General features: G+C 35.2%; 10 protein-coding genes, 2 long non-coding RNA genes and 1 pseudogene across 19 annotated transcripts; 8 read left to right on the plus strand and 5 right to left on the minus strand.

The window, feature by feature from the left end:
• Nucleotides 1-540: 540 nt before the first annotated feature.
• LOC143461950 (C-1-tetrahydrofolate synthase, cytoplasmic-like) lies at nt 541-21,920 on the minus strand. Its single transcript, XM_076959905.1, has 17 exons — nt 21,721-21,920; nt 17,061-17,211; nt 12,216-12,427; nt 10,006-10,179; nt 7,565-7,690; nt 5,776-5,903; nt 4,043-4,251; nt 3,716-3,831; nt 3,288-3,375; nt 3,048-3,199; nt 2,740-2,964; nt 2,518-2,638; nt 2,283-2,435; nt 1,954-2,150; nt 1,656-1,843; nt 1,314-1,515; nt 541-1,164 (listed from the first exon to the last, which is right to left on the minus strand). The coding sequence occupies exons 1-17, from the start codon at nt 21,838-21,840 to the stop codon at nt 922-924; spliced, it is 2,805 nt and encodes a 934-aa protein (XP_076816020.1). The 5' UTR covers nt 21,841-21,920; the 3' UTR covers nt 541-921.
• Nucleotides 1,452-25,029, plus strand: LOC143461951 (uncharacterized). Its single transcript, XR_013118109.1, has 2 exons — nt 1,452-1,532; nt 24,678-25,029. It is a non-coding gene; the product is annotated as an uncharacterized LOC143461951 (long non-coding RNA).
• LOC143463175 (uncharacterized) lies at nt 13,629-14,429 on the plus strand. Its single transcript, XR_013118270.1, has 2 exons — nt 13,629-13,768; nt 14,063-14,429. It is a non-coding gene; the product is annotated as an uncharacterized LOC143463175 (long non-coding RNA).
• A 9,131-nt stretch (nt 25,030-34,160) lies between the features above and the next one.
• On the plus strand, nt 34,161-45,894 carry LOC143462408 (charged multivesicular body protein 1a-like). Its single transcript, XM_076960563.1, has 7 exons — nt 34,161-34,345; nt 35,843-35,940; nt 39,915-39,976; nt 43,366-43,456; nt 44,009-44,137; nt 44,217-44,407; nt 45,436-45,894. Exons 1-7 carry the CDS (start codon nt 34,312-34,314, stop codon nt 45,467-45,469), a joined length of 639 nt encoding a protein of 212 aa, XP_076816678.1. The 5' UTR covers nt 34,161-34,311; the 3' UTR covers nt 45,470-45,894.
• A 12,961-nt stretch (nt 45,895-58,855) lies between these two features.
• LOC143463348 (uncharacterized) lies at nt 58,856-62,697 on the plus strand. The gene is made up of 4 exons (XM_076961815.1): nt 58,856-59,105; nt 61,017-61,247; nt 62,164-62,370; nt 62,461-62,697. The coding sequence occupies exons 1-4, from the start codon at nt 58,932-58,934 to the stop codon at nt 62,551-62,553; spliced, it is 705 nt and encodes a 234-aa protein (XP_076817930.1). The 5' UTR covers nt 58,856-58,931; the 3' UTR covers nt 62,554-62,697.
• LOC143463364 (uncharacterized) lies at nt 62,692-64,126 on the plus strand. The gene is made up of 3 exons (XM_076961830.1): nt 62,692-62,811; nt 63,416-63,725; nt 63,810-64,126. Exons 1-3 carry the CDS (start codon nt 62,692-62,694, stop codon nt 64,103-64,105), a joined length of 726 nt encoding a protein of 241 aa, XP_076817945.1. The 3' UTR covers nt 64,106-64,126.
• Nucleotides 64,127-73,537: 9,411 nt separating this feature from the next.
• On the minus strand, nt 73,538-127,042 carry LOC143461541 (meiosis regulator and mRNA stability factor 1-like). 3 transcript variants are annotated; one of them, XM_076959276.1, is made up of 31 exons: nt 126,851-127,042; nt 126,557-126,731; nt 118,244-118,364; nt 114,927-115,426; nt 112,396-112,555; nt 105,439-105,521; nt 101,930-102,047; nt 99,619-99,785; nt 93,192-93,361; nt 92,994-93,114; nt 91,669-91,703; nt 91,321-91,379; nt 89,906-90,003; nt 89,545-89,717; nt 88,374-88,430; nt 88,195-88,299; nt 88,007-88,055; nt 84,339-84,450; nt 84,090-84,184; nt 83,885-84,016; nt 78,231-78,376; nt 78,026-78,159; nt 77,594-77,796; nt 76,636-76,881; nt 76,383-76,531; nt 75,376-75,460; nt 75,189-75,295; nt 74,931-75,091; nt 74,723-74,835; nt 74,070-74,574; nt 73,538-73,866 (listed from the first exon to the last, which is right to left on the minus strand). In XM_076959276.1, the coding sequence occupies exons 1-31, from the start codon at nt 126,898-126,900 to the stop codon at nt 73,769-73,771; spliced, it is 4,527 nt and encodes a 1,508-aa protein (XP_076815391.1). In that variant the 5' UTR covers nt 126,901-127,042; the 3' UTR covers nt 73,538-73,768. The 3 variants fall into 3 exon arrangements, with proteins under 3 accessions (XP_076815391.1, XP_076815392.1, XP_076815393.1); XM_076959277.1 differs by having other exon boundaries at nt 84,090-84,181; nt 126,851-127,036; XM_076959278.1 differs by lacking the exons at nt 114,927-115,426; nt 126,851-127,042 and having other exon boundaries at nt 126,557-126,699.
• A 16,733-nt stretch (nt 127,043-143,775) lies between these two features.
• On the plus strand, nt 143,776-180,401 carry LOC143461857 (uncharacterized). 3 transcript variants are annotated; one of them, XM_076959763.1, is made up of 18 exons: nt 143,777-143,981; nt 148,969-149,105; nt 149,293-149,543; nt 156,720-156,797; nt 157,719-157,897; nt 158,488-158,561; nt 159,301-159,377; nt 165,445-165,615; nt 169,895-169,996; nt 171,225-171,348; nt 171,674-171,747; nt 172,502-172,592; nt 173,914-173,987; nt 177,498-177,594; nt 179,577-179,616; nt 179,768-179,860; nt 180,002-180,114; nt 180,203-180,401. In XM_076959763.1, exons 1-18 carry the CDS (start codon nt 143,857-143,859, stop codon nt 180,280-180,282), a joined length of 1,980 nt encoding a protein of 659 aa, XP_076815878.1. In that variant the 5' UTR covers nt 143,777-143,856; the 3' UTR covers nt 180,283-180,401. The 3 variants fall into 3 exon arrangements, 2 of the variants coding, with proteins under 2 accessions (XP_076815878.1, XP_076815879.1); XM_076959764.1 differs by having other exon boundaries at nt 171,677-171,747; XR_013118098.1 differs by lacking the exons at nt 180,002-180,114; nt 180,203-180,401 and having other exon boundaries at nt 143,776-143,981; nt 179,541-179,616; nt 179,768-179,808.
• LOC143463147 (uncharacterized) lies at nt 174,658-177,321 on the minus strand. Its single transcript, XM_076961533.1, has 2 exons — nt 176,681-177,321; nt 174,658-176,600 (listed from the first exon to the last, which is right to left on the minus strand). Exons 1-2 carry the CDS (start codon nt 176,979-176,981, stop codon nt 175,228-175,230), a joined length of 1,674 nt encoding a protein of 557 aa, XP_076817648.1. The 5' UTR covers nt 176,982-177,321; the 3' UTR covers nt 174,658-175,227.
• On the minus strand, nt 180,398-202,865 carry LOC143461856 (signal transducer and activator of transcription 5A-like). Its single transcript, XM_076959762.1, has 21 exons — nt 202,704-202,865; nt 198,308-198,422; nt 195,276-195,432; nt 194,958-195,126; nt 193,679-193,768; nt 191,323-191,391; nt 190,875-190,974; nt 188,489-188,592; nt 187,099-187,256; nt 185,963-186,121; nt 185,716-185,818; nt 184,157-184,236; nt 184,003-184,090; nt 183,803-183,934; nt 183,634-183,726; nt 183,399-183,558; nt 183,145-183,295; nt 182,920-183,059; nt 182,698-182,847; nt 181,596-181,739; nt 180,398-180,564 (listed from the first exon to the last, which is right to left on the minus strand). Exons 1-21 carry the CDS (start codon nt 202,770-202,772, stop codon nt 180,515-180,517), a joined length of 2,481 nt encoding a protein of 826 aa, XP_076815877.1. The 5' UTR covers nt 202,773-202,865; the 3' UTR covers nt 180,398-180,514.
• Nucleotides 202,866-232,002: 29,137 nt separating this feature from the next.
• Nucleotides 232,003-232,800, minus strand: LOC143463365 (general transcription factor II-I repeat domain-containing protein 2-like). The gene has a single exon (XM_076961832.1). It carries the CDS (start codon nt 232,798-232,800, stop codon nt 232,003-232,005), a length of 798 nt encoding a protein of 265 aa, XP_076817947.1.
• Nucleotides 232,801-235,861: 3,061 nt separating this feature from the next.
• Nucleotides 235,862-280,991, plus strand: LOC143462849 (uncharacterized). Of its 4 annotated transcripts, none has more exons than XM_076961149.1 (14): nt 235,862-236,024; nt 243,560-243,721; nt 244,791-245,346; nt 249,509-250,283; nt 252,212-252,403; nt 263,219-263,323; nt 263,422-263,616; nt 263,806-263,890; nt 264,088-264,384; nt 272,231-272,324; nt 272,473-272,593; nt 272,672-272,777; nt 278,246-278,417; nt 279,703-280,991. In XM_076961149.1, exons 1-14 carry the CDS (start codon nt 235,976-235,978, stop codon nt 280,088-280,090), a joined length of 3,297 nt encoding a protein of 1,098 aa, XP_076817264.1. In that variant the 5' UTR covers nt 235,862-235,975; the 3' UTR covers nt 280,091-280,991. The 4 variants fall into 4 exon arrangements, with proteins under 4 accessions (XP_076817264.1, XP_076817265.1, XP_076817266.1 ...); XM_076961150.1 differs by having other exon boundaries at nt 272,672-272,756; XM_076961151.1 differs by having other exon boundaries at nt 264,181-264,384.
• On the plus strand, nt 273,541-275,301 carry LOC143462850 (zinc finger BED domain-containing protein 5-like; annotated as a pseudogene).
• Nucleotides 280,992-287,613: the final 6,622 nt, after the last annotated feature.

The following is a 287,613-nucleotide window of genomic DNA, read 5'->3' on the forward strand; positions in this document are numbered from 1 at the left end:
CAACCATTCTAGTGTCAATTTTGCGCCTCATTTCGAAGCCCCATGCAGGATTTTTCGATTAATCAGTCTTTTAGTAAATTTATTATATAATAACATAAACAAGGATTTTATGACATTTTTTAGTGTTTGACGCCTGCTCAACCAAAGAGATGTTAATTTTATTTTAACTTTCGACAACTTTATATTCTGATTATATTGAAGCTTCTTTGAACGAATAAATCAAGATAAAACATTGTGACAGCAACAGCATAAAGACATGTTGCGGCGTTGAACGTAATAGCAAGAAGAGACTGATAACTCTTAAAGCACACACAGTAAGCACGAAGCAATCGATTACGTCACGCAGTGTTATGCTTCGCTGATTCGATAGACGAGAATTCTATGTCGTACACAATCTTATATTACATTAATTCATAATATTATCACAGAGTAATTGTGTTTCTAGTAATTTCACTTCATAATAAAACAATCAAGGAAGTTAGCCCTTTTTACAAAATCGGTCGGCCTCTTAATATTGCCAAATAACAACGCGCGCTCGAGTCACCAAAACTTGCAACTTGTATTCAGTAATTGAGAGCGGACATCGCGACTCAAAAACTGTTGAGCTTTTAATCTTGAGTGAAGACTTGCGGTTCGAGTTTCGATCAGCATGTAAGGTTAGTAATCTCGAGTCTCGACCTTCAATACTTAACCTCATAAAATGGTGATACATGATACAAAACATAGTGCAAAATCAACTATACACTGCACTAGGCCTATTATACACTTCCTAAAAATTTCGTTTGATATGATCATATAAAATGTTGCACGGGAATTAAGCAGACGTCTTGAGACAAGATCAGGTAATTTCTACAAAGAAATCATGCATCACAAAAACAGTGACTTAGATCATTTTACAGTTCTAGATACGGGCATTCGCCATCAAAATAGTCCTTTGATTTCTGACGTGTCCGGATCAATGTCAATGTCGTAAAAGCAGGGTCTCGTGGGTAAACCGGGCATGGTGCTCATTGTTCCAACAAGAGGATAGAGGAAGCCAGCACCAACACTTGCTCGGATGTCACGAATTGGCAAAACAAAACCAGTGGGTGCGCCTTTTAGTTCCGGCTTATGTGATAGAGACAGATGTGTTTTGGCCATACAAATCGGCAAATCACCAAAACCCTAAAACAGAAATTTTTTATGAAACCTTCATGTTGTAATGAATCGCTTGTATTTGCATTCAATCGAGTGCTTGTAAAGGATAGTAAGATACACAACAAACCTAAATAATGTAAATATATTGTTTGGCTCACTGATGTTTTATATCAAACCTGTTTAGTGTATAAATCGACTTTGGCTTGAGCTTCTGGAGAAAGTTCTATGCCATCAGCACCGTATATCTTCTTTGCAATAATTTCTATCTTCTCAGCTATTGGTAAATTTAATTCATAAAGAAACTGAAATTTACTTCTAGATTCCGTTGCCTTGACCACCGACTTAGCAAGATCGACCGCACCCAGCCCACCATGAGACCTACAGTATAACACGAGGTGAGTAAAATGAAAGTACCTAATGAAAGCAATGCAGCTGCATTGTGTGAAGCAATATTTTATAGGTTGTGTACAATGTGTAGTGTGCACATTTGCAAGTATTCTAATCCTTTCAAAACCTACCAATGATATGCACTGACAGCATCTATGGCTCCACTTTCTCGTGCTAGACGCAGGGCAATCTCTACTTCCTTATCAGTATCAGAAGCAAATCTATTCAGGGCAAAGACAACCGGTACTCCAAACATTTGAGCATTTTCAATTTGTTTTCGTGGATTTGAAAAACCTTTTTCTAACAAATCCAAGTTCTCCTGTGAAAAATGCAACGTAAACCATAAAAACAAGCTTTAAGACTGGCCCAGCGACATGGACTACTTTCTCTATAACCAGCTCAAGAGAATGTTTTGACAGTATAACGCACTTCTGAGTATTCCCTAGCAAGGGGCTGGCCAGCAACAACTGCAGGTCCGCCGCCATGCATTTTTATAGCTCTGACAGTGGCGACAAGCACAACCACGCTTGGAATAAGTCCAGATCGTCTGCATTTAATATTGAAGAATTTTTCCATGCCGATATCAGCACCAAATCCAGCTTCAGTGATCACAAATCCATCGGGTCCTGTGGTATTTTCTCAAGATGAAGTTGTTTTCATATTGAACGCACTACTCAGGCCTACTAGTTATAGTTTCTTAAGATGCTTAAAATGTTTATTTAAATTTATTGCAACAAAAATCTACTAGAAATATAAACCTGTTAGTTTGAGAGCAATTTTGTCAGCTAAAATTGAAGAATTTCCATGAGCAATATTTGCAAACGGGCCGGCATGAACGAAAACTGGGGTGCCTTCTAAAGTCTGCATTAGATTCGGCTCTATCGCATCTCGCATTAACACAGTTAATGCTCCTGTACCATAAGCATCAGCAACAATTATAAAAACGGTTTCATAGAAAACAAAATAACAAAGATGAACAAAAACAAAACAAGCCTGTAATTCCCAAATCGTCGGCAGTTACAGGAGACCCATTGAAACTTGTAGCAACGACCATTTTTCCTAATTTCTCCCGCATATCCTCCATGCTTGTCGTCAACGCTAAAACTGCCATCACCTAACAATATACGGCCATCTGTTGATTTGCGATGAAGGCAGCAAATACGTGTAGCAACAAACGTTGTAAATCATTTTTTTTAAATATAGAAAACCACACACCTCGCTAGCAACAGTTATGTCAAATTGCGCAGATCTCACTCTCCCCTTTTCAGTGGCAGATTGCCCAATCGTGATTTTACGAAGAAATCTGTCATTTGTGTCTATGACGCGTTGCCAAGTAACGGTATCTGGATCAATATCGAGACGAGCAAATCTGGTTCTCTCCTCATCAGTTAACTTATTTGGGTCGCGTTCAGTAATTCCAAGCTTTTCCAAGCGCCGAATCTGTTCAACCGAAACAAAATATATAAATGCGAAACAAAACCGAAGAGAAGAAAAAACAAAACAAATAGTATATATAATCATACCTGTATTGCTGAAAAGATCCGTTCTCCATTTTTCTTGGAAGGGACCAAGCGGGAATATAACGCTTTGTCTGATTGTGTCGATTCGTGGAATATTCGGGCATCAATTGCAGCCGCTAATAGGTTATTCGAAGCAGTAATAGCATGAATATCGCCTTTAAAAGAAATACAGAATCTACGTTGAGGCAAGATTGCTTTAGGTGTACCTTAAAAATACAACGCAGGCTATGGAATATTTCACACCGGTTAGATGAAGATTGAATTCATCCATCGGAATAACCTGAGAATAACCTCCGCCCGCTGCACCTCCTTTGATGCCAAAGGTTGGTCCCTGAAAAAATTTTGCTTTACTTGGTATGCTTGCACTATATCCGGAAGGTTACTAATAAAATAAATGCCTGGGCGCCATACATCACGGTAAAAAATAACTGGTAGAATCCCTAAGTAGAATATTAGAATACACTTGATGAAAATTTTACGTCTCGTGCGCACGCACATAGTACTTGCAATGTTATAATTATAACAATATAATCAAATGCAGGCGTAACATGCAGCATACAAAAAAATGTTTGTTGCTTTTGAGAACACTACCAACCTAGTGTTGAAGAAACGGTTGAAACGTATGCTGGTATAAAATTACGTATTAAGTGAATCAATGATTTGTGTTTTACCTGCGATGGCTGCCGAACGCAAGCGAAAACATTCTTATTTAAGTGAGCGCCGAGGGCTTGCACCAAGCCGATAGCTGTTGTGCTCTTTCCTTCTCCCAACGGTGTTGGAGTTATTCCTTCAAAAATTTATATACAAAGATATCCCGTCAGTCGTCAAGGGTTAGCTGGAAAACTAACTCAACAACACTTTTACTCAACTATAGTATTTCATTTGCGATGTATTAGTTGTAGGTCTACAATAAATATATGAGCACATGTCATATCTATATAATCATGAAAAGCATTGTTATAAACACAAATTGGCTAAGACTAGTAATAACATAATACCGGTGACTACAACATAGTTTCCATTTTCAACGTGGTTTAGTCGTTCGAGCACCTTAAGTGACACTTTTGCTTTCTTCTTCCCATATAAATTCACTTCATTCTTATACAAACCAATCTCCTCTGCGACATCGCTGATATTTTTAGGCCTCTGCTCACTTGCTATTTCAATATCACTTGGAACAGGTTCATGCAAGGCCAATGGTAAATACCTTAAAAGAAAATGTTAAACAATGCTATGATATTAGGAATGCATACGGTAAACAAGCCAACGGCGGTCCTTGGGCCAGTTATAATTATACCCGCTGCACATATTCAAATAAACAACAATCAGGCATACAGCAATTACTATATGCAACTAACGCAGTATATCGATGCGATAACACCTCGGTTAATGACTACCCCAGTATCACCGCCATTTAAACGAGGTACAGAATATCTTCTATTCTAGCGCGATGTATGGCATTCCGTTGCACTAACGCTACCACCCGCTAACAGGGGTTCCATGGATGGTCGACTTATGGATTCTACTGTATATGTTTTGCGTAGCGGACAATTTGTAGCTTGTTGGATAATCTGAATCTTCAGCAGTACTGACAGTTTAAGAGGGATTACGTTGAATACTATATGCTTCCAAAAACGAGCATATTTCATTGTAAATAACTCAACAATGATCTCTTAAACGACGGGTCTAGACTTTCAACAATCGGTGTCACTTAAAATAGTTAAATACCACAATTAATTATCAAGTCATAATTAAGTAAAATTTGCTTATTTTGGGCACTTATTTATGGCAATAACTTCTTCATCAGTACTTATTAATACAAATCTTTTCACCAATGTATTTAATATACTGTCAACTATTCCTTGATTTAAGGCCACCTTGGTTTTGGGTTTGCCCCTCATTCTAAAGATAGGCGGTGAAGTTAGGAGAATCGGTACATGCAAAAAGTTGATTTTAGCTATTTAAGGTTTGATTGAAGTTATGGTTGGATTAGAAAGTAGATTTAGGTTAATTTTTGATTAGTATGTTATAATGTTTAAGTTAGGTTAACAAGAAACTGTGAAAAGTAGCTTCGAACGTACGATTTTTCCGGTGAAGCCTTAATTTTTTGTCGTTTGGTGTCATTTGAACGAAGAGCGTATGGCAAACCTTGTTACACAACAATAAAACAAAGATTCATAACAGTAGAAAATATTTCATTAATCAAACTTTCGCTCGATACTACAACCATTTTCAAAAGATATACATTCTCTAAACAATGAATGGACGGGAGAAACGTGGTAAAGCCCCCAGGGCCCAGGGCTTGCTACATTGCTGCTGTAAGTAACGCGATAGGTTAGCATGTGTAGTTACGGTATACGTACCACGAAAAACAGTACACGTCAAATGCACCTATTTCTGTTTATTTCTTCCCAAATGTAGAAATGCGACAGTCTTAGCAGGAGTGGAACGGGGACAATAGCACAGTTCTTTCTTGGACTGTCAAATAACCTCACATGCTAGCTCAATTGTGTTTAGCTTATTGGTGACAAAAGCTTCCTACTAATTCACAACGTATTAACTTCAGCCCAGTACTAAACAGTGGTTAACAAGACGAAGATAAAAAGGCCGTACATTAGTAGTGTGTATCATTTGATAGGTGGTGGCAAGAAATTCCTTACAAAAACAGCATTCAGCTGAAGTCAGTCGAACTGTATCGCAAACATTACAGAAATATAACTCAAGTTATTACCTCATGTTCCAAATTGTAGACAATCTTTTCTCCAAGTCTCGTTTTGCTGCTTCCACTGTGTTTTGCATAAGCATTGCAACGGTCATGGGACCAACACCTCCGGGTACTGGTGTTATCCATGATGCAACCTGCGGTTTTAAAAGTGTCCTGAAAGTGTGTCTTACATACCCTACGTTTTTACTCAGTAACATTGCTTTGCAATCTTGTATCTATCTCAACAACACAAAAGACTAGATAATGACACTCATGTAGACAAGTTAACAACGCAAACGTTTCTTTGTTCTAGATCTACACGTAAAACAAAGGCAATACTTTAGTAAAAGAATCTAAAATTTGACGACTGTAAATTGTACTGCCTGTTATTCACAAACGAAGCTCTCGTCCAAATGAGGTTTCGCGCTGTGTTAGAAATACTGAAATAGAGTAAAAACAGGACCACGTTTTCGCGCGTTTCGCTCTTGTCTGCGACGCCGCTACAAATCATGACGTATACGAGTGAATCACCATACGAGGTTGGCTCTCTTCTTGGCTTTGTTTCTTTATTAACTTTTGCTCTTTCCGTCACGCGTGTATACTCAGGATCCGACAGATCAACAATTACAGTGATATTGTTTATAAATTGTGCAGTACTTTAACTATATTTAATTTAAATTTGCTTAGATAAAATAATTGGAGTTGACTTGTAATGTTGAAATGGAAATGTTGATTCTCGCAACGTAGGACTAATGGAGTGGCAAGCTTACTAGAACAGGGTTGCTATTATTATTAGTAATGGTCCAGTTGAAGAAGTTCAATATTTGCATGGACCAGTGAAATTTCCGTCATGCAAGCATGAACATAGAACTAACAAAACTATCAAATATTTTACGTACCATAAAAAAATATGAGGCGACATACGTGTCTAGCTCAAACGCACAAAAATGGGGTTGAAAATGAGCAAAGATCGCATGACCTTGCGTATTTTGAGTGTTTTTTTTTCTTCCTTCCGCAAATACAACAACATGTTCCTACGATTTAAATCGAGTTTTAGGAAAATACAATGCGTATTATGTCGTTCAATTGCATGGGTGAATACACTACCACGGTAATACTAATCTCATGCTGTACTTGAGGTCCAATCGAATCAACAATGGGAAGGTTCGGGCTCGAAGCAAACGGACATTTTACTGCATACGTTTTGAGTAGTAGCTGTACTCATTTCTTATGCGAACTACAACTGACTAAACTCTACTAGAGTGTGATTCTGAAAGCCAGGCAAGCAAGCCGATCCGAGTACTAATTTTAAAAAGTGATACTTTTCAGAATTCAGCAAAAAATTAACGAAGTGTCTATTTCACCGAATGTAGGTCACGGCGCCTGTTCTTAAAGATAGGCGGTTGGTTAGCAGAATAGATATGCAAAAAGTTGATTTTAGCTATTTATGGTTTTATTGGAGTTAGATTTAAAGTGGAAGGTAGATTTAGGTTAGGTTCAAGTTACTATGTTGTAACATTTAAGGCTAATTGAATAATGTCGCTGCGCGGGTACGGGCAATACCACGCGCGGGTACGGGCAATAAAGTACGGGCAATACCACGGTACTTTGTCGGTACCGAAACTGCTACCGTCGGTACTTTTAGAAAAAAGTACCGAATCCCATGAAATTACTTTTTTAAGAAATATACGACGGTCCCGGTACTTGGTACATCTGAAATAATTACTTTAAGGTTTTGAGGAGTATGTTTTTTAAAACTTAAATTTGAAATTTTTTTGAAATTTTTGAAATTTTTTTGATATAGTTATTTACATACTTCTTCTACTTCTTTAGCTACATCTCCAACCAAACGCTTCCCGGATTTTCTTGTGCTGTCATCAATACTGTTGATGCCGCAATCAATAACTATAGCACCTGGTTTTACCCAATGTTTCTTCACGATCTGTAAAGTGCAGTTAATAGCAAATTCAAAGAATTTTATGCAATATATACAAATTTTATTATTATACAATCCATACTGTAAGCATAACTTAGCTAATACATTCCAAAAATAACTAGCAGATTAACAAAGAAATGCAAGTCATAGCTCTTAAAACTAAAAGACAAGAAGAATACACATCAATATCCACAAGCCAATAGCAAGTCGTTAAACCAACCTATGAAGCAATTTAATTAATTTTGTACGTTGGAAAGAAATTACCAGTACATAATCAAGACAAATTAAAATTTATTAAAACAATGTTATTGAAAAGAAATACTTCATGCACAGTTGAAAAATATGTGTAATGATTTCTTGTATAATAGTATATATAAGTTAAGTCACAAGAATGATATGAAGAAACAAACATTTTATAACATACGATTACGATAAATATTATCTCCTGTTGGTACATTTTTGAACACACTGCAAGTTGTCTTATTGATAGATTAAAATTTAAAAAAAGCATAAAATATGGTTTGATTCAGTTTGACGTACAACCCTTATGGACATATGGTACAAGCCTGAATAAAGATTGTATCCATGCACCAAGTGGATTTTAAATAAGAATAATTAACTATAAACAAACAATTTTATTCAATGAAAATTCCAAAATTGTCAACTTGTCTGAATTAAGATGACTTAGTTTTGAGTATTGCTCAGCAATTGTGAAACAAATCAAAACTGACCCTTGCAAAACACACACAGTTACTAATGAAATACTTGTCTTTAAAAGTTTGCTCTCGTATCACAATGAAAACAACTAACATGAACTTTTACATTTTGACAAATCAAAGCACTATCTTAAACCTTTTTTTCTACACCTGTTATGTTTTATACATTTATCTTGAAACGTTTTACTGACATTCTCCCCACAGACTGGTGTAAATATAGAACAAAAGAAAAATAACTACAGTCAATTTTTGGCTCTCAGGCTTAATTGGTAACCAAAATTTCAAATTTCTTTGCAAATTGGCCTTAGTTCATGAGTAAAAAAGCAGCTTGGGCCTCTGTTGAATTATGATTTGATAACAAAACTTACTCAAGTGCAATTGTTAATGAAAAATCACTAATTTTTACTGTTTATAGGTAGTACCAAGTATGCTTGTTACACATGTTTTGTAATTTCGATTTTTATTAAATGAAGTAAGTTCGGTTGCTGGTGTTAAAATACTGATGAAACGGTCTTTGGAAGTAAACCTGGGTCAGTTTTGAAAAAACTTCACACAATTGCTCTTCAGAAAAGCTAGGCTTGACATTGATGACATTTGGTCCTATTTGCTAGATATTGATGGATAGATTCAAATTTTAGCATTCATTAGATAATGAAAGTAGTACAGTGAGACTTCGTTAATCCGAACCCCAAACAACCGGAATCCCCGTTATCCGACACAAAACTGCTGGAAACGGATTTCTTCCTATGAATTTTACTCATTTAATCCGGAAACCCCGCTGTCCGACTCCGACATAAAAGTTTTGGAACAAATGTGCTAAATAAATAGCAATAAAATCTGATAAACCAGATTATTAAGAGTGAAGGGAAAATAATTTACGATTGTCCTAGATATAGTAGTTAGTTGACGAAAACAATAGCCGATTATATACGTACAATAATGTTGCAGTTTCACTCTTTACACGCATACGCATACTTTGAATTGGAGTAAGGTGCATACTGATTTTTGAACACGGTGCTGCATTTGCAAGATTAATTGATTTTTTTGCTTTCCGATAATCCAGATACCCCGCTAAACCGACATTTTATGATGAAACAAAGTGGTCCGGATTAACGAGGTCTGACTGTATTTTTAAGTCAACTTCAGACTATAGGTATAACTACGTGTCATTCAAGTAGTCTAGCTTGGCAAGACTAACTAGCTTAATAAGATTAAACTACAATTAAATTGAATTTTTTGGGTATCTTGATAAAAATATTTAACACGCATTTTGGATGGTGTGGTGCAATGTTTTCTTGCTGACAGAAATATTAACCATGCGTCCTTGATGTTGTATCAGGCTGACTGGTAGATGCAATTTATGTAAATGCATTAAGTTGCAGTGCATGCAATAATTATGTAGTCTAGAATAGTTAATTTCGTATTTGTCCATAATCTTTTTGCTAAACTTTTCAATAAATACATTCTTAGTTTGATGGTTGAAAATTTCAATATTATATCCAAAGTGGTACCACTTGTCGAAACACAAAATTTCCAATGGTTATTTCCCTAATATGAACAAAATTTACACTCATTTCCAATTGAAATAATGTACTCACAACTTACCTGTGCTTGTCCTACAGCCACCACTAATATATCAGCTTTCTTAGTAATATGAAGAAGATTTTCAGTTTTTGAGTGACAGCATGTTACTGTTGCATCATGCCATTTCAATACCTCTGATACAGGTGATCCAACAATTCTACTTCTACCCAAAATGACAGCTTCCTTTCCGCTTATCTGTTTAATAGAATTTTTCATTGTTCATTTTTAATAATAGGTGCAACAAGAATGATTAAAAATAAATTTGTAATTAGCAGGCCAACTTCAATATGAATTAAAAAAATATTTAAATATTTAAATTGCTTTGTTAAATCTACCTAGTAAAACCTCTATTCCATGAACACTTATGTTTAAATGTCATTTCACAAACTTGTGTAACGACAGGCTTCGAATTAAAATACTTTTCAAAATATTGTAGAATAGAATTGCAAAAAATACCGGTCTAGTACCATTTTGTCATCTCAAAATTCTCCAAAAATTTTGCAGCTTTTCTCATGATCACATGCTTCTAAGCAAACTTAACTTATTCAGTTTATACGAGAGAAATCTTTGAGAAAGGTAAGGATCAAAAGTAAGTACCGGTAGTAGAAATGAAAGAAAATTATTAAGTACAGCGTACAGTAAAAACAGTAATGTTGATACTTCGATTTATATTTGGCCTATCCAGACTTAATTCAGTGAGTTTACATTAGTTAAAGTTCACATGAGCCTCACAGGAACGTTTGTTGGTCCCAGGCTATGCTCTTTTGTCGCCTCCACTGAAAACAATTTTAATATGCATGATTCACATGTACGCATAGCACAGGGCCATGACTTTTCATTGTCCCCGCAAATTACCCATTACGAAGATAATAAATAATTTTAGGGGGTGTTTCAAATGTATATAAATTGTAAATGCAAATTGCTGTTACATTTAGGTGACTATACCTATAAATATACCTTAAAAGACATCAAGGGAAATAACAAATTAAACCTAAGTTATGATAAGAACTGGAACCCAAGCATGACCTCGATGGACCATCACAAGTGACCTTAGGCTTTTAAGCTTGTAACCACAGATAAAATGGGCATAAATGGTTCGAATGCTATTGCTTCTTACTATGATAGAGAGTTTTAAAAGTTTTAAACATATGTCATCGAAGACTAAGCCCCTTCCTTAGTAGATAACATAAAATCTCATTCGAATTTGCCAATGGTGGAACAACAATGTTCAGACAACCAACATAAAACATGCTATTGGCCAAAAATAAATGATCTGACAAAACCGGTGCAGATGAGAAGGGGCCTGCATGCAATGAGCTAACTTTGTGCCGTAATTAGATGAAAGATAGGGCAACATTGAAAGGATGGTGTAAAGTGTTTTTACTTTTATATTGACGTGGATATTTTACATCCATTTTACTCGTGTTTGGATATTGTACCAGTACCCAATTTGACCATAATAAATAAGAAGTGACTATTTCACCGTATGTAGGTCACAAAACTTGTTGTTAAAGATAGGCAGTTAGGTTAGGAGAATGGGTGTGCAAATAGTTGATTTTAGCTATTCAAGGTTTTTTTGGAGTTAGATTTAGATTAGACGGTATATTTAGGTTACTATGTTATAACATTTTAGCTAGGTTAACAAAAATCTGCGAAAATAGCTTGGAACGCACAATTTTTTCAGTGAAATAGTGGCAACCTAATAAATATTAGTATATACTGGTAAATTCAGTAAAATAATTAAAAATCATACATATATTCGTAGCTTAAGCAAACAGTTAACTTCTATAATTCCACCAGAAATGCAAACGTGGTTTAAAATGTCTCAGTTATAAACCATCACGACTAACTAAAATTTAATATATTAAACATGCCATTACTTTAAAACTTTAACAAACTTAAAGTACCCAGAGAGCAAATTACCAGCTTCAATACATTATAAGAAACTTCTAGTTTTCCATACATACATCAAACTATATAACTGGAATATATATATCTACTCACTTATCATTCTTTTTCTTCATTGACCAACCAAGTGTTAATAACATTGAATTGATCAAACAATTTAGGTTGTGTTAAGTATTTCTAATGCCATATGCACATTGTGTTATCAGGAAAATAGTTTTTAAGGCACTGATTATTTCAGTAATTATGTGCATGTACGCAACAGCAACAAGAAACATCAACATTCCATTAAACAAAAATTTTAGAATTTAGCACTAAACAATCACCTTTATGCCAGTATACTGGATTAATGAGAGGCACCCCCGTGGTGTACATGGTATGAACAAATCACCATCCATCTCGCCTCTGCTCAATTTGCCTGCATTTTGGTTGTGAAGACCATCGACATCCTTGGTAGGCAAAATAGAATCGGTTACAACATCCTCATCAAGAGCATTGTCACTCATTAAGGGAAGCTGTACAATGATTCCGTGCACATCTGTTAAATATAACTCATGATTGGTCCTATCTTCAGTGTACCAAACTTTGTGATGCTGCCAAAAACTTAGCAAAAAGAAGAAAACGATATGTTTACAGAACATACAAACCACATCAAAATTTAAAATATAGCGTTTTGTTTAATTAAAAATAAGTCAACTTTCGAATAAAAAAGAGTTATATGAATCAAGATAAAAGATGTGCATCTTGACCACGGGTCGGTAACCTTTAGCATTGACAGAGCCGTTTGGTCTCGTTTCCGCCAAACTAAAACCTACTCTGAGCCACAACACCTAATTGACTACTTAAAACAAAAAACCTAATGCTACATGTATAATTCGAAGTAATGCTTTACATTTACACATAAAAACTTCAGTAGTCACCTTCACAAAATTCTCATTACAACGATGACAATCCGCATAGTCACCAAACAAAGACCAATATCTAAGACATGCGACCTCGAACAAAAGCAAACTTAGGATCCCGTGAGTGGCAAGCAGTCATGCGTATTATACCCACGAATCACTGTGTAGTATGCATATAAGATTTTCCTTGTCCGAATAAAACTTTCGGAATAATAATCAGACAAACGCTTTAAGTTATTACATTTTGACACCAATAAACACCATTATTTATTCACATTAAGTTTTCCTAAATGAGCTCGTTGGCTCTGAGTTGCGAGAGCCAGAGCACAGAGATGAAAGAGTCGGATGCGGCTCCAGTTATCGACCTATGGCCTAGACCAGGGGTGGGCAAACTTTTTAGCTCGAGGGCCGCATTTAGAATCTGAAATTGTTCCAGGGCCACACTATAGTATAATTAAGATTATAAGCCAAAACATAAAATCTAAAATAGTCAAAACACAAGCTTTTATTTAATTTTAAAGTGACCAAAGAAATGGAGATTTTATATATTACATAAAAGATTTACAAAACGTTTGTCTCAATTATTTGTTTGAATACAACCCACATATATCAGAAGCATTAATGAGATTTGTGCAGTTGGTCAGAGTCATTAACCAACTTTTCAAACTTAGGGGTGAAGTTGGTTGTGCTGATTCTTAAAACAGAATGGAGATTTGAATCTGTGAGCAGCGACCAGTTCTTAGATTTTCTGATTTTCATTACTGAGAAAGTCTGCTCGCAAATGTAAGTTGACGCAAATATCACAAACAACCTTATTGCAAAATATTTCAGATTTTTAAATTTTTCTGAATTAAGAGATGCTTAAAACTCAATCAGTGATCTGCTTTCACTCATTTTCTTCAAAGAGTCATCGGCATGCAAATCTATCATTTCTAACTGCAGTTCTTCAATTGTTGTTTCGATATCACAGGCAAAAGGTGAGCTAAGTAAATTTAACTGGCCTTCCATTACTTTGAAATCGCCAAATCGTTTGATAAATTCCCCATGTAATACTAAAAGCTTAGAACTGTAATTCTCTGATAATTCCTGTGTGACGTCGATTTGGGTTCTTAAAAGTGGAAGATGAACAAAGTTTTGCTCTTTCAACTGCTCAGCAAAAAGTTTAACCTTGATTTGAAAAGCTTTTACTTCCCGGTACATTTCATGAGCAAATATACCTTTACCCTGAAATTTCGTGTTCTGTTCGTTAATCTTTTGCATTTTGTCGACAGAAAATGCAAAATCACATACCCATTCCTTACGTTCCATTTCCTTTGAAAAGTCACAAGAAATATTTTTCATATTGAAAAACATGACAATCTCTGTTTTGATCCTTCATACTTTTGTTAATACTCTTCCAATGCTTAACCAGCGCACACTTGTGTGGTAAAGCACTTCCGCAAAATCCGCCTCCATATCATCCAACAAACTTCGAAATTGCCGGTGTTTTAGTCTGTGTGCTCTTATTGAATTCACTGCATGTATCAATGGATCCATAACATGTTTGATTTGCAATGATGATTTACAGAGGCTTTCTTGATGGCAGAGGCGCCATCTGTTGTAATACTTGCTACTTTATCCAAGCTTAATTCTGACCTAATTAGACAGCCTAAGACATTATTGTAGAAATCTTTTCCAGTAGTAGTGTCTTTGAGGGACTCCATTGATAACAATTCTTCGGTAATGTGAAAGTTTTCGTCAATTTCTCTGATATGAATGAGTAAGTGAGCATTATCCTGAAGATCAGTACTTTCATCCAAAGCAATAGAAAACCACTGAAAATGAGTACTTGACGTTGATAGCTGTTCTTGAATGTTTACTGCAATCGAGTCTATGCGACGAACAATTGTTCTCCGAGACATAGGTATGGCTTCTATTTTCGATTTAACTTCAGGACACACAATGCTGACAGCATAGACGATGCAATCTTTAATAAATTCCGCTTCTGCAAATTGCTTGCTGTGTTTTGCAATTTTATTGGCTAATATAAAACTTGCTTTTCTTATGTTCTTTTGTAAAGACGAACAAAATTTTTTTAATTCAGTTGCTTCATTTTGCAGCTCATGATTTGATAAATTGTGCTCATAATTAGGATGCTTGGTTTCAAAATGATGTTTCAAATTGTAGTCTTTAAATACAGCAACGCTTTCATGACAAATCAAACATATTGCTTTACCTCCAACGTCAATAAAGAAATACTTTTCTGTCCATTCTTTGTTGAATACACGACATTCATCTTCAAATTTTCGCTTTTTAGATTGAACTGCTCATTATGGGTGAGTTTTACCTAACCACACATATAGTAAACGAATCTTCACAGCACACACACAAATCAATTTTGAACTAAGTACATCACTCATAAACTAATAACTTGCTAGACTTGCTAAACAACTAGCTGCTAATCTAAAATCACACGTTGCCAGATGCATTTTGAGCGAATTAACATAATCAGAAAAACTGTGGAAATCGTCACTCCTCTCTCTACCAAGAGTCTTGGCCTTGGTCCAAGACTAAAACGAAAAAGAAAGTCTCGTGATGCGACAGGCCGAAGTCAGAAACTTCCATTGCGACGTAATCGGCTGTTTAGCAACCTAAGCATTTCAAAATGTGTGATCTGGCTAATTCCCTAGCCATCAGAAAACTTTTATTTTCATTTTTTTTGAATAAATTGCATTTTTCATTAATCCGATGCTTTGACATTAATAGCCATGCAAGATAGCTGAGTACACAAATGACAAGATACATGTTGCTAAAACTTCACACCACTAAAGAAAACAGTGTGGCTGGGGGGACAAACCACTATAATGCAATAAAAAGACTATAATATATCTTTATCAAGATAAAATATATTGAGAAAAAGTTTAAATCATTGTAGTAATTAAATTTTTTAAGCAATTTTATTATTATTTTTTTATATTATTGCTTAAGGCTTTCGCGGGCCACACAGAAAATTGTCTCGGGCAGAATGCGGTCGTAGTTTGTCCACCTCTGGTCTAGGCTAGGTGTATGACAGTTGTTGAGCTAAAACTGTGCAAGTTTTGACTGTCACACAATTTTTACATTTTTATATGGTATTGCCGTAATTTAAAACTGTCTACCCGTCCATTGAACAGAAGCAAATACCAAGGGCAATGCAATGGTAGTGCCACTGGGTATCGTACACATGTACATGGAACGCAGGCCTCATTTTTGTGAAGCCAAAGCTCGAACAACTAGATTACAAAGCTGACTGTAACATCAGCTGTAACGTTTCTGATAACCATCAACAGCGATTATGTTGGTCTGGAAATATTGTTTTGTCGAAAACGGCACTACAAACCAAAAACGTAACTCTACTATGAGACAAAAATGTACTGATGTCAGATTTAGATTTTTTTGTTGCAATTACTTTGTCGGGTAGTGACGCAGTTACGTGCAGTAAACAGATAGCTTTAGGCAACTCAGTAGTTTTCAAATTGAAACCAAAGAAAACTAATAAAGTATGAAAATTATTCCAAAACATATGAAAACAGAAAAAGTTACAATAGTTTATCTATGTCAAATAATTACTTGAGTCCTGGTTAAAGGCTTCTATATTCCCTACCTCTGCAAATACTGCAGTGACATTAATTAAGTAGTGCTAGACTCACTAGCATACTACCAGGCGAGTCATTAATCTATGCCCCAGCAAGAACCTAGTTTCCTTGTTTGGTTATAACTTACAGAAAAACATATCATATGTGGGTATACTGCATTTCAAAATTGTACACCATAAATTGCCAGTTATTGTTTGTATAAATATGAGAATAAATTTCATTTCAAGGTATTTTAGGCGGCTTTTGAGGCATAAAAAAATTGGTTGTGCTCCACGCATTTTTGGCAGAGTAGACAAAAGTGGGAGTTTTAGACCCAGCTTATAAAAACAGCCTCAACAGTTCTCAACACAATTTTAAATACCCCACTGATTGCACTGCATCTACTGTAATGGCTGTTCTTGCAGTCGGTAATGTATTGGAATTAATTTTCAAGCGTCCACCTTTATTTCTACAAGAGAGTATTTAAAGCTTTGTGTTTTCTTTTTTTAAATTCCCAAAAAATGTGGTGCTTAATTGTGTACCAATCCTTAATCCAGGAAAAAAAATTAAAAACATTGTATTTCAATCATGCTTTCCATGTGAGGCAATCGCCAACCTCACAATGTTTTAAAGGGACGACTGAAGAATAAGAAACAATGATACAAAGTAAAAGTACCATAATTATTATTTAGATCTTCAATTTTTTCCACAAGTTGTGACTGAGTTGTTGATCGAGAAAGATTAATGTGCTGAACAGCTATGCCAACTTTCTTTGCAGCTCTTATTTTCATCCGAATATATACATCAGAATCTGGCTTATTTCCAACCTAAAATGATAAAATCATGCATAATTTACATATTACCAAAATTACATATTGTTATGTAGGTTATTGGTCAAAAAAAATCGCTTCTGGCTTTTTAGACATGTTTTCTTACGAAAAGTCAAGGGTTGAGACATAATTGCCTTTTTAAATCTTGTAAATACATTCATGTCTAACAATTCAACTTAATTGGTTCTAGGAGGTCATTTGAATTCAAAAAATTTCAGTTTTTAAAACTAAGCTTTCAATAAAAAAAGAAATTTAATCTGTTTACATAATTGATATAATATTGGTTATGTTGTACAAAACCTAATTAAATGGATTAATTTATGTAAAAATAACCAATTTTGAGCAATTTTGCACACACAGAGTTAAATGCTAAAAGTTATTTTCGCAAGTTGATTTTCGATGAAAATGTACCTGTCAAGAGAATTCATTTAGATGTTCAGTCACTGATTACATTTGAATATCAAAAATGATTATTTCTGGGGGATATTTTTTTGAATAAATGTTAGGATATCTAGTTTTTTAATGGTAGGGGTTTCCAGGTTCTGAGGAATTACTTTATATGATTGATTTTTCTCAGTTTGACAAAAATATTCCAAAACTATAACACACTGAAATCACTCAGTAATATAAAATAGATAAATTAAGTTAAGTAGGTAAAAGTAAATCTTAATATAAAAACTGAAGGAAAAGCTACCCATGAGTTCTTCATAGTAAATTGGACATTGCATAAATAAAAAACACCCTTTAGTGTAACAACATTGTATACAATAAAATTCACGAAATGGCTTAAGGACAAAACATTCAGTTTCCCATTACATCAAATGAAACAATCAATAACATGCGTTTTATCTACTGCGCATGATCTTTAAGATGTTTTATTGGGTTGAAAGTTAGTTGTATATGCATGTTATGTAGTTATGTAAGCTCCTTCATGCAAGACGACGGTTTCCCGGTGTAGGTTACACTGCAGTCCTGATCTTTTAAGGAAGAAAAATGTTTCCTATTTCTAAAGCAACTTTGACTACAGTAACTCTGTTACATGAAAAATGTTTCCTATTTCTAAAGCAATTTTGACTACAGTACAGTACTGTACTGTTAATTGGTGTACAGTGCTATATTTGTCTAACAAACATTTGTGCATCACATACGTAACATGTTACTTAAGCTGTTTTCTTATTTTAAAGACACAAAAATAAAATAAAAACACGAAACTCAAGTAGCATTTCACACATCGTATATTCCGCTCTAGCATTGTTGTTCTGATTGTCTAACCCAGGAGTGTCCAACCAATCAATTGCCGTCTACCAGTGGTCCACGGACAGACCCCAAGTCGACCGCGAGGCCGTTAAAAATTTTTTTTATATGTAACAGTTTGTTTTGTGACTTGGGACAACTATACGCCTACCAAATAATCGAGTAACAGTTAAGTAATTTGTTTTCAATTTTTAATAGTCTCTGTGGACTAGTGTTACAATACTTTTTTACTATTGTTACTTTGACAGTGTGACCAACACAACTTTTTATTAGTTGCTGTGCCAAACACAAAACTACTTAATCTTAAAACTGAATAATCAACCAATTACTATGTCTTCGGTAACTAAATTATCCAGTAATCAACCGACTACTGATGGCGAATCCTGATCAATTTATTTGAAGAAAATTTGATTACCAAAATTGCTAACGATTGACTAACTTACACTTCACGAAAAATGAATCACCTTAACTCTGTTTATAGAAGGTTTTCTGTATGTATGTACTGGAGAGAGGTTAGGTTTGTGATGTGATGACTACCTGCACTAAAGGAGAGATTTTAATTTTGGAAGGAAATTCAATGCAAGGGCGCAATGAAGGAAATGGGGAGGATTTCAGTTTTATTGCTTCTGCGACCATAACGTTTAAATAAAAAAATCTATTTACACGCTAAACCACTAACGTGGTGATTGCAATTTTGAAAAGGCTAAACGTGTCATTGTTTCATAAAAAAAATTTAACCTTTTCTTTAACGCTTTGAGCTCATTTTCATTCTTTTGAATTTTCTGTCCGAGTTAAGTTTGCAATATAAATTTCATTGTGACACCACAATGTATTTTATGTTACGTACATGGTTATATTGGGGGGAATTAACACAATTGAAATTAACAAGTAAGAAACACCGGATATGATGTGTGTGGGTTTGCAATGATCACACTGGATTGGTAGATCGCGGGAGGTTGGTTACTTGAAAATTAGACCTTGGGTTAATAAAGGCTGGGCAATCCTGGTCTAACCAGTAGGGTCATGCAAGGACAGGAGTATCTTTCATGCACCAATAAACATTACACTACGTAACAAGATTTAAAAAAAAATTTGTTTGGCTACATTTTTTAAGTGTGTCTGTATGATTTTTAAGCGCTGATTCCAAAAATGGTATCAGTTTTTTTCTATCATCGATCGTTATCAAGATACAATGAGTTTCGTTTTCTTAAGATTTTTCGTTAACTGTAGGTTTTTTATGCGGTTATGATTGCTATGATCTGTGTCTATCAGCATAATGATGTTGTAAATAGGCATCCGATTTACTTGAGGAAGTGAATGGGCATGTGTGAGTGATGATACTGCCAACACAAATAGGCAATTGGAGTTTTCTGCCTACTTTGATGTTATTGAAGACCTTTGCTATTGCAAAGATGTGGAAGGACTGTTTAGTGTTGTTGGAATAGATCATGATCCTACTCAGTGGCGGCTTTTCATTGACAGTTCTACCAAAAGTCTTGAAGCAATGTTAATTTACAATGGCTACATATATCCATCAATTCCACTTGCTTATTTATTACAGATGAAAGAAGAGTACAAAAACATCAAGCAACTGCTCATTAAAATCAGTTAGCTCAGTTTAAATGGTATGTTGGTGGTGACTTTAAAAATATTAAAATGTTGGGATTTTTGCTTGGTCTGCAGAGTGGTTACACAAAATACTCTATTTGTGCTTGTGGAATACTAAAGCTGACGGTGAGCACCATAAGAAAATTCATTGGCCGACAGGGGAAAAACTAACCCCAGGAATGTACAACGTTATTAGGGAACCTCTTGTAAGCTGGGAAAAAGTTTTACTACCACCACTTCATATCGAATTAGGTCTGGTAAAACAGTTTGTCAAAGCTTTGGATTTTCGGGGACATTTTTTCAAGAAATCCGTTCAATGTTTCCCAGACTATCAGTTACCAAAATAAAAGGAGGAGTATTTGTTGATCCCCAGATAAACACAATGTTAGAGTGTTAAAGCTTGGAAAAAAAACGAATAAAACAGGAAAAGAAGCGTGGCAAGCATTTCGAGGAGTGGTTGACGGATTTTTGGGAAATAAAAGGGAGCGAAATTACAAGGAGTTTGTGGAAAAACTTATCAAAAGTTACCAGAACATGGGTTGTCACATGTCTGTCAAACTTCATTTTTTATGTTTCCATCTGGATTTTTTTCAAGAAAATCTTGGTGGCTTCAGTGAACAACATGGTGAGAGACTTGACCAAGTATTGAACCAATGGAAAAACTATATAAAGATTGCTGGGACAGTGCAATGGTGGGAGACTACATTTGGTCTTTAGTAAGGCAAGACAGGAGTGGTCATAAAAGAAAGGCTCATTTAAAAGTACATTTTTGAATGACTCTTACTGTTTGAAAAAACAATGTTACATTTATCTTCAAGCCTTCCTTAGTAACGTTTTTAAACTGGCTTTTGCCTTTAATAAACCGAACAGAACTTTGATGTGGAGTTAAAATCTACCGCAAGAGTAGAACACATTTTGCGACATCAGATGAAACAAAAAGTTTGAATATCTCAAAAAGTAACGATGGTACGAAAAAACTAACTGGATTTTTGAACTCGGCACCCAAAAATACATAAAGGGGCATTAAAAAAAGTAGGCAAACAAAAATTGTGTTATGTAGTGTTATGAATAAGCTTCATCTCCATGGTTAGATGTTTAATAGTGTATGCAGTGTCCGCAGTTAATATCGTACCGGGTAGGCATAAATATGAAACTGAACTTTCAGATCTACGAATGTTTGTAAGTCGAGGACTTACTGTACTGTCTTCACCTTATGGCAACCCAAGATCTGTCTTTATTCATTCGAAATGTTGTGAATATACAGCAGTGCAGTAAATTCCTGAAAGTTGTTGGTATGCTCAACACAAGTAACCCATAGTCAAACAATGATTTGTTCCGAAATTGCCACGGTTTTAGAAGTGACAAAAAGTAAGTTTACAAATTCACCACTTGTTGCAACCAAAATGAGTAGGATCCAAGTCGAATTTAAAGTGAATTGTATTTCCAGTGATTTTTACTAATTTTCCAATGAAATTTTGATTGCAACACAAGTGCACTTGTACTTTCACACCTGCAAACTAAGCAATCAAAGCCCCAAGGTAAATATTCCTTGCATTGATCAATAAAGTACAGTTTACAAATTGTAATGAATCAATCCTTACATCAGTGCTTCATCAAAAGCAATTATGATAAAATATTGATTACCTGAACAATGGCCAGTCCAGGTTGAAAACTGGCCATTTTCTTTTTCATTTCGGCAATATCTGACACCAGTTTTTCCTGAATGCTGGCGGCTATATCTTTTCCACTAAGTGTGTGAGCCATCCTTTTCCACCGAGTATTGTTTAAACAATTTTCTGATAAGACTAAGTATCCTGTTTTTAAAATAATGTTGCAAACCCTTTTATAATAAAGGCATGAACATGAATGCTAAATTTATTGTTTGAAGCAAAGAATATACCAGGTGATATGAGACATATCACTTCCTCAAAATAGCTAAGTAAATCATAGCTGCAGTGTAGCTAGGTTATTTACTTAGGAGTTATGATAACAATACGCTTATATTAAGATCACCAAAGAGTAACCTTATGAGGATTCATGTGTGGTTTAACAAATATTGGTTTGCCTTATCAAGCTAACACACTACACTATGCTTAGGCTAATATCAGTTAGGAAAGGTAGGTTAAAGCAGGGCTTCTCAAACTCTTTGGGTCTGCGACCCCATTTTACAAAAAAAAAATTTATGCAACCCCTTAAGAGGTAGCCTACATGTTAATGATGTTAAAAACAATAAACGTCCAATTACAAATGTCAAGTGGTATTTTTGTCTCTGGAAAAATCATACAAGTGCACACAATCCACCGAAGTACAGTAATCTGCAGTAATGAAAGAATCTTTTAATGGAAACAGTAAAGCGAATAAAAAATAATCAAAAAACAATTCAATTTATAAAAATTAAACTTGTTTCGCGACCCTAAAATGGTTAATGGGTGTCGCAACCCACAGTTGGGTTACAGAAGCCCTGGATTAAAGAACCCCAAATATGGATTGATATTAGCAAATAATACCAAGTAACAAATCACTAAAATGTTGCCAACGATGCATGACGCAATCCACATATCAGGTAACAGGGATATGTTACCACTACTTAGAGGTGTATTTACAGTGGAAAAAGAGAACAAACTCTCTCCTTTTCAGAAAAAAGTTTCAAGAAGTAAGGAGTTTTCTTTTTAAGTTAGCCAAATATTCACAATTTTTATATAAAAACAAAAAAGCTCTGCAAAAAGTGCACTCTTCGGCTCCGGTATCATGCCCTCCTATGACCACAGAAACTCGATTTCCGGCCCCTGGCAGGTAGTTTTTGTTGTGTGGTTTTCCCCAACATTTTTTCTCTACTGCCTAGTATCAAATTATGTCACATGCTATTTAGGCTGTTAAATTGTTATTGAAAGCAAGCGATATCATATATACATATAGGTAACAAATTATTTTAAATCAGCTTTTCAAATGGGAGCACAATAATGTGAAATGTAGATGTGAGAAAGATGCAAGATGCAGATGAGAAAGATGTACTAATAATTGCATTATGTAAACGGTAAGAATAGATAATAATAAATAAAGAACAGTAGTAAACGGTATGAGAAGTTGTTTCGTAAAGGCAAAATTAAAAGCAAGATTTTTTGTTATAATAGACAACACTTGGAATTGGGGAAAATTGACTGACTTTGTGTGAATAGTTGAAAGTTTAACAATATACTGTTGGTGGCACAATTTTTATTTTCGGTTCTCCTTAATAATCAAAAAAGTTTCAAAAGAATTTCCATATGATTGTTTTATTGTCGTTGAAAGTTAGGACTTAAACAATTTTATCTCAAAAGTGGAGATTGTAGCTCATTTTCATGTGGATAAATAGAAAGCCCACGCCTGAAAACATTGGGTAAATCAAAAAATTATCCAAATACAAAAAGCAGATCTCGAGATTTCATAGTTTTATCTTGCTCCCTGAAAATATCTTAGAAAATGAAATAGAATCATTTGAGCAAATAAAAAATAGGGAAGTTTAACCAATTTTCATATTATAATGAACTGAACCTATTGTAGCAACAATGTCAAATATTTTTGAGCAAGCTCTCTACATTTTCATGTGTATTTTATGTTGCTTGTAACATTCTTGCGATTATTTTTTAATGTTGATTTTCTTTCTCTCTTTTTATCTTTATCCTCAGAATGAGGAAAGTTTTTGCAAGACTAAGCAATTATTCCCCGGCACTCAAACCAAGTTACTGAACTTGTTTTTTGTGCCACTTCCAATAGATACACATTATTTATTTTTTGTTATATTGCCAAATTTGCAACTTTTACCAGAATCACTGAAACACAAACAGGCTTTCTATCAGAGATAAAGTCGTTACGTTAAACATACCAAACGAAGCTATCGACACACAATTTGCAAGTTGTCTTATACTGCTTGTAAGAATTAAGTCTAGAATGCTTAAGTTATAAAAACAACATCACAAAGACAAGTAATAGGAGCAGAACATATTGACATTAACGGTGCATTCAACTGATGTTAAGGTTTGAACTACTGCAAATGGATACGAATAAATTCGGGTTCGTCGAATACAGAAACAACATATTCCAACAAACTCGAATATTTTTCATTCCAGCCAATTCAGATAAAATTCTAGATTTGCTATCACTATTCTAAAAACCATTGGGATTTTTCTACATTAAGATATTTTTTGGGTGGCAAGATTTTTTCAATTGCCTATATTTGTCATTAGAAATTTTCGAGCAACTTTGATTCTTCTTTAAATTACAAGCATTCTGGGTATTGGATTATAAAGATTTCGCTCAAATGAGTAGCATATGAATTCCATTACGTAATAAAAAAATTTGAAAAGATGTTGCTTAGTTCTTATTTTACAATGGTTTGAATCCTAAGCACTGGACTTGTTCAGTATGATATCTAGATACATGGTTAGTGGAGAATGCAACGAAAAATGTGTAAGAGTTTGCGTCTTTGCGTGTTATCTGCGGCATGTTACATAGGGTAATTTTGTTTTGCATGTCAAGCAAAGTTTAAAATAATCAATTATAGAAGTGAATACAAACTGAATTACTACATTTAAACCTGCAGCATATTTTCAAATTTTTTTTAGGCAATGTCTACTTCACCGGCAACAGGTTAACGAATTTGGAAAAAGCTACTTCGGTAAACGGTTAGCCGATTGTGCAATTAGTATTTTCTTAGTTTGATAAACAATGGCTGGTGAAGTAGACACTTATTTTATCAGTGCCATTTACCAAAGTAGGAAAATACGAATGCGGCAATTATGCTTGTAAGTGAATTGCAATATATGCTAATTTCAACTTGAGAATCACGTCCTAATTTTTCCAAAGTGTGATTACGGTAAACTGCAATTACGCCCGTCAGTGAATTGAAATGTATTCTAATTTTTAACTTTATATGACATAAAATTTTCCAAAGTGTAAATAAACCTAAAACTAATCCCCTCTGACCCAAACTCTCACTTCTCTTGATTAAATTAGTAAGCTAGCCTACTAGTTGAAATAAACGCTATTTTTCAACTGAAAATCAAACTTTTTCGGAAGTTTTAGTTAATTAGTTTAGTTTTAATTTAAAACTAATCACCACCGACCCAAACTTTCACCCCTCATAACTATAGGCTAGGCCTAAAATAAATTTGAACAAAAAAAATAAAACAAAGGCAAAAATCAAACCGGAGCATACAAGCCCCAATATTAACCACTGCGCCAACGCAATGCTTTCTTTTAGTCGTCTAAAACGAGAGTGATAAACCCATTAGCAAAAAACTGCCAATCACCGTATTAATCTGCAACTTTGGTAAACGGATACCGGTGAAACAGTCACTTCGTTTTTTTTATCACGGAAAGTAATTCATATACTACTCACTTGAGCGAAATCTTATTAACGAAATGCCCCAAATCCTTGTATTTTAAAACAAAAGTGGATCGACAATTTCCGTGTTTATTAAATTGGTCTAGGTCTACAGGGGACCGAAAAAATCTTGCCACATAGATAGTAACTCAGACAGGATTTATTGGAGCTGAGCTCATGCTTAAACACGAAATCGCTGTAGCCATATTAAAAAGAAATCAAGAAAATACAGCACAACTAAGAAACAAAGCATGTGAAACGCAGCCGCCACAAGTCGTTAAAAGTTCTTTGTAACTAGTTTTTTGTATTCTTTAGCAATAGATAGTTAGTTCAAGCCAGTTTTTTAATATAAAACTTCGTCAGCTACAAATATTGCTTTTCTCGAAGTCTTAAAGTTTTCAAGGAGCCACGCTTTCTAGATGAAAACCAAATGGGGGAATCACCAACAACAAAAACACTAGTAGCCGGCACTTGTCAAACATATTAATAAAAAACACATTTTTTTCTGTTAACTTTGGGCAGACCAACTTCAACACGAATCGAAATTTACCTCCGGATCTTTTTCCTGTGGATCTTCTTAATACTCCATGTCGCTCATTGTACCACGTTTCTCATACAAATACATAATAGAATAGGTTGTGTTTCGTCTAATTTTACCCCGTTTCCATGTCCACTTTTCAGGTTTAGTCCTAGGCCTTACTTTCCACATGTGGAAGTGACCCAACTTACGCATGCCTAGTACTACGCCAGAACTGCATCTTCGTCGTCGGGCGTACAAAATTAGGTGGCCTTAACAGTAAAGGCCAGTACTTGGGGCCAAGCCTAAGAGTGATTTCAGATCATGAAATATCGGATATCACTACCGGTAGTTTCCCTACGTTTGGAAGTGTGCAGTGTGGCCTACATGACAATGTAGACCTGGGGTGTCCAACCTTTTTCGCCAAAGGGCCACAAGCGATTTATGAATGATTGCGCGCGGGCCACTTGAGTGTTTATTGCTAATTTCTAATTAAAACTCTCATACCAAAATTCTAATCTTAAAAATACGTATTATCCTCTTTTACAATTATAAGAAAAATAAACATACCAAGTTATAGTAAATTCAACAAAGTTTTTACTACACGTCGACATTTTAATGTGAAGTTTAGCACTGTTTTTCTCTAACAAGTTTGGCAATAGTTCGGTGAGATGGACGATGTAGCAATGCGACGCGAGTTTTCCATATGACTGTCAGAAATTAGTAAAATAACAATTAATGCCAATTTCTCGGAATGTAAGTTCGCCATAAATTACGAAGACGATTCAGTTCATAATATAAGTAAGTTATTTCGACAAATACCGCGCGGGTCACTCAGAACTTTCCGGCGGGCCACGGGTTGGACACCCTTGGTGTAGACTTAGTCTATTACTGTGATGTTGTAAAGCAGGGTGGTCCAAGACTGCCAGCACGAAGGTCCACATTAAGGTTTGAGGAAAACATTGCGGGCCACAAATAAGGGAAACTCTATAGTCTAATGTAAGCAATTAAAGGACTGAGTTTACTGATCTAATCGACCTAATGTTTTGCCACACTTCTTGACACTTTCTGCTTGTAAGCGACTCCAACAAAGAGCAAAAATCATCGCATTATGACGATTTTAATAGTAAATTGTAATAATTTAGATAATTGCAGTTTTTAGTAAGCGATTGCTTGTTCTCTGGCAACAAAAAATGTGTCATTTAAAATATGCGCGTGTTGTATTACGTGGCTATACCATGGGTATCTTATAAAGCACTAGATTGTTCAACTCGCCTCTGGAATTGAAGCCAAATGGAAACTTTGCGATTCAGCCATTAAGGGACCCAGTCAGCCAGTACCAACAGTGGTGTTGAATTTGGAGTTGTATCCACAGTGGTCTTGTCTCCGGTAAGGTATATTTATAAAAAGCCTAGTTGTAAGGTTATATAGAACTTATACAGGCTTGGACTCTTATACATCGTAGGATATGCCAATAGCGTATATTTTTAAAACTCATAACTTTAGCACGATATTCTTTTAGAGATAGGCTACTGGAATAATCGGAGATGGGCATTGATATAGTACCTTCATACATTACATTTTAATACCATGTTCCGAATCCCCGACGAGAATGTGTTAGATTGTAGGCTATACCGTCAATACTGGACTACCTTTTTCAAGAACTTTTAGTCTGTCTCAGCAACTAGGCTAGCCGCTGTTAACTGTAGTCTATAGGCCCAGATTTCTATTGTGTCACACTTGAACTACAAACAAGAATCTGATTTGTTGGAGCCTAGTGTAAAATTTGGTAAAAAAGTGCATAAACATTTAGCCCAATTTATTTGCATTTAAAATTTTACAGGTCAAAATTTGAAAAATTTAATTTTAAAAAATTTGCGCGCAAAATGTCTATACGTATAATAAGTCATTTCAGCATTCCCCGCTTTCATATGCAGAGTGACCTAGCGGTCAAAAACAGTTTCCTGGCATTTTTTTGGCGGCTGCATTCAAATGACTTTAACCCAGGGTAGCCTAGACAAACTTTACATCTCCGGTAACGAGGGAACTTGCATGTTGTCGTTAGTAATTTTGTTGTAAAATAAAATCATTTCAGCATCAAGAGAAGAGTAAACGAAAAAACGACTGAGGAAGTAAACTAAAAACATCTCTGATCTTTTTTAAACATGCTTAACAAAATGTTTCAGAAATGAATTCAATCATTCTCTAGTAAACATGTAACGTATTGGGATGTGTGCTGCGCGACTGGATGTATTACAATAACGTCCTTCTATGTCACATGCCGTCTTGGCAGCTTCTATCTTTCTTTTAGCGAAATGAACTTTGAAGTTTGATGACGTTTACGACTATTCCTCGATACCAGTGGTTCCCAACCTTTTTTGGTGTCGGGGCCGAATTTCAAACTTCAGAGTACGTATGGAGCCGCAAGAAAACACTCAAGTAATTATAACGAAAATTTTAAAGCATGAAATCATGTACCAACGAATAGCAACATTAACAAGAAAAATAACACAAATCAATTTAATGTCCAACTTGGCATTGGCTTTGAGCTTTAACAACTTTGTCAAAGCGAGGCGCAATTGTGGTTTAGGATTCAGGAGGCGGTTTATGATTCACAATAAGTAGACAATGGACCATTCACGACAGTATAAAGTAGTCTACAATGTGTAACTGTAAGATGTAAAATGAAAAATATGTAAACAATTTTGAACTAACGCTATAAATTTTGACCAATTTTTGACTTTTTTTGACATGTCAAAAAATATTTGCCCTAATTATTATAAATAGATTTTTTATTTTTTTGTGGTCAATGAGAGCCGCAAGAAAGCTTACCTTGGAGCCGCGGTTGGGAACCACTGCTCGATACTAACGAATCTCATCTCAAGGCGTGATTATTGCTGATTAGTGGGTGTTTTGGAGTGATTTGCATATTGTCAAATAAACACATACTAATTTCCAATTTTTTTTTAATTAATTTTGTTTAGTTTGACCGTGTGAGCCAGAGATAGCTCGACATTTTAATCGTGATCAATATGAGTACTACATCGGAGTAAATTATTCAATAAAAATAGGTGTCTTGAATGCAGAGATACAGTGCCTTTTAAATAAGGTCATGACATTGCTTTTTTAGCAAAACCAATTTGTGAAGTCAAGTGCAAAACGACTTGCCCAAACGGTAAATGTTATCCAAGGTCTAAATTTTTGATTAAATCCTGACAACTTCATGTAATTGTAGCAACCATTGAGACTGTTACGTCACATACAACTGCACAATCCAATCAACTCCAGTTTTCGGCGCACAGCTCCACTCACACTTGACTGATCGAAACAAAGATGGCATCGTTGAACTTTGGAAGATGTTTCTCACCAGCAATGGCAATTACTTTGGCAAAAATCCAACACAACGCCACCCAGCGAGTCGTAAACTTGACGTATGTTGAGAGCGTAATATCTCACCAGCGTCGCACCTTTTATCAGACAACAACGGAGGGCCGCGGAATTTCCTGTTCTTTATTTTTGTATATATTTTTTGTTGTTGAGTATTGTTTAAGATATAGGCTACCTTTTTGTTTACGACCGTTGTTGTTTGGTTTGTGTGTTGTTCTGTGCGGTTTGCTGGAAGCCAAGTAATTAGGATTCCCTTTCTGACAATTTGCTTGGCCTTACCAAGTGGTTACACTTCTTAGACATTTCAATTCATTCTACAGAGGATTAGTTTTAAATTAATTTAGACTTTGGGAAAAAAATGAAAGTGACTATTTCATCGAAAGTAGGTCAGCCAGTAGTTGAAGGTAGGTGGTTAGGTTAGGAGAATTGGCATGGAAATACTTGATTTAAGTTATTTGGGGTTTGATTAAAGTTAAATTTAGATTAGTAGGCTATTGGTATATTTAGATTAGGCTTAGGTTACTATCAGAATTGTAACCAAGTCATCAAACTCGAGTCGCAAGTGAAGTCAAATCATTTACGTTTAATTAACAGTCAAGTCGAGTATTGTGGTTAACAAGACTTGAGAGTTGAGTCGATTAATATTAGAAAACAAGCCCAACAGAAAGCTAAAACTCTCGTTCCATCAACCACAAACTTTTAGGATTATTACAAAATTTGCTTCAATTGGCAGCATCGTAGACAAATAATATCATTTTAAGTTACACTTTAATATATTCCGACCAAAGAATAAAGATTCATTTTACTTTAATGTTGAAATGTTATTAAAAAGAACTGATTCGAGTCATTTTGTACTTTCTTGGGAAGGGACTCACATCAAGTCGAGTCTTTGAAAAAAGTGACTCGAGTCATTACGAATCGGGTTACTATTTTATAACATTGAAGTTAGATTAATAACAAATTGTAAAAAAGAGCTTTGAAAGGACGATCTTTTCCGGTGAAATAGTGACACCCAAAAAAATTGATATTAAGTTGAAAAACAACATTTATTTCAATTCGCAACCTAGCTTAGTATTTTAATCATGAGCAGTGAGAGTTTGGGTCAGAGGAGATAAGTTTTAGGTTGATCTACATTTTGGAAAAAATATTATGTCGTATTAAGTTAAAAATTAGAATATATTTCAATTCATTGATTAGCGTAATTGCCGTTTACCGTATTCGTAATTTCCTACTTTGGTAAACTCCAAGGGGGGGGGGGGGGCGGTAAACCAAGTGTCAATTTCATCGGCCACAGTTTACCGAACTAAGAAAATACCAGTTGTGTAACCAGCTAATCGTTTACCGAAGTAGCTTTTATAACTTGAGTTACCGGTAGCTTGCGAAATAGACACTGCATTTTAAAAGGTTAAGCTTAGGGACCTGAGTCAAGCCAGCGGACACCTTCTGGCAGACATTTTCTTTTCAAAGAACACTATAAAGTTAAATTTAAACTTCTGATGGGGAAGGATATCCAAAATATTGAAGAAAGAGATAAAAGTCGTAAAAAGATTGAAAATTAACCCCAAATCCTTTAGGCATTAATTACAATCGTGTCTGCCGGCACTAATTAGTGACTTCTACGGCGGCAGACCACTTTCAACTTATCAAATATGAATTCAAATTTAACGTGATAAAATTAAATTTTTACTTCCTGTGGGAAACGATTTCCAAAATTGCGGTCAAAACGTCGAAACAAAGATCAAAAATTGACTCAAAAAAATTGAAAACGTTTTGTAAGTTCCATCCTAAATGTCTACGTGGAAGCGAGGAAAGAGAATGGCAGTGGAAGTATAACACTAGGAGAGAGGACACCGGGTAAAAGCTGGACAGGACGCAATCCGCGGATCGTCCATGGACGGTTGAAAATTGACGATTTTTGCTTAATCGTCCATGGACGGTTATTAAAAAAGGCTTAAATAAAAAATGGCTTAAAAATAAAAATGTCGGTCGTTTTTCTATAAATCTCTTTTACACTAAATTTGTACAAAACAGTATGGTTTAGTGCTCTTCTGAAAATTTATCTGGCATACTCCCACGACCTTAAAAACAGCAAGGTCATAACATGCTACAAATACTGCTGTTCTAATAAAAAACCCAACAACCTATCAGTATCAAAATCGATCTGTTCCTCGCAAGAACTTTCGTTAAGGATTCTTTGAGCTTTCTGTAATATGCCACTTATAGATAGAAAAGCTATTTTTTACAATTCATTAAAATCCAATTTCATTCTAGGAATATACATAATTTTACATTGTGATGCCAAATAGTGATAATGATAATAGTGATTATATACTTAATCTTCACAAATTTGGATACATCCTTTCTAAAAATACCTTTAAAGCAAGTGGGCCACAATTCAAACTATCTTGTTGCCTTTCATGTTTTCTCTGCTGAAACATCCATTTATTTCAAGTGCCACGAAACAATTTGCCATTAGCACGTAAAATTTATCTAAAATAGCCTACACTTACAATATCCAAAAGTGTCCATGGACACCTTTATCATATCCAGTTTTTAAGTCCATCCTAAAACAGTCCATTGACGCTTTCCTCATATCCGCTATTTAAGCCTATCCTAAAACAGTCAATTGATGCTTTCCTCATATCCGCTATTTAAGCTTATCCTAGAATCGTCCATTGACGCTTATGCAAAAATCTTCCGTTTTCAACCGTCCATGGACGATCCGCGGATTGCGTCGTGTCCAGCTTTTACCCGGTGTCCAGCTTTTACCTGGTGCCCATGTTTTAGTATGGTGGAAGTCAATTTTCCATTGGATAGTTTTATTCTATTTACCGATAAAATACTTTATAAAATGTCAGGTTAACAAATCTAGACTCGTGCAAATTTTACATGTTAACTAGGCCTAGGCTATTTCCCATAGAACAAAGTGTAGATAGACACTTTGACACATATTAGTTGTTTTGCAAGTCTCAATTTTGTTATATTAACTTACAGTTTAGTTGCTCAAGTTATATCCAGGATGCCAGATATGTTAATTACGAAAGCTTAGCTACAACAGTGCTAGGTGGTGCTCATAACAAATTATAATTATGAAACTTACTTTTGTTATAAATTATCAGTTTGCAACAAACTTTCAACTTAAAAAAAATTCAAAAACTACTGGGTTTGCACTATGTAAATTCTAGGGTGCTGATTTCAAATATGGTCTTAACTATGACCTTAACTGTGGCAATCACTTGAGCCCAAAACACAAGATAAAAGCATAATAATACTTCAAACGCTACAACGTGTTACCTGTGATAAGGCGTACACCTACATTTTGGCGAAAAGTAAAGTCAAAATTACAAAAAATGAAAGGTGATGTGACAAAACGAAGTTCGTATATATTTGTGTTCAGCGCACCGGAAATATCCAGAAACACGTCTTTGCAGTTTTGAATTTTTTATCCCATTTTTGGGTACATTTTATTCACACAAAACATAGCTAAAATTACCTTTATTAACACTAGGAAAAGGCAATTGATATTTGTGTGATATATGCTCTTGGTCGGCCCACACTGTCTTCAGAAATTGGACAATAGCAGAAAACAATGTTTGTAATGTGACATAATAATACTATGTCCTTCAATAACTATTGCTTGATCAAAAATTGACAGGAGTTTTTATCTTCGGTATTGCTTAAAGTCGATTATGAAAAGTATGGCAGCGACACCGCTAAACGGTTAGTGATACCACTGCACAAAACCTGAAAGGAAATTTGCTTGCTTCGTGCAAATGTAGGTCACGCCAATAACCTTTATTTATATTTTAACTTGTGTTTATAACATAGAACAAGAATGAAAAAAATAAATTACGTTGTCAAAAAAGACTTGCTGGGAAATATCTTTGACTGCTGTCAAAAAGAAAAACAAATTTTAATATATATACTGAAATTTTAATATTCTATATTGTATTAAGTAATAAGTTGTGATATTAATCTACTTTGCCAAAAAACAACAATAATACCACGTTATTATCACAAAACAACGCGCGTGCATGTACAGAAAAAATAACGGAATTACTGACAGCCATGTGTCACGTAATTTGATTAGCAGCTACAGTCAACACTAGGCTCACGCTTTTACTTATGGCTACTGATCTTGAAGGGACCAGTCATGCCGACCAACCTACCGCCCTAGTTGGACCCCTGGTCATTGAGACCAATTTTTGCAATTTGTTCGCTTAAATCATTCATTTTGGAGGCATTTGCATCTTCTTTGCAACTGGTACCTTTTTATGTCTTAATCTAGTGTGGTCCTAAATGGATGCTATATTATGTAAATTGATTTCACTGCAAAACTATTTTGATTACAGTATTTATTCGATTGTAAGCCTATGCTTACAACGATTTTTTAATGTCATTTGTGCGGTTTACATTCAAGGGCAGCTTACATTTCTTATCAAGCAAATATTTTATTTGATGCTATTTTTTTAATTGTCTGCACTTCTTTGACAAAACTCTTTTAACCTGGCCCTTGGATAAAATAAGAATTTTCGTCAGTGGCTATCGCTCTCTCTGTGGGTAAAACGAGAATTCTTGTTTTGCAATCACAGCTGTTACACGAATCGTTATGTGCTGTTTTAACACACATGTTGTGCGGCTTACATTAATTTTTTAGCACTTATCGGATGCGCTTTACAATCCAGGGCGGTTTACAATCAAGTTAATACAGTAGCGGAATGTTTTGCTAAGTTGACCTTTTTTGTCGAAACAAAGTAGTCCAGATTACTGAGGTCTGACTTTATAAAGAAAGATTTCTTTCTTTACTGAGCTTTAATTTTAAGAGGTAAGAATAATCAGAATTACTAAAGTTTTCAGTTTCAGCCTGTGAAGTAATTTTACAATAATTTGAAGTGTATTTTTATGTTGTTTTGAAGAATCCTGTGATTAATAAAGTTTTTTATATCCGCATTGATTCATTTTCATAATTATGGATTTCTTCAAAAAGAAACCTTCTATTGACGGTATGTACATTGTTTGAAATTTAGATTTTCACCAGTTTTATGAATCACTCAAATTAATTAATGCCTAGATCAGGGGTGTCCAAACTACGGCTCGCGGGCCAACTGCGGCCCGGCACCTGTTTATTATTGGCCCACGGCCATCATTGAGCTCACAAACTAACAAACCTTTTTTTAGTATGGTGTACATAAAACTTTTCAACTTTAAACTATTCAGGTGCATATTATTTTTCGAAGCATTTAGTGGTAATTATTAACTTGCCTTTGTTAATTGTGAAATGAACTAAGTTACGGTACGTTATTGAGCAGATATTGCATAGAAATTATGTATGTATTAGAAAATTATGTATCACAAGACCTGTTTTTAATCTAACCAATAATGATAAAAATATAAACCATGGCTTAAGATTTTAAAATGCCGTATACTAAGAATTTGTAGCGCCATATTATATCCTTAGTCGTGCTAAAGGACACATGTTTTGGATCTAATCACTAGGAATGGCCAAAGTAAAATCCTACTAATTTCTAGAATAGACATGGCACTTCGAAAATTTTAAATCCAGAATTTCGAATCTAAACGTTTTATTTCTTGTGAGTGACAACAACGTTAACAAAATGCAATTTAATTCAGCTAAAACATTCCAAGTCCTGAATAGCCATACACTCAGCAACGGGTTTTTTAATTTTGTTGTTTCAAAACCCCAAAAGTACTGTAGACCTATAAGCCTACTACTAAAGCGATAACTTATAGCCAAAAAAAGCAGCAGTAGGCTTATATGTCGTATCAATTTCTACCATGCAGAATTGTTACATATTATTTATAGCACTTAGAATGAATGAACGTAAGTTTGGCAATTTGCCCAAGAAATTTAGCAATGATCAAAGTAACTAACATGCGTTTTTGTAGACATCGACTTCATTGTTTGCAATCAGTTAAAAACTATAGATGTCCTGAGCACTTAACATATACCGGTATATGTCTTTCTATATATACTTCTTGTTTCCTTAAAATTATGACACAAAGTAATTGTTTCCTTTGTGCCTTACTTACAACATGTCTTCTGAGCAAAAGATTGGGAGTTATGATTTATATGTAGAATGATTAAAAAAATGCATTCCACTGTTTTGGCTCATGAATTTATTCTATAAAATATCTTGTTTGTTTGCTTATATGTTTTTTCTATTTATCCTCTTTGCACCTGGGTAAAATGTGAGCTTGACATAGTATGGTGTAGTTACTAACTACTGTAGACCTCGTTAAGTCGCCTCCTATTGCTTGAACCCGGATAAAAGCCTATTGTTTTCTGTAGTATGAAGCTCTGCTAAGTCGTCTTTGCCTAACTCAGCTATTCGCTTTACTTGCCACCGTTCTTGCTACTATGACCAAATTAATTTGCATAAGCAGTCTAACCTATCAAATACTAAGTCAGCATGGTTGCATGACAAACTATCTCTTGCAAAATGATATGTGGTTTTACCCAAGATTTTCTAAATTTTCAGAAACCTTGTTCCAGTTACGATTCACCTGCAAGCAACTTGACAAAATGGCCGCAAAAGCAGAAAAAGAGCAACAACGGGAAGTGAATAAAGTTAAAAAAGTAGGATTCTTATAAATTTTATCTTAAAACAATTTTCACATGTCAACCATGGTATCCGGAATAAATGAGAAAGCAAAAATTAACACAGTGAAATCTCATTGATTTGAATCGTTTTGTTTTCATTACATTATTCCAGATGAGTAAGGTTATTGTGCAACCGGGTTCCCTCGAACCTATTTTTCAGTGTTTTTCAAAAATTTTTAACTGGTGGAAAAACTTTTCGCCGATGTTGCAATGAGCTAAATTAAGAACTTCATTTCGGACAGATATTAGCCTAAAAATAGTACAGTATATGATTCAGATTAGTCCTGTATAACATTATAAAACTTCACATGATTTACTTTACATGTAGAATGTTTATAAAGCAATGGATGTTTGCTCTTCGTTTTCTTGTTTTACTTTATTTCTTTTTTAGCTGTATTTCTTAACAATTCAATGGCACACATTATGTGTTTAGTGTTACAACAAAAAAAAAAACAGAGCAAAGAAAAGTTAGAGATGTCAACATTAAGTCTTATTCAAAGAAATTTGGTTTAACTTTTAATCAGTCAATTTTTAAATTAGTTATTACCATACACCGAATGGATTTACTGTAATATTTTTGTAATATTTGTTTCAAAATTTAGTTTTCAAAGTCAGACAGAATTGGGTTTTGGAATAAAAGCATACCGTTGTAGGAAGAAAGCTATTCCATGGAAATTTATGTTAGTTGATCATTATGATTGTGATATTTTGGTGTTAATTGATATATACAGACTTTGTGATGATTAAGAACATTCACCAAAGCCACTTTTAAAAATATTAGTTTGGCTACGCCTCAATAATATGACTCAACGGGCAGATCTAGAAAGTTTTAAAAGAAGGTGTTCTGCTGAGTTTCAATGGCGAGGATTCCCCAAGTATTGGAAATTTTGCCATTGGAAGTTTAATTGACCTCTAATTTTTGTGTTAATAATTCACTTCATCACACAAAAATGATCAACTTACTCATATCAAACAGAGATTACAATTTAGTTATTATAATTAAGTCAACTTGTTGTTAAAATTTTTGCAAAATTATCTTCTAATCCAGTAGCTTTCAACCTTTTTTTGTTAATGGACTCCATTAGGGAATTTTTGAAGAATGCAGACCCTCACATACATAAGATTCTAAAAAGTTATTACGTTTTTAACATTTATGGCTCATAATACAGAATTGTTGCAATACTACTACAAATTTTCCACAAAATCATAATATGCTCTTTAATCAGTTTACTATCATCTTCATGACTTACTTACATATTACATTTGGCTCCACAGTGTATTGCTGATCTGTAGTCTGACGTTATAACAACCGTTCTGAACAATTGCTTCAGTTTACAATCAATTTAAAACCTTATCTAGCTTGATACTGGCCACCATAACTAAACAAAATAGCAAATGTGAAAGATAAATGAAATCTTTTTGATTGTTTAACTGAAGTTCATTGTAATATTCACTGACCACCTGAAAGATTTCCGTGGACCATCGAGTGGTCCATGGACATCAGGTAAAGGTTCTAAAATTATATCTTAATTAAATATTTGTCTATGATGAGACCAGACAATCAAAGTTACCCCAATATGTCGAAGTTTCCTCCTCTCTCTTTACGCCGACCAGATTAAAATCATTTGACCAGTGGCATCAAACTCATTTGCATCAGGAGGCAAAACTTGAATGCTAGTTTAGGTCGTGGACCAAAGGATTTAGGTTAATTAAAATATTTCATGGACATAAACATAAGCATTGACTTTTATTTTTGTACGGAGTGTCATGGCAACCTACTGTCATCAATGCAGAAAAATTTTGAACCGAGTTAAAGCATGATTGTTCACTTGCTTTCTGCTAATCGTCGGAAGTGAAATTGTGATGTTTCTGAGACCTGGCTGTGTGAAGCAGGCGGTCACCTCGATCATTTTGGGCGAGCGATTAATCGCTCCACTTGAATGCACAAGTTGGACAGTTTTTAAACCTTGCAAATGTTGATAACCAAATATTCAAAAAACTTCATGATGAATTAGTTTTCAATTTATAGCCTATTCTCTAGATTATAAGATCTTTCAAAGGTCTCAGCGTTTAAGTATGTTTTTAAGGTTTATCTTTATTAGCCACCTCACGTTAATTTTTTTGTGGCAGAAGTTTTGCATTATATATTTATTAAACACAAGAGACCTGTTTTCCACTACTTGAACATCATCTAAATTTTGTGGGTTGTACTTCACATTTGCTAGCAATGCTAAAACGTTACATGTAATAGTAAATGCATCCAATAGAATTAGGGCAAAACAAATACTCAAGACCTGTTTACTTTTACCGATCTTTTTTCTTTGTTAATACCTTATGAAACTAATGAGACCACAGCTTTAGATTGCAAGAAGTTGATATTAGACAAAATCGACCGAAGTTTGTGCCCAACAGAGACAAATAAACTTTTGCCCATTTAGCTACCGCCTGTCAATCGCTTGTTGGCAGTAAGTCCAACTTGAAAGTCAACAAAATTGCGCTGATATATGGGGAACCATAATAAACCGGAATTACTGTTTGGCGTCACATATATATACTTTGCTTTTAATGATAAGTAATTTAGCAAAATTGCAAATTGTTATATTGCACAGTGACAAAACTTCACCGAAAATAATTAGATTAAGCTCTCACCGCTCATGCAACGAAAAAAGCTGTTAAATCATGACCTGTTTTCGCTTTACTGCAAGTGCAGGGGACTACATCAAGAAAAGCGTGTAATAAGACGAAAAGAACCTTTTTCTTAGATTTAATAAAAAGCAAGAAAACTATTAATCAATTTAAGCGATTTAGGTTTAGTTTGAAGTGAAAACTTCCCCTGATGGAATGATAAAGTAAAAATGTTTTATACATTGTATTCATAGACGAATAGTGTACATTATTTGTACAAATACCGCTTATTTTCTAATATTTGCCAAATATATTAATTGGTGTTCATAGCAGCACATCCCCAATGTCAACCAGCCAAGTACAATAAAATGTCTTTCGTTTGTACCTGTACATTCTGTTAATAATTATTCCGATCTTTTATGCAACATCAGGAATTCCATATCTTCCTGTTTTCTCGGAAGTCTAAATTTGAAAAAGATATCTCAGTGTCACAATAAAGTATGATTGAGACATAAAGTCAGTACAGTTTAAATTATAATATTTGTGTTAAAACAATTCTTATACAATTTTAAATGTATTTATTAAGTTTATCACACTCGTGGAGTCAGAGAGTGGTTTTTCTGAAGTTCTGGTTAATTTCAAAAGGTGGTTTCTCCTTACAACTTGAAATGGCAAGATTTTGTTTAACAGTATCGCAGTTTTTGTCACTTTGTTGAAGATCTCACCTCAGCTGAAAACGCTGCTTTGAAGAGGTCACCACTGTTGTTATAGTCTACCATTTGTTAAGCAGAATAAAAAAATTACTGGAACTGAATACCAAATGAAAACTGTCCACATAATTTTAAGAAAAAGATAAATATGACACTAAATTACCCTTGTTGGTATGGTACAGCGTTAAAATACCAGCTGGAAAGCTAACAGTAGACTTTGTTACGGCAAAATATTAAAACCTTTAGGTTATGCCACATTGTGACAGGAAACTTTGGTTTTTATTTTGCTTGCTACTCGCCTAATGCCCACAGTTTTGTTGTTATTCAAACACAACTCGTATATCAATGCCAGTTGAAGACTTGCGCTACCGTATCAAAATCGGTAAGCTCAGATTGGCAAATATAAAAAAAAAACAATTTTGAAAAAAAATTTTTAATTTCACTTTATTAGTTTACTCTACTATCTATTTTTGCAAAAATATGTACAGAAATGATATTTGCATATAAGCAATGATATGTTATGCTACTAATGCTTTGGAATTGATAACGTTACAAATTTTATATATATACACTATACAGTATCACCTAGAATATTAAAGAAGTGTACAATTGCAGGCTTTAACTGAAGGTCCTGGTAGATATGAGTTCGCTCAGCTTTATGCTGAAAATTCAATCAGGTAAGGTTTATTTAAATGTATCCTATCACTTGCAATATCAATCAAGTTGTTGAAATTTTTTTTATCATTCATTTTATTTACAAAACTTTATAAAGGTATTTGGTCTTGTTTAACATTGTTGTAGTATTGAGTTAATAAGCTGTGGTAATTGTGACTCAAGGCATTTTGTGCTGATCAAGGGCACCCACTTATTTTTTTGGTAGAGTAACGGTTTTATTCTTGTGTAGTGTCTCTCAAAGTGGGCGATACCCCCCTACCCCGCACAATATATAAAAAAATGGGGGAAAAAGCAACGGCTCTACAAAGTGCTATCCAGAAATATATCAGTTATAAGTAGGGCAATTATTTTTTGACTTGTCAAAAAAAGTCAAAATTTGGTCAAATTTTTAGCGTTAGGTCAAAATATGTTAAAATTGTTTACAAAGTCAAAATTTTTTACAAACTGCATTGCCGTGGTTTCGTAGAGGTTGCACTGTCATTGAACTTTTCATTTTACATTTTACACCTTGTAGCCTACTTTAAACTGTTGTAAATGGCCCATTGTCTACGTATTGTGAATCATAAACCATTAAGTGAAATAATTAGGTTGATATGGTGTGATGCTCAACACATCTCAAAACGTGTAAAATTTTTGCAAGGTCATAAGTCATTTTGCGGCAGCTGTAGGTTAGGTGCAGCTCTTGTTTCGGTTTTGCTTTAGATACTTCATGTGTATCTTTAGCTTAGACAAATGTATTGAACAGTTTTTGTTGTGTCTTAGCTGCTGTGTTTTGGCAGTGATTTGTAATTAGCTCATTTCCATTTTTAGAATAGGCTAGGTCCGTGTTCAGATTTTGCCCTTCTGTTAGACTTTTGCACATTCTTTCGTTTTAGTTAGATTAGCCTACTGCCATATTTGGCTCCAACGTTGCCACTTATTTTGTATTCTGTCCTATTTCTATGTGTGTCTACTTCCTTACCCTGTTTTTCAACTTAACTATTTAGTCAGCAATTTTATTCGAGAATAACCAGGGTCTTGTTTTTCTTAAAAAGCTGCTAAATTTTCATAGCTGTTTGTGATTTTTCGAAATAAATACAATAAATTTTAACGTTTTGTACAATAAAGCGTAATTTAACTACTTGAATTCTTCATATGTCAAAATTTGTCAAAAAAAAGTTTTTTAATGTCAAAATTTTCAATTTTTATGTCAAAATTTTTAGTTTTTTAGGTCAAAAAATAATTGCCCTAGTTATAAGCTACACAGGAAAGATCAACGCCAAAAATTCCTTTTCGCAGCAATTTAGAGTGACTTGCTTTCCAACACCAATTGATTTTGGCTGTACATTAAATGAGATTTTCTGATTGCTACAAGTTAGAGAGGTACCAATTCTGATGTTAAAATTGGCCACTTGCTGATGCATAGGCATCGGTTCTTTTTTTGCAAATGCATAAGTCGATGTTTTGTAAAACCTTTGACTTTTTTTCTGGAATTGCTTTTCCACCTTACATTAGCTTACATAACAAAGAAGGTTTCCTTGTATCGAAATAAAATTTCTTAAACTTCAAATGAAAAACCGATGTATAAAATAACCGTGTATCAAATAACAAATTATTACAACCGGCCTTATCTGCCGGTTCATTATTCCTTTTCCTATACTTCGCTTTTGAAGACACAATTGTAAATCTTTATGCTGCGCAGTGTTATCATTTTAGTCTGGTAGTACTGTATATGTCACAGTATTTCATTACTGCTATACAAATGCATTTTATTCACCTTTTTCCCTTAAAAGTCTTTAGCGAAATGACAATGCGGTGCCTTGTTGCCAATACGAGCTGCTGAGATGCTTTGTTTGGTTAAATTTAACTGCATTTCCGCCAAGGCATTGTTTATATTAAAGCGATTGTTTTGAAATATGGTCGACAAATCAACTCAGTGAGGCACTTCAAAACGTCAATGGTAACTCGTGACATTGATCTTATTCTTTTCGTATACTGTATATCAAATAATGTAGGTACAAAGGAGTGCCTCCAAAAGATACAAGTTTGCTTGGATCACTTTGACCGTAAAATTGAATTGAAAGTTTTTTTGAAAGTATGAATTTTGGACCTGTGTTTTTGGACCAGGTACAAAGACTTTCATAGTATTCAAAATGTAATAAAATCTAAAATAAAAGAAAACTAAGAATATACCATACCAACGTTTATAATGGAAGTTGAATGTCAGCTAAAAAGCGTGTTATTCACCAGTATGTTGATGCTCATGATTTTCAACAACATCCCTACAGACTTCAACAAGTACTTGGCTTGCAAAATTCTTTAATTTTATTGGATAATCATGTCTGGTCTATTTATTGCATGAACAAAAATTGACGGATGGGACATAACTTTTTTCCAGATTTTTGGTCGGGCTTATAAGCACCTCTTGTTTTCTGGTCCAATGTTTTTATCAAAAAAGATACATTGCACATCACGAACTGTAGGTTTAAAGTAGCTGTCGCTCTAAATAACCGTATTAGCGGAGCGTGCAGGGTTGTATTCAGTTTTGCTTAGGCGTACACTAAGAAATGTTTGCAATATTTGCAGAAATTTAAATTTTGAGACATAGTTGAAGAATTTTAAGTTTCGGTCTACAAAAACAAAACGCTTTGCATGTTTGTATAAATACAGGTTTACGACTTCAAAACTGGTAGGTTAGCTATCAAGGTTATAAAAAACCTAAAAATTGTGTTGTAATTGAGGCAGCGTACAAGTAAAATACCACATCGCATTAAATGTTGTTTTTTTGAAAGATCACAAACATCGGCCGATGTTGAGGGCTGACAAAAGAAAGAAAAGGTTTTACAGGTTTTAAAATATCAACGTCAGTATTATTTTGAAACAATAAATATGTTAAATGCCACAAGACAAAATAGTAATCTCGCCTAAACACCACCTATAAAAAGCCAAAGTTAAGGAAAGTATGTTAGAAAAATGAACAAAATACGCCACTATGGTATGTTTTGAATACCAACTGGATTTATCGGTCTATTCCTTGATGACAGGGGCTGATAATTTGCATGTAAACCACACCTAAATTAGTGCAGAAAGCAATATGCGTAAAACGCCATGACGAGTGTAGTCACGTTAAATAATAGAGCAATTGAACATCTTTTCTGAAAAGGAAATAGTGGCAGTCAACAAATTAAATTGCAGAACTTCATCAGGGATATTATTTTTGATATGAAACACTACAGATCCTGTGCCTTTTATATTAAAACAAACAGTATCAATGCTGTTTGCACTACCTAACAAAATAAGTTACTGATATAAATGTTCCAGAGGTGCTGACTACCAACAGTTTGGAGGTGGTTATCCGATGTGATACAATATATTACATTTACTGAATATACTTTTGTGAATTATGTTTCAGGAAAAAGAATGAGTCTCTGAATTATATGCGGCTTTCATCAAGACTGGATGGTGTGTCATCAAGGTTAAAGACGGCTCAATCCATGAAACAGGTATTTCAACGAAACTAGTAGGTTTCGATCTTGTAATTAATTTGTGCTAAAACCAACCAATCAACTAGGTGTATATTTTATGGTTTAGTTGGTAGCATGGATTTTGTGTTGAAATCTCTTTCGGCAATATGATTGCATTTTGTGGTAGGACAAGTCGGTGTACTGCTCAACCCTTGTTGCTTAATTTTCTATTAATTAGTATTCTCCTACTTGTCTGGCATATCTTTTAAGTCAAACACCACAAATAGATCCAATCTAATATGTATAGCAATCTCACCAAAAACACCCACTGCCGTTTAAGAATAACTTTTTTCAAGTATGTGAAGTTTTATTGACCACCTAGAAAATGTTTACTGATTAGTTAGTATGATGATAATCTAATTGTTGTTGCAGTTGTAGTTGCAGCTGCTATTAGGAGATTGTATCTTTCTTTTGTTTTTCATCAACATTTGGATGTTGATAATGTCAAAAGCTGTTTAATGTCAAATTTGGAAGATGACTACTGAATATTTGGTCCAAGATGTACATCTAAGCTGGTTTATATTTTACCAGTTAACCAAAGATATGGGTCACGTTACCGTTGCCCTTGATCAAGCAATGAAAAATATGAACTTGGAACAAGTAGCAAAAATCATGGACAAGTTTGAATCACAGTTTGAAAATCTTGATGTACATGCCACTGTAAGTTGAAAGAATTTTCATATTTTATACCTTTTATGCTTTTGGGTCATGTTTTTGTGCTTGCTTCCAAATGGTGTAGGTTATGGAAAATTCCATGGGTTCTGCAATGGCATCAACAGCACCACAAGACCAAGTTAATGCACTCATTCAACAAGTGGCTGATGAAAATGGCCTTGAAATCACAGCTCAGTTAGAAGACACTCCTATTGGTGCTGGTGCTTTGGAGCAAGAACAAGCTGGTCCTTCTCAAGAAGATGATCTGGAAAAAAGGTATCATATAATAATTGCTTGTTACACAGCACAAAGATATGGATGGGCCGGCCGTGACCAGATCTAATTTTCGTTTTTTGAGACTTGATCCATACTTCAAAAAATATCTGGCAGCTTTCTTTAAACTTTGCATGCAATTATGATGATAAATTTGTCGTTTAGTCACTTTGATGATAAAACGATTTTGTCTTCTGGTTAACACTGCCAAGCATTCATATTGACTCGTGTCTGATAAATCGGCTTACCATATACAGTTATACAGAACATGTCGATTTAAAGACCTGTTTCTGGGTACTACTGTTTAATTAAACTATCGTAGTTCGTCTAGAATTGTCCTGATTTTTCCGGGAAGTTTCTTACGCTACTTACATTTTAAAGAACATTGGGCAATGGCCAACATGATGTAGTACTGTGTATTACTGCAAATAACGAAGTGTAAGTTGACACAATAAAAATGCTTTTTATGGTCATGCAGCACCGTTACTTAGGTTTTAGAAGACGGTAGGAGAATTAGAATGTTGTCTTAGCTGACTAGGAAGTTGGAGTGTTTTGTGTATACAAACAATCTACGCTTCACGGATTCGGCTTGCTTCGTATATGCGTTGCAAGCAAATTGGCAAGACAGGATGCATTATTGTTTTTCCGTTTAATTTGTAGATAAATATAAATGTTTCGTTTGGTTGAATACATAATGTCGTTGCAATAGATTAATTGTTATACGTACTGCAGCACACCCAGTAGTGGTAAAGTTTACGCAATGAGACAATTGAAATTTAAAAGCATAAAAGTGCCTGCTACGAAAGTCATTTGTGACGACTTGCGTTGTGGTAACATGCGCTTTGTCTATATACAGAAAACAATTGCGCCGCGTCAACTAGCTTTTGCTATTATTTTGCCAAACCGGCCGATCCCTAGTATTTCAGTAAATGACATTATTTTAAATTGGTTTATACTGCACTTACGTACTTTTTACACCTTAGCTCGTAAATGTGCCAAGATGGTTTATTAACTAATAACTTCTGTTACAGGTTACGAGCGATGAGAAGTGCAATGCAAAGCTGATTATTGGAACTTACTTTTTCTTTTTTCTTCTGGGTTTTGCCTATGCATGCAGTTGAAACACACACTATTTTAATTTTTTCTGCCCTTTTTATAGTTAACGCTGATTTCGTGGAAGATATTGAGTATTCTTTTTCAACATATTACTATTTTACATATAAATAAGTTCTCATCCCAACAAATGTTCCCTCTAATAAGCTGTGCATAACTTTTCAGTGAAGTTTATAAACATACACTTTCATTGCGCACCCATGAACAGTTTAAAATTGGAGGAAACATTGCTCCTTACAATATTGAATGTATGTTTGTTGGAAATATAAAAATATTAGCAGCAACCAATTTTGTTAGTAGTGTTGTTATCATACTGATAATTATGTATGTTTTACAATTATGAATATTTTATTACAAAAATATGATTGCTGTTAAATGTTTTTTACCTTTGTAATATTAGGTATAAGTTTAGCTCTCTGCATTCTTACTGTCGTTGTTAAAAGTACCTACTTAAAATAGAGTTCAGATGTATCAAAAAGACGTCGCGTTATACATACAGTATACGTCGTAAACCGGGACGCGAACGACTCCGATATAAATTTTAAAGCCTTAAATTTATAGATTTTTTAAATAGGGTTGTAAAAATTGAAGCAGTTACACATAAAATTAGAAAACTGGAAACATCCAAACCAGAAATTGACCACAAACTGTCAACCAACAAAAATTAATCTCAATAAATATTCTTTACTGGAAAGTGAGGAAACTACTAAAGTAGGCTAGATAAATAATTTGTGCAAGAAAATACAATCCACTGGGAAATAACAGTACAATATTAACTGGAACTGTAAAACCGACAAATACGTCTCATAAAAACAATAAAACATGTTGTGCTGCAAAATAGAACTATAGAATTTAAAAAATGGAATTTTCGAAAAAGACGGCACTAGTTCTTTACCATCTTTTTCTGTTGCACCTTTATAAGCTCTGGCCTCTAACTGCTTATTTTTAAGCAAAATTGTTTATAGATCTAAGCAGCCTGCAAAGTATTAATACAACATTCGTACACGAATATTCAGCTTAACATAACTAAGGCAAAACTACGTATGAAAAAGCATTAGTCCTCTTATTCTCAAATTTCTGATGATCATGGCCTCAACTTACTTTTAAACATCTCCCTTTTCTCTTCAGAACAAATATTTTTAAGATAGTTTTAAAGTATTGTGGTCGGATGCAGTATATTGCTTGACGCTACCGCATTAAAGATGCACCACAAACGTGTAACAACGTCTACACAGTTAATTAGTGCGTAGCAACTAGGGTGGCATTTTCCAATAACATCACACCATTTCTTGCAATGTGTTTTCCCACTTTTGGTTGAGATTTATGAAGTTTTTTCCGAGAAAAGCTTATTCAAATAAGCCCCCAAATTCACCTGAAGTAAGCAGTTTTTGCTTATCATGTCACTCATCAATTCCCTATGCCCCTGTTCTTGTTTAGCTTGCGCTTTTATCAGTGACCGAGTTAGCTGACCGAATCGCCAGAATGAACATCTGTCGGACTTCGTTAAAACGAACTCTTATAAAACTTGTAAAATGGGAGTGTTCAAGATGCGACCCATTTAATTATTTTGTGTTCAAACGTGTACAGAATTTCAAATAAATGCCTTCTCCAGTAAGCATATTTGTTGCAATTTGTAGCCAACTGACAGCCACATTGTTAGATAATTCTAACAGTACGCAATAGCTATAGAGTTAAATTCTTTTAACAAGTTGATTAATGAAGAAACTATTTGTGCCCCAACACCTCTTCAAGTGTAGGGGAGACCGGGGCAAGTAGTTTTCTGTTTCTGAAATTTGGCACACAGATCTTAACGACGAGAAATGAAAAAATTATAGATTTTTACAAAAAAGGTTTTACTAATTTTTTTGTTAAATAATTAACTTATAGAACATTTTCATAATTTATTTTTAAAAAATAAATATTTCATAACTATTATTGATAATGTTTTTCAAAATAATATTGCTTTTACAAAGCTTTGTAATAAATTATTTTTATAACTTTATTTTTTATAACATTTTTAAATTAAAAGTTTTATAAGTTTATATCATTTTTGATAATAATGTACAAAAATATTAACATACATTTTTGACAATGATATTTTTTGTAAATATTAATTTTCATAAAACTAAATGTTTGGGATATCCAGAATCAATGTCAAGTTGGATTCCTAAATCAGAAAGTCTCATCCTAAATAAATATGTTTTGAATTTCAGAAATGAGTCCAGGTAATTTAGGTAAACATTGTTGCATGCGAAAAAATAAATATTAAGATATATATTTACTAATGATTTTATGGTGTACCAACACTTAATCACGCGACACATAATCACTTGGACTTGGAGAGCGCCTTTGTCTATAGCCTGCCGCTGTCTTACTGTTGTAAATCGTGATTATTTTAATTTAACGGACATTGCTATGACTAATAAAAACGGAACGATTCAGTGGCGTGGCAAACTCTACCAGAAAAGTCGGTGCCAGGCTCATATAACAACCGAAGGAGACCAAATCATAACTGACGCTGATGCTGAACATAACCACGGCGGCAACAAAGAGTCGGCTTTGGCAAGACAGGCTATCAGTCAAATGAACGTGAATATGGGTGAACTGTCAGCCAATACAAGCAACGTCATCGGGTGTGTAAGCAGAGACTTGGAATCAGGTGTACTCATGTACACTTCATACAGGGAATTGAAAAAGACATTCAAATGCAACGTGCAACGTTTCTGCAAGGAATTGCTGGTACTCAACCTTCTATTCCAATGCGGTACAAGGCACTGAAACTGCGCGTGCAAAACACAGTTGACCGTTATCTGTCAAGTGAAATTTTAGTTTATCTTCGTGCAGTTGCTCACATTTCCCATGTGTAGACATGCAATTTTCGATACTGTAAATGTGTGATTAAATGTCGCGTGATTAAATGTCCAAGTGATAATGTGGCGCGTGATTAAATGTCCAAGTGATTATGTGTCGCGTGATTAAATGTCCAAATGATTATGTGTCGCGCGATTAAATGTCCAAGTGATTATGTGTCGCGTGATTATGTGTCGCGTGATTAAGTGTCGCGTGATTAAGTGTCACCAAACCGATTTTACAAAGTTGAAGAATTCTTAAACACATGAACAAATTGATGCAGATTTTTTAGTAAAGGATTTTAATGTGAAGCTTGCTAAGTTTCACGAAACATTTTTTGATGTTACATCGTGAGATTTTTTTGATGCGTTTCTCAATACAAATTTTGGTCATTATTTTAATGAGTTTTTTGAGAACTAATTTTCTGTGATACTATTAAATGCCATTCATTAAAAGTAAAGATCAGAAGAAAAGAGATGAAGTGTTACAAGACTATCTTAAGACTATCTTAAGACTATAAAGAACATTCAAAATAGCAACATGGCAGAATGCAGAAAGGCAAAGTGAAACTGAAACAAAAAGAGATCCTTCTCAGTTATTTAAACCTGTTATTAAACCACAAAAGAAAGAAGTTGAACAATTAATGAATGAAATAAAAGCAATTCCACTACAGTTTGCTATTGCAGGTACAAAACATATACCAGATTTCGGTGGTGATGGTGATGGGATAAATATTGTCGGAATAACTCATAAATATGTTAGTGATGATAAAAGGAACACAACAGTTGATATTGAAAGCCTAAGTACAAATCCAACACCTTGTATAAAAAATTAAAGTTTGATAAAGACACTAACGTTTGGATTGGCGATAAAAATTATGGTAGTTTAAAAAATCCCGAATCTTAAATATATTAAGAAACTTTTGAAGAAATAAGACTAAGAAAATTACTAGTAGGCTATACTACTCAATTTTTCCATAAAAACAATGATCCGAACAAGAAACGATCTAAGAGAAATTACATATGTAAAAAATGGAAAAATATTTGAACCAATATATGGAAAGAAAATCCGTAAGGGGAGTGGTTTATTCAGCCTAAACCTTTCTCAACCAACTGTGTCAGTAGTCAGTACGACGTACCTTGATAAAAAAAACGCCTTAATTTGAAGGGGTAGTTCTTGATCAAAATTGGAATTCAGAGATTTTATAACTTAGGACTATTCTGAAATTTTACATCACATCCGATTTTGCAACTTTGCTAAAATTTGGTTTTGTATTTTGTGAGATATTAACGTATTTAGATCAAAATGTTGCTTACTATCTTTTACGTTGACCTAGTTTTAATTATTTATTATTTGGGTCAGGCTGATAACATTTATATAATTAATTGATGAGAGCTTTGGCCACAGAAGAGGTGAAGTTTTTCTGTGCATCGCAGTTCATACAAAAGGTTGTTTTCTCTCTCGTGATTGGCAAATACATGCCGCCCCCTCGCGTTGGTCTACTTTTTCGCTTTTTTGTCCCAGATTTTATGCGATGCGTAATATCTTTGAAATACAAAAAAAGTGGGAGCACGGCGTGTCAAAGGAATAAAGGAGCAACTAAGCTGGGTATAAAGCTTGGCGTTTTTCACAATGAGTACTTTCCACAAAAATCAGTATCACGAAACGAAACTTTGTTCTTTTAACTGTTGAAAACCCGGATGTTCTCCGATATGTAGTTTCCGGTAAGATGCAGCAAAACCAGGAATGGGTCGCTACAATATACTTGGTCCTTCGACCGACAGTCGGACATGGTGAATATGGTAGAAATAAGAGTCAAAAATCTGATTGTATTAATTGAATTAATTTGATTGTATGGGCAACAAAAAAGTTAAACACAATTAAAAAATTGTTGCATTTCTAATCACGAGGTTTGAAATATTTCGGTCTTCGAATTAAATGAGCGGCTTTAATTAACAATACAGAAAATTTGTTTATTTCATCACATTTTTATTCATGCAATTTTGTGTCTGCTCCTCTTATAATTTGCACTGATTTCCGGCGCTGAGTATATTTAATTAATTATTAAACATTCAATGTAAATTCAGACGGAAATCCTAAATACGATAAAGAATAAAATTCAAACAACTAAAGAAATTATAAGCAATCCATCTTAATATCGTTTAAGACATAAATATAAACGGAAGTAAAATTAGGCAAAATGATTTGATCGCAGTTGCTGCCTGTTTCACCGACCTATGTCGTCAAATATCTGCTAAAAACTTGGACATCATATTTGCTGGATCGTCGAATATTGTTCTAAGATGCCTGTCACATTTCGGTGTGAGACTTCCGCAGGCAAATTGTTGGCAAACTACTATAAAAAATACTATTTTACTGCTTTATTTGAACAATTTGGCATTATGTTCGTATCTGTAGATTTAGTCCAGCTTAAAAGTTAGATATTTTAAAAAACAATTTAGTTTAAATTTACCTGGTTTAACAAAGTAAAACCAGTATCACAAGTTAGAGTTAGTAAAATACCACAAATTTGAGCGGTTTCCATGTCTAAAAATGCAATACTTGCGCTTACATAAAACATTTTCGGTGGCCTGTCGAAAAGATAATTAGCGGTGATTGGTTGCGCTTATGGTGTACACTTTTGCTATAAACCCGTAATTGCAGTCGATTCATTTACATAAGAATGGTAGATTTCTAAAGACAAAAAAAAACAATTTATTAATGTAGAAAAATTAGTAAATTTATAGAGATAAACAAAACTTGGTGTTAAAAATGTTCAGCTTAAATATGTAAAAATTTTGCTGCAGGACATGGTACTGTGGCGACGGTGTTATGTTGCCTAACCGTTACCATAACATTCACAGAAAGTTGGGTTTATGATTGAATAAGACTTAATTGAAATGATTGCTGGTGATGATAACAACAATAAAGTCTGATTTAGTTTAGTATAGCGTATAATATATCCAACATGATATACCTAGTAAATGGCCCACAACACAACAGAATTTCAATGATTGACACACGTCACGCATCAAATAGCACACCAGAATAGGAATCAGAATGATGCAAGTACCGAAAAGACTGAATATATCCCCAAACTTACTAATTAAACGCAATGAGTTATTTTGTAATTACATTAGCCTTTTTCTCTAAATTCATTCTAGAATATTCTATTATAATTGCAAGATTTAAACTAAGCTAATAAATAACTAACTATAATATTCACATTATAAAGCAGAACAGGACAGCGCGCAATAATCTAGCATTGATGTCGCTGCAATAACCCCAATGCACAATACAATACTTTTAACCACTTGGTGTTGACAGAGCGATTGCACTCCGCACTTTAGCCAGCGCTCGTCACTGTACAACGCCCTGGGAAAAGGCGACAGCTTGTGTACAAGAGTAAGTCTATGATGGCATCGCTGAGTCTGGTAGCTTGAACATTGCGTATAACGACTATTAAAAGAACATTGTACCTTAAACCAATAAAAATAATGCAATGGGTTCTGAATCCGATTATAGTTTTTTGTTTGTTTTCTTTTGTGGTTTTAATATTTAATTTTTTTTTTATTCTAACCGTAGGAATATTGTATGAATGTTATAATATACACATATTGTTCAATGTTCATACATATAGCAAATAACGCGAAAAATAATCAGTATGCCTGTCTGTTTCGTATAATTTTCCGGGCTAATTTCTTTAACTACGACCTTGTCACCTTAAAGCCATGCGTCTAGCAAGGCGGACGTATGGCGATTGCCTTCGCTTATTAAAGATCAAGACAGGTCAACAGAAAACCTGTGTACAGTTAGCTCATCATTTTAATATGTAGACCGTGAATACTATACTTGTAAGGCAATACCTATGAATTTCTACGGTTTCAAGGTTGAACTGTTGCGATGGAAGTAAGTTCAGATAATACAGTTCTTAAAGTATACTAGTGTCGGGAAATGGAAACGTTTCCTTGTGTCTCTCGCCCCGCAAGAACAAGCCTTTGGCGCGTCAAACCCAGTTTCTGCAGTAAATCTTTGTGTCACGTGGCCGAGTCAAGGTACCGGTATGCTTCTGGAAATTGTCTGACTGTTCATCCTGCCCGAATCAATTCAATTTAAGTGAGCAGTTTCCTGCGGGTTGCACTGATAAGATTCGGTGTATTATTCGCAATTAGTGCGGTACTCAAAGTACAAAGGTGGAAAATCCAACATCATTTTGATGCGTGTTGGTGAATCAGTAACAGTAGTAATACTAATAACACACACCTCTTTCTGTGAATAAATTCAGCGCTGAAAGATAAAAATTTAGCCAGTAATAGCGGTTTTACTATGATGAAACAAATAAAAATACACAAAGAATTCTGCTAGGAACCTCTACGTGGGAAACACATGCGACAATGTGCATGACAATTTGATGCGCATGCGACAGTGTGCATCAAAAACTATCTTTCCAATCATTGAAAATAAGTTTGCTTGGCCAGTGCAAACATGAACAGGAAAACTGAATCAATTTGAAAAATAAGGAAGTAAACAAATTAATTCCATTAAGGGTCAGGTCACCGTCTCGTTGAGGTACACAATTGTGCTCCAACATGTTAATTTATCATTGTTCAATCTGCTAAAGTAATCACAACAGTGGACTTGCTTCATCCGTGTAAGGCCGTATAAGACGTATAACATGAAGCATTGTCATAATGTAGAAGCTTCATTTCTCATATTTTATTGTTAACCATTAATATCCTCAAGTTTTCTTGCGCTTTTGGTTGCACAAATATTTGCTAAACTATTTGTGTAATATTTACATTTTAAGCACACATTACCTTGAAAATTAAAGAAAACATCGTTTTCCCAGCAATCGTTGGAAATTTCACCAGTACAAATGGCAGGCACTCGTAAGGTTAAGAAAAATGTCCCCTGAATGGAACGCCTTGTAAGTAAACAGGTATTGCTTTAAGTTAATATTTGCGTAGCTATCGCTGGTCAACAACCACTCTTTCTTCGCATCAGCAATCGTCAACGAAACTTCAGTGTAAGCACTTTCTAGAAGTTTAGTGGATTTATGAATTGGTACAGAAGACAGAACATTTCGGTATTTTAGAAAAATTTCAAAAATTATGTTTTCCATGATTTTTTATAGTTTTTTACTACATTTTGGTGTAAGTTATACAATGGTCCTTTCAATGCAATAGCGGATGACACCGGTAAGTTATTATTGTTGCCTGTGCTTATAAATAGCGTTTAAGGGTCGGTCCCGGCGTCCCGGCCTGGTGTCTTGCTTATCCCAGTTATAAGTCATTATTTTTTTGATAACAAAAAATTTAATTCATGACATTCCGTTTTATATTCAAATTCTAAAAGCACTGTTTTATAGAAAATAGGAGCAGTATGAGTTATTAAGTTATCATAAATGAGGTAAACTTGACCTGCTTGGTTAAGGGCATTTCTCAGTTTAAAGTGAATGGCAGTTGTAAAAACAATTTAGCCTTAAATGAAAGAGTAGTTTGCCACTAAATATACTGGTAAATGAACTTTTAATAATGTAGTATTGGTTGCCAAAATAATATCCTGAGTTTGGCCTCCTATAATGACGGTTATGGCGGTGATTATGACGTCACAATGTAAAAACAAGATACTTCATGAATGTGGTTTGTATTAGGTATCTTTGTAGCGGTAGGCTAGCTAAAAAGCTTTGGATGGAATACGTTCCCATAGATAGGTGGTTAGTAGCAAGTAATATTTATTTTAATAATTGAAATATCACATATGACAGTACGTGAACTAGAAAAGGGTTGTAGTTTTTACCACAGTTACTGGTACCGTATTAGGCTACAGCCAGCAGCCAAGACTGCACTAGTGCACTGTACTGTAGCTTAGCATCTACATTAACCAGTGCAAATACACCAACGATAAGCTAGTTTAGGCTTTTTTAACGTAAAAGTTCCTGTTATACACTGAAGTACGCTTTAAATATACTTATTACAGTTTACTTGTCAGCCGCATGAAACATTCCATTCATACTGGATCCAAATACCTGAGTCATCCTTATTCTTTCTTTTATTGTGACATAAACCGCCATCTACGTCATAATTAAGGGATGAACGATGAACTTTTCTATCTTATTTGTTGCAAAAACTGCTTCACTACTACATATTAGTACCAATCCTTTCTCCAGTATATTTACTTTAATTTACGGCCAACTTGTTTTTCGACTTGCCCCTCACTTGAAAGCTGAAATCGCATTGTGAATTACTTGTGTTTCGCCACACTTGCCGTCGAATTTATTAATTTTGCCACATATTCTTGAAGCATAGTATTTAATTATTGAGGATCGAAATGTTAGATTTCAATCTGTATTGTTCTACGTATTTTTACTGATCGAGATAGAAGATTTCGATACGTATTGTGTTACGTATAATTAACTATTATTACGGATCGAAATAGAAGATTTTGATACCTATTGTTTTGCGCATTCTTCTTCTATTTCTGTTCCTTTACTCGATATTTTTTGGCCTCCAAAAATCGCATAAATAACAACGGATGCTTTGTAAATTTGATATGTAAGTGAGGATTAAAAAAGTTTTGGGCTGATTGATTAATGAGCATGGTCACGTGACCATTTTTCCGGGAAATCTCCAATAACCTTAAAATTTAGGCATTTTTTCACGCTTAATAGCTCCTTTATCATTTTTTTTATTTTTTCAAACTTTGGTGATAGATTTACCATTTTAATGACTATAACATCCGGTCATCTGATAGAGAGACATAGGTCATTTTATGGGTGTACCGACACTTAATCACGCGACGCTTAATCACCGACACATAATCACTAGGACAGTTAATCACGCGACACATAATCACTAAGACATTTAATCACGCGACACATAATCACTAGGACATTTAATCACGCGACTTGGATACTTAATCACGCGACATTTAATCACGCGACACATAATCACTTGGATGTCGGAAAAGTGTGAGGAAAATTCAGTAATTCAAGCTCGTGTGCATCTCTCTGTGGGAATGGCGATGTGGATTGCTTTTAAGGTTGGCCTAAAGCCAAAGGCTATTAGTCTTTCTTTTAGAACTCCCCGACAATTGTCTTTGACTCCGTTGCGCCGGCTTTCTCTATAATGTTTCTTTAAATCAACACCAGCTTCATAAAGTCTAATTGTTATATTGTCCGAAGTAAGTTGTATCACTATAGAAACATTTTCATCATCTTTTCACATTTAAACAAAACTATAACTCCAATTCAGGAATGAACAGTCCAGAAGGTAAAATTGATATTATGTGTAGAGACAAGAAGGGGAGATTTTAACCAAACCTTAGTTTTTATACAAACACATTAGCCAATCAGGAAATAACATGTCATTTTGCATTGCTACGTATAACCTATGTAATATCTAACATTATTCTATTGTCACAACGTGCACAAATGCAACGTGCAACGTTTCTGCAAGGAATTGCTGGTACTCAACCTTCTATTCCAATACGGTACAAGGCACTGAAACTGAGCGTGCAAAACACAGTTGACCGTTATTTGTCAAGCGAGATTTTAGTCTATCTTCGTGCAGTTGCTTACATTTCCCATGCATAACATTGCTGTAAATTGTAAATGTAAATAAACATTGTAAATGTGTGATTAAATGTCCTAGTGATTATGTGTCGCGTGATTAAGTGTCGCGTGATTAAATGTCCAAGTGATTATGTGTCGGTGATTAAGCGTCGCGTGATTAAGTGTCGCGTGATTAAGTGTCGCGTGATTAAGTGTCACCAAACCCATTTCATGATAGGTATAGGAGGTAATAATTATCGTGTTTATGGGATGTCTTGAGAAAAAATTATTTCTTTGATCACGTGACCACAATTATAGGAAAACGCCTCTACAATCCAAATACTTACTTTAACGTTACCAAAAGGTGTTTACCATACAACTATGAAACTTTGTTCGGTTGTTCACCTGTTTACTCCCCATTCAAGCAAGGATGAATACCTACATTAAATCACATGATCTGTGAATAACAGCTCGAAATCCGACTTAAACGTAAAATTTCCGATTTTGAATAAGTTATAATATTTTAACCTATTTTGTAATTTTGAGCAAAGCTTCTTATAGGAGACGCACATCCTTTTAAGGCAAGGTATAAAAGTTAACGCACTTACTTTTTCTTTCAGATAAAGTTAAAAGGGCTTTAACCACGTGTTTAAAATTTTTAAACCTAAATCTTTTGGGGTTATGAGTTTGTGGAATGTTTAGGCGGCGAATCAGATCGATTCAAAATTTGTAACCGGAGGTTGATTTTTTTGACAAAAATTACTGCTATATTTTAAGACAATATTTAAAAATTTTATTGCATAAAACCATTACTCTGAGCGTAAGTAAAGTATTCAGTTACTTTCAGGTCAACCACGTGACTACCTCTAATAAAAATCGTCAAAACGTTTGAAAATAAAATCGTTTCGGCATCTAATAACTCTATTATGCTTTGAGTTTTTATTCAGACATTCAAAAATTGGTAGCAACAATCAAGGCCAGTATTCGTGTAAAAACATATGCATAAAAAAGGTGTACCGACACTTAATCACGCGACACTTAATCACGCGACGCTTAATCACCGACACATAATCACTAGGACATTTAATCACGCGACACATAATCACTAGGACATTTAATCACGCGACACATAATCACTAGGACATTTAATCACGCGACTTGGATACTTACTCACGCGACATTTAATCACGCGACACATAATCACTTGGATGTCGGAAAATCGTGAGGAAAATTCAGTAATTGAAGCTCATGTGCATCTCTCTGTGGGGATGACGATGTGGATTGCTTTTAAGGTTGGCCTAAAGCCAAAGGCTATTACTATTAGTCTTTCTTTTAGAACTCCCCGACAATTGTCTTTGACTCCGTTGCGCCGGCTTTCTCTATAATGTTTCTTTAAAATTAAATCAACACCAGCTTCATACAGTCTAAGACTCTAAGTGTTAGGTGGGCCTTATTCGGTACAGGTACTTAATTGTTATATTGTCCGAAATAAGTTTTATCACATTAGAAACATTTTTATCATCTTTTCACATTTAAACAAAACTATAACTCCAATTCAGTAATGAACAGTCCAGAAGGTAAAACTGATATTATGTGTAGAGACAAGAAGAGGATATTTTTCCAAACCTTAGTTTTTATAGAAACACATTAGCCAATCAGGAAATAACATGTCATTTTGCATTACTACGTATAACCTATGTAATATGTAACATTATTCTATTGTCACCGAAGCTCGAGTATCAAAGTACCATCAAAACGGTTCTGACGTGAAGAAAAAACTTTTTACCTATTACCTTTCTTAAAACAAAGTTTTGCAAAAGCGAAGTACACCACATATACGCATAGATGGGTATCGCGACAATACTAATGATAATTTAAATTAAACCGTCAAATTCAGAAAACATTGGTTTAAAGTTGACTTCCACCAGCTAGAAACTCTTTGTTATTTAGCCAGAAATATCACCAACACGATGACAGTCATCGTGTTGACACAGTTGACCGTTATCTGTCAAGCGAGATTTTAGTTTATCTTCGTGCAGTTGCTTACATTTCCCATGCATGATATTGTTACCTAGTGTGTACGGTAGCCGATACTGTAAATGTGTGATTAGGTGTCGCGTGATTAAATGTCCTAGTGATTATGTGTCGCGTGATTAAGAGTCGCGTGATTAAATGTCCTAGTGATTATGTGTCGGTGATTAAGCGTCGCGTGATTAAGTGTCGCGTGATTAAGTGTCACCAAACCCGTAAAAAACGCGCTAAGAAGTTATGACTAGGGCAAGTTTTTGTTGCATTAAAATCGTGAGAAATTTGCATTTATTTTTAACATAAGTTGCAGTAAAAAGTTGCTTTTATGCACAAGAATTTTAAACGAGAGTAATTTACTCAAGCGATCTATTTACATTTAATGCTAATTATTTTAAAACATTATCAAGGGAAAAATGGCCAACAGTTTTTGTAGCATGTATAAAACTATTTTTACTATTTTTACTAACTATTTTTATAAAACTATTTTTAGTTTTGTATAAAACGCATTATTTTGTTTTGCCATCCACGTCATAGTCCATCCAGTCCTAACTTCGTCGTAAAAGTAATGCGTAAAATACACGCTGAAGGTGGGTACATCTAGTTGTGCGTATCCTCAGTGCCGAGTGACAGTTTTTTTTCCTCGGGCAAGTAATTAACGATATTTATTCAAAAGTATTGATAAAGAGTTCCAAATTCGTGCACGACCAGAAAAAATAAAATAAACATATTTAATATGCATCTAAAGGAAAATCCACACCAACAAAATTGGTTAGGTTCTCAACATTGGTATACGGTTGGCTGAATTAGAATTAATGTTACGACTCCATACCAATATTTAGTCTTAGTGGAAATTTGATACATAGACACTTTTATCAGTTTGTGAGCCTATACTTACATCACGTACTTTGGTTGACAAACGTTATGAATATAGTTGTGCATATAGCCTATGTATGTGAAGAATCTGGCATCTTATAACAATAAGCTATGAATATAAAACGTATAATCCTGTTGCTTGTAACAATTACTGCTGGAGTTTGTGGGAAATACTCTGAAGCCGAAAAAGGAAGATGGGACTGGGCAAACTTCGCTGCTGAAGAAATTGCGAAAAAAACACATTCGAATTTGGTTCTCCTGGATCTCTTGCAATATAAAGAAACTGTAAGTTCATTTATTATTATTATTATCGGAATCTACTATCATTTGGAAAAACTACCAAAAGCTCAACCAACTAGCACAGTGATTCTCAACGTGAGCTATAGCCTGCTTAGCTCATAATTGCAGCCACTTGGGACAAAATTTGGCCAAAATAACTCAAGACCCAAACTTCTTCCCTTTCTTTGGCACTTATTTACCAGCAAAAATACTGAAGCTATCATTTTCTGTGAACTGCAGTATGTTATGTAACTTCACAAATTGATTTTCCTTAAGATTTTTTACCGTTTCTCAATATTCAGATGTACTGTATCATGTAATATGACAAAGCTATATAGGAGCACGCATCTTTTAGTGTAATCCGCCCCACACTGTTTTTCTTGGTAGGTAGAACACGCATTCACGTCTAAAGCAATGGTTAATAAATGATCGTTTTTTTAATTGTTTTCAAATTTATTTAGTACAAACCGTGATGATATTATGGTGGTGAAAAAGGCAAAATACGTAAACTCTTCGTCTTTGGCTGGTAATAACTGTGTGAAATAGTATGGAACCCTACAAAAATGAACCTAAAGAAAGCGTAAATGACGACAAATATATTAGGTAACAAAAGTTGCGTATCAAGTGCAGAGAAAACTAATGGACTGAATAAAAATGAGGACAAGACTCGTCAGTAAACCGCTACCGTTCCTTAAAGCATTTACTAGCGCTAGTAGGTTATATAGAGTGAACAGCTTCTGGTTAGTTAGCATTGTTTTAAGAACTCAATTAATTAGCCCATATAAGGGTTCGAGTATGCTTCAAAATTCAAGGATACTAAGTTAATGAACGTCAGTATCTATAAATGTAGAATGCTTTTAACTTAAATGTAGCAAGCTTAGCCATATCGAATGTCTTCAATCTTGACACGAAATCTTAAAACTTTCATAAAAAAGTAGGATAAATAGTCAATTTGCTTGAAATAAGTACCGCATCACAAAATACAAATGCGATTGGATTTCGAAAATGCGACCAATCGACATTAGCTTTGAATTCCTAAAAAGGGTACAAGCAGGAAAAACAGTGCACTCTTTATTTGCTATGAAGAGTAGCTATGTACCTACCTACACCTCAGGTGGGTAGCATGTGAATTTTTTTACACAGTAAAGAGATAATATATCGGAAAAAGGTGATTTTTATTTTACAGCGCTTTGAATCTTATATGTATTGACAGGGTTGCCATCAGTCTCAACTCAAAAATAAGGACGACTAGAAAATGAAAGACGAATACCACCTTAAACAGTGTACAACAGGAGAAAGCAACCAATGTTCCTAAAAAAAAAAAAAAAACAAGACACTATCTGTATGTTCATAATTTTGGTATCTCTTTGGTAGAAAATGGTATCGTAAAGGTGACAAAATGCCCAAAATACGAACCTCCGCCCTGAAAATAAGGACATTTCTTAGAAAAAAGGACAAACATATTTTCTAAGACACGGACCTTTAAAATAAGGACAAATCTTAGAAATAAGGACGGTATGGCAACCCTGTGTATTGGTTTTGTACGATATGAGGTCACATTATGTGATCAGCGTAGCATACGACGTAAAATGAGTAAGGGTTCGCATGATGTTTGATGTTTACAATTTCTGTCGAAATTAATTCTTTGATCTGTTATTAGTAGGACTTTTTGATTCAAAGCAAACTCGCTTTTGCACAAAAATTAGTGGTTATATTTTTGTTCCGAACGTAGCTGCCCATCTCAAACAATACAATCTGCCATTGAAATTTTGTCTCTGATTTATGGGAAATTTGTTTTTTAATTTCGTTTCGATAAGTATAGTCTAAACTCTTTACCAAAGCTGTAAATGTAAACATACTAACATAAGTAACAAATTTTAGTGTGTGTTATTTATTTGTAAATTACTTTGCATGAAGGTCGCTTATAACGCAGTGATTGCCAAGGAAGAACACAAATTGCACATGGATTTAAAAATTCGCCATGTGAAAAGTGGACAGTTCGATCATTGCAGCGCTGTAGTAACAATTCCCACACTTCCTATGAACGACCGGTGGCAAGACGTCAAGCTAAGCTTTGAGTGCAAGCAAATTGGAGGAAAAATGTTTAAAAAATCTGCAACAAAACCTTGTACGGCCGAGGAAGAAAAGGTAACCACAAGCACTTGTAATGTGCGACCTCTATTTGGGAGCTCTACTCCTTAAAAATGGGTGGAATGTTTCAATCTCGAGACCAACTATCAGACATCCTATTTTACGTCGTAGAAAATATTCGCCCAACATAATCTAATGTAATGTTAGAGAAACTAAATAAAAAAACAAGAAAACCATTTTGCCAAAGTTGGTCAATCTCGTAAGCAATATTTACTGTGAACAAAAGCAAAAAATAGCAATTTATTAAGGATGGCGCCGGCACTCACACTAGCCCAAGCCAATGATTCTTAAACTTTTTTTGAGGCAGACGTGGCGCATGATCAAAAATGATATGCTTGCCAAAAACAGAAACCTTTGCAAACACCAACGCCCGACAGCCACATAGCCATTTGTCACTTGGTGATATATCTGTGCTATCCCGTTTGCTCCAGTCTATTTCTTTTTAAAGTATATACTATATTATCTTTTGCTGTCATTCAAAAATAAAGTTAGAAGCTATTGTTTACTTGTAGGCCTGTTATTAGTAAGTGCTGATAAGACCCAAATTATGCCTTCGACGGGGGTGATTAAAAAAAAAATTGGGGATAGAAGCGTGGCAGTTAGCCCTCTCGTGGTGCCATCCCTGGTTTGCGATACTGAAATCCACAAGTAATCTCCATGATGCATTCTTTGAAACCTTTAAATCCAAACACGTATATTCCTGTTTCCCGGCATGTTTCTCCGAAGAGCTTTTGTATTTCCAGGAGAGACGAACTAGCCGAACCCGGTTTAACTAACACTGACTCACATCGTTGCTCACGATAGTTAATACCTGCAGATGAATCTGTTATTTCCCACGGTCTTACAAAATAGCAATGTTGTTAATTTACCGTTGATGTGTTAGCCTTTGACAACGGATTTTCTTTTTGTGCAGGAACTTAGAGGGAAAGTTGAAGGATTTGTTAACAAAAATATTGAAGAAGAAAACGAACTGGAGACTAGTTTTGATTTTCCAGGAATGGACATGGGCAGCAACCTACAAAGCCCTTTCAAATTGGAAAAAGTACTTGTCTGTAACTCAAAGCAAGTGCAAAGTGGAACACAATTCACTGTCCAAATAGAGGCCAGACAAGACGATATAGTAAGTAATTTATCACTGTAGTGAATTAAATACGAGCATTTACGGTTTCAATATAAAATATTGAACTTTTTTCCCTCAAACCTCAAAAAGAACCAAGTGTGCAGTGCCAAGGTGTTGAAGAGACTTGATGGAAAGTTTGATTTAGAGTCCAATCAATGCCAAGGATCAAACTACAATGACTAGAAAAGAAGTGTAACCGTCCGAGTATATAGGCTACCATAGATCATAACGAAATTTTTGCACGCAACGTTTTCGATAATTTGCATTTACTGAGTGGAACATTCCTCGAAGGCTTACTAATTGACACAATAAAAGATCAAAATGCTATTGTTATTGCGTCATACTGTGTTCAACAGTCATACTACTATAATCTTTTCTCCATCCAAGTCGTTGTACTCTATAAGTGGGTCAACCACTCTGAAAACATTTCACTTTGAACATGTTTAGGTAATTCATCCGCTTAGGTGCTCAGTGTGTTTATAGATATCCGTCCGTTTAGGTGCAATATAGGCGTTCAGTATATGAACATTCCAATTAAATGTACATACATTTCTATGGGTAGTGTAGCTAGCGAGCAAACGTAAAACTGGAGGCTGGAAATGACAGAAGCCAGAGCAGCAAGTCAAGCTCAAAAAGGGAAATAGGCAGGGTTGCCATACCGTCCTTATTTATAAGATTTGTCCTTATTTTAAAGGTCCGTGTCTTAGAAAATATGTTTGTCCTTATTTTCACTTTCGTCCTTATTTTTAGGGCGGATGTGGGCACTTTTGTCCTTATTTTGGGCATTTTGTCACCTTACGATACCATTTTGTACCAAAGAGATACCAAAATTATGAACATGCAGATAGTGTCTTGTTTTTTTTTTTTTTTTTTTTTTTAGGAACATTGGTTGCTTTCTCTTGTTGTACACTGTTTAAGGTGGTATTCCTCGTTGATTTTCTAGTCGTCCTTATTTTTGAGTTGAGACTGATGGCAACCCTGGAAATAGGTTTTGAAAAGACCGACATGCTTCTGTGTTAGAGGAGCCAAACAATTTTCAAAATAGGATGATATATGCAAGATACTGAAAAATATAGAGCTCCCTATTACCAAGCTGATCGGTATCGCAGAAATGAAAGGTGGGAAGTTTGACATCACCTGCAAAACACGATCGGATGTTGTCGAACTGTCAATGAAATTAGAAAAAGAAACCTCATTCAGCAATGTAAGACTGTATGAATTCGACACAATGGGTGTAGCTATTGGATGGGTTCAAGTGCCGTTTACCAATGAAGAAATTGTCACAGCGTTAGGGAAAAACTATGGTCAATGCTTGGATACAAGGTTCAAACTTGATAAGTTCAAACTTCGCACAGGTATGCCTATTGTTAAAATGAAGAAATGTGACCTTCAAGAAAACCCAATACCAAGTTACATCTATATACTGTAAATGAAAAGAGAGTTTTATGTAATTTACCAGGGTCAAGAATTTACTTGCAAATTTTGTGGAGAGATTGGTCACAAGCAAGCTGCTTGCCCTGACAAAAAAGAATTTCCTGAGTTTGCCAGTAGCCTGAATGACCCTGCAAACCTCGCAACTGAGTTGGCCACGTCGACATCTAAAAACAACCCGGATGTACAATCAATGATGACGTCAACGAACCAATCATGTCAAACACCTTCTGGTGAACCGATGGGGGCTGCATCGAAGCTAATGGTGGAAGCCTTAACAAATCCGAACATCGAAAAAAAATAAAGATGTGAAAAGACCACTGTCTACTCCAGAAAATATAAGTTAGACCAACAACCTAAAAAGAAAACCATGAGTTGCTGCTAAAAGAAATTTAACGTAACCTGCCCCAAGTGTCATGCTGAAAGCTGGACTTACGACGACTGTCTTTCATTACATTGTTGGGCGTGTAAGATCGAGTATGAGGTCATAACCCCTTGTTGTGACGATCAGCAGCGACTTCTTGCACAGTTCGTAAAAAACTTTCGTCTCACGCCCTCTTTGTCAAGATTCGATGAAAAAACTTCCGTGTTGCAGGACCTTTCAACCAGAATTCAGAACTACCGAAGGTCTCTTCGATTGTGTGATTTGTAAAAAGATTTTAGTTGAGTGTAAATGTAACACTATTAATATTATCCCTGATGCTCCTACGAGCAGACGCTTTAGCAACCCTAATTGTAAATGTAAAATCATTAGCTGCGACTGCGAAACTGTGTGTGTCCAGTCCTTTGCTACAAATGACAAATACTCTTGTCCTTGTGGAATGGAATTTGAGGTTAACATAGACATTGGAATTAAAAAGTCATAGATATATTTTAATCATTATATTGTTCACAAATATCTTCCTTAAAAATTGCCTCTTTTAAGGTTTGCGGACTGCAATGTCCATCCAAAAGGAAATCTATTTTCCATTTTTTGAAATGTAAAAAGTATAACGTCATATTATTGCAAGAAACACATAGCTCAGTTACAATAAAAAGCTTTGGAAACTAGAAAGGAACGGCGAAATTTTCTGGGCGCATGGGCGCACTAACTCCAAAGGGGTGTGTGTAATGTTTTCTAAGGATCTTTCTTACACGTGCGTTGAAATTCTATCAGATAACCTCGGAAGATACCAAACTCTAAAAGTAGGTATTAACGATATTTCAATTATATTGGTTGATGTTTACGGGCCAAGTAATGATGCACCTGAGTTTTATGAAGAACTGTTCGCACAATTAAATGGAATAAATTTAAACAATTGCATAATAGGCGGCGATGTTAATCTAATCTTAAGCGATGCACTAGGTAAAGATGGGGCGGGGGTCATTGGAGTAGACGAATGCAGGCATGCATGGTCAAACATATTGAATCCTTGATGCTTGTGATGCTTTCAGGGCTAAAAATTCAACATTAAAAAAAAATTACGTGTATTCAAAAACTACCGTACACAGCGACAAAGTTAGATTTGTTTTTGATATCGCAACACCTGCTGCCAAAAGTCACAATAACTGACGTTGTACCCAAATTTAAATCCAATTATCGCCTCGTGACGTTATTTATCGCTATAAAACCGGTATCTAGAGGTAATGTTTTCTGGAAAATGAACAGCTTACTTTTAGAAGACCAATCGTACGTGGAATTTTTGAAAAAGAAAGTGTAAGACAATGCCACATATGAAATCGATCCACATATCTTGTGGGATACTTTAAAATGTGTAATTCGTGGTGTTACAACTTAAATACAGTTCTCGCAAAAAGAAACGTCTTTCACAAGCTCAAACCCGTCTTGAGTAAGAATTTAATACTCTCGATAAAGAATTACCCAAACCAGAACCAGGGTAATAAAGATTCCATCTTACAACAAGTTACCATAAAGCAACAACAGCTAGACGCTCTGTTGGAACGGTATACCAATGCTGCGATAGTTCGAAGTAAGGCCAAGTGGTCTGAATTCGGGGAAAAAATACAAAATATTTTTTAAACTTAGAGAAGCGTCATGCAGACGAAAATAGGATAACACGTCTGAACTCTGATGGAAACATTTTAACCGATCAAGGTCTAATATTAAAAGAGTTAAGAAAGTTCCACGTATCGCTTTGCAGTTGCCCCGCCAACAATGCAACACCTGACCAGATAAACTCGGTCTTATTCAAACCCGACATACCTAAGATTGATGGGAACAGCGTAGACGAAGAAACTATAAAAATTCAGAATCTGAATAAATAGAAATACACTATAAATAGAAGTTTGGCTAACAATAAATCTCCAGGTCCCGATGACATTGGCATAGAGTTTAAAAAAAAACATTTTGGCCACATATTAAGTCACTTTTTATGGCGTCAGTTGATCAATCTAGTGCCACTGGGGTATAATGTCTAACTTGCAGAGAGGAGTGGTAACTCTTATATCAAAACCAAATAAAAATCGATTGTTTGCAAGCAATTACAGACCAATAACGCTTTTAAACGCAGATTATAAAATAACATCCAAAATAATAGGTAAACGAATTGTAAGACGAATTGATCACTTAATCCATCATGACCAAAATGGATTTATAAAAAGTAGGTTTATTGGCAATAACATTCGTATGCTTTATGATATTATAGGTTACACGGATGAGTTTGAAATTCCCGGCACCATTATGTCGTTAGATATATATAAAGCCTTTGATTCTCTTAACTGGAACTTTATTTATTGCTGTCTCGAAGCCTATGGATTCCAGACACAACTAATTAAATGGATGAAACACTTTACTCGAATCCTATAAGGTACCTGTACCAAATAAGGCCCACCTAACACTTTTTTGAAAATAACTCAAGAACCACAAATGAGAATAGACTGAAAAATCGTATTCTATTAGTGAGGGTATATGACTACAACATATTAAAACCACAATACCTGACAACCCCCCAAAAAACTTTTATAAAGAAATTAAAAATTCCAAAAAATGGGGCTTATTAGGAGCATAAGCTCCTAATAAAGCCCACCAATTTTGTTAGTATTTTGATTCAAAACATAGCTGAAAAATCGTATTAAGCAAATAAAACAAGACAGCAACCACCAATTTGTGTAAGACAACGACCAACAAACGTGGATTGAAAACTTAAAGGAATGTGACCCATCAGCATAGGTGCAGCAGGCGTGGGGTCACCGGCCCCCCTAACCGTCATTAAATGGGCAATTTTTGGGCAGTTCAAAATTATTTGAGCTATTTCTGGTAATTTTTCTGGCATATTTTGTAGCAAAGACCTTTTTTCTTTTTTTGGGGGGATCAACCACTCTTTGTTTTTTTTAGCCAATTAGCCAAGCATCTTGCATGGGCCTTATTAGGCGCATGTGTCATCCACGAAAAAAATGTCACATTTTTATTATCAGAAAAATTTTAGCAAAAAGAAGTGCGTTATCCTTTTCAATACTAAGTTGGCTGTTACATGAAAACTTCAGCCGGCTGACAACAGTTCATTTAACCGGCCAAATTCTCACTTACTTTTTTTCTAAATTAACAAAATCACCTTAACTGCAATATCAAATTTTTGTTGTGCTCTAGCGAATCGGTTGATCACGTGGCAAGGATGAAATCTGGTAAACCATCATGAATTTATATTAGTTTTTATATAGGGATAAAATTTTCCATTTATTTACACGGGTTTGCGAAATATGAGCAATGGACCTTATTAGGGACCGGGCCTTATTAGACACAGGTACCTTATATACTATTACAAACAACCGATATTTATCCGAAAACTTTGCCGTTTGCCGAGGCGTTCGACAAGAAATCTCCATCATTATTTGTATTGTGCATAGAAATAGTAGCAATTATGTTGCGAACCAGTAATTTTAATGGAATAAGATTAGGCCAAAATACTTTTAAAGTGTCGCTTTTCGCAGACGACACATTAACTTTTTTAAATGGTTCTCCGGCATATTTTTCAACTGTAAATATTATCTTATAAAACTTTGCCGAAATCTCTGGCTGTAGAGTTAATTTTGATAAATTGCAAGCGTTTTACGTGGGATCCTCGAGAAATACGACAAGTAAACCATTAGCCTAGCAAGGTTTAAAATGGCCCACTGATTTCTCTTGATTATTTGGGATTCCAATAGATAGTGTAAATAACCAAAAACTGTTTACTATGAATTTCCCCAATAGTTTAAACAAAATGTCTACCTAACTAAACCTTTGGTCATGTAGGGGCTTGACGTTGATAGGGAAAATTACTATTCTTAAATCATTGGTAATTCCAGCTTTAACTTACAAAGCAAGTGTACTTCCGATTAATCTTCTGGTGACGTTTATGAAGAAAGTTAAAGCCTTGTTGTACCGCTTTATCTGGAGTTCCAAATGAGAACGAATCAAACGCGAAACCTTGTGCACTAGTTTTGCTGAAGGCAGTGCAAACATGATTGATATCGAGGGATTTGTAAACACATTAAAAATAAAATGAATTAAGCTACTAATTGACTCTAGTTACCAGTTTTCATGGAAAGAACTTGAAAAAACTTTTTTCAGAGACTCATTGCTTTCATGCTTCTTACGGTCCACGTTTGACATGGACACAAAGTTGCCTAAAACTGTTTTGCCACTACACTCTTTGAGGTCTTCGGTAAGCGCATGGCGTACATTTGCGTCAGAAGAAATAAAGTTACTCAACCTACAAACCAAACCACGTTTCTTCAATAAACTAGTAAGATATAAAAATAAATTATGTTATGTTTCCACTATGGCTCATGAAGCTATCGCAGAATACTATACAGACTAATTGACACAAATGGTGATTATATAAATTTTGACAAGCTTATGATTGACCATAACATTGTACCTAACAATCAACTATTCGTGGAATACGTCAAACTTAAATCTGCAATCCCGGGTGACTGGGACTAAACATCGCGACAAAACGACCACAACAGAAACCCATTACAATCTCTAAAACAATGCGTTATATATACTCCATGGGAAAACAACAAAACGCTGCTACGACTGTCAATATCATACAAATTAGGAATTAGGAATTAGGAATTGTCATACCCGAGACAACATGGAAAGAATTATACCGCACCCATTACAACTCAACAATTGAAACAAAATTACGTTCATTTCAAATTAAACTTAACCTTATTTGAAGCTATTGTTTCCAACCAGGCGCTGTTCGCGTTTGGAGCATTAGACTCGGAGCTATGTGTTTTCTGTAGAAATATAATGTTGAATCTGTACTACACATATTTATTCAATGCTCTTTTTGGAGAATTTTCTGGGAAAACGTATGTAACTGGATTGCTGTGCGCTTGAGACTGCCTCATAGCCTTCAGTATAACAATTTACTGTTCGGTATTCCTGAACCGACAATAGCTTGTAGACTTGTTATTTATTATTTTTATAACTGTTTATTGTTAGAGCGCGTTTTACTATCTACCGGGCCAAGTGTAACAACATAAAACCATCAATAGAGCTCTTTGAACATGTGGTGAAGGATACTGAAAAATCAGAAAGGTGTTCAGCTAAAAACAAATAAATTAAGATTTCATTATAGTAAATGGGGCTTTGCCTGACATGCTTTTGATTTGCATTTTTTAATTGTGCTTGGCCATTTATTTTATGCTACTGTTTATTTATTGTTATTTGTTTTTGTTGTATCGCTAATCATAGAAATAAAAAAATAAAAAAAATTAAATGCACATATAAACTGTATATTTTCTTAAATGACTGTCGAAAGTGATGCAAACAGCTCAGCAAATACATATTGCAACATATCACAAACACCGCACCTAATTAAACAACTAAGCAAATCCCATGTGCTGAATGTAAAGACTGCGTAAGAGCAAACAAATTTGCACATTTACGCGAAGTTTTAGTTACAAATACAGTTCCAGTGTATTTATGACTTGGTAAAGTAAATCCACCTTTTGGTCTAGGTAATTTTCGATTTAAATTATGAATATCCAATAACCCGCCTTGTTTTTTACTCCCGAAGACGCTCCATGTGCTGAGAAAACTATGCTTTATTATACCGCAACTGACACATTTACATTTCAATATTTGTCTATTTCCTTTTGTTTTTTTCTTTGTAGTTGTTTGCATCCCGGAGGTGCTTTGCAAATATTTTGTAATTTCATTAGGAGGAATCAATCCAAAACTATCTAAATATTCTACCTTTTCTGAATTTTCAACATTATAACAACAAACCCAATGAATTCCATTTTCTTTAAAATAATCATGTAAACTGATAACAATAATTGATTCTTTTTATTCATTCTTTCAGGTAATATTTCTTTACTAAACGTCCCTCGATAACGCACAGCAAGTTTTACGCCTTCGGGACGCTTTGAGGAATGATAAATAATAATTAATCTATTTTTCATAATTTTATCAATATCTAAGTTTGATGGAGGTTTCATTTTTTGTACAGTTTTATTAACGTTTCCTTGAATAACACCAGAAGCTGCTGCTAATCCCAGAGCTCGTATAACTTTTTTAGCTAGAAATGATAAAGCCCTTTTTCCTAAATTAAGCAAAGCACTTAAGAAACCTCCTTGTTTTTATAATTGTGATTTACTAAACTATGTTTCAACTCCACGAATTAAATTAGGTAAAATACCAGCGGCAATTTTGATAATTTTAAAGTAATACTAGAACCTTTTAATTTTGCAGCTGGTAAACCGACAAAATCTGGTCCGCGTAACTGACTAATATTAGATTTAAGTGTTAATCCAAGTTTCTTTTGAAAATCATTTTTAATTTTTTTTTTAGTTTCAGATAATGTTACACTTTTGTTAGGTAATAACACTCGTTCGAAGTCCTTCTAACTGCATACGAGTCCAAAAGTAGGCTAATGAGCTCGATTTAATTTACACTATTAATGGTTGACTTAATTTCCACAAATTTTGACAGTTTGTAGTTTAATTAAGTTAGTTGTTTCAAGGTTTATTGAAAAAAAAATTGTTTAAGCCTATCCATGTCCTGTTAGCCATTTTTGAAATGACCTCATTGTTGGATGCCCGTCAGAAGCAGAGAGCTGTGTTTGAATATCTTGTTTTGGAAGGAGAACCACTATTAAACGTTTTCAAAAGGTTGTGAAATATGTATGGGGAAGCTGCAATAGGCTACAGCACAGTCAAAAAGTGGGTATCCAGGATCAAAGGTGACAAACAAAGCCTGCTTTGAGTGATCTCCGGGACAAACCAAGGAGCGTCAAGCAGCAGACCATCTCCGGCGATTAATCATGGGAACAGTGTTAGGGTCGAGGCACTGATCACAAAATACCGTAGGTTAACCATTGATGACATTGCTGAATTTCTAGGAATACGTCATGGAAAAGCTGTTACATCGTGGGAGGGCTAGGTTGACTGGAAAGAGTTCGGCCTGAAAGGGGCATTTCCAAAGGCTTGCTGAAACTCGACATTGGCCGGCCTCACACCAAATTCAAAATCTGTGAAGTCATCAATTCTTTTGGCTAGAAAACCATCAATCACCCCCAATACTCATCCGACCTGGCGCCATCTTTTTGGACCTTTAAAAGAAGGAACCAGCACTTTTCTGATGATGAAGAAGTCAAGCAAGATGTAAAAAATGGTTGAAAACACAGCGAGCTGAATTTTACGAGCCTGGCACACATGCTATTGTTGATCGATGTACAGTCGGTGTCGAGAAAAAGGGAGATTACATTGAAAAGTAGTTCTGAAATTCCAAATTTCGGAAGTCTATATCTATGTGTAGGCCTATATTGCGTTTTTACTACATTAAATAAAGCTAGACGAGATATGGGCTCTTTACTTTTTGACTGACCCTCGTATATCTATTAGTAAGTTCAACAGCATAAACATAGAAAGTTTGATTTGTATTATCTGCTATATTCCGAAAATTTGAAGTTTAAACCAAGGTTGTATCTTATTTCAATATCAGCTGTACTATTCTTCAATCTATCATTATGTTTACTTACATCAAAATGATGAATTGGAAAAATATTAGCCCAATCTTTGACTGACACCTGACAACCAATATATGTATTTTGATATTTTTGCACAGCATCTATAAAACCTCTATAAGAACGTGAATAACTTCCATTTGATTGTGTGAAATTACATTCAAATTCTTTTTCAGGAGATTGTGTACTAATAATTCTACGACTAATTCCTCTCAAATCTGCATTATTAAAAATCAAATTATTCAACTCTTCATTAGAATCTCTTTCACTTAATTGAAAAGCTATGAAAATATGTCTAGGAAGTTCGCTTCCCGATTGAGTTGTAATTCTCCAAGTCATTCTAGTTTCTGTTGATTGATACTTTGTTCTATTTACTCTCATTTGTTCAAAATATAGTGTTTTTATGACCTTACACCAACATAGATTCGATTGTATTTTGAATTAGCAAACTTCATTTTACTTTCTGCTTCTGCGTAGATATATGATTAATATTAAATTTTCCTGTAGCAACGCCATGAACACGTATAATATAAATATCTGGAATTTCACTATCAACAATTAAAATGTGTTTTGCACCTCTAAAATCCGGAAATATAAAGAAATTTTATACAGTAGAATTCGCCTATATCGACACTTTTTCGCTGGTTCACATGTATATAATAATATAAAACTTGAGGAATGAGATTAGCCTACTACTAAAAATCGTGAATTTTACTTTCACCCAATATATAAAGAATATGTTGGAAGTATTGATGAATATATTGCTCATGCCATAACACAAGTTCTAACATTAGGTTTTTAAATGAAGATGGATATTTCAAAATGACTGCTGCTGATGATTGGAAATTTATTTTCGTTCATAATTTCATTTGGGAATGTTTTCATTAATTACTCAATCATAAAAGATTAGAAAACCTACGCATATTAACAAAAGTATGGGCGTTGAGCAAAATGAATCAAATCATATTTCAATAAAATTTTCTGGAAACACATGTATAAATTAGGCTATGTTTCACCATATTCTGTAAGGTAAAACATTACTTTATACTACTTTCCAAGTTAGATATATCGTGTAACGCTATACCGTCGTCACGCCTGGTGCCGGTTTAATGTGCTCAGATTTTTTAAGTGAAGAATCAGCCGTGTGGCGATATTTTGTACACGTTGCAGACGGGTCAGCATCTGATGTGGTAAGCCATAGAGTAGAGCATTGCAATAACCGAGACGCAATGTAACCAGCACGTGAACAAGAGTTTCGCAGGATTTCGCCGACAGATTACGACGAACGTTGTCAACTTGTTTGGACCTTGAAAGAGACAAATCCAAATCTTTTTAACATAGGGAGGTGGGCTAAGGTTTAGCAAAGTTCCACTTTGAGAATATGGAAATCGTATTCTGGGCGAGAGTAAAAAAGAAAAACTTTGACATTTAAACGTTACAAAAATCAATTAAAATTTTGTTTTATAAATTCTATTAATGATTCATACGTGGGCTACTGTCCAATTTTGATCTACCAAGTTTATGCTGAATGGGACAAAAAAGTCATTTTTTATTTGTAAGTCGCTGAATAAGTAAGAATAATTTTAGCAAAGAAATTTTTCACCCAGTGGGTAGCGGGCCTACCGGTTTTATATTTATTTGCGCATAATTAAAAAATTGAAAACCTTTGAAATTACCCTTAAGTTTAACCTGCATGCTCCCCTACGGGAAACACTGATCCAGATCTCTGCACACATCTCTAAATGGATATGCCACAAAAATTGCCACAAATAAAATAGCTGGAAATTATTTTTAATTGACAAAACCTCTGCTAAAGTATACGACTAGATCAGGAAATAGGAAAAATTCAAGTTGGAAAAGTACATGCAAATCTATAAAACGGACACGAAATCTATAAATCTACATTTCAGAGCGACCAGTGCGTTTAGCAAAACAAAAAAACAAAGAATGGTTGCTCGAGCGGCGAAATTAACTTGTAGGTCTATATTAACAGCAGACATCAAAATTTAGTGAAAAGGACTTGCTTGAAAGGTTGCAGCTAAATGTGGTACACTGGACGGGCTGCCATCAAAGACTTTTTTGTCATCGCTTGAGAACTTACAGTCTGCAATGAATAGTACAATCAAACAGAAACAACTGTAAAGATAGAACGCCAAAAACTTGTTTTAATATAAATTAAACCGCTTACATTCAAATACGTTAAACATTCCGACATGAAATGACCAAACGGGCACGTGTTAATTCTCTCGTTAGCGCTGTGCTGGTAATTTCATCAGTAACAAATTTAATATAACTATGCAATTTTACCATCATCCGTGGATAGAAATGATTCCGGCGATGAGGTAGACGATATAGAAGTTGTACCGTTAGGCATCGTGATCACACTCAAACTTACACGACGTCTGTGCGAAATATTATTTTCGCATGCTTTTGGGTCTGACATACAAGCCCCTCGTGGTATGTGAACACCAGACTTTTCCAAGTAGGAACATAAATAATACTTTGAGTCAACAGCATTAGTTGGAGTTGCTTTAAATGAGCGATGTGCCTTCACCGCATTTGAAGAAAATGATACCGAGTGGGTTGCATTAGACGGTAAAACAGAAATCACAGGCTCAATAGTAGTATTTAAACATGCATCCATTTGTGACATGGCAGGTTGTCGCGAAATGTTATCCACTTCAGGCCTGAATAACCCAGAAACTAAGGCAGCTTCCGCGACCGGTGAGTTAGCGAGCAAATTTGTAGAAACCCATTCTTTTTTGTGGGAAAAATTGTCTCTGTACAACAAACTTTCCGGTTCCGGGGTTAACTGTAATAGAATGTAGAAAAGCGTGTACTGAACAAATAAACAGAAATTCAAACTGATAGATGAATGAAACTTCTTTGCTTAATTACAGCACATGATGAAAGATAGTTTACAGTTTACACAAGCAAGATCTTATGCAATGATGACCTACCGCTTTTTGATCTTCAAACTTATAACTCTTCTCAATACTATTCAAAGAACCACCATTGTTACTTTCAGAAGGGCTATTGCTCAATGATTTGAGAGAAAATGACAAAGGTCCATCTGTCATATTTTCGGTAATCAGCTGGTTAACGCAAGGTTTTTATACTGCAACTATCATGTAAATAAAACTGCAGAATCTAAAAAAATATACACACGTTGCATATGATTTCGCAACACCAACATCTTCTTAATGCCAAAGCCTTTGACAACAAGAACCGCAGATAGAGCACGTAGCATTGCTTCGCAAGATCGAAATCCATGTCGTTCAGCATCAAGCGATTCATGGTATAAAGCTCGGTATTCTTGATTGAATTCTCTGCAAAATTATAACACATATACCACAGAGTTATAAACTTTCATTCTGACAGTATGTCTATGATTGTATTCATCATGAATAGTATTGATGATCTTACCCAAGAGTCATGGAACCACCATTTTCCAGCAAAATGTTCCTCACCCGTCTTGCACGTTGGTAAATTGGCTTGAGACTTATTAGAAGAGTACTGTCACATTCTTCCAACTACAGATAGAGCCGGGAATCAGTAACACAAAAAATGTACAAAACATTAATTAATTTAGGCTAGCTAAAAACAAATGTACCTTGGCCACACCACACAAAGCTTTGCAAACAACATCAGCAAGTGAAAGAAACCCATATTCATTGGGAGTTATATTTTCATTATATCTACAAAACAGAAGGTAGAGGAAGGGTCTTAAAGGGAAAGGAGGTACTTTATATCGCAAAAACAAACACAGTTCTGCATTTCCAGTGGTGACTTGTATTAAATCATTCATGTCCGATAGTACCAATAGTGAACAATTTGGTTGTGTTCATGAATACTTCTGACCAATCTGCCATTAATCCTAGTTGGCTAGATGTTACAGTGGATAAAGTGTCTGACTTGCAATTAAGTAAACTTGGTTCTGAGTTAATTAGTTTGGAATTTTTTCACTTCAAGTGTAAATATTGGAATACCATAGCCACTTATTCTGTCAGTTATGTCATGACCTTATGTATTAGAGCTCAGGCTTGTAATCAAGTAATTTTTTTCTGACTTGAGTCAATTCGAGTCGGTTTAAATTGTGATTCAAGTTAAGTTAAGTTAAGTTAAGTTAATGCCTTTCACCTAAAAACTATTAAGGCAACATTATGCGCTTCATCAATTTGTACACTATAATGTCATGGCTGTCTACAAATTAATCGTGTTGGTAGTTTTTACTGAGAGTTGTTATTTTTTTAGAACAATACACAGCTTGTAACATAAAGTTGACTTTCTTGCCTACAAAATCGTCATGAAGTCAAGTCAAGTCATTTAGAACCTTTTCATTTAGAGTAATCAAAAACGTGACTCGAACAGACTTGAGTGAAGCCAAGTCAATGACTCGAGTCATTACAACACTGCGGAGCTAGACCAATAGTCTTGCTTTGGTAAAATCCAGCTCCAAAACACAATTCAACCGCAGTTTATTAATAATAACTTATGTAAATACTTATGTACACAACAAATGTAAAAAATTAAAATAACAAAGCATGAATACATAATGACATTATTATAGATTTAACCTATCACAGAATTAAATATTGAAATAATTTTACACTAAACAACCTGCTCCAGTATAGTTGGTGCAGTTGGCAAAGATCAACACACTCAATGGAAACGTCAAGCAAAAGGACAAGTAGTTGAGCACAGAGTAACCGAATAGGCTTTCTTTCCGATTGTTTCACAAACAGTTCGCCATTCATTCCTTTCACAAGCTAGGAAAAATCGAAATAATCAATCTTTCTGAATACCACACATACCGTTTGTACAGCTTTAAATTTCTCTATGCAATCCGTATTTCTGTAGTCATACCGGTCACCTTAACAGCATGAGGTAACATCCCGATGAGAGATTCAATACTGCAGCAATTATAATATCTGGGCACAAGTGCTATACCATATTTGCGAGAAAACAAGGACTGAAGACGATTTAGTGGAATACCCATGTCATCTACAATGTTTTCCAAGTGTTGGTGGCGCAAAAGTCCCAATATTTGTGACGTTAAAACTTTCAGTTGCACCTCTTTTGTCAGTTGCAAATATTTTTCTGTACCTTCTTCAACTGTCTAAAGTAAAAAATGTCAGATTTTCAAAATGGACAAGAGATGCACATCCACATATCATATAATATTAAAACTCAGTTGAAAAAGGGTGTATATCACACCCTGTTGGCTGGCTAGTGTAATAGTTAGAGCACTGGCCTTGATACTAACCGATTGCCCAATGTACAACTTTGGTTCGATCAGAATCTGTATTCTCAGACTGAAGAAAACCTTTGCAAAATTCAAACTTGTCTGTTTGGCAAGCTTATCTTTGTGCATTTTTGGACGAATGCATTTTTTGTTGGTTGGTTTACTTTTTCATATTATTGCCCAAATTTCGAACTCTTCATCAGGACCACTGAAATGGAGCAAGTGCTCTTAAAGCATTGCAAGTGAAGACACCAGTAGTGACAAAGGGCATCGAACCAAAGTTCACAGCATTGGGAGCATGGTGTTCTATTTTTGATCCAACTAACTAAAACTTTGTTCTGGTGAAAATGTCCATTAATAAGAAAATATAAATCTACCGAAATCACACAAAAGCTGGGGGTTCAATTGATAAGTAACCCATTACTGAGCTTAAGTGTTGCATTGATTTTCTTCAGTCCAACAACAAAATCTAATTATACGAGAGCTATGTAATCGCATAAAAAGAAGTAATTTGTAATATACTGGTAAATTTGGTACAGATAAATGCTTCACAAGTACAATTCTATCCACTCCGCCAAATATTTACCTGCACAATAGTTGACAAAGACTCAAACAAATCAATCAGTTTGTTAAATCCGTAATTTGATAACTTGCACTGGCGACCAAAGTGACGATGATAAGTAGGTACAAAATCGGTAAAGGACATTCTACACCTTTGTTGAGTTTTCAAGATTTCAATAACTTCATAAGAAAATTGTGTTGTACGAAGAATCTCATCCAATGTGCGTTCTTCATATAAGATAGTAAAAAATTTAGTAGCCATGCAAAAAATCAGGAAATGCCACAAAATAGTGTCATTATAAACCATTATAACCACAGTATTACTCTTAAAAAACTAAATGCGGCATCCTCCAAACAATAGCTTCCAATTGCATTGTATACGAAACCATCAAGTTAATGAAAAAGCAGTTCATTTTATCCAAAGCTTAGAACTAACACATAGTTTCACTTGAAATACCTCTTGCAGGTAGTGACATGACAACATTGTCTCCTGCTCCAGAAATACATATATTCCCATCAGGTATATCATCCAGCAAATCTGATAGAACATTCACTCCAAAATCATACAAGTTCCATGGCCGGTTAAACATTCTAAAAATAACAAACATATTTACTTACACTGTTAACCTACGTAGTAATGACAACCATACTTTTATACTTACTTATGATACATGTCTGGAAGCTGGGCAACAAGCATGGCTCTGTCTGGAGCTGTTTTTAATATTTTAATAATTTCTTGAGTAAATCTTTTTACTTGTGCTCGATGTGTCAAAGTTATCAGGCGATCTTCAGATGAACTGCCTAAAACCTGTATAGCATATGAAGTTCTTGCATTTGATGTTCTTACATTTTCACACTGAACTAATAAAATGCAATGAATTAGAAATTAAATTCAAATTTTCAAAGGACAACGTGTAGCCAATAATCAAATTCTTCTACTAAAGAGATAAAAAAATTCTTTTACACGTCACATTGCCTTTAGAACGTGAAGCCATTTTAAATAAACTATAGGATTTAGTTTTTAAAGATGATCTGTGAGTACAATACCATTAATGAGAATAACCTATATCAGACAAACAGTATAGCTAAGGCTGCAAGATGCTTCACAGTTTGTTTTACTCATTGTTCTGTCATAAAGTCGTTTCATTAGATAATCAAATAATCGATTGCCAGTAAAACGAGGTACGAATACAATCCAGGAAGCACTGTACTTCAAATTATTGTCTGGAAGAATGTTTTTATGATGCCAAAAGAAATATCTGAAACATAAGACATTTACCTAAAATTTTGCTGTACTTAGAGTTTAATATTTGTAAAAACAATGAAAATACACTTTGAAAGTTATTTGTTAAATTGAATTGTTGCTTCATTCTGTAATATAACATGGAAAACATTTCAAGATGGTTGTTTGGCAGGCCTGCAAAACTCAAAATCGTACATGGGCCGCAACAACAAAAACTAGTTTTCGCGGGCTGCTTACTAACGGTAATGTAACCAATGTAACGTGTATACAATGCAATATAGTCGAATAAGAGATATCACCGAGTTAGGAAAAAAGGAAATTAACTGCCTAAAAGGTCACCTTCGAAGGAATGTACTACCAATATCGAATTATTACAGCAACAAAGTGAGATCATGTAATACACAAGAAAATCCGCACTTATTTAAAATCAAAGTAATAAACTGAAAAATGTTATTATATTGTGGGCCACATTAAAAGGTTGTGCGGGCTGTATGATGTATGGTGTCATAATCTTTATTCTTACACTGAGGAAAGTCTTTGCACAACTTAAAATCTGCGATGATCTCTCATCGCTTGAGCTCCAGTTACTGGGCTAATCTTTGTGGACATTCCGATAAATACACACATTTTTTCTTTAGTTTTTTAAATTTTTTTGTTCAAGAATATTGAAGGCCTAAACATAACCCTCACGGTGCTGGGACATCTCTGTCATTAAGCTTTCATGAATGGACATTACAAGTTTTCTCCTGCATTTAAACTGTGCGGTAAACTTGCTGTGCCTGCTTTGTTTTCGCTGTTGATACCTTGGAAACATATTGCGTTTTGCATGCAAAAAACATTAAAATTTTCAAGCTGTTCCAAAAAACTGGCTTAAAACAAGATCTATAAAAATGCAAAGTTTTGAAACGTTGATATTGTTTGGACGACACGTTGGAAACGCAAATTTGAAATCCATGCCATTTTATACAGAAAGTTTGGAAATGCTGTTGAAAACCTTACTGTTTTGAACAACAATTTTCACATTTGTTCTGAAACCAGTTTTAAAACATTCTGTCAGAACTTTGACATTAACTTGAACAATGCAAACGAAATAATATCAGAGCTTTAGCAACTAAATGAGAATTTTTATGTGGTTAATATATAATTCTTCCAAAGAACGAAGCTCCACTTAGACCCAGCTCTTAGGAATACGCCCACTTAAATATTTCTTATAGTCTTTCCGGTAATTGAAACTGTTCATTGGGGTCACTAAACAAGGGCAAGCGTTCTTCATATCCTGCTCAAGGGTATTACAATGGTAGCACAACTGGGAATCGTACCCGGGTTGCACTATTACAAGCCAAGTGCTCTAAATGCTTCGCCACCAAAAACGACAACCGGCGCCTAATCCATAGCTGCCAGCTTCCTTTAACAGCGCACACTGGAGAGGTGGATCATCAAATCCGGATCTAATTTTGTTGAGTGATCAAATTGCCAATAGCTGTGTGAAATCTACATTGTATTCAATCCCACATACCCTACATCGCCTTCTATGCCTCGTTAAGATAGCTATTACTCTACACACCATCAGATTCAAAAGACGATGATTTAATTTCAAAAACTGGTAAGTTTTCTATAGACCTTAACTCATTTGTTGGCAAGTTGAAGGATTCAACGGACCATCACCCCAACTTCTTAAAAGCTGTACACAGATTTTCGAGGCAAAACATTTAAGAGATGCCATTCCAGCTACACGGAAAAATTTCAAACTGATCTTTTTTTCATAAAGTACAGCTGAAGCAGATGTAAACATGATGTTTGGTTTCCGAACGATGAAGAACAATGTAGCAAGAGAAATACCATATCAAAGCGAGTCACCTTGATCGAAAAACCAATCGAGTGCACGGTTGAGTAAATTGCACATCAACTTCTACTCAATGGAAAAAAGCAGCATAACTAATATATGGTAATTGAAACCCTGATTAACGAGGCCAAATAAAAGAAAAACGAGCTCGAACAGCCCATTCTCCTTACAAAAACTTGCGACTAGAGTAATAACACTGATACAAGGCAAAGCTGCTGGGATAGCTAGCATCTGTGCTAAACAAAAGAAAAGGTTAGGCCCCAAAACCTGGCTATTGGCTTTAAAGGCTTTTTAAGATCTGTCTTGACACCAACCATATCCCAAAGCTGTGCAGGAAAAGGCATGGATGGCAAAAACAAAACAGACAGTTAGTTAAGACTTCTTAACATTTGTCTCAAGACTAACCACATCCCAAAGCTGTAGGAAATGGCTAAAATAAAAGTCATAATAAAGCCAGTGAAAGATCCATCTCATCCTATAAGCTTCATACCCATTTATTTGCTGTAATATCTCTAATTGTCTTTTTGTATTTTTGTCTCTGGCAATATCATACAAGTGCCCACAATCCACCGAAGTACAGTAACTGTAGCCTACAGTAATAAAAGAATCTCGTAACGGAAACAGTAAAGCGAATAAGAAATTTACAAAAATAATTAAATTTATAGAAATTAAATTTGTTTTATGACCCCAAATGGGGTCGTGACCCACAGTTTAAGAAGTCCTGCCCTATACGACATGTACACTAAAGACCAGTTGGTCCAACCAGGAAAATTGGGCATCTTATAAGCTGACAACTAGTGCATAGCTTTCATATAACATAGAATGTGGTATAACAAAGGATTTAGGTTCGAGATATCACACTACAAAGCCCAGCATTGGCTGAGCTTTCATCGTACTGTGAAAAACACGTACTAATGGGAAAAAATCCTATGAACCAATCCCTCCAAAATCCAAATTTCTGCATTTCATCTAAGATCAAATGATGTAACATAAACACTTGATGTGTTTTAGGATGGTAGAACTAAACTATTGCACTGAATCACACCAACATACTTGGGCGAAAAGTCAGAGCTAAACAGTGCACATTAAGAAAGTATTTCAAAAGATATAACATTATACACAAATTGAGAAATTCCAAGTAGAGTGCATATCCAACAACAATACACTTCACTGCCTTAGCTTTATACTAGTCAACTGCGGAGTATACCAGCCTGGTTTGGAAACACTCAGCGTATGCCAAGAAGCTCAGCATGTGCCAAATTGAAAAAGATTCAGATTTTTGAGTAAACAAATAATAAATTTTAGAGAGTGACTATTTCACTGAAAGTAGGTCACGCAGCCCGCAGTTTAAGGAAAGGCGGTTAGGTTAGGAGAATTGGTATGCAAAACCCTGATTTTAGTGATTCAGGGATCAATTAAAGTACTTTAGATTAGGCGTAGGTTTCTATGCTATAACATTTAAGTTAGGTTAACAAGAAACTGTGAAAAATAGCTTTGAATGACAATTTTTTCTGGTGAAATAATGACAGCCTAAAATCTAAGATTTGTATGAATCTGTCAAATTAGCCCATTGCACTTGATGAAAGTTCTTGACGAGCAAAGGAATCATGCTTAAAGTTGTTGACTCCCTGATGTATGACTCCATGAAATCATCTTAATTTTTGCATATTTGAAATAACAAATCACTTGCAAACATTTCACTGTTTTTAACAACCTAACAAGTGGAAACTTCATCACGTTGTTTTTGTTTTTTAGTTTCTTTGCATTTAATTTTCTGCAAATAAAGTTTTCTAACGCAAGTTCCCTTGTCTTATCTTATTTTATTAAACCTGTTGTATCAAAGATTATGACACAACACAGAGATTGCCATGCAAGTAGCAAGTGTCTCTGTGTTTACCGAATCAGTTTTTGAGTTGTGATGTAACAATTGCTTTTTGGATTACATATCTAGGCATCGTTAAGGAAAGATTTCCATTTTCTTCAAAAAGTATTAATGATTAATGAGCACCATACTCAACAAAACATGTTACCACTGGTAACCAACAACCCTTGTCGATTTGCATGTGGTCTTATACTCTGGGTATACTTTAACCTAAGTGGATTCAAACCCAGGACGGCCCAATCAACATCTCAGGGTTTAATAAATCTTCGGTTGAAATGTCTGGAAATTCTTTGTTTGTTAGTTAAATTTTTCTGGTTTTAACATTATCATCGATCGTCTGTGGCAATGAGGTTAGTCATTTACATAAATAATAATTATTAGCAGTCCGAGAATTGATCCCTAGGGTATCCATGTTCTAATTATGCATTGGTTTGATCACAGTAGTTTTCTGTCGAATTTGCAAATAACTTTGGAACCAATTTAGTGTGATGCCTCTGATGCTATAATGGTGTAGTTTAGTGCAGGGTGGTCCACTGCCAGTATTAACGGCCACATTAAGGTTTGAGGACAATATTGCAGGTCACAAATCTGAGCAAAGGACTGAATATACAGATCTAATCGGCTTAATGTTTTACCGCATGAGTAATAATGCACTTTTTGATACTTTCTAATTGTTGTGACTGAATCTGCAACAAACAGGAATTATCATTGCATGTGTGTGTCACACAATTCTGTGAAGTTAGCCGTAAAAAAAGCGTTGTTACCGGTACTCCATACTTATCACATACTGATTTGCACTTTAATGATGTGATTCTTATCTTGGCCTGTGGGCTAACCTAATGCATTAAACTAAAACGTAGTTGTATTTTAACAAACTGCTGATTTTGCACTGGAAAATACGGTGTAATGAAAGTGTTCGTGGACTGCACAAAATCTGTACACAGGCTGAATGCTGCCAGCGTTTGATCCACCCTGGTTTAGTTAGTAATATATGGTAATGTATAGTATCGAAGGCTTTTGGAAAGTCCAGGAAAATGTCAAGTACAGTCTTTATTTTCAAATGAGTTTCATAATCTATCAGTGTGGCAGGATAGTGGCGGGCATGAAAAGTAAATTGCTTGTTATCGTAGTTTGTGATTGTTGAAAAAATTGCAACTCTGGAGAAAAATAAAGAATCATGGCCGAGACTAAATCGTCTGAAAACTTTCTTTAGCTCACGGAATAAAATTTGATGCTTCCTACATGATACCATAATACATTTTAAGCAACAAACTGAACCACAGTTAATTTTGCTGCGGTGTGTCTTAAATACAGTAGACTAGTGTTATGGCATAAAACTAATACAAACCTGAATAACATGGGGTACTTGTAAAAGTATGTCGTCTAAATCACATAAACCACCAATCTGAAGTTGATGACCATAATATTGCTCATACAAGGAGCTAAACTCTCGATAGGGCAAGCAGCATGAAGAGTAGTTCTAAAAATAGAGAACACTTTGTAATTGAAGTTCTTGCACGACACTACAAAGGGCTTAATATAATAACACCTACTTTTAATAGATCAATCAGCTCTTTTGAAATATTTACAATGTTTGCGGTTTTTGACCTTGAAGTTGATGAAGCTTCGCTTGCTGTATCAGATCCTGCTTAATTAGAACGGTAGAAATAATTTCGTGATTTGACGTGACTAAAAAAGTGAAGTTGTAAGTACTTTACAATACAATAAACAGTAACATTATACAAGATATTGAATACTATCATCCAATGTACTGCAAAATATAACTACACCATAAATCTAACCATTATCACTGTGAGCTTGTGACCAAACCACGGCTTTTATATATCCATGAACAATCTGAACACCCGGTACATAAGAAATCTCATGTTCGACATAAACTCCTCCAGCATCACCCTGTTTTTAAAATTCAAAACTTTAATGAAAGCTCTAAAACGTAATGAAAACAAACCAACATCAGAAGAGGAAGAACAAACAAAGTTTATGGTATTGCTCTTTATAAGAATAAAACATTTACAAAGGAGAGTTACAGTGCAAATAGCTTAACAGAGCAGTTTCAGCTGAAACGGAACAGTGATTTTCTCTCTAAAAATTTGTTGCTTGTTAGAGCAGTTTGAGACATTATGACACACATTTGACATGCGGGTAACATGTTTTGTTTTCTTTCAACTTGAAAAATAATTATTTAGAGAGAGTGAAACATCTTATTGTACAAGCAGTATGAAGCAATTCCTAGGAAAAAGCAGTTAAGCGAAAGGGGAACCAGGAAAGAGTCAACAATACCAATCCAACCAGGACCGACTTGTGTATAAGTTTGTTTGGATGACACCTCACTTGTTTTGCCAGTGACTTCTTGTATGGGAGAGCTGCAGTCTGAGAAAGTTCTCTTACTCATCAACAATTGTAGTGCACATAAGCAGCAGTGCTGAAAGTGATGTTTCTATCATATAACACAACATTGATTTTCTAACCATTATACCAAGGATTTAGTCTTTGCAATATCATCAAAATATGATGGAAAAGATCCTGGATGTCATGCCAAAGGAACTAACCACAAATGCTCATGTCATAACAAACAAGATCACTTTGCTTGATTATATTCAGTACACAGATCAGGTTTAGAGAGCGGTAAAGAAGGAAAAAGTGGTCACATTATCTGAAGACAATAAACGAAGAATTTTGTATGAAAAAAATCGGGACCGAAACAAAATGGTGATATAAAAGAATTCTACTGTAACCTTATTCCAAAGTAAAGTGAATTATCATTTTGTTTAAAGTTGAAGTTATGAGGTTTAACCAGAGATGTGCATGAGCGAACTCTTACTTTTTAGGAGTGATCTCGAGAGCATCTCTGTTTTATGGAACTTTGTAATGAAACCACGACTGTACTCTTTTTTAGGAGTTATTCGCTATTATTCGCAACAAAGGTGTTATAATTTGCTTCTTGTTTCAGTTATTTTTATAGCTTAATTGATATATGCTTTGAAAGTACTGTTGCGTGTAAATTGAAGTTTAATTACATAATTTACGTGACCATAAGTAATTACAAAATTTTCATGTAACCGAGCATTGTATTACGGTAATGTTGTGATATCACTGTTGTTTAGTTACAAAGAAGGTTAACGTCACAAGTAGTTGCTTAATATTTAGTTACAATTTCGCCAAATTTGTGTTTCTTTTCAATGGCTGTCACAAGAAAAAATCGTCCTTTTGTCTTGTTTTATGTTAAAGCCAAATAGAAATGTAAAGGTTATTTATTACAGTCGTTATTAATCGGACTTATTTTCTGACAAACGTTTTTCCAAACTTAAATGCTTATCGTAACTTTATCAACGTAGTGTGACGTGACACCGATGTTTCTCGTGGGCTTCATTTAGTCTGATATTATTTTACCAGTTTAGCAGTGTATAACTGTCATACTTTCCATACTCGATTTACGGTCATAGCAATGGTTATCAAAGGATGGTTACTACATCACATTAAAACCTGCTATTGCCCGGTTTCAAAAAACGGCAATGTGGGCAAAGAGCAAGTGCAGATATTGCATGCAGATAAAAAGATAATAATTATTATTGATGCTTTGCGTGCATAACTTTACACCAAAAGTAGGTTGTGTAGTATGTATCAAACCTTTGTAACAGCAGCTCCGTTACATAATTACAAAAATTTCTTAATTATTGTCAATTACGTGTAACAATATTTTAAAGTGAAGAATATTGGGATCACGTCAACTGACCGTGAACAAATTCACCGGCGACAATTGGTCGTGGTCAACTGACCGGCAACAAATTGGCCGGCGACACAAATCAACCGCTACGCATTTTATTTTTATTTTTTACGCAAATTAGCATTGTTGTTTATTCAAATTATATGATTTAAGGTCAGTTGGTTCTAGGTAAATTTACGTCACGGTCAGTTGTCCCCGGTGAGTTTGTTCGCGGTCAATTTCCCACGGTTAATTGTCGTGGAACCAAGAATATTAAATTGTTGAACATCGGCATCTATAATTCTAGAAGGTTCTTAATACTCTAGTTGTCCATTAATCATTTCTGGTCAGTGTGACAAAAACAAAACTCCTCAGCATGGGATTCTATAAAACTTCTATAAACACTTACAACAAATAATGATAAGCAATTACAATTGCAGTTATACGCACGTTTCACAATGCAGATTTGACGTTTTTGCAACATACGAATGCGATTGGTGTCTAAAATGTGCCGGAGTGAAAATGTATTTTAATCGCCAGAAAGAGCGGGAGCGTGGTCGTTTTTACAGAAGAATGCAAGCATGAGCGACGCTCTTTTTACAAGAGCAGTTGTCCAGCTCTGCGTTTAACAGAAACAAACTATTTTTCATGAAAATGTGAATTTTGCACGGAATCAGCTTATTTGAACTAATCTCAAAAGTAGGGCCATAGATGATCATTACACCACACCGACAAATTTCAGCAAAGTTATTTGTCAATCTATGTTACTTGTCAATAATATACAGATGTTCCTGTTCTGTTTTCACATAAATACTTTGGTTAATTTTATTATACATTTATAACAAACAAACAAACTTCTTTACCAATATTTTCAATGCAAAAGCATACAGTTTTACACACAAGCATGACCTATATTTGAAATGTTCAAAGTCTTCCAGGGAGAAGTTAAAGAGTTTCTTATATCAAATATTTTACGCAATATTATGCATAACTATGCCATTGCAGCAATTTCTTAATTGTAAATATTTCAATTTTGAAAGTAGCTCTATTTTGTGGATCGAGCTTCGTGACAGGACGTGATAATGTAATGTGACCTAAAGCTGCAGGTTCAATGATTTTGCTTAGCCGACATTAATGCTTGATACTGAATTAACAACGATATCTTTGGGTGTGTGTAAATTCAATGAAGAAATAGTAGAAAATCAATTACAGCTTAATTGATTTAAAAAAAGCTCAAAAAACAATTTATTAACAAAATTGAAGAGAAAATAAACATCGAATAAAATTTTTATTGACTAGTTTGTACTGCCGGTGTTAAGGCTTAATATAGAAAATGTTTCGTTGACCATAGTGTGAACTTTATCAAGGCAAATTATGGTAACAGAAAAAGCACATGCTTTTTTTAGAAACTACAAATGACTAACTCAGTTAGATCTGAGCAAAATTATTGAGAAACAATTATAATGCATGGCTATTACTTATTATTATAACGCAAAAATAAATAACAAACCAAAAAACCAAGCAGTTAATGGTTAATGACAAGTTTGTAAAGTATTGCAAATATATAGGGAACAGTAAGGTGTTCTTGTTAATCTTTATTACAAAGGTGTCCAAACATTTCTCACTGAGGACTCGCATATTGGTGAGCCACGTCTTTTTAAAAGATTTTAGTCAGAATTATAAACAACCAACACTTTTAGTTTCATACAAAAAGCCATTCTGGGTACAAGTTACACAAAAACTTACGACAGGATATGGAAATGACCCAAACTGAGCTTGATAACAGTGCTCAAACCTAAATACAGACAGAATCTACTATGTGAATGGAATAAATACAACACAAAAACATATATATACACCACAAAATATATTTATTTTATGATGAAACAAAGTATTAAAGACTAATTTTGTAATTGGAGTACATAGAATCTTACCCATCGAGATAAACACAACCATCATGAGAATGCAATAATGTATGAAGTTTTGCAGAAAATTCCCTCAGACCAAGATGAATTTTTACAGGACCAACTGATTTTTTACTACAAACATCAATTATAATAATTAGAAGACGACGACAAGAATATGTCAAGCTTTATGTCATTAACAATTATACCTGCATAGTTGAAAATGCTGTTGGCAATATGGCTGATGGAGTTTGGAATTTCTAAAACTACAAAACAATTTTCATTATGCAATTATTGTATTTAGAAGAATATTACTATACAGTATAACAGTATAGTATTGTACATATACACGTACAGCTCAACTTAGTCAGCAAGTTACAAATTGATAAGGTTTTTTAAGAGCGCACTCTGTAGCAGATAATTCTTGGTTCTTGGTTCCTGTTACAATCTAGCATGTACATATAATACCTTAGCTCTTATCCACACCATTTTTGAATGACCATTTTAGATATTTGTAGTGTTTCACTTCTCTTTTGTGCTTTTGCTGCTCCTTTCCTTGCTAAAATGTCTATGGCTCTGCTAGAAATCCAATTAGGCTCATAAGTACAGCTTTTTGTGGTATAAGCCGCTGCTTAGAAATACGCAATTACAGTCTTTGTTTGATTTCTCGATTTATCTGGGTCTGACTCTTTCAGTAACATTTTGTAATAACAGTGTAAAGCAATTACCGAGTTTCACATTTAATTGTTTTGGTATATTGAAGATATCATATATTGTTCGAGGGCTTAAGCGTTTTAGGTTTTTAGGACGAAGTTTAACTTTTGCTCCAGGGAACGTTCTGCACTTGAGTATATTCGATTTCAATATCTTTTAGTCAAGGTGTAGTCAATTTAGTTTCTAGATTTTTTTTCCACCTGGAGTTAGCTACGTGCATTTATGTTGAGTATGTTTTAAAAACATTGCGATGGTGACATAAACCTTATTTTCTTCACAAATTTTATCTTTTTAATTTATTAATTTTTATCTTTCTAATCTTTTAATGAGATATGTGCTGTTACCATTTTGTGTTCCCAGTCCATGAATTCTTATCACATCAGTGCTGTTATTTGTTTTACCAGCCTTTGCATTTAAACCTTTTGAGGAAAAATGTTTCAGACTAACATAATCCTGGGTTCGTGTTTATTTAGTTAACCATCCACTGTTTGTATGAACTGTGTTAACAAATTCTCAAGTACTCTAACACAATGCAGTTATAAAATGCATTTAATATTTTAATTTAGTCTTTTTGTTTCTAAATTTAAATTAATTTTGATGTGACATACATGTTAATCATGCTTTTATTCTTTAATTGTATGAAAATCCATGCATAGACAACCTTACTTTAAAATAGATTTATCTTCTGCCTGCTGGGAAATGGAAACAAGAATGCGTTTGCTTCCAATTTTTCTTCGATGGAGATTTTGTAAAATACAAGATGCAAAGTCAACATTTGGCACAGTGACATCACAAATAACAGTGAACCGATTGTGAGGACGTATTTTGAGTTGCCATATCTATTAACAGTTAATAGATTACTCAAATAAGAGTAAATGAATAGAAGCAGACATTTAGAGATAACTTATAAGTTAAGAATAGAAAGGCAAATTCATTTTAGAACTTCATCACAACGAGGAAAGCTACCACAAATAGCAGAATGCAAACGACAAAGAATATGAACAGTTTCCTCATAGTAGTAACTAACCGGACAGTATTCCGTTATGAGATTCCATATGGTTTCTTGAATCAGCTTAGCACCAAGATGAGAATCGATGTTTGTAACAGTAAGCTGGACACCGTTAGCTTTCAAAATAAAACAATCCTAAAGCTTTAACTATGCTCCTATCTTAAAATAAGACTAGAGTTAGATTTTACCAGAAAAGTGAGATGATACATCCTTAGAAATAAAATTACAATTACGTGCATAATACAAAACTAAGTTTGTCTTACAATGTAGTCCCTGCAGGTTTGGCTACAATAACGGCACAGTTGAAAATTAATTAGTAAGCTTGAATTTTCGAACTTAGCAACCAGATCTAAAAATATAGCGTTGTCACAAGATGTGACACAATTAATGAAAATTGATGCAAATCCAAATATCAGCAACTGACAGCACTTTAAAAGCAAAGTTAGTCTACCTTGTTTGGTAAACTATCTACTTTTGTTCTTTCATAATAGTACATGTTTTGCCAATGACTGTGGGGAAGAGCGGAAGTTGCAATGAGAGCGCTCTGTTTTATACAAGAGCGAAAGCATGAGTGATGCTATTTTTCATTGATGAGCGAGAGCGTAAGCAACACTCTTTTTCAAGGAGTGGTTGCCCAGTTTTGCCTATAGTCACTTCGTGTGTAAGAACACTGTGATTACAGTGACACTAAATTTCTATCCCTAGACCGAAAAAAATTACATATTTAATCACTCAACAGTTAAATTCAGCGCACTGACGTTATGTAAAATGGGATAGTATGTTACTTAGGATAAGCAAGGCAATACAAAATATTATCGAGTAGGTACCGTTTTTGTGTAATGGTTGTAACGCTAGATCTAAGGCTAAGCTGTTGTGCTTTTGTGATCTCACATTTATAACTACATTCTAGGCTAGGTTAATTGTAGTAGAGTATCTGGTCGATAAGTCATTATTCGCAGAGTTTCCTGACCGTCATAGCAGTGAAAGTGTTTACCAAAATCAAACCAAACAAACATTTCGGATCAAAACAAAAAATTAATAAAAGTGTCAAAAACATATGTGATATTGATATGTGATTTTTGCCATATTCTAATATGGCGCAGTCTTAGGCAAGCCTGATTTAGATGCAAAATTTAGTGATTGCATTTTTGATAATTTTTCTGCATAAAGAAATAAGCTACAGAGATTAGCACCCTTTTGAAACATATACACCCCCAAATATCTCATTTAGAGAAAATGTAGGCAAATTCAGTATTTTAACAAACGGTATTACCATCAAAGAACGTGTGTGACTTTCCAGCACTTCCCATGCCGGCCTGTGTGTAAGACAAACTTAGCTTTCAACAATTCACTTGCACCTTTCATTAAAAATATCTGTCAAAATTCTTTCATGTAGCTTAAAGTTTTACAACAGTGACAGCAGTTTCACAAACCTTTGCTGATTGGAGTTGCTGCATTGATTTTATGTGGTCCTTTATTTTTCTTTCCAGATCTAACAATAAATGCAGCAAAAAACAAATATTAATACATTCATTGCAAACAGAATGTCAATAAAATATATCAAACACTTATATAGGGTACAAAAATAAAATTGATGCAGGGGAAGCAAAATACAAGTAACATACCAATATGCATTACTAATAGGGAAAATAATTCAAACATAATACACATAAATGTAGAAAGTTTGTTTAGCATGTCATATTACACTCCATTACTCGAAAAGCTACAAATAGAAATAGAGTTTAAAGTTAAAGTAGTTAATTTGTCAATTTGGGACTCACCCAGTCTTAGGATGATTATGGTTGTTGGAATCTATCTGCAACAATTTTAACATATGATATACAATGGGTGAATATAATATATTCAGTAAACATTTCATTCTTTAAAGATGTTGAAGGGATGCAGTAATATACCATTAACACCACCATTAAGTCTATTATTTCATAACAAACCACAAAAGGTTAGCGTATGGCAAATGTTAATAAATAACTAATTAACTGCAGCTGCAGCGTGAGCACGTAGGACTATTGTGTGTGTGCAGACGCTTACAAGATAGAGATGTCGAGAGCAGTGAACATTAATTGCCCAAGAGGCATCATAAACACTGAAGAAAATAAACTTGAAAGTATTCATTACTAGTGGAGTCGGCATGTGGCGATTTATGAAAGATCGCACAGAGAGATATAGTGAGCATATCTATGCAAATTGCTTATGCTGCCATTGAACAGCTTTCAATATAAGCTCCATAATCTTGAGCACTTTCCGGTAAGGAAACTCTGCAAAGCTGAATCTCCAAGTCAATAGGTCCAGTGAGGCTGGAGGTTGGTAAGACACTAACTTTTTCAGAGTTAAGTTCTTCATTTTGGCCATTGTTACCAGTCATGGCTGGGACGAGGCTGACGCAGGCGATGCAACTGCTTTGGGGCTCGCGCTGCTTAGCACGAAAGCAAAACAACAATTTAGATTTTCTTTTTAGTGATAAATTTCACTTTTCAGCGGTAAATTTCAGTGTTATTGTTCAATTTGTTCTCGAAAGAGAATGTTCTGGTGAGAAGATGTCCTGTATTTTATATTTAAAACAACGTCATGCATGTTCGAAACTAAATCATTCTCCCTTTTACTTCAACTTGTAGTCAGAAAGTAATTTATCACAATGTGCGTATTCCCTTAGCGAAGAAAAGGCTTTACCTCGGTTATGTCACATTTGAAGGATGCTTCAAATTGTATGTCATTTCAGCAGTTATCAGGGGCATTTAGCCTAAGCAAAAAGGGCACACACTTTATGTTTAAGGAGCTTTCATTATCTGAAGCGAGTTACAGCTAGATGCTGCCGCACCTCCCATATTTTAGCCATTATGACCAAATAATCGCGTGATGAGAATACTATCGAAGATATTTCAGGTATTGAAACATATATGACAAGAACAAAGCTGACATGAGCTCTGATTGACTGAAATGATGATAATCATAAACAAGATTGAAGCCAGAAAACGGCTGGTATCTTGGTATGCTGAATAATTGTTTGACACTTGACAAACAAAATCTGTGCTCTCGTAGCTCTAACATTACAACTGAGAAAAGAACAAATTAGCAAAGAAGATTTCACCTTAAAACAGCTCCCTGGTCTTGGTGTAAAGTGCTTGGAATGCACAGACAAATCACTTTTTTTTCTCTGCACTAATATTTTAGATCCAAGTACATCTTCACCATTCAGCCTCTTCAGCGCTCTAAGTCATAATGAACAGTAAATTAGCGGTAATCCGAATAACACAGACTTAAAATATTGTATAGCTATAAACTGAACCTTTTTAGCAAATCTTCATTGTTAAATTTGATTATAGCAGAAGGAGGATTGATTTGCAATACTTTTCCTCCACAGTTATTTGACAATTGCTTTAATCTCATCTGTATAGTGACAATATCTTCTGTCACGGGTAAATTAGAAACATGCAAATGTACATCACTAAAACCATCCTAGAAAAAAACATGCAGCAATTATGGATGAGATGTTTTTACATTTCTGTATGTAGAAAGTGGGCTATCAATATTTGTGTAAATAGCACACACACAAATATGCTTGCTTTAAATTTTTTAGATTTTTGGCCTGCATTTGGTTTGTGGTGAAGTTGTGACTGATTTTTACATTGTATTAGCTATTTCGCACCATTCAAGGAGTACTTGACCTATGTGACGTGCAATTTTCCGCCAAGCAGACACATGCTGCTAATTAAAGTAGCAATAGCAAATATTATAAAAAATCCCCAGTTTACTTCCTCTGCATGTTCCTTTTTTTCAAGAGGATGCTCTTTTTAACGGTTATTCGCTTGACGCTTTTTTGCATAAAAACTCTGCGAACGGACAAAATGAATACAAATGGTTAGATTAAAATGAATTTCAAATTTTTGGTATGCTTTAACACTATAATTTTATGTAGTGAATAAAAAAATGTGATGGTGGTGATTTTAATTTCCATATGTATGTCCCTATCTGTGATTAAAAGAAGTTTCTCCCTTATTGAAAATACATGGGTTCACATAAGTACACAACAAATAAGTTCTACAACTCACTCATCAAGTCATTTCTTAGATCTTGTAATCTTACAAGATTCATCTTCACTACTCCACGGTTTTATCAGCAACCCAGACCTTGTTAATATTGGTATTAATGTTTTTGGCTGATAATTTTGCTATTGTTTTTGAACTAAACATTTTCAAACCAGGGAAATAAAGAAAATCGATAAAATTCTGCAGGTACTCGTCAAATTCTTTAACCGGTTTCAAAAGCGATGTTCATTCAGCTGGTAAGCTTGGTTGGCATTGTGGGTACATGGATTTTCTATTGAAGTCATTAACTACCTTTTGTCACAATGCTATCAACAAACAAGCTCCATTAATCAGAAAAGCTGTCAACTTTATGTAAGACTTTGTATATCGTGGTTTTGAAAATTAATTTTGGCAAGCCAAAAATTTGTTGAAAAAGTTTGGACAACGTCTACACATATCAAGTATAGCGATTCACAAGGCAATGTGCAACATGATCATCACACAAAATGATCAATACAGGATTGTTGGCAAATTAATTTGAGTCACTGAAAGGAAATTCTATGATAGGATGCTGAACAAGAACTCAATCCATCAAAAGAAAACGTTCACAGTTTCCCGTTATGCTTTTAAGCAGCTATGCCTTAAAGCGGTTTGCATTAGCCCAAGTGGAATTCAAAAGTTTTGTGAAGGCTGAAAACTTTTCGCCTAATATTACATTGATCCACAAATCAATTTTCCGACACTGACAACTTTTTGGCTGTGCACAAATTATCAACCACTCCAACAACAAAGATGCAGGAACCTTCACTTTGTGATGTGCTTTCTCTTATTGCCAAAGCCAACTGCACCTTTACTGGGTGTCATTTTGAGATTTTCATGCTTCAAATAATCCATTCTTATGTGGCTATTTGCAGCAATAGTGTTGATAAAGGCCCTTACCTGGTTGTTCATCTATTTTAAATAGAAACACAACTTTAGATTGATGGATCACCGTTGAGCAAGATGAAGAAAAAGAGCTGGTGATTACATGATAGGACGGATCATGCTTTTGGGCAACCATTAATTTTACTTAAATTCTTCTATCTTAAATGATGAATTTTTTTGAGAAATTTCAAAAAAAGTGTCACAGGGAGTTTAGTATAGCTATTCTTGTTATATTTAAATAAACACAAACCATTTGAAATGAAATCTATACTTTTATTGCATGCTTGTTAGGTGAGAGAAATGTATACAAAGTTGTCCGTGTAGCTGCATGGGACATATTCAACAATATAATTTCACCCAACCACATAAATCTTGCTTGACTCATTCCTGGTCATCAGACACATGCTTGTTTCTTGTGCCCTGATTCCTACATCTCTCCTTTCATGTGAGAAGTACTTTGAACAAGCCTCATTCACCATTCTTGCAGCCCTTTCAATGCTTTGTGTGTGGCAAGGTCAGTGGCACTTTTATAGAGAAGTCAATAAACCTTTTCAGCTTTGTAGTACTTAAAGAGCAGATGAAAGGTGGCTCAGAAACATCCTCTGACTATTAAATTAATTCTTTTTTCTACCTTCCATCCTTTCATCCCTAACAATCTGCTTATAACGCCAACCATTCTACCAAGCCAACTTTGGTCTGTCACTTCAATGATATTGTTAAGGTGCATCAAAAAAGATCATTATATCATGCTAGTGTTGCTTAATCTCTCAACTGCCTTCGATGTGGTCGATCACGAGATACTCTTGTGACACTTTGAATTCATGTGTGGTCTCTCTGGCCAAGTCCTTCACAGGTTCTACTCATAGTTAACTGATCAAAATCCATTTGGGAAAATAACTTTTCCCATGAAATTTTCATCAAGAGGAAGCACAAGTGTTGGTCTTGTTTGTTGTTTTTATATTGTTAATTAAAAAACAAATTTGCATTTTTGCCATTTACCTATTGCAATAACTGCTTAACCATTACATATTAGTAAAATTCCTTGATCCACTTTACTTACTGACAACTACTTTTTGATTTAAAACCAACTTGCTTTTGGTCTTATCTCTCACTTTAAAAATCAACATGATACCTCACACTACCAAAATAACACACATAACCTGGGAATTATCCAAGACTTTGAAAATCACAAACAAATGTTTATTGCCTTTAATTACTTGATAATGGCAATATCATTTATCAATTCAACTACATTCTCAATTCATATCATTAACAATGAATATAAAAAATATCATCATTTGAGCATGTTTCATTTAAGGAGATTTAGTGTTTCAATTATGCATTGTTATCAACATGCCAAATGAATGTTATTCCCTATATCAGTGGTGGCACATCCTTGACTATGTCCTAGTCAGAACTAAGGACGGGAAAAACCTGGGCATCATCCACTCCATACCTGGGGCAGACAACAATTGTTGGGACAACAATTGTCAAACAACAAACAGACAACATCATAGCCTGTTATATATCCTGACATTAGGACCTGTGGAGTTCCAATACATCCTCCAAACAAACGTCATCAGTCTTTGATTTGACTGTGCTAAGCATCGTGACCCTCTGATATCTCAAGCATTAATCAATTACGATAAGCATCAGAAACCTCCCAGCCTCAATTGTTGATCATTGGGTGATACTTCATGATGCCATGACAACTGCCATGGACGAAACAATTGGTTTCACCCCCCCAAAAAATTAAAGACTGGTTGTATAGTATTAGTTAAATATGTACAAGTAGTCCAGTGGTAAAATCCAGCATGTATCGCCGCAAGAGTATCGTAGGAGTAACTCTTAGGTCAGGGGCGGCCAACCAGTCAGAGACTAAGAGCCTCACTTCTTATTGTGTTAACCGCAAAGAGCCACATCATACACATTGGCACACATGAATATCACCCCAACCCTTCCTCACTCACATACACATCTTTGTTCAACTACGTTTATTGTAAATGTTACACATCAACATGAAAATGACAGAAATTTACAAGTCATTTATTGCTTTGCGTGTTACAGTACTTAATGGGACTTCTAGCAATCCTTGTCTTGAACAATCCTGTTGAAACCTGGCTTGTATTCTGTAGTTGCCAATCGAATCAAATCGATCACATGGGTGTCAGTCAGAACTGACCAATTTATTTCACGTATTTTAGGGTAGAAAACACAGACTCACAGACGTTCGTTGACATTGACAGTATCTCGAGTGTAGCCTGTTTGACTTGGCATATTTTTCTATCGGCACACTTTTCAATAACTCAATGGCCCCTTCCCTTAAAACAAATTTCAGTTGGTCCTACTCGCAAAGATCAATCATCTCCAAATCCGCCGCACCCTCATCCGAGACCAACGGGACTTTTAAACAGTTCGTTTCAGAATTAAATGGGTTGATGAGGAACATAATTTGTGGCCTTTTCAGTCGAAGATCACGGAACCGGACGTCAAAGTTTTCTTGAAGAGTTTCAATCAGTGTCGCATATCTAACGGTTTGCTTATTCAGGGTGATGCTGGTGACTTTTTTGCTGGCTTTTAGCAGAGTGGGAAAATGTGTTAAATCTCTCTTTTTAATATGTCCCTTGAACAGCTTAAGTTTGTTTATAAACGAAAACACGCTTTGCACTAGGTCAGGTACCATTTTTAACTTACCCTGCAGATTCAGGTTCAATCTGTCCAAATGATAAAGCATGTCAACCAAAAAGGCCAGATCCAGAATCCACTCGAGGTTCGAGAGCTCGGGATAATTCTTGTTCTTCTCTTCCATAAACAGATTCACGACATCTAAGAGCTGAATGAAACAAGAGAGTACCTGGCATTTTGATAATCATCTTACAGAACAGTGTAGCGGCAGGTCACCCAGAAGCCCTTGATCCAGCTCATTAACAAGGTTCTTAAATTGCTGATGGTTAAGCGCATGTGTGTGGATGTAGTTGACGATTTTCATTACAGGCTTCATGATGTTGTCCAAATTAAGTGATTTAGACACAAGCGGCTCTCTGTGGATGATGCAGTGGAACTTCCACAACTCTGGAAACATTTGGTCAGCTTTGCAAAGCCCCACAAGTCCGTTTACAGATCCGATCAAGGCTGGGGCTCCAACTGAGGCTATTGCAGTTAGTTTGGTATGGGCAGATCTGCTTTTGCAAATGCAGTCATCATTCCTTCTTTCACATCTATGCAACGGGTTCTGTCTTTTAATGGAACAGTATCAAGGAGTTCTTCCTTGATCAAACAATCATCAAACACAGACCATACAAATCTTGCCAACTAAGGTTTGTCTTGTATGTCACAACTCTCATCTAATGCGACACTAAAATACTTGCTTGCTTTAAGATAAGAGTGCAACTGTGTTTGAATATCCGCGTTAATGTCTGATATTCTGCGTTCAATAGTGTGGCGGGACATTTGGACGTCTGATATCATTCATTTTAGTTTGTTGTTTTCAGGAGACAATATTTCAACAACGTCCCAAAGGCATTTTTTAACGAACTGTATGGTTTTTGGCTCAAGCAATGTTCCAAGCCATTTGATACGATGGCAGCGTTACAGTCTCTGAATGCTTCATAAATTTTTGGAAAAAGTGTATCTGCTTTTCTGACTTTTCAAAGGGATCAACTTGTGCTTGCGAAGTTCAGTCCCTTTCAGAAATAACCGGCCTATGTTAGCTGAATTGACGCTGAAGATTTGAAGCTTTGAATTGCGCTAATGACGCTTGGCATTAAAGGCAGAAGGGCTTTCCATTACGTTCAACAAAAAAATATTAAATCTCTCAATCGGTTAAAAACGTTCTGTGTTTATCCTCATATTTTCGTTTTGCAGTGCATTTTTTCCCTGCCATTTTGAGTAATATAAACTAATACTTGGCTATACGAAGCAGCTGAATTATCTTAGCCAAAGTTGACTTAAGCATTATCATGCGAGTTATACTGCACAAGCTAAAAAAACACAAATACAATATGAACGAAAGAGCCGCAGGTTGGTCAGGCCTGCTATATGCTATGTTCTGCAATAGTTACGTCCCTAAGATGATGTTTGTGAATTGCCTACTAACTAATTTTTAATTAATCAGAAACACGACTTTTCACAAGCCTGACCTTAATTCATTAGGTACTAAGATATATACATAACAAGATGTGGGATTCAGAAATCATTTAGACAAAAATGAAATATATGTTTTTTTTACTATTTGTAGCCTACATCCAAAATTTGTCTATTGTTGGGCCCTTGAACTTTCCATAACATTCAATTTGGCCCTTTGACTGGCATTTCCACTAAACTTTGTACAAGAATAAAGCGAAAATCTCAAGTTGCAAGTTTTGGATGACAGAACGACAGAGTGGCTGTTTGACTCATGCCAAGACACATAGTGTAGGTGCAAGGTGGCCGGACAACATTTATTTGATCACAATCTATCATGATTTCACCAGAATGCAAGTTTTGGATGACAGCACTACACAACGGCTGCTTGACTTCTACCCTGCCATTGAGTGTGGTCAGCTGAAAACATTGCTTATATGACAACAATAACTTGTTACAAGTTAAATATAAAAAATAAAGGAACAACTTGCTGTTGACATGAAAATTGATAAATAATTTTTGTTAACGTTTTCCTTTTTAGTCATTACATGATAATACATAATTATTTAAACATCAATCAATGACTAAACGAGTATGAAACCAAATCCCACATAATGAACTAAAAAAATGAATTTGCACTACCTTCACAGAATATGCAACTGGAATGTTATACACAAATTCTTCATAGCAAATTGATGTATTTGCAGCTTGCACCAATGATTTTGTAGCGTTGCTGGTGTGGATTAAAACTACAAAATATTTGTGTCTATGGCGCAAATCGCTAACTTCCGATGTGAAGTTGCAATCACCTGCAGAATAAAAAAAATAACTAGTAGTATACAAAATCAACTATAACATAGCAATCAGAATTAAATGTTGTAAACTGTAAAAACAAAGAAGAACCATAAAAACAAAAAAATTAAATTTTTTAAGAAAATTGCTGATTTGAAAAGTTGACATAATAAATAATAACATTCTTAAATAGGAAAAGTTCCTCCACAAAAAATGTGACCATAAAACGCTTGCTATGTGTGACTATTATCTTGACAGTTTCAAGATGATTGAATTGCAATTTAGTGATAATAATCCCACATAGGGATTATTATTTAGTGATAATAATCCCACATAGACACCTTTTTTGTAGGTTTGACAAAATATCATTACTTGCATATCTTATCCATATAACAAGTAATAATTAGAGCTGTGAATTTAGACAAATATCTTTAACCAGTAGCCGGTTGCCATTAGCCATTAGCTAACAGCCCAGTTAGAAGGTACTATAACAAAATGGGAAAATAGTGAAGGAAAATTAACACATATAAATAATGAAACGATTAGTCTATACATACCACAAGCATGGAGTTCATCACTGTTACTATGGTGGTTCGGGGTAACTATGTCACAATGATGTGAAAACAATACTGAATGAGTTTGACACTTTGGTAAATCGTAAATTTTGGTTTTCCTGTCCGGTGTAAGACAATAACAGTGTGTACAGCCAACGCTAAACTTTGTGGCTAAGTAAACTTGTAAGCAACTAACTTATAAACTACTGTATCTCAAAGTTCATGTGAGACAAGAGTTGTTGGCAAGTATCTGACATGTCAGGTTCCAATTCCGTTGCCACACAATCTTTTAAATTATCAAATAATTAAGTATACTGTTTAGCGTTACGTAAACCCCCTCACAATAATAAATGAAAAAATGTTGGAATAATAACATGTTTGCAGAACAAATATATAATAAATTACATTTTAACAGTAGTAGCTTAGCTTTTAAAAGCTCTTCTGGCAGTTGTTGCAACAGCTTCTTCGCATTGATCTAATATGAGCTTTACCACCCAACCACTACAGTGAAGTCATATTTGTTCTTTGAACAGTTTAATGAAAATATATTTACCAATAACTTGTAAACAAAAAAAGACAGCAAAACTTTGTTTTCAGTTTTAGTGTATTTCTATCCTGTTTCAAAAATAGTTTAAAATTTAACTCTAGTTCACCTATAAATAATTATTGAAATTCTTCTGTATTTTTTGTGATTTTGCTTTTAGTCTTTTTTCGTTTGTTTTTGCTAATTATTCTTGTCAATGTTGACATGAACACTTACGAGGTTTAATGCACAACTGTCCATTGTAATATCAGTATGTTAGTTAGCACCTTGCAAGTTATAAGCTTTGCGTCTTTTTTCCTCTTTATTTATTGTCTGTAGACATATTTTTTGTTATATTGTGCTATAACAGGATTGACATAAAATTTTTGTTCACCACAGTCTATGGCAAAATATATATGATACAATGAATGCCCACAGTTCATATCACAGGACAAACTTCCCATTCTTGCAGGTATTCACCAATAGAACTTCAGCTACTTTTTTTCTTGTTTGCCAGACAATGGATTCATCTCACTACATAACTCTTAGCTTTTTGTACCAAGAAATATAGTTCTCCTGCTGACTACAATCAAGACACTCATTAGTTAAGGCCTCACTGCTATTGTTAGAACAATTCAGTTAGAACAGCATCAGTATGGCTCGTGGAAAGTCGTATCTTAAAGAAAAAAAATTTGAGAAGAGGCGAAGAGAACAAACCAGCCTGCCACGCACTCCTTAAGTTGTCACCTGTGCTTGGAGCGACTTGTAATTTGTAGGATAATTAAAAGTAAAATCTTTTCGAGCAAATCTTCAGCAAAAATTTCAGTTTAAACAAGAAACTCACCTAATGTTGATGAACCAATGATACAGCATTGATAATGTTTCTAGTTCGAAACAAAACTTGTCTGGCAGATATATTTCAGAAGTATTTTAACTATTTTATTTATCCTTTGAATTTATGTGGATTATCAAGGAATTTGGGAAATATTGGCTATGATATGTATTGAACCATGTAAAAAACATTTAAGACATCCAATTTTAGAATAATAACACATAGAAACCACTGAAAAGTTGAAGATATTACCTGTAATGAGAATAACAGTAGCAGGAGCATGGTGGTTTTGTGCATACCGACGAATACTTTGGCGTAACTTGTCATCTGCTGCATTTTTTGCAGTTGCGTTGACATGAATCACATTAACCTGATGTTGAAAATGCACTTTTGTTACTCTTGCTGTCCAAACATTTGTCAGCTTTTAACCGACTAACTTGCAAAATAACTTATCACAAATTTTATAAGCTGTCACCATCTAAGAAACATTAATTATAAATCTTACAAAATAAAGCATAAGTAGGGCAACAAGAAAGTTGGTTAAAGATATCACACAACAGTAAAACATACTTTACTAATAAAATAATCACATGTGGGACAAGCAAAGCCTAGATAGGTGACGACAGGAGTCAGATCATGGCACCTGGCACGGCCGTGATCTTTAACTTTCTTCAGTGTTCAGATTTTGTGTCTGTGGAATAGTTGCAGCAGTTCGTTGCTTCTTGTAGCAGACAAGATTCTGGCATGTGTGATGCATCCTTCACTTCTGACACATTTTGCTAAAGTCATATTGCCTGACACCTAGTGTGGTTTCCATGGTGCTCACTCTACCATTCACATGATTTTTCATCTACCTTGCTTTTGCAGTATGGCCAGCTCAAACGACAAATACTTTTAGGAAGCCTTAACATTAAGATCAAAATTGTCTGTGTTTCTGTCCTGCTCTATGGCAAGAGCAAAATAGAGTGAAACATGTAACTTTGGCATGATCATGTTTCAACGTGACCTCAACCAAAAACTGAATATCAGCACCATGCTTGGCACGATGTTTGATTCCTGCAGGTCCCACCATCCCATGCGTTGCATGTACCAAATTACAATTGCTATGGTCTTTCAAGAATTGAGGTTTACAGTCACCAAAACAAAAACAGAAAGCTAACAAACATATAGAGAAGTGTAGTCATTGCTCACAATGCACTCAAAAACTGAATGAAAATAAAATCTTGTTTTCTTTCAGATGGCTGAGCTTGTTACTAAAGATTCCGAATAGCCTAAACTGTTTTTTTATCAACTCCAAAGGAAAAACCATATCCCTTGAATAAAAAGCTTATCTAATCTCCGATAGCAATGTGCATCTCGGAAATACACCACCAGTAACCTATCATATTGCACAGTAAGCAGTTTGCATAACATAGTTAAACCCAATTTAATGCTATTTAAGTCTAATTTAATCCAGACCAAGTGAACCTAAGATTCGTAAGGCTTCTGACCGCCAAGGAACCCTGGATGTTAGCAAATGAGTTAACCTAAGACTAATACCTCTACAAGGTGGAGCAGTTTGAACAGAACTGGCTAAATCTAGAAAATAAAACCTCGAAAAAATGGAAATGATGGACTTCAGAAATGTTCATCTATTGTGGTGTTACAAACCAGCACTTGTTTCCTATGTTGCAAAATGGGTTGGGGTAAAAAAGAATAGACAATTGTTAAACTATCCACAGATTTCTATAATGGCACGAGGAAAAGACGAGCTGGATACAGCCAGTAGTATTCTGTGGAGATCTTTATCTCTTCTCTTTAAAGCTAAGAAAACCAAAAGAAGCATTGATTAGGACAAGTTCCTATTAATATTGGAAGTGAGTTGAATAGTTCTCAAGGATCCTGGTATTGACGATTTGCCTCCTACAATGTAAGAAGCACATTGGTGGTTGTGTTGAGGAAGAGAAGAGTAATGGTGGGTTATGAACGAGAAACGAGGTGAAATGATGGAGGTAAAAATTGTTTTGGGATGCGAAAACATGAAATATTTACAAGCTCATGTGGAAGGGTAGCTGAGAACGTTTGAATGGTGTTTGTTTTGCTGATGGAAAAATTATGGAGCTGATGGAACAAAGTGCTGGAGTTGGTGAAAGCTAGTGAACTACTGATGATGCTGAAATTAATGATTAAAAGGTGTTCAGTAATAGTTAAAACTGCATAAGCACCCCAAATCTTGCAAAGCAATAAGAAAAATATCTTTCTGTAATGCAGTGTATACTTTGGCCAAAGGCCACAAAAATGATTGTTACTGGTGATGATATGAACATACATGTGCTCCGTACACTCGTGCTTTCCACTCTTCTACATAAAAAAAATTGCATCCATTTTACTCCTCAAGTTGTGCTCTTTTTAGTAATTAAAAATTATTTTACACTCATTTTCATTTTCAAAAACCTATTGCATTCGTATGTTGCAAGTGAGCATTGTAAAACATTAGCCTAATTGTAGCCTAATAAATGTTTATCATTGTTGTGAATGTTAGGATATTTCATGGAATCAGACGTTGCAGAGTTTTGTTTTGGTCACAACTGCCAGAAATGATTAGCAGACAAGTAAAGTATTAAGAACCTTCTAGAATTGTAGATGCCAATATTCTATAATTTAACATTCTTCAGTCTCAAAGCATATAGGCCAATCAACAAAGTTGTCAAAATAATAACATGAAGAAAATTACGCTTGACAACTCCATCTGTGTGAGTCTCTCTATCATTTCATCAGTCACCGCTCTCATTAACCATTGTCATCCAGGCTAAAAAACAAAGCATTCATATCGAATGGCCATCACATAGTTCGCGCGTTGTTAGTGTTGTGTTGTATTGTTTAGTTATTAACAATAACTTCGTAGAGCGAAAATTTGTACTGATATTTACAGTGGCTTGTATTTTCTTGTACGTTTTCTAAGTAGACGTTCTTTGTTCATATAGATTAATTTCTGTTCTGCCACATTGTGTCTATTAATTTTCTTGTTTTAGTGTTTGACAAAATTTGGTATACAGTTTGTCAATTTCTTGTTTGGATCATTCCAGTTCACTAATTTCTTATTTAAATGTAACCAATATTTATTATCCCTGTTTGGAAAATTTCAGTTTGATTAAATCTATACTAGAATTGACATAGAATCTATATGACAAAGTATCGGCAATGAACTAAGAACAAAGGAGTTTTTCAAGACAAAATCTATTCTGGGCTTTTAAATTAGTTAGTGAAGAGATGATTTATGGATGCTGCTTATTATATAAATCAGATTACACAGAGATAAAGATACAAATCAAACAATGTTTTATTTGTAATATCTGGCAAAACTCAAAGGAGCCTTACACTTCCGCCCTCCCAACCAAAAGCTGGCATTCATGATGGATGTGTTTATCTGTTTTATGAAAATGGAATTCTTGCAGTCGTTCAAAACTGGTAATACATAACTTGGTTTGTAAATCACTTGCATGCCAAATAAAACATGTTGAGCAGCACACATGTTCATACCCTTGCATAAAAATGCTTTGTTGCCTTTAAGCAAATGACAAGTAATGTTGCCATTGAATAAAAAGGGGTCTTTATAAATCACTGTGCTTTTTGTGGAAAGCACACATCTTGTATGCAAGTATTTACGGCATATAAATCAGCAGGGCATTTCAATCTTCAAAAGTTTTATGCTGTTTATAGCTTTCTTTCCTTTATAAAAGTGATGTTCAATTGCTGCTTAAAATTGAAGCATAAAATCTAACCTGTGCATTATTCAGATCTTGTATCACACGTTTACTTTCTTTGTTGATGTCACAGACAGCCATAAACTCAGCCTCCACATGATCTTGAGAAAAAAGAAATAAAAATAAAAATAAGAAATTACCATCATAAATTTCAACATATCTTAGCTTAAAAGTTTGACAAATCCTGTAAAAGTAGTTCCTAAAAAAGATGGGGTTGAAGGTGCTGTTGCAGTGTAAGACAAAAATTTTAACTTCCAGTAGTTAGGATGCCTTTATTTTACACAAATTATCTTTGCTTGAACGATGCTGAAGTGTATACATCTTTCTTGAAAATTATGGTATGCCATATTAAAATATCATGTACATTGTTATGCTTTTCGTGCATCTATATTTATTTTATCCATTTGTTTTTACATTGCCAGAAGTTGGTTCTGTTTATCAGGACACTGCACACAATCAAGCATTGTTCATACATTGCTCAGGGGTATTACAAAGGTAAAATAACTGAGAGTCAAACCCAGTTTGCATTTTTACAAGCTAGGCACTCCAACGACTCAACCAAAAAGCTGGCATACCATAAACTTCCCCAAGACGTAATCACCACTACTATACGTACACCACGACTAGCACCACGTATACCAGTGCTTGGACAATTTAGGGCATTCATAATAACACGTATGTAATTGACCACTATTTTAAATCACTGTCAGCAATGTTTGGGATTGTGGGCAGTGATATTGGTCCAAGATGAATGCAATAACCAAGAATGTATTATTTTAGCAGGCACTGTTTGATTAATATGCACAAATTTAACACAAGAACGACCAAGCACATCAATTGACGCATTTCAAGTATTCAATTTCTTGTATTTCCGCCGGGCATCACCTTTTTCTGCTGAATTTTCTTGGCAATTATTTGTTTCTTATAACGTTTAGTTTGTCTAACTTTTGGGGGTTTTACGATTAAATGGGCAAATTTAAGCATATATCTACAGGGAGACCTCGTTAATCCAGACCACTTTGTTTCGTCAAAAAATGTCGGTTTAGCGGGGTATCCGGATTATCGGAAAGTAAAAAATCAATTAATCTTGCAAATGCAGCACCGTGTTCAAAACACAGTATGCACCTTACTCCAATTCTAAGTACCGAGTTTCTGGCTGGACAGCAACTAAAATAAAATTATATTTTTTGTATGATCCGACCCAGTGTCGAACCCCAGAACCACCGTATTAAAGATGAATGCTCTAAGCCAGAAGTGACGAACATGCGGCCGCAAATCGGTTTGACAACCGCTCTTGCATGGTGAAGCATTCCGGCGGGACCAGCAGTCTTGAACTTTCTTTGACCTGTTTCTAATCTTTGCGCAATGCGATATCAAAAGCTGATAGCACGATTGAGTTGCAGCAGTATGTCTTCAATAGATTGCCGCACTCAAACAATGTACTATACGTATTTTTTTGCGACCGCGGAAGCGTTGTTTGTTACTGTTGATGAACAATTTATTTTTTCGTTTCTAAATTTTTTTACAAAGCGCAATGCGGTACAGTACTGTACTTTTGAATCAATAAAGACCGCAACGTTATTATGCGTAGATAATCGGCTATTGTTTCGTCAACTAACTACATACTGTATTAATCCGGTTTATCGGATTTTATCGCTATTGATTTAGCACATTTGTTCCAAAACTTTTGTGTCGGAGTCGGACAGCGAGGTTTCTGGATGAAAGAGGTAAAATGCATAGGAAGAAATCCGTTCCCGGCAGTTTTATGTCGGATAGCGGGGATTCCGGTTCATCGGGGTCCGGATTAACGAGGTCTCACTGTATATAGAAAGACCAAGCGCGTCAATTGTCGCACACAGCTTAAAATTTCTCATTGTGACGGTGGAAGGTGTGATTGCAGTCTACAGAATCATAACAGCGTGAGAAAATAGAACAACATGATAATCAGCAATGTCTGAGGTGTAATTGTACATTATGAGTCACAGTAAGATTTGGGTAATTTTTCTCCAACGTCCTCTGTAGAAACTCGGACTTAGTCAGCGATTTTATTCGAGAGTAGCACGTGCTTGCGAGAAGTAGACATTTAGGAGAAAAGGCAAGGAAGGCTGTACTTCAAGGATGTGTTTCTCGCTAAGTAAATGAATGAATTGTATTTTATGTGTATTATGCATCAATTGACTCACTTGGCCGTTCTAGGTAGTTTGAAAGCACGGCCGTTCTAGTATTAACCACTTTCTTACTGCAAAGCATGAATATTGGCAAATTTCAATCATGAAATTAGTAAACAATATCATTAATAAGAAAATTAAACTTAACATTAGCTCATAAGGCTAAAAAAAACATGTGTGACGGCAATAACAATAAAATATCTACCGCCAGGCAACTTTCCAAAGCAAAAATGCATTTTGCACTGCTCGCACTGGTTTCATTATTCAAAGCTAAAATTAAACTTATATTTTCAGTACGAAAATTTTTGTATTACTTTGGTTGAATTACCCACGGTACACACGTCTGACGTTTTTGCACCAAAAATAAAAATTATCCAAGCCATACACAGGAAAGAAACACAAATGTGGCATTTTGCCTGAAAATTATCACTGCTCGGCAAAACTAAAATTCGTTTTTGTGGACATCAACTTTCCTATTCACATTTGTTTGAAAATATAAAACTCAACGTGCATCTATCAATGTTTCTCCTATCAAGAAAATTAACAAGCAAAGTGATCATTTGCTAGGTGACAAACTGGAACCATTTTGTTTGCATGCACAGCATCAAAGTATTATGAGAAATGCTTTGTTTTTAAACAATTGATCGGCGGAATACATTGTTTAAGGTTGAGGCTGCTCTGCACTAGATTGCACCAAGTAACTATCAGGATACATTAATGCACGTGTTGGAACTGGTCACAGCACATAGAAGTACTGGTGCCAAAAGTTGGGGAGCGGAGGTGCGGTACCCTTTGCCAAAATGGAAGTAAAGACTAAAGATAAAAGGAACAAGGCAAGATGTCTTTATAAATTATCTTTTTAAGGAAATTAGGGCACATGCCACAAAGTATTTTCTTTATCTCCACATTATAACATTTCCTTTGTTCGTATGCATGACCTAAAAGGTTTTAGGACAAATGCTTTGTTTTTAAACAATGCAAGAACAGGAATGAAGTTAATCTTTTTCCCTTCATAATAGATTCAGTTGTATGTACAACAACAACCTCACACATTGCAACTTTTTTAGCTTCCTTTGGTTTTGCATCTGGACAATACAAGAGCTTGACAGAAAGTGGCATTCTTAGTTGTAACTGGCAAATTTGCTAATAGGTTTACAACGAAATTGGTACACAAAACCAGCTAGAACTGTTACACAAAATCGGTTATGCCTTGTACATTGTTAAATAAACGAATGGATTAATCGTACAATTAATTGCAAAAATATATTTGCATTAAAACCATTTTTTGAAAATGTATGTTGTATTTAGCGTGATTAGTGCATCCATCACTTTCTGGGAAAACATTAACAAATGAGCTGTGATCACGAGCACCAACTTAATTCAATGCACTAAAAAAAGTACTTTCCACATAAAAAAGTATGACTTATACTTGAAATTCGCAAAGTTTTCACTGAAGAATATACCTCAGGCCTTCAGTAAATTAAATCTAAACAATGTGTTACACTTACGAGTATGTTTTTATGTTGATTAAACCTAGCTTTAAAGTATGGTTAACTGCAATTCACAAGCATATGTCTTCACACATTCGGCTTTGTGCGTGAGGTAGGTTAAGTCAAGTAGTGTGACATAACACCCTGTTGTTTTGCAAAGCTTTAAACCGGTTGCCGGTAAGTAGTCAACCAGGCAAAAACTCTTAGCAAAAAGATCGCATACCCATGTCTGGGTTCGGCAATAAAATAGTAACAGATGGGTATGAATAAGATGCGGCAAGAACAAAGTAACTTATTGCAACGACATCAATAACTTGTTGACGACATACCTTGCCGCACTCCCAATGATTTCAAAAAGTCATCACCTATGCATAAAAGAGTGTGCTAGACATGGTGACGCCGGCCTTGTGATGATAGGTGCTTTTAATTTTAAGTATGTCGCAATAATGGTCTAACATTATGGCAACAACAGCTTTTTGCAAATATAGAGATTTGTGTAACTTCAGCTGGTGCAGGAACAGGAAAAAAACAGCAATCAATGATTGATTTTAGTATCATTTCTATATAACACTCATTTCTTGTGTGTTAAATGTTTGACTTAAAACGAGAGAGAAGCTACTTAGCTTTCACCACCTAGTTTTACTTAACCTGTGTCTTTTAGATCCTCTAACAATATCTCAAAAAACCAACAGGTCCTGTACAATCAACTAAAAAGCCTTAGCAGACTAAGGCCTTTGCTATCAACAAGTCAAACAAGTTGGTCTGATACCATAATCTTTATTTTCAGACTAAGGAGATCCTTTGCACAAGCTAAACTCTTGTTAAACTTGAAACTCTACAATGATTTCTCATTGCTCAAGCCACAGTTACCAAGAGAACCGATATGCAAGTTCTGATTAATACACACATTTTCTATTTGTTTTTTTTTTCCTTTTTTGATTTTATATATCGTATTGCCTAAAGCGAGCGAGGAGATATCGTTCGCAGATCGAGAGAATACTTTAAAAGATCGGTTGAACAAACACAACAAGCTGAATTTTCACAAAATAAAAACCAGGTGAACTATAGCATCTGCAATATTTTTCATGTGTGTTACGGTTACGGTGTTATGGTGAGTACTGTATAGATATTATTGTTTTGATGATAAGCTTTGGCAATAATATCCCAAAGGATCTTGTCTGACATTTTTTGCAAAAAACGGATAAGGGAATGGTTGTTAATATTAGCTGCTTAAAAGTCACCAGTTTAGCCTTAATTAGGTTCGAAACATCATTGCCACCATTTATTTACAAAAAAAAAAGCCAAAAATTTGATGGCACATTAGTGTTAACTTTTTTTATTCTTACACCACAAGCCTTCGCAAGGTTCAACAGGTGCATTAAAAGAAGATCATCTCTCATCATCATCTCTTAGTATACCTGATGAAGCATGCTGATACAGGCCGAAAGCTTTTGTCAAAGCAATAAACATAAAAGTTAACCCAAGAGTGCTATCTTTTTTATTTTATTTGAGGGCTTTTTGGTTGCCTTCAGTCCTATACATGCATACAGTTGCCTGTACCGACTTTTTTAAAGAAAATAAAAAATTGGGGTGGGGAGGTAATCAAATAACAGGGAATGAGAGCAACACAATGTTAACATTGTTGTATAGTTATGTAATGCATTATCATAATTCACAATGGAGTTTCACAAGTTTTGTATAGTGATCGCTTTTTCCAATTCGCTATCCAAACACGTAATGTCTGCTTTTAGACTACAAAATGGCTTTCTTAGCGTAGTTTAAGGAAGCACTCTTCATAAAAAAACACTATTAAATCATGAATGAACAAATGAATGGGTAGTTTGACCTTTCTTCGGCAAAGTGGATACTGCCGAAGATTTTTACTATTGATGTTAATTTTGTAATGTTTTTTTTAATGTTACCCATTATTGTGACACTTCAGTTGTCAACCGATGAACGAGTTGAATGATTAGTGCATAATTGTTCGTTACAAATTTGAACTGACTTGGCTGGACATTTTGAAGTTTATTCGCACAGTTGGAAATCGTTTCACACCTTTGGCTTTCTCAATTCCCTTCTGTTTATTTGTCCGGTGGTGTGCTTTCTGCTCTCTTACCTATAATCTCTTTAATATTAGGTGTAATCTTTCCCTTTCCTTAGCAGTTATTTCCTTATTGTCTTGCATGATGCGTTTTTCTGACTGTTTTCAAGGTAAGAAAAAGCATTACTCTCCTTCTCTTCCTCCTTGTGTTTTGCGCATCTCTTTGGGAAAAACCTTCACCTATGATCACACTATTTTGGTCTTCAATGTGCTGCTTACATTAATCATATATATGCCTTAACCCTTCCTCATACCACGACAATGTGGATGATTTCAGAAAACAATTTAGGTAAACTGCTCATGACAAAATGGCTTTGAGATTCCTTTTCAGAAGGAAGATGTCTTCCTTCCCAGGCAGCACTACTTTCTTGCCTCAATAATACAAAAGTGTAAACTAAGAAACTATACTCTGTATTGGCATGAGTTTGCTCAAAACAACCACAACCGTTTGTGACAACATCACTAGTAGAATGGTGAAGAAGCATAACATGACCTTTGCTCTCAAAAGATCGGCAATTAAGGCAGCTGATGAAATTATGTATAGCAACTAATATAATAAAAATCTTACAAATAGCATTTCAACATTTTTATGTGGGGTTTGGATGTGTAGTACCTACTACTGCTACATATTATATACTGGGACAACAGAGTTCAGGCAACATAGTCTCTATTAAGCATGTAAAGGCTGAAATTTATAGTGTACAAAGAAAACAGTTTCCCTAAAATAATTATCACTTCTTGGAAGTGCATTTGTCCAACAGGCATGCAAATACACATAGCATGCCTAAAAACGGGGTAAAAACATTTTTCTGTGACTTAATATGTTATCGTACTCAATAATAATATGCATTTTACCAAGATTTATTATGCATTGCTCAGGAAACTGGGATTAAGTATATGTCCCTATACTATTGTATGAAATCAGAACACTAGTAAATCAGTGTTGCAATAAAACCAATGCAGGAAAATCAAAAACCTCTAGTAATTAATTTAACTTTTTCCTGCAATACATCTTTCAATCCTTAAACTGCAATTCTCATGAATTCCAATTACCAGTTGTGTTTGTTAAGCTTTGGACCAAATAACAAAAAGCTGATGAATTTAAGCAACATTTGTGTTAAATTCAAAAATAAATTATTGAAAAATTATATTTTAATATGTGTTGTACAGTAATGACTATTTTAAAACTTTTTTCTGGTTTAAACAAGAAACTTACCATTAAAGAACTCCATTCTTATTTTTTGAACAATGGCAAGAGCAGATTTTCCATTTGGAACCTGACAATTTTCAATGTCCCAAAAGACTCCGATGGGAAAAAGCTTAGGAAAGCTTTCTTCAGTAACATGGGCAGAAGGATTCTTGTTTGACACTGGTAACTAAAGCACATGATATTAAGTATTAATATTTATTATTTTTGTATACCGTCCTGTTGAAACTAAAATGCCAAAGTCCAAAAAACAAGTTTTGAAAAAATTAGCTTTACAGCTGTTTAATGATTATGTATTTGCAAAATGATTAAATTTTAAAAACTCCTTATCTTTGCTAAAAGAGCTTTTGGGCACATGCTTGTGTAGCTAAACAGTTTTTATGCATACCTGCTTTTAATCCCATTATAAGGTTGATACCTTTTTAATACTTGTTTTGGAGATAGGGTTGAGTAGTTTCTAACACATTTTTTGATTTTCGGACATAATAGAAACATTTGTAAGTAATTTTAAAGATTTTAGTAACTTAAACTTATTCTAACAAGTTTTGAATTGTTTTTGAAGATTGGTTAATTGCGTTTATAAAAAAAAAACATGATCAACTATTGTACTGTCTTTAATTTGCAATAATTTCCACATAACTTATTAATAGTAAGACAACTGTCACATTTCATTGTGTTCCTGAAAACTCCTGCATTTATACAGTTATTCCCCTAAAGCAGTGGTTCTTAAACTGGGGGGCGTGTAACATTCATAAGGGGGGCGCGAGAGATGACAAACTGTCTATTATTATATGAGCTATGTCTAAATAAGCTTTCATGACTTTCGCTATACGTTCATTTTTACTAAAATTTTAAAGTGTGTCACGATGGCAATTGTATTTTTGAAATTTGATTCTGAAATACGTCAATTGTTACGTCATAATATTTGGTGTCTCTCCGCGTTGAAGCGTATTGTTTTCCTTTACTCATTCATGCAATCCTAGCTCGACTAACTGTTCTCTTTTAGCGCGACCTGTTTTTCTCACAACGGGGGGGGGGGGGGGCGGTGTAACAAGAAAACCTTTTACAAATGTATCACTTGTAGAAATACTTAATTTACACTAAATGCATTTTCTTTAGTTTTGCAATTATGATGTATACAGGAAACCAGATGTTTTTGCTACTAACCTGTAAATATCCGATCAGTTTACGACGTATAATTTTCGAGTCATTAACGATTGAAAACTTGTGTGCAGTGTCAGCCACACATAATAAAAATAGTAATGTCGCGCACCCGGTTTAAATACGATATAACCAACGTCAGCCAATATTAAAACCGTAAAATGAAGTAAAACTTAAATTTAGTATTGATTTAATAACCAGATATTTTAGTAATTAAACTAATTGTATTGAGTGGAAAAAAGAGAAAGTATGACCAAAATTATCTTACGTATGGCTGTATAGATACCACCGTGAACGAAAGAGTCGTACCGCAATACGTGATATGCTTAGACAAGCTAAGCAACGACGTTTTGAGACCAAGTCGTTTGCAGCGTCATCTTCATGAATATAAAGACAAAACCTAGGAACAAACTTGACTGTGCAGCCGACCTAAGATGTGCATTATCTTCCACAAAGCCTCGAATTAAACGTTTGGTTTCCCAAAAACAACTACATCCTTCTCATTAATGAAAGTTAATTGAAAATAAACTGCTGTTTTGTTTAATGCTTTTTTATTTTGCAATGAGGGGGGCGCGAAATTTTTAGGTACCGTCAAGGGGGGCGTGTGCCAAAAAGTTTAAGAACCCCTGCCCTAAAGCTTACATGTAAATGTGCAATCTATTTTCAGACATAAGGTTGGTTAGTAAAACGTATTTGAAAAAGATGGACATAAATTTTCAGTATTTCAGGGAATACATTACTTTTACAAAATGTGAAGTCACTAATGAAAAGTGGGTGGTTACGCTAAAACTTTGAGCCAATAAAAAATATGGACATGAGGCAGTTAAGTTTCAATGTGATGACATATGCCGTATCTATTGGGGTATAAGCTGCAATGTTGTATGACCTGTCACCTTCAGGCACTACCTCAGGAAAAAGCAAGAGCTTAACATTACCACTCATATTTCATAAAACTTTTCTTAAGAATACAAAAATCGAAGGAAAAATAACTAAGCCAGAGTAGATGCAAACATTTCGATTACAAATATTTCAAGCAGTTACTGTACACATTTTCAATGCAAAGTAGAACTACTTTAAGTAGAAAATGTACCCACACAACTTCATTCCGGCCTTATTCCTTGTTTCAATTAATGAAAACATCTGCTTTTTTACATTCCTAGCTGTTCTGTTTATTGTATTGCATAAACTTCAGTAAACTTTTTGAAATCTGGCTTATACCCCAATAAATATGGTTAACTATTCACACTTAATATTTAGGATTAAATAAGAAGTAAAAACATGAAACATTCAGCAAAGGCATTTCATTAGATAAGTGTGTAGCAAATAGAAAACACGTAAGTGCACACCAACACATGAAATAAAATGATTAATCAACACACCTGCAAAAGGCAACAGTAGGCTTTGTGCAACATGCATCGAGAAAGTGTGGAGTGAAACATAATTGCAAAAAGTGTACAGCAAGTATACTGTGGTAAAATATGTCCAATTTCATGATAGTATTTGGTAAAGTTATCACATTTTTTTGCTAGATGAAACATTTTCTCTAACAACTGTATTGTGTTACAATCTGCTGTAACTGGACAAACATGTTCACTAAATGGACAACTTAATCCAGTAGATAAGGCTTTAAAAGCAGTTGGGAGTTTTAACTCTTCTTTTTTGGTTATTTGGATATAGCTTGGGGCAGGCAAACTGGATGGCACAAAATCATCAGGTGTCAAAAGTTTTTTAAACAAAGGTGAGGTAAATTCAAAACCTGCACACATAGGTGCAGAGCTCACATTGCCGGCATTCTCATCGCTAACTGGTGGTGACATAAGCCACTGTGGAACATTACCATCTCTAGGGTGAACGAATTCTGGAGTCACAGCAAGTAAACCTGAAATATACAAACATAACTTATATCATAAATAGATTTCAAACAAAATACTCTACTACAGTGGTTCTCAATCTTTTTACCTCATGGACCCCAATAGCGGTAATTTTCAAAGCTAAATTCTCAAAAAACTAAAATTTATTCAATTTATTGATCTCTTTCAGAAACAAAATCTTCCAAAACTGATGAAAATAACTGAAAATTATCCAATTCAAATCCATAACAAGATTCCCCATACAAACATAAGAATCCCGTTCTTGGTAAAAAAAATTCCTCCTAACTGTAAATCAATTCGAAATAACGGTTAAGACATGTCTAGTTTTACAGATCTTTTTATAAGCTAGCAGCTAATGCTAATGATAAGATAACCAGGGTCAGCGCTAATACAATCTTAAAACAGAAAAATATTTCACCTACAGTTAGACATTCAAAATAAATAAAATAACATAATAATATGATAATAACCAAAATCTAGAACACCCAAAGGCAATAAACCGATAAAAATCATAAATAAGTAAAGAAAAAAGATAACGAGACAATGGCTTTAGATGGCAAGTTTTTAGCATTAACGGTGGCATCACCATGCCAAGATTTGTCTTTGTCTACAATTCATCACGCGTACACTAAGACAAATCAACTGTTGTACATGTATCCATAACCAATCGTAGGCAGTGAGCCAAAGTCACAGGTAAATAAGGTGACATTGACAGATGCAGTATCATACTTTAGACGAAAACCATGATAGGATAACTTTGTGGTTAAATTCTACTAATAGCATCACATATATTTCCTTCGGTTTTATTGAATGTTTTAATTAATTTAATGCAATTAACTGTGTATTTAAGGGGTTTTTAATCTTTACTGCACATATTTTAACTAAGGTAGTAAAAATTTTCCTTTTTGGTCACAATGAACTACAAATAGGGGCATGTACACCAGTAAATATAACACACAAAAATGTTCATCATATTAATAAATTTATAAATTAGAATAAAATATTGAGCAACCCTGTAGCCTGTTTCAAGGTCATAATTCGTTTTTTTTTTAATTTTGCTGATACTTGACCAAGACAATGCAGTGACAGTTCCCAAAAATGTCAGGAATTTGACATGTTTCAGAACACTGTAAGATAAATAAACACCTTTAAACAAGGTGCAATATTGTTAAAAAAGAATGAGATTATACCAATGATGGGAAAACTGTGGCTCGTCGACCTTTTGTTTGTGGCTCTTCATTATCTGAATTTAATAGTGAACAGTTGTTACCTCAAATTAAAACTTTGTTTTTTTTTGAAGCGTTTTTAGAATTACACTACTACAGCATGTAGGCCAGCTAGGTACAATAACACAATAACGTACATTAAGCGGGTATACAGTGTTTCAAATTCGTTTTATATGGCACTTCAAACTGTACATCAAAAATAGATAGCTTTTGTATGTATAAGTGTAAGATTTACATTTTATTTCGAGGTGTAGTCATTTTTGACACATAAAAACTAAAAATGATTGCACTTCGTGCAGTTTCGGCGATGTGGGTAGATGCTGAAATTTTAAAGTCTGCTGAAATTTTAAAGCTTTTAAAATTATCTGGGCTGCTCCTTGTCTTAAACACATTCCAAAATATGCTACTGATACGCCTAAATATGCCACGGGATGTAATCTTACAAAATTTTGAGAGCAAAAGTGGGGTCTGAGACAAAAAAGGTTGAGAAACACTGGTTTACAATATTTGTATTAAAACTACAAACAAATTTAATGGCTCTGTGGTTGTCCGAATCTGGCTATTGCATTGCAAAGTTTTTCCACCCCTTGGCTATAAATGGGCCTAACACACAGGAACAGGATCTAATTAACTGAAACCAAGCACATTGTTGCATTGAAACTAAACTGCATTATGTCCATTTTTCCAAGAAAATTTTAATGGCTCAAAATTATTACATAACCACCTACTTTTTATTTCTGACTAGATATGGATTTTCTAAAAGTAATTTATTTTCTGAAATAATGATAATAACATATGATCAACTTTTTCAAAAATGTTCTCACAGCCTTAAGTGACTTTTACAGAAATACATTGCAAGTTTACAGCTTACACAAAAGAAAAAAATGTATAAATGAAGGAGTTTTCAGGAAAATACGAAATTATGAAAGTTTTCTGACTCCTAATAAGTTATATAAAAATGACTAAGTGTTACAACCTTAATTATAATCTGTAACTGTTTTGTCTTCATAAAACCCATTAACCGATCTTCACAAAACAATTCAAAACCTCAATAAAATTCAATAAAAAATTGCAATTACTGTTTTATGTAAAATATTAACTTGTTATAATCACTTTAAGTTATTAACATTCTTTAAATTTCTAAAAAAATCTTTGCTGATGTATGTCCAAAATCCAAAAAATATAATTCAAACTGAACAACCTTATGTCCAAAACAGGGGAAAAATATATATTAACCCCTATAATGGGGTTAGAATTACGTATGCACTAAAACTGTTTAGTTACTCACATATTCCATGTGCCTAAACGCTCCTTTGGTGAAGATTAAAGCCTGGGGACTCTAACGTTTTGCAAATATTTTCATTAACAAACTTTACAGCTGTTTTTCTCAAAAGTTTGTTTTTGAAATAAAAGCACTCTAGTTTCAACGTGGTGACATGGAGAAAAACAATAATAACACAATTCCTAGAAGCACATAAATACTAGAAACAAAACTTCATAGTGAAATTCTAAAAACAAAAGTTTTTTATCACTATTTTAGTTGTTTCACCAGTTTTAATCGTGCCACTTAAAACAACATAAAAAAAATTAAAAGTTTACCCATATCAAGAAATGTTCCCTGAACATTTGTTGGAGTTAATACGGGTTCCTGTGTAGCCAAAATATTGCCATTCGAAGGAGGCTGCCAAGAAAAGGGTGCAGAATATGTAGTTTCTGTAGTCTGCAATGAGAAAGTGTCATTTATTAACATCATATTTTTGTTTGTTTGCTCACAAACAAGTGAAAAACACTTGCACTGTTGGCCAATACTAAACAATAAAACCGCCAGGAAATAGGTTGAATATCATGCAGTAGCTACCACAAAATCTTTAAATACAATCTTAGTAAGCTAGCAAAACCAATGCAAAGTCTGCGATAAATAGCCACGCCATCAAAAAGCGAAGCCGGGCGTTGATAAGAGATTGGATGTGAAAAGTTGTATTTTGACACATAGTTATTTAGTTTGTGTCTACCATGTTAACGCAACTTATGTGTTAAAATATTTCACCATCTGTATGGGCAAGGTCCTGTCATGTCTTCAAACCATCTGTTTTACTGCTGGATGCCGAAATAAAGCTCTTTGCATTGTACTTTAGAGTACCGGTAATCAAGGGCAAGGTCCAGGTCAACTTAGGACCCTTATGCAAGTTAAAGGCAGTTTACAAGCCTAAGTTAAACCACTCTAAATTTTGGGCCTTTAAGCAAATTTTAATGGGCAATTATTCAGACGAATTGTGATTTTCTTTTGATTATAATTACCTAACCAAAAATTATTTTTTAAAGCTATTTTACCAGAATATTCAGTGAGTAGTGTTCTTTCATTTAAGATCAACTTGTTTTTGGACTCGTCCCTCACTTTAAGCTATTAAGTGGTGAAAAAGGCCCATCGATAGTTAGCCAGTAGTTCTGAGTTTTCGATCATGTAGCTGTTACCCAGAATTGTTGCATGCTCTTTCTACCCTGGCTTACATTCTTGACGATGGTTGGTTCTGTGTTCCTGTACTCCGATTTACTTTTTCAGCAAGGGTCGATCCTGTGATCATGTTTCTGTGTCTTGACATATGCTCTGCCCTGGCTTTTGTTCCTGGCGACAAAGCTAAGAAAACACTCCTTTAAAAATAGGGTCAATCATCCTCTCACTCGTCAATGAAAAACCGAGCATCCTTGTTTTGCCACTGACGCTCCCACTCTTTTAGAAATTGCAGACTACTAATTGCTTATCATTATTTGTTTTAAATGTTAGAAAATTTCATGGGATTCGAAGTTTAGGAGTTTCGTTTTGGTCACATCTGCCATGAATAAATAACAGGTACTGTTTGTAGAATATTAATAACCATCCAGAATTTTAGTTGCCAACGTTCAATAATTTAATATTTATCACTTTAACAGCATGCAAGTCTGCCGCTCAAGTTAAAAATTATAAGAAATTAAATGCGACATTATGATGACAACTCCACTCATCTGTTTGAGTCTATCAGTCACCAGTCCTATTGACCTTTGTATTCAGCCAACAAAGCAAAGCATTTATATCGAACCACTATCACAGGGTTCTGACATGCTTAGTGTTGTGTATTGTATTGTGTGTTTTTCTCCATTAACTTTGCAGAGTGAAAATTGTGCATGAAATCAGTCTCGAAACTGTCACTTTTTTATTCTTTACATAAAATTATAGTTTTAAAGCAGTTAAAAATCTTAACATCATTTTAATCTGCATATAACCCTTAAAAAAGAGCACTCGTGGTTCTGCTCCTAATTTGAAAAAAGTATCACTCTTGAGATCACATGTAAAAGAGCGCGCTCACATTGAGCACATTCGTGTGCTTACATGTTACAAGCACTTTAATAAGATGATGATGCTAGGAAATTTCAAATCAAACTAAGAAAATTTTAAGTGTATCCGTTTATTTGTTTATTAACTTGTAAAATTTTAACACTTAATTCATAACTATTTTGGAAATTTACTGCCAACCGATTTTTTGTATTTTCAAGGTTAAAGTCTGGACCAGTTACCGGATTGAAAATTCATCAACAGCGTCACTTAAATCATCAGTTTCAGATAATAGAGGAGTTTCATATAAGCACTACCATCCATTGGACGGCATTGGCATTTATCGTCGCACACCACTGTCAATGTACCAGTAAAAAATTCCATCTTGCAACAAGCATCAATATTACATCTTTGAAAGATCATCATTGGTGTGCATTTTTGCTGTACAAACTCGGGTCTTCCAACAACATCCGACATTATCATCATGGAGGCCAGAAAACGGGCTCCTGCCTGGAATGGAGTTCTTTTATGGTAGGTTTTGTTTTCCGATCCACTGATGTAAAACATTGAAACAATTTTCAACCATCGTTTGCTTAGACACGTCACCTGCTCATCTGCTAAACTTCACTTTTTTGACTTGTGTTCTGTAGGTTTAACTATTACGGGCTTAGTGGCAGTGCTAGCTTTTATCAGCAATTATTATTATCTTAATTTTTTTGAGCATGTTTTAAGCCTCCTCAGCTTCATAAGTTTTTTCCATTTATTGGCTCATGATCTTTTGATTTTGGTTTGATCTTTTGATCCACACTGCATTTTTGATGAAAAAGAAAATTGAATGATCGAACTGCGTTCTGTTATGTCTGTTGTTGCTGTTTACACATTATTTTTGAAGTGGCAATGAAACCGCATGCAAAACAAAAATAAGTTGCACAGTTGTTTTTTCTGCATAGACAAGCTCTGGAATTGTGAAAGCTAAGGCTATGCACAAGGTAGGCGGTATTAGAATCAGATATCCTAATAGGAAAGTATGACATTAAAGTAACTAACTAATCATGTAAAAAATATATAAACCTGTTGTCAGCTATTCCAACTGAGTGGGAAAATAATCTGATAACCAATAGTGTTAATAAAAAGCGCTCATAACACTTAAGATAGTTCTAGAAAAACAAAAAAATATGAAACAAATATTTAAAAAATTACTGAGTTTAAATAGCACTACTGTAATTAAGCAGGAAATGTGAACCAGTCAAAATTCTCAGTTGAAAAATAAGAAATCGATTCAAGGAGAAATACCAAAAAAATTTGAATGGCTAGCATACTTGTGCACTAAACACGCTACAGTAAGCTGGGGTTACTTTGCACACTTTTTTAACATTTTTTTCATTATTTTTTAAACATACAACTAAGTCCTTTCATTTTTACATATTTACTAAGCTATTTTTTGACCTAAAAAACGAAAGTTTTTGACCGAAAAATTGAAAATTGTGACATTAAAACACTTTTTTTTGACAAATTTTGACGTATGAAGATTTCAAGTAGTTAAATTACGCATTATTGTACAAAAAGTTAAATTTTATTGTAGTAAAGAAGGGCAAAAATCAGACCCCAGACCTGGCCTATTCTCAGACCTCAGAACACAGACCTAGCCTATTCTGAAAAGTGAAATAAGCTAATTACAAATCACTGCCAAAAAACTGCAACTAAAACACAACAAAAACTGTTCAATACATTTGTCTAAACTAAAGATAGATGAAGAATCTAAAGCAGCTGATTCACAATAAGTAGACAATAGACCATTTACAACAGTATAAAGTAAGCTGCAAGGTGTACAATGTAAAATGACAAGTTCACCTACAGTGCAACCTCTACGACACCACGACAATGCAGTTTGTAAACAATTTTGACTTGGTAAAAAATTTTGACTTTTAAACAATTTTGACAATTTTTGACCTAACGCTGTAAATTTGACAAATTTTTTGCCTTTTTTTGACATGTCAAAAAATAATCGCCCTAGTTATTATATATACTTTCTTTTCATACGAAAATATTTCCGATATACATTGTACATTCTTTTGCAGCTCACTGTATAATGTTATCCAGAAAAAGGGTAACTTTGCACACTCAATGAAACTCTGGTTAAACTAATTTAGATTTGATGATAAATATGTTTTAAGCAAAGTTAGTTACCTTAGGGGTTACACACAGGAAATAGTTTTGAAAACAGTGGAAATTTTGACAATCTGATTTACAGTGTATTTAACAAATTGAGGGTCTTAATACAATCAATCTGAAAAAAAAATGTGGGTACATACACACAACTAATCAAATGCTGCATATTAGAATTTTAGAATCAATAAAATTAATGAACGACATGTGAAAAAATAGGCTGATCCCAATTACCATATGTTTGAATGATCTGGATTCTGGACTAGCATATGCTCTTCGGCATCAGAGAATGCTTTCAGTATTCCATAATTTAGTAAATGTCGTTTATTAGGCTTGTTTTTGATACTTTGCATTGGAATTTTCAACTCATCTGTAGCTTTTCTTAAAAATAGACCAGAGTTCACTGCCTTTTGTAAATTTTCTTCAGTGTAGTTTTTGAATACTACTTGATCCAAGCACTTTTTTATGCTTTCTAGGCATCGTCTAAATGTCTAAAATAAAAGGCTGCAACTATTTTACTGGAAAACATTATCCATGGTGAGGCAAAAAAACCTACCACATTTCAAATTGTTACTGTACCAAAGCTGTAGCAGTCTGACAGGAGGTTGAATTGAAATTTTGCAGCAAAGGACTTACCATTTGTGTTTCAGGTTTTTGTTTTTAGTTTTTATAAGTAAATAACACTGGTCGACATGATTTTTATTTTCTGGGGAAAATGGTGACTTATAAGATAATTTGCTTACGCTGATTACGAATATGAAGTCGCTTTTTTTCTATCACGTCAAGATTTTTTATAATTTGTGATTTAAAATTTTGCATTTCACTACTAATAACAACCTGTTCTATGAAGTATTCCTTGCTGTTGGGTCATAGTAATTATTGTCATAGCCATTATACATCATTGTGACGTCATAATAATTTCATTGTGAGTAAACCAGGTTATATTCAAGCACAAGTTGGAAATATACCAGCACATGTACAGTACATTATGCCAGTTTGTGCGTATATATAGGCCAGGTTTACTCTCGTTTCTACTAGAGTTGTTATTTTAGCAATTTCAATATTCCTCTTAAGATGTAACCAGCCAAGATCTTGCCTGATTTGGTTTGTTTCTTGCAGCAGAGATTCGAATAAATGATATTTTATGCCTGGATACAAGAATATTGTCAGGATCAATCTAGTCTTCGTTCTTCTAGTGTTGGAGTTACTTTTGTTTAAGCTGCTGCTCGAGTTTTATAAGAAAAATGTCATCTAAACGAAGAAGTTGTATCAATGACCCAGACGTATTTTGCTACATATGCGGAAGCTATGTTCCATCTGTTCAACAGCAGAATATAACACCTTTTGTCAAAAATGTCTATTATGCCTATTTCGGTGTGAAATTAGGGGACCAAGACAAACCATGGGCCCCGCACAAAGTGTGTCGTACTTGTGTGTCATCATTGAGGCAGTGGAGCATTGGAAAACAAAAATCTTTAGCATTTGGTGTGCCAATGGTTTGGAGAGAGCCGAATGGACATGGAAAAGAATGTTACTTTTGCTCATGTGTTGTTTTTGGATTCAATGTCAAAAATAAGCATAAAATTCAATACCCTAATTTGCCTTGCGCAATACGACCGATTCCTCATGGGCCAGATGTACCAATTCCATTGCCTCCAAAAGTTTTACAAACAGTTGAAGAAGATTCTCTCAGTGAAGAGTCTTTGTGTGAAGAATGTTCCGAGTATGAGTGTGATGATGATCAGCAGCCAAAGTTCAATCAGGCGGAACTAAATGACTTTGTCAGAGATTTAAATTTGCCTAAAGATTCTGCTCTTATTGTGGGTTCCAGATTGAAAGCCAAACGTATGCTTAGCACTGATACCACTTTTGCTTGGTATAAGCACCGTGAGAATGAATACATACGCTTCTTTACCTCCGAACCTTCTTTAGTCTATTGTGTGAATGTTCAAGGTCTTATAGAGAAATTGGGAACAGTGTATATTCCCAGTGACTGGCGCCTCTTTATTGATGCATCAAAGTCAAGCCTAAAAGCTGTATTGTTGCACAATACAAATCAATTTGCTTCTATCCCTGTAGCTCATTCAACTAGCATGAAGGAGTCTTACGAAAATATGAAACTTTTGCTTTCGAAGTTGCAATATAGCACTCATACATGGAAAGTTTGCGTTGATTTTAAAGTCCTAAATATGCTACTAGGTCAACAATCTGGATTTACAAAGTACCCTTGTTTTATGTGTGAATGGGACAGCCGAGACAGGAGAAATCATTGGATTAAACGTGAGTGGCCGTTGAGGGAGTATCTTACACCAGGCTATAAAAATGTTTTACAGCCTGCTCTTATCGACAGATCTAATGTTATACTTCCACCATTACATATTAAACTGGGTCTCATGAAACAGTTTGTAAAAGCTCTCAACAAAGAAGGTGCATGTTTTAAATATATTCAGGAAAAGTTTCCTCACTTGAGTGCCGAGAAAGTTAAACAGGGTGTATTTGTTGGACCTCAAATCAGAACGCTCACCAAAGACCCCCAATTTTTTATTACAATGACGGATGTGGAAAAAAAAGCATGGCTCTCTTTCACCGAAGTTGTATCTAAATTTCTTGGGAATACTAAAGATCCGGATTACCAAAATATTGTAGAAAACATGTTGGTTTCTTATCAAGCACTTGGATGTCTAATGAGTGTGAAGGTTCATTTCCTACACGCACATTTGGAAAATTTTCCTAAAAACTTGGGTGACATGAGTGAGGAGCATGGTGAACGTTTTCACCAGGACATCAAAGCCATGGAAACGCGGTATCAAGGGCGATGGGATGTAACGATGATGGCGGACTACTGTTGGTGCCTGAAACGCGATTGCGAGAATAGTGAGGCAGCAAGAAAAGCTAAAAGAAGAAAATTCATGCCAAACACCAATAAGAATTAAAACTTGTTTGAATCAAAAGTTTATTGAGTAAATGAACATAATTATGTGCTATTGGGGTCTAGGGTTTAGGTTTAGAGGGTTAAGGTTTAAGCTAACAAAATCTCAAATCCAATTGAGTAAGTTAAGCGCCTTGTAGGCTGTGTTTCGTTTCACGTACGAAGCTCTTGACCTGTAATAGGGCACAAGCGCCCTTAATACAGCCGTTTTTGAGTAAAATTTTCATTCAGTTTTTGCGAAAAAGTGTGACGTGATGGGTGAATTCTGACTGCAAATTCGGAATCAGCATATTCAAATTAGGTAAACTCAATTAATTGTTTGAAAAAAATAATAAAAAAGTTGAAAAATGTCGTCCAGTGTAATTTTTGTGCAAATTTTTTAAATTTTGTATCTGTATGTAAAATGGCCTGGACTGGCGAACACCGTGCATTTGTTGTGGAAGATTTCATTAGAAATGGGGAATCTGTGACTGAAACGCTAAGAAATTTTACGACTAATTTCAAACTAAACCGTAACGATCCTGGTCCCAATCGAAAATGTGTAATGCTCTGGGTCAAAAATTTCAGAGCTACAAGTTCAGCACTAAAGCGAAAGCCACCTGGAAGGCCTCGTGGGGCGCCACCTACATCTCGAGTGCGCCACCTACTGGATGTAATCTTTAAAACATAAATACATCAAATGGTAACCTTTTCACTTTCAGATGAGACAATGAATGTTTTGATTGCTTATAAATTTTGTCTCTTCTTCCTAGTTTGAAATGTGGTAGGTTTTTCTGCCTCACCCTGTACATTCGAAGCTCTGTTTCCTGTTAAGCTAACATAAATGCTATAACATACTAAGCTAAATTCTACTTCCAGAGTAAATCTAACTCCAATTGATCTAAAACAATTTTTTGCTTACCCATTCTCCAAATCTAACTGCCTATCTTTAATAAAATGTGCTGTGCAAAGTACCCCCTGTAAAAATTTATAAATGTAAATTTATGACATATAAATGTAACACAAATAATTTTGCCAGAAATTTGTACCATCCTGCTACAAAAGCGGTATTTGTGTTATCAATAGGATAAACTAACATTCTACGAAAAATCATTATCTAAATCATATGTTTTAACCTTGCACTGCACAGACGTTTTCGATGTACAATTTTAGACAATTTCAGTTAATTATGGATAAGGAAAGACAGTATATCTAAAACTGAAAAAAGAGATATGTAAGATTAATATGAAACAGTTCTTTTGACATTATTCTATGTTTAATGACGAAAATATTCAAAATAACAAAAAATCTGAGAAGTATGCAAAGTTGCCACTGCTCTGCAAACTACCCCCAGTTTACGGTATGTATAAATATCTTGTTTACTCTTGCCTGTGCCTTTTGTTTATTGTGATAATGATAATAATAAAATTCTACTTTAGCGATCCTAAGCTAAATACCACCAAAGTTATCCTAAGTAAACTTGTTTTCACAATAAATATTGTATGAGTATGTTTTTCCAGCATATACTAACCGTAGGTTGGCAAGTGGAGGATATGCATGAAGAAAGAGGAATTGAAAAATGTGATGCATTTAAGACTGCTTCATTGTAAAAGTTAGTATTAGACTCAAAATTCTTTAACATATCCAATGATTCTTTAGGTAACACTGCTTGCTTAACAGATTCATATGCAGCCATTCTTGATACTCTATTGAATGAAAAAATGCATTATTTCCAACATAAAATAAGTTTTAATTATATAAGCTTGATGTACTTAAAACACTTTTCAAAGCTAAGGTAAGCGAAAGTTTTGACGGGTACGCTTACTTGAGGTTAATGTGTTCATGTGATATGTGTGTACAGTGTACATATATCATTCAATTTGCATGTTGATTATGAGATTACATCAAATCTGATCGTTGAACTGGTTACAACGTAATGTATAAGCAACTGGCATCTACTGTTAAATCAACAGGGAACTGTGAGCAAAATCTGAAGCAATGTTGAAAGACATTGTTTATTGAAATAGGTATTGCTAAGAAAGGGACAATCACCTATGACATTATACCATTTCTTTGATAGCATAAACCTTATGAAACGACACCTATCCAAAAGATGTGCTGCTCTCTACCTTACGGGTGATGTCAGCTTCTACTTGCTTACCATATTTTGCCATGGGCACTCTCAGCTAATTTACAGCACTTTAAATCTTACACATTTGTTTTGCTTGACATGAGTTCATGTTACTTGGTAAGCCTTGTATATGACATGAAATGTTTGAGAGGTATCTGCAGTGAGTTTGGAAAGTAATTTTGCCTTGCATTTCAAGAAAAGTTTAAAATAATCCACTAACAGCAAATATGAACAGAATTACTAAGGTATAATTACAAGTCTGACTGGAAAGTATGGCAGTTTTTCATACATGCAAAGACACACATTTTCCCATGATGGCGTGCACTGAAGGCTCAATTCCTTGTTTATTTATTATAATTGGGGTTCAAACAAGCAGTTTATGTTTATTTACTATAAATTGGCGTGAAAATAAAAAAGTTTGGCATGCACATTGATGGACCTCTTGCGCACAGGCCTGAGTACAGACTACAGAGTATGAAAGTTTTTGCTGGACACACTGAAGCAGGTTTGTTTATTTAGTAGGCTATATATCGGTATGAAGATAAAAAAGTTTGGTCGTTTTGCGCCAAAAAATCTTGGGAGCAGAGCTGTTTGCTTCTGTGATACCACTATATTGGTATGCCAGTCTTACACATACGTGGCATGTGTTCAATACCCAGTGGCGCTACCGTTGTAATGCCCTTTGGCATGGCATTAAAAATGCTTGTTCCTGCTGTTCAAAAGATCTGATGAACAGTTATAAATTCAGGCAATACAAAAAAATCAGTAAACTGTAAAACTTGCTAACCAAATAAAACAAGTGTATCAGTCGGGACTTGCACAAAGCCGGTCTGTATTTCGTGGCAGATGCATACCCGAGATACATTTCAAGCAAATTTATTGCACACTTGCAGGGGCTTAGTCAGAAAATATATTTTCAGGGGGCGAGATTTTTTCTGTCATGGATGACGTCATTAACTTGTTGAGTCATGTGACCGATTGTTTAAACTACTGTTGCATTAAGAGCTCAATTGATTAAGAAGCAAACTTCAAAAGTATATAATAAAGATGAGAGTTCTTAACATTAAGGAGTTGACAATGGAAGAGAATTTATGAGAATTTATCACTATCCGCTGGTTTATTATGACATATTGGCAGCACAATATCGACAAATTCAACAAAATGTTGTTGTGACAAAGCACAGTCATAGTTGTTCAATTGTGGGCATTTAACACTGTATTACATGAGCTTCAGTGCCATTCGTAAGGTGCGTTATTCTGCACTTAATGGCTTGGACAGAACTACTGTGCACTCAATTTTCAATTAATTTAAAGATCGAGTAAGCCGAAATGTGTACATTCCAGTGAAACTGCGCACAGGTGACACTTCCATTGCATCCATTCCTGGGGGGTTACACTTGTGCCTTTGAAAATTTTCTCCAAACAAAAGACATTATTGATAAAATCCAACGTTTTCCCTTTGCATAGTTTAAAGAGTTTTCAACTATGCTAGGCGTAATCAACTCAATGAATGTTTTCAGGTTCTTTAATAACAAGCATCCTGTCTGACAAAGATAAATCTTTTCGCTTTGGTTGTTTGCTTGGTCCTGCTTTTATCAATTGAAATTACAACTTACAATAATCTGCGGTGTTTAACAAATCAAAATAAAACAAATGCGCAATTGGTGGCTTCATTTTAAGAGCGTGCAGCACAACAATTGATTCTGTCAATTGAATCTAGCGATTTTGGTTAATCGAATAAATAGCTTTGATTTCTATTCAATTAACCGGATTATGCAATAAACCGGCATGTGATAAACCAAAGTATTTTCTTAAAAAATGGTTGGCTATGGTTTGGGACTTACAATCATTATGCGATAAAATGGATTATGCAATTAAACTGAATTCGTCTGTACTGTCGACATGCGATATGACGCCATAATGGTAATTCACGGTATCACTGTGAACTATTGGCAAGTTAAAAATCTCTAGTTCGGCACAAGCTAATTTAACTACCCACAAGCGTGGTACTGTATTGAATATTTGCAGAAATGAAATACAATAAGCGAAGTTCTATCACTAACTATTAACATCTATGAATATGCGATACTTTTGCAGTTACATTTTGTAGACAACCCGTCGCAATTGGCAAAGCCTATACGGCAGGGGCGGGCAACTTCTTCGGTCGGCGGGCCTGATATGAGAAAATGAAGTACTTGGCGGGCCGGATTCCTGAATAGATTGGAACGCAGCTTTGTCTTATTAATGTTCATGGTCGAAAATGTTTGCTCATAAATGTATGTAGACCCGAACAGAACAAGTAGATTTATGGCTATCTTTCTCAGGTTGGCAAACTTGGACTTATTCAGTGACGCAATACAGGGATTGCGGCAGAATGTGGCCGCAGGCCACATTATCATGTAAGACCGGAAACTGTCTGCGGGCCGCTCAAAATCTCGTCGCGGGCCGTATGTTGCCCACCCCTGCTATACGGTTTTAGACAATATTGAGCATATTCGGTGCTGGCTTACCGATTACATTATCGTGGTCTTATTTAACAAAATTTCTCCCTTTAAGTATGACAAACGTCAACGCAGAATAATAGCTTTAGCAGGGCGCAATTACCATTCTTAATGTAATGTGATGGAAAATATATATCCTAAGCTCGGTGACTGAAGTAGGATTACAGTAATTCCATATCTATCCCGATTTAAGAATTGATAGCCATATCTCATGCTCTAGTTGTTTACATAGTTTTTAGACAAAACACAAAAAAACTTAAGAGCAGCACCATCCGGCAACAAAATAATAATGTTTTGTTGACCACTATCAGAGTATGTTGTACGAGAAAAGCGTGAAAAAGAAAAATTTTCACACCAGAAAATTGATCACCTTTACTTAACAATGGAAAATGTCACACCACTTTGTTTTTTTTTAATTATAAGCGTTTTGGCTATTGTATTGTACAGATTTCACTCAGGTGAGGTGCATATTAATCCCTTTACGCATTTAAAAAGTTTTTGAAGCAATGTTGCCTAGTTCTCATTTATAGCGGTGTGAATCCTACACGCAGGACTACTTGGACACAAAGTCACATTCCATGGTCAACGTACAATGCAATTTAAAATGCGTATGAATTTGTGTGGTATCAGCGGCACGTTTAAAAGTAATAATTTGTTTGTAGTTACTTCTACTTGGTTAGTTTAAACTTTGTTTTACATGCCAAACAAAATTAGCTTGAGTAACGCCCCCAAGATTATTCACAAACTCTTACGCATTAAAAGTCGCATTCTTCGCTGACCACGTACCTAGAGAGCATATCAGAAAATTCCACTGCATAAGATTCAAAGCACTGTAAAATAAGAACTCAGCAAAAAATTTCCAAGTACTTCTTAGCGCACCAAGAAATTCGTATACGCGTCTGCAGGGTACGGCAGTTTTAGACAAAATCTTGGATGTGCCGGTGTGCTAGGTAGAAACTGGTGTACACATTGAATCATGACCCATGGCGGCCCGGTTGTTGTGCAGGCGGCAAAGTACGAACCAATATGATAGAATTAAGGGAAAAAATCAGGTTCCCCGTTTTTTTATAGATATCGGTTTTAAACAGTAATTTTGCAGTATTAGTCGGAGCAAAAGTTAGTGTCTGCGTTTTTTCTATTTTTTTTTTAGACACCAGCTTGCAATGCCGTTTCAGAAAATCTCCAGTATGGTCTTGCCATATACTCTGCAGTCTGGCTGCCAACATACCATATCACTTTGATGCAGTCTGGCCTTACTTTCAACAGAGTGAAACGTGCTGCAGGTACAATTAATAACGTCTAATACACAACCTTCCTGTTTATAAAACTATATTTTCGACAAGGAATTGACGTGGTGACTCAACTTTACCCCGTCAAAAACATCCTTACATTATCCACAAGACTCATAAAATGACACTCCATATGTATTATGTAAAAAGGAATGAAGGGAAAGGAAAACCATGAGAAAAATTAAGGGGAATCCCAAAATTCTGCCGCCACCAGCAGGACAGTTCCAGACGCCACCTAAACAGTGTGACGGTTACGTCACGGGTCATGTGCTGTTTTTCAAAATGCTTGAAATTTTATTTTGGGATCTTGCAATTCACTTGTTGACTAGACTTGAATTCTCCTTGATGACGTTCAGATAAATTACCTCACTTGAACTGGTGTGCCACATATAAATACTGATGTGCAGAGGCACTGCTTATCTTATACTATTTGGACTTAATTTACCTGCCGAATTAATGATCTGACTCCGTGGTTGCGTGCGGTTAGAAATCTCTAACCTTAACGTGTTACTACTGTTACTAGCCGAAAGCTATTACGATTAACAGATACAGTTTATCAGAAAACAATCCTTTATTGTAGGAACTGTACAGGTTCCGATTAATATGACACAAGCACAAACTTAGCATTCACCAATTAAAACAAGTCTAACGAATTACATTTTAACACGACTGACGTAATACGTTCGTACGATTCGATATCTCTGTCTGCGCGGTTACTCGCATTTTAGCACGAGTTTATAAAGCGGGGCGATGTGAGCGGAAGTATTCAACAAAATATACACAAATAGGTCAGAATCGCAAACGATAAACTAAACGTTGGCAATGGGAATTATACACAGTTTAAACTCGGATGCTATGAAATCACCTGGTAACGTACTAAACGGCGCTTTCACATAAAGTTATTTAGTGCAAGTTTCCAAATATTAAGCGACAATTGCAGTTTCATCAACAAACAACATTTCAATAACCAACTGGCGAATACTTTCCCACGAATGATATATTGGTATTGGTTATGGCTCCCAAGCCACTACAGATGTAATGTGTGCAATCTTTCTTTTTTACCGTTCTCACTTTTTACCAAGCGCAATGTAACATTCAGTAAGCTTTGCCCGGAGGTGAAAACATTTGTGTCTTATAATAAAAAATGGGAACTTTATTATTTATTAATTTGTATAGACAGAATTAAAGCAACTAGCAGCATAGTCACGCCGTTTGAGAAATGCGAACTCATATCAACGAAGCAGAAGAAAAATAAGTTATCAACCATCCATCGTCCTCGCTCATATTCTAGCCATTACCGCCAGCATACGCGGTCTTTATGACAGATGAGTTTATTGTGTAATACTTCACACAAGTAATACACAAACGAATTAATATTTGTCATAAAGTTTCGAAAGCCACCACGAACTCAAGTATCGATGCCGCAAACACTATATAGCATAAAGCAACACTATCCTTCACATTAATAAGATAAAATTGAAGATATTGAAAAGAAATTGCATTCGCTTTTCCTTAATTTTAATAAAACATAAATTTTGTTACCAATTCATTTTAATTTTATTGCGTTATGTCCAAATCATGCAGTTTAACAATTTTTTGTCGGACTATGTAGGCCGACCATATTTTCAGCACCCAAAAAGAGGACATTTTTTCGACGGCAAGTAAAACGAAAGTAGAATTGTTATGTTTGAGTTTGATGATGTTTTACATTTCCTTGGTAGTTGCAGGCAAAAGTTACAAAAACAAAGCAAAGCAAAAGTTACAAAAACAGACATAAAAACAACAAATCAAATTTATTTTCAGATTCAGCCCTTGAATACTTTGCGGTTCCCTTAACTTTTGCCAATAAGGAATGATCATTATTAACGAGATCGTGAAATGGTTTACACGAAATATCATTGAAACTATATACAACCGTCAAGGTGCTTGAAACTGATCTAACTAATAGGCTGTCTGTTTCTTTGCACCATTGTGGCTGCATCAAAGAAAAAATGCGTTCAACATTTGCATTATGGGCCATAATGCTAAAGTAAAATTGCACGATTTTTAACAGTTCACGTCAAAACCACGAAATTATCGAGACGACTAGCGGTAGCCTACTTTTGATACGGTCTGTTAAGTTCGTATCCATGTCTATTTCTGATGAAAATGTAGTTCTATACATACTATGAGCAGGTTGCGGTATAGAATAAACATACATTCTTGGTGCAATTCATAAAATTAACAATTTTATGAACTCCTTGCAAATTGTAAATGAATTTCACATGTTAAATTTTGAAAAGTGTCGCCTAAATGCTTCATAACATGTGAAACGCTTTTAGCAAGTTGTGTGGCATATTCCTCAATTTTTGCGTATAAGACGTCTATTGAACTATCAGCATATTTTTTGTTTGCAGCAGTTTCATTATCTGTTGAATTAAAAACTCTTTTTAGAATTAAGGAATCTCCTAATTAAATTCGAATTTTGGTATCATTGAAGGGCTTTATTTCAAATGATGAATCTGCAAAAGTAAAAATAGAGGTTAAACCAACAATATCACACCTTCCTAATTAAAAAGGACTTATTGATATAAATCGATTAATTATCATTTTGTCGAACTATAACAGTTAGGCTAATCTTGAACTATATACAGGATTCACATCAAAATGTAAAAAAAATCATTTAAAAAAACTTTGCAAGAATCTTTTATTAATCCCATCAGTTTGACCCTTACGGTTAGGTACATTTTCAAACCTATGACCATTTAAGTCAAGGTTTCCTTGCACAATATCTCCAGATTTTGACACATTTCAATTCCTATGACTATAGTTTGAGTAAAACCATTTTCAGAAGGTGTTCTAAACTTTGAGATATTCATCTTTTATCTGTTTCTATAATAAATGAATATAATTAATTTTGACCAATACTTAAGCGATGATGACAAATTAAGCCTCACTATCTTTTGCCAGATTTTCATTATATTATAACTTAGTTGGTACAACAGGTTCAAGAAAGACTAATTTGTTAAGAAATATGATTTTGAAACGGTTCAATTTTGAAAAATGTTCTGTTTATACTATGAATTCAGAACAAAATAAATATAAATTTTTTGGTTTTTTGTAAACATGCCTTGTTCATGCAGCCAACCTTAGTCACGGTTTCACGGCAACATATCCCAGTTAAACCTTTTTGATTAATGGGCTTTTGAAAATTTTCTAAAGCACTACTTGAACAAGGTTCTTTGTTTGTTGTGTTTTCAAAACTTTTCGATATAAATTTTTGAGAGAACAAATCTACAACAAACTAGATTTATTAAACCTTAAAAACTTAATGACAAACAAAAGATACTACTTTTTGATGATATAAAACTGGATACTAGGAACATGAATAAATTACTTTAAAAGAATATTTTTTCCTTTCCAGCAATAGAAATTGCAATTGTAATTATCACACACAGTCATGTTTTTATATACTCCGAAATATATCAAAAGAAATGATAATAGTTTTATATTTTTATGAAATTTACACAATAAAGATATCCGACCCATAACTGAGGACCATGCTAAAGATATGACAAGAAACGAATAAGAATGAAGTTATCATGAATCAATTGAAAAACCATACGATTTTATATTGTTGGATAAAACAGCTAGGCATAAATTTTAGTTTATAAAAAATGCTTTGACAATTTTTACACATAGTGCCTTCAGTACGCATAGCTTCTTTGGTACACGTAGTGCGGACTTTGTCCGTATACTTAGGTATTAAAATGCTTATAGTATAAAATATTTGTACTTTTATCTTCTATATTATAAAATATGCATTTTGTAAACGAAGAAGAATTAAAAACGAAAGACAATCTTATTATAGATAATATTAGTAATAGAAAAATTTTAAAAGAAAGAATACAGAATAAAATTCAAACTATATAAACAACAATTACAAGAATCTGCTTCAGAAATATTTAGTCCTATTATTATTAAATCGATAGAATAAGCTCAAAAGAAAACAGCTGCAAGATAAAACAATCTCAGTAAAAGCTTACAAAGTGCTATTTTAACAGCTTTTACCTCCGATGGCGCAAAGCGCACTACGGCTGCCAAAGGCTCTATGAGTACGGATGATATCCGCCATAAGGGTAAACCAAAATCAACTTATACTGTAAAATTTGAGAAAATTTTCAGTGATGATGAAACACAATTACTATTAAATGACAATTTCGAAATAGACATGCTTAAAGTTATCGAGGGTGGACCAAATATATAACTGAATTAAAAAATAGAACTCTAGGAATGAATAAACGTTTAGAAAATTACAAGAAAGAAGAAAGCGTGGTGTTGATGCAGATATGATTGACAAACAAATAATTACTTTCAAAAAATACAGAGAGGATTTAAATTAATTGTCAGGAGCTATGGTGATACGTATTAAGAGCGGAAGTGTTTCAAGTAGCAGTGTGTTTCACGGCGTAAAGTTTGATGGTACTTTGTTGAAAAGCTTAGGTGACATAAAATAATGTTAGATATGATATGTTACACGTAGCATGGCAAGTAACATGTCTGTCGCTGATTGGCTGGATTCAGTGGCATAAAAACTTAGACTTGGTTAAAATCAGTCTTCTCCTCTGATCAGTTTACCTTCTGGATTATTCATTATTGAATTCAAGTGATAGCTCTATTTGAATGTGAAATGGTGATGAAATTGTTTCTAATTTGACTACGACTATATCTTGGACAATATAACAATTTAGATTTTATGAATGTTGTGCTGGCTGAAAGAAACAATTAGAGACAGCATACGCAATGAAGTCAAAGACAAATAGTCCAGGAGTTCTAAAAGAAATACTAGAAACCTTTGGCTTAAGGCCAACTTTAAAACAATCAACATCGCCATCCTAATCGCCTGATTTCTCTAATCGTTTCTTTAAATCAGCACCACATTCAGAAAGTGTAATTGTTATATTGTCCGAAATATTGTTGTATCACATCAGAAACATTTTCATCATCCTTTCACATTCAAATAAAGCTATAACTTCAATTCAATAATGAATAGTCCAGAAGGTAAAACTGATACTATGAGAAAAGACAAGAAGGAGAAGACGATTTTAACCAAACCTTAGTTTTTACACCGCTGTATCCAACCAATAGGCGACAGCCATGCTAGTTTAACCATGACACGTATAACATGTCACATGTATTATCATACGTCATACACTTTTCATCACAAGTACCATCTACGTTACACACGATACAATACAATGCTACTTGAAACACTTGAAACCATGTCAGAGCGTCGGTTTGGGAACTCATTGTTTGATTACGGATTTAACTACGAAAAATACTTTTTCAAATATTCAATTGAATTGAATTCAACTGGAGACACACAGAATGCTTATTTAGAATGCCAATTATATAAATTATTGCAATTAAGTTATTATCACGACCGCCGCAATATCAAGCAATTTGTTACTTACTGTTAGTCCAAATGGTCATCCTGGTTATTGAATTCAAGTTGAACCTAGACAAAATGTTTATGTGTTAATCAAAAATATATCGTAAGTCAAATTGACAGTATTCGATTTTCAATCAAAGACCGATATAATAACTTTGTTTATATGAAAGAGTAACTTCTCATATTCTCCTTCCTGAGGCTCGTCCGTAGAATTATATAGATTAACTATAAAAGATGATATCATAACGAGATATTCGATTTGAAAGAAAGAAAATAATTGGTGGAAGTATGGCGAAGGTTAGCGCTGGTACGTTGTTTGGTTGCTGACTGCTGACTCACGTGCAGTGAGGAAATTAACACGTGCGGGGAGTATACCGAGAGCGCTAACCAGCGACCAACGAAGAAACACCCAACGGCCGCTACAGAAGTTTTCTTAAAAATGGCTATGATAAAGTTAAAATTTTTATTAGTGTTGGTTCAAAAATTCTCAACAGAGTACCTACTGTTGTAAAATCTAAGCTGTAAAACATGCAAATCTCAAAGTAATTACACAGATTAGGGAAAAGCTAAATGATAAGTCAAAAGTTATCTTGAGTAATTTAATAGTTGCTTCTCCTTCAAATGAACTTACGTAAAAGAACTTACATTCACAAATAATAAAGGAACTGGAAGAAATAAAAGTCATTATTTAAAATTTAAAGAAAGCAATTTAATAAATAATTAAATAACAGAGTTGGAATGTCTAAAGTACTGTATTTAACAAGAGATTTTAATACAGTAATATGAACAAAGATAGACAACACATAATTGAATTCCCTTTTGGTTTGTTTGATTTTATTTTCGCGCCTTTTAACAGCAGTTGACGGAAGACGTTGGCTAGGACTAGACTTAATTTGACCGCATAAGAAGATGTTCAATACTTTCTGATAAAGAACGATATACGTTATTTTCGGTTTTTAACCAATTCAAAGCAATTTGGTAAAATTTGTCAGCAAAAAGTGTTCGCCATATGACGTCAGAAATCGTTATACTTATCAAATGGTAGGCCTACCGGTATCCTTCCTGTACTTTAAACCACTCGTTTCCGCACGGCATGTCGTTAGTATCTTATGGTAGGTATCTAAGTTGTAGGGCCAATAGTGTAGGCCAAGGATATAATTGGTATGGTGGCTGGGGCAGGGTTATTTAGTTAACAGTACTAGCTCAGCTCTAATTAAAAGGAAATGACTTGCCGGTGAAATGCCAGAACTTGTCCCCCATCCAAAACCTGTCCCCCCATTTGGGTCATCATGCATATATATTTAATTAAGGTTTTAACGATATAGTCAGTAACCTGACATGCGTTTACCGCGGTTCGCCGAATTGGAATATTGAACACGTCGTCATTCATTTCTTGCTGAGTTTTCTGCAATTCCTTCTAGGCTAGCCTATAGCTAGACTAAAGTTATGCCTAGTAAAGTTTACATGTTTGTTTGTTTTTTATAGTGTTGAACGGTGTCGCAATGGTCATTTCCAAATTTTGTAGGGGAAAGGCTTGGTGCAAACTTATGCGTGAGTATAAGCTTATCATAGGCCTAGGCCTATGTACTCGGCCAGATGTTGGAGCCAGCTTTTTATCTCCTTGTTCAGAACTGTAACACTTTGCGCGGTGTTGGGAGGGCAAAAGATTGCACAGTCAAATAGTATATAGTCCGCGTTCTGGAAAACTGCTCCACACATGCATGCTGCTGAGGATTTTAGCCACCAATTTTGCTCCAAAATGGTGTTGCTCCACTTCTGTTCCAAGATGATTAACGACGACCCATGATTTTTGACAGACGCCAAAGCGTTGACCCGCGCACTAATGCATTTTGAATGGGAAAGGCTAGTCAGCGTCACAAAAACTGTTTGTAAACCATAATAAAGAATTTTAACAATCGCCTAGAAATAAAACTACGTTTTCCTGGCTTGCGTTTGGAAACTAACTAATTGTCAGTGCTGACTTAGCATTTTGTGTAACAATCTCAACCCATCGGTTTGAAGTCTTGTCTGCAATTGTGAAAAGGCTAAGCTTACCTTATACACAGCATCGACTCGGCAGGCGCTGGTTCCGAATTTGAGTGGGTATTGTGCTCTACGAATAGTCTGAATATAGTGTGGGCTGTTCTAAGACTGTAATCTAACACGAACTTGTGGTCTTGCATATGGAAATACTTTACCAATGTTCCAACAAAAATAGTCTAGGTATACCGGTAGCCAATGAAAAGTTTAAATAATGCAGGTATTTCTGCGTTACCTTAGAGGATTAGCGTTCAGGTAGTTTATTCAGAGAAAGATATTCCATACTGGCAAAAAGTTTATTTTAAAGACCATTGTGGGCAATGTCAACCATGATCAAAAAGTTACTTGTAATGTTCATAATTACAATTAAAATGTAATTGGTTTTTACTATAGTAGTGTATAGATGAAACACACTTTTTAGTTATGTTTTGTGAATGCTGTGTGCTAAACACCAGTCTTCTCTTACAAATTGTCTCGAGAGAGATTTCCTGGAAAACTCCTTGATTTCATGTAACCTTATAGTAATTTATTTGACCGCTTACGCTGTTATTATGGATGTGTTTTTCAAACTTTCAATTTTAATTAGGGATGTGCTGTGAGGGCGATTATTCAGATTCGCGCAAATCAGATTATCATGAAAGTTGGCCTGAACGAATCCTGCATTTATATCAGCATTTAATGAAAAAATTCTATGAAAAAGTTGCCAAATCTTACTTGCGACGTGATGTAATTGCTAAAAATTAATGATTAAATGGCGACTTTTGGTTAAATGATTTTTGGTAAGAAATATTGAATCTAGGTCAATCACGTTATGTTGGCAAGACTGACAGGACAGAAATTAACATAAATTTTAGGGACATTGTAACTGATGACAAATTTCTATCTTATTATTTAATGAAATCAAGGTTTTTCCTTGTAGATTTTATTGCTGACCCGGACTTTGCTTTAAACTAATTTTGAACTCTAGCTAGCTTTTTGAAAAAACGGTTTTGCAACACAATGCCTTACATTGCATTGTATTCACCATTTTTCCTTAAAAGTTTTTAGCGAAATGACAATGCAGCACCTTGTTGCCAACACGAGCAACTGAGACGCTTTGTCTGGTGAGAAATTGAATATAATACTTGCTCCACGTAAAGATCACCGCTCATTTTTTGCTTTTGCAAGAAGTAAAGATCTGCCTTTGTAATCTGAACAGAAAAGGTCCCCACACTATTAATGAATCAGGTTTTTAACCAAAAAGTGAATGGCCATCTCTACGTGCAAGTCAACAACACCAAATTACGCTGCTAGAGCATTAAAGGATGCGTGCAAAGCATATCTGAAGATATAGTGGCATCATCATTTGAAAAATAATGCATAACAAATGCTCTAGATCAGGCTTCACCAAACTTTTTTCACCTTACTCAACTGCTTTAAATTAAGTAAAACAAACAGAAAAAGTGTCCAAGGGACATCTCTGTTGGGATCCATATGCAAAGTCGCCGTTTAAATGTTCATTTTTGCTTTTCTTTATATTTTCCGTAGCGAATAGATGGTTTTGCTACAGCGTATAGCTTGAATGCAGTTGTAGTTACTTGGCTTTGCTTGCAATAAACGTATTCAACCTTTTCCCTCATATTACACCGGATCTTTCAAAGATAATTGCAACCTTGATCGGCGATCATAATTATATAAAAATTGAAGAAATCGTGAGTATAGATATTGTAGACTTAATCTTTATTTGCAATGTCTGGACAACATTGTACCTTTTTGTTTTATCGCTTGTGTCTTTGTCCGCAATTTTATTAGTAACTTCCAGAAAGTTCAGCTTTTAATATAGTAACTGCCTGCATTACCCTGTTGCTCGATATGGTATAAAGAAGGCTTTGTAGTATTGTTGAGTAGTTTGGTTTTGTCTGCTTTGATGGAACTTCTACATGTTTGTGGTGTTAATTCGAGTAGTTTCGTAACTGAAAGCTGAGCTACACAAACTTAAATTTTTTTCCTATCATAACGTTGACAGTGAATCGTGCATCACCATGGAAATGTGAATAAACCTAACGTAACAACCAATTCATGAAAGCAAGGTGTAATTGAAAACTGATTTTCACGCTTTTCTATACAAGTGTGTTTTTTTAAAAATATAAATCGTTTAGAGCTGTTCAACTCTTCCTTCATTGCCTTTTTCAACATAGACCGTTGTGTTTGCGTTCATTGGCCTTGTCACAAACATATTCAAACACATATGGCGTCATACATACATTTGCTGCCTCTTTTCTTTCGCTGCGTTAAACACCATCACGGTTAAATGCTTTTAATTTTATAATAATGTAAGCATTAGTGCGTAGTAGCCTAGTAACCATGCGTTCAGTGTAATAGTACAGAAACTCGCGTAATAATAATCGTGTTCGAAAAGATTATACGAAGTAAATGAAAACCTCTGTGAGCAATATTTGTATTCAGAATAATAACAGTTCCAAAAATAAGAAATGAATAGTGCTATCCCTAGTGATATCCCTAGTGCTATTATACCGCATCCTTAAAAGTTAAGTACAGTCGAAATCGGTTAATCGCATAGTCAATTTGCCAAGCTTTTTTATGCGACTAACCGATGTATGCGTTTTTTACCTACATTTTCTCCGCTATTCTCTTTTAAACACCGGCACACGCATTCTTGCTCCTCCGCCAATTTTTGGAATGACGCAACAAGTGAGCTTCCTTCTTTTCGATTTCGACACAAAAAAAAACACGAAACAAAAACGGAAATCAATTTTTATTAAAATAACTCTCAATTGTAGTTTGTTTAATATTTTCCGATATGTTGTTAAGCAGTTGCTGTCCTGGCATTTTATATCGTATACGTAGGCTACAGTATAGTACAGGTATTCTATGTTTCTGCAGTGGTTTGCGCTTTACAACGTAACAATCCTTAAATAAAATTTAGTTTTGTTTTTTCTATTGTGATGTAACCATCTGTAACAATCCTTAAATGAAACGTAGTTTTGTGGTTCATAATCACTGTAGAGAAGGCCTTTTTTTGTGAAGTTTTACTTTATTTTTCAAATCATTTACTTGCTACTGTCAGTCTGTCACTATAGCCTTCAGCCTTGCGGTGAATTTAATCGAAGCTGTCTTTACTTCACAACTGCTGTCTTCAGTGTCTTGTCGTGTATTTAATCGCTGCGGGTTATGGGAGATCTTGCGATGATTTTTGTTTATTGGTGAAGATAATCTTAAGCAACTTAACACTTCATCAAAGGAAATATGCGGTTAAGTGATACAAGTCTACAAATCAATCAAGAATTCCTGTTCGATTAACCGATTTATACGATTAACCCTTATGCGATTAACCGTTGAATTTTCTTCACAAGTGAATGGGAATGGGAATGGTTTGGGATTATGCAATGCTATGCTATAAAGCGATTTATGCCTTTAACCGATATGCGATTAACCGATTTCGACTGTAGGCGAAATAAAACTGAATACAATGGGGCGCATTTTAACATACCATTGTCTGGTTAGTAGTTATCATCCAGGTTATCTCATTTCATTTAGTAAAAATGTCTATTTTTGCAGTCGTACCGATTATATCATTTTGGCATTGTCATCTTATATAACACATGTGCCTGACTAATTTGATTAACCTGCAAATCTTTCCCGCTGCCCATAGTTGATTAACATGATTCAACATGCCGACGCGTGCTGCTGCTTAATTATAAAACAGAGACATTTTGGAATGATGCCAACTGCATCTGCGATGCAAAATTAGACGTTAAATGTTTGTGGTGAACATTTATTTACATACCCAAATGTTTTTTTGAACAATTTGTGATACAATTGTGTTTTTAATATACTAAAAATCAAGAAGTGAATTCTATTTATAGAACTATCACAAACAATTTTGTTGGCGTTAATAAATTCAAAATTAAGTGGCACTTGTCTAGCACAGAACTTCTCAAACTGTCGGTTGCGGATGTGAAACAAATTATTATTAATTGCTTTTTGTTAATTTTTATTCGCTTTACTGCTTCCATTCCATTTTGTTGTATTGTGTGCATTTGCATGATTTTACCAAATACAAAAACACCACTTGAGGTTTCTAATTAGTTGTTTATTGTTTTAATATCTTTAAAATGTAGGCTACCCATCAAGGGGTGGCATAGGTTTTTTGTTTCTAAACTGGGGTTGCAGAACTAATAAGTTTGAGAAGCCCTTGTTTAGCATGCCATTAAATATATTGTAAGATAGTGGACATTAGTAGCAAGAATTTTTAAATAAAGTTGCGTTGTTCGCTAATTGATTTTAATGTGCCTAACTAAGCTGTACTGTGTAAACTGGCGCTGTTTAAACGAAACACTGGGAAAGAATTGTCATATATATAATGCAAGAAAAATACCTAGATTGGCCTTAATTGCTCACATACTTTGAAAATAAGAAACAGAAAGAAGGTTAAACAAATTTAGAAACATGGTAAAACTACAAACTGTTCAACAAATTAAGATATGTTAGCACAAAACAATGCAAAGATGTGCAAATGGTACAATTATGCTGGTCAATTTTTCCCTGTTTAATTTTTTTAATTGATAAAATAGTGTGAGTGGCAAAACAAGAGTGCTTATTTTTTATACAAGAATTAAAGTAAGAGCGTCGCTTTTTTTCATTTGCGTGAGTGACACTCTTTTTAAAAGAGTGATTGCCCAACTCTGCTTGGCCTAGTCGCTTATTGTGCATGTATGGACTATATTTACAGGATTTTTATGTTAGCATAAATCCGATGAGATAATGCGATAAGAATTCATCCTCACACAGTCAGACCCCATTAATCCAGACCACTTTGTTTCACCACAAAATTTCGGTTTAGTAAGGTATCCGGATAATTGGAATGAAAACAATAATCTGGTTAAATTGTTCGTAGTGAATGACAAGTCGTAGTGCTGAACTGTGATTGTAGGCCTACCGTACTTGACACTCAAAGGTAAAGCCTATTGTATTAGAGAAGTCTTTGGAGTGAGACTGCTGCTTTCCATGTGCGTAGATAACTAGTTATTGCTTTCGTCATCTATGAAAAACGCACAAAAACTTGTATTCAAAACCAAGCTTTTTCGCTTTGTATTTAACAGTTTGGTTTATTGGATTTTTTTTCTATTGATTTAGTACATCTATTCCAAAACCTTTGTGTTGGAGTCAAACAGCGGGGTTGCTGGATTAAAGGGTAAAGTGCATGGGAAGAAATCCAATCCCTGCAGTTTTTTTGTCAGATTATGGGGATTTCAGTTGATTGGGGTTCAGATTAACGAGGCCTGAATGTACATATATTATTATATACTTTGTAAATTTCATTGGTATTATATATTTTGTGTTGTTTGGAACATATCAGTATCCTGATTAGTGAAAATTGCAGGATAGGATTTCCTGTAATTTGTTGGCAAATCTGAAATATTGGCAGTTTGAAGAAAAAATGTTTTTCACTAGTGATATTTTGGTTGCTACTGGTGGGAAGTTTTCTACAATTTGGTTGGCAGCAATGAAGAAAAACTGCTTAAAGCGTCGGAATTACGACAAAGTGGATTTAGTTGAAACTTGGTAACTCAGTCAAGTAGTAATATATTTTGTAGTGAGTTTCTATAATTTTTTAAACTCTGCAGCAATTTTGTTACCCAAGTGCATTGAAAATTTTAGTTGTAATGAAATGTAACGTTTTTGTTCTTGTGGTGCAAAAGCCTCTCGCTTCTTATGCGTGTCCAGTGTGTCACCGTCCAAGTGATGCACCGGCCAGGGTGTGATTGTTCATGCAGCCAGTGGGTAATGAAATGATCCGTTACAACCACTCGTATACCAAGTAACGTCAAACTTAAACTAAAATCCCTGCCTGCTTGCCTGCCTTAAGTGCCCATTTTGATTTGAAACACCTTGTCAAACGAAATTGGTCGAATCACATGCTACCTTGCAGCAGTCGCAAATCGTAATTAAACAACCAAGACAAGTCTTTTCACAATCTTTTGTGTTCGTCCAATATACAGTTTTTATAATCGAACTTTTTAATATCAGTTATTGGTATTAAATTGCAAAACTTTTTAAGTGAGTCCAAAAAACGGATTCAACTATAAGCAGCCTCTATTTCTCTAAATAAAATTCGTAATGTTTAGTTATACCAATTAAAATTTGTGACGAATAATAATAAATCGTTTAACCTTTGGCCTTTGAAAACTGAAGCATCACAATAACGAGTTATGGTAAAAACATTACGAAAATGGTTTTTGCAATGTTTGAAAATTTGTTAACAGCTTTTACACAATATCTATCAAAAATGTCATTTGGTTGTAGTATCGACTTCTGATTAATAAAACTAAACTAAACGACGACTAAACTTCTGATTAATACAGTCGAATCCGGTTAATTGCATTCTGGATAATCGCATAATCCGTTTTATCGCATGAAGAGAGCAAATCCAAAACCATAGTCTATCATTTGTAAAGATAATACTTCGGTTTATCGCATAACGGTTTATTGCATAATCCGCTTAATTGAATAAAAATGAAGGTGATTTATTCGATTATTCAAAAGATTTTAAAAGGTAAAATTGGAAACAACATGCACTGGGAGCGCACACGCAATGCGTAAGCTTTGTGACTTGAAGTGCGCTTTGTTACGAAACAATCAAACAGACAATGCCGAATTTAAGCATTCGTATTTAAACATTCGCACTGTTTTAGTTTCATTTAAGCGTTGCAGTACAGTACACAGGTTGCAAGACACTGTGATTTCCAAATGGCTGAAGCAGGAACAAGCAAGCGGAAAGATTTATCGTTATCTGACAAAATTCTTGTCATTGGCGAACTTGACAAGAAAGCATCTCAAAGTGCAGTGGCGAATCACTTTGGGATCTCGCAGTCGCAAGTTTCACGAATTTTAAAATCAAAAGAAAAACTTTTGTCTGTACCGCGTAGCAACGTAAACCCATCGCGTAAAAGGGCAAGAAAGAGTACTCATGAAGATCTAGAGGACGCTTTATTACAATAGTTTAAGCAAGCTAAAAGTAGAGTCTTCTTATCAGTGGCCCAATGCTACGTGAAAAAGCAAAAAACTTGGGACAAATAATGAATGTAGATTATGATCCATCAATGAGCTGGATCACTCGCTGGCGAGATCGCAATTTAATCGTTTTTAAGCGTAAGCATGGTGAGAAACAAGACCATGATTCTGAAGCCGCTGAAAATTGGATAACATCTGTGTGGCCGAAAATACAAGACCGTTATTCTGCCTCAGAAATTTACTTTCGTGCACTACCACAGGGAACCTTGTGCTTTAAAAATGAAATACTCTAGGGCAGCAAGCAGTCAAAAGAACGCCTTACAGTCTTACTTACTGCAAGTATGGACGGTTCAGACAAGCTACGGCCGTTTGTCATGGAAAAATCCGCAAATCCACGCTGCTTTAAAGGAATAAAGAAACTCCCGGTAACGTACAAATCTAATGGCAATTCCTGGATGACAGCGACACTCTTTCAAGAGTGGTTGGAATGCTTTGACGCTCGCATGCAAAAACAAAGAAAAAAGTCCGTTTACTGTTAGACAATTGTTCTGCCCACAAAGTTGAAGATAATGGTTTGAAGTGTATAGAACTTGTGTATTTGCCGCCAAACACTACTTCCTCTGTCCAACCACTCGACCAGGGGATCATTAAAAACTTCAAACACCATTACCGCCGTCGAATGTTACAAAAGCTTGTGCTAACAATGGACGCAGATGAAAACATCACGGCAACGGAAGTGGTTCGATTTATTACTGTATTAGATGCTGCAAACTTTATGAGTGCTGCTTGGAACGATGTTTCTGCGGACACAATTCCAGGCTGTTTCTTCCGTGGTCTAACACCCGACGTACCTGATGAGCCTTTTCTTGGATTTCTATCGAATGAAGTTCCATCTGAATTAGCACTGGATACATATACACAATACCTAAATCTTGATGACGGTCTTGAAGTAGCAGGGGTTCAAGATGATGCCGTAATATGTAAAGAAGTTGTACGAAACAAACAAGTTGAAAAAGACGACATCAACGAAGAAAACTCTGCTGATGCAATCACTGCGACTACACCAAAAAAATAAAGAAGTTCTACATGCACTTGATACAATTCGCCGACGACTACAGTTTGAAGGGGCAGACATGGCCACATTTGTTCGTTTAGAAACACAAATGCAAGAAAGCATGCAAAATAAAATTAAACAAACAACAATCGCGCAGTATTTTTCTTGATTAAACAATAAATGTTAGAGTGTTTTGTTTTGTTTGAATGAATTGATAATCGCAATACACAATAAATGTTAGTGATTTCCGTGTACGTGCTTGTTGATGTCTTTACAAGTAACCAGCTTCGCATGTCAAGTAAGACAATAAGTGGACTTTGCACTTTCGCATTAACGCATAAAAAGGCTTGGCAAATTGACTATGCAATTAACCGGATTCGACTGTAATATGTTGTACGCGTCGTATTTTACCGACGTAATGTCGTTCAATCTGTTGTTAAAGATGGTCGATCAGCTTAGCAGTAGACCAAAGCAAAAAAGCTGCTCTTAAAAGTTATACCAAAGATATCAATTATTTGATAAAGCCAAGTGTTTATTTCCCATGCATAATTAAAGCTATATACAGGCCTAATTAATTTAACAAACCGAAAGAATAATTTGCTTTTAAGATTTTTGCGAAGTAAGTTGCCATGTTCCTAGATACGTCGGCAAATTGTCTTTGATAGTGTCTTTAGTGGGTCACTTCATAAAAGGCATTGTAATAATGCATTACATGACTACATAACAACGATAATGTTGTGCAGATCTTGCGATCTTATTTCGGGGAAATCCCCAACTTTCAATTGACTATCCCATTTTTTCATTTTCAAAAATCGACGCCTATGTATGTGACGGTATGGTTAGGGCACCTGGCTGGTTGTAATGCATCCCATTTTCGATACCCATTGCGCTTTCGTTGTAATGCCTTTGAGTAACATAAATCTGACGCTTAATCCTTTTCAATGATTCTGGTGAACAATCCAAATTCAGGCAGATGAAACAAAGACAGTCCGAGTATAAAGGTTATCATGCTATGGTAGGGTGTGATTTAGTTAGAATTCCAGACTGTATGAGACTTCCAGAAAGAGTGTGCAGGCGCCTTAGGCGGTATTTTCTGCCCTGGGATTTTATTTTTCGTAATGATTTAATTAACCAATAGTTTTTAATCACGACCTATTGTCTTGGCATCTTGTCGTTTTTGTTGCATTTGAATATTGGCAACTAACAAAAATTTGATGTTATGTGGTATGCGAGTGGTTGTGACGGATGATTTCATTACATTACCCGCTGCTTATTAACAGACTCACAGTTACGCATGAACGATCACTCCCTGGCTGGTGCACCACATGAATGATCACACTCTGGCCACGCATGAGAAACGAGAGACTTCTGTACAATAAAAATGTCATTGTTGCTATGTATGCGCTCGCTAGCTTGGTACTAAAATAATTCATTAGCTCAAATAATTAAGTTTTAATTGTTTGGACTCAGCGCGCACAAATCTACACATTTTCACATTCAAAAATCAAAGAAAGCTAATTGAGGTTTTGGGGGATGTCTGCAGCTTTTATCTCAAGGTTTTGTCTATTATTGCAATAGGGAAATTAAGTTTGCATTGGATAGATTGCCTTTGTTTACAATGCCACATTCAGTACAGTGCAACAGGATGCCTGAGGCATTGACGACGAGTCTTGCATCAAAATAAAAAGTTGTCTAGGTAGTTTCAGTGTGGAACTCGCAATTACGCCCCTGGTTTCATTTATGTCTTATCGTACGCTTGTCTTGGCGTCTTTCAATCAGTGTTATTAAAAGTCATGCAATGAATTTCTTGCATTTAGTGTGTGATAATAACAGTAACAAGGAAACTGTAATCATTAATTTTACGCAACGGTAACCATTAAAATTTGGAAACTAACCAACCATTGCCTTTTATTTTATAAGCTACAAAACACATATACATTTATGTTGTCCTGTAAACAATACTCTGGAAATCTTACAGTCAGGTCAGATCGGGTCATGTGTTTTAAACTTTGATTTCTTTCCATTATCTCTTAACGCCGTTTTCACATTCATTTAAAATTTGCAATAAAATCATATACACTTTACATTTCAAAAATAAGTGTTACAACTATTTCTTAAATTAGGTAATCCGCAATTCATATAAACATTCGCCCGGAATTGAGAAAGTTAGGCGCCTAAGGCCTGCACTAAAGGTAACAACACCTATGCCTGTATGTAATAAACAAAACCATTTAGATATCAAGCAGACAGAATAACAGAGCAGCACTCATGCTGTGTTTACTGCTAAAAGCATAGACATCTTAAATAGATCTATTTAAGGTGTCTATGGCTAAAAGTATCTTTGTACAAATAAAGTTGACAAAATTTATCTTTTTTCCTGCACTACACAGTATGTATGTTTCTGCTGTTACGCATGTTCTCATATTTTATAAAATTTACATTAATTAAATAAATTGTAATGCCCAGTTTGTTTTAATCAAATAGTTTTGACCTTCACTCGTGTCTACCTCCAAAACCAGATGGTCGTATGACGACTGTGAAAGGATTTTCTCTAAGGCTTTCAGCACAACTGGTTCATGGTGTTGTTATTGTATATAACAAGCAATTACTTTACTTGTATAGTGAGTATGTATGTTGAAAATATTAAACCAGGTGCATTCTTTTTGCAAATAAAATTTAAAAGATATATTAATAATAATATGTAAAAGTTTTTTTTAAACAACATTATACAATCATTTGAAAGAAATAATTTTCCTGGGATGACATTTTGTACAACATCATTGTACTAAATAATATACTTTTTTACAGAAGATGCAATGGTTTCAGTCCAAAAACTACGTCGCTTTCATTCTCAATTAGAGTTATATCCAACTGAAAGATTAACTGATAGACTGTTAGATATCCAAATGCCCTTTCGTGAAACTTTTCTTGATGTTGATCCTATGTACGGGCAGTTAAATAATTCTGTTAATTCTGACCATGAAGTCGTTCCTAATTTTGTAAACGATTTTTCCATAAATGGTGCAGTTGATGAATCTACATACAGCCATCAAAGACAAGTAAGTTTAAATTGTTCTTGTGGTGAAATCTAGTGTATGCTATTATCAATATTTGAGTTAGTTTTAGAGTTTGAACAGCGGAATTATTTAGTTCGAGTTCACCTAACCGTCAAGTTTTTGTGATTAATCTTGGAACTTTATTGCAACGCTAGCTACAAAAATTGGTTTCACATTAGAGCAACTTGACATGTGGCAACACACGTGTAGCTAAAAGAGCGGTTCCTGCAGACACTGCTGTATTAGCATGTGTGTGCCATGGACCTCACGATTAAAAGCGAAGTCAAACAGCGCAATATTAAGCTTATTTTTCCAAAACAATGAATGCTGGGAAGAAGGTACAGTAAATGAGCATAAAAACACCCTGATATTCAAATTTGTATGACCTCCCTTTTATGCACATGTAGCAACTGTGCTATGGAAACTGACCATTACTAAAACATCATCAGAAGGTTGCGATATATGCTGAAATGATACTTTAGAATTTAATACCAGACTTATTGGCGCCTACTTTGGAAAATGTTCTGGGAGGTTGAGTATTTTATGTCATTATTATCTCACTAAATGCATGTCTATCGTTATGATCCGATCGTCACACTTCACTACTATATAAACAACAACAGTCACCAAAATCCAAACCAAGAACATCTACTAGGATTGTCTAATTTTAAAGAATAGATTTCTAAAAACTTCTTTGAAGTTTCAAATCGCAACAGAAACGCAGCTGTCTGAGGACTAATGAAGGTCATTGCCACTACATTGCTTGACTAACATTGTTTATTGGCTCTATTGTATTAAGCAAAGCTATTATTGAAAACAAGGCTTTGGGAAAACCAAAGATGTGGAAAACCAAACTTTTGTATTTCACGGAAATTGATCCGTGCAATCAGTTGGAACAACATGAATTGAAAACTATTTTGTTAAGTTTTTGCTGCATTGTACAATGTTTAAAGAAGTCGCTCACAAATATGAGCACAGATTAGACCGATAAAATAAATATATAAAAAATGAATGTTCACGGCTTACGGTATGCTATAACTATAAGCTCATACGCAGTAATGTAGTAATAAGATTCTGACACAACCATACTACAGATAGCCGGTATCAAAAAATGTAAATGAAACCGTGCATTTGAAAGTTAAAAGGCTAGAAAATTAAAGCATTCCACTGTCTTTACTTCAGTGGTGCCACTTTATCAGTGCTGGATGTTTGACATCTTTTCATGGAAACAAGTTTGATGATGTTTGGGGTAAGACTTTGTGTTGTAGAAATTCTTAAAATGGACTGTAGGTGTTCATCAGTAAGACGACTTCTGTGTGATGTTTTGTTAATCTTCATCACAGAAAACAACTGCTTACACAGATATGTGCTACCAAACTTACACAAGGTTCGAGCCGTTTGTAAACGGAAATGGGGCATTGTTTCAGGAATGAAAAAAATAAATTTTGTAAGCAGTGTCGTACTTTGCTGTAAGTGTTCCATTACACTATAGTTCTATACGCTGCATCTGAATATTTACAAGCGCAGTTTCTACATCAACTGCAAATGGATTGCGCAACAGCTCAAAATTTCTTTTCTGTGCTTCACAGTGACCAAAACGTCGTGTAAACTCAGAGCGAAGTTTGCTTTTGGGAATGTCTTGGCACAGAGTTGGTTGAACATTACCTGGCAACAAGAAAAGTGAGACAAGTTGCATTGGCACATTTGTGCCTCCCATAAGCGCAACTTTACCTGAAACAGCTTTACTGCATCATACATATCAATAACCATACAGCCCCGTCTCTGAAGCTGAACATTCATGTTAGCCAGAAATGTCAAGTTGCATTTCCAGATTTCACTACAGAGCATAGTAATGTCTTTGCTTTGTAGAAACTGACAGATTTCCTCACTCAGCTCAAATACTCTATTGAGAACTTTTTACCGGCTTAGACATCTCACCTCGGTATGACAAGGCATGTCGCCAAACACTGAATCTAACTCCTGCAGAAAAGATGTAAATTGTCAGTGGTTCAAACCTTTAGCTCTGATAAAGTTTGCGGTTTGTATTACAGTTTTCATTACGTGTTCCATTTGCAGTAATTTTCTGCACAACGTTTTTTGATATATGATGCAGTGATATGCTTTTAACTTACCAGAACAGATCTCTTGCTGCGTCTATAACCACATTCTTCCCACCAGTCCATTTTTCTCAACACACATCGCCAGAGCCACATCTGTTTTAAGCCCAACAAGTTGTCCAACGGGAAGTTTTTGTCGATTAGATATTGACATACATTATTGTTTTATTATATGTTTTTCCCTGTTGCGGTTCCGTGCATTAATTTAATACCTATTACTTCTTCTGTAACGCACAATTTGCAATCTACTCCACAGAGAAAAATAGCCAACTGTGCCGTATCAGTCACATCGGTACTTTCATCAACGGTGAGAGAATAAGCAACAAAGCTTTTACCCTTTTCAATCAACTGTGTTTTTACTTCAGTTGCCATCTCGCTGACTCTATCAACAATTGTATTTCTGCTAAAGCTTACATTTGCAAACAGCTGCTTTTTCTCTGGAAACAAAATGTTGAACGCTTTCATCATAGAGTTTTTCAAAAATTTACTTCTGTAAAAGGTCTGGCTGCTTTGGCTATATTCTCTGCACGTATAATACTTACTTTCACAGCAGCTTCACTTTGTGATTTCGCTTTGTGATTTCGCTTTGTTGAAAAATGTCTGCTGCGTTGTCAGATTCTGTTTTAAGTCGTCTACCTACCGCAGTTTGAAGCTGTCTTGATGCTTGGTGTCATAGTGTCATTTTAGATTATATTGCTTAATTACTGTGACACAAATGAGACAAACCAGTTTTCCTGAGATGCTAGTGAACATATACTCCGCCTGCCAGCGGTCCTGAAAATACCTGTTCTCAATATCTACTTTCCTTTTGGCCATATTGAAAGCTGCCGTATTATTAGACTTGCCAAAATTAAGCTGAGGTTGCTGAATAAGAGCAGCTTTGACTGGGCTATTTTTGATTATTTTTCTGTTACGTCGTTATGTTGCATTTATCTCCTTGCAAAAGCATTAAAGAATTAACAAAAAATAAAAAAGCAGCCCAGATTACAAGCGATAGAATAAATCTATTTATTCTATTGTATGGTGGGGCAACTGCTGTGCTTCTGTATTGTGCGATTTGTAATAATCTTGTTTCTCGCTTGAAAAAAAAAAGTTATACTGTACACTGATGTTGCGGGCCGGAAATAGTTCAATGTATAAAATAACTTTGCGGGCCAAGTTGTATTGTAAAGCGGGCCGAGAATTTGACACGTCTGCTCTACATCATTTAATTGCTGCGACAAGACAGAGTCTGCTGAATTATTTGAAACATCAAGTGTGAACGTTTTTGCAAAATCTGGATAAACCAAAACTGGTGGTCCAGATAGCGCAGTCAAGTTGAACAAATGCTTTAATACAATTACTATACCATTCAAAAGTATGCACATTCTTTTGGGTTCATTGCAGTGGAGCAGCTATCTGAATGTAATCTCGAAACATAGGCATTAAGATGTCAAACCCAGAAATTATCTCAGCTTTTTTTTTTGCCTTTTGTAGTTGGCCACTCTTTAACCGGGATCGCAATGGACACCTTCCTTCGAGACGACATGACCTAAAATATAGATTGGCTTCTTTTGCAAATGACACTCTGATGGCTTGAGTTCAAACCCACTTGTAATCAGCCTATTGAGAACGAGGTCCTATTTCTGCAAATGCTCCTGAAAAGAACGTGCGTAAATTATTATATCATCTAAGAACGTTTATTCTGAAGGTGTATGATTTTGAAGAGTGGCCAACTCGAAAATGCATAAAAGAGCTGAGACAATTTCTGGGTTTGACGTCTTAATACCGATGTTTCGTAAAAAATTCCATCCAAAGAGTGCCAATATCGCTGGTAACCTTTTTGGTGTACGTTGGCAACGGTACTACGACACCTTATCGAAAGACACTTTATCGAAAGACACTTTATCGAACGACACCTGATCGAAACGACAGTTGATCGAAAGACACTTTATCGAACGACAGTTAATCGAGCCGACAGTTGATCGAACGACACTTTATCGAAACGACAGCTGATCGAACGACACTTTATCGAACCGACAGTTAATCAAAACGACAGTTGATCGAACGACACTTTATCGAACCGACAGTTCAAGCAAGATTTTTGCGTGTTTCTCAAACATTGAAACAATGAGCCATTGTGATGTGCGGTCTTTGTAATGGTGTGCATTAATGAATTGTGATGTATATATCATAAAGTTGACGATTTATATTTTATATCTATATTTTATATTTGTATCATAAAGTGTACGATTTCGCATGGCGGCCGGCCCGCCAACATATTAATAAGATATCACAAGAATACGCACGAGAATTACTAAGTACGAGATTGTCTGTACAGTAGACTAGACTAGTCATTATAGATACAAAGAGTAAGGAATTGAAGGCAAAATTTTATAGCAAGGGGCATGTCGCTGCCTGACTTTTACACAAAGTAGCTTCTTGAAAGTAGTCTTTATCCCAGCTTGACCGACAGCGCAAAATAAATGGCTTCGATGCTTGGTAGCACGTACACATGTGAAAAATATTTTCAACAATGAAATTCACGAAAAGCAAGCTAAGATCACGCTCAGCTAATACACCGAGGGGAGAAGCCTTCGTTATCGAGGAAGACGATGAGAACGAATTCTATATGTTTGCATCTCAAAAGAATCTGGATATACTGAACAACTGCGCTAATTGGTTTTGTGACGGTACATTTGATGTTGCCCCACTTGGATACCAGTTGTACACGATACACGCGCTGGTCGATGAAAATCGCACGGTGCCACTCGTATACACCATTACCGAGAACAAATCTGAAGCTGTGTACAATCGCATCTTTTGTTTATTGGAACAACAGCGACCAGGAATAGCCCCAGAAACCGTAACAATAGACTTTGAAATGGCAGCATATAATGCTCTTTCTTCCAGCTTCCCTCGGGCAGAAATTCTCGGCTGCCTTTTCCATTTTGGCCAATGTAGCTTCCGGAAAATTCAGGCTCTCTCTCTGCAGCGGTGGTTCAATGAAGATGCAGAGCACGCCCTTCGCATAAAATGCTTCCAGGCACTGGCATTCGTTCCGCCTGAAGACGTTGTACAACGGTTCGAGGACTTCCTGGCCACGTTCAGTGACGACGATGAGCAGCACTTGTCTGAATACATTGACTATTTTGAAAATACTTGGATTGGACGATTGTGTCGCAGGAATCGTCGTCAACCTCTATTTCCTATCCGATGTTGGAATGTCTTCCACCGGGTTCAAGATGACCTTCCACGAACGAATAATAGCATTGAAGGATGGCACAATGCGTTCAGCAAGCGTGTCTCAATATCCCATCCGACGCTTCGCAGACTCGTCAAAAAAATTAAGCAGGAACAAGGTTCCAACGAATTGTTAATTGAACAATTGAGTGCTGGAATCGATGGCCCACCACGGAAGAAGCGCTACGACGCTGTCAACCAACGTCTGAGGAGCATAGTTGAAAATTATGACTCAACAAATATGGACATAAAAAGTTATCTTCGAGCAATTGCACACAACTTGTGATTAAATGAATGCGATTGAAATGTGCACTTCGTCAGTTGTCGTGCTTTTAACAGTGCATGTTGTCAGTTCTTTTAATAAATTGTCGTTCTTTTAACAGTGCATATCGTCAGTTGTTTCAATAAATTGTGGATCTTTTAACCCTATCCTAACCAGGCTCGCGAGTTTACTAAAAAAACTAGGTGTGGCCAACCCCGCACACACATTTGCAATCGTTAATTACTAGAAACCTATGCGTCGTAGACGATGAGATTATTACAGGTTAGTAGAAACATCATCTGGCTTCCTGTATACATCATAATTGTAAAACTAAAGAAAGTGAATTTAGTGTAAATTAGGTATTTCTAAAAGTGACACATTTCTATAAATTCTTCTTGTTACGCCGCGCCCCCGCTGTGAAAAGAGAACGAAAAAGAATAGTTAGTCAAGTTATTGGTGCGTAAATGAGTAATACGTTTCAATGCGGAGAGAGAGCAAAATTATATAAATATCACAATATCTCAAAAATTACAAAATCTAACTTTATCAAACAAACATGGACAGATAGCTGAACATCACAATGACCCATTGTTTCAATGTTTGAGAAACACGCAAAAATCTTGCTTGAACTGTCGGTTCGATAAAGTGTCGTTCGATCAACTGTCGTTTTGATTAACTGTCGGTTCGATAAAGTGTCGTTTGATCAACTTTCGGTTCGATAAAGTGTCTTTCGATCAACTGTCGTTTCGATCAGGTGTCGTTTCGATCAGGTGTCGTTCGATTAAGTGTCTTTCGATAAAGTGTCGTTCGATTAAGTGTCGTTCGATAAAGTGTCTTTCGATAAGGTGTCGGGTCACGGTTGGCAACCTTAAGGCATTCCAAGATCTATTTCGGAAGTTTGTCTAAAAGTTTCTAGATGACAAACAGTTTTATAAGAGATAAAATCCTGAGTTTTCTTATAGTTTGAGTAGCCTATGATCAGCTGACCTACTCTCATTGACCAAACTGGCTTGGTTCATCATGATGCGTTTAACTGAAGTTTACTGGTAATCCACGAAAGATACACGGTTGCTGTTCTAATAGTTAAGGAATACATCAGTTTCAAAATTTTAAATACTCAAACATTGAAAACAAACTAGCTATCTCATAGAGTAAGTTGAGCAGCATAGGTCACTAAAAGCACTAGAACACAAATTGTTATGTACTGTTTCTATCAAGATTTTGTTAACACAAGCATGTGGCTTGTACTGCAGTGTACTGTAATTTACGTAAAAATTATAAACTTTAAAATGATCCAATTGTACAAATGTAAGGTGTGTAAGCATCCCATTTTGTGACAATTGAAGTATAGTGACATATGAATATGGTCATATAAAGACAATAAAGGCGATTAGGCAAAGTGGGTGGGGTCTGTTTGCAATAGTGTTTTAATATTATAAAAGATTCATTTTTATTCTAATAAAGTTATATTATAAATATTTTCACCTAGTTTAGTGCTTGAATTTTAATTTTGCGATTCCAGAAAACTAGCTATCAGAGGACTGTAGATATTTTTAATGTTATTTTTTCATTTTCTAGAATATTCCTTCAAGAAGTGTTCATACAGTCAATGATATTGCCACTATCACCTTGCCTGAAAATTTACCCATTGTACCAGTAAGTATAACCTAATTTGTGGTCATTGGTTTGTTTCACTATGTTAGTTACCATGATCTGCAAAAGTGTTACTCAACCATGGCTCTAAAGAACACGTACTTGTCTAAAAACATGCTTTTTGCTATTATTGATTATTTTTAAAGCTGAAATTAATACTGGTTCGACAGTTATTTATTTACACAGAGTAATAACAGAAGTAGAGAGCAATGTAGTAACAAACAGTACTGATCCAAATGTGATATATACTTTTATGAAGTTATTTTTTGCCAAAGATTACACAATGAATTGTCCAACAAGTAACCATTCATTGCTGCGGCTGCATCAATATCTTTGAGACAGTTAAATCTAGCACCAAGAGCCTCAACTCAGGACATATTTTTTCAGAAGCAAGCAACCCACCTAATAAAGTATCTTTTAATTAGTTTAAAAGAAAAACGTTTATTAGATTAGTTTTAGATGGTATGAAGCGAATGATGATTTTCGTATCATAATTTTTACAATTATTAAAGTAACTTTTCATGTATTGATCTGTGTGTGGCACAGAGAAAGGCCCTGCTGTCAAGCCTTGATAGCACTTAAAGCGTTGTTTTCATAAAAAATAAATCAGTGTAAAGTGAAAAACGTTTTCCCATACCACCAAAAATATCACTGTTATTCTTTCATTCATAATTTAGGCACCAGAAGAGTGTGAAACTGAAATTTCATTTTTTTAGTGAGAACGTACATTAAGAGTGTTGCTTGTTTACAAAACATTGCCATTTGTGTTTCATATCAAAGAAAAAATATGCCTGTTGGGGGGGCAAACTCTTTTAAATTTTGAATTGTTTGAGGTTAGGTGTGGGTAAGTTCTGAAGTGTTATGTGTTATTATATAATATACAAAAGTTGAAGCTGCATTTTCAGTTGTCTGTACTCTATTTAGCTTGAAGATGAAGAATTCTTCCATGCTGGTGACATAGACAGTGCACAGTATGTTCGAAATTTGTTTGAAGATGAACATGATAGAATGACTGAAATATCTGATTCCAATATAATTTATCCAAATATAACTAGCATTCAAAATATTGCAACTCCATCCACTGCGCTTCTTACAAGAGCACCGTAAGTATAATATTTATTTTAGTACTGTAGTGGTAATTAATAAGATTTGTTTTAGTAGAGACATTTAATGTGATGATCTATAAACAGGGTTGCCATCGGTCTCAACTCAAAAATAAGGACGACTAGGAAACGAAAGACGAATACCACCTTAAACAGTGCACAATAGGAGAAAGCAACCAATGTTCTTAAAAAAAGACACTATTTGCATGTTCTTAATTTTGGTATCTCTTTGGTACAAAATGGTATAATAAAGGTGTCAAAATGCCCAAAATACAAACCTGGAATAATAAGATGAAAATAAAGACGCATGTGAAAATAAGGACATTTCTTACAAAAAAAAGGACAAACATATTTTCTAAGATACGGACCTTTAAAATAAGGACAGGTCTTAGAAATAAGGACGTTATGGCAACCCTGTCTATAAATTTGTATGGCACAGTTCCATCACAGATTAATTCTGGTTGTGATGTGCTATAACACTACATTGGCAAACGTATTAAAAACTGTAAAACTAAGTAGAACTCTCTTCAGGAAAAGAAAAGATCTGAAAAAATTGCGATAATTAAGCATTAAAACTTCTTTTATTTCAGTATGCCCGAAAGGCCACTCAAAGAAAGACAAACACAAAAGATGCCGTCTGAATCGAATAATTCTACTGGACAAGGTATAATTTTCTCGTCCGGTTATTTTAGTAATGTTTATCAAATCAAATCTTCAAGAATTTTAAATATAGAGTCCATAGTCACACCTCAATCATTATCTTGTTCTTAACCATAAACCATTAAATCATTTTGAATTATCTTCCAATGCTTGCAAAATTGGATAAAATATTTCCATTAACAAGAATTGCTGCAACCTGGATATTATTTCATAAACATAATTACACCCTATCCACCAAATTATGTATGTACACTGGAGCTTCATAACATTAATTATGTTTGGTGTCAAGCAAATGTCTTTACCACTTTGTTATGTTATGTAATTTATAGGCGATGCCATGACCTGTATTGTATATAATCTGTTTCTAAGGCTAAATAGCATAATCAATTTTATGCACCAAAATTTATATTTCTCCCTTGATATTGATTAATTAAAATTATTCATCCATTAATGTCCAGTATCTGCAAGCTGTGTTTGCAAAACACAGATCTAAACATTGATGAAGCCAGATTGTTATATCACAATTAGGGAGAAGAATATCAATGAATACTGGCAATTTGCCTCAATGTAGATACTAATAGACACCTTTTTATAATGTGATGAGTAGTTTTTGTGACTGTTTTCAAGGTAATAAAGGTTATTTTTGGTTTGGTTCAAATGTAGTTTATTGGAAATTGCTGTCATATAAAAAAATTAATAGAAGTTTTATGTTTTTGCAAAACGTGTGGAATTACCATTTTTAGATGTGGAAACAGCTCACAGGAGTCTTGCATTAACTACTACTGATAACCACGGTGAGCGGCAGCATGAAAATACAGAGGTAAACTTTGTTGTGTATTAGCAGTAATACTGCCAGTCGCTAATTCAACCCAGTGGTGTTTAATATTTTTGTATCAACAGGTTTCAGCAGCTTATTAACTGGTTTAGTTGGCCATTAGTCACTTTTTATGTGATATTAACAACTAGCAGTTTTGAGTAGTGATTGAAGTATTTTTCAGTATTGAAAATTGCAAAAAAATGTTATATATATAGTTATTTTCTGAATTGCCATTGCACGAAACAATTGTATTGTCCATAAATTTATTATACAGTTGCCTTCCAACTAAATTTATTAATCTCACAGTCACAAACTCATCATTATTTAGTTCTATCCGTTAAGTGTGACTTGGATGCAATGGTGCGTCGTTAATGGTGGTTGAATTTCAACCTGAAATTTTTTAGTTCATACCAGTCTAACGATTTGTATTTGCAAACCAAGGCATCTAAAGTAAGTTTGAAGGGCAACTGAAGTTATTTTCATTGTATAGTATTTTCTAAAAATAGATAAAATACGCAATGATAAGTTGGCTTGTGTATAGTCCTTCAATAAGAGAGTTGTTCTGTTGGTCTTGCGTATTGTTCACTCCAGCTACTGCAGATGGAGTTAACCTGAAAAGATTAGTGCAATCACCAACATTTCTATGTATAATGACCGCAAATAAGCTCGCTTAAGAGAATGAGCGACTAGCCCATATAATGGAAAGGAGTTAAAAAGAAAAACTAGGTAGGAACATGGACCTCGACGTTATTGTGTCGTTGAAAAATCAGTGCGTTCTCTAACAGAAGTGTTGGAAATCGGATCCATTATTTGAAAGGGAATGATGCTTTTCGATATGCATTTAGGACAAAATTTCTAAACATGTCTTTGGTGATACTTTGGCATGTGAATATTATAGTAGTGATTAAAGTTTTTTTTACAGTGTTGCTAAGTGAGTTGCAGATCACCATTTGTCAGACTCAACGTAAACAAAAAAATAACCATACAAAGGGGGGTGTCTAGACACCTAGACACCAACCCCAGATTCGCCACTGTATGTAAAGGTAAAAGTCATTTTCTACGACATGCTATCTAGTTAAGTTTGTGTGGCAGCACAATTTGGTTGACCTACGACTTTGGCTCACTGCTCACAGTGGATTAACAGGTACAGCATTTTATTAAATAGAAGCCGCTGCTACTATTTTTTATAATTTCAAGGCTTCTAATTTACGGCAGCTTTTAATCAAGAAAATATAGTAATGGATATGCATGCAGAAGATAATTTGCTTTTATTGGTTATGTATTTTGCAATATTATTCAATGATAGTGCCAAACACTCGCCATCTTAAACTGCAACACACTCATAAGGTATTAGTGAACATGTTTTGATATCATCCTGTATTGTCATCATTGTTTTGAAATTTATGTGCATATACTAAGACTTAGAACCTTCCATGAGCACTAGCAAAGGCAAAATACAGCGCACAAAATTTGGATGGCGTACAAGTTGTAGAAAACATTCGTCTACTCTAAAGGCTGGTTCACACATTCTACAGATGTCATGTAACTGATCACGGTTTTTGTTTGTGTTTCCATTTCCATCTCATGTATGCTAAGCATACTGTGGTTCACAACATAACCATGGTTACGCTACAGATTTCCATAGCAACTTATGCCAAGTGCTAGCCACACCTCTTATTAGAACTGCTTCTTAGAGTGTCCAACCTTTTTTCTTCAAGGTCTGAATATGGGTGTTATGATTCTCGCAGGGCCAGATACAACTGACCAATAAGCCTACAGAAATAATGAGTGCATTTATACATGAAAAGCAGTTTATTTCAAGCTATGTGTTAATTTTAAGCAACATAAATTACAAAATAGACCAAATTCTTGGAAATGTGCGATAGTGTTCAGTTTAATGTGAAACCTGACATTGCTTCTGCCGCTTAACTTGTCTATGTGAGCACCTAGAGATGAAGTTACAATGCGCAGCCGTCCAGTTAAATATCCATCTGACAAAAGTGATCGTGATTTTACTTTCACGTTTTTCGTTTTTGAAAACAGTTGCTCACAGCTGTATGTGTTACCAAAGAGTGAAACAAATTTTTGAGCGCACTCTGACAGGCTTGGATAATTACACTGGTCAACAATTTTTCAAAAATGTTTTGCTTCTGTTAAGAAAACAATTGATTCTTATGTATTTTTGGACGCTGAATCCAAAAATGTCGGTTAAAATTGCTGATTAGCTCTAGTTTAAAAGATAAAATTTTTTTTCATTTTTGTATGTTGATCTATAAGATGGCAAGCCTTGGTGCACTTTATTGAACACAACAGTAACAATCTACAAACAGTGTAATAATTGCATGTGTTTATATTTCAGCATAGCATATGCAACAAATAACTGCCACTTTCCAAATATAAATTTCTAATCTATTTTATCTGTTATATTCCTTTTGGCCTGTAACTCGTATACGGTTAATGGAGCATCCCTAGATATCATCCAGCAAAAGTGAGCAAGCATTGATTGATTCTGTTTTCCATGGTACCTCTTTTGCATTGAAGATATGCATTGGTGAAATCGCTCACCATACTAATCACTAACATCTCCACAGTTTGGTGGAAAGATCCAGGTGCGAGTCCAAAAAGTGTATCTTCAGTGACATATTGCACTCCATGCATCTGTATGCTTTAATGAGATTTACACCAATTCCGTGTAGTTGTCAGCTCTTTTGTTCCCCAAGAATTTTGTGGCCTGCAACTTAAACGCTTCCCATGCAATTTTCTCTTTGTCAAATAACACTTGATCAAATTTACCGTCTTCGAAGATGATGATTCTGCCAGAAGATTCCATTGCTGTAGTCTAGAGCTGAAGTCTAAATTTCTGATTTAACTTTTGGTAGTTCCAAATCCCGGATAAGATCGTGCAATTCATTTTGAGTTATAAGGTGTGGTTCTTTGGAAGATAGTGTTTCAACGTAACGTGAATTCTTTAGGTACCTCAGGAACAGGAAGTAATTCTCCATGCGGTACGGGACGAATTGCTGATGGAATATTTGTGTATTGAATACTTTGCTTCTTCTTTCTCGACAAACCTTTACAAACCGGGGGGGGGGGGGGGGGGTCGTGCAAAGGTAGTAATCGCTAATGTGGTCAGTAGGTTCTCTCAAAACCATTGGAACAGCAAAGGGCATACATTTTCTTTTTCCGTTTAGCCATTGCCAAAGATTTGCACCACTGGAGTTACAGCATATGTGAGGGGCCCAACTCTTGTCCTGATCACCAACTTTACATCCAAAATACAAGTTGAATACAAGGTTTGCTTTCCTGACCACAGCCGTTATACTTCGCTTTTGTGAAGAAAAAGTTATTTAACCACAAATCTAGTAGAAATTGTCTGCATTTTTTATGCATTTACGAGGCATCTGCAGAAAGAGCAGTTCAGACTACACACATGAAGCAAGCAAACAACCCAACTCAAACATACGTCAAAATAAAAATAATATGAATAGAAACGTCATCTACCTTCAAACAAATATATTAAGTGCCCAACTCTATCTGGCAGATGCAAGCTACAACAGATAAACGCACACTTCTTTCCGCGTTAGCAAGTAAAGCACATTTTGGCATGGTGCCATATCTCAAAAACTAGAGCTAATCAACAAATTTAAAGTTGATATTCGAGATCAGTGACCCCAAATTAGCCAAGATTGACCTCATTCGTTTCAGAAGCAAATTGGCTGTTGACCAGTGTTATTTGCAGACACATAGCGACGGTAGAATGTCACAACGTCATTTGTTTGAAAATTTCTTTTACGATTATTAATTATCACTCTTTATATCAACGTGTTAAACTTCAAGTTGATATTTCTAAGGAGCATTTGAAGGGTCGGCATCAAAGAGATTAGCCATTAACTTAATTCATCATACTGCTTCCGGAAATCTTCAAACCGTTGTGTGAATTCTTCCAGGAGTTTCTCAACGAGTGGCTAAAACACCCAAAAGGCTTATTGGTTGTATTGTTTACATGCGGCCCGAGGCAACTATTTGTTAATTATTGTGGCCCTTTTTGTTTTGAGTTGTGCAGACCTGCTGTTATATATTGCAGCAATTTACTTACTGCCTTGCTGCTACAACTGATAGGTACCACAATCACAAGATCTACATCACTTAAGTATATCTAAGTCACAAAACTTCAGAACATCCTATCTCCACTTCGTATACAAAACTATTGGCTTCGGGATCCTAATACTATGCATAGGGTAAAACTGGAACTACTATTTAATTATTTATCAAAAATAGTGCATAATATAGATGTGAAAACTCGATGAAATTCTATAATTATACGCCTGAGGTCCGATTTCCATGATCGGTCCGCCAGGCGAGTAGCCCTGGTTTAGGGTCTTACTGTGAAGATCAAGTGGTAGTTTACATCAAGTTATTACTGAAGGTTGGTAGTGGATAAAACTTGTAAAACATGACAAAGAAATGAGGTATCATCAAATGACGGTCGGATTTTGTCAACTTTGGAGAAGCCGAGACAAATACAGAAAACAGAGACATATGCATATAAATGACAGCGAATTTCCAAATCGAAGAAATCACATGGTCATCAAAACTAAAATGTGGCTATCATCTCGCGATCAAGTTTTCTACTAATTTACCAACATCAGATAAGTCAAACTAATTTCATTGGTTCATTCAGCTTCAAGTTGATCAGTTTTCACTGTATTTTTTAATTTTCATTCATTTAATTAGAAAATTTTCCTTGCTGTGCATTATTTAATACAACAGGACTAATAACCCTGCACAATGTGCCTAAGGTTCTTTTGCTATCATATTTGATCATAGACAAATATTGCTGGTCCCATTTCACCCTATGCGTGCATGGTCAACTGCAATAGTGCCACAAACAAGCAATGAGCATAATGAAGTGTCATATTGCTTGTTGTTGCATGTAAGGTGCTTTTTTCTTACTTTTTATGGCCTAAATCAGAGGTCATCAAACTATGGACTGCAAGATTAATTTGTCCGGCCCCCCACACTGAATCACAAATGAGCTTATTGTATGGTAGCCTATTGAACAAAGTGGGATCATCAGTTTTCATGATTATCTGCCTCTTTGTGAAAAACATTTTGGTGACGCCTGACTTAAACTGCTGAAATTGTGGGAGAAGAGAAGTAGAAACAAATGCGTAGATTGTCAGAAAAAAGGACATGTGAGCACTGAGTAAAGTGTGGAAGCCATTGTCGGCTTGGTAGCCGAGTGGTTAGGGCATAGGACTCACAATAACGTGGCATGTGCCAGGTTCCGCGTTTCATTCCCAGTGGCAATACCATTGTACTGCCTTTAGGGTAGGTATTATTGACACTTGCTCTTGTTCATTGCCTCAGATGAAAACTTCCAATTTCGTGCAATAATGATAAAATATCAAAAAAGTGATGACAATTGACACGTGCATAAATTGTAGCTTGGTAACCTGGGCTCAAGCGATGAGCTATCATTACCGGGTTAAAGTCTTCCAAAGACTTTTCTCAATCTGAAGATAAAGATTACGATACCATACCAAGCAATTTTGTGTAGTGTATGTAGTTCTAAGGTTGCAGTTTATCATAAGGGTTTGTTACTGACTTTTGCTACAATGACGCAAAGCCAACGGCCTAAGTGTGGTTAAACTTTTAGAATATTAACCAAAAGGAACACTGCAAATGTCTCACTTTCCTAGCTGCAGCTAATCTTCTTTACAGTAATATTTCATTATATAAAAACTGAACATTAAAAATAGTGTTTGACAAAACCACTGGTTTATGCCATGTGAAGCATCTCAGAAAATTGAGGCAACAGTTTGTTATACATGCATTATATTTGCAATTAAAACTAGGAGTGATAACTGTATTGTAATAGCAATAATTAGCCCTCTAACAACAAATATAGAAAGTTTCTTAATTTCACGATAATTGGGTGAAATTTGCAGTTATAGCACAGAAACCAATCACAATTTCTTTGCGATGTATTGCAAAAATTAATGAAAAAGATGTTGTATTGAATGGTATTGATTGATCGGACAGTTTGTTAACATCCTTTCTGTTACAGAGTGATCCCATGGAATTAGAATCTCTTCATGAACCAGTTATTCAACAAACAAGGCAGTTTTATCGTTCACATAGAAATCTGCTTATTGATGAAGCTACTGAGCTTACATCTGTAGAGATGCGGCAAATGTTGGCAACTCCATTAAATACAATTGAAGAATATGAGCAACAGGTAAATCAAACCAAAAATATCGGAAGATACATTTTCAAAGTTTCCTATATTTGCTGAAGTATGAAAGATATCAGTTGTAGCCACATCATCAGTTTACAATTCTTTTTGCTCATTGAGTTAAAGATTACATAAACAGAAAATGATTAATTCTAAATTGCCGTGTTTTCTGATCCCAATACAGGTAACTTACGCACACCCCCTGCAATTGCAGACCTAACAGTTTTTTTGTTGATTCATAATTATTTATTTTCATGCGTGACGCCACAGTTAATCGAACGACAATTAATCGAACGACAGTTGATCGAATCGACTGGGTTAGGGTTAGGATTTATCGTTCGATCAACTGTCGGTTCGATTAGGGTTAGGATTTATCATTCGATAAATTGTCGTTCGATCAATTGTCGGTTCGATAAACTGTTGTAGTACCATTTTCATGTACCATCAACCTTCTAACTCTTTCCATTGTCAGTTTTGAGTGATGATATCTGTTATATTTTCAATGCTTCCATTATCTATTTTATTTTATCACCGATGAAATTAAGCCAAATTAACTTTAGCATTTTTTTGCAAACAGCACAGTTAGAAACTGTTCAGTTTTTTGTAATCACTTTGTTTGAAGTTTTGAGGGGCAAGTTCAAAAAAAATTAGCCAACACTTAGCAACAGTTAACTTAACAACAAGATTGTTATGTTAAAGGATAATTGTCATTTAATACACTGGACAAATGATGTTTACTAGTTATGTTGTGGTTAAGCATTTATTGCCATAAATAAGTGACAAAAAACACAAATTGATAGTTTGATTATGATGGAGATGGCAGCTTTCATTATGTCACATTCCTATACAAACTTTGTGGATACCTTTCAGGTATTTGGATCAAAATGCATAGAATGTTTCCTGTGGCTGATAAGTATTACTTATCTATTTTTAAAGCAAACTTAAACGTATAGCAGGAACATGTATAAGCTTGTGCAAGCGTGCCTTTGGCTGCAGGCGATCTTGACCAAACTGTGATATTGATTGTGCTCTTTTAAATATATATGCTACACCGTTAGATAACGTATTACCTAGTCCCGCAGAAGTTATATTTGGTAGAGCAATCCCATAAGCCCTACCAAGTCCAGACACAAACAACAAGATGGAGCAGTATCGAGATCATGTTGAGGAAACTGTGGCCAAGCCGGAGAAGCATGCTGACAAACATACAAGACAATTGCTGATGTTACACAAGAGCCAGCCCGTCCGTGTTGTTAAAGACAACCATCAGTGGCAACCAGCACAAGTAACATCACAGAAAGGACAAAGATCATACCAAATTGTAACACATGAAGGAGTGCAATTTGTGTGAAAGAGAAGGTAGCTACAGGAAGTGAAACTCCACATACAATGTTGAAGAGTCCCACAACAATCCAAAACAACCCAAGTACAAGTGGTACTATGACACCTCATCGAAAGACACTTTATCGAACGACACTTTATCGAACGACAGCTGATCGAAAGACACTTTATCGAATGACAGTTAATCGAGCCGACAGTTGATCGAACGACACTTTATCGAACCGACAGCTGATCGAACGACACTTTATCGAACCGACATTTGATCAAAGCGACAGTTGATCGAACGACACTTTATCGAACCGACAGTTCAAGCAAGATTTTTGCGTGTTTCTCAAACATAGAGACAATAAGCCATTGTGATGTGCGATCTTTGTAATGGTGTACATTAATGAATTGTGATGTCTATACCGCTGGTGCTCTCCCTAAAGCAACATCATTAAAGCGGATGATACAGCGAAAGCGCGTATGTCCAGAAGGAAACGGCTTGATGGATGAACTCCGCGTGACACCGAGGGGAGAAGCCTTCGTTGTCGAGGAAGACGATGAGAACGAATTCTATATGTTTGCGTCTCAAAAGAATCTAGATATACTGAACAACTGCGCTAATTGGTTTTGTGACGGTACATTTGATGTTGCCCCACTTGGATACCAGCTGTACACGATACACGCGCTGGTCGATGAAAATCGCACGGTGCCACTCGTATACACCGTTACCGAGAACAAATCTGAAGCTGTGTACAATCGCATCTTTTGTTTATTGGAACAACAGCGACCGGGAATAGCCCCAGAAACCGTAACAATAGACTTTGAAATGGCAGCATATAATGCTTTTTCTTCCAGCTTCCCTCGGGCAGAAATTCTCGGCTGCCTTTTCCATTTTGGCCAATGTAGCTTCCGGAAAATTCAGGCTCTCTCTCTGCAGCGGTGGTTCAATGAAGATGCAGAGCACGCCCTTCGCATAAAATGCTTTCGGGCACTGGCATTCGTTCCGCCTGAAGACGTTGTACAACGGTTCGAGGACTTCCTGGCCACGTTCAGTGACGACGATGAGCAGCACTTGTCTGAATACATTGACTATTTCGAAACTACTTGGATTGGACGACGATTCGATTCAAGATGACCTTCCACGAACGAATAATAGCATTGAAGGATGGCACAATGCGTTCAGCAAGCGTGTCTCAATATCCCATCCGACGCTTCGCAGACTCGTCAAAAAAATTAACCGGGAACAAGGTTCCAACGAAATGTTAATTGAGCAATCGGAAGAAGCGCTACGACGCTGTCAACCAACGGCTGAAGAGCATAGTCGAAAATTATGACTCAACGAATATTGACATAAAAAGTTATCTTCGAGCAATTGCACACAACTTGTAATTAAATGAATGCGATTGAAATATGCACTTCGTCAGTTGTCGTGCTTTTAACAGTGCATATCGTCAGTTGTTTCGATAAATTGTGGATCTTTTAACCCTATCCTAACCAGGCTCGCGAGTTTACTAAAAAAACTAGGTGTGGCCAACCCCGCACACATATTTGCAATCGTTAATTACTAGAAACCTATGCGTTGTAGACTGATGAGATTTTTACAGGTTAGTAGAAAGATCATCTGGCTTCCTGTATACATCACTAATTTTACATCACTTCCAGTTTGCACTAATTTTAAATCAAGTACTAACAGAAGCAGTGTCCTACTAATCAAACTAAACATTTGCAGCTCGTTCTGGCATTTATTATTTATTTATTGATCACATAATCCATGCACCTATTTTTTATATGGAAACCTTTTTGATATTTTTTTGTAGAAATTCTCTTTATTTTGTTACAATTTTTTGAAGTGTCTACTTTTCAAAAGCGATTATTGCCAGTTTGAGCTGGTGTTAGGCTGATGCAAGAAATGCAACTGCATTGGGCCCTTTGTTGCTTAGAATCAAGACAAAAATAACAATTTCTCTTTATTCCACAAATCTCGGTGTTATTTTTCAATTTGTTCTCAAAAAAGAATGCAGTCAAACCAAACCCCAAACAAACGGAATCCTCACTATCCAACAGAAAACTGAACGGATTTCTTTCTATGCATTTTACCCTTTTAATCTGGATTTCCTGTCGTCCAACTTTCACACAAAATTTTCGGAACAGATGTGCTAAATCAATAGAAAAAAAATTTCGATAAACAGATTGCAAAGCGTAAAAGGATTGGTTGTGAATGCAATTTTTTTTTTACTTTTGTTAAAGATGACGAAAATAATAGCCAATTAATTATCTGCACAAAATAAAAGCAGCAGTGAGATGACATCTTTATGCAAAACGCTGAGTCGACGCAGATAACATGGTTTGCATGATGATGGCTGAAGCCTGCCCAATAAAATATATTTTTTACAAATGTTTTCTTGTGACACTCACTAGGTTTTTCCCATCTAAAATGCATTAGTGTGCACTAAGCCTCTACAAAATCCTGACAATTGTGACGTGTTCCCGCCCAACAATATTTCATCCGCATTATTGTTTGGATTCCAATTATCAGGATACTTCGCTAAACCGATTTTTTGTGACAAAGCAAAATGGTCCGGTTCGCAGTTTTGACTGAATATCAAAGTTGATTTGCACAAACATGTTATTTGGTTTACTTCATTATTATTACAAAGAAATCAAATTATATAAAATCACTACTAAGTCAAAACGTTGTGACAGCTATTTTGTTGCTATTTTTTTCTGATTGCTTCTCATTCAGACAGAGAAAGTGTATAGTTTCCATGTTCATTTAAAATATTATCATAAAATTTGTACTTGATAAATATTTTCATTAATGTTAAAGGTTGAGTTGTGACAGAGTAAGAAAATTTTGACAACATGTTTTATATCAGTTACTTAGCAATCAATAGTTTAACAAATTACTTAGCATATAATTTTTTATAATATTGATATTAAATTTAATTCTTTATAGGGGAAGCTTACACAGTACCCAATTTTAAAATGTTCAACAAAATCTATTTTTGGATCTCCTTGTACCAAGTATATGATGCATTCACCAACTAGATTTATTTCGGTAAGGCTCTTGATTATTGGATATTAAGCACTGTTCATGTATGTCTGTTTCTTGGTAAGTGTTACTGGTGTAATGTATAATTGTATATTAATCCATCTGTGCTAGCGTATTTTATGTAGTACGCTTAATCAAACTTCTTTTAACTTATGTATTTAAGATATTTAACTAAAACCAACGAAATATGACAAAGAATACTTTTTACATAAAATTAAAATACTTTTGTTGATGTTGAATTTCCTGTTGTGGAAATATTTCATTCTGAAACTATTCAATTTTTTGTTTGTAAATTTTGAGTTGTCATTCTCGTCAAAGAAAAGCTTGTAAATCATGATCAACTATTTATCAAGGTTATATTTTTTCGCAGCCAACAGGTATCATGCTGCTATCGACAAAAGTTGCCAAATGATTAAGCCATTCGTAACTCACTTTTAAGCTTTGGCTTCCTACATTAATGTATCAAATGGTTTAGTTTTTACTATTAATTGTGCGGAGCAAAAAGTACGTTGCTAACTTTACAGTTATAGCACAATAAAGAACATGGTGCTAAAAGAATATTATTACAAACAAGAAAAGAAAAATGTATAAGAAAATGTATTGGCCATGCTCATAAATACTTGTCTTCACTTGTAATGTGATTTAAGACGATTTTATGGCTTAAAAGTTCGTAGGCATTTTACGCTCTTGAAACTAAACCCTTTCGACCCAGTGTGTGATTCAAAATAAAAAATGTAGAAAAAGGGGTTGTAATTTCTAAAATTTGAATGAAAGGATAAAAAGTAATAACCTTGAAAAAAATATACCTATTGGATTTGGATGATTTGTAGCAGGAGTGGTCACCTCTGCTTCAAGTTCAACCCATGTTAGATAAATCTAAAATTTATGGTAGGCGCAACATAACGCACATCACTCTGAATCAAGTCATGCAGTCACTGGATCATGCTATGTTTAGAGACCGCCTGAAAAAAACTAACGATCACGCACAAACAAAATAGATTTTAATTTAATAATAATAATAAGGTAGTTAAGGTATACATTAATCTCAACAAAAGGAAAATAGATTAAGATAGCTTTTCTACAAGTTTAAAGAGCCATGTGCAAAAGGCCGTATGTTACTTGCGAGCCATGTTTTGGCCACCCCCGATGTATCAGATTAGTTATTATCGTGCAATAATTTTTAAGTTAATGCCCTTTTTCTTAGTTATCAATTTTGTTTTTAAATTTTAAATAGCATGAGCCTAGTCATCAGCGAAAAATTATTGATGTGACTGAAAGCCTATTTGTACAAGCAATTCATCATGTTGAGCCAAATGCATTGGTTTTTTTTGCCCATCGTGAGGTAGAGTTGTTTGGAGGTATGAATGAAATTGGTACAGTACTTTTTCAGGAAAGGAGGTTGTATAACTGCAATATGAGTATAATGTTTTTATGTTTAGTTACATAATATTGGAAAATAGTAGGGTTATAGTCAGGCATATTCTAAAAAAGTTTTATGAAACATAGTATAGGTGGAACATGAAATTAGAGTAAGTACATTTAAAGGGATTGGAACATGTGAAGGTTTTAGTGTATATTTGACACGTAACACAGAACTAGAGTATGATAAAAACATTTTTAAACTTGCTCTATAAATTTGTTTGTTTGTGTTAATTTTAGAAGGTACGTATAATTTATAATCAGCAGATAATTTACGAAGACCGGAAGATGAATATGAAGACTTATCCTATGGAGATCTTTCAGAGAATGTTTTAATGGTTTGTAATTAATAAGAAGTAATTATACTACTATATTTTGAGGTGGTGGATTTGATATGTATTTAAGATAAACATTTTGAAAAGAAATATATAGATCAGGGGTGGGCAAACTTGTTCAATGAATGAGTCACTTGTGGAAAACAATAAACACCAGCGAGCCGCAAAATTAGTACTGATTGTCAGTTTGGTTATATTATTAGTAGTCATTTTGGGATATTACTTTTCAGCTGAAAGACCCATAAAAAACATGTCGGCGAGGTGCACTTTGACCACCTTTGCCCTAGATTATAGAATCTATACCTGAAAACAATGTCGGATTCTATGTCTAGTGTTACGTCATAAACGAAATGCTGCCCTAAATAAAGAAAAAAATAGACAGAAACGTTCATAAACGGTACTCTTGGTAGCCTTTACAATTTTTTTGGAATTTTACGATTCGACTAGAAGAGCCACAAAAAACATGCCGGCGAGCCGCAGTTTGCCCATCCCTGATATAGGCCTAGATCCTATCACAGATACTTTTATATGTGAATTACTTTAGATGTACATTTTGAAAAGCGAAACAGTTTACTAGATATGCTAAAATGTGTATAAACATTTAAGCAGAAGTTGCTATTAATGTAGTATACAGTATGCTTTGACATGCATCAATATGTTTTATTATGCTAAGACACATTTATCGCATTTTGTCAAGAACTCAGCATTGTGCCAATAAATAATAAACTTTACCATTTAAACCTATTTTTGTTTACAGTTTACCTCTAATGATACATTAACTACGGAGGGGAGTGTACAGGCTGTTCGAGGGTCATTTAGAGTTAGCACTGGTCCTAGGGAAATAACTGGTAAATATGAACAGAAAATTTTGTATTAGTTAGTAGTGACGGGCATGTTAGAAATGTATTGTAATTAGATGTTGATTTACTGTCACAAAATTAGGTTAAATATCTTATCACCTCATTACATGTAGCTATTGTCCACTTGAAGTCAATTTACATGTTATACTTTGTTGTTTTGTGTTGATATTTTTCATTGTTCTATCACGTGGAGGATTAATCTCAGGATTTTATTACATTGTGTTGGAACACATCTGGCATTAAAATTAAATAGACTTCTTCAATAGACCACTGACTTCAATTTTATTAAATCTGTCTTTTTGGATTTAAATTGTAGAGTTGTATGTTATGACAAAAGTATTACACTACCGTATTAATCTGCAGTGTTGGCTCGATAATCGAGTGGTTTGAGTGCTGGCCTTACAATAAATGTGGCTCCCGTTCCATGCTTGGTACCTTGTGGTGCTATACAGTTGTAACTCCCTTGGGCAAGGTATTAACGAAGGACACTTACTTCTGTTTAGTAGCTCTGGTGGACAGTTCTAAATTCGGGCAATAATATATAAAAAATATCAAAATACCAACGCGAAAATTTTTCAAAAATTGCCCAAGGCCAGTTTGGTAAATGGAGCTTGAATGATGAGGAATCATTGTCGGGTTTAAGTCATGTAAAGACTTTCCTCAATCCTAGGATAAAGATTTTAATTATCATACCTTATCTTTACAAGCGTTTACATTTTTGCCCTTCAAACATTTTCTATAGGAAAAGGTGAACTGCATCTCCTCCAAATGAATGCTTAATAAAGGTCATGGCTTTTAAAAAAATGTCAGTGGTTTAAAAACCAACTGACACAAATGAACAGTAATTGTGTTCAAGAGTAAAATAGGCTTTTTGAGTTGCACTTCAGTAGAAAAAGGCTTATTAGAGTAATTGAAATACAGTACAAGAAGAAAAAGGCTGTGTTGTCAATTTATTCATAATTCATAGAACGGCATAATGGAAACAGCAAAGCGAATAAAAACTTAACAAAAAACAATTCAATTTATTAAAATTGAGTTTGTTTCATGACCCCAAACGGGTTGCAACCCACAGTTTGAGAAGCCCCGATGTAAATGATATAACACATCATTGTGTGTAATAGTTTGTTCACAGAGCCTTGTTACAGCCTTTTATGTTCAGTGCAACTTACTGAAAAATGTAACGAATATACAACAGAATGCTAAAATTTTTATTGTTGTAGTGCTGTTTAAACTTCATGTATTTTTTTTAATTATAGAGAATAGAATTATATATTTCAATTGTTTATCTCACTGTGTTGCTGTATTAAAGATGGCTTCCAGCTAGAGGATAGAGCTAGACAGCAGAATGGATCCCATGTGGAAATACAAAGCCGACAGAAACAGGTTTGCTCTGGATAGCTTGAAATGTTAAACTGCAATAAAATTGTTTTGGGTTGAACTTAACTGCGAAATTGTATTGTATAGATCAGTGTTGTAACCAAGTCATTTTTTCTGACTTGAGTCAATTTGAGTTGTGAATCAATTCAAGTTAATCCATATAAATTAAAAATATTTTGACGTCACAGTATGTTGGCTCAGTAGTCGATGGGGGGTTCAAGCGATTAGGTCATGCAAAGACTTTCCTCAGTCTAAAGATAAAGACCATATCATGCCATACTATGGGTTGCATGTTATTCATGGCTGTATCCAAATTACTAGAGCTGATACGTTTTTCAGAGAAGTGTATAATTTGTTAGAATACTATACGTTTTTGCTACCTGTATTTTGTTATAGGAACTGTCAAAACGTGATCAAGTCAAGTCAATGTACAAGTCATTACAGCAATGGCATTGACATTGAAATTTTTAATACAAGTATCCCCTTAAGTCCCAACTATACTTTTTATTTAAAATATAATGATTTACATACTAAAAACATGGCTGAATATGCCAAAAGTGGTTCTGAATATACCCTATTAATCAGTCGAAGTAAATCAATACATCCTACTTCTGATACAGCAAGCAACACAGTTTATTAGTTTTGAGATGGTTATTCTTGTTTGTTAGCAGTTAATAACACTGTGCTGCGTTTGAAAATTTTTTTTCATAGGTCAAAGATGTTTTAACTGTTTCTGAATCGATTTTTTGCGCTGAACTCAAAAATGCAACCAGTTTTTTTCAATCAGGTCAAGTTTTTTTTCTATCACATATTTAATTATGCTAGCTTTGGTCATTATTGTGCACAAAGAAACTAATTTCTGGGGTAGCTTAATTGGTCATGCATGTTGTCAATTTTCGCAAGATGGTATTTTTATTTGAATGTAAGGTTTTTGCAATGACAGCCATTTTAAATACTAAAAAAATATAATGACACAGTTGAAATAAAGGCACTTACAACTAACCAAGAAAGCTTCCTAACACATAATTTTGTTCAACGGCGCTCAACTTAAAAGTAGAAGTTAATATGTTACACTATAGACACGTAAACACTTCACATCACAAATGTGTTTTAAATGTGAAATACTTGCCAACATCAATGTGTGAAATAAAAATGAAGTGTTCGAAATAGCTTAACACAGAAAGCGTTGTGCGGCACATGATGATATTACGACGTTAAATGCAATAACAATATAAATACAAATGATTTATGCTGACAAAAAGTGTCGCTTCAAAGATTTTCTTCTATGTGTGGTATTGGGAAGATCTCTTTTTAAGCACCAACAGTAATCCGCAAGCATGTTTACATCCCAGTATCCTTGGTACCTTTCTTCCATATGGCGAAGGTCTTGGTGGAATCTCTCTCCCTGTTCTTCGCTGTAGTCACCACAGTTGTCAGGAAAGTAATCTAAATGCGAACTCAGAAAGTGCATTTTTACAGACATCCGGGCTCCAAGGGATTGAAAACTTTCAAGCAGCTCTTTAACCTGTGCTTCATAATCAGGGCTTCTATGCTTTCCAAGGAAGTTTGAAATTACTGCTCGAAATCCTGTCCATGCTCTTTTTTCTACTGCACTCATGTGTGCAGTAAAACCTTCGTCTTTCATCAGCTCACGGATCTGTGGCCCATCAAAGACTCCTGCTCGTAGCTTCGCTTCAGAGATACGGGGAAATTTCATTTGTAAGAACTTGAAGGTTGGGCCATCCTTATCAAGTGCTTTGGTATAGTTTTTCATGAGACCAAGTTTAATGTGGAGAGGTGGCAAAAGAATATTTTGTGGATCAACTAAGTAAGCAAATTTGACATTTTTAAAACCAGGTGTAAAACTTGTTCTGGGTGGCCAGCTAATTTGTGTGTAGTGGCGATCATCAGCCCTCGAGTCCCACAGACACAAAAAATATGGATGTTTAGTGTAACCGGCCTGTAACCCAAGAAGTATTGAAATCATTTTTAAGTCTCCACATATTTTCCATTTGTGTTGGCTATACTGAAGAGATTTCAAAAGGAATTTCATGTCTTCATAGCATTCAGTGAGCTTCACTGAATGTCCAACAGGAACAGAACCAATCTTATTGCCATTGTGTAGTAATACTACCTTCAAACTCTTTACAGATGAGTCCAAAAACAATCGCCATTCTGCCGAACTGTAGACTATGCCCAAAGCTAATATTAATCCTGAAACATCTTGACAGTATACTAGGGAATGGTCTTCGTCATAATTGAAATATTTTCTAAACTCTTTATCTCTATACCGATACCAGAAATATGTGGTGCATGGAGCTAGCAAGTTGTTCTCACGTAGTCGTGATCCTAGGAGCTGAGCGGATTCTTTGGTGAGATTTAAATCTCGTGTTAGGTCATTCAGCTCAGGCTGTGTAAGAGGCTTCGGTTGGCTTGTACTTTGCTCTGCATCCCATGTGTCTTGTTCACTTGCTTTGCTCTCTGCAGATGAAGAACACTCCATTTCACTTATTTCTCCAGGTGGTTCTGGAACAGGAATACCAGGGCCATGTGGTACTGGTTTCATGGCTGAAGAAACATCAGGGTACTTCACATGTTGTTTGTTCTTCCGGTTTATTCCTAAAATGAAAAAGAACACTTTTACTCTTAAATCAAGCAATTAATGAAAATGCCTCCATACAGTGCAAGTATCAGCATACCTTGTAAGTTGGTCATGCAAAAATAACAATCAGTGACATGGTCTTTTCCTTCTCTCCATACCATAGGAATACCAAAAGGAAGGCTCTTTATTTTCTTTAGGCTCCATAATTTCAAGTTTTCAACGCAGGCTTTACAACATATGTGCGGAGCAAATGCCTTGTCCTGATCGCCTAGTTTTACTCCAAAATACGCATAATATGCTTTCTTAACAAACTGCGTAATTTTTGCTTGGCGACTGCGCAGGGTGACCTTGCCACATATGTAACAGAACCTGTCTGGATCGTTTTTGCACTTTCTCATTGTACAGTACTGTAAAAACAAATCATCTAAACTGCACACTAAACTAGCCTGTAAAAACAAGTTCAGAAGTTTAACTTTTCAAGCACCAGGTGCATTCGTTATGTTCTTCTCATAGTGATGTCACTCAAGTTTCATCAAAACTTAATTCAAAAGCTAAATCATTTTTATGACACCACAAATCTCAATCGCAAACGCTGAAAGCTGAAGTTGTCAAAAATTTCAAATGCAATTTGCAAAAAAACTAGACCTGATTGAAGAAAACGGATAACAGTTTTGGATTCAGCATCAAAAAGTACACTAAGAACCGTCAATACTTTAGTAACCTAAAAATTAACGCAGCACAGTGTAATAGCTTAAATGTCACATGTATTTTGATATGTTAATTAGCATACTTTACATGACAAAATTTTATTCCAAGTTGGTACAGTGGCTGGTTTTATTTTTTGTGGATTCATTTGGTTGATTTGTTTTATTGCCATCGTGCAAATAATCATAACTTTTTATTTTTTTCCTTAGCCATTAAATGATGAAACCTTACCAGCTCCAGCAGAAACAAGTATGCCAGCAATGAGGAATATCAGTGCAACAAGCATGGGAATGATGAGAGATTCTGGTAAATATTTTAAAGTCAGAATTAATAAAGTTCTGATTTGAACAATTTTTGCAATTGTTAGTTAAACTTGAATAAATTTTTATGCTACTTATATTTCTGTAATTTGAAATCATGTTTAAGATTAAAGCTTTCAATAACTTTGTAGTTCCTTCACAAATTCTTTTTTAGTTGTGGTGGACGGGGTCATTAGCTAGTTTAGAGTAATTTCAATTTGTTAAGGTAAAAGTGAGTTATTGAATGCCAAGCAAATGTTCACCTAATTTGGTGTTTCTTAAGAATCTTAATCTCAAAATCTTAAGATTTCAAAAAAAAAGTTAGCTTAGCCTGAGACATGCTATATCATTTGGTTTTGGATTCATGATTCCAATTGGTATATGTCAAGGATTGCATGGTCTTCCTCACTCCAGCACTTTCACAGAGAATGGGAGCTGGGATATAGGTCTGTCATGGAGTGTCTCATCAGAAAATTAATTTTACCCCTTCAGTAGCGGCAAAAGATGGGCTTCCTTAAATCTGGTACAACTAATTAATTTTTCACTAAGATAGTGACAGCCGCAAAATGTACAGTTGAGAGTCGCGGCTAAGAATCACTGGTCTAGGCCCTAGGGCCCAAAACCAACACTCAGAACAAAACACAGAAACCAGGCTTCTGCCTGGGATGGGGTTTCTTTCTCCGGCCACTTATTCACAGCATTGAAGCTATAGTCAGCAATGTGTTACCTAAACACTGTAACTCACTGATCTGCTTAACATGACATTTTAAACTATGCTAGTTGCCTTCAGAAAGCAAATATTATCACCGTATTCATTATATCATATTATTTTATGATGCCAACCTTGCAGTGGTGGTCAAAGTAATTGCATAAGTTACTTACGTAAAAATATTGTTACTCCTGGAAAAATCTAGTCCACAATAGATAGAAGTACTGCTTTTCAAACTTAATTATGAAGTAGGTTCTGAAAGCATAACTTATTTCTAAAATGCAACTGTTTTACTTTGTTAAACAAAACAGTTTCCTAGCAATTAGTTCCATTTAAAATTTGCATACAGACTTTAAACTAGAAATTATGTCCATGGCCATGCGTAATCTCAATAGGGTTGGGCTGATACAAACCCGAATAGATTCGCCAAATATCGCCTTTATGGAAGATTCGGGCGAACACGAATACCAACAATGGCGAAACCGAATACAATATTACTTATAAATTTACTGACTTTCGTAAAAAATGATGATCTAGTTTCCCGACAATGCTAAACTAGAGTCAGCAGTACTTACAATGAAGGTCGTTTTCCTAATGATTTTGCTTTTTAGTTCATTTTTTAAACACTATTTTTTGAAAGAAAGCGATTTGTTTATCGATTACATTAAGTTACAAGCAAGTATTGACAACTTTTGGAGGAAATTTTATTGTTTGGTTCTAATACGAATACATTCAGGATTCGTTCATGTCGACCTTCATGATATTCGGGTTCGCACGAACCCGAATAATCTTCCTCGCGGCACATCCCTAGTATCCAACACTCAAAAAGTTAACAACTGCACGGACTGAGAAAAGTCGAGAACGATTTAAACTCGGCGATGATTCCATACTGCTCAAACCAATATTGCTGTATTGTCTGAATTTGGAACCGTTTACCAGTACCACTGAACTGCAGCAAGAATCTTTAATATACCTTGCTCAAGGTTATATTAAAAAAGTAGTGTAACTCATATTTACGAGCCAGGCACATTAATCTAGCCTTCTATTTTTGGTCCTCATTGCACCAATGATGAAAACTTGAATACAGGGCAGAGTCCTAAAAAAGGCTGCTAAAAATACTTCTTTGTAAGGTTCATTCACACCAAACGTATGGTTTTGTTGCTCTTGCGTGGATGATTCTAAGTTTTCTTGTTTTTTGGTACCTGTGTGTAATAATTATTATGTCCATTTGAACTTGGTTGCAGTGGCTGATCAAGAATGATATTATGGTTTTTGTTCAGGAATGCCATCTGTAGTCGAAAGAAGCGACACTACTTCAGAGTAAGTTTGTTGCAAAACGACTAATATCCACTAGTTCATGTAATTTAAATACTGGAGTAGACTATTTGCCATTAAAAGAATATCATTGCTCAGATATTTATTTATTTTAGTGTTCTGAAATAAGCTAGCAATCGTGAAAATACTCTTTTAGGTTGGAAATTGTTGACTTGGATATTTTACAGCTACAAGAACCTTCCACTTCTCACATATTCGGCCTTTTACCTGCAGAGTACAGTTTATGGAGGTGATATTTCATAGATTGAAGGCAATATAATATTGATTTTTGTGCTGTGTGTATTCGTATGGAAGGATATGATTTGATAGCTATTGAAAGCACCAGTTGTTCTTGAATTGTGTTTTCCTAAACAATACACATGCTTTGTAGTAAAACAGAAGATCATTATCAACATCTGGAGGGACCATTGGCGTTCAGTTTATTGGCTCCTCGTGGTATCACCCAACGATCTCATGCAACTAAATTATTTTTCAATGTGTTAAGTATGTAATGCAAGTATTTTAGTTCACCCTTCCAAACTTCATATAACCGGCGCGTACAGATTATTAAATGTACCTTTTGTATAATCAGTGCTTGCAAGAAGGGGACTATTGCTTTTGCAACAAGACCAAGGATATGAAGAAATCTACCTTATTAAAAAGCGTAATTGATGATGCTCTGCCTTGTTTGTTGATTTTGTTCTTTCAGTTATTATTGTTTTTTATCTTGAAAAAATCGGTGTTCTGACTTTTATTATCTTTATACAAATACACGGCAATTGTGAACTTGCTTTCGATAGAACAAATTATATTTTTGTACATACATACATCATCATATAATTGCACAATCCGTGAAACAAAGGAGGTAACTAACCACACAATTAACATTGCTGGAAAAAAACTGCTACTCCATGTCATTAATTTGGTTGGTGTTGCCATGCGCCGATTGAATATCTTAAAAAGACAAAAGTTATTTCACTAAATTACAGCTTTATAACGATCATTGGGAAAGAGCCCCTCTATAACGAAATCAACTTTTGGAGGCCATTATATGCTGTCCAGACAAGCAGAATTTGCGCTTTTAAAGCTAAAAACATGGTTTAAAAACACCTTGAAATGAAATGTTGGTGACTTATGACATACGCCTACATCTTCTTTCATGGCAGAAAGATATAAGGGTGACGTCATTTGCAATTTATGAGTAGTACACTAGGGTCGTAATTAATACGGCAATTTAAATTTCAAGACTAACAATTTTTGCGTTTTTAGAAGTGGAGGGGCCTAGGCCCTAGAACTACTTTGCTGCTGTTTCGCAAATTACGTTTTTCGTGCAAACACTTAAACCTGCATGATAAATGTACTTTTTCCGCTATATTTCACAGATTTCTGTTAAAATTGTTCTAGAATAGGTTTCTGAGTTCCATTTTTCTAGAAAGTGAATTATTCTGTATTGTACATCCTATAATATTAAATTGAAGGTCCGTGGGTCATTCGTGAATATACGCTAGCTTTGTTTCTGACCTATGCCATATGTTAACCCAGGAGACGTGACAGTATATGGCGGTAAAATGTTTGGTCATTTTTTGGTCAATGTTTGGTCATTTTTTAATACGAAATGAATGTTTAATCGTATGTAGATCGCGCAGATTGTTTTTTAAAACAGGCGGTGAGCTTAGTTAAGAGAATGTTAAGAAATTTAAGGTTGCAAAAAGATGATTTTAGCCATTTAAGACGTAGAATAAGTTTAGGTTAACAAGAAACAAAAAGTGCTCGATTTTTTCCTGAGAAATAGTGGGAGCCTTTTTTAAACGATTGCAGAGTATAGCGCATACACCAATGATTGATGATTGCAGGTTCTGACTTGTTGCTACAGCATACTCGATGTTTACTGTTATATTTTTAGTATTTCCCTTATGTTTCTACGTAACCTGCTGCGCGGTAATGACTGAAATAGCACTCGAAATTTTTACGACAACATATAGTACCGTTAACATTCGGGAGACCTGGGCTCATCAAGGCACTTCCATTTGATGGCGATTCCGCAGAATGATTACCTTCCACAAAATTGCTCCTTCCACATATCACCACTTGCTGGTTTTCTTTTCGCCAATAATCACCTGTCTCTGGAGCTTAAAAGAAATGTTAAAGTGGATGATCAACACAGTATTTAGTGGTGAAGAATCAGCAATTGCAATAAACTACAGTTTCGCAAATTTAAGTATCCATTATAACGTATATATAATTTATAATCCATTATGTCCAATCACCGTGATTCATGGTAGAAGTGCCAGCCAATATGGTACCGGCAATAGTGACTAATATCGAGCTATTTTCAGCATAGAAAGCTGACAGTAAATGTATTATAGTGGAAGCATACGTATGCTTACAGTATATACCTAACTACGCTAAGGTAACAGGCTAAGCTGTACTCAACTTACGATTCACCTTAAGTATAATCATCAAAATATAAGGCACTACTGGAGAAAAACAGAACTTTATTGTCGGCCGACGTCTCATTAACCCATTCAGGTTAACTTCATCAGGTGATGTTAAGTTCTGTTTTTGACCAGTCGTGCCTTATATTTCATGATTACAATTATTACCATAGTATATATACCAGTTGTAAGTTAGAAACCAAAACAAGGTAACTCGGTTATGCACGAAAAAACTATAATTATCTTTGATCGCATACACATGATATCTTGTTTATATTTGATCCTAACACATAGATTTCACATTGCAATATCATTTTCTCCACCACATCTGTCATAAAAGCAATACATTTTCGGTATTAATTGCTTAAACACTTAAAATCATTGCAAAATATTCCTTTTATTTTCTGCAAATTTTTGTGAACTAAGGTCAATTTGTTATAGCACCTTCACCTTACTTTGAAGGCCAAAATGTTTTTCACATTTATACCTTGACAATTATCTATTTTTATGACGAAACAACATGTTCCCCACACAGTAATAGGAGCAAAAGGCACAAAAGAAAAATTTTACCAAGACCAAAATATCTCCCTTTGCCTTCTTCAACTTCAATAACATACAGTTGCATTAACAAAAGCAGTGAAAATGCAATAACCTGGAGTGTAATAACTTTGAAATACACTATTCTTGGGCAAGTCTGGATAAAGGAAATGCAAAAACTTCAGGTCCTTTACAATATCTGGTAGGCTCCGACTTTTCAGTTTTGAAATAGTATCTGGTTCAAGGTGACCAACTTCTTCCAAACCTGAAGAAATGCAAAAAAATCATGGCGCTAAACCCTCTTTTACAGGTATCTATCATTGTTCTAAATCTCCACCTGAATTAACATTGTAAGTGTGACATGAAATTGAAACTGCTCCCAAATTGGAATCACTGAAGCGGAACAAAAATGTACCAAGTTGACGCTGCTTCAAAAGTATATGGCAAGCAGCCTTGCTAATAAAACCTTTTATCAACCTGTATGCAGAAGTGTAGTAAGGATACTTAAAAATAATCACTAGTGTGACGCCCAATCTTCTTATCTTATTGATAAGGCACTTACCCCGCATTCCAGTACTTTTTGACATGCACACTAGAGCAAAGCTCCATTACCATGAAAAACCACTTCCAAAATGTAAAACCCATTCCAGAAAGATTATCTCGATTGAACTGTTTCCATGTGACATTAACAATGGATGCAGCATCGTCTCTTCCTACAAAAAAACAACCACATACGAAAACCAAAATTAAAGGAACAGATACTACGGAAAATATGCAAGATATTAATATGTAATAATAAAACACGATAGTCTTTACCAAGAAATTTATGGGTTAAATATTTTCGGGCACTGTCATCTAAGCCCCTAACAGGTGAACTTCCCGGTCCCTCCCGACAATTTTTCTTCCATAGACAATCTAGTTCACTAAGCAAAAGATGCCAAGGTACAGTATCTGTGACTTCGAATGGTCGCCTTGACTAAGAAATTATTTGCAAGTTTAGTTCTGACTAATATTTATTTTGCTTTTACAGCAGATGTTGACAAAACTTCACCTGTTCTGAAAATGCATTATCCCAAAATATTGTAGCTTGTGCATCAGCTTCTTGCTTTCCATGAGAAATGACAACAATTGGTAAGGACATTGTCTAGCATATGAGTAAAACAATTAAAAACAACTTAAGTAACAGTATTCAAACAAAATATCTCGAACAAACATTTTACCTGTGCAACGACATTGTACTCGCTGTTAGATGGAAACCTGAGAGATATAAATGATCTAAACACCATGCAAAACTTTTCTTCAGCTACACAGTCAGCCCGGCCCCGATCTCCTCTTTGTCTCATTTGCAAACTCTGTGAACAGTTACTTTCATAGCAAGTTTTAATACAGTAAATCTTTTCATTGAAGAAAAAAAAATTACCATATTCCTCATGTGAACCAAAAGTTGTTTAGTTTGATCAGAAAAGTCAGCTTTTGCAGTGTTGTTGACAATACGCCCTGATGGTTTTCTATGGGTACAAACAGCTATATAACAACCATTCTCCACTACCTTTCAATAAAGTTAATAAACTCACATTTCCCTTATGTGGTCCCCTTCCATAAGAGTCCGAGCCGTTTCCATATTTATCAACCACACTTGAGTGTCAAATCGAAACTATAAAATTTATATGTTATATGCATTTTGCACTTCACACTACATCATAAAAGCATATATTTCAGGAAAATGCATTTCAATATTGCTAATGTTGTATTCTATTTCTAACCCCATTTCTGTTACATTACCCAGCACACTGAAAAGATACATCTTGTTTCAAACCAAGTTTAAAGCACCAAAGGTTTGAAATCTATACCATTAGGTTAGTTTCTGACGTCATCTCTTTTTGGTTGCATTTCTTTTGTCAATGCTTGAACAATTGAATTAAAGCAGAAAAGCACTAAAACAGCTCATATATTTGCTAAAGAAGCTGAAAAAAAACTAATTCAGCTATTATCAGAATACATTGTTTTACATTAAACCCACTGTCAGTGGTTTATTATTCTAAACATCTGCTTCGTTGCAAAAAGTTTAACTAATGGTTTTAATTCTTAAAACTTAACACAAACCAAATAATCACAATATGCTATATTTCTTAAAAAGTGTTACTGCGCCTACCTTTGGTTTGTTTTTATACCATTCACAGATAACAAATAGCATTACGGTTCTTCCATTGAAACATTTTAGCCTGACTAGGTTATTGTGCATAGCATGAGAATAACCCAAAGTTGTAATGTCGTATGATACATAACTCCAGTTATGTGTCATTACTAAGCAAGTGCAGTTCCAAAACGTTTAGGCTGCTTCATAGTTTAGCAATGGTTGTTAACTCAATTGCCAAGATTCACAGCTGACAAAGACAGCATAACAAAACTCGCTAGAAGTAGTATGTCTGATGGATAGAAGTTAGGTCAATGAATGTTTTACAAATTATTTGACTGACTTCTATAGATAACGCAAAAACGATTTTACCTCTTCAATTTAATAGGCTAATTTTTTAGAAATGTTTGAATCGTCGCAATAGACCAAACCTACCCTGAAAATTGTAAAGTTCAATAAATTTCAGTGCTGCTACTGCACATGTTTTTGGCATTTTTCTCTGTAATAATTGGGTGAAGAGAGCCTAGGAGCACTGCCGTGCCTAAACCTGTCCCCCAACGTGACGTCACAAATTTCATTCTGATTATAGTGTAAACGCAGTTAGAATACTGAATATTAAATACTAGCTTATTGGACTAAATTGAAATTAAAAATTTGGATAACATCTTCATAATAATTGCGAGAGCGGTTAGGTTTACACTCAATAGGCAAAAAACTCAGCAGGCAACTGCATTTCTATCTATCACATCTCTTATGAGAAACAACTGCTGAGAATTTAGCCTTAAGAAATGGACAACAAAGTGTTCAGTATCGTCTTTGGCAAAGGTAATTTAGTATTACAATGGTCTTAAAGCAAAAGAACTTCTATGTCAATTGGTTGAAAACCGTAACATGGCATATTCTGACTGTTTTCAAACAGCTTAACTTCTGCTGTTGTACTCACGACAACCATAATGCGCCCTAGTATGAAAAAATCTGCACAATAAAGGTGTTTTATACCTGATGACTGCTCAAGCCATCTCCAGCAAGATGACGAAGTTGGCAAACAAACTTCTTGTCTTTCATCAAAACTTGAGGGGGCTGTTTTTCAAGAACTAAAGTGCTAAAACAGTCAAATAATTACCAGTGCATCAAACTAGCTGTGCATAATACTTAAAAAAAGTTTAGCAAGCTTGATCTAGTTGTCCAAGTACAACACCCTCAGGTAAAACATAACCAAAAGCAAGGTTTATTGCAATAATCTCACTTTTCAATAAGGTCTTTAGTGACATCTTCGTATTGTTGACGTAGTCCTTCAATAACAGAAATCATGTGAGATTCATTTGCAACGGTGTCCACCTCCAAGTGAAGCAGACGAACCAACTGCTCTAAGCTTTTGGTCAAAAGTTTGGACAGAGGATTGCAACTAAACAACAAATCTTACCATAAGTGTACAACATAATGAATAATCTTATAGAATATAGAGCGAGGGTCTGCAAAGTGTGGGTCATGACCCAATTTTGGGTTGCGAGAGCTTTACTTTGGGTCGTCCGAAAATGAATAATTTATATAGTGTGATTACATTGCAAACTTTTAATCTGCTACCATTACAGTGTAGTTGTGTTATTTGTTTGCCTACAATCCCTACTGATGTAACATAGCCCCACCGTGTATCCAAAACTTCGTTCATAACGCAATTACTTCGTTATTGTTATTTTGCCTGTTTTTATCATTTTAAGTTTCTCTTTAGTTAGATGTCTTACTGGTTGTGGAAAAATGAAAAAACCCGGGCTCATTGGAATCCGAGCTTTAGTCTAGAGCTCATGCGAGCTCAAACGGCTCTACGACTCCATACCAAAACAAGAAACTGATCTATGAAGGGAAGAAGGTCTTTACTGATATTGTTGGCCTTGCTGTGGGCTAAATTCAAAGCCGATATTTTCGGCATACATACTTCTTAATTGATGTAAAAACAGAAACTATTTCACAAAAACATTTTTCAAGATCATAAACTATTTCGTATAACTTATTTACGTTTATGTTTTTAACGAAAAAGAACAGAAACATTTCAGTGACACCACCTATGTGTGTGACGTATTATGCACCAACAATGGCAGGCAAAACAAGATTAGATATTATTCACGGTAGAAAATATTGGAACAACTAGTATTTTTTTCTAAGTTCAGGTCCATGAGGGCACTTAAAATGGCAATGTTCGTGCCGAACGTTTAGGCTCGACACATCCCTATTATTGCCAGTTGGAGCAATGTAGTGCGTTTTGAGTGTTTACAAAACATCAAAGACTAATTTTGGTGGTTTACACCAAAAAACATTTGCAGAATCTAGCTGTAGAAGAGAATATTACTTCTGTAGATATCTCTAAAGTATTTTCATACAGCTTACCAATCTTCCAAATGATTAATATCGCAAGTTGTAGGGAAAGTTCTCCCATTATTAGCACAAGCCTGCATCCGTTGCCAGTGCAATATTTCTTGTTTTATTTGTAGAACAAGTTTCTGAAATTGCTGTCGCATCTGTTCCTGATGTGCTTTAACAAGCAACTAAAAAATCATAGTAATTACCATCCGAACAGATTTAATTTGAAGCAATTCTTACGAAATAACACAAGCAAAACAGTAAAATATCAAGTACCAGCATGCTTCCAAAAGGTGGGCAGTGGGTACTTTAAAGCAGTGGTCCCCAACCCCCGGTCCGCGGACCAGTACCGGTCCGTAGGTCAGTTGGTACCGGTCCGCACAGGGTACTGTTAATTAGTGTGGGAACCCCTTTTGTTGCGTAGGCACGCTTGAGTTCTCGAAATCGATTGTCTGGAGAAGCCATTTTATCGCATAATAACCTTAGTTTATTACATCACAAGCCCTTGTTATGCTAAAATTCTTGAATTGTTATCTTGAGTGTATCAGCTAGTCTTCCTAATTTAGTATCCCTTGCCCATTCTAACTGCCCGATGCCCTTTAATCAGGAGAGTAAGTTTGTTACATTCAGTTTTTTGAATGCATGTTCAAATACAAGAAAATTAAAAAAAATCTGCGTCTCCCCCACCCTTTTAGTGGGTCGCGGTAGAATTATCAAACGTAGACCGGTCCGTGGAGACAAAAAGGTTGGGGACCACTGCTTTAAAGAACCATCAGTAATGGTGAAAAAAGTAATGGGCCGATTTGATGGTACTCTACAGTCTACACCAGTACTTTTTGGATCGCACATCCTGCTGCATGTGCAATTTTGCTTTTGTTGTGGCTAGACTTGAGGTTCCAAATATATTTCACCTCACTCCTTTATTAGACATTTGTAGATTAAACAAGAACATCGAACGCTAAAGCTGGCATAGAAATTTATTTCAAATTAATTTTTGATAATCATACTTTTCAAAACCGAAATAGTCAGTTAAAAAGCGCTGAGTAAAACTAAAATTTCTTCGAGTGGTTTGGTAAAGGAATTCGATGGTATCAATACAGAAGTATCGCAGTACAGTAATTCTGCACTGTAGTACCATGGTACTGTCCATCTTTGCATGTTTCCATCATGGAAGCAGCTTAAATCCGTATATTGGTGGCACATTCTTAATATTGGAAGGTACAAAAATGGAAAAAGCAAAATAACAAATAAATATGAAAAACACTTGGAATACAGAAAATTCTTTATGTGCACATTGCAAATATTAGTTGGACATTTTTGCAATTGAAAGATTGTGGACACTGGAAGAGATGCCCTCTTTGCCGCCTATATTCCAATCAGGCTATAAAGGGAAAATAATACATCACAATAAACAAACCTGTTTGTTGTTTATAATGGATTCTCGGAGCTTGCAAAGATAATTGTAAGTTTTAGCATCTGTAGATGACAAGGTCTGAACATTGTACGCATCCAAAGCCTTAACTAAAAACATACCACAATGTGGTTAAGGAATGTAGCATTTTCACAAAGAACACAATTAAAAAATATGCCGCATAAAACTGTAATTTAGTTATACTTACACTTCAATTCATAATCACCTTTAATTAAATTTGATCGAAAATAAGGAATATTACAAATTACAACCATGCATTTAAACAAGACCTTTCAGGTGGAGCAGCAATCAGAGCTGAGCATGAGCGCTTATTTTTTGCAAGCAGCACTATTTTGTCAAAAAAGATGATTTGAATATGCTTTACATTTAATAAATCATAAAATTTCTGACTGCTTTGAGAATATTTTGGCCTAACATTGTAGCATACTGTTAACAGCAACCGCTGTTTATTTCCATCTACTGTTGCAAATGCGCTGCAAAAAGTATTGTACCTTACAAAAGTAAAACCAGTAAAGGCATAAACATGATGAATGATGCATCAACTGCATGATACCAGAAAAAAATATTTTAAGTTTTCCTGGACGTAGGACAGTTCGCTATTCTTTCAAAGGTAGGGTGACGGTGATTACCACTAACTGCTGTCTTGGCTACATCATCACAAAGTGCATTTTCAATCTTCTCCATTCCCATCTATTCCTCATCTTTGCCATCTAAACCTCTTTAGCCGATAAACAAGCAATTACATGGACTTTCAATCAGACATGATTTTCATTCGGCATAAGCCAGAATAGAGCCATAATGACTAACTTGAGTTATTATGTCATTGTTACATGGTATTTTGTATAAGTTCTAATGAGCTATGTGTATATGTTATAGCCAGGAGATTTATTGTATCTTCTCTTGACAGCCATATAAATTATGTTCATGGTAATGTTGACGTAAGCCATTCTAAAATATAAAATTTATTGCTTTGCCTTTGGTGCACCTGGTGGCCCTGATACTTTGCCACCGAAACAGAATTCTGATCCCTTGGTTGGTGTTTCTTTCGATGTTTTGTTTTTTTTTGTGCACATCAGCAACTCTTCTTCCTCCTTCCCGGTTAGTTTCAATATAGCTATTGATATTCTCGTTATATATGAGTATTTTTAGTTGAAAATGTTTTTCCCTAAAACTAAACACTTTGTTGGCTTGGTGCACGTGGTAAACATCTACCGTTATAGCACCACTGCATAGTTAACATCTTTCACAAATCTTAGCTTTACAAAAACTTTTATTGGTTAACCCTGTTGTCAGCAAACTTTTGTTACAATCACCCGAATCTTCTCTTCATTAGTAGGCCTAAATTAAGGCCCAATATTCTTTTCTCTTTTTCGCAGCAGACATTATTTGATCTAACTTCGATTAACTTTCAATCTAATTATGTACATTCTACAGCGGGGGCGTTCAAATGGCGGATCTCGATCCGGGTCCGGATCTTTTCAACTTTTTGTGTGGATCTTCCAATGTAGTCTTGAAACAATCTTGCAGCTGTAGCACACTTCACTTTTGACTTTTACAAAGTTATAAATATGTTGTAGGCCCTACAATGTAGGGTACATTTACATTAATAAAGAACCATAAAATTTAAAGCATGTCCAATATGTTTACTATTCATATTTAGTGGATCATCATGTTGTCAGGTTTGGCTGTGGTGGATCATGTCAGAAATCATTTGAACACCCCTGTTTTACAGGTTTAGCAAGATGGCATGCAATTAACAGACAGTTGACATATAAACATACAATCGCATCACTAATATTAACTTGTATCGCAGCCTTGAAACCTGGAGGACTTGGAGATACAAAATAAAATATAAATTAGGAATTCGAGAATGGTTTGTATGTATGTGTGGTGTTATTATAACAAAAGAGTTAGCTCAACTTATCGTGCATTACTAGAAGTTAGGAAAAGGTTGCGTTACTACTACGAATTTTTATCTGGTTAACTGATTAGCTAAAATACAAATATCATGATATATCCATTATCCAGATATTAAATATTATCAATATCCAAACTAACTCTAGTTTTTAAGATAGTTAAAGCTTGGAGTTATTCTTACATAGTTTCGTAGTCATAGCATGTCAAAGTTCTAATCATGATAATTAATTAAAAACATTGCCTTTCCTTATAGGTCATGTCTGTAATTTATGCAATAAGGGCAATGAACACCACTTAATTAATGTTTTGCATTGTTACACATTTCTTGGTACATAACTTAAATGTCATTTTTTAAATACTGTGATATGTAGATTATGTCCTTTCCATAGAAGGGATAATATTTTAAAAAACGTAAGTAGTGTAAAGAAATAGAACTTTTGATACATATACATACTATTTCCTGAAGTATATATCTGAAGCTGTTGGAATTCTGTGTGCAATCTGTCTAAACGCTGAGACGAATCCTGGAGTGAACTTTCCAACTGCGATATTTCCTACAAATTACAAATTGTTAATTAAACAGTGTTCATACCAACATTTGCAATTGAATGAGAATAAGTATACCCAGTATGAAAACTTTTACAAATTATCTTCTAAAACTGTGAACAATCAAATTTTCTTTTACTTTACATTTGATACATCAGAACGACATCTGATACAGTGGATGATTGTAAAGTCTAAGCAGAAGGTATCCATAAAACAAATTACTGAGTTATCCACAGGTTTAGTTATTTGCAGTTTGGTAAAATTGGCAGCAAACATCCATATAAACAAAACTTTGATTTTCAAGTAATACTTGCGGAAAGAAATCTCTAAACATTTCATCATCATCAAGAACTTACGTTCATAATAGTTTGAATTCTTTCAACTTGGGATTCTTGTTTGGTAATAGTTGACGCTTCTTCTTTACGCTACAACCAAAATATAACTGTATATCAACAGTGCATAAAATCACACTACATGCAACGTGTTAGCAGTGGCTGTCATAAGGACAACTTTTTCAAATAGAACAAGAGCTCTACATGTGTTTTTTTCCTGTGATCCTACCTGTGCTTACTTTACAACACATTAATAAAAAGTATGGCCCAACAAACCGAACCTTTAATAGCAAGAAGCAAATGGTAGTCATATTGATGTATTAGAACAACTGATCAAACATGAGTCACACAAATATAGATTTTTGGACCTCTGCCTAAATCCCAAATCCATAGTTATTCAAACCATGTATTGATATTCCTAGCTACACAATCTTGGCAGCTTTGTTATCACAAAAAATAATAAATTTAATATTTGCAATGCTCTCTCTTGATGTAGTGTGATTAGTTTGAACAAAGTATACATCATATCATGAATTTTACTAGAAGTAGCAATTGTCTGAAAAGAGGCTATATTAATATGGTTACCGTATTTTACGGACCATAAAGCGCACCCGATTATAAGTCGCACTGTCAATAAATTGCTTTGATTAGTTTTTTGTTCATACATAAGGCGCACCGGGCTATAGAACGCAACGTATTTTAAGGAGTATGGGTTACCGCATAACCTACCTACCGTAAACCTACCTACCGATCACATGATCTCGGACCTACCAACCGTACCGTATAGCCTACCTACCTACCTACCGTACTACTTGATCCATACATTAGGCGCACCGGCTTATAAGGCGCACGATCAATTTATGAGGAAAAAAAAAGGATTTAAATTGCGCCTTATGGTCCGTAAAATACGGTAGTATTTTATTTCAATACTAGATCTCCGAGGGAAAAATATACCTAGAGCTCCAGCTAAGTCAATTTCTGATTTTCCGGCTGCTCACATCTATAGAACACTTTTTCTGCAACAAGTTTTTATTCATCTCTTTTCAAATAAAATTTATAGCATGTGAAACACAACATTTAATGCAATGCTTGCCTGAACTAGTCTTAAAATGCGAGAGCAACAGTAGAACTGGAACTAGTCCTCGTACTAATCTCCATCTTTAGCCTAGCCCGACTACAGCAGCTATAGGCTCTGCAGAGGCTTATGCTTGTCTTATGTTAACCTATGTTAACTTAATTTACCTGTTGAATTATCTGACTCTATTGTTGCGTGCGGTAAGAATATTCTTACCCCTTGTCAGCCGAAAGGTTTTAATATTACAACAGAAATAGTTTACAAGAAAAGGTTTTTATTATAGGTGTTGTAGCCTACACTTTCTCAATATTACAAATAACGAAGAACATGGTAATATGACTGCTTATAAGATGTCTATTGAGTTGCAATCACCATGACTAGCGTAGACAGTTTATCTGTTCATTTCGGTGATTTTCTCTACCTGCCTCTGCTCGCTGGTAAAAGTGCAAGCTCATAAAACGTGAAGCGATTGGAGTGAAAATGTTCGACAAGAAAAACGCAGCATTTCAGAACATGTGCGGCGAGGAAAGCAATGTGTTGGAAATAGGAGATACACGCAGATAAATAATAAGTATAAAGCTAAGCAGCGGGCATTTGCAATAAGATTTATATAATCAGCACAGGTGCTGGGAATAACCTGGGAACGTACTAAAGGAAGTTTTCACACGAAATTATTCAGAGCAAGTTTCCAAATGTCAAACGACAGTTGAAGTGTTATCAAAAAACAAGTTCATAAACTTCAATCAATAACTACAAAACACTTTTCCAAGAAATGATGTAATGGTATTAAAAATGCCACCCAGGCCGCTACAGCTCAAAGATAGAGATTTTTGCTCACAACGGTTGAGACGCATTTATTCAATTTCTTTGTAGGGACTATCCGTCTATCCCACATGACTGACTGGATAACTGCCGTTCATTGGAAGGACTAATGTCAAAAACAACACCTTCAGAGTTCTAGGTATAACTAAAAATAAAATTTGCTACATACATTTTATATTCTAATTATTAAACTGAAAGTAAACTGAACAGAAATTTGTTCGACAGCGTAAAATCTGAGAATCGTGAGCAAACAGTAATCGTTAAAAATTGCGTATTGAACTTATAAAGTTGTCGAAATCGACATTGCCGGAGTTCTAGTGTTAAGCAACAACTTTCTGAGGGTTGATACTTTTTTATTGAGTTGCAACAGTTGCTTACATCTAGCAACAGTACTTCTATGCAGGGATATCATGCATGCATAAGAAGCAAAATGAGTTATGGTACACAAATGTTTTTACTTTCTTTGGTGCTTACTTAACTTACATTTGCAGCAAAAATCAAAATTGACTGTTCTTTTCTCAACATAGTCAGCATCACTTGAACCAGTTCCATTGGCTGATTAATATATTGATTCTACAAAAGAAGCAATTTTAGGCATTGTTACTATATCTCTTGTTAGAGCTAAGAATGAAGTGCAATATGTGACAAGCTATTGAAACTGAAGTGAGTGTACAAAAGTTTATAATTTGCATTCCCATTAGCATGGCATTGATAAAATACAGTGACAGTTAGCACTTAATTTTCTTACTTCAGTACTTGACAACCACCATGTTCATTACAGACTGGCATTGTTACTAATGTTGTATCTACGTAAATGAAAATTACAAAATTATTTCCACTTTCCAAGTCTATATTCTGCAGAGCAGAGGATTACTAACTGGGGCGTGTGATCCTTCAGGGGTTCTTGTAAAACTCGTTAAAGTTATGCTAATGACGTTAAAACATACACCGTAATACGAGGTTAGTGTCGAACACATGGCATTCAGGCAAAATATGGCATGCAGAGTGTGCCATATAATTGAAAGTAATTTAAATTGACACTCAGATGCAGTACTGGCGATTGGGCTCAACTGCCACTCTCTAAAAATAACCGAAGGACTATGGCAAAATCACACCTCAGTAGCTAACAAGAGTTGTCAAGCGTTTTACATTGCTGAGCTGTGTATTTTGTGGTGCTTATCAGGGTTTTAACAGCAAAGAAATTATGACAGAGTAATGCAAATTGCCAATTTTGTAAGCCAATTTTTCAAGTTTAGTTCAAAATATTTGTTTGCAAAGAAGACTTTATTACAGTTTAGCGCAATTTATAAATCATTTGCATAATATACAAAGGCGGTTTATGTGAAAATAAATCTTTTAGTTCTTTCTAAAAATACACAGTTTTCCAAAACAGAAAAAATGAAACTTAATTTACCAAACGATGGCATGGACAAATGATTTTAAGTAAAAATTCTGGCATTTCTGCGTAATTGGGTTTGACTTCCCTGGGTTAAATTATTGGTTACGAACCTAAGGATTTTTTACTATTTTCAATGAGGTATTGACCCACAAACTTACATTATGACTAATTTTAACTTAAACCAGTGTTTCCCAAAGTTTTTCCGATAGCGTAATCAAGTCATAATCCCTCGAGTGACATCATAATTTATTCTACATTGGGAATTGCACATTTGCACCCCTGACAACAATGGAAGTCAGTGGCCCTACCCACCAGCACTGGTAAAAGAAATTGTACATTGTCTCCTGTGGTATCACAATAAACCTGTAATTGGCGATGCCATTGCTGCAAGCGTGTTCTTTCATTGAAATTTATTTGGACATTGGGATTGGAAAGAAAGTTGTTTACTTCTTCTTGCAAGCTTATCACCGTTGCCTTAGCGAGCTTCATATTTTCACTGCCCAACACATCATCTGATGGCTCAATCCTATGCCTATATAACAGTTTTGAATCCATATTACTCATGTATTATCTTGGCATATTTGAGATGACTTTACTAGAGTTTTAGACTTTACTTTAATTGTTTTATAAGATGACTAGAATAAAAGTTATTGGCATGTTTAAGTAAGTGTGAGAACTTACCAGCCTTTTCGTTCAATTATTTCTGCAAAAAATCTTCGAAAATCAAGAATATTCAAAAATTCTCTCCCATATCGATCAATTTGAGTTTTAACATCAGTGTCAGCACGTGGCACTAATTCTGTAAACCTGCTCCACTGACCTATCCAAGGACTGTCATCTTAAAATACCACAAATATAAAAATCAATATATTTATTAATTAAAAACATTTTTTTATCATTAGTGAATGACTAAAAATCTATCGCAAATGCTGCTTCCAAAAAAAGCGATTAAAATCATTATGCAAATAATTGTTACACAATGCACATGTATAAGCAGTATGTACAACGTACAAGTGTACATACAATGCTTCGACTATTCGATTGTTTGATGAAGTGGCTTTATGAGTTTATGAGGCAACTATACAGAACAACAAACACACTGTGAAGCTTCATGCAGCTAAAGCTATAAAGTATGTCTGAATAGCCTACTCTCATCAATGATACTGTAATTGCCATTCATTGTAAAAAACTAAATCCAAAGCCTTAAATTAATTTCGAGGTTACTTGATATTCGAAAAGCAACTGGAAACAAAAAACATTTTCGTAACTGATTTTTTTGACTTACATTAAGAATTCAATTATTCATAAAGTTGTTAGCTTTTTTGTTAAGTTAAGAGTATGGCTTACATAATTGTACTAATATAATTACTGTAACAGTACTTTAATCAACTTTTTGGCAGGGAAATGGGTGTTGAATTGTACATGTGAACTGTACAACTTTTGGCATAAGGTACAACAACCAGAGAGTTTTTTTTATCTTGCAATGCAAGTTCAAGGACAATATCATTCTAACCATCATTTCATATATATATCCCACTGACACAGTTGTTGATTGATGCCACTGTAATTATATAAGGTGCACACAACCCACAACATTAAGTTATGGGAACAGGAGTGCAGATTATAAATTTTTTCATAATTCAATCAAAAATGTAAAGCAGCAAACATTGGCATCTATTCCCAGAAAGGATAGGTGATTAAAGGACAGGAGTGAATCACCTGTCCGAGAATGATTTTTAAGTCGAACTTCCCAAAAATCCAAAAACATTATTTTTTATGCAGAACTATGCAGTAATATACATATGAAATTTCTACTATCGGTCACTTTTGAAATGCCCGGTCTTCATAAATTTCCTATTGCTAACGTTTTTTCTTTGGATAATTAATTTTTGGTTTATCACTTAATAAATTATATTGATGGTACACCATTGACTACACAGGCTAGTTTAATTTTAGGTCATGTCCTATTACAAGCAAAACGTTTTGTAACTTATTGTGTTCTACAACCCTCGCACTTAAGGCGAGATGATAAATGTTCATACCTGTGTGGCTTCAACTATAGCGGTGTTAATGGACTTCAGTGCAATGTGTAAAATAAAAGAATAAAGTCACGGATTTTTTTTCCTAAAATAATTTAACTCAACTTGACTCGGGAATCCCCAAAGTAGAATCTCTAAAATTTCTAGAATGCCAGTGCCGAATCTAAAACTTAATGATAGTGAAGTAAAACAGCAAAACGTATCAGGACACCAATTTTCTTATTCCATTGCATCACTTTTGCTGCTGCTGCTGCTGTAATCGAACCTTATACTGTATCGAGTCAAATTCTTTTCCCCAGCCTGGTCTCCACAATAAAGTACATACAGTACATGCACCGTTTCAGTTTGTTTATTGAACTAAAACTTATAGCAATCGCAACATACAGTCAGAGTTAACATAGTTTTTGCTTGAGTCATCGCGTGAAGACATCTTTAAGATTGCAAATTTTGTACACCACTGAAGAAAAATTGCACACATGAAGTTTTTCTCGATTTCTTGTTAAATGTTTTTGCTGTCTATTGCACTTTGCGTAACTATGACATAATTGATTTTATACAAGGGCTAACCTACTTTACACACTCACACTACCTAGTTGCAGTTTCTATCAAAATTAGTATTATTACTTTCTCTCTTGCATCACATGTCACTCTACATCTATTTTTTTATTATTTTGTCGATTATTCTCTAAATAACCACTATTGTAAAATCAAAGTCCAGTGCTCTCTTCTGCATTGTAAATATTGTTTTTAGAGCACAAACAGAAGAGCCTTGGATTGAAAACAGTGACTCATTCACACTCTGGTAAAAAAGACCCAAAAATGGATTTTCTAGATCACTTGCTCCAAGATCCAACCAGGCATCAGATATGTTCATCTCTTCTTGTCGCTTACATCACTGTCGATGTATGCATATTCAAACAAACTGATTAAACCAACTGGCTTGACATGAGTGACGTAGCTGACCATCTTCCATTTCCATCCAGACACACAGGTTGGTTCCATCTTGACGGTGACACACTGCTTATGTCCTGCCAAACTATCAGCGCAACTTTTGTTTTATATTAAATGTGTTTAAATTATGTTTTTTGTAATTAGAGTTTGATAGCTATGCTGAAGCTAATAATTTTTTATCGTTCTCGTATTGGTCCATAATGCATGTTTTTGCCATCGAGGCCTGGTCACACTTGCCCATCTAATTTGTGAAACTTATTGTCATTAACTGCTAATTATGTTTGCAGCCATCCGCATCAGAACAATTTTCATCCCCTACACTGAAGACCAAAAAATTAATCAATGAATTCCCTCCATTATATTTTTTAATTTTGGTATTAAATCAGGGGAATTACCATTGTAAGCTTGATTATTGAATCCTTCAAAGCTGAGCTAGGCCAATCCAAATTAATCTTGTTTTCCCAGTCTATTAAATTGTAAATGATCATAAAGACTTGTTGGCCAAATTTGCCCTCCTGCCCCACTGAAGTAGGTGACCATGAGTAAAAGTTTTCAAAACTTTGAGTTGAGTAAAAGTCCCCCACCCCCCAGTTTACAGCATGTCTGGTCAAATTAATAGTCATTTACAAAAAAAGTGAGTCCAAAATTTCACCAATAATTTTAATTTTTTACAAAACATTGTCAGGTAGGGGTTAAAATTTGTAAGTCAACAATATAGGCTACCGTAGTCAGTTGTTATTGGAGGTGAAAATAATTCTTCAACGTCCAAGGTGTTTAATTCCTCAAGAATATCTGCAGGAAACCTTGCATTAAAGTCATCTATCGCTTCCATAAGGTTCTGTTTCAACAAACCCAAAAATGTTTTAGTATATATATATATATATATCCTAAAAACAAATAGATTTGAAGCATATTCAATAAAATGTATCATGCTAGTAAAGATCCAGTTTTTTAAATCACTACAAAAGTTAGCTAACATAATAGGCACTAAGCAGATATACTGCAACACATTCTTAAACTTGTTGAAGGTATTAAACCCACTGCGTTTCATAGGTATGCATTCATCAAACCCTTCGTTAAACTTCAAAAACATACATCATTCATCAAGTGACTAAATGTGTATTAAAAGGGAAGTTTGAATTTTTTATGAAGGAGCCCCAAAAATGTTTCAATAAATAAATATAATTTTATATATAATTTAATGGTGATACTTTTTGTCTTAGTGGTATGGTACAGTATGATAATCTTTATCCTCAGACTGAGGAAAGTCTTTGCATGGTTTAAAACCGGGCAATGATTCCTCATCGCTTGAGCCCGGTTATCGGGCAAACATTTGTGCAAATTCCGATTGTCACACATTTTTTCTGTTTTTTTTATTATTTATCGCATTACTGAATCTCGAAAACGGAACACCAACCACATTTGTTGCAAGGCCAGCGGTCGAGACACTCAGCTATCCAGCTGACAAGTGATCACACAGTGCAAAATGTATTGATATTCTGATGTTCTGCATTGTAACAATTTATATGCTTTACACCAGTATAAATATTTCATGAAATAGCTTAACTGAGTAGACAGTTACTTGTTAGCAGATTAGTACAACTAAAAACTGGTTTTCAAACCATTTCACTTAAAATTTGCGTTTTCTTTCTTTGGAACTCGTGTCATGCGTTCTTTCCATCTCTTCGATTTTATTTAGTTTTTTTTTCTTTTACAACTCACAATGACGATTTTTATTTCTGGCATTCCATTTCTTCTTCTTTTTATATGCTAAAAACTGCTAATGATTTTTAAATCATTAAACATTATCTTCATTTGCAGGAACTATATCAAACTCCAAATTTTCATTTTTCTTTTAACTTTTATCTGTCTAGTGTTTCTTGCTATTCTTATAACAGTAAGGGTTTATATATTGTGCCATTTTGGAAAGTAATCCTCAACATCTGCCTTGAATGGAAAAGAATAAAGGAAAATCGAAGGTTGTTTCAAATAAAAAAGTTTAATCAACTTATGGCTTACAATCTGGTTTAGACTCTTCAAGCTGTAAAGAACATCCTGGACCTCAGTGGCTGAAAAGTTGAATGTTCCACAATCTTCCCGGTAATATATGGTGGGACAATTTTCTATCAACTCATCCAGAACTTAAATTGAAAACAGCTGAAAAACTCAAAATGACCAGGACCATGTCACAATCCAAAAGAAACGTTTGTAAGTGGTTTTTATCTTATAAGACAACGCTACAAGAATTCTCGGTAGAATCTTCTTCATTAATTTCTAATTGCGACGAACCCGGCTTTCCGTTGCAAACAAATCCACGATAGGTTGTTGTAGTCTTGTCATTCAAGAGCTGTTACCAACTGAGCAGCAACAACAAGATGAAAATTACTGGTTTGATTTGCATTGATGCAGATGGATCAGTCCTTCCCCCATTGGTGTTATTTCCAGGGAAATTTGTCAGGCCAGCATTCACTGTTGACCTGTCACCAGGGTCAGCTGCGTATGTAACTGACAGTGGGTGGATGACCAAAATCGCCTTTTATTACTGGCTGCAATATATCTTTATTCCACTGTTTTCACCAAAATCCAATAGAGAAACAGTAGTCTAATTAATATTAATTTTCCATGGCCATTCCACCCATAAAGATTATTATAGATCATCTTTGTTATGAAGCGAAGAGAATATACACCTGTTCGCTTTTCCAACTCACACGTCTCACTTGCTACAATCTTTAGACCAGCGGTTCCCCAAACTTTTCTAAAAATTTTGCTTGGCGGACCCTTTGTAATTATTTTGATACTTCATGGCCCTATAAAAATCAAAGAATGGTATAGGAAAATTGCAAAAACCACACAAATGAAAGAAAAAGCAAAAACTAACAAATACGGTAAGCGTTTAATGGGATGGATGAACTTGTTTTGCTGCAATTAACTCATCAATGTTTGGTTTGGTTTTGGATAGCCCAACTCTCATGTCGTGTACTATATCCTCCCTCTGAAACTGCTTTAAAGCTTTAAAGACTTTAACTTCTCATTGCGGACTCTCTGAAACTTCTTTACGGACCCCAGTTTGGGAACCGCTGCTTTAGACAAACGTTAATTTGCAACCTTCAAAACAAAGTGGAAAACCGTGTGCAATGATTTTCCCCACACTTTTCAAACCACCATGGATAAGTATACATTTGGTATGGCCTTTAAAATTGCGTTTTAAAAGAAGTGTTTAGCTACCTTGGCAACAAAATCTTTTTAAGCGTTTGGCTTGTGATCTTGCAGATGATAATATCACAGATTACAAAAAAATGCTACCTAACAAAGGATGGCAATTTGGCAAACCTATTTTTGCAAACAGGTCAAATGACAGTAATGAAGTCAACAGTCCATCCAATGTTGTTTGTATTACTCTAGCCCAGCGGTTCCCAACCTTTTTTGCTGCTCGTACCCCTTTGTCAGGTCAGAGCATTCTTCGTACTGCAAAAAAAATTCTGATGGAATTTTTCATATATATATTGCTAAATTAAATTGCTTTTATAGCTCAATTAAATGTTAAACTAGTATTTCACACAAAAATCATAATCTGTGGCCCAAGGATATTCGTACCCCTTGATGTTCAATCTCGTACCCCCAAGGGGTACGAGTACCTCCAGCTGGGAACCACTGCTAGCTGAAGAAAACTTTGATTTGACAGATGTGGAAGAAAAATTTTCTTTTTTAGCGGAAACGCCAAACCAAAAATTTATCAATACTTCTCACCTCGTGTGAAGGAAACCATGTCTTTTTGCGAAAAAGTTAACCCTCTGTTCCGGTTAAGAACGCTTTCAATGTTCTTATTACTAATGTATAAATAACAAAACTATTTTCTGAGTTAAACGGGCCACACTCGTCACAATCAAGCAATGCTTCTTCTTCTCAAGGAAACGCAGCCACTTCAGGAAAATATTTTACAAATTTGCTGCATTTAAATGAAACTGTTTCAATTAATGATGAAATTAACACTTCAGTCTTTAGCAAAAGTTTTGTTTTCCAAGGATCTTCAATGAATTTAGAAAAACAAACCTAAAGCTACTGAATCAAGTTTCCCACAAGAAGGTGCCATTACTCGCATCAAATGCCGAATACGCTGTATTGTCACATTTTCATGAATACACCAACAGAACCGAACTTCCTTCGATCAGTTTTGTTTTCTTCGTAACATCTTTATTGGCTTTAATACCGCTGAGCATCCAGTTAGATCAAATGTAATATTTATACAGCTGTGTTATACTTGGTTAATCCTGCCATTAAACATTGAATCACTAAACCGACATACTGACCTAGATATGAGTGTTTTCTAGTAGCGTCGCATTTTAGAGTGTATGAAGTTTGATAGTGCTTGAAAAGCTCGGTGATGTAGAATATGACACATCTATACGTAGCAATGCAAATAACATGTCTTTCGCTGATATGCATCGATATAAAAGCTTAGGCTTGGCTCAAACCACTCTCTTCAGTCTTTTCTCTTGTGCCTTTCTGGCTTATTCATTATTCAATTGAAGTGATAGCTCTATTTGGATGTGAAATGATGATGGAATTGTTTCTGATGTGACTACGACTATATTTTGGACAATATAACAATTTAGATTTTATGAATGCTGTGCTGACTTAAAGAAACAAGCAGAGATAGCATACGCAACGGAGTCAAAGATAAAACAGTCAAGGAGTTCTAAAAGAAAGACTAAAACCTTTGGCTTTAGACCAACCTAAAACAATTCACATCGCCATCCCCACACAGCAATCAATATAATATTTTATATCGACATAATATACAGGCGACAGCATGTATACCATATTTGTACAAAAGGAATAAACAAGCAAATCAAAATCCTTGCATTATTCATTATAGCCTAGCTCTAATGAAAACATTTGGTGAATTTGAAGATTTCAGTTTTTAAAATGTCTATCCCTAACAAAATGCAGATAAATTCCAGTTCAACAAAAACAATAAAATTCTTCAAAGGTTTTATTACAAGAAACGTTTAAATACGTCTACATTTATTTGAGGTTTAAGTAAGCCTAATAATAGGCTAGGTTACACGGCATACTGATAAAGTGGCATCGGGCTGATACAATGATAAAAATAACTTACTGGATCATCCAAATCATTAATCTGTTCCTGGGCATTTGCCAAAGAATCACTAACCCCTTGTTCGTCCATTATAACTCTGTACCGGCACTATTTCATTTCGACTTAACCATATTTACGGATCTCACTGAATCCACCATCATTCTGGCCAAATCCTAGCAAGATCATAGAAGCCAAAACAACAAAAAAGCAACGCAACGCGACCATAGATATCTTATATATAATAACTAGATATCCAACTACCTTGCGCTTGCGCTTTAAGAAGTGAAGCCAGTATGGGTCCGCCATTTTGTCAACATATGCGACCAGAAATGCTCTGGCGCATATGTGTTGAATGCAACATATGAAAAGATTATGTGACATTGGAAAATAGTTATGAAATGGAACGACGTTTTTTGATGCAGACGATGCCAAGCAATATTTCTAAAGCTCAATTGTATAGTTAAAGGGTGTTTGGCGTTTAAATATGGGCCCAGATACTGGGACGGCCCGTACCGTACCGGTATCATTAGCGAGCAGTTTGTGCGAATGGTAGGATGTTTCTGGCAATAAATTGTTGAAAGAAATTTTTTATGTATCAATTATTTGCTTTGGATCATGTAACTCTTACTCAAATGAAGGGCAACCACATTGCCTTATCCTAGGCCTATACGGTACCGGTAGGCAATTAGCCTAGGCAAGCTTACTCATTGATACAGCTAAAATACAAATATTTACAAAAACAATCGGTGATAGCGCAGTGCAAACAGCTCGGCTTTTCGAAAAACTCCAATAGAATTAGGCCTATACAGAACGAATTTACAATCGGCTTTTAGCCTTTCTCTCACTCTCTCCCAACGCTTTTGGGCGCGTGTGTCATCGCAGGCTTGCTTCACTTTTCAGCGAGAGTTGGATATCTAGTTATTATATATAAGATATCTATGAACGCGACACTCTCGCGCTCAAACGCGAAGCAAAACGACATGAATCCAAACAAATTCTGAAGCATGAACTATAGCAAAATAACGTAAATTGTAAGGAATAAAATATTAATCATTTCAAAAAATTGTATACTGTTTGTATTAAAAAAACTTTAAAACTTTAGTTACTGCATAATTAACAGATACCAGATCGATTCGCCATCTGCGCGACGAGATATCATCATGTTGCCCATGACAAAATACACTATAAATTGGAGTGATTCTGCTAAGAAATCGAGCTGAGTGCCCACACTTTTTTATTCGCCCATATTAAAAATAATTTCTTTACCTTTACGATGGTACCTTTACAACATAGCCGAACCCATAATAAAATGTTTAAATATGTAGTTATTTACCAGTTACTCCACCTAACAGACGAAAGCACGACGAGATATCATCATGCACTAAATAATAGTATGGCAATTTTAATAGTGAATTGTAATAATTTAGATAATTAGTGTTTTTTCACCCGATTCGTCTGCTTTCCGCCCATTGAAATGGGTGGAAATGCGGTAATATTTTCCCATTCGAATGGCAGGAAGTATGCCTTTCTTACCCTAGACGCCTAGAGTAAGAAATATGCATTTGGAATGGGGAGATGTTTACTTCGGCAGAAATATGGTTTGTGGGAAACCCCATTGCTGAAAGCAGGCCCATTTTAATGGGCGGAAAAATAGACGAATGGGGTTCACAAACCATACTTGGGCCGAAGTAAAATTCTCCCCATTCAAAAGGCATATATCTTACTCTAGGGTAAGAAAGGCATACTTTCAACCATTACAATGGGAAAAATTCCCGAACTCTGGACCATTTTAATGGACGGAAAGTAGACGAATGAGGTGGTTATTTGCATTTAAATATGATACATAACTCGATGTCTCATTTTCATTAAAATTTACCATGTATTTATTATTTGCTTTGGCATATCTTTTAGCTATATACGACACACCACCCCTCATAACTTTTTCAATAAATAAATGCTGATCTATGTCTGATATTAATTTAAATTTTATTTCTGCCATTTTCAACATTACATCCCATGATAATCCCGGAGCTGTGAAATAATGACATTTTCTAGTAACTTTACCTCGAGGTACTGGCTCTATAGCGATAAAAAAACGTCACGATGCGTTGATTGTAGGCTATTGTATTGTTTATATTTCGCCATTAACTTTGTGGAGCGAAAGTTATGATGCTAACTATTGTAGTACGTAATAGCACAATACAACACACGCTCACGAACAGTTAACAAGCAGGAGAAAGTGGCAAAGCCCAAAGAGATTAAAACATGTAAGATAGCAACAATACAATTGTGCTATAAAATAGTAGGTTAGAATGGCCACCAAACCCATAAAATAATTCCTAAGTTTAACGAATTTGAGGCCAAAATAACACAAACAACGGAACAACTACACTGTAGTAAGATGTAGAGGACATGTTCCTTAACAATAAAAACACGTATATTAATAGCCAAAATAAATATATAGAGTGACATGGACAGATTAAAATGACAATAAATATCTTACGTGCACAACAAATGGATGTTCAAAGAAAACTGCTCAAAAGAAACGCCATCCTAAGGACCGGAATCCCGTTTCTGTGGCAAACAGAGGGGCACCATATTGAGGTCCACAAGTGCACTAAAAGATAGACAGTACGAATGAAATAAAAGTATAATACCAATTGATCGAATTTAACGCCAGGTACAACGTCTGTTATTATACTTTTGGTGGCAGGTACTGCGATATCAAAATAATCTTGACTTGTCTCTGTATACAGTCGTTTTTGAATACGTGCAAAATTTTTCAATGTGGTTTTAGCCCTGAAAGCATCAAGGATCCAGTTGACAACGCATGTTTGCGCTTGTTTATTCGAGTGGCGACCGGCCCCATCTTTGTCTAATGCAGTGGTCAGCAAATTTTTATTACGATGACCCAAATTTTCACTTCATTAGTAAATGAAGGCCCAACATTTCATGCAAAATATGCCTAATGCAGTAAATATTACTAGCTGACTAATAATTTCAATGTTAACCCTATCTACACTATGTTGTGGCCGACCCTGCACGTAGGCCTATGTTACAGCAAAACGTGACATACAGTTGCACTTTTGCTGTAGAAACTTGAAATTTGGTGACTTTTCCTAAAAAAGGTTCAATTATCTTTCCATGTTTATTTTATAAAGTTTGATTTTGTAATTTTTGAAATATTGTCATGTATTCATAATTTTGCTGTCTCTCCGCGTTGAAGCGTATCGTTTTCGTTTACTCATTCACGCACAAATAACTCGACCAACTGTTCTCTTGTGTCCTTTTCTCGCGGTCAGCTGGTTTTCCACACAGCGGGGGCGCCGCCTAACAAGAAAAACTTCTAGAAATGTATCACTTGTAGAAATACTTAATTTACACTAAATGCACTTTCTTTAATTTTACAATTATGATGCATACAGGAAGCCAGATGTTATTGCTACTAACCTGTAAAATTCCGATCAGTTCACGACGTATAGTTTTCGAGTAATTAATGATCGAAAATTTGTATGCAATGTCGGCTACATATAGTTAAAAAAGTAGTGTTGCGCACTCGGTTTCGATTGTGGCCTAGGAACTAAAACGTACGAGTGTAGGCTGAAGTTCTGTTAGCTGACTATAGCAGTCAGTTCTCACTGTCCTAAATTTAACATGTTGTTTATGAAATTTAAATTCAGCTTTCACACTTTGTTGGAAGTTATCGTTTCATCGATACTGATAAAATAAAACTTGAACCTCTGTATATAACTTTTCGCTGACTGAAGTGTGACTTAGATATCCTTCGAGTTCGAACACTCATTGCGAATTTTATTCAACTATTGCCCAAGTCACAAATGTCAAAGATGGAGGGCTAGGTAGCTCTGATAGTAAAGGATTAGCGTTATAAATAAAAATATACTTGCATTCTCAATATGACGTAACGATTAACGCTGTGTGATTGAAGGGGTACTGGTTGCGTTTTTCAGATGTTTGCCGTTATGGCTGTAGTTAACCTTTACTTGAGATAGAAAAAACATCGAGAAAGTGATTGCTAGCGTTCCGAGTTAACCAGGCTAACAGAAAAAAACTCTGAAACTATCACTCAACCCACATTTACTTAGTTACAGGATACAATATGCGGCCCATTATATTTTGCTTTAAGGCCCACATTTTGCCGACCACTGGTCTAATGCATTGTTTTTTACTAGATTAAAATCACCGCCTACTACGCAGTTGTTTTAACTTATTCCATTTAACTGTGCAAACAATTCCTCATAAAACACGGGTATATCGTTATTTGGCCCGTAAACATTAACCAACATAAATTAGATATCGTCAATACCTGCTTTTAGAATTTTGTATCTTCCGAGGTTATCTAATAAATTTTCAACGCACTTGTAAGAAAGATCCTTATAAAACATTACACACACTCCATTAGAGTTAGTGCACCCATGCCCCAAACAATTTCGCTATTCTGTTCTTGTTTCCAGATTTTTTATTGTCAACTGAGCTATGTGTTTCTTGCAATAATATGATGTTATTTGCATTGCAAAAAATGAAAATGGATTTTTTTGATTGGACATTCCTGTCCGCAAACATTAAATGAGGCAATTTTCAAAGAAGCCACCTATGATTTATATAATGATTAAAATACATCTATGACTTTTTTTCATCTTCCATTTTTTTCTATATCAAACTCATATTCCATTCCACAAGGACAAGAGCATTTGGCATTTCTAGCAAAGAACTGGAAAGCACAGTTTTACAGCTGCAGCTAACAATTTTATATCTACAATTAGGGTTGCTGCAGCGTCTGTTCGTCGGAACACCAGGATTAATATTAACTGTGTTACATCTAAACTCAACTAAAATCTTTTTAAAACTCATGCAATCAAAGAAACCTTTGGCGGTTATGAATTCTGGTTGAAATCTCCTGCAACATGGAAGTGTTCTCGTCGAATCTTGAGAAATTTGGCATGAGACAGGATTTTCTCCGAAATGTAAAAGAAAACGCTGCTGATCGTCACAACAGGAGTTATGACCTCATACTCAATCGTGTACGCCCAACAATGCAATGAAAGATAACACTGGTCAACACGATTTTTTGTGCCAAGGATTTGACAACGATTTTAGGCTAATTTGGGGTCGCTGATTTCGAAAATGACAATCATTTTCTCAGTTGGCTCTAGTTTTTGAGATATTTAGATTTTTCACTTTCGGAAATTCCACTCATGTCACGCATAACGCAATACTAGGTTTCAGGTCTCAGCCAACTGTAACACACTTGGACAATAGTCAGTAATATAGTCGAATGCATAAATATCACAATACTAAATCAATCAGTGCGTAATAAGTCTGTTTTTATATATAATTGATGGTGAATCGCTTTTTGTATGACTTTCTTTTATGGCGGACGTCAGTACAATCGTGCTGAAAACACCAACATTAGTCTGCCATCAAGTTTTTCTCCCATCTGCCCTGGTATCATTCTTCCATCACCTTTATGTCCTGATGAAATCTCTCTCCTTGTTCTTCAGAAAAATCACCCAATTTGTCAGGAAATTTTTCCAAATGGCTGTGGAGATAGTGCACTTACCTAAATGCTCATATTTGCCCCTACCTGTTGGTAGGTCTCGAGCATATTTTCTACCAGCTCTGCATAGTTTTCTGTCTTGTGGTTTCCAAAAAAGTTCTTCACCACAGACACAAAACAAGACCAAGCTTGGAATTCCACATTGTTCATGCTTGTTCCAAATTTGAGTCATTGATTAATTTGCGAATTTGAGGCCCATCAAAAATGTCTGCTTTCAAATTTTCGGTTGTCAGTTTTGGAAAACATCTACAAAAATATTTAAAACAATCACCATCTTTATATAAAGCATTTACAAATTGTTTCATGAGCCCCAGCCTGACATAGAGAGGTGGTAAAATGATCTTCTTTCTTTGAAACAAAGGTTCTTTAATCACATTTGCTTTGCCTACTTCTAGATTTTCTCTTGTGAGCCATGCTTTTTTTACCCTGTGCTGGGTCTTTGCCCTGCTGTCCCACAAGCACATAAAGCAGGGATACTGAGTGTATCCACTTTGCTGTCCAAGCAAAAAGTTCACCATCTTTAAGTCAACACAAATTGACCACTAGTGCTCGGCATAGCAGATCTTCCGTAAAACTAATTTCACATTTTCATATTCTTCTTTCAGTTTTGTTGAATGAGCAATTGGCAGAGATGAATAGCAATTGCCATTATGAAACAGAATGCATTTTAAACTTCTGATAGATCTGTCTATAAACAATCGCCAGTCTTCTTGTTTGTAGTCTATAAGGACTTTCATTTTAAGGAGAAATCCAGTTATATATCATTTCAATATTCAAGGTCTGCATCTTGACTGAAGAAGGGAAAGAGTTCCTCTTCTCCAGTCCGGTAAGCTGTTATCTTTGCATCCGCCTTTAGACAGTTCTTCTCCTTCAGTCTGGAAGCTAAAACCTCAGATGCTTCTTTTGATAAGTTAAAGTCTCTGATAAGATCATTAAACTCCTTTTGTGTGAACTGTTCAGGAGTGAAAGAGTTTTCTTCGTAAATGTTTCATTTCATGCTTTTCCTCAATATCTGTTTCTTGCAAATCTGGTACTGATGTAAACGCAGGTAAGGGAATGCTTTTGCAGTGCTCAACCGGTCGCCTTACTAACTAGTTTTAAGAAGAGTAACGTTTTATTCACCTGCAACTCAAAAGAAGCAAACTTGATCAAGGTCAGCGATTCTTTCCTTCAGTGCATTAAATATTTCAAGAAATCATGAGAAATTAACGCATTTTTATCAGTACATCGACAAATAAGGCAGGTCTATTTAATGAGAATCACAATTGAGTCTATTCTGAGGTTTCAACCTAAACACAAACGATTACGTGATAGCTAAAACACTGTCACTAACGCCAGAAATAGTGAAAAATGCTGAAATAAAGAAAATAACCATATCTCGAAAACTAGAACCAATTCAGCAAAACCAATGCCAAATTCGGAATCGGTGACTTCAAATTACCCTAAATCCGTTGAAACATCGCTGGCACCTGAAAAATTTTTTTTTTTGTTGGTCTGTGTATTCTTCGTTTCGACGTCGACGCGGCCAATTCAGCTGCGAGGTTTGTGATGTTCTTCAGGCTACTGGCAAACTCAGAATTTTCGTTTTTCATGAGGCAAGCAGTTTGCTCGTGACCAATCACTCCACAAAATTTTCAGGTAATTTCTTATCCTGTTAGGTTACATAAAACTCTCTTCCATTTATATAAATGCAACTTGGTGTTGGGTTTTCTTGAAGGTCACATGTCTTCATTTTAACTATACGCATGCCGGTGCGAAGATTAAACTTATAAAGTTTGAACCTTATATCCAAGCATTGACCGTAGTTTTTCTCCAACGCTTTGACAATTTCTTCATTGGGAAACGGCATGCACTGGAACCCATCCGATTGCTACACCCATTGTGTCGGATTGGTATAATCTCACATTACTAAGTGTGGTTAGTTTTTCTAATTCCGCAGATAGTTCGACAACATTACATAGTGTTTTGCAGGTGATGTCAAACTTCTCACCTTTCATTTTTGCGATCCCACCAGCTTAGTAATATAGGGAACTCTACATTCTGCAGTATTTTCTATATATCTTTTTTCAGAAAATGTTTGACTCGTTTAACACTGAGGCATATCGACCTTTCAAAACATATTTTCTTTCAGACCTTAACTTGCCGCTCTGGCATAATTAATTGTGCATTCTGCCATTACTAATCTGCGGTATAACGTCCACTCGCTAACTACACCAACATCGAGTGTCTGTCATTGCGTCCTAGTTTTTGTTCAATGCTGGTATGTTTAAAACTGCCTGTTGTAGAGCGTTTGGTCACTAGATGGCCACGTATGACGCACTTACGACACAGGGTTTGGTCTGTAGGCCTTACTCTCTTAGTCTTATCATATTGAAATATTTTCCCAGTACCTTGGTTCGAAGTGTGAAGTTGTCTATAACTAGTTCTGTTCTCTGCAGATGGAGATAGCCATTCGCAAAAGCTAGATACCCTCTATTGTACAGCTAGGATAATAATCGCTTGAGGGTACCCCATTTCTCTTCTATTACCAAATTTGCAAAAACGGAGTCATCCAGGACGAATGGAACAAGAAAAATGTGTGACCGTTCCACCAGGTGGATCCTGTTTTTGTACTCTTAAATTAACAAGTTCATCTGAGGGCGCATTTGCACTATATCCATTCTCATATCTGGGTAAGAGTGTAGCAAAAAGTATATATGACATTCAGATTTGGCGATTGTAATAAGTTATATAATTCGCATTTTAATAAGCGATTGTGTGTTCTCCAATTAGATGAAATGTAATATTTAGAAAGTTGTATTATCCTTGATTAATTATGTCGTTGAAACATTGAATTTCTAAACCGACATATTTGACACGGTATATGAGCGTCACATTTTAGACTAGAGTGTACGAAGTTAGATGGTACTTGTGGTAAAGAACCTCGGTGACGTACAATATGTTACACTTTAATTATTATTGTAAAATACTATCTATACGTAGCATGATACAAGTAACATGTCTTTCGCTGATTGGCTCATATAGCGATATAAAAACTTAGGCTTGGTTCAAACCGCTCTCTTTTTCCCTTCTTGCTTATTCATTAGGCCTATTCAATTCAAGTTATAGCTCTATTCGGAGGAGAAAGAGATATGAAATTGTTTCTGATGTGACTACGACTATATTTTGGAAAATATAACAATTTAGACTTTATGAAGGTTGTGCTGACTTAAAGAAACAATGAGAGATAGCATATAGCCTACAACGGAGTCAAAAATAAAATAATCAAGGAGCTCTAAGAGAAAGATTAAAGCCCTTGACTTTAGGCCAACCTAAAACAATCAACATCGCCATCCCCATACAGATATCAAAGTTAGTAGAAACTTTTAGTCGTGATAGTTAAGAAGCCTAACGCCAAATATTTGTCCTTGTAACTAGCAAGAGTCTGGATTTCAGCGACGAGCTCACCAAAATTGCTTAAACCATATTTAATTATTGCAATTAATGCGAACCATTGGATTCTCACCTCTTTCATTGCAAGGTTTATGGTCTTCAAATGGAAATACTCTTATTTAGATTGACGCTCGATCTGGTGCTTAGCAGTGACTAAAGGTGCAAAACAAGAACTACACGCACAAGTGAAAAAAAGTGGATAAACCAAGCAAAACTGATAATAACAAAGATGGACAGTTGGTACTTTGAAAGTACTGTGTGTAACGGTACTTGGCAAAAAATGTCAGACGGTTCCGATATTCTGTACTATTTCGAAAAAGTGGTTTGGTAATTTGCCGGTACTCAGTACCAGTACTTTTTGTACAGCGGATCCTGTTGCAAGCGCAATTTTTGCCGATATTATGGCCTCGCTAAATGCCATTTCAGGTCAAAAAATTGGAAACTCAATCTTTGCGACTTTATTATACATTTTTAGATTAAAAAAACAAAATGGCTAAGATTTGCCTTAACTTTTAATTAAAATGAAGTTTTAAAAAGCATACTTCTCAAAACCTTAAAAAATGCAACGCGTACCGCGACCGAATTATATTTCTGGATAAAGTAATTCACTACAGTGATTACGAACTTTTAAAAAAGTACCCACGGTACCGGTGTACCACGGTACTGCCCACCTCTGCTTTATAATTTGGTAAGAATAAGAGCGTCATTCTTAATGAAATAAGACAATGTATCACAATAATGACTACACTGGACAACAATTTACAACTTATTTTTTATTCCTCGCTCATTTCAAGTTTACCTAGACTAATTTTGCAATGCTGAATCCAAATCTGGTCTTAGATTTTTTCTAACACGTCACGTTTTTGAGATATGATATATGCTCACGACAACCCATAACTGTGATTTTGGCTAATTTTGGCTGAGCGGAACAAAACATTACATGTAATCAACCCAGTAATTTCTATTGAAAATAACAGCATTATCATACTGCACAATTTAACACAACCCAGGATAATTAAATCAGACAAAAATAACATTATATTCCCTCAAAAGTGCTTTATACACTTGCTCTTTCGAGTATGTTCAGTGTCAGTTTCACGCTGAAGAAACCAGCAGTAGTCCCCCATCATGTTTGGGTTAAATCGACCTCTATACCGCGATTCCATCACAGAGATGTCTTGGTGAAATCTTTCCCCATGCTCGTCGCTCACATCACCCAGGTTTGGCGGGAAAAATTCCAAGTGTGAATGAAGAAAATGCAGTTTAACCGACATTCTGCAGCCCATTTCGCGGTATGATTCCAGCAAATTGTCCACTAGTTCCGAGTAATTTTCTGCCCTGTACTTCCCAAGAAAATTTTGTACAATCTGTACAAATGCATTCCAGGCTTTTAATTCAATTGAATTAAGCTTGGATGGAAATACTGGGTCACGGATCAAATCACGTATTTGGGGGCCAACAAATATTCCAGCTCTCAGTTTAGCATCACTTAGTATTGCACCAAATTTTTCTTTTATATGCAGGAATCCATCTCCATTGAAATCCATTGCCTTCACAAATTGTTTGATCAGGCCCAGTTTAATGTGAAGTGGTGGCAAGTACACTTTGCTCGGATCAATTAGGGGTTGGCACTTAACATTATATCTTCCAACAATGTAGTCCGTTCTCATTGGCCATTCAGTTGTGTCATAGTGGTTTGCATCGTCTCGACTGTCCCACAAACAGAGAAAGTACATATGCTTGGTGTAACCCAACTGCAATCTGAGAAAAAGTGACACAACTTTAAGGTCTCCACATATGTTCCAGTTATAAGCCCGGTAGTTAATGACCCGTAGGATGGTTTCCATAGACTCGTACGTCTCCTTCAAATCGACAGCATGAGCAATAGGGACAGAAGGCTTTTCATTCCCATTGTGCAGTAGGACAGCTTTCAAACTAGCTTTGCTAGAATCAATGAACAGTCTCCACTCAGTGCTAATGTGTTGGTGGCCAAGCTCATACATGAGTGAATCAACATCAGTGCAAAAACACACAGAGTCTTCGATTTTACCCCCCCTCTATAGTCATGGCCAAGAACATTCAAGAATGCATTAATTGTGAAAAGATAGAACATTGCATTTACAAAATAATGTCAATATTAATCTTACATAACATGCATTGTGACATAATATGACCAACAATTCGCTGGGAAAGAAAATTGCACAATACCTTGTACTGTAGAACCTTATAATATAGTGCCAATCAATGCAAAATCCGAATTTCGTGAATTTTCATATCTTGAAAACCTGACGTGATAGACCAATTCTGATTTCAGATTTGGAATCAGCGTCCCAAAGTTAGTCTAGGCAGTTTATTTTCATTTGAGGAATAATTTTGCTGTTGTCCAGTGCTATGTATAGATATCAGTTCTTTACAACTTTAGTAATTACTAATTAGTGTATAGTGAATCTAAACATGACCTATATCAGTTGTTCACTGATGGCGAACAGCTGGTGAAAACAGCTTTTTCTTTAACTTTTCATGCTTGAACGATCCCCAACTTGAACATAGAAACGCAAGTCATACCAGGCACCTAAATATAAGCTTGGCCTACCGTGCGTCGGCCAAGCCTCTTCTTGGACATTGAAACTGGCTATTTATATTAGCTCTTTTTTAATGCCTGACTACGCGTCCTACTCGAATTACTTTCGGATTACGCAAGCTTTTTATCACAACGCACATACAATTTCTCTTTGTACATTAAGCTCAGTCCTGTTTTTCAACGGTGTCAGAAGCGTCTCTTCGAATATTGTATTTCTGAAAGTAACCTTCTTTTTGGCATGAACCTGCTAAAAACTCCCAAAAAATTGTGAGCTTGGTTAAAGTACTGAGATGCTCAACCACAGAAATTTAACGATTTAACAAACGCATGCAATTATATGTTCAATCGTACGTATCAGTTCAATAAACATTCTAATAAGGTATACGATGGCACTACAAAAGTTGGCACAAGTTAACCGATAAAATTTGAAAGTAATGTTATACATCCATAGGGGATTCCTTAAGACCTTCTGAGGTATTTTGCTAACAATCATTTAATAAGATTCGAATTTCAATGGAAATGTTAACAACAACAAAGCTTCATTGTTGAAATGACGTATTGGGTGTTTTTACAGGCAACATTTGAGATATTGTAAGGGAATCTATCTAAAAGCAATGATATATTGCTAGTTTCATTTCAGGTTGAGACTTTAGTATAACTAACAGGCAAATTGTCTGACTGACATGAAGACATGCATTCAAGTCATGCGTATGTTGAAAGCTGTAGGGAATAGCGCCAGAGAAGATGTAAATGTTTTTTAATTGTAGACATTCTTGAAATCTGTAGGGAATAGAGTAAGGATAGATCTAAATGTTTTTTAATTGCAAATTTCTCTATCTTTTTACGTTAACGAGTTTTTGGCATAACCGTTTTCACATAACTGTGCGGGGAGCAGATATTGCATCAACAGGGTTGTTGGTGTTTCTGTGTGGTTCTATGGGGGTGACGAGGTTAAATGTTTTAGGTTGGCCTCAAGCCAAATGCTTTAGTAGTTCTTTTAGAACTCCTTGTCTATTTTATTTTTGAATCCGTTGTTTATGCTATCTCTGATTGTTTGTTTAAGTCAGCACAACGTTCATGAGGTCCAATCTCTTATATTCCAAAATATAGTCGTAATTATATCAGAAGCAATTTCATATCCATTTCGAAATCCGAATAGAGCTAATGACTTGAACTGAATGATGAATAAAAGAGAAGAGGTAAAAGGGTCGCTTTGAACCAAGATTCAGTTTTTATATCGTTTATGCTTAGCCAGTCAGGGAGAGACATCGTTATTTACGTTATGATACGTGACTAAAGTATTTCATAGTAATAACTAAAAATCTAACATATTATACATCACCGATCTCTAACTTCGTACACGCTGAATATATGACGCCACTTGAAAACACTTATATACTGGGTCAAATATGCCGGTTTAGGAATTAAATGTTTGAACGACATGATTAACCAAGGACAGTATTACTTTCTTAATAATACATTTTATATAGCTGGAGAACACACACGGTTATTAAAATCCGAATTATATAAATTATTACAATTCACTGTTACAATCGCCATAGTTCAAACGCATGACAGATCAATGGAAAGTTGCTGTTTGCAAGACTCGTTTTGGCGAATATAGTGGGCGTGTTGAACATTTTCTTGTATGTTTTCAGTAATGGGTGATTGAAAAGTTATAACAGGCGCTTTAATGAAACAAGTGATTTCTGTATGTGCATTGTGTGGCCTTAGCTCCAGGTAGTCTAAGCATACGCCTCAGACACAATAAACAGTTTTATTTGACCTACTTGGCTTTCAACTTTTAAATAATGGTCATAAATGCAAACTTTTAGATCCTACCAAATGTAACAAAACAATGTTAAAATAACCGTAGCCTGATACATACAGATAACAATTGTTTAATTAAAAATCACATTTTATAATTAGTTAATCACCTATTACAGAAAACACAAAAAAAGACAGTTCAACGCGCCCACTAAAATTGCCAAAACGAGTCTTGTAACAGCAACTTTCATTCTCTTCATAAAACATTCTATGTACTCCTGATAGACATTCAGTTACCTGCCTATAAACACACAGCTTCCGACCATTTGGTAGCGGACACTCGCATATAGGAAAGGCTACGTAAAATATGTTTTGCGAAACATTCTATGCAAAACCACTTAACATTTAGTTAGGGACCTGTAAACAGTGGCGTATATAGGATTGCGTTGACGGGGCTAAAAAGTTAATAAAAGCTTTGGTTTAAAATTCCCATGCTCTTCCACCCCACCCAAAATGGGTAAACACTTTGGGTTTTTGCGCCTCCAAGACCGTTTTTAAACGCCTTAAAATGAAATTAAGTTATATCGTCATTAAGTTAACTAGGTTAGGTCGTCAGGGGAGAATATTATGGAAGGGCTTAAATTTCACATCAGTATAGCACGTATACGTAGTTGATTTTTATGCATAAAACATTTTAATTAATTTCTTGACTGTTCTGAAACGATTCTGACAGCGACAATTGGAATTTTATTGACGACTAAGTGAGCAAAAATTATATAAAAGCAACCTGCAACGTTTTTGTCTGACACGTTTTGCACTACAGCCTATAGCTGTGGTGGTGGACATTTAACTGATTGGATCAAGTCAACAACTCGATCCACTGGATTGCAATTCAATGGATCAACTGATCCATCGACTCGATAATCCAATCCCTCGTTCTGGCAATTTTGTTCAATAAAGGATTATTAAGACGCCAAAAACATGTTTAACTGGTGATACAACGAAAGTTTATATCAAATGATACGATCAATGGTGTATAAGGAATATAAAAATACATCACAACGCGACTAACTCCACGCATCTATAAAGGTTTACAATACGCACCGATCTATTAATTGATGCTCCGGCAGGTTAAGCCAGTGGTCGGAAAACAATGGGCTGCGGCCCAAGTTTTGGCCTTTTAGCAATTTTTAGTGGGCTGCGGGCTATTTATTATTACTTCAGTTTTATCATGTAGTTGTGGGCCGCGTGATAGCCGTACATTCATTGTACTGTATTTTTAAATTTGGTGTAGCTAAGAGTTTTTATTTTGGCTCATTGTTGCATCACATTTTTATTGTTAAGTCTAGTATTGCTATTATTTGGGCTACTTTTAAGGCGGTCATCTTTATTTAATGGAGTTTCAAGGCGAGTTGCTTTGGAGACTGAGAGAGGGTAAGGTTAGTCACTGCAGTTTGACTTTGCAAAACGTTACGATTAGGACTAGACACACTCGGTTAACTTGAAGATTTTATTATAAACTGATTTCAGTGTGTTCAAATCTGCAAAGCAAAGCCCCAAAAAGCGACACCATTAGTAATTATAGTACATCTGTCTTGCAGTTTTGGCAGGAGCTTCATCACGAGCAATTTCCATATTTGAAAAAAGAAACGAACCGAATTATATCCATGTTCAGCACTACGTATATGTGCGAGCAGTCTTTCTCAGCAAGGAAAGAAATAAAATCAGCTCGTAGAAACTGCGTGTTGGATACAAGCTTGAAAAACTTACTGGTTGCGACAACAACAAACTTTCTTCCAGATCTTGCTACTAGCGAATGCAAACTATCTCACTCATCACATTGAATGATTTATGAAATAAAGAAAATACTGCTACTTTGTTAGATAATAATCGGACTACCAAAAGCGACACGCCGAAAACTACGTTTTTGTGAGCTGCGAAGCAACGATCTCTGGTTAGCCTGGCGATTACCAAAATGGTGTGTGCGAGTAATATCAGTATTTTGTCAATATAATGTCAAATTCCGTGAATCGATTTGCTTTACCTTCAACTGAGAAAACTGCAATTGCGATTTTTGATTTTTTACTTTTTGTTATCGCTGTTTTGTTTCTTTTTGATCCGAAATTCCGCTTAAAATACGCAATTTTTGCCTGTCTCTTTTGTTAGTGCGATAATCGGAGAAAGTACCAAAGTACCAAGCTATTGCGTTGTACAAGCGATTGATGTTTTTGTTTAACAATTAAATTATTCGTTATGTCGTAGTGGTCTCACGTAGTGGGCCTTCAATAGCTCTTGAAAGAGTATTTTGCGCCGCGACAAAAAAGTTTGCCGACCACTGGGTTGAGCGATGCACTAAATGACTAAAAGATAAAATATGACATAAAAATGATTTCGGTAACGTCTACAAATATTGGATACGAACCCGCGATACAAATTCTATTTCGTGCCATTTCTTATTAAAATATAACGTATGCCGCAGAGAGCAGGACAAATGATCGATCAGGAGAATGGTGTTCGACTAAAAACAAATAATATTCGCGTCTTGCCGGCGCTTGAGAAATCACGATAAAAACAATCTACTACATAAAAAGAATACAAAAAAAGCAAATTATCACCATAATCCTGTTACATAAAAATCAAAATTAATACCCGACCAACCGGTCTAAATACGCTTGTGAAGCCACTTCGCCTTAATTCAAACCAAAAATCAAAGAAAGGCATGCTGACGCTGGTAACTTTTTTACATTGTCGTATTATTCCGTACGGCACGTTTTTGCCTTCGAGGCCTTGTCACATTTGCCCGTCCAAATTGTGGCAATTATTATCATAACTGCTAATATGTTTGCGACCAATTGATTCAGCACAATTTTTCGTCCCCGCACATTGAAGGTAAAAAATAAAATGAATGAATAAAATATTAAGGAATGTTAAGTCAAAGATCAACTACGAACCGAGTTCGATTCCCAGTTGCGCTACCTGGTCTTGCCTGATGAACAGTTCCAAACTCGTGTAATGCTAAAAATTTAAACAAGTGATAAAACTTGCACGGAGACAAGATTGGCAAATGAGACTCGAGCAACAAGAAACCAGTGCAGAGTAAAAGTTGTGGAAAAACATCCTCAGCCTGAAGATAAAGTTTGTCATACCAGACCAGTTTATCGGGCGACTTTTTACTCCATTGACGTATCCGCAGTTAGGTCTGATGGCCACGGCATGGTACCCACACCGGATTGTACTTAACGTACTATAATTTGCTTAATTTTTACGTTTGACCACCCCATCGCCCGTCCAAAAACTGCGAAGCGCAAATTATGAAATGAATTATAACACTTATTGATACATAAGTAACTGGCAATTCATTAGTAACTGTACAATTTTGAAACGCCGTATAGAACAATTTTGATGCCGTGTTACCACAGATATAGTATAATCAAGATCTACAAACGATATGATTCCACACATAACAACGGTCTATAACATTTCATTGGTAATGTGTGCATGAAAAATGCATGGAAGGCTGGAAGTTGGCAGTAGAGTTAAATAAAATGATATAAAAAACAAGCAAGAATGATCATATGCAAATCATGACAATTGCATTTAATCAGTTTCAAGACGATGCAGAGTTAATGGTTGGGCCGGGCATAACCAGTTAAATTATTTGTTAATTAAATTATTAAAATATTTTTAGCAAATTATATATTGCTAACATATTTTCTGATGTAAGGTAAATGTAAAAAACTAAACACAACGCCGTCAGCAAAGTAATACCTCGCGCAGAATAGTGTAAAGCGCTCCTCAAATCAGGGTTACATAAAGTCATGGTTTGCAACTGAAATGAATTTGGAAAAGGCAACCTTTTCGTTGTAATAGGCAGAAGATACTCCTGGTACAATTGCTTGGATATCTGCCCAATATGGGCACTGCTTAAACAGAGGTCAATTGCAAATAGGGTTGTCAGATAACTTGAAATTTTTTCAAGGACATTTTGACATTGAGAGATTACTGGTTTTTCAAAACTTGTACACTATAACTATTGTTGGATTATAGTGGTGCGGCAAATACTTTCAAATAAAAAATGTATAGCAATAGGTAATCAACCGCATTTACTAAAAGACATTGTTACATATGGATAATCCTTTGTCAAGTCAACCAGCCATGCAACCCTGACTGCTGATTCATGATAACAAAAAATGTTTTCATGATTAATATGTAATGTGCTTGTTTTAAAGAAATGAAATGACATGTTTTTCAAGGACGTTTGGCAACCCAAATTGCAAACCACTGTGCATAATAGTGCAAAGAAAATCATAGTCAGTTTGGATATGTTTTCCTACAGGGTAAAGCTGATAAGTAGTCATAAAAAAGGAAATATGATGACAAAAAACCAAGAAGATGCATAAAGGCCTATCGTCCAAAATTTTGATTTTGTGAGGGGATGACCTTGTTAGAGACTGGTTGTTTGCAGTTTCGTACTTTTATTCCCAACATATTTATATGGTTACTATAGTGATATCGGTACGCTTTTTCAATAGTGGTTTCAGCATAGAAATCTAACAATTTAATAACAATCATGCTGTTAGTATTCTATGGATTCAGTGCTAGATTTCTCTTTTTCTCCGACAGTCATTCTGTAGCTCTCATTTTGTGTCCTTTTTTCTCGTCACGCACCGACTATGTTTTTGTTTTGACTGAAGGCAGACGTTTCGCTCTTATGCTATGTAGTAGCTTTGGACATAATTACTATAAAACATTTAACTAAGCACACAGAATGATGTCCATGCCCAAACTGGAGTGGTGATGATGGAGCTATAATGATGTTTTTGGGGATGACATAAGCCAAAAGCTTTAATTGTTTGTTTAAAACTCCTTTTGTCTTTTTTGACTTCATTGTTTATGGACATGGTATCTCTTATTGCTTCTTAAATTCAGCACAACATTCATATAGTCCAAATTGCATTTCCAATGTAGTTGCCTTTAAATTACATTAGAATCAATTTCATATACCATTTAGAATCCGAATAGAGCCAACGACTTGAATTAGATAATGAAAAGGAGGAGCGATATGAACCAAAACTCAGTTTTATATCTCTATGTTCAGCCAATCAGAGAAAGACATCATTATATATCACGAGATACGTAACCAAAAGTATTTCATTGCAAAGACTAAAAATCCAACATATTCCATGTCACCAAGCTTCTTTACTACAAGTATTATGTAACTTTGTACACTCTGAATACATGATGCTCTTACAATACTAAAAGACTGGGTCAAGTATGTCGGTTTAGGTATTACACGTTTGAATGACATGATTAACCAAAGAAAGTACTACTGTCTTAATAATATGCACGTTCCTAGCTAGAGAACACACAATCGCTTACTAAAATACCAATTATGTAAATTTTTACAATCGCCAAAATAATGCCCCCAACTTATAGAAGCTTCGAGGTAGTGATTGTTGGCGTTGATAGCTTGCAAGTCTTGAGAATGCAGCACTTGTGTTCTCTCCATCAGGCTTTCGCAGTCATTGTAAAATCACGTGAATTGATGCATGAAAAAAAAACAATGGCAGTAAGATTTCATTGCTAATCTATGTTGTACAAAGGGCTTTTTAAATATTTTGATATTTTTTTTATAGTTTTTACTCGTACCACAACCAAAGTGAAATAAAAAAAATACCTCATACCATAAATCCACACAAAACATAACACAAAGATATTGAATGAAATTATTGTCGTGATAACTCAAAGTATTTCAATATTTTAAATTTTTTGATAATTTTTTATAGTTTTTACTCGTACCACAACCAAAGTAGAATAAAAAAATACTTCATACCATAAATCCACACAAAACATAATACAAAGATATTGAATGAAGTTATTGCCGTTATAACTCAAAGCATTTCAATATTTTGGCACATAATGATATCAGACAACGCATTTGGTTAGCCAAATTTTCAATGCAAGATAATGTAAGTATAAGGGTGACTTAGTAATAAGTAATAGTAATGAGTTATAAGTTGAGTAATAAGTTTAGACCGCGATTCGCCTTCATTTGTTTTCTGCTTGCATGCTGCCGTATGCAAGTTTATCGGACCCATATTGTAAATCGAGGCTATCTGAACAGTTAAAAATTAACAGATTCTGACTTATACAGGATGGCAGCTTGCATCCTGGTATATTATGACAAACAAGGCAAAATAATCATACGGTGTGTGATAACGCTAGTACTTAATGTATGTCATTAGTTAAAGCAATAATGGTGGGTTAATATAAAGTGTAGCTAAAGTTGCTTAGCATAAGAAAAGACTAAAAGAATGCTTTATAGGTAGACAATAGGGAGTAAGTGATCCGGTGGGATAAGTATTTGGCTTATTTTGCCTGTGTCCATGCAAAAAAAATCAAAAAATCATCTAACTCAAAATATAAGATAGAAAAATAAGGTAGAAGTCGATGGATTAAGTAAATGGGGTAAAAAATACATTAACTTTTAGTTCAAATTAAAGTTCTGGTTTATGAATATAGGATGCGTGGGTTATGCAGAACAAATATTAGGTATAACTATAGCATGAATTTACATGTGCGTTGTCCTTGGAGAAGAACAATCTATAGGGTAACATCAGCTTAATAAAACATATTAAATGTTTTTGTTATCATTATCATGAAATATGAGCACTGAAATAGGCTAACACCAAGAATAAGCTACGATTCATTCAGACATGAATAATTAATGCACTTAACCGGCTATGATTTAATCGGAAGCAGATCCAAAACGTTGTAGAGGTATCCACAAAGATTGATAGCTTCATTCTTGACGACTTTTCTTCCATCTTTCCCTTGAGCTATGTGTTATGACCTTGTAACTCAAACACGAAATTCAAGTAACTTAGGCTTTATTAAAAACAGAACAGTCCTAAAACAAATAGAATCAGTTAAGCAAAACGTGAAAGCTATATAATACTTATATATATGAACTCGTGCTATTGAGCAGCAGACCCACCGACACTGTGCTTACAACTGAATGACATTCTACAGATGAGACCAACATAATTAAGGCGGCGTGATTATGCGCGAGGCAAACCAGCATAAACAAAGGAATGTCACCACATTCTCCCCTGGTTAAATAATTATTAAGTAATAATACTAATAAGTAATTTCAATGTTTGAAAACTACAAAGTCCATTCGCCATATCTTTGTGGAGGTCTTCTCTCTCTCGTGGAGCGCCTAATAGTCGGTGTTTCTGAATCATCCTCCATGGAAGACGTTTCCTGGTGTCCACCGTTTTCAATGTCAGTCTCTCTTTGCACATTGTCACTAGTGCCTGTAGACAAACGTAATCCTGGTTGACATAATGGGGAAGCGACATCCGACGTTGCGGCTTGCTCAATTTCATCATTAGCTGGGTTTACTTGTGGGTAAGGTGCAAGGTCGGAAGTTGATACCATACTCTCCCTTCCATCTGGACATTTACCTCGAGGGAAAGTGGGGTTCACCATCATTAATTCAACAGGATCGCAGACTGGATCGCCTTTGTTTCGCACAAATCGACGTAGCAGTACGGTTCCTTGATTTAGTAACCATGTAGGCATCGAGCTTCCCAAAGTTGCCCGTCTTGGAAAAGAAAACATTCTTTCATGTGGAGTTTTATTAGTGGCCGTACACAACAACGAACTAATTCCGTGTAGAGCTTGAGGGAGAACACGTTCCCAATGTTCTTCTGAGATTTTGTAGGAGGATAAAAGCAGTTTTATGGTTCTCCAAATCGTTTGATTGGCTCTTTCGCATTGCGAGTTCTCTTGAGGATGATATGGAGTAGAATAACTCGTCGCAATTCCTCGAGCCATGAAGAAATCTTCAAGTTCCCGACTCATGAAGCTGGATCCTCGATCACTATGTTTGTATGCCGGAAAAACAAACAAGCAAAAAAGGTCGCAGAGACAATCGATAACTGTGTCTGAAGACATCTTCTTGCAAGGATAAACAAAAGGGTAACGACTAAATTCTATAACTCCTTGTGACAAAGTGGCCGCAACGGCGTAGTCGGATGCATCGCACTCAACCTCGAACGGCAGATCTTCACAAATACTACTGAGACTAGCTTTAACAATTTCTTCTTTTAACTCGGCAAAAGCATTTGATGCCTTAGCGTTCAAAGGGAAATCGGTAGCCTTAAAAAGGTGGCCAGCTTTTCCGGAAAAATTCTCGATCCATTTGGAATAGTATGCAAACATGCCACAAATTTTTTTAAGTTCCCGAGGGGATTTCGGTGGAGGCATGTCAAGTAGCGGGCAGAGTCTTTCGGGGTCTGGCTTCACTTGATTGTGGGATATCTGGTACCCAAGCAGGTTTATGGTTTGCTGACGCAGTTTCGACTTCTCTTCGTTGAAAGTTAATCCGGAAAGCTTCCCCTTGCAGCTTGCCTGGGTTCACCGACAGTCCACAGCGCCAGTAGAATTGCAGTCAATTTTTCATCCATAGTTCTGCTGTTAGAATTTCATCAAACTGAATACAGTGGGACCTCATTAATCCGGACCACGAACAACCGGAATCCCCGCTATCCGACACAAAACTGCCGGGAACCGATTTCTTCCTATGCATTTTACCCCTTTAATCCGGAAACCTCGCTGTCCGACTCCGACACAAAAGTTTTGGAACAAATGTGCTAAATCAATAGCAATAAAATCCGATAAACCGGATTATTAACAGTTTAGCGAAAATGATTCACGATTGTCCTAATACAGTATGTTAGTTTGTTGACGAAACAATAGCCGATTATCTACGCATAATAACGTTGTGGTCTTTATTGATTCAAAAGTACAGTACTGTACAGCATTGCGCTTTGTAAAAAATTTTAGCCGCACAGCTTATTAGTCATACTATGAAATACTGTACAGTATTTTAGAAACGAAAAAATTAATTGTTCATCAACAGTAACAAACAACGCTTCCGCGGTCGCAAAAAAATACGTACATTACATCGGTTGAGTGCGGCAATCTATTGAAGACATACTGCTGCAACTCAATCGTCCTATCAGCTTTTGATATCGCATTGCGCAAAGATTAGAAACAGGTCAAAGAAAGTTCAAGACTGCTGGTCCCGCCGGAATGCTTCACCATGCAAGAGCGGTTGTCAAACCGATTTGCGGCCGAATGTTCGTCACTTCTGGCTTAGAGCATTCGTCTTTAATACGGTGGTTCTGGGGTTCGACAATGGGTCGGATCATACAAAAAATATAATTTTATTTTAGTTGCTGTCCAGCCAGAAAGTCGGTACTTAGAATTGCAGTAAGTTGCATACTGCGTTTTGTACACGGTACTGCATTTGCAAGATTGATTGATTTTTTACTTTCCGATAATCCGAATACTCCGCTAAACCGACATTTTTTGACGAAACGAAGTGGTCCGGATTAACAAGGTCTCACTGTATTTCGAGAATTTTGGAAATCTCTGCTGTACTTCGCTCAGTAATACACCGCCAAATGTAACGAGTCTCTCGGCCCTTATCTGGCTCCAATTTCTGGTCTGCCTAACTTTTGTTCTCAGAAGGTATGGTGCTCTTCTTGTATAGAAGAAAGGAGGCCATTTGCACATTTTTGCAATGATTTCTGTTAACATATATCTTAATTTAGTTGAGTTTGTAAAGTTTTCAACAAGTTTTTCACGATGTTTCATTTAAACAGCATACATTTAAGCAGTACATCTTAGTTTGGCACAATAAAATCAACTAAATTATATGTTCAATATTTTAATTTTATTTCAAAATTTTGGGCAATAATATTACGAAAATCAAAAACCAACCAAAAAATTTTGTGTATTAATCGGAAATTGCATAACAGTTAGCTCATTAACCAGGTCTCGATGAGAAACCACGACTAAGTAAGTCGAACAAAAAGTTTCCTTAACTAAAATCAGCATCTCTATTTTGTACTGTAAGAATTTTAATAATAGAAACTAATTCAAATAGCTTGGTTTACCATTTAGTCACATCATAAATAGGGCAGTGTTCCTGCCACTTGCTATTAAGCCTTGTAATGATCACAATTATTGCTTTAATTGCATTACGATGCTTGTATTTGGTTGCAAATGTTATACTAATGTAATATTTACCCTCGGGCAAATTGTATTTAAAAAATAACTGTATCTTATCGGACAGTTTTAGTTTTTCAACAGTGAAAGATGTAGTATTCGAATTGACCAAGTTAAAAATTGTCAGGCTATTAGCCCAGGCGGTCGAACTAATAAAAGAACTGGGAATTAATTGGTCTATATCTGAATGTATGTAAGCCATTCTTAGGACAACTACTAACCAGCAATTATTCACGCCTTTAGATGAGATTCATCAGTATTGAGAAATAGCCGTGAAACAGCACAAACTTCACCATCCATCTCGCTCGACTAAGAAATGAAAGAAGTCATCAATTCAGCAAATAAGATTGACGGATGTTACTGTTACCCTCCCAGTACCGCAGTACACATTCATAATTAGTGACAGGCCTATTGACAATCACCGTATATGTAGGCTAAATATTACAGTTTTTATTAGTATGTGTAGGGACAGCTTCAAGGCATTTTTCTTATTTAAATTTGAGCAAGTGAAAAAATGCACAAGTTCAATGGAATCATCCTTATTTAATCACTGTTTGCATGCTAAAAAAATTAAAATCACTACGTCGACGACTGGACCAGATATGACAACAGTTTTGCAAGTGTTATGGCAGCCTATTTTAGGCAAAATTTAACATTTAACAAAGTTCATGTTACCGTGCCGACTAGGTTGTAATTAATTATTTGATTGTTTGTTTATCTGACTTCGTTGATATGTGTGTTCGTTAACCACTGATAGACTAGTTGAGCATCACAGTACGATAACCACACCGACATTGTTTTTGAGTATAGTTAATAACTAATAATTATACTATTCACTGCGAAACCATTACTGCTTACAGAGCATATATCAGAGATGCATTTGAAATCACTGCTAGAACTAAACTGAACATAGAGAGACAACACATTGTACATTGTAGCAACGGTTGACGTAATTTGGAAGTAATAGAAATGGGTCACATATACTAAACACAGAGTTGATTGCTAAGTTGAGTTAATAAAATATAACACAGTGTTTGTTGTTAAACACACAAAACAGAACACTAACAACACTATAACATCATCAGATCTGCACAAGTATACTGTAGCGATAAGGGTTAATTATGACAATTAGCACATCGCCTTATAATCGAGTGACTTCCACCATATTTTTGTAAAAGTATCATGATGTTTGACTGTAGATAAGGACGAGTGTATGGGTCACATCGCTGAGTTGTATTTTCCTCCTAGAATACAAGATCTTTTTTACGTTTGCGAAAAGTTTAACTAAGTGTTTAAAGCATTAATAATGGCAGTTTAACCTAATTCCAAAGTGCATTATTTACGACAGACAGCTGTTCATCAACATCAAGTTGTAAGTATTCACTTTGACTAAAGTACGCAAGAGCTGAGAACATATCCATAAGTTGTCTATCTTCTTTTTATTTTTCGCAAAAGAATACACTCAATGTAAATGAAGCACAAGCATTCGACATCAACCTAATGATCGTCAATGACCTTACCTACATGAGTAGTTTGGGCAAGCAGATACCAGGCAAAATCCACTTTGCAATTATAAATTATCAATTCCGTGAAACAATATCTCTTTACTGTTTTTCCCCATGGCTTTAATAATGCTTTTAACAAAAACGAAAGTGTTTCTACAGTTGCTACATTTTTATTTGCCACATTTTGTTTACTCATAGCTTTTTTTGATACGGTTATACCTTTTTACAAACAAATGCAGTTTCACTTAACTGAATGTTTAAAAGGAAACATAAATACCCTGTTAAAATAATTTTTGTTGTATTATCTCTGAAAGCATTGTAACTTTTTGAGTCAATGCTTTTGCACAGTTCACACAACGTGTGCTGAGGAGTTAAAAGACGAAAAATAAATATAGAAGAGAATAAAGCGAAATGAGACGACACACATCGAACGCTACATTGCAGGGTTCAAAATTATTACGCATTTTCTTCATCTTGTAAAGCAGGCCAGCTATGGGAAAAGATACAGTATTTTGTGAAACATGACCACATATAAGGTAGACCAAAAAGCCCATGAATTCCATTTCTCGCCTAGAATTCAATGTTCTTCTCACTGAGCAAGATGCATATTAATGAGTTAAAAGAGAAAACAACTTTTTAAGAGAAAAACTAGCCCAATTGTTACCCCTGAAACATAGTGTTGCAGGATTTAAAACTAGCCTAGTGTGTTCCCTTTGCATTATAAATCAAGCCGCCCTAGTAAAAATAAATTATATTTCGGGAAGCATGACACACAGGAATTTAGAAGATACTTTAAAACTCCTAGTGAAAAGTGCACACCTTTGTTTATTGCAAAATTGGTCAAAATTGTTTACCTATCCAAGCAATGTTAATAAATAATATCAACACTGGTCTGAAAGTTTTTATTGTGGTTGGGTGTCTGATTGGCCTCTCACCCTTACATTTAAAACATTCCACCATAATCCGAATTGTAAAAGACCATTTTGCAGCGATTGAGTGACTGATCAGCAAAGACACTAATTTAATTTTTCCTGGACAGCAAGTGAGTGAGCTCAGCACCTATCGTGTATCCTGTGAAGTCATTATGACGTATTTGTTGTGCCCTGGAACATTTTCCAAAGTAAGGACCTATGAGTGTATAATACCTGTTTTATCATGCTATAACAAGGTTAGCACCATACGTTTTTTACATCCCTCAATTAACGGTAGCAATAAACGACACTTTAATAAAATAATAAAAAAATTAATTAACAATTTAAATTTAGTTTGTTGTTTCTTTGCTACCCTACCTCTGGGACCTTTGTGAACAACCTATTTTGTATATCAGTTTATGTGTCCATGTGACACAGACATAGCTACATTAGTAAAGCCACTCGCCATATTCTTACAAGGATCAAGAAACACACAAACCACAAAACTTTTGTAAAATCTGCTATAAAAGACCGATTTTATATGATGTGATTACTGTAAAGCCAAAAAGCTTACATAGTAAAAAAACAGCCTTCACAAACAAATTTATGAAAATGGGTCTTCATTTTTAGTGAAAATCTTTGCTTGTGTGGTTGTTACTGCTCTTTGTTCCGGTTACCAGTGATATCGATACAAAGTGAAATCGGTACGCTTTTTCAATAATGCTTTCAGTACAAGACTTTTTGATTTTTTTCTCTTCCTCGTTCCTTTGCTCATGTTTTCTTTTAACTTTTGTTATAAGCTGCCAAACGCTGGAAAACTGTCATTATATCTTGTCCAGCCTTCGACATACTGACTTTATTTTTTTTAGCGAGCAATTATAATTATATCGGAAATATTCCGTTGTTATGCATTTTTTAACTAGTTTAAACCTAAGTAAGAAACTTTCTTTGGAGCTGATCATACACAAATTGATAAAAATCGTAATGTTGAGCCTATAAAAATGTCTCTTTTGTTAGTTTTAGAAAACTTTAAAGTTTAGTTGTCAAATTAGCTTAATGGTGTAATTTATTTTAAAAGTCGAACAAACTTTATTAAATATTAAATTACTAAACACAATGCAAATATTTGTATCTACGTAAGATCAAAAACTTAATTTTGATTAATCTTCTTTTATAAATTCATTCCTCATACTAAATTCTACCCCACAAGCCGTCTGTAAATGGCAACCCACCAATGCGTTCGATACCTGTTTGGGGAGGTAACTGAGGACAGCACAGAGTACCTGTATACATCCTAAGTGCATTCGCTCATGAATCTGTCAGTGGCTAAGAGTTGGAAACTTGATTGCACTTACTCTGACAGAAAAGGAAAAAGCTAAAGTTGGAGAAACCAAATGATGTTAATTATATATTGTAAGCATCTCCTTAACAAAGCATTGATTGTGACTCCGGTACTGTTTAGCTGGCTGTCTAGTGGAAACTTTTATACTCTAACGTCATTTCAAAAGTTTGCGCAGGTATGTGTGGGGATGCTCACAAGTCCTCAACTGGCGAATTGTGTGGATAAATGGATTCACTTAGAGAATGAATACAGAATTTAAAAATCAAGTTGAGCGATAAAACCAAAAGGTATAAATATTTACACTTCAAAGTTGATATCATAATATTTTGAGTTTATGGATGAAGCTACCCTGAAAAAAGTGGCGCCGAATGAGTCCACATTTCCATTGGGAAACTTTAATGAACATTTTAGAGCTGATGACTCAAGAGTGTGATTGGAAGAGGCATGGTGATGCAGACCTAAATGAGAATGGAAGGTGTCTCTTACAGCTATGACACTATGAACACATTTTTCCAACACAAAGATGTACACGAGCATAGGCGTCAATTACCAGGAATTTACTTTCAACATAAAATAGTATGTCCTAGTAATAATTCTATCATCGCATTGCAGAATTAATGTACAAATACGAATTATTGTTGGGAAAGTAACACTTTTCACATTAAAGTAAAGATTAAGATCTCACTTAAAACAACTGGTATGCATCAGTTTATTAGGTTCCATAAAATAATTACTTCCTGCTTTGGACATAATGGACAGGCTGATGCACGCTACTGCTGATTTACAAGATGGGCACATTTTGGAATGATACTGAGTTTTGTGCTGTGGAATCATCGCAAATAATAGTGTTGGCGTAAATAAATGCAGAATTCATTAAGTGTCACTTGTCCAGCATGCCTTTAAGTAGATCAGCGTGGTCCAACTTTTTTTCATCGCGGGCCAAAATCAGAAAATTTTTTTATCTTGCGGGCCAATGTTTTTAAATTGAAACTGAAGAAATGTGAAATTAGAACTGAAGAACAATGTGACATTGATATTAGAACTGAAATTAGAAGTGAAAAAAGTTCTCTTTTTTTATTAAAACTGAAATTAGAATAGTTCAAAATTTAGCTATTAAATGCTGATCAATGTGACATTTGCGGTCGAGGTTCTTCCTCGACAATAGCTTTGGTATGCACGGAAATCGTAGTTGTGGCCATGCGAAGGCAAGCCTGAAGAGCCTCGTTTCCAAGTCTCCAAGTCCAAACAATCCTCGATTTTTTGTTTTAATATTGTTCATTGCTGAAAACGTACATTCACAAATTATGTATGTACTTCCAAACATAGAGTACAGCTTCATAGCAGTATCTTTTAAAAAGGGAAACCTATCCTTTGAGACAAACTTCCAAAAGCTTTCAGGATTTTCCATTTTCTTTGAAAGCAAAAACGAATCGTTCTGAAGTTCACATATTTCGAGTTGAAGCTCTGGTGGATGTGTACTAACTCTCACGTTCATGGGATTGTTGAATGGCGAAAGAGGAATCTTGAGCTTGCGAAAGTCCGCAAACCTGCTGCTAAATTCATCGATCAGCAAATCTATAGTATTTTCGAATTGAGTAAAATTGGCACTTGGGTTTTCTTCTTTGATGACAGAGCAACAGGAAAAATGAGTCAGATCGTTTCTTTCCAAACAGTCCTTGAACAAGCCCAATTTTGAGCGAAAACCTTCTACATGTCCCACTAAATTAGAAATGTGCTGCCCTTTCCCCTGCAAACTCAAATTTAGCACATTCAAGTGATTTGTTATATCAGTTAGAAAAGCCAAGCCCGTGAGAAATTCATTGCTTTGAATCTGCGCTTGAAACGAATCTGTGTTTTCCATGCGCTGTTCCTCAAAAAAAGAAAGAATTTCTTTGCGCAGGCCAAAGAAATGTTTTAACACTTTGCCAGCGCTCAACCATCTGATACTCGCGTATTGAGGAAGGTCGTTGAATTCAGAATTGACTTTGTCCAAGAATGACATGAATCTTCGATACCTTTGAGCTTTATTACCACCCCTTATTAGATTAACCATCTTCACAACGCTTTGCATGACGTGCAAAGTGCTTCTTGGTGAATTATGCAATGCAGCGTTATGCAATCAACTCAATTTTGTTTCAGCAATCCGACAAGACCAGTTTTGTTTCCCACCATGGCCTTTGCCCCATTTGTTGCAATACAAGAGCATTTTTTAAAACCTCCATACTCGGAAAAAACACAGTGAAGAGCTGCATATATGTCAGAACCTTTAGTCCCACCACTTAATGGATGAATTTCAAGCAATTCTTTGTAAACAAGAAAATCCTCGTCTTCTATTCGAGAAAATATCAGCAATTGGCTAATATCACTCACATCCGTACTCTCATCTAAAGCAATTGAAAAATATCTGCATTTGCCTATTAAGATTTCCAACTTACAAGAAACGTGTCGACTTAAATTAGTCACTCTCCTTGCCATTGTCTGATGTAACAAAGACACGGTTTTAAGCTTTTCAGCAACTTTTTTGTCGCCAAACACCTCTGCCATTTTGATCGCACATTTCTTAACCAATTCACCTTCTCGAAATGACTTCCTTTTTTTTGTGAGGAGGAGTGCAACTTCATATGAAGCTGCAAGGCTTGTTTTTTGACTGCTCACAAAAGTATACATCGCTGCCACTTGTTTCTCCTGTTTGTTCTTGAGATTTGGCCATACGTTCTTTCTTTCATTACCTCCATATTTTTTAAACTTATCTTTGTGAAAAGCCTCATAATGACGCTTGATGTTGTACTCTTCAGCAGATGAAACTGTTTTTTTGCATACCAGACTGAGTGGTTTCCCTGAATTTTCTACGAATAAGTAATCTTCTTCCCATTTATTTTGAAATGACCTTTCTTCCACCTTTCTTTTTTTACAAGTACTCATTCTGTAGCTTTGTTGAAGTGTTTAAACTGGTAAGTTTTAGGCTAGGACAACAAGGCGTGTAACTAAAACCTAAGAGAACTTTTTGGACAAAGTGGTATTGTTACGCATTACAAATGATCATTTACAAAGTTTTTTGTCAATTACAATAACAAAGAAACAAAAATTGAAGTTATGTTGCCAGATTGAATCAAAGCTGACTATCAGTTCGTGGGCCAAAAAATCGGTGCGGGCGGGCCTGCAGTTATACCACGCTGAAGTAGATTGTAAGATACAGGAAATTGGTAGCAACAATCGTTAAATAAAATGAAAATGTTTAATGTGTTATTTAGTTGACTTTAATGTGCCAAAATAAGCTGTGCTGGGTAAATGTACGATGTTTGAATAATATCATGAAAAGCTTGGGATATAATGCATGAAGGTTATCTAGATTGGCTTCGCATACTTGGCAAATAAAGGACATAAAGAAGGCTAAACAAAATTAGAAATATGGTGAAACTTTCCAAGGCTAAGCCTTACTACATAGTACATGAATGGCATAAAAAAGTTGCTTGACAATCTAATATGGTATCACAAACTTTATTCTGGAACTGAGGAAAGTCTTTCCACAAATTAAACTCAACGATGATTTTTTTTCGGTTAAGCTTTTGCTGCCAAGGTTGTATTCGTGCAAGTGCCAATAGATACACAAATATTGTAAAAAAATTTGTGTATTACCTGAATTTGAAACCATTCATTAAGACCACTGAACAAAAGTAAATATCGTTCACACCTTGCTCAAGGAAATTACAATGGAAATTGAATTTGACCTTTTGATAGTTTAACCCTGATGTAACGCGCGCTTGAAGCAAAGTAAAACTCTCATGTAATGTTTCAAGGCTATGTTAAGTGTGCTGTAATTTCTTTCTGTACAAGTCAAATTGGGGTTACAAATGCTAACACATGTATGAATGCCGAATATGATACGGATTGTTTCAGGAAGTGCTTAGTTTCAATAAGTAGTACCAAGAAACCGTGAACGCATGTCAAAATCTTCAGCCTGCCAAATGGACTGCATCATGTGTGGATGAGATTTTTGTGACACTAAAAATGTGAACCATCACCAAAGAGGTTGAAAAGTACTGACATAAACTATAACATAACAGTCCATCTTCATTTTTTGTAAAGAACGTTTTTCAAATGGTGTAGTACAATCAATGGCTTTCAATAGTATAACAAAATGTGAAGGGCAAGTCCAAAAAAAATTTGATCTTATATGAAAGAGCATTATTAACTGAACGTTCTGGTAAAATATTTTAAAAAACTAATTTGTGGTTAGGTAGCTAACGGCAAAAGAAAATTGCAAAAAGTCTCAGTTTTTGGCCTTCATTGTGACATAGATCAAGGCTCTTGTTATGCCATAGATTGGTCCAGTTGCTTGACAACATACTGCTGCTATTGCTGTCCTTGCGCAATAGCCAATTTAAGGCAGAAGTGTAGGTAATACGAGTTTAGCCTATGACGATTAGGCATTATGAAAAAAAATTAGCAACGTGAAGCATTGTAATTGAATAATTTACAATTGTTTTAAGCATAAAAAATCCAGTGGCCCAATAATTTGCGTCCGTGATGTTATGGTACTTTTTGGACCGCATAAGCTACCCGTCAAACTAGTGCCATACTGGTTGCCATAGATAGGCTGCCACCTATCAAGCTTTTGGCAGTTACATACAGCTGTAACAGATACATACACGATATATAGTGGGTATTGTTAAATTTAGAATTGGCGAACGTGGTCTTTGATTACCTATGACATCACAAGAGCCTTGATATACATTCCAATTAAGGCCAATTTTATGAATTTCTTTTGCTTATAATTACCTAACCTAAAATTATTTTTTAAAACTATTACTAGCATATTTAGTGAGTAGTGTTCTTTTGTACATCATCAACCTGTTTTTGGACTTGCCTCTCTCTTTAAAATATTTCATTTGCTTGGATTGTCAATGACTTTTAACAACATATGAAACAGACTTTAGCGACAAATTTGTGCATAGATCTAAATCTATATGCATGGTGTGTAGATAGTACACAGATTTTGGAAATTAAGTTGACCGATTGACAGCCTATGTGACACTCTTTATCTTTCCGTTCCCACTTCAAACTCGTGGTTGGTTTGTGAAATTGTGGCAAGCTCAAATTACTGTTCTAGACAGTCTTTTGAGACCAGTTTCGGTGATCCATTATTCAGATACAAATATTTGATTATCTTCTTCATCTCCTTCAGAATCTGAGCTGCAGCTATCGCTGTTATTAAGTTAAACAGTGTTGACACTTGATTAGTTACTAATACTCTTTCAGCTTACGTATAGGTGCTAAAGCTAAGCGCAAGTTTTCCTTCACTGAAAGTCTTTCTCTGGTTCAACATGAAGAGCTAGGAAGCTGTTGTACTTGACATCACCAGTGTGCTAACTCGACTGTGCGTTTATTGATTGACAGAACTCATTGACAGAGATGCTTTCAGTATCACTGAAAAACTAAACTGAACTAACAAAGATCCCATTGTGAACTGTTGTAACAGGTAATTTAATTTGGAAGTAATAGAACTGGGACTTGTACTAAATAACATAGCCAAAATATAGCCCAATGTTTGTTGGTAATCATACGAAATCGAGCAATACTAACATTGTAATATTATCAGGTCTGCACAAGAATTCTGTATTAATAAGGGCTAATTATCACAATTAGCACAAGTAAATCTTTTTGGTTTGCAATGAAGAAGATGAGTCACAGGTCACTTGCCAAAAATTATGTGGCCAGGCCTAAATAAAATACTGGCTCACGGGAAAGCAGTTTACCCAATGGTATGCAAGATGTGTGTGCTGCAAAAATTGTTGAACCTTATTGACCTACTGGATGCTTTGAATGTTTTCCCGTGGAAAAGAGTATTTCATTAAGTTATTGTAAGCAATAGGGTGGCTGCCACCTTGTAGCAGTGGTCATGGGGTGGCGTGGCCGTCCTGTAACTCCTTAAATCAGCACTTATGATTTTATATATGCTTTTATATAAACATTTTCAGAAGTTGTAGGATTTATAGTAAAACTTATTTAAAAACTGTCTTATAGGACAAACTAATGATAAATTAATGCTTATTTTGCCTAAAAATATTGTGTAGCAGAATCCTCTGTCTTAGTCAACATGGCCCATGGAAACAATTTTCACATTGTGAATGATGTTAAACCAACTGGTAAGTTGTAATGTTAAAAATAATATCAGTGTGTTCTCCAAATCTATCACATGTTATACTACATTACAGACTGTTGTCTCTGAATGAATGTATATTGTAAAACAGTCCCCACCAGTGGCAGTTTTAGTCATGTTTTGTTGGTGATTAAGCAATTTTTCAGGCATGTTGAATGCCTTGACAGTCTACAAGCTGGATTGCTAAAATCCTTCAAAATATTGTAATTTTTTTAATTAGGCACTACGCAGTGGCTTAGCTAAAAGTGCGTAAGCGGTATTGGGAAAAGCTTGAATAGTGGCCAAAAACGTAATGCACAAATTAGTAAAAATTCTCAGTTTAGGAGATTTCTCAAGATTAATGGATAATTAATTTATGTTTGTTTATAGCTTTTTTAACCATAATACCGTTATGATATGATATGGCTTTATGGCTGGGGAAACCTCGTGTCTGTGGGTAGGCCATCTGGGGAGGACATATTTTTTCAGAATTTGCAAATCTGGACTTTGTGTGGTCAACCTAAAGATTTCATCCAGATCGCCAGGTGTGACATCGGTATTGAATGCCAATAATTCGCAGTTGATTTTTGCATGTCGATCTTCTGTGGTTGAAAAATGATTACAGGAAAGGGCGTCTGCAATTGTAATGTCTTTACCAGGCTGGTAAAAACAATATAATGTTAAAAGATTGTAATTTCAAAATGAATCGCTTCAGTCTCGGATGATAAGGGTTTTTTAACTATTGACAGTGGTGTGTTGTCCGAAAATGTACTGCTTGAACTTGAGGCAACCAAATGCGAAAGCTAACATCTCTTTTTCTTGGTTTCAGTCAAAGCTTGAGATGCATAAGAGATGGTATCATTGCCTTGGTACAGCTTGGTGCCAATGCCAGGTCCGTAAGCGTCAACTTGAATGTAAAGTGACTTTTTTATGTCGTAATATCTGAGAAATAAACCCGGGTTAGCAGTAATTAAATGTTCTCAATGCTTCTGTATGGTATTCATTCCATGTAAACAGATGCTTTACAAGTGTCCGGAGGGGTATGGTGACTTCAGAAAAGTTTTGTGCAAAATTCTGAAGATAGTTGACTAGAACCAGGCAGCTTTCAAGCTCTTGCTTGGATTGTGGGGTAGACATCTCTGAAATTGCTCGGACCTTCTCAGGGTCTGGCCTAATACCACGGTTAATAATTATGTGCCCAAAATATTTAACTTCGGTGAAGCTGAAAATGCATTAGGGTATGTGAAGCTTCAAACCTTTCTTGTAGCTTTGTTCGAATATTGTTCTAAGATTGTTTAACGCTTCTTGTTCACTATCTGCAGAGCTTAAAATGTTGTCAATATTGACAATATTGATATTAGTTTGGTACTGTAATAGATTGAGTCAAGCTCGTAATGAACTTGAGTTGCTGGTCATAAGTGTCCAAATAATCCAACCATTACGTTGTTTATAATCTTGGTAAGTAAATGAACTTACTATATAATGAGTCACAATTCTACAGTCGTTAATATCTTTTCACAGCCTGGTTCATCTACTGATGTATGGGTAGCAGATCAATTCTGGCGATATTGAAACATCAGCGACAACTTTCAATTGTGATCAGGTTGCGTCTTACAATAAGATGACTGATAGATCTTAATTCTACTCAGAAACTTTTCTTTCAATGGTTATATTGATAAGTACAGCTTACAGAATTCTTGATAACTGTAGACTTAGCAGAATAAGAACTACTGCATGAATGAATATACTGACAGAATGTACAAACATATATACGTACTACGGCAATAAACGACATGCTTTTCTCATGCACATCAGAAACTAGTCATAACAATTCGTTGATAAATTTGGTACAAATTTCCTGACAATAATCGGAGAAAATGTGCTGAAGCTTAAGAAACCTGGTACTGAAACTTAGCCAGATTGTTCAACTACGTCAATCATACCAATAATGCTCTATGTGACTTATGGCTGTGACGTAAAACTATGAAGAAAAGAAATCTGAAAACCAGATATCGCACATAACTACTCCATTTCAACCAAAATCAAATTCAATATGTAATTGATTGCCAAACTACAAGCACCAAAAATAGGCTATACAGGAAATATGATTTGAAGAAAATTCCGGCGCAACAATGCACACCGACTAACATAGTGATAAATACAGAATTGCCAATGATGTAATACCTACTATAAGCGTGAGAGATTATAGTACCATCCACTCTTACAAATGCTCTTGTAAAATGTTTAAACCAAATGGCAAGCGCAAAACTTTATACTTCCCAAATGGGGTATTAAAAGTTGTTAGTTTTGAGCTATCCACATCGAGTAGAATTTGCCTATAACCTGATGTGGCATTTAATGCTGTAAAATACTTTGCGCCAGTAATGATGGCAGCAATATGCTCAAAGCTTGGCAGTTGATAGGGCTGCCTCTTAATAGTCTTGTTTAAAGGTTTAGGATCAAGATAAATCTGTACCTTGCCGTTTTTCTGATGTGCAATGACGTTGATTCAGTCAGCATGATTGTCAGTTTTTTCTATATTGCTTTTCTTTTCCATGGAATTTGATTCCACTTTGATCGCTTCGTAAAGGGAGAAGGGTCTGGCGTGGTTGACCACTGGCTTAACATTCTCATCAAGCACAATTTGATGTTCATCTTCGAGTCGACCTATACCTTTGAATACATCTCTGAATTCATAAAGACTGGTAGCTTTCTCGAACTGGAGTCACAGTTGGCGGGATCGACTTAAAGAACTACTTTTATTAGCTCGACTTCTTGAGGATAACTTTAGGATGTTTTTGGAAGCACAATTTGCAACAAAGAAATTTAAATCGTAGCAGCACTTATGGCAGTGGCAACGCAACTTGCACTTTCCCAACACGGGAAGTTCATAGCCACCAAAAGCACGGTGGGCCATTTTGGTGTTCCCAAGGGCAATGTGGCTCAAGAATGCTTTCGACAGAGACTTGACGTTTATGATTGAAAAACCTTGACGTTGCTGATTTTGTTACCTGCATGCATAGTTTGGATGCCTAGAAGCATTTCATTGTTGTGTGGTTTGTCGTCATCCACTGATCCAATGAAGAATGTATTTTGTTTGTTCGTCGAATCTCCTTCTTCAAATGCACTAATGCTTTTAGAGTTGCAAAGCTTTGCGATTATTTTTTTTTTGCACTTGTAGCTAGTTTTTCCTTGAGCAGGGCAGTGTGTGTGTAGAGTGTAAAACCTTTCGCAACATGTACAGGTTTTTCTTTGTCTCATGTTTTCTGCTAAACTCAGCAACCTTGTTTTGCCTTTGGACTTGAAAAACTTTGAAACTCATCATTTGATCACTTGAGGCCATACATTTTAGATGCCATTTAAAAATTTAGTTTGCATGAAAAAAGTTGATACAGTGATCAAGATTTAAGTCTGGTTCTGGTAGTAGTCTTTAGGTCTTTAACGTACTCGTCCTTAGATTTATAGGGTTACTGGTTTCTTGTGGAGAAGTTGTGCCTTTCCACAATGATGGTGTGTTTCAGGCTACAATGGAAATCAAACTTGTCTAGCAAGGTTTTGGTGCTGCTTTTTCTTCATCCTTCACAACTTCAGGTATTGTAAATATCTCTGCCATCTTGACCGATGTACAGTAACAGATAGCTTACTTTTTCCTGCTCGGTTTTCTTTGACAAAAGACCCGCAAACATGAGTTCCATCATTTGTCGCCATTTCAGCTGTGATAATGGATGTCTTTCTGCTTTGACGGTTCCATTGTTTCTGACACCATGTATTATAATGTATTGTCTAGCGTAAAACGTCAGGCAACATAACATAAGAACTTTAAAGACAAGTTAAGAGAACCACGCTCCATCACTGCTTATGTCGCATGACCTTGTCGGTTGGTCTCATGCTAAAAGTTGATTTGCGCTATGTGCACTGGAGCATAGAATTAATTATGTTAATTAATTGTCCATAAACATTACAAGCACTACCGTGTATACTGGTAGATCACATTCGAATTTTGTAGGAATTAATTTTGTACCAATTTTTAACACAAAAACAAGGTGTGCATTGTGTTCAATGCAGATCTTAGGTTAGAAAAATATCAATTCACTTTTTTGTTTCACTTTTCCTTGCAGGAACAGCTGTGCAAAACTGTCCTAGGGCAAGTTTATAATGTGCTTGTTTGAACATGACAACACTGCTCTGAATGAAAGTTTGCAACCGTGCCTAATTACCGCGTCGTTAAAAGCAAAGTAAAATAGATGAAATAGAAGTATTTTGGTCAAATTTTGCTACACCGTCATCTGGTATATGGTTTTCTCATTTCATTCAATTAATAAATGTCTCTGTTTCTCCACTCATTGTACCTGTACTGATTACATCATTTTGGTATTGTTATCTTAAATGTGATACTACTTGTGCCTGGATAACTTGATCAATCTGCTTATCTGGCCCTTTGCCCACATTTGATTGAGGATACTTGCGCAAAAGTTGATTTTTTTTCATGATTGCAAAATTTGCTCAATAGTATCAAAAAAATCTCGTTTTTCATGAATTGTTAGCAAAGAAAAAAGATTAAACACTTCTGGAGCATATTGTTTTACTATAACAAGGAATACTTGTGTTAATAAATATATACAAATAAACGAGAGTGTACACAGTTTAAACCATTGTTGTACATGCGATCATGGCTAATCTAAAAATGACTAACTAAAAACAAGTTGACAAAAACTGCTTAAACCGCAATAATAAGTTATCTTACCTAAATTCCCTGAAGCTATATGATTTCCAGATTTTGTTGAACACATTGCATCAAAGGTTATGGCAGAATCCAGATACAGTCTTGCACCTAAATTCCTCTGTGTGCACTGAAGCAGTGTTTGAGTTATGATATAACAATCGGTTTTTGAATAAAGTATCCAGTCATCGTTAACAAACGCATTCCATTTTTGTGCAAAAGTGTTAATGTTGCCAATGAAAGCCATTACCCTGGTAACCAACAACCCTTAGAAATTTACTTGGTGTTCTTATACCTTTCGTAATTTAACAGGAAAAGTAAGCAGTGGAGTGAGTTAGGCTACGAATGATTTAGTTTGTTTAAAAAAAGTACAAATATTTTTATCTCACTGGTTAGTTCAATTATTTTAGCTCAACTGTTTGCATAGAATAGAAAGATGTGGATGTTTTTCTATAACCTTTCTACAGAAAGCTTTGTATTCCAATTTTACTTGTCTCATGATATGCCATCATGTAAAGAAATTTCTTCTCATGATGTTGTTTTGTAGTATTTGAAGTTGACCGCTTTCAGCTGTATTCCTTCATTTATCTTGTGGCTCATGTAGGAAATTCTCTGCATTTTGCGAAATAACCACCTTTCAATGACATCTAGACAGTTTCTTATTTAGTGTCCTATTTGCATTTATATTGAAAGATAAAAAGAATATAACATGACAACACCCATTTCCTGGTAGCAAATGATCGCATGCTTAAACTGGTAAAATGAAAACTATGAATGGATGATAAAACATCTTGCTATCAATACCTTAATCCATCTAAATATTGTTGAAAACTTAAAAGGACTGCTTTCTGTCTATAAATGAACAAAGTTTATTGTTTTGCAAGTTGAATAGTTAAACTACCTCTCAGTTAAGCAAAAATAAAAAAATTCAAATAGGCTGCTTTGACCTAAAAATTGAAAAAAAAACAATACTACTCAAATAAGTAGACTACTTAAGCAGAACTGCTTCATTACTAACCACTGACGGTAGGCATTGATCCTTGTTTTAACTTCAAATTGAAGCCAATTTTTTTATTTTTAACAGTTAAAAGTAATATGAGGTGAAATTCATTAAATTAAAATAAAGTTCATTACAGCACAGGTTGTATTTGGTTGGCCTGTTGATGTTTAAGATAGTGTAGTCTGTAGTGCTTCCCAAACTGGGCGCTGTGAGACTTTGCCAGGGGCATTGCAGAAATTAAAATAAAACAGTTGTATTTACGGTAGTTTAATTTACATATATTTAAGAATGTAATTCTATTTAAGAAACAGGCTGAAATGAAAAAGAGTTAAAAACTTTGTTCCATTGTGCATTGCATGCAGGGGTGGATTAAGACTGGGTTCCGCCCATGGCTAACATTGAGTTAGTGGCCCCTTTAGTTGAAATCAGTCGATATAGGCCTATATAAGTAGTGTTACCTATTTTGACATTGCATTACACATACTTAAAATTTAACCATCATGTTATTAATAGCAGATGTTTTGAATTTATTGTTGCGTGAAGTAGTCTCAAAAGCATCTTATTCTTTCTAAAAGATTCAGTCCTACATCAGTTTAATCGATTGATCTTACAGACAGTAGAATAGTTGCTAAAAATTTTTTAGTGAATTTGTATATAGGCAAGCAAAAAATGATTCCTTTAATTCACTATCAATGTAACAAATTATTTGTACAGTTCGTTTTCTCTTTATTAGTTACTTTGTTGAGTTGGAAATCAGCAGATTTGGATTTACATAAATATCAAAGCGTATTATTGGTATTCCCATAAATGCAAGGCTTTTCTTACTTGACATGAGATTTGATCAATGCTGTGGTTAATTATCAGTTCTAATACAGTAAAACTGATTCGTCAACATGTTGTTGCAGACATGAATTTGTACGATACAAGCTACTTGTTTAGTAGCAAGTACATACAGACCTAATTTTTTTGTTAAGTTAACCATCCAAATGACATAGTAAGCTGTTAATGGCTATAGCTTCAGAATTAACCTTAGATAAACTTTAAAAAGTAAATCTTTTTTGTTAAGAATCTCCCAAGTGTTTTTCCCGAACGTTGTTCTTTTGATGCAGAAAAGTTTAAATTGGCTTAAAACGCATTGGTGTTTAAAGTTAGGTTGCTAATTCGACAACATTTTTATGTTTTGGGGCTAAATTACAGTTTAATTAGTTTGGCGAGTTGGTATTACAATTTTAAGTATGACTAGTAATGTTGCAATTTAAGACTTTGTTTAGACCCAAATAAAAGTAGTTATGATGTTATAACAGAATAGGGTACAGATCCATGATGACGTTTAGAAATGATTTAATGGGTATCAACGCTTGAATGTATGCAGTATTTAAACTGATTCGTTGAAATGGAAATAGATATACTGACATAATAATGTCACAAGAAAGGATAGATTTAACAAAATGCTAGACATTAATTTTCTGGTAGTGAACAGATTCTGACGAAGCCTATTTAACACTAGAATTAAGTCATTTCTGTTGTTATAAGTATGTGTTTTTCAATTCACGGAGCCCCCGGCTGCGGCCCTGTCAGCCACCCACTTAATCCGCCACTGATTGAACGTGATTATATAATACAATTGCTCAGTTGTTTGAAATATCTGCAACTTTGGGCTTGACTCTAATTTTTTACTCGAATTTTAAGGCGTCACGAGTGTTAAGGTTTAAAAGGGCACCTAGAGAATAAAAAGTTTGGAAACCACTAAAATAGAGTTTGTGTCTGCAAGCTATCCTAATGTTCTTCCAATCAGGTTTTTGTTTGCTTTCTTAAATTGTAGGAAACATTCTTAATGACAGTGACACCGGTGTTGATTATTTGGGAAATTATATTTATGCTGAAGCTCTTGCAAAAAGAATCAAACACGTCAGTACACCTATTACTATTGGCATATTTGCCAGGTGGGGAAGTGGGAAATCATTTTTAATGAAATTTGTAAAAGGTTAGAATCCTAGTTTATTTTGCCATTATCTTAGAAGTTAATACAAGCGTTTCGTTTTGTTGCTGTTTTAGCATTCCTTAAGTTGAAACTAAACTGTCCTATGTCCATATTTTTTTAGTTTTAGCTGCTTAAAATTATTGCATGACCACCTACTGCTCATTTGTGACTTTGGATTTTCTCAAAGTAATGTTGTTTTTAGTAATGTAAAATATATTTCTGTAGTTTAAATAAGTAATTTCTGAAACATTGATATATCTGTCCCTATTTTTCAAAAATGTTTTACTAAACAGCCCTAAGTCACGTACATGAATCTATGCACATTGCTTTTGATAATTGTGGACGTCAGAAAAAATTATGTCCAAATTAGCAAGCAGGTTCACAAGCTTTAAGAGAAGAAAATTGTATAAAGGCAAGAGTCTTCGAGAATATAACGAAATATCTATGTTTTCTATTCTTAATAAGATTTTTTGAAGTTATATGAAAATGCATACAAATTTAAATATGTAGCTGGACCATTTACAATTGTTTTGTTTTCATGAAACCAATTCACAGATCTTCACAAAGTAGATTAAAAAATAACAAAGTGAAAATATTTTTTGTAATTACAGTTTTAAGTAAAATATTAACTTGTTAAACTAAGCGTAAGTTTCTACGTAACATATATCATATTTTTATAAAAAATGCTTTACTTATGTCCAGAAACAAAAGAATATATTTGAAAATAATATGCCCAAAACAAAGAGGAAAAAGATTTATTCACTCGTGGGGTTAAAATTATGTATGCATTGCCTGAAAACCTGAAAGCGATTTTAGAAAACTTATACAACTTACGGAGCTCTAACGTTTTGCAACTATATTTTTTAAAAAAGCTGTTTTCTGAAAAGTTAGTTCTTGGACTTAAGGCACTTTAGTTTCAACACAAAGAAGTATAATTAACATCTATGTGTTTTTATAAATTGGATTTAGAGTTTCACAAGAATATAAAACTGGGATGTGAAGATGTTATTAATGTAATTGCTACAGCAATGTAATTATACGGTTGTGTCTTCTCTAATAATTGTTTTTGCAGGTTTACTGGTTAATGACCAACTGCAAAGTGAAAGTCATACAATAATACGTGGGAGACATAGTAACTGGCACTTCAGGTGCTGCTTACAAACAATTTTGCTGATATTTTTTATTTTTCTCATTGTAATTTGTGCAATATTTGCTGGATCTCCTCAATATTTTGGACGACATTTAGGCTTCCTTGTTGAGAAGGGCATTGCTAAAGATGAAGCTGCAATTACTAGCAGTACGATAACAGACACATTACCAAATGAAACAGTAACAATTTCAGCATCAAAAAATAGTCTATCAGACACATGGATTAACTATGTACGATATACTTGTTTGACAATCCTTTTATTATCATTGCTATTGTTTTGCATCATGGTATGTTCAAGCAGTGATTGGTGGTCAGACAAGACCTTTGAAAGCTTGAAACTTCTCATGTTTGTGGCCTTCACAAAATTGCCAATTTCAAACATAGAGAGTTCTATTTGTAAAGGATTAGATGAAGATGTGTCACTTCACTTGAACAAAAATCTGAAAACAACTGAGAAAGGATTTTACTTCTCTACAAGGTAAAGTAAAATCTACTTTAGGATTGCTTATAAGATTTTTTAGTATCGAAATGAGTAGAAATCTGCTGTAAAAAGTGTTTGGGTTTGGGCGTTTTTGAATATCTTGCTTTAGTTTATGAAAAACCCAACTCTAATTATATCTATTTGCAGTGGCTCAATTATTTTTGTCAGTTCAATATGCCTTGCTAAAAATCGTAAACATTTTTCTAAAATATATAATTGTTCTTTACATCTGATAACGCACACCTAGTTAATTAAGTTGTCAACCAAACATTATTATCATCAGAATATACGTTCCCCCCAACAACTTACAGCACTTTTACTCAAACTGTACAATAACCAACAGAGTGCGGTCATGCTTGAATTTATGTTTATTTTTATTTTATTTCTCGGGAACGATAAAGTGTGCTAACGTTGTTATAGCAAAACAACACGAAACTGTGCTCACAGACAATGAACATGAAATAATGGCAGAGCCAAGAAGTTTAAAATGTACAAGGTGTTACCGTGTTTCTCCGAAAATAAGACAGGGCTTATATTATTTTTCGCTTAAAAATATGACACTAGAGCTCATTTCTCTCACATCTCAGGGGATGTCTTTTGTTTTCATTTATTAAAAACAAAATTGAGAATTAAGTTTATTCAAAAATGATCATATCATTGTCCTCTGTAATGTCTTGGATGTCACTAGATTCCAAAGTTCCAGTGAAGTTTTCACTTAACTGTATTTCCTCCCAAATCATGAAAACTGTTCTGCTGTTTGCAACCAATAACCTTCTTTTCCAAAGTCACAATGTTGGCACTGGTAATTCTATGAACCTTCTAAACTTTAGGATTGATGCGAGAGATCAAGTGTTGGCAGACCACTTTGCGAAAATGCCAAACAATGCTAAGTACACTAGCTCGCAGATTTAAAACGAAATCTAGCTAACGGCTTCTTCTATAGTAGAATATATTATTTGCGAAGCTAACCACTCATTTTTATTAGTAATTGCTGATGAATCCGCCAATATATCAGGAAAAGAACAGAAATTTTTGGTTCTTAGGTACAGTATTTACGCAAAAATAGACTTCCTGAAAGTAATGCTGGGTGATCAAGACAAGTCTTGGGCACATCGTGTGTAAACCTTGTGTTGAACACTTACGACAATGAACAAAAAACAGGAGAAAAAGCCTAAAGTTTGCAGTTTAAATGGTATTGCGAGAACCAACAGAGTACTGCAACGACTGCTATTTTTGTGAAGTGAAAATTAAAGGTATCAATTGGAAAAGTAGAAATTGCATGACATATCCAAACTTATGCTCCGCAACCAGGCCAGTTCCACGCAGCGAAGAACTTCATGTTTCTGTCTTTGAAGGCTTACCACAACCAGAATCTTCTTTTTCGAGTGAAGAAGAGAATTTTTCAACTGGCAATGATAACATTCTTGCAAATAACGATTTTACCCCGTTTCTTTTATCCAAGCAACAGTTTTTCTAAGGAGAGTTCAATGACTTGGCAAGAGTTCTGAATCTTTCTAAAGAGTCTTCTGAGTTAATTGCCTCTAGGCGTAAAGAAAAAAATCTTTAAAAGTCAGTTACTCTCAACAGTTTTTATCAGAAACATTATGCCGAGTTCTTACAACATTTCGCACAAGAAAATGAGATCGTTTGCGGTAACAATGTTGAAGGCCTTCTAAAAAAGCTTGGCATCTCAGAATGTAATCATAATGATTGGCGACTTTTCATTGACAGCTGTAAAAGCAGCTTGAAATGTGTTCTTCTGCACAATGTTAAGTAAAGCTTGTGGATCTATTCCTCTAAGGCACTCAACAATTCTCCAAGAAAAGTATATCGAAATTAAATTTGTACTTGAAAATTATATCAACACAACTGGATTATTTGTGTTGGTTTAAACATGGTTGGGTTTCTACTTGGGCTGCAGTGTGGATATACGAAGTTCCCATGCTTTTTGTGCTTGTGGGATGGCAGAGCTAGAGACCAACACTGGATAAAAAAAGATTGGCCTGTGAGAGAAGAATTGGCACCTGGCGTTAAAAATGTTCAAGCTTATCCTATGGTGGAAAGATCTAAAATAGTTTTACCGCCTCTTCATATCAAACTGGGTATTATGAAACAATTAAAGCACTCAAAAAGGATGGTGATATATTTGCACCAAGTTTCCAGGATCATAATAGAAAAATTAAAAGCTGGAATTTTTGATGGCCTTCAGATCAGAAAACTTATAGATGCTCCTAACTTTTCAACTTCCATGAATGAAAAAGAATTCTGTGCTTACAGTGGTTTGTGAAAGTTGTCAAAATTTGTTTGGGAAATAGGAAAGCTTCCAACTGCAAAGAGATTGTAACTAATTTACTGATCAGTTTACAGGATATTGGTGTTAACATGAGCATCAAGCATCATTTTCCATATAGCCTCCTAGGTCGCTTCTCCGAAAACCTCAGTGATGAGCAGGGGGAACGGTTTCATCAGGATATCAGTGAAATCGAATGCAGATACCAAGCCATGAAGTTGGGATTCTGTTGTGCTAGCTGATTACTGTTAGTCAATTAAACATGGCGGTGCTTTTGCCACTCATTCTTGGACATCAATAAAATACTGATTCATGGCTGACATTTGACCGTTTTAAAGGATTTTACATTGAATATACTTGTTTAAAATCACTAAGTTGTCTTATTACTCCTTGATTAGAAAAATAAACATGCATTTTTGTTTATACATTGCCATTTTATCGCTTTTGCAATAAACACCGGCTATGCTTTCATGAACTTATTTTGTCACTGTATTGGGTACATCATAACAGACAAACCAGACCTGATAGAGTAAAACTGAGTCCATATCTGGATTTAGCAACACGAAGTTAGGTAAAAGCTGTTGAAACATCTTTGGCACAATGAAAAAAATTTTTGTTGGCCAGTGTAATTGGTTTCACCGAACTTTTTCCTTAGATGTTGAAACTATTTCTAGTTTAGTTCTTAATTGCTTGAAGGTTTTTGGAGTTAAATGAAAAAGATTAGTTGGACAAGGCTACAACAGTTCTTCGATTATGGTTCGACATGTTAGTGGTGTTCAGAGAAGAATACGATATGTTTATCCTCAAGCTATATTTATCCACTGTGCTGCCCATTGTTTCAATCTTTCGATTAATGATCAGAGCCAGGTGTACGTCATTCAGAATACTTGTGACATCATGAGGCAAATAGTGATATTTTTCAGAAAAGGTCAAACATGACGATCGATTTTGGGAATTATCATACCAATGCTGTGCCAAACAAGATAGTTTTCAAAATATCAAAGCATCAGGGTATTTAAAACTCACTTTCACTGCATTCTGGATACTATAGAGAAGCTTAAATATGACGGTATGTCTACAACAAGGTCTCCTGCACCTTCGTTGAAAGCAGCATTAGAAAAATGAACAGTATGTTGCAGTGTTAGATATGCTGCACTTTTCTTAGATACTTGTAGCTCATTTCTTTTAACTGTGTTATTCTATTTTTTTCGCATTTAATATCTCTGTCTTTGCAGAAACCTTGCATTAAAATGTAACTATCATATAACTAGCAAAAATTGATAACATGCATGACCAAGTAAGTTTCCACAGAAATTATTTTTCTTTGTGACAGAAGCAAAATAACGACTAAAGCTACCAAACTAAAAAATGCGACTGAGAAAAAACTTGACTTAATTAAAAGAACTATTTGCATTTTTGAGTTCAATGCAAAAAATTGATTAAAAAAATTCAAAACACCTCTTGCCTTTAAAGAAAAATTTTCAAAAACAGCACAGTGATAATTCATTCAAGCAAATGTATGTATCTATAGACATATATGAGATATTACCCCCATAACATCATAATCCCATCAGTCAAATTTTTGCAAACCCAGCACTTCAATCAATCCGCTACTGAACCAACTGTATTCAAATGATAGTTAAGGTTACATTGGTGAATTCTCTGCAAGACAATGTTATAAACTTATTTAGGTTTGTCTTTTGACCATACTGCTGTGGTTTTGATATTTGTTAATGCAAAACGTTTCCCTAAACTGTGGTAATTACAAATCCAAAAAGATAAACATATATATGTACAATGTGTAAGACTTTCTTACGTTAGATATTGGTTAATTTTTTAAATGAAGTTATTTCTGGATATGTTATTTAGGTACATATTTGTCAATTTCAATGCCTGGGAATGTGCTGGTTGTGACACTCTATGGGCTGGAATTATAACTAATCTAATCGATGCAGTTGAAGCTGAATTTGGGAGCATACCTACACGGTTGATTCGAATGTTAACTGTTGAAGCAGTGCCAATAAACAAATTTAATGCAAAAGAACAACCTACAGTCGTTTTTGTTAAACTGACCAGCATGTCTAGAGAAGATGTTATTTCTATTATGCTAGATTATGGAGTGGTGTGTTCTTGTGAAGAATATGTTACCTGGAAAAGAAATTCTGCAAAAAAAGAAAAGCGGGCTCGTGTTTTACACACAAAATCTGAAAACAGATTCAAACAATGGTGGGTGGTGCATTACAGTTCTTCTTCCAGTGCTTACAATGCAAAAGAAGACCTGAATTTGAAGAGGATTGAAGTTCTTTACCATGATCCTGCTTATTTGATAGAAAAAAGACAAAACATCGATAGTTTCAAGCATGTTGTCGATAGCAATAAGGATGAATACACTGAAAGAAAAAAAAGCAAACTTAATTTAGAAATTTCAGACCAAGAGCGGTTGATTTCAAATAAAAAATGCTTTGATGAATCGTCGCAGCAAGAGAAGGAAGATGTCAGCTTCTTTAAACACTTTGCAAAGTATCCAAAAACTACTTGCAAGTTTCCAGTTTTATTCTGGTGGATATTGATCTTCTTTTCAGGCTTGACAATTCCTTTCCTTACTTATTCAGTTGCAGAATCTCTTCAACTTGATGTTTTCAGGGTAAGGATGTAGATATCATGTAACATTTATAAACTGAGGAATGAATCTATTTATTGTTTATCCTGTTAAATTTGAAATTGAAAATTCCAATAAAAGTTGCTGGCAATAGATCTAGACTCAATTTAATGTGAATTGTCTCATTTATCTGGTTAAACGTTTTTACTTTAGTAGAAGCTTGCTTGTTTCATTAATCATTTCAAGCTACGTTTTATTTTTATGATCAATAATAATTGGTATGGGATTGGAACCATATGCTTGATGCCTCTTCAATGACTCTGTTGTTCAAAATTTAACTGGGCCTATATAAAAGTGTAAACCATAATCTACCATATATATGTTTATGTGAGTGGTCAGATGATTTTACTTAGGGCAATTCAATCAACAGACACTTAAACTCAAGATATATAAATTCAACCTATCAACATTGGTTGGGTTGTCTTAGGTCATGAACAGATCATCTTGAAAATTTTTAAGGCAGGTGTTCCGTTTTTCTGACGTTTTGAAAATGTGGTTTCTTCAAAAAAATGAAATTTTGCTTTTATTTTTCTGCTGGTTTATTTTCTTTCATATCATCATCCATAGTGTATTTAGTAAGCTAAAATTATATGCACTTTTTTTAGCAGACTAAATTATTCCACTCATTCCACTGTTTGCTTTCCTTGTTAAATTACCCAAAGTATAAGACCGCATACAGATCGACAAGAGTTGTTCGTTACCAGGGGTACTTTCATTGGTTGGATGCTCGTTGCTCATTAAAACTTTTACAAAGAAAGGAATGCGTTCGTTAATAATACCTAGATAACTCAAACATTACTTCAGTGTACACAAGCGTATTTAAGTGCAAGTCTATATCTGTATTGTGCCATAGATAAAACCAGAAATCATCTAACTTCAGGGAACTTGTATAAGAAAATCTTATTTGCAGAAAATACAATGAAATAAAGAAGTCCACATATATTGTTGTACTGTATGCGTTATTTATATTTGAGCAGTTTTTCTCTATTGTGTTAATAAGTCGTTTTTTTAGCTTAGCCATGACGACATGAGTGACAATGACACAAACTGTGTATGTTGCCTCTCTTGTTTGTCAGCTCAATTAAAACACTGCTTGTTATAGTGAAACAACACGGTATATGGACATGTCTAGGGTAGTTTCTTTTGTTTACAAATGGGCAATGAAAACAAAGAGATGGCTGCTTTGGATACTATCAAGCGAAGTTTTCAGCTGAGAAAAACTAATGAACTTTTGCTCTAGTACCTATTAATTAATCGTGGGCAGTGAATTAGATAGACGATTTTATGAAATTTTCTGGGCTTGTGCAGTATCAAAATTAAGATTATTACTGTATACCAAAATGATATAATTGTAATCAGTATATACAATGAGTGCAGAAATAGACATATTTTAATAATTAAATTAAATGAGATAACCATGATAACTACTAACCACATACCAGTATGGCAAAATGTGTAGAAGCCAACAAGGGCCACTGACATGCTTTGTGTAGGAAAATTTTAACCGCACTCCCGCCAAGCGTTGTTGATAGCATCAATGCGACTTAATTTTCTGCTGGACTGCACTTGAACCAGATGCAAGTATTTCAAAGAAACGTAGAGAAAAAAATGTGCAATTGGCAGAGCCAAAGTTGATGAACGATTAGAGAAGGAAAATGCTTACCTCTTGTCATAAAAATTTTTTAGAAAATGTGTTGTGTTACATGCTAGTATTGAAACAGAGTAATAAATAAACTTTTAAGCAGTGCAAAACTTATTTTAACTGCCAAAGGTGGTGGTGTTGCAACATCTGAACACCCTGGCTGTATCAGCCCCCGTCTTTGGTTTATTCGGTCTGTATTTAATCATCCGTGGGTTAAATTGACATGAAATCGTTTATGTTTTTCATTTATGTTGATGTTTTATTCCCACAGACACCTCGAACTGTGCCCGTAGCAGTGCAAATTGCAGCTTGGATGCCTGCAACTTTAGCTGCATCATTTGTTATTATCAAATTTTTTTGGGCAATGATGCATTCCCAACATACTCGTATCAATAGGGCATTGAAGGGAACAAAAGAAAATTTGGCTGCCGAGTTAGGTTTCATGAATAAAGTAAAGACAGAAGTAAGTCTGATTTTATTACTTGTGAGTGTTTCTGTGTTTTCAAAGTTCAGTAGTGAAGCAATTCGAGTACGGTATATCCCAAAAGTTTAAAATTGCATGTATCAGATTTTTTTTTTTTTTTTTTCATTCTTTTTTTTTTTTAAATAGTAAATCTAGTGATGAGAAAACGTTTAAGTCTATTAGTATCAAATTAAACAATATGAAAAATTAACCATCTTTTAAAAATTGGTTTTAGAGATAAATTTTGGAAGAGTTTAATCTGATTTATCTGGCCACTTTGGTCCTGGCTGATTTTGTCCAAATTAAGCAGAAAAACAAGCTTGTCTGATTTAATAATGTGCTTCAAGGTGCTAATGTGCCTGTGTTCATGGTTATATGGTAAAATGGTAGTAGGTACCATACCATATCAGGTAAGAAATATAAAAGACCAGAGCAGTGACCTTCAGCCTTCACAATAGAATATTTACCCGCAATAAAAATATTTAAGATACAAAAAACAACAATTTTTATAACATTGGGTATACCTTGGTCACAGGGGCATCTCACAATTGACGTTACAATAGAGCATTGTTATTTCATTGGGCTAGACTTTTATACCTTCATTTTAAATCAGCAAGAAGTTTGCCAGCATGGCGGCTTTACTTTGAAAATTATGATCGAAAAAGTAAATTTTTCAATAAAATCTAGATTTCATGATTGCATGTGTAAGATCCTAAATCAGTTGTAGTTAACGAAAACAAACTTTGCATTAGTTGAGGTTGTAGTTAAAAAGCAATATTTAGATACGCAACTGATAAATCTGCCAAGTAGTTGATCAGGTGGCCATATTTATTTACATTTTGGCACGTGGTCAGGGCTACTTCGGACAATGCGTCTGAGGTATCCCGATGTAAATCAAAGCCTCCATTAATCTGTTTTCAGGTAGTAGATCTATTTTACAGAAATTAAAGTCAGAAATTATGAATGAAAAAAAATTCTGATTATGCTTCTTCTGAAAGAATGATGTTAGCTGTTTTGACAGTAGTTGAAAAAGGGTACTCTTACAGAAAGAGTGCCAATGAATACGGAGTAAACAAGTCCACTCTTTCTGACTACGTGCAATGCCAAAGAAACAATGGTGGCTTTTGTATTCAATTCTCTAAAATTTAGGCAGCAACAAGTCTTTTCAGCGAAGATGGAAACAACTTCTGTAGATTATCTTTTGAATTGCTCTAAAATTTTTTACACCCTGTTGCCTAAAGCCACTCATTGAGCCGCCATATGAGTGTGCAATTATACCAGATGGCTGTAGAGACTGGTTTTCTGGCTTTATGAAACAAAAAACAAAAGCTACTTCTTTAGCCTGGATGACGAGCTTTAACAGAACCAATGTAGTGCATTTTCAAATAACCTTCTTGAGCTGTATGAAAGATATCATTTCAAGTCATCAGAAATTTACGATGTAGACGAGGTAGTTATATATTGACTGCGTTTATACAGAATGTTATAATTTAATTTTCTCCGTTACCAAACTCCCCAAAGTTGTTTATCAATGAGAAACAAGCCAAGTTGGCCAAGTGACACTTAGAGAAAAAGGAGAACTTGTGACTCAAGTTGGCATCGTTGGTGCCATCAGAGTAGCGTTATCACCAATTTGGATGTTTCCAATTACCAAATGCTCTCATGACAACAAGGCATTACTCGTTATGGACAACCATGAGTCATATTTGAACAATGAAGGAGTTCACTATGCCAAAAACAACAGGATAGTTTTGTAAACACTGCCTCCACATACCTCTAACAAACTTTAATCACTTGACAAAACAATATTTGGCCCATTTAAAACCTTTCTGCATCAAGGCATTGATGATTGCTCACCCAGATTAACGCATCCCAACATATGATCTTCCGCAGATAGCCATGCAAGCTTGGAACTGAGCCATGACATCTGTGAACATTAAATCGGGTATTTTTTTCCACCGGCATCTTTTGTTTTGATCAGAACATATTTTCAGACAACAACTTCTTGTGCTCTTTTATTTCCAACCGTCCTGGTCCTCAATTTGAAAATCAATCGATCACTAGCGGAAAATTTGTTGCTAGAAGAAGCTGCTGAAGTTCAAAAAGAGGCTTCTACGGGTTCCATCAAAGAACAGGAGTTTGATTTAAACCCAAATAGCGAGCAGCTTTCAGAAACATCCAACGTCTCCTGATCTAATACCAACATTACGCCAAAATTCGTAAGACCCTATCCAAAAACTCTACCACGAAAACAGGCTTCAAGAAAAGGAAGGGAAAGTGGTCGAGTCGATCCTTAATTGCTACTGACACACCTGATAAAAAAGTTAGGAAGAGGAAAAGAATACAAAACAAAACACTACCAAAAAAGGAGAAGGCAAGCAAAACAAAAAATTTGAGCGAAAGTTCATCCAGTTACGAATATTTGACGTCCGAAACAACGAACTTAGCTGATGATGTGTCTAGAGACATTGTTCCCTTTACTCTAAAAGAAAATATGTAATTTGTTAAATAAACATCTGTAAATACGCTATAAACGTTTGTAAAAACGTCTGTAAAAAATACTGTATGCGATGACACCAGCTACCCCGGTCCTGGGACGACCTACAACACTTGATGACTGCAAAAATTAGGCTTCTTATGGGCACATTTGGTTTCTGAAACAAACAATACTTTGACCTGTTCTTGGCAAGGCCGTTCTATCGTTTACAACAACATAAGGATTATCAACTTTCTGCATAGTTCAAGAAAAATCTGGGCTATATTAACCGTCTGAACCACCCACAGTCTCCCCTAATGTTACTATATTTAGAAGAGAAGATCCAGCGAAGTTGGCTTGTCTTGCTTCCAGTTATACAATAACATTGATAGAGCACAATCACTCAAAATGCTAACATATTCAGTATTAAAGCGTTGATAAGCAATTTAGTGTTAAAAGGTGAAGGAGAATAGTGGGTAAAGGGTTTGGGCACTAAGGTACAAAAGAAATTCAGTTCAGCATCATGTAGGCATTCTGTCGTTCACCTTCCGAATGAATAAAAATTAGCTAAATATCTAGTAAGTTACATAAGACCCAATATCTTTATGGTTTTTATATGATAAATATTTCCAAAGGATTCTTTTCACTTTTTACCAATGTTCCCCTCAAAGAAACATTAAAATCATCGCTAATTTTGTATATAGCAAATAGGCAACAATAACATCACCATTTGGTAAAAACGTTTTTATATATTTATTCAGAATTGCCACAAGAGGCATATTTTTTCATAAAGAAGTTCTTTACAAACAAACCGATGGAGTATCTTTGGGCAACCCACTCTACCTCGTGTTAGCAAATTTATTTCTGGCCAATATAGAAATGAGCTGTTAAATAAAGTAAAAGATGCATTTAAGAAACGTGGATGACACTTTTTCTGCTTTCCGAAACCAAAGAAGGCCTAGACATTTTTCAAACTCCTTAACACTTAACATCCCAATATAAAATTCACCATGGAAAGTGCCACTGACACTTTTGCTTTCCATGACAAAGAAATTAGAATTGCGGACGCTTACACGCTTAAATTCAAGGTATGCAGAAAACCATCACACAGCGGAGTTTTACTACATTGTGATGCAGTCACACCCAACTAATTTTAAAAAAGGCTTAATACTCTTCTCAGCTAGTAGACCTTGGTCAATTTGCTCCAGCCCTAGACTTTTCCAGTATAATATTAATAAACTCAGGAATTCAGGAATATGTTTTTCCATAACCACTACCTGTATGAGTTGTTGACAAAATCGTACAAGAATTTGTTTCCATAAAAAATGTTAATGAAACTTCACAAAATGAACCAACCGAAATCATCAAAACTGATGAGAAAACCAAGTTGCCATTAACAAAAATACCGTTTATCGGCAATGCATAATATGATTTCTGCAATCAACTCTGTAATTTCATAAAAAAGAAATTCGACCTTGACTTCTCTAACAAATCTTGAGTAATTTTCACTATACGTGTATCGATTAACCGAGGGAATTTTAGCTATCTGGTATCCAGAAAAAATTTGCTCGGTTAACTGGATAACAGGTGCATAACATCGTTAGTGCGATTGTTTGATTGTTTAAATAAGTTTTAAACTCCTTTGTTTTCAGAAACGGGCAGCTTAGCAGAACAGAAGTGGTGTTTGACTCCATGCTGAATTTAATTCAAAACCTAGTTCACAGCTATTTGTCCTCTATTATTTACAAAATGTTAAATGTTGAAAAAATTCTTTCTATTAAGCCAAAAACAACATACAAATCGATCAAAATGCGCAAGTAGAATTATAAGTTAACCTGAGGAGATTAACACTTTAATGGATGCATAGGAAGGTGAGGACTGGGCGGTTTTCTAAAGAAAGCTGTTTGAGATCAATTTCACCCTTCTGAATTTACTCAGTTTAAAAATAAATTATAATAAAACAAAAATACTAAATAAACATTTAAGATTTTGTGAAATTTTGGACATGTATTTGTTTTTTCATGATAAACAACGTCACACTTAAACGTTACAATAGACACATATGTTTTACTAGTAATTAGGATAATAAGGTTGCTTTGTGCTTACCGTTAATTATCCGATTAATCGGTTAAGTAAAACAGAAATATCCAGCAAGTAAATATTATTGATATCCGAACTAACCCTAGTGTTGTGTAATGTGTCTTTTTTGATGAAAATATTGGGCCAAAAAAACTGGCTTATATACCCGACCAAAAATCTGGAAAACAAAATTTATGTCCATTTGACCAAATTCTGTGCGATAAACAGACCACACATGATCATCTTGAAACAAATTAAATTAAAAAATTTTACACTCAAAGTAATTGTTCAAGTCTGTTGGTATGTTAAACATCAGCGTTGACATACCGGTAATTGACATGCTTTTTGGCTGACATTCAACTTCCATTATTAACGTTGTTGCATTCGTAGCCTACTTTTATGTTAGGTTTTGTTACATTTTCAATACTGATGAAAGTCATTGCAACTACACCAATTGATCAATATCTTGCATTATAATAATATAATATGAAAAGAATCAGATCAATGTCATGGTTTAACATTGTCGCTTTGAAGTGTCTCACTTGGCTGATTTGTTGATCATGTTTCAAAGCGATCGCTTTAATATGAACAATGCCTCAGCAGAAATGCGGTTAAATTTTTCACCAAACAAAGTATCTCAGCTGCTCGTATTGGCATTTCACTAGAGACTTTCATGTCAAATACAGTACAATGCGATGCAATGTATAGAGGTAATGTAAGACTGTGACATGTACAGAACTACCAGACTAAAGTGATAACACTGTGCAGCATAAAGAACTGTGTTAAATTACCACGTATCCAAAAACGAAGTAAGACAGACAAAATTAGACCCGGTGTGATAATTTGTTATTATACACATTGTTATATAATACACCAGTATATATACTTGAGTGCTTTTTAGATGCTAGTAAACAGTCTTTGTTAAGAGAGCTAATGAAAGGCGGAAAACCCATTCCAACAAAGGTTAAAAGTTATACAAAACTTCGTTTGATGCATCTGTAAAATGACCAGTATATTGGTTTTCCAATGTTTAACTTCGAAATCGGTATGTCACCAGACTACACCAAATCTGCCATAAAAGACCATACCAAAAAATGCACGAGATGCAGAAAAGCAAACATCACCGTAATTAATTTTAAAATACTAAAATCATGCGAAAGTGTCTGCAAAAACAAAATTCAAGAAGCCCGTTTAATTAAGCAACTCAATCCCATACTCAATAAACAAGCATTTAAAAATTGATCGTCTTTCCTTTAAAAAGTTATGTACAATTTATGGTTAAAATATTTTTTCACTTTCCGCCTTCTCATTACATATTGTATGGCCATTCCCATGCAGCTAATGATTTTGCATAAATACAAGGTTTAATCATTATTGTCTTATTTATCCATTTTGCGCCATATAATATGGTCATGCTGTTATACTGATGTGTGTGTTGGCTTTACACTTTATCGTGCAATTTTTTTGTATTGCTTATTTTTATCCATTAACTGTGCAAAGCGAGCACAATATTGAGTGGCCAAGAGAGAGCACAATATTGATGCCCACAAGTGCACTAAAAGATAGACAGTACGAATCAAATAAAAAGTATAATATTGCCATTACAAAACCATGCTTTTATCGCAAATTATATCAATTTTTTTTTCTTTTTTCTCGTCTTTATAGTAAACTATGAACTATAATTCCTGGATCACTTTACTTCACTAAGAAGATGAACCATTAAAAAACCCAAAACATGTTAGTGCTTTTTTGTGTGTAATAAAATAGTATTATGAATATCCCTGCTGTGGTTGTATTAATTGCAACAGTTTGGTATACTTCTGAATAATATGCAAAAGGGCTCTTTTAAAACAGTAGAATCATCATTGACCAAACTGAACAAAAGTTTTTCAAAATGAACAAGTGAATTATGATTGCCATGATTACTTTTGTTCCGTTCTTGGAACTTTTCTATAAATAAAGTGTTTGCGTAGAATATCCGAAGGCTAAATAAAGCGAAGTTAACTATATTAGTTTGCTAATAGTACAGAATAAAGAATAACCATAACAGCATATTTATAAGCATTGTAAGAATACCTGGTTGCGTTCGACAAAATGGTGTCATAATTCTGCAAAAAGACCACATGTTATAGGGCTAACTTGTTTGGAAATATGATATTGTTACATCTTCACAAGTTCTCCAAACCATGTCTGTTGCCACAGGAGGGCAGTACCGAATTACTGTACTGCAGGCGGTACTTTTTCGATACCAGTACTGTAGCTACTTTTCAAAAAAAGTACCGAATCTCTGTACCGCATTATTTTTTTTCAAGAAATTTCCATTGGTTCCAGTACTCGGTACTTTTCATATGATGATTTCAAAATTTTATCAAGTATGTTTTTAAAATAACGTCACATACCATTTGACCTGGAGTATCCTTTAGGAGGGCATAGTAGCGGAAAAAATTGCAATTGCAGTAGCATCTTTTACAAAAAAAAGTATCGGTGCCGAGTACCGACAAAGTACCAAACTACTTTTTAAAAGTAGTACCGAACGGTAAACCGCCGGTACTTTTTTTGCCAGTACTTTCAAAGTACCGACTGCCCACCTCTATGTGTTTCCCGTAAAACCAACTCCAGCGATTTCTCACAAGAAGAATAATAAATAAATAATTAATAAATTAGTTACATGTATATGTCACATTACCTTTCAATGACTTTCCCATAATTCATAAAAACAAAGGCATCGCTCAGGTGCAAAGCGCCACAGTATCATCTAGTTGTATAACACTCATTTGAGCAAATTTGGATTCACACTTTGTATAATTTACTGAAACTTTTGACTATCAATTATAATTAGGGCGATTATTTTTTGACCTAAAAAACGAAAGTTTTTGACCTAAAAATTGAACATTTTGACAAATTTTGACATTAAAAAACTTTTTTTTTGACAAATTTTGACATTTCAAAAACTCAAGTAGTTAATTTACGCATTATTGTAATAAAAGTTAAAATTTATTGTAGTAAATAAAGGCAAAAATGTGAAAACAGACTAACCTATTCTGAAAAAGGAAATGAGCTAATTACAAATCACTGCCAAAAAAACTGCAACTAAGACACAACAAAAATGTTCAATACATTTGTCTAAACCAGGGGTCGGCAACCTACGGCCCGCGGGCCGGATCCGGCCCGCCATGCAAAATTGTCCGGCCCGAGACATATTAATTAGTTATCACAAGAATACGGCCCTCCGTGTCTTATTGAGTTTCAAACTGTAGTGTTAGCATTGTTTGAAAAAATTGTGGTATTGTTACGCCATAAGTACGTCGTACTAGTAACTAGTCTATTGTTACGCCATAAAACTGGTGAGAAGGCGGTAGACTAGTATCTCGTAATGATGTAATCAGTACGAGATTGTCTGTAGAGTACTCATTTACGCACCAATAACTTGAATAACTATTCTCTTTCGTTCCCTTCTCGCGGTCAGCTGGTTTCCCGCACAGCGGGGGCACGGCGTAACAAGAAGAATTTCTAGAAATGTGTCACTTTTAGAAATACTTAATTTATACTCACGCTTTGCCGACATTCGTTCTCTACAAAACAAATTCAGGCATATCAGTAATCCCTTTGATGTGGACGCCAATACCATTCCCGAAAAATTTTAAATGGACCTTATTGAAATGCAATGCAGTGACGAATTGAAGGCAAAATTTCATACAAAGGGCATATCGCTGCTTGACTTTTACAAAAAGTACCTTCTTGAAAGTGGTCTTTATCCCAGCTTGACCAACAATGCAAAAGAAATGGCGTCGATGTTTGGTAGCACGTACACATGTGAACAAATGTTTTCATCAATGAAATTCACGAAGAGCAAGCTAAGATCCCGAATTTCTGACGCCCATTTAGAAAATGTTCTGGTTCTTGCTTCATTTGACTTGTCACCAGATGTTGAAAAACTTTCACAAAGCAAGCAGCATCAAGTGTCTCATTAATGCTGTGTTGTTGAAGTGTGAATACATAAATTTTGTTCTTTTTGTGATTGGTGTGATTGAGATTGCAGCAATGTGGCGTAATATACTCAAATGAGTGTGAATTATAGTATTAATGAAAATTCCGGCCCGCCAAAGAGTTGTACGCTCGACATTTGGCCCGTGACTAGCAAAAGGTTGCCGACCCCTGGTCTAAACTAAAGATACATGAAGTTATTGAACTATCTAAAGCAAAATCGAAACAACAGATGATTCTCAATAATTAGACAATAGGCCATTTACAACAGTATAAAGTAGGCTACAAGGTGTACAATGTAAAATGACAAGTTCACCTACAGTGCAACCTCTAAGACACCACGAAAATGAAGTTTGTAAACAATTTTGACTTGGTAAAAAATTTTGACTTTGTAAACAATTTTGACATTTTTTGACCTAATGCTGTAAGTATGACAAATTTTTGATTTTTTGACAAGTCAAAAATTAATCGCCCTAATCAAAATAAGTTAAAATTAGCAATAAACATTCCTGGCCTTTGCTTAAACAGTTTAATTCCTTTACTTATTACCTATTTACCTTCTTGTTATAACTATGGTACTACAGCTGTATTTTCTATGTGTTTCCTATCATTAAGGTGTTTTCTATCATATAATTTTCCAAACACTGACATTTTAAAGTTTACATGTCAATTGAAGTTTTAAACAATTATAAGAGCACATGTTATCAAGCTCCAAGCTCGTAAGCTCTCTGGTTTGTTTGTTTTTCTTTGAGATTGAGCAAATTAAAATGATCTCATTGGGACTAGGATTGGCTCCAGAACTACTTTACAAATAACTTGCTTTTTTCATTAGTTTGCCTTTAAAAGGCGAAGTTCTCGTGGCCTTGTTCTCTCAGAAACATATCTTGCAAATTCTTATTGTAAGGTGTATTAGTAATTGTTCGACAATGACTATGTATTTCTTAATGCTTGTAACTGGTATAATATGAAGTCATGTACCATAGCATGATCCAAGTAGAAATGTATTGTTAACACCAACCCTAAAAGCTGGTGTTTGACTTGGGATGCTTTTTGTGATAGCTTTCTTTTCCCATCCGCTGATGATTCCATGCGTTATTAAAGCAATTTTAAGCTATGTGAAACACACCATCTGCTTAAATTGACTTTTTTAAGTTATGTTTTTCAGCTTTGGGTTTATTGGTCATACTAGTTGTTTTCAGCAGGTTATTGCCATTATTATTTTCATGTGTTCTTTAAGCGTTTTTAAGCTTTATTATTTTTTATAGTTATTATTTTTTGTTTACTTGTTTTTTTAATTGTTAACTTTCAGTAAGTGGTTGTAAGCTTGCCAAAGTTACATTACAACGGGCCACCAAAAGTGTTGTTGATTACATCTTCCCAATTTTCGGGCTATAGGCAAAGCAGCGATATTCACACGTAATGTCTGGCCTGGCCGATGATAAAATATTTTGTACATGGCTATCAGTGAAAACATTCTTTGACACCCTTGCCTTAGACATATCACCTGCTCAGCCTAGCGTTTTTTAATTTATATTTTGTATAACTGTGGGTTTAGTAGTACTATGCTAGTTGCTATTTTTGAGCATGCTTCAGGCCTTTCAGGTTTCGTCACTTCTTCTCCTTCACTGATGTATAACAACTGGCTTGATTTTTTGTCCCCACTATGCTTTGGGCGAAAAAATAAAATGAATGAATGAAATGTGATTTGAGTTTGACGTTCCAGCTCTACATTGTTAAGTAGTATGCAGGTGATATGCTCATGCAGCAGACTGCCTCCTTTACTACTGAACTAACTAGTAATAAAAACTAGGTAACGTACCATAAAATGTGTAACAAAATTGGATACACATCAATCAAGAGCCTTGATGATAGCCCACTTTGAAGAGGCTAATCTTCAAATGTTGGAAAAAAAGTTTTATATTTGTATTATGTCGGTTTTCGATAAAAAATTGAAAAACGATCAAAAGCTAACATGTGATATATATATGCGATCAACTTTATATAAATTGATGTAAAGCCATTTACCTCCGTTATTTTTTGCTGTTTTTAACTTAACATAACTTAACTTAACATAAAAACAAACTTAGTACAGTATATTTTATCTAGTTTTTAGAAAAAACCATCATTAATTATTATATCGAGAGGCATAATGAAGTGTAAATGTTTATTGAGCGTACTGTTTAAAGTCAAACCCTGTAAAAACAGTTGGATAAATGGTTGTTTTGGTTAGGTACGGTAAATGCAAATAATTAAAGTTTTTCTTTGCTGACGTTTAGGTGATGTTTATTTCAAAGCTGATAAAATGTGTGGAATTTTGTTATAAAAAGCGGTATAAAGTGATTATCACAATCGATGATTTGGATAGAGTTCCACTGGATAAAGTATGTATAGTCAAAGACCTGTAGCTGTGCTGCTTGATTTGTATTGCTAAGATTAGAAAACCCTCATCCAATTTAATGCTATGTGATATGTTTTAAAGGTAAAATCAGTTTTGGAAGCAGTAAACATTCTATTAAGTGATGGATCTTCACCATTTGTATGCTTAATAGCAGTTGACTCAAGAATAGTTGTGAAGTGTATTGATCAATCTTATGGATCTACTTTACCGAAAGCTAATGTTAGTGGACATGAATATCTAAAGAAGCTGATCAACCTACCATTCTGCTTGCCAGAGGTGAAAAAACATTTTACTAACATGGTATTGTGCGTGACGATGATGATGCAAAAGTGATGAAAATTCACGTTTGTTTATAAGCCCCTCGTGCAAAGATGTCCCAATCAGAGGAACAAAGCAATGAGTAGCCGTTGCTTATAATTAAGGCAATACTTGTTACTCCTATTTCTAAAGTTTACTTTTTCACAGTTGGATAACGAGAAAAAGAAAAAATTCGTTAATGGTTTGATTGATGATGCTGATGAAACAAGAAAACGAATTTTGTTTAAAAGAGGTACAAACGCTTTTTACATGCCATTATGAAATCTATATTTCTGTGTTATACTGTTAAATTTATTCTAATGAAGCAATAAAAGATTTTGTCCACTTTTACCTCAATATATTTGTACTGTGTTTGTAAAACTTAGTTTGTAAAACTTAGTTTGGTTCATGTTTATAATTAATCTAATTTCTGATTCTATACACGGACAGATAATCATAAATGGTCAAATGCTTTTGATGACACCCAAAAAAATTCACATGAAACTGCAAAAATTGGTACAGCAAACAATTTAGAAATTTCAGAAAGTGATCAATCTGACAGCAACAAAAGCATTTCATCAAACATGATGCTGCCTACTCTTGTTGCTGTTTGTGATGAGGAAGGTTTCTATCCTGATGTTAATTTAAATGTTCAAATCAAACAACCTCATATCAAATCTGCTGATGTTTTAAAAAATGTTTCAAAGGATTTTCCAGATGGACATTTGGAATCACATAAACAAGCTGGTAACATGATAAAATATGATATCGTTTTCAGTACCATAATGTTGTAACCAGAACAATGAATACAGAAATTACATATTTATTTACTAAATGAAAAATGTTTATGTCTGCACTTTTGCTGATGACATCATTTTTTTATTGCAAAGTAATTTCATCTCTTTGTAAATGATACTAAACCATCATTTTATTATTACTGGCTTTTATAGAAAACATTGTGCAGTGTTTGTGATTGTTGTAAGCCTTTATTCTCCAAAAAGGTATTGTTTGTCACTGCCATTCCAAATGAGTGAGCTATTTGTGGTCAAGGTAAGGAGGTTATACTTGCTGAATGTGTCGCTGTACTGGATACAATTTGCAAAAAAATTTTCTTGTGGCTTGAGATTGATTACATTGTCATACCATCCAACATTTTCTGTACAGTGAAAGGGGTTGGCACACATTAATGCAATCGTCATTTGTTGCTAGCAATCCAAACATTTTTTGTTTTATTTTTTCCATCACCAAATGTAATTCAAGTTTTCTTCCGTTGTGACTAGCTACAAAGTATGCAGCCATTGCACATTAACACAAGATTATATTTGGTTGTTTTCTTGTTAAAAACATGTCACAAAGTACTAACTAAAATAACACAAGTATCTTTACCAAAAAAACATTGCTTTTGTAGTTGTATGATATAGTATGACAAACTTTATTCTCGGTTTCAGGAAACCTTGGTACAACTTGAACTTGCTGATGATTTTCCTATTTCTCGAGCCCTGGTAATTGAGCCAGCTTTTTGTGCTAGATTCTACAGCACACATCTTTGATTTGGTGTTTTGACATTTTACATTGTGTTGCCCAAATGTAGAACAGGTCCAATTAACAGGAGCAAATGATGTAAATACCACTGGGTGTCGAACACGAAACTCAGGCTGCATTTATTGCGAGCTTAGCACTTTAACCACTCTGCCCTGGAGCCAACAATATCTGATTTTAGTGATTACGGGTACAGTGAGTCCTTGTTAATCCGGACCCCGATGAACCGGAATCCCCGCTATCCGACACAAAACTGCCGGGAACGGATTTCTTCCTATGCATTTTACCCCTTTAATCCGGAAACCCCGCTGTCCGACTCCGACACAAAAGTTTTGAAACAAATGTGCTAAATCAATATCAATAAAATCCGATAAACCGGATTATTAACAGTTAAGCGAAAATAATTCACGATTGTCCTAATACACTATGTAGTTAGTTGACAAAACAATAGCCGGTTATCTACGCATAATAACGTTGCGGTCTTTATTGATTCAAAAGTACAGTACTGTACAGCATTGCGCTTTGTAAAAAGATTTAGCTGTGCTATTCAGTATGCCTTCATCAGAGCCACCATCTAAACATACAAGAATTGAAATATCAACTGAAAAGAAGCAGCAGATCTGCCAATACCAGCGGGATCATAAAAAGGCAACGCAAAATGAGGTTAGACAGCATTTCAACTTAAAATGGGGAATAAATGTAGGAAGGTCAACAATTTCTGACATTCTTAAACAAAAGGGAAAATGGTTATCATCAGATGACATCAAGCGTAAAAGCCTTACAAGAGCTAGGCACTGCAAGGAACCAGAGTTAGAATCCGCTATTTTTCTGTGGTTTACAGATGTCCGTTCAGGAAATCTCCCGATTACATGCGACATGCTAAAAAAAAGCCAAAACTTTTGGAGAACAACTCGGTGTTAAAGATTTTGCTTATTCAAATGGCTGGTTGAATCGTTTTAAGAAACGACACGGAATAGCGTTGCAAAAAGTGCACGGAGAATCTGCTGCAGCTGATGTTGTTGAAGTTTCAAACGGTAGGGAAAATTTACAACAAAACATTGCTAACTATGCTTTACAAAACGTCTATAATATGGACGAGACAGGGTTGTTTTATCGCTTGGAGCCAGATGCAACACTGGCTACAGGTGCAGTAAAAGGGAAGAAGAAAAATAAAGAGCGGATAACGGTGGGTCTTTGTTCAAATGCAACTGGATCAGATAAGCTAAAGCCTTTGTTAATTGCAAGAGCAAAAAGGCCCCGCTGTTTCGGAAAGGATTTTTATCCAAACGTGTATGTCACATATAGACACAACAGTAAAGCTTGGATGACAAGTGTGGTATTTACAGATTGGCTTAAAGACTTTGACCGAAGTATGATACAGCAAAAACGTAAAGTTCTGCTTCTTCTTGACAATGCTGCCAGTCACAAAGTTCCAGAAGATTTAGAAAATGTTCAGGTGCATTTCTTACCACCAAATACAACGGCTCATCTTCAACCAAATGATGCTGGGATAATTCGAAATTTCAAGCTTTACTATCGAAAAGGATTGACCAAACATTTCTTGCAGTCCATAGAAAATGATCAGCCAATGGCCATTAATCTTCGGGAAGCACTGCACTTGATCAGAGAGGCGTGGAATTATGTTAAGATGCAAACAATTCAAAGCTGTTGGGAGCATACAGGCATCATTCCCAGGGCCTCTTCTGCTGAGATTACATCGGCGGCATGTGGGACAGAGGCAGAAGTGGTTGAAGAAATCCAAAGAGACATGCAAGGATTCCATACAATCTCTAGTGAACATCTCATGTCTGTTTGCGACTGGCTAGACGTTGATACTGGGATTTGTACTGGCGAAGTTTTATCCGATGAGGCCATTGTTGAAATTGTTAACCCACCCACTCAACGCGACAGTGAATCTGAAAGTGACCATGATGAGACAGAAAGTCCACCTCGTGCAGTGACAACAAACGAAGCCATATCTGCAATTTCTACTTTGATTTATTTCTTTGAGCAACACTCTTCATTGCCGAAAGTCACAAATTATCTTGACAGTGCGTGGGCTATGAAAAGGAACATACAATCTTTCAGTAAAGAATCACTCGTGTAACGTGAGATAACAGACTTTTTTAAGTAATAAATTGTTTGTTTTGATTTCGCATTAAGTTTCTGTTCTTGCCATCTTGCGATATTGATGCATTTTGATAAATAAAAATGGATTAAGATCGCGGAGATAACTTAGTGATTAGAGCAGGGGTGACGGATCTATTCGTTGTGGCAAGCCACTTTGTCAGTTACAGCTGAGTAAGCCGCACAGGTTTTTAGTCATACTATGAAATAATGTACAGTATTTTAGAAACGAAAAAATTAATTGTTCATCAACAGTAACAAACAACGCTTCCGCGGTCGCAAAAAAATACGTACAGTACATCGGTTGAGTGCGGCAATCTATTGAAGACATACTGCTGCAACTCAATCGTGCTATCAGCTTTTGATATCGCATTGCGCAAAGATTAGAAACAGGTCAAAGAAAGTTCAAGACTGCTGGTCCCGCCGGAATGCTTCGCCATGCAAGAGAGGTTGTCAAACCGATTTGCGGCCGAATGTTCGTCACTTCTGGCTTAGAGCATTCGTCTTTAATACGGTGGTTCTGGGGTTCGACACTGGGTCGGATCATACAAAAAATATAATTTCTTTTAGTTGCTGTCCAGCCAGAAACTCGGTACTTAGAATTGGAGTAAGGTGCATACTGCGTTTTGAACACGGTACTGCATTTGCAAGATTGATTGATTTTTTACTTTCCGATAATCCGGATACCACGCTAAACCGACATTTTTCGACGAAATAAAGTGGTCCGGATTAACGAGGTCTCACTGTATATGATTTCACATGAATGAAGTGACAAAGGTTTTCGGTTTTCCCAGTTAGCACTTAACAGAAGCATTATATGCGTTTTCAGATAACCTTTGGGCTGTAAAGGATGAACAAAATCAGCGATTTCATGAAACTTTATGTTCATACAATATCACTGCAGCATCAAATGAGACTGCACTGAAAGTATTTACAAGCATAAAAGCTACAAACACAAATTTCTGCACTTTTTTAATTAGCAACCTAAACTGAATTTCACATATGTGGTGTACAATTTTTACAATTTCACATAGTGCAAGATTTTCGGATTTAAAAATTAGAGAAAATGCTACTAAATTTATCGTATTTCGCACTGTTTATTTATCTTTTTTGTATCAAATCTTTTCTTCTTTGAAAGCAAATAGAGATATTGTTAAAAGACTACTTTTTCAGCATCTTACAAAGTGTACAGCCTAAAATAATTTGGATAATTCATTGGAATTAGCGTTAAAAATGCAAAATTTGCTAAAATGCAAAATTTGAAATTGCAAAAACACTGTACCTTTGAGAACGGCACGGTACACTCATATTGTTTTCTGCTAACTAGGCGTATTGTTGGGGTTGTGAACTGTTTTTTATTATTGCTTGATGGATTGTTCGCTAATCTAGCTCTATTGTTAACGCATTTATTAACCTTTAAGCCAGTTAAGCATCATAGTACCAGAACCGAACTGCCATTGCTTGAATAATTATTTATTACTGGTTCTCAACGAGTCGGTTACCGTTATTAGAGCGTAGAATCAATCTGCATTCAAAAGAATGCAAATTACAGACTCTAATATCGTACTGACAATCTTAGAACTAACGCATTGAGCACTGTAGTACGAATGACATAATTTGGAAGTAATCAATACTGAGTCGTGTATACTAAATATTGTAGGGCAAAAATATAGTACGGTGCTTGTTGATAAACACACAAAATAGAACACAAATAACATTATAATATCATCAGATCTGCACGCGAATTCCGTAGGAATAAGGGCTAATTATGACAATTAGCACAGTTTAAAGACAATTGTTAGTATTAATGCAACAAAAATTTTGTTCCTCTGTGTAATTTATACCAAACGTTTGTAACTGCTACTCCATTATGGATTTACGTAAGATTCATACTTGTAGTTCTTTACATACAACACTAGTGTGTTGTAGCTAAACCTACGTGATTAATTTATACAGCATGCAAGATGTACAAACATAAGTGAGCAGTACTGCTGTACTATAGTACCAAATTACTGTAACGCGGTACTTTTTCAGTACCGATCGCTATTTTTGAAAAAAGTAGTGAATGTGCCAAATTACTTTATTCAAAAAAATTTTTGTCAGTCCCGGTCCACGGTAATTTTTATGTGATTATTTCATAATTTTAAAAAGTATGTGTTCAAAAATGTATGTTACTTAATCTTTAATACCAATTTTAGCATCTGTTCATCTTTATTAATCTAGAAATGTCAATTGAAATCTCAAGCGAGTAACACCACATATATTTTGATCTGGAGTAACTTTTACCGGCCATGATAGCGACAAACATTGCATTTGCAGCAGCATCTTTTACACAAAAAGTACTGAACTACTTTTTTGAACTAGTACCGAATACCGGTACCGTTACCGACGATACTTTCAAAGTATCGACTGCACACCTCTGTGCATAAGCAACTGACTGACATGACTTGCGTAACTATACTGTGAGTTACTATTATTATACTGTGATTTACATAACAATTAATGTGTGTCACAGCATCAGTTTACACTGCGTTCTATGTAAAATAGTATAATGTGTTTCAAATAAATTAAATCTATCTCAACGAAAATTTGAATTAATAGACAGAAGTATTTATTATTTGACTTCCACTGTACTTGAAAAATTAATTTACGTATTGTTATAGTTTAGTTGGATATTGAACCACTATCTCTGTTTGTGTGAAGAATGTTTGCGAACCAACTTTGTGCTGTGAGAGTAGTGGCACTGGGCCAAAATTAACTGAATTTTTAATTAATCATTAATGCATATTAAATGGTAGCCAAAACCAAGTGGCCATTATTTAAGATGATGGTAGTTGACTGATGTTTGTATTAATTTCACCATGGTTCACTGTTTTCTAATGTGATGGTTGTCACATTTAATGGTATGTTTTCAATTGGCTGATGAAATTAAACTGTGCAGAACTTAAACAATTAACTATTGTGTGTGAAAAATAATGATAAACGATTACCACAAAGCAGCTTTCACGAAACAAATGTTTTTTCATTGATGGTGCAGCTTTTATTAATGTTGTGAATTATGGGCTAATTAAGAATTTCCTGTAAGTGGCGGCCTAGGTTACGCAAATAGAAAAGAACACTGCCTCGCAGTTACAATGCGAGTATAAAGTGAGTTAAATTGTTGGGGTTTGCCCATGGCATGGCACTTAATCGATAGCTTTGCCCTTCATCTGCTCCTGCCAGTGTTCTCAAAAGTATTCCATTGGATGAGTCCACCAAAAGGCCCAGAGGTGAGTGAAATTTCCCCGGCAAGCATATTCCCTCAAATCAACTGCCCGCCCAGGCATTAGAGACAAGCAATCACTCTCACCATTAATGTGTTCATTGTACTTGTTCATTGTTGTACAGTCGAAATCGGTTAATCGCATAGTCAATTTGCCAAGCTTTTTTATGCGATTGACCGATGTATGCGATTAACCGATGTATGCGTTTCCTACATTTTCTCCGCTATTCTCTTTTTTAAACACCGGCGCACGCATTCTTGCATTATGACGCAACAAGTGAGCTTCCTTCTTTTCGATTTCGACACGTGAAAAAACGAAAAAAAACAAACAAAAAAAACGTATACGTAGGCTGCAGTACAGTACTGCACAGGTATTCTATGTTTCTGCAGTGGTTTGCGCTTTGCGACGTAACAATCCTTTAAATTAAAATTAGTCTTGTTGTTCTATTGTGATGTAACAATCCGTAACAATCCTTAAATGAAACGTAGTTTTGTAGTTCATAATCACTGTAGAGAAGGCCTTTTTTCGTGAAGTTTTACTTTATTGTTCAAATCATTTACGTGCCACTTAACACTTCATCAAAGGAAATATGCGGTTAAGTGATACAAGTCTACAAATCAATCAAGAATTTCTATTCGATTAACCGATTTATGCGATTAACCATTATGCGATTAACCGTTGAATTTTCTTCACAAGTGAATGGGAATGGTTTGGGATTATGCAATGCTATGCGATTAACCGATGTATGCGATTAACCGATATGCGATTAACCGATTTCGACTGTATTCGTATATGCTCACTGCAATTTTGTACGATGTGCGCTTGTTATCAAGCACACTGTTTGCGAATGACGTGAATTGCTAACAGAAAATACATATCAGATCAAACACATGGCATTAATTTACTGATTCTGAGGAGGTATTAAGCCAAATAAAGTGAAGTTAAGTTTTAGTTGGCCATTGGCAAACTAGCTTATGCCAGGTCAACAATAATAGTTAAAACTAGGCATTTTTGTGCCCAGAAATAGCAAAAGGCAAGCAGTGGAAAACGTAAAAAGGAGCAGGTGCTTGCGCTAAAAGTTTAATAAAGTGAAACACTAGCCATTCGCTTTCTACAAAGTAGACTACTTACTGCTATTTTGAAAACTAGTATATTTTGTTTCCTGTCCCTCTTTGATTTTTGCGAGTTGTGTCGCTGGACATCAATATGCAGTTATAAGGGAATTATTTTTTAAAATACAAGAAAATTCATGTCCATTCAGCAATTAATTGAATAGTAATATGTGTTCAAATCATCAATCAACATTATATGAAGTAAATTATACTGCGGTACCGTAAAAACGAATAATCTACTGAGTTAGTTGAGTTTACTGCAACCTTGGTATTCCCTGTTGCTTATTACTTTTAAGATAAAAAATAGAATATCTTTTATTTAAAGTACTTTTGAAATTTATGTATTTTAAAATGAATTTTTTGTACCAATGGACAAATGCCTATTTTGGTATTAAACATTTACTTTGAGAGGTCAAAACGCTTTAAGACAGGGTCGGGTCATATCCTAGTTGTATTAACATAAAATACTGTTATGTGGCATGCTTATAGCAATTGCCAGGTAGTAATTTCAAAATTTGAACAGTATTAATAAATGTTATTGTTGTCATATAGATGAGGTACCCAATGTAGTGGGATCTAGGGACCTCATGCAATCTCAACTCAGGATTATTTTGCTGGAAGAGGAAAAGTTTTTGTTTGAATGCAGGTGAAACCATTTCTATAGTAAACATTTTCAATATTGACTGACATCAGCAATTGGGTGCTGTAAAATAAAATTGTATGGTTGCTTATGAAGTTTCACATTTGTATCAGTGTATCTGTATCAGTTTTTTGCATGTTTGTTTCTTTTACAGGCATTTCTTTTACATCAATAAAATGGTATGCAAATATTTAGAAGCAAATCCTCGAAATATTAAAAGGATTTTCAATATATTATCCTTCACTGCGTCGATTATGAATAGCTCTGAAAAACAGGTATTGGCAGTTTTGCACATGTATGATTTTTGTGTCCAACTTAGTATACCGGTAGTAATATAACTTTAATATTTGCAGAAGATGAAAAATTCATTGCTTAGACTGAATACTTCACAAGCTGATCATGCTGGGCAACCAGTGATGCTGGAAAGTGATCTTAAAGGTATTTCTGACTTGTGTTTAGGTAATTTTTAAACTACAGACTCACAAGACATTTTAAAAATGGTAATAAACATAATCAAGCAAATACATTACATGTATTTTTTTACTGATACAGTATTCTACATAATCTACTAGTGACTAACATACTTTCTCGAAAAACTCTAAAATAGGAGAGGAGGTCATGTATCATAAAGTTTAGGTGTAGGCATCTGTACTACAATATAAATCACCTGAAGGGACCTCTGAAAAGTGTTACTATAAGAAATCGTATGTGTTTGAAAAAAGGTCTAATTTCTTGGTTTATTTCTGTATGTGGTAAAATTAGCAAAAATGCAATTTTTCGAAAATGACGTCATGGGGCTCAATGAATTTTTTACATGTAAACTAGACATGCCTGAGAATACCTCGTGCTGAAATATAACATCATAATTCATTTGTTTCGTCTAGCCAACGCAATATTCATTCATTCCAGGTGGTACGCGAGCAACTTATCAAGTTCACACCAAAAGATCGCAAATGATCTTTTATTGTCGTCGGCATTATTTTAATTCACATAAATTAGGTAGAGCGTGAAATTCCATGCTATATTCCCTACTGAATACTAATTCCTTAGGGCATTGATGCATTGGATCGTAAAACAGGGTTTCTTTGTGACGAAATAGAACGTCATTTATTACTACGTAATAAATCCTTAAAGTCAGTTTTTGTAATACGTTAGTTGTGCTGTAGCGAGGGCAGTAAAAGTTCGACTAATTTTTGTTTAATATTCACGAGCCTTTAGTAACATGTCAAAACGAAAGTATAGCCCGGATTATATAAAGCACGGGCTCATAGCCATCGAACACGGAGTAGAGTCTCTGCTGCAGTGTGTAGTATGCATGAAGACTCTTGCTAATGCAGCACTGAAACCCAGCCTGCTCAAACGCCATCTGGAGACAAATTATGCTAACAAGAAGGAGCGAGATGGCAGTTACTTTCAGCGACTTGACGAGAACGTGAAGGGGCAATGTCTGGACAAAACTGGCACTATTTACCAGAGGAAAAGGAGCATTGTCAAAGCGTTGTATGAAGTCTCCCCTCCTGGTGGCTAAAAACATGAAGGCGCATACAATTGCAGAGTCTCTCATAATGCCAGCGGCGAAGATTTTGGTTAGACAAGTGATCGGAAAGGAAGCGGCTGCAAAGCTGGATATTGTGCCCCTATCTAACAACACCGTGAAGAATCGAATAGAGGAGATATCAGTCGATATTGCCGACCAAGTAATTGCAGGAGTTAAAGCCTCAAAGTTTGGGTTTTCAATCGAACTGGACGAGTCAACTGACGTAACCAAATGCTGTCAGTTACTTGTGTATGTTCGCTTTACGCAAGACAATTCTGTCAAGACGGAGCTACTTATGAGCAAGGATCTTCCCAGTACAACAAGAGGAAAGGATATTTTTAACATTGTTAACGATTTTTTCAAACTGAATAAATTGGACTGGGGAAAGTTGGTTGGATGCACAACAGACGGGGCTCCGTCTATGCTTGGCCGAAAATCGGGGTTTACGGCCCATATGAAAGCTGTGTCTCCCCACACCACCATTGTGCATTGCTTCATACATAGATTTGCCCTTTGTGCTAAGGTGCTCCCTCCAAATATGTTATCATGCTTGCAGCGAGTTATCAAGATCGTAAATTTTGTTAAATCATCAGCCCTGAATACTCGGTTATTCAAGCGGCTCTGTGACAATTTAAGCTCAAACCACACTTGTCTTCTCTACTATACGGAAGTGCGCTGGCTCTCCCGAGGTAATGCAACAAGGCGTCTGTTCGAACTGCGTGAAGAACTGCTTCAATTTTGCAAGGAGAAGAATCATGATTTTCAAACAGACTTGGAGAGTAAAGAATTTATTCTGAGGTTGGCCTACTTAGCAGACATTTTTGAAGTCCTAAACAATTTCAACCTGTGGTTGCAAGGGCCCAACTGAACTGTAACAGAATTCATCTCAAAGCTTGGAGCGTCTGTTCGGAAGCTGGACCTCTGGATTAAGAATGTTGAGAATAATAGCTACGGAATGTTCAAAGTCATGGATGCCCTCGAGAACAAACCTAATGATGATATTTCCAAAGAAATTGTCTGGCATCTTTCACAACTCAAGACTGAATTGATGCAATCCTTCCCAGACTTTGCATGCTGTGCGTACTCCACAAACCCGTTCTTTGTTGATCCAGCCGATGTGCCTGCGGGAACCGGGGAACAAGAGGAGCTAATAGACATTCAAGCTGATGAAACAGCTAAAGCAAAACACAAGGTATGTTGTCCTAAAACTTCTGGCTGAGTATGGTATCATCATACCCTATGCTAGCCAGTTATGCTGTTCCCCAGTTATTAATTTTTCCGTCTATGTGGGAATGCGAGCAGGGGTTCTCTGCTATGGTGACTATCAAATCGAAGAAACGGAACCGTCTTGTTGCGTCTGGACATGACTTTCGATCCGCTGTAAGCAAAGTTATTCCTCCCATCGACCAACTGGTTGAGAAAAGACAACTTCATACATCTCATTAAAATTGTGTTGTGTTTTTGTTAATTTCATCTTGAGGGTTTTAAGTATCCCATGCAATGGTATTCATTAAACATTTGCCTATCATTTTTTATTTGTGAATTCTGGAGTTTTGTCAGACTACCTACAATGTATGTGGTACCAGAACGCTGCGTGAACCAAAAAATGGTACGCGAGTAGATAAAGTTTGGGAACCACTGGTATAATTGCTACTAAAACCGCAACCACTTGAAAAGTAGGCTACTTTACCAAACAGACACTCATCACAGTTTAATTGGACAACAATCTTATAGCCACTGCAATGAAAATGCCTTTGTTAATTGGCCTCGTTTTATCTTAATTATTTCTTGTGTTTTGTTTCTGCTTCGAGCAAGTGTGTTTTTCTTTGTTGTAGACTACAACTACTTCACCGTTTGCATTGTGACAAACGAACATCTTTTTAGCTGTGAAGTTGTATTGCGTTGCTTATCATTATTCCATTATTTCAGATGAATGATTTTAAGTTTAATAAAGCTAAGCATAACGAGTTTAAAAAAGCTAAGCATAACGGAATCATTTAGTACAATTTATTAAACGTAATTTGTAGGCTAACAATAACATGTCTAAAACAAGTGCGCTGAAACCGTCAGCAAGCTATGGAGTCATTGGAAAAGAACGTTTGATAACTTCCTAGCTGAACTTTCACGAGAAAAAAAGTCCTACAGCTTTTCCTATTAACAAGCTGCAACTATTGACGAATTTTGTTTCCGCGGAGTTATTTGAATTCATAGAAGATTGCAATACATACGACTCTGCTGTTGAAATCTTGCAGAATTTGCTTGTCAAGAAACCGAATGAAATCTTTGCTCGCCATTTATTGGCAACTACAAAGCAGCAACCAAGCTTGTCCCCAACCAAGTTTTTGCAAATTTTACAAATACTCAGCAAAAACTGCCAGTGCAAAGATGTTACTGGGGAACAATATCGCAAAGAACTCTGTAGAGATGCATTTATTAACGGTCTCTCATCTCCCTCGATCCGTCAAAGACTTCTAGAAAATACAACCCTTTCTCTCGAATCAGCTGTAGATCAAGTAAAGCATTAGACATGGCGATCAAGAATGCCTCTGCATACAGCACAACATGCTCATCGGCCTCCGCAAACCTGTAAAGTCTTTATCTCAGAAATGAAATGAAGGATCAAGGAGACCAGCTTAACGAGACAACGACGTACATCGCAGCTTCCTTCAAGAAGAAAAAGTGCTATTTCTGCGGTTATAATTTCCATGAGAGAAAATCTTGTCCAGCACGATATCTCACGTGCAACAAATGTGGGAAAATTGGACATTTCCTGAAGGTATTTAAACGTAAATACCCTTCGAAAACGGTCGCTACAGTAGCAAAAGCTACACCAAACTTGTATGCCATTTATCCGCACAACCTACTTGAAGCGGCGCTAATGATATCAACACGTGATCAAAACCTATGCGCACTGGTTGGCCCTGGAAGTTCCGATAACTACATTGATAACGTCACCGCAAAATCACTCAATCTTCCAATAACCTCAACACATCAAGAAGTATCTATGGCACAAAGCAGCTTAAGATGTGACATGTTAGGTTCCTGCGCAACCGACATAATCGTTAACAACCGCAAATACGAAAAAGTCCCAATAGGTGTCATGGACAACTTATGCAGCGACGTGATCTTAGGCCAGACATGTGCAACCAGTGGCCCGCGGGCCGCACTGCGGCCCGCCAGGTTGTTCCGTGCGGCCCGCGTGGTGCTCAGCAAAATGTTAGAACTTCATACTAGCCATCACTATTTCATGCAGTTTACATCAAAGCAATGGAAATTTTCGCACGCTGTGTATAGAAATATTGCCCTTTGTGTGTCGTGGACTGCATTAAATCTATTTCTTAACTACATAAACTGCATAGGAAAGTCGTTTTACGATACTAATTTTTTCTGAAAAAATCATGTGGCCCGCGTTGTCATTCAAAATTTTGTATTTGGCCCTCCAGTGAAAAAGGTTGCACATGCCTGTCTTAGGCCAAGCATTCCAGAAACTGCATAATCGGCTCATAATCAAATATGGTGGTAGTGAGGAAGACTTTACCTTATCCAAACCTATAGTCTGTGCCTTATCAGCAGCCACGCCTTATTGCAACCGAAACCTTATTTCCACAGTTACCAAAATTTTGCAAACCTATTGCAGTCAAATCACGACGATATAACAAACCTTACGAACAATTTATTGGAGGAGAAATCAAGAAAATGCAAGACGATGATGTTATTGAACCCAGTCGGTCTCCGTGACGAGCACAGATAGTAGTTGTTCGCACTGAAGGAAAAACACAAATGTGTGTGGACTACTCACAAACGATTAACCTTTATACTCACGTAGATGCATATCCATTTCCAAGAATAGATGACCTGATAACGAAACTTGCAAAGTACTCTTACGACCTTGTATGAGCCCAGGTCCTCTTTAGATAGTTGAAACTAAAATAAAATATCATCACCCTTGCTTCCCAAATGATAAAGCAAAAGGTTCACCTGTTTCTGTTCTGAGTCGTCGCAAAGCTTTGATACTTGCCCTTACTTTTGAATCGATGGATCCACTTGTTGCATTCATCTGGTGCACTGAAATCGAAGCAATCAGATGGAGAGATATAAAAATACGTTTCTTTCTAAGTGCCTGAGTCCTTTTTCTCACACCAAGTAGTGTTTGTAGCGTCGCACACAGCTAGCTTTATTAATGCTCAAAGGCTCTCTGCCCTAAAGCACTACAATATTTATCACAAAACCGCATACTTAAGAACTTTGTAATTTTGACTTCATTTGAGTTGTGAGGAAAAGTACTCATACTCAATGATACCCTGCTTAATTGGCCTTTAATTATTTGATTTTGCATTAAACTTGCATGTTTCTTAGTATTTTTAACAATTTTATTTTGTTGTTGATACAGATGATTTATGCAAGCAACTGGCTCGTGATTTTGTTCTCTGGGTCATTCTCACCGATCAGTGGCCGTTTCGAATTAGTTACCTGCTGCAAGTAATAGAAGACACCGACCAAAGATTTATTCATGAAAGATGTGAACAAATAGCGGATGATGCTCCACTCTTAGATATTTACAAGTGAGTGCAAAAACTGAAAGTAACTATGGTTATTAATTTCAATTAGTAAGTTAGGAAATCCACTTACGTTCATTTTCTTAGCAAGTAATAATTGATGAAATATCAACATGTATGGAACCTGTATCAATTTGTATTGTTTATTTTTTTGTCATATGAGATAGTGTCAACACAATGTAGACTAACAATAGGCTGACCCATTTCTGAGAGTTTGGTTTGAGGATCATGGAGAACACTTGGCGGTTAGGGTGGGCTGAAAAAAAGTTCGAAATAAAAAACTGGCCCTTCCTAAATTTAGCCATTAGTCACAAACTTTCATTATTTCCACATTTTTGAGTTGATTCTGTGGTTGACCACCAGCACGTCAAAGGTGGGAAAATTTTATGAAGTCCATATAACTTTGTTATAGATTATTATCGTAGAAAGTTTAAATTTGTGTCTTTTTATGCCAATTTGAGTTTTCTACGAAAATCTGACACAGCAAAGTTACAGCAGTTTCATGCAATTTGATCTTGTATGATGTTTAATCTGGTGTCTGTCGACCAGTAGAGGGAGCAACTAAGAATTTTACTAAGAATAAGAGTTTTGCACTTAATTGCTGACGTTTGGGGAGACACTTGGTTTCCAACATTTTTTTCAGTCCACCCTTAATGGCTGTGTCATAACAAGAACTTGAAAATATGCATGAAGGAATACATGAAACTTGGCCTTACTCGGCTTCCCACCCAATCTATTCAAATCTTCATCTGCAAGCTGAAGCTCCTGCATAAAAGGGTTGAAGTTTGCTTATAAAAACTAAAAATAAAACGACTGATATTTGGTCGTATAAAGAGCACATTTATATAAATATTTTTCACTCCAACCTTATGTAGGCAAAGGTAACCACTGTATCGAATCGTCGTGAAATTGTATTTATGGGCATAGTTTGTGACATGGTGATTTTTTAACTTGTCTAGTAGTGATTATTACTTATAAGTTTGAATTTAAATTTTTTCAATTGAGTATGATAAAATCAGCGCAATTGCAAGGGATCCTGTCTGCTGCTCTGTGCAGTCTGTCTTGAACGAGGAGTGGATATGACAACAGCATAGCCGAAAGAGAACTTGGCGTTGTTACACGAGCGTGAAAAAGCCTAATCGTTGCTTTGGCTAGCATAGGACCCTAGGTTGATTAATTTGACCTACCTGTCAAATTAGTATCACCATATATTTTTGCTATATTTGTTAAAACTTGTTCATATTATTGTAGCGAACAAATGGAATTTGTATTTTTCCTTCTGTCGTTACAGGTGCTATGTTCTCGAAGAACTGAAAGCTATTGAAGGTGACGAAAAAGATAGTCTTTTGGCACTTGACTGTGACCCTGAAATTCTGTATAGTTTCCTCAAGGAGTTAAAAGAAAAAGAAATGCTTAATAAATTAAGCATGACACAGTTGCAGAAGTATACAATTAACCTTGACCATAGCTTGCGTAGCAGCATTGTGCGTTTTCGATGCACAGAAGATGTTGACAGCAAGGTTAAAAAAATTGATCATGTATCAGGTTTTGAAACAGAATTTTCAAAAGAAAATTATGAAAAAGGAAAATGTGTCGTAGTATCCAGCAACAAACTACAAAGTAATATCCGCGACCGCACCCGAAAAACATTTGTGAACTATACCCACACTCAAGTATAATCTATCTGGGGCTTAAACATTACCAGCCCACTCAAAGTTAATCGGCAAGCTTACCGCTAGGGATGTGCCGAGCTCGGCATGAACGTCACCATTTTTAAGTGTTCTCACGAACCCGAGATAAACTTCTTGTTTTGGCTGAACGTTTATTTTTTCGAACAAACAATATTTCTTGCCGGAAATAGTTACTAATTTGCTGCGCTGTTGTTAAGTTTAAAAATTAGAACATATTACGTCACGCATATAGGCAGTTTCAATTCAATGAAGTTTATAAAACTACTTTATTAAACTTCAATTCCTTTGTTTTCTTTTCCACAAAAACGTAATAGCATATAAATTTTATACTAGGTATATACAAAATAGTTTATTGTCCTGAAAATTTTCTTCGTAAAATACAGTAGTTTCTGTTATTACATCAATTAAAAAGTATGTATACTATGGACGTAAAGTCTGAATATAGCCAACAGTATATCAAGATTGATGTTTCTGCCTTCAGAAATCAGTTATTTTTAGTATGTTTAATTATTACGTCATAGGTTCGGGCTCGCACAAGCCAAAGCTTTTTTCACAAATTTGCCTACCGTTAGTTTCAGGATCACATGATGTTACGCAGTTCTCAGGATATTGTCTAGGCTAGTTGTTATCTACAGTATCACTTCACTATTCCGATGGGTTTATGATCTAAATTTAAAATTGTGTTTTTTATGGTTAACTTAAATTGCAGCCGTGTGATTTTTGAAAATTTAATTTACTTGTTACAATTATTAAGTTGTTACCAACTGTAAGCATGCCTTCCGTGAATCCCTGAACACTTTATCGATCTTAGTTTTGTGTTCTTGTTGTATATTTTTTTTCGTGTTGTGTACTATGTTTCTATCAACAAAATTAAATTTTGTTTTAATAACTTGACCGTGTTTTAGATTTAGGCCTGTCATCTTTGGCTTGGAAAATTCTGGCCAATCGGTAACATAACAAGAAGCCCTGCTCAGGTTGCAGCTTTTTCTTTGTCGTTGTTTGTAGACTAATTCGGTTTCATGAAAGATTTTCGCTCTGCCATCAAGACAAAATACTGCTTCTGCGCAAGATATATCTACCAGTTGCTTTCAGTTAGTTAATTTAGTTGGCACAGTGGCGTTCTAATAGGACCAGCAGAAATAAATCCTTAAAGTTCATTAGCAGCGGGATCTAAATCAAATCTGCAAAATGAATTGGTTTGGCTTACAACTGGTAAACAGTCGAAGAATTAACAAAAGCTACATAATCTCTTATGCACTCAAGAACAGCTAAATACCTACCAAACAACAGTTTGAGAACTCGTTGGTGTATTCCTGTGTTAATTGTCGCAATTAACCCTTTACTGACGTTCATCAAAGAAATAAAATATTCTATGGTTGCCACCAGGAATAATAATTAAATTAATCATCAAGTATAAGACACAATTGGTGAATACAGAATTTTATTGTTTGCCGACGTTTCATTAACGGATTAACCCATTTGGGTTAACTTCATCAGGGCAAGGGGAACAAAATTTGAATTTGGCGAAAATATATACAGTACTGTAGAATAGCAACTGCTAGATTAAAAATTTGCTGCATTACTTAGGAATAACTATGACACATCAATGTGACGTCGTTATCATGCATACTTAGCTAATACTTTGACATCGTTATACAAAAGCAATATAAAAATGATATAAAATGCCCAGTTATACGAAACAACAAATACACTACAAATTAACTATAATTATGCAAAATACTCGGCATAAATTGGGGAAAGCATGGTATCCTTTTTATCACTAATAATATCATTACGTTTGTTTAAAAAAAAAATTCAATGAATTTGCATTTCCAATAATGTTTGAAATTCTTGTTTACGAATATTCCCGTTAATTTAGCTATAAAAATTGCAAGAAAAGACTTAATCAAGACATCCATTTAAATAAAAGAACGTACAAAACCAAGTGTTCACGACATGAGCGAAGGACTATCGATTTGTTCACAAACAAAATTCCTTACCTTCCATGGAAAACACTACCAACAAATTTTTGGCACTGCAATTTTTGTTTGTAATTTTAAAAACTGCCGACATGAATAAATTTCAGTTTCATTTGAATTCACAGGAAGATCCTATCAAATTTTCTTTAGAGAAGGAAGAGAATAATTCAATTGCTTTTTTGGACTCTTTAATCTCCAGAATTAACAAGGGTACACTCACTTCTTCTGTGTATCGTAAACCTACTCGCAGCTACCGCTATTTGAGTTTTCATTCCCAACATCCTCTTGAACACAAACGCGCTGTGGTAAATACTTTATACCAGTGGCAAACTTTTATTACGGTGGTCCAAGTTTTCACTTCATTAGTAAACGAAGGCCCAACATCGCATATGAAATATGCTTAACCTAATGCAGTATATAGTACTACATTTCAATTTGTTTTTTCACTTTTTTGCAGCAGACAATATTTGTTGAAGCTATTAGGATAACTTCAATTAACTCGTAATATAATGTAGTTACGTGCTATGACGTAAGAATTAAAGCTATGTTCACTAAAGAAATTAATCTTCTATAAGCGTTGATAATGGTTCAACAAGAAAAAAAGGTGTTTAAAAGGAAAACAACTAAAAAGATGACCAAACAACTGCATAACAACTTATGCACTGAAGAACAGTAAGTAGCTACCCAGAAACAACATTTGAAATGTTTGGTGCATTTTATGCAACTAACGTTCATTCAAGAAGTCAAGTTTCTCTAAACGTTAATGACGTTCAAGTAACATTTTAACATCTTTCATTTTCACGTCTTAACATCACAACGGTAATTAAATTCGACCCCTTACTCTACTAGCGTTGTCTTATTAAGGTTACTATTAAACAAAAACCGTGCTGGCATTACTTTTTCGGCCAATAATAATCTAGCTCGTATATTATGTGAATGTGAGAGTCAGTAAAACTTTTCTAAGATTGGAATCTAAAAATTGAACTTTTATGAATGTTTTGCTGGCTAGAAGAAGCAATGAGCATTAGCATAAACAATGGAGACAAAAGCTAATTAGATAAATGGATTTCTAAAAACAATTAAAGCCTTTGGCTTTAGATAATTCCAGTATATTAATATAGCCGTCGTCGTCGCTATATTTTGGACACCGCTCCCTTCTTCCTATAAGAAGAAGAGAACCGCTCCTTCTGACGACAAAGTGATCAAGATGACCAGGACGCAAAGTTCACAGCAAAGTCTCCTTGGATAATTTCTCAGTGGAACACTTGATTATTTATGGTATATTTATCGGAGTACTTATTACTCGGGATAATTTTTTGTTTTTATTTACACACTGTACATTTTGTTTCATTGTTGTTAGTTTATGGCAGCTTTTCCACCGATTTTTGGAACTCAAAATAATTTGCGTTCTTCTTAAAACATACCTACGTTATCGCTTGTGTTTAGTTGGACAGCACGATCGAATTCACCCCCCCAATTATTATTAAGTTGGCTATAAAACAAAGCCCTAAATCTAATATCGGCATTAGGACAACAGTGGAAACCTCGTGTACTGTAATGTCTCAAGTCAATTCAATTCTCACGTCTCTTAAACCCTTATAGTAGTTTAAGTCAGTTGCCGGATTCAAATTTTGTTACTTCGGTTTTATGTGTTTCAATGGTATCTGTACCGACATCGAGCAGAACAGACCCGGTTATGTCAACGTCCTTGTACCCGCCAAACAGTAGCTTTGTTCCCGATAGCTTACAAGTCGATAGATCTGCGTTCGCGTGTTTCAGGTGTTGCGTGGTTGAAAATACCTAAGCTTTTGCTAAAGAATATTTTTACTTGGGTTTTTGTTGTTGAAGACATCTTTGTAGAACACAACATTACGTCAGAACTCTTACATTTTATTTCTGCATTGGACCCTGGTCATATAGATTGTTTGAATTATGTCATTTTTGAAGAAAATGCCAAGAAGCCTTATCAACATCAAACAGTTTATGGCCAGTGAATCTTTTCACTTGAATAAGATATTGTCGATGACGGATATAAGTAGCACGACTAGGTTTTCAGGTGATTTGCTGCGTGATATGAGAAACACGTTCCATCAACATGGTCAAATTGATACGATGATGGAAACGATTCTAAAAAAACTTTTACTAAATAGACTGCCAGCGGAGCGGATCTTTGAAAAACCTTAGCAGCAGAATTGTCAGACTTGACTTTGAAGGAATTGCCAGATTGAGTGGATAATATTCTGCAAATATCAAAACCGCATATGTACGTGGAACTGACAGATGGCAAATCAGAAGCAAATACATCAATTCAACAGCAACCACAAGAAGATGCTCCAGTAAACAGAGATGATTTAGTTGTAGTGCAGGTGGACCGGCATACCGACGAAAATACCAATAAACCCTTATCCACTAATTTGCAAATCCAGGAGGTATCTTATTATGGTTACTAGTAAATAAAAACCGTGTTCGCATTACCTTCCATTTCTGTACCTCTTTTGTCCATTTTAATTAATCTAACTCCTATATTATGTGATTTTGCATTTTTATGTATATATTAGGTGTTTAACTACTGGCATTTGGCATCAGAACTTACCTTTATGGGACATGTGCTGTCAACCCGAGGAATTGGACCGGACAACGTCAAGGTAAAAGCTGTGGCGGAGACCACCAAAGAATCCAAGCGAGGTGAGGAGTTTCCTGGGTCTTGTAAATTACAACGGACGATTTATACGAAATTTAGCCACTATAGCAGAACCAATACGCAGGCTAACTGGAAAAGGAGCTAGATTTGAGTGGGGAAATGTACAAGACAAACCATTTAATGAGCTGAAAAATGAATTGTGTAATGCAAAGGTCTTGGCGTATTTTGACAAAAACTGTGAAACACAAGTAATGGCAGATGCCAGCCCTTTTGGACTCGGTGGAGTGCTTATACAAGAGCAACAGGGTCAAAAGAGTATCATAAGTTATGCTAGTCGAACACTGTCCCAAATAGAGCGGAAATATTCGCGGACAGAGAAGGAAGCTTTGGCTTTAGTATGGGCATGTGAAAGGTCCCATGCGTACCTATACGGTTCGTATTTTCAATTGGTAACGGACCATAAACCGCTTGAATATTTATTCTCTCCACGTTCTAAACCCAGTGCAAGAATAGAACGATGGGTTCTCAGACTGCAATCTTATAGATACCACGTACAACACATAGCCGGTGTAAAGAATATTGCTGATTCACTATCTCGATTGCTAGATGAGAGCAATAGTAGCAACGGAGGACGAGAGATCAATGAATATCTCAAGTTTCTTGCCGTCGAATCAGCTCCTATCGCATTAAGGACAAGGGAGATTGAACAAGCCTCAGGAGCTGACCCAGAAATGCAGTCACTGACTGAAGCAGTTCTTGGAAATGATTGGACCAGGAAGGAATGCAAGCTGTACCTACCTGTTCGGAATGAGCTGACGAATATAGGACATGTCATTCTTCGCGGAACAAGAATCGTTATACCAAAAGGTTTGCATAAACGTGTGCTGGAACTTGCACATGAAGGACACCCAGGCATAGTCGTTATGAAACGTCGACTACGAGAGAAGGTATGGTGGCCTGGCATTGATACAGTGAACGGTTCTGTAAATCGTGTAATGGTTGCCAACTTGTTTGAAAACCAGCTAGTCCTGAACCAATAAGTAGTACGGAATTGCCATCAGGCCCCTGGCAACACTTAGCAGTTGATTTAATGGGACTTTTACCTTCTGGAGATAGTATTTTTGTAGTTGCTGATTATTATAGTATAGTAGTATAGTATTATAGTATTTCGAAGTGGATGTTATGAAATCGACTGTGTCGGAAAAAATAATTGCTAGTCTTGAACGAATGTTTACTACCCATGGTTTACCCCTGTCTATTACGTCCGACAAGGGCCCTCAATTTATAAGTGGTGAATTAAAAAGTTATGTTGATGAGCAGGGCATTCATCATCGTAACGTCACACCAATATGGCCCCAAGCAAATGGGGAAGTTGAACGCCAGAATAGATCATTACTTAAACGCCTAAAGATTGCCCAGACCGAGGGTAAGGACTGGAAAAAGGAGATTAATACTTATTTATTGATGTATCGTTCTACAGCTCATAGTACTACTGGAGTAAGTCCAGCTGAATTGTTGTTTTCGCGTAAAATACGTACCAAATTACCTGAGTTTTATTTACCGTGTTTTGATGATTTACAATTTGCTCGTGACCATGATGCCGAATTTAAACAAAAGGGCAAAGACTATGCAGATTTAAGACGATCTGCTTGGCATAGTGATGTTAAACCTGGGGACACTGTGTTACTGAAACAAAATGTACCATGTTATAAATTGTCTACTACATTCCATAAAGAACCTTTTGTTGTGGTAGAGAAACATGGAAACAGTGTTGTAGTTGATAATGCTGGAGTTCAATATAAACGTAATGTGACACATGTAAAGAAATTTAATGCTGATAATGACGCAATTGATTGTGATAAAGGGGAAAAACCGGATACTCAATCCAGCGGTGAAATTACAAGTCGTGAAGTTACTAAACCCTCTTTTAATCTACGGCCTCGTAACGACCTCAATAAACCAGGGCGTTATGATGATTTTGTGCAATGTGTGTTTTGAGTTTTGAATCTATAATGATCCTGTTTTATGCGCAGTGAACTGTGTTCTTTAATGTTAGCAAAACTTAGTTAATAGGGAATTATATAATATGACATGGGAGGAAATGTAGTGTCCGTATTAGCGCCACCATGTGTTTACTATTTGTGTTTTGTTGGAAACACTGCGTTCTATGTTGTGAGCGACTTTGTGAATAAAGTGATTCTTTTTGGAGCGTGCTACAGGAACGAGTGTTACACCCATAATCGTTTTATATTTGTGATAATTTACGGCAGCCGGTCTTGGGTGCTGATTTTATACGCCGTTATGGTCTGTTAGTGATGTTAAGCATAGATGCTTACTCCATCTTTATTCTCGTGAACAGATTTCCGCTCAACACTGAATTAAGAATTAAGGAATTAGAGGAAATTAAAAAGAATATGGGCATATCTAGAGTCGTATTGGACCAGATCGTTAGTGAGGATGATATTGAAGTGTGTGAATCACTTCAAGCTACCGCGGCGAATACGTCATGCCGCCACCAAAGCATGTCAAAAGACAAGGAACCTTCAGCGATGAAGCTCGTTTCGGAGTCAAACGTCGGCAAAGCTGAGCAGTATTTGCGGATACTTGATGAATTTACTGAAATCACTGCACCATTACGACATATGTCACCAGAACTCACTCGCGTACTATGGAAGGAGTTGGACAAACGGATGGAAGCCAGCATTATAACACTTACTTCACAAGTGTGACAGTGGACAAGTCCGGTGCTCACGGTCAAAAAGAGAAATAAATAATTTAGAACAGCTTGCGACTACCGTAAATTTAACCTTCAGCTTCCAAGGGACACGTACCCCTTGCCTCATCTGCAAGATTTCCTCAATCAACTCGACGGTAGTACCATATTTTTGGTT

Source organism: Clavelina lepadiformis, chromosome 6, assembly GCF_947623445.1.
Source record: "Clavelina lepadiformis chromosome 6, kaClaLepa1.1, whole genome shotgun sequence".
Taxonomy (NCBI): Eukaryota; Metazoa; Chordata; class Ascidiacea; order Aplousobranchia; family Clavelinidae; genus Clavelina; species Clavelina lepadiformis.

Bases quoted from the DNA above. Each gene is read 5' to 3' on its own strand.
- LOC143462849 (XM_076961149.1), top strand. From the start codon at position 235,976: ATGGCCCATGGAAACAATTTTCACATTGTGAATGATGTTAAACCAACT. The intron at 236,025-243,559 runs GTAAGTTGTAAT...CTTAAATTGTAG, and splicing joins GAATGATGTTAAACCAACTG to GAAACATTCTTAATGACAGT. The intron at 264,385-272,230 runs GTAACATGATAA...GTTGTCATATAG, and splicing joins GGAATCACATAAACAAGCTG to ATGAGGTACCCAATGTAGTG.
- LOC143461857 (XM_076959763.1), top strand. From the start codon at position 143,857: ATGTTTTTCACTAGTGATATTTTGGTTGCTACTGGTGGGAAGTTTTCT. The intron at 158,562-159,300 runs GTATAATTTTCT...TACCATTTTTAG, and splicing joins GAATAATTCTACTGGACAAG to ATGTGGAAACAGCTCACAGG. The intron at 179,617-179,767 runs GTAAGTTTGTTG...ATACTCTTTTAG, and splicing joins AGAAGCGACACTACTTCAGA to GTTGGAAATTGTTGACTTGG.
- LOC143461856 (XM_076959762.1), bottom strand. From the start codon at position 202,772: ATGGACGAACAAGGGGTTAGTGATTCTTTGGCAAATGCCCAGGAACAG. The intron at 188,593-190,874 runs GTATGTATATGT...GTATGTTTTTAG, and splicing joins GATATATACTTCAGGAAATA to TTAAGGCTTTGGATGCGTAC. The intron at 186,122-187,098 runs GTAAGCTGTATG...TTTGTTGTTTAG, and splicing joins ATTAATCATTTGGAAGATTG to TTGCAATCCTCTGTCCAAAC.
- LOC143463364 (XM_076961830.1), top strand. From the start codon at position 62,692: ATGCTATTGTTATTGCGTCATACTGTGTTCAACAGTCATACTACTATA. The intron at 62,812-63,415 runs GTTTAGGTAATT...TTTTCAAAATAG, and splicing joins AAACATTTCACTTTGAACAT to GATGATATATGCAAGATACT. The intron at 63,726-63,809 runs GTATGCCTATTG...AAATGAAAAGAG, and splicing joins TAAGTTCAAACTTCGCACAG to AGTTTTATGTAATTTACCAG.
- LOC143463348 (XM_076961815.1), top strand. From the start codon at position 58,932: ATGAATATAAAACGTATAATCCTGTTGCTTGTAACAATTACTGCTGGA. The intron at 59,106-61,016 runs GTAAGTTCATTT...CTTTGCATGAAG, and splicing joins TCTTGCAATATAAAGAAACT to GTCGCTTATAACGCAGTGAT. The intron at 62,371-62,460 runs GTAAGTAATTTA...AACCTCAAAAAG, and splicing joins AGGCCAGACAAGACGATATA to AACCAAGTGTGCAGTGCCAA.
- LOC143463365 (XM_076961832.1), bottom strand. From the start codon at position 232,800: ATGAGTACTTGTAAAAAAAGAAAGGTGGAAGAAAGGTCATTTCAAAAT.
- LOC143462408 (XM_076960563.1), top strand. From the start codon at position 34,312: ATGGATTTCTTCAAAAAGAAACCTTCTATTGACG. The intron at 44,138-44,216 runs GTAAGTTGAAAG...CAAATGGTGTAG, and splicing joins ATCTTGATGTACATGCCACT to GTTATGGAAAATTCCATGGG. The intron at 44,408-45,435 runs GTATCATATAAT...CTTCTGTTACAG, and splicing joins GAAGATGATCTGGAAAAAAG to GTTACGAGCGATGAGAAGTG.
- LOC143463147 (XM_076961533.1), bottom strand. From the start codon at position 176,981: ATGAGAAAGTGCAAAAACGATCCAGACAGGTTCTGTTACATATGTGGC. The intron at 176,601-176,680 runs GTATGCTGATAC...TTTTCATTTTAG, and splicing joins TTGCATGACCAACTTACAAG to GAATAAACCGGAAGAACAAA.
- LOC143461541 (XM_076959276.1), bottom strand. From the start codon at position 126,900: ATGATATATGTACACTGTACACACATATCACATGAACACATTAACCTC. The intron at 99,786-101,929 runs GTAATATCTTCA...TTTATTCTGCAG, and splicing joins TACTGTTATTCTCATTACAG to GTGATTGCAACTTCACATCG. The intron at 78,160-78,230 runs GTAAGTATAAAA...TGTTATTTTTAG, and splicing joins CTTCCAGACATGTATCATAA to AATGTTTAACCGGCCATGGA.
- LOC143461950 (XM_076959905.1), bottom strand. From the start codon at position 21,840: ATGGCTCACACACTTAGTGGAAAAGATATAGCCGCCAGCATTCAGGAA. The intron at 3,376-3,715 runs GTAAAACACAAA...AAATTTTTTCAG, and splicing joins GCGTTCGGCAGCCATCGCAG to GGACCAACCTTTGGCATCAA. The intron at 2,151-2,282 runs GTTTATATTTCT...AAAATACCACAG, and splicing joins AATTGCTCTCAAACTAACAG to GACCCGATGGATTTGTGATC.